The following is a 270,723-nucleotide window of genomic DNA, read 5'->3' as shown; positions in this document are numbered from 1 at the left end:
TGTTCCTGCAAACCACGCAGCCTCCCTCCCTGCTGCTGGGCTCGCTCCCGGGGCTGCCTCGCTCTGCAGGGAGAGGGGGACTGGGAGGGCACCACAGGGTGTCCATCGTCTTTAGTGCTTGTTTAGCCCCTGGCCTCTGCTGATAAAGGCAGCAGCTGTGGCTCCCTGAGCCCTCCTCTCCAGGGGGAGGACAGGACGGCAGGGCAGGCTCGTTGGTGTGAGCGGTTCTACATGCCTATATGCAAAATTTCTTCACTGAAAGAGTGGTTAAACATTGGAACAGGCTGCCCAGGGAAGTGGTTGAGTCCCCATCCCTGGAAGTATTTAACAGATGTGTAGATGAGGTGCTTAGGGACATGTTTAGTGGGCATGGTGGTGTTGGGTCGATGGTTGGACTTGATGATCTTAGAGGTCTTTTCCAACCTTAATGATTCTATGATTCTATGTTCCAGGGCCAGGAAGGAGAAAGGGTCCTCTCGGGGGTTCGTTTGGGATGAGAGGTGGTGACTGGACTCGGGTCTCAGACATCGGCAGAGGCCGAGGAGTTGTGTAGCACTGTGCCCGTGCCGAGGGTTGGAGGGGGGAAGAGGAAAACATCCTTCCCTCTGCCACCACACCCTGCCCGCTTTCCCCTGGCCTCTGCTGATAAAGGCAGCGGCTGTGGCTCCCTGAGCCCTCCTCTCCGGGGGGAGGACAGGACGGCAGGGCAGGCTCGTTGGTGTGAGCGGTTCTACACGCCTATATGCAATTTACTCTATGCAGTAGTTGTTGCTTCCCTATAGAGGTCAGGAATGCAGCACAGAATGAGTTACCTTCATCCTACCGTTCTCCTGAAGTCTGCTGCAAACCCAGCGTGCCAGATAGACCATGGCTGCCAGCTCCGGCCTGGCCTTGCCCCTCCAGCCATACTCTGGCATCAGGAAGGTGGAACCATGGCCACATAAAAACGGTGTGCAGGGAAGAGAAATATTTCTATTATCTTTGCAAAAACACACGAGGATTCGAGGGCGTGGTGATAACAAGTTTGCCAAGGCACCAACGCGTGGCCAGTTCTGAGTAGCTCGGTCCTCCTTTAGCTACTCTGGTGGGTCCGAGAAACTCAGAGCTGGTCTAGTCCTTGCTTCTGCTATCTGGCGAAGCTGGAGGGCAATAAGGCAGTCAAGTATGGGGACAATGCCCAGCTGTGGGAGCAGTGGAGCTCACAGCCCACCAGCAGACCCAAAGCTCAGCGGGGTTGCAGTGGAACCAACCCCACTCCCCGCCTGGGTGTTAGGCTGGGGTCACCACATGGTGCCCCAGGGTTGGCGGGGCTGTAAGGGGGTCTCACGCAGTACTTAAAAACTTTGACACAGTTCTCCCCTGCGTCTGCCACAAAGAGGTGCCCGAAGGAGGAGCAAGCCACGCCGTTTGGCCTCCGCAGCCCTGCGGACACCAGGCAGATGGGAGCCCCATGCTCTGGGAACAAGTGGACTGTACGGCGCTGCTCGTCTGCCACCAGGATGCTGCCATCCACGTCAACGCAGACCCCAGCTGGGTTGCCAAACCGGTGTCCGTATTTGCTGCTGAGGGAGCAGAGGAGCTTACGGCTGCTCGTGAAGACCTTGACGTCTCCGCACTCCTCGCTTACCACAAAGCCTCCGTTGGGCGCTGGACTGATGTAGCGAGGTCCCTGCAGGTTGGGGACTGAGTGGATATTGAGTGTCTTGAAGGCATGGTCCAGGGCAAAGCTGTGGACTTGGCCTTGTGCATAGTCTGCTACCAAGATCTTGCCCATGGAGTCTACTCCAATACCCCGGGGGGAACCAACCTTTCTGATCTTTACCCATTCCCCCTTGGAGAGGCTGGTGTGAGGGTTGAAGACCCAGATGGCTCCATTCATCATGTCGGCTACAGCCACCATTCCCATCCGAGTCACAGTCACATCTTCTGGCAAGAAAGTGCCACTTTCCTTCCCCATTGGCTGGCAGGGCAGGGACTGCAGCGTTTGGCCTGTGCTGCTGAGGACGTGGACCCAGGGAGCACTCTCGGCTGTCACATAGATGGAGCCATCCAGGGAGCAATGGATTCCACTTACTCCCCCATAGCGGCTGCCGGTGGGGTTGGGGATCCGCCGGACCAGGTCGTCCTGGCAATAGTGGAGGAGGTTCTTAATGTTGTCCAGATCTCCGCACAGGCTTTTGGCCTTATCTGCCAGCTGGTGGACTTGGTGCTGTGTCACCATGCCCATGCCACGCTGGCTGCTCAGTAGCGGGCTGGCTGTCTGGAGCGTGGCGATTGACTTCAGCTGGAGGGTGTAGATGGTTTTCAGAAGCTTCTCCTTTTGCTGGCTGGTCTCCAGAGTGTAGTCCATGACAAATCTCTCGTCCCTGTTTGGGGGAAGCAGCAGGACCGTTACTGTCCCTGCCTGATGTCATCTCTGGGGACGTGCTCTGAGCTCAGGTGCTTGCTGTCTACCCAGGGTCAAGGTGTTGGTGCTAGTCTGGATTCACTCCGATGCAACAGAGACCAGATCATAGCCCTGCCAGCTAATTACGTGCTCAGGATATAAAGACAAACAGAGACCATGGCACAAAAATGAAAGAGTTGGCGAGCTGGATCTGCAGCTGGAGGAACCAGCCAAAAAGGTCCATCGGCTTCAATGGCAGCTTGGCTGGTGCCAGATCTGGCCTGAGGATTTACATGTAAAGGAGAGCCCTGTGTGTGAGCACATTGAATGGGATCTCCACTTCTCCGGTTCCTGAGATTAGTGGCTTCTCTCAGGCCTTTAACACTTCTTAACCCTATTGTCTGTAAGCCTCATCTCTCCAAACCATGCTCAGTCCATGCTAACACTCGAGACACTGAGGATGGCTCCACTCTCACATGGGTCAGATGGCACACTTGGCCAGCACGTGTCTTTGCTAAGGGCAGCCCCCTTCCCATCCAAATAAATTAAGTTATTCCTGAAACAGCCAACAACTTGTCAGGAAGAAGAAGGGAGGTACTGCTTTGAAGGACACGTTCAACCTACACAATTTTTTCAGACACAAAAGCCACCATGAGAACCACAATTTCTCTTTTCCCCCCTCTCCCTCTGTTTTAAAACCATAAGGAATGAGTCCCCCAAAGGGCAGAAATGACAGCCCGGCTCTGCTGTGTGCTCTCCAGCGGCTGGCTGGAGCACGGCTCGTAGCACACAGCCAGGAGCTGGTAAGAGAAGTGTTAAGATAAATGCGGCCTCATTAAAGTTCCTGGAGAGGCAGAAGTTAACTTTGCTTTAAATGTGATTATAATTAATATTATAATGGACACACTTGGCTGTTCTGAGTTGTTTGCAAGCCACCGCTCCACCTTTATCGCCCTGTGTCTCATGATTGCCTGGTATCATGTGCTCTGTACTGCCTGCAAAAGTAACGCTTCCCCAAACCACAGCTGAAGGAAGCTGTGCTGGGCTGAGGCATACTGGGTGCAAATTGTCCTTCCCATGTGCAAATACCACAATTGTCTAAAAATCATCCCCTGAATACTTGCAGAGCTATCGGACGCAAATACGTGATTGTGAGGATGAGTGTGAATACGGAGGGAATCCAATTTCTGCTGGTTCTGGGGCCTGGGAACAGCTTTGCCACCTTCTTCCCCGAAGTGGTTGTGCTTTGTGTCTCCCGCAGCAGAGACCCGCTCGGTGGAAGCAAGCCCTCCGCCGCCCCCCGCCCCATGACTGCTTGTCAGGGTCCTCCTTCAGAGCTGGACAGCTAAAAATCCAAGAAACTGGATTTTACAGATGGGGAAACTGAGTCACCACCAGGGAGCAGACGTGCCAGCCACCACACACCCAGCACCAGGAGTGTCCACCTCGTTTCCCAGGCACTGGGCACCCAAAGCTGCCATCAGACCCTTGACGGTGTGTCCTGAGCCAAGCCTGAGCTGCTCAATCACAGGTCTAAGCCCAGAAAGAGGGCCCCGATGCTGTGCCCAGCACAGCTCAGGCCAACAACCACATGTGACCACAAGCCCAGCTCAACAGATCTTGTACCTCTGTCCCGATGTCCTGGGGGGCTGCTCGTCCTTCCCTGGCAGCGCCGCCCTCCCACCGGCTCCGTCCTGCTTCCTCGCCAGGCTCAGGGCAGCGGGGCTGAGGGATATTGTGTTGTTAGTGACGGGCGATTGCCCTTGAGTCTGGGTAAACACAAAAGCTCCTTGTGCTGACAACCAGAAGCAGCAAGACAAGGGCTGATAGGCGCAGTTTTTATTCCCTGCTGGTTTCATGCCTAGAGAGAAGGTGCCTTTCCTCCAGGATCAGGCTATGTCCCATCTACCTGCTAGAGGGAGGAGAAGCCCCATGGTACCCAGCTGTAGGGACGATTTGAGGCTTTCATGTAGAGGCAAAGGCACTGGTAAGCTGCACCCGACCCTTAGCGTGAGACACAGCTGCTGGGGTGGGACAGGGATGCCTTGAATCAGGGCTCCTGGCTTGTCTCACTGCTTCTTTGCTGGCTCCCTGTGTGCTCCCAGCCTGGGCACTGTGTGGTTGCGTGCCTCAGTCTCCCCACTCGCAAAAAGGAGACTGGTCATTTTTGCCATGTCAGGCTTTGAGGTCCAGTGATGGAAGAGGCAGATCAGCCGGGACTCCTGGGAACAGCCCCGCTCTCCACCTCCACGCCGCTCAACCCTGGCTCCCCCCAGCTGGGCAAGGCCGTGTTTGGAGTTGACGGTGGCATTTATCAGTTCAGCTCAAGCAAAGAGGGTCAGGAGTAAAAGCAGAGTCAGCCAGGACCAGGCAGCAAGGGGCCGGTCAGAGCCTGCCATCCCTCCCTGGCAGCGCTTGCTGACAGTGCTCGGTCCACCCTTGCCTGCAGTGAGCTGAAAGCATCCGCCTTAAACCTGGCCAAGGCTTGAAGAAGTTTGTGTCTGTTCATTACTCAGATCGGCCAAAGGCAAATGAAGTTCGGATCAGACGCCCCCCAGCTTTCGGGATGCTTGGAGGAGCCGTGTGTGCCTGGCCCTTCGGATGAAGGACGCGGGTTGGGGTCCGACTGGCTGCAGGAGCTGCGGGACAGGGATCTGCCTCCGAAGCCCTGGGGCTGGGTGCTCCTCTCTCAGTGTGTTTAGGGCGCTTCTGGTCCTGTCTCAGTGTATCCCCAAAGCTCACAGCATCTGGGAGGCTGCTTCAGACCTATTACCAGCCAAAATCACAAAAATAACTTGACGTGACAAGCGCCAGGGCTGCTCCATCCGAGCCCCAGCAGGACGGTAGGCAGCTTCAAAAACCATCTCCCAGGGCAACAGGGTCTGACCTTTTGTTTTGCTGTTTGCTCCATCACCAGGATAAACAAACACAGCCTGGCCCTGGGGCTCCCATTCACCTTTCCAGGACCGTGGCTCTGTCACAACCTGTTTGACAGCCACCCCTGGACCCCAGGAGATGCCTGTGTCATGGCAGGGCCCTGGCAGAGCCCTTGCCCACGCCGACACCGGGAGCTGCAGGGTTCAAGGATGTGGGCATGGTCTGGCTGCTGGCGCTGGAGATGGACCAGGGGGAAGAGAGTTTGGGTCCAGTTCAGGCTTTCCTGGAGCACGTTACTTGCAGGTGTTAGCGGTGAACTTCTCCCCTTGGGGCTTTTCCTCCCCTGGCCCAGGGACAGCAGCTCTTGTTTGAGTGTCCACAAGAAACGTGCAAGCCCCGGGTCTCTGCCAGTCCCTGTGCCCAGGGAGATGGGCACAGCACCCGCCCGACACTATGCATGCGTGCAGGGAGCCAGCAGGAGATCCCATGGGAGGAGCCGATGTCACTGCTACCTAGTCACAGACTTGTGGAAAAAAAACCCAAACCCATCCATTGAGAATATTTCCCCGTCTAGATCACACCTCCGTGGCTGGAGAGAGGGTCAGGGGGACATGGATGGCCACGGCGTCCGTGGAGGTTAATTGTTGTGGTGCAACAACCCCCCCCCCTGTAGCTCAGGTCCACGCCGGACGCTGGAGCACTCCAGCCCTGAGGGTCCCAGCAGGCCCCAAACTGCTCCGGACCACTGTCAGCACGGGGAGATTCTGGCCGAGGGCTGTGATTGTTTGCTGAGAGCAGGAGCGGGAGGTTGCGGGGATGAAACGGGGCGGTGGGCGGGTGTCCGGCTGGCTGGGGCTGGACATGGGCTTGTCGTTTCTTTGTGCAGACGCCAGGCGGCTCCGTCTGTCCGAACAACCGGGGGGATGATTGGCATTAATTATCAAAAAGATGCAATTTAGTGTGTGTGTGTGTGTGCGCGCGCGCGCAACAGAAAGTGGTGTCCCAGGACCGTGCGAGAGCTTTCAGTGGGAAGCTGGAGCATCTGCCTGCACAGCCACATGCAGAAAACATGATCTCTAGCCTGAGCAGAGCCCTCGTCCCGGCTGCGCTCCCTCACTGTCCCCAAAAGGCCCTCAGTGCCCAGCTGGGGACACGCAGGGGCTCGGGGGGATGCTGGGGGACGGTGCTCTCGGGGCTGGGGCTTCCTAAACCCAGTTACATGGAGGAGGGAGCAGGCATTCAACTCCTCTTCAGGCGTCGCAGAAACCCCTCCAGGAAGGAAAGTTGTAACTACTCTGGTCCCCAAAACTGCCCTGGCACTGTCCTCCAGCCCATGCCGGCATGGGCACCCCAGAATCCCTGTTGCTGGTCACCTAACCCACGGAGAAGATTCTCCAGGGTCTGATAAGGGCTGAGCTGATGCCTCGGCTTCTCCCTTGCTCTGTTCCTCTTCCGCAGTCTCCCGCTCTCGCAAGGCTCACAACAGAATTAGGAAGTTAATCCTCTTTGAGACATCAAGCTCCCTGTTGAGCCTGACCGAGAGGGCCAAAAGCTGTGAAGCATAGCGGGGCACTGGCACGAAGCCCCTTTCCTGTGGGGAGCAGCCCCATGGGCGAGCCCCAGCCGGCCCTGGTGGCAGCATCCCCATTGCCAGCCCCTTCCCCACCTGCCCCAGGCACCAGCCTGTCCCCGGGGCTGTGGGAGCCGGGCAGTGGTCCCACCAGGCTGGCTCCCTCCATCCCACGCTGGCCCGGCTCCTGCAGCCTCTCCACACCAGCTCCAGGAGGCTGGTGGGAGGAAAGCAAAGCATCCTCATGTCCTGGCAGGGGACAATGTCCTGAGGCCATATGGGAAGTGGGAGAGGGACAGACGCTTTCCGCAAACACAGCCCCGTTCTCATCCCAGTGGGGAGGGCTCCTGGGGGTCCCTGTGCAAAGCTACGTGCCAGAAGCATCCTCTTACAGACAGTACTGGGCCATTGGGGCTTCCAGGAAGGGTTGCTCCGGCTCCCAGCGAGGAAGCGTGCAGGCTGGCGTGCTGGCATGCAGCAGGCTGGGGGGCACCAGCTACAGACGGACAAGGAAGCAACTGTACTTTCTGCTCCCCCTTCCCACCCAAAACACAAACTGTCTACACCATTGGGTACTCCACACCTAAAATTACGGAGGAAATAACAGTGGCTGTGGGGGTTTGACCCCCTGCAACCCCAGATCCAGGAAAATGATGTGGGGTTTTGGCTTTGCAGTGGTCGGTGCCTGGGCTGGGGGAGCCAGGGCTGCCCAGGCACTGTACCAGGCACCACACCTGGCCACACGGGCGCTCCCGGGTCTTCAATCAGCTTCTGCCTTGCAGGAACATTTCCTCCTTCCCTCTCAACCCTTTGACCCTCAGCATCTTCCCCGCACCACAAGGGTGCAGCAGTGGGGAGCACCCCGCCCTGGTGCCTCGGCACTACTCGGCATCTCCCGCATCGCCTCGGTCCCAGCAAGTGCGGGCCCCCTTGCATGCACCCTCCAGGCAGGGGAGTGGGCAGGCAAGGCAGGAGCTGATCAAACATCATCCTTAGCTGGGATCTCACCCCGCCGTAGCCCGCGGTGCCTGAGGGAAACTCTCTCCCTGCTCGGCTTGGCTGCCTTCGGGGAGCATCAGCCCCAGTGAGAGTCAGAGCGCTGTTCTCACCCGCCCCAGCTCTTTTAAGTACTTAAACCCTCAGTGCATCCCTCCGTGGGCCTTTGATCCAACTCCAAAGCCAGAATGGTTCTGCCCTGGGCAAATACCCAGGGAAACGGTCCGTTCAGAGGCATCCAGGAGCAGGGAAAGGAAACCTCCAATTGCAACAACAGATGGGCAGGGGGAAAACGCAGCAGGGAAATTTTACAGCTTTTTGTGCTCTTTTTCCTCACTTAAAGCTGAGGAGATGGGACAGCTGCTCCTCGCGCTCGCCCACGCTGGCTGCATGCCTTGGAGGGATGGAGAATACAACCGCTACCTGGGCAGCTCCGGAGCTGCAGTCCCCCGGGACTGCCCTGCAGTTCAGTGTCCATTGCTGCCTGCTGGGGGTTGAAGGGTTTGCGGCAGATTTGAACCGCTGGAGCAGTGTCCCGGCAGAGCCAGGGGACAGTCACCAGGGCACAGCTGGAGGCAGTGATGCCACCACGGTGGTTGTGATGGTGAGAGCGGTGAGGAGCAGTAGTGCTGCTGCCGCAAAGAGCTGGGACCAGCAGATCCAAGATGAGCAGCAGGCAATGTGTGGGGTGATGCCTCCTGGGCTGTCTGAGCTGTGCTCCTCTTCCTCCCACAGAGATGATCCCAGGAGGATGAGGAGGACTCGTGATTCTTCCACAAGAGCTGCAGTTTGGACGAGAGCAGGCGGCGTCGCAGGCTGGGCTGTCCATCCATGCGGCTGCATTGCCCTTGCAGATCAGCCCCCTGCCAGGTCTCAGCACATCTGTGCTGCTTCCCTGGTGCGCCACCAGCCCTGGGGATGACATTTCTGCCTCGAGGGGAGTCAGCATCTCCCCTGCTTGCTCCTAGTGCGCGGACGCTTCCAAGCAAAGGGGGGGACAAGGCTGAGAAGAGGACTGAGGAAGAGGCAAAGAGAATGGTGTTCCTCCTGGCCCTGCTAGTATCTTCTAGGACACTTTGCTTGGAGCTTCTGAAAACACCACTGCTCCTTACTAAGGTCATGGGGAAACTCCCCCTGGCGTGCAGTCATTTGGCAGAAAGTAAACCTTGCATGCCTTTCCCCAGGTGGGAAGTGCAAGGTGGGCTGGGACAGGCTCCCTGGGACGCTGGGGACCCTTTGGGGGCAGTTCCTGATTTGTCTTCCCAGCTCCAGAGTCCTCCCAACCTGGTATCTGCACCTGCCCTCGGCTCACAGTTAAAGAGCGCGCGCTGCACTCGGCCCTGCTGCCACTGCAAAGCCGGTTCATTACCTCCCTCCTGCCCGAGACAGAGCAATTCTGCTCCAGGTTGTCTTTGCAGCTTCACAGGTCTGCTCAGAAATCTCCTGGCCGACCTTGGCCCTTCTTTAGTCCACGTTTGGTAACTTTCCACTGCTCCGAGCTCTGGCCTGCCCGCGTTGGGGTAAGAGAAAACTGGTTGTGCTGGGCAGGAACCACTTCTCGTCCCCAGCTGGTTCCACCTGGTAGCCCACTGTTAACGAGTGAGCGCCCAGCTCCCCGGCCCTGCCGCAGGTGGGTCGCGGGATGCCTCGACATGGCTGGCCGGGCAAGAAGCAGCAGGCAGGGCACCTCAGCGCTTGCCTTCCCCCTGTCGTTTCAGCCATGGCCTCTGGATTCGCGTAGTCCCAGATCACTTGGATATCCCCCACCCAGCTGTCGATCGGTGTGTGCAAGGGGTTAACTCACCCTGGCATCAAACATGTCCCCATTTCTTGGTGCCACAGCAAGCACCCTGCCAGTGCATGGCAGCACCCGCTTTCCCTGAACACAGGGTTGTGTCTACCCCATCCTTTACTTGTGGGCAAACCCAAGGGCGTTTGCAGCTCTGTCCCTTGGACCGTGGTTTCCCCTGCCAGGCTGGGGTGTGGTGGAAGGAGGTGATGCCCACCGCAGCCCCCGCTGTCCTCCGTGCAGCCTGGGGACTGTGCCTCTGCAGTGACTGTCCTGTTCCAGCATCGAATCCATCCCCCAAATTTGCCGCTGGCCCTTTGCCACCAAGCCAGGGAAACTGAGGGACACGGCATTTTCGTGGGGTCTGTGGGATGCTCCCACCTTGTGCTTGGGGCTGCCCTGCTCACAAGAAGCAGCTTGACTTGATGTCCTTCCACTCTTCCCCACAAACCATGGCCCCATCCCCATGTCCCGGGGTGCCTGGGTTGCCCCTGTGCTGTCTCCCCTTGCTGTTGACCCTCGCAGCGCGTCGAGCCAGAGCTCACAGCCATGCCAACGTAGCTGGAAAACTGGTTGCGGATACAGCAAACCCACTCTCGTCGTCCTCCGCTCTCAGCCTCCCTGGGGCCATGTCCTTGTGCCGATGGGATGGGGAGAGCAACAACCTCCTCTATTACAAGGAACCTTGAAATCTCATTCCTTCCACTGCCTTGCCCAAGATAAGCCTTCCCTGAGGGTTTGTTTATTAGGAAACTTCCCCCCCTCCCAATCCCTGAGCTCTCCTTTGCTCTTGAACCCGGAGGAGAAGGAATACTTGAGCAGGAGCAGCTGTACCCACCTGGGGTTAGAAACCCATAAAAGTTGTGCAGCTCCATTGACCAGGAGCTGCTGGGCTCCGAGCTGTGCCCGGGACCTGCTGTGACCTCACGTCCCCCCAGCCCCAGGAGAAGGGGGGCTGCTGGCCTGGGCAGGGCAGGGGAGGGATTTGGCTGGGTCCTCCAGCTGTCGATTGGGACTGGTCTTGGCTTGGCAGGGAAGTGGGGGGAACATGCAAGTAGGGAGACTTTGGTCAACCATGACCAAGAAAGATGGCTATCGGGTGGGCCTGCCATAAAGGGCAGGTAATGGCTCGCTATCAGATGCCTTTAGGGTGACCAAATAGCCGTGTAATGGGCTCTGTGCTGGAGTGGGCTGAGGGCCCTGGGGGTGCAGATTGCAGACTGGATAAGCCACCCTGGTAGTTCAACTCCCATCCATTATTTAAATGCAAAGGTAAATGCTTTCATCTTTACAACTGGAATGGTGCCACCAGCTGGGCCACCTCCTGAAGGTCCCATCCTGGTGGCCCGCAGGCAGGAGTTCCTGGGCAGGGGACTGCCCTGGACAGCCACGGCAGGGCAGAGAGGGGAGCCATCCTCTCTGCGGGGGTGCCACCAGCACCTGGGGACAAGGTGCAAAGGCTGAGCGGCAGGGTGGCACTGGGGACATGGGACTTGACCCTGAACCCTCCTCTCTGCTCTTCCCTGGACCAGGACCCAGGCTCTAGTGCTGTGGTCCCATGCCCCAGCTGTGGTAGCTTGTCAAGGGAGCTGGGCTGCCCCTTTCCGAAGGAAAAGGCTGTGTGTGTGCGCAGGGATTTCTGAAGGAGGAATTAGGACCCTCATGGCTCTTGTGAGGGCAATTCTCATCCTGATGACTGCCTTCAGACATAGTGGGCTGCCCCTCTCCCCAGCACGGGACAAGCCGGTGGGGTCCCAGTGCTGATCCAGCAGCAGAAAACAGTCAAAACCCACCCATGTAAATACTGACCATGTGCAGCCAGCGTCAACATCTGGCCACATCCTGCTGGTGGCTAACCCTGAGCCTCCGAAACCCGGGGAGTGCGTGGCTCTGTGATGGAGAGCCATGGCGTGGGGCCGCTGCAGGATCTGACCAGAGCAGGCAGGGCTCCCCGGAGAGGAGAACAAAGCAGACAGCAGCAACTCCCGCTCGAAGGTTTTCCCTTTAATGGTTTGGTTTTTATTTTGTACATTCGTAAAACTGTGAACGATAAATACTGTGTGATCGGCCTCCACCTCCCACTTTGCCCCCCCGGCTTTCTGCAGAGGCAAGGGAGACCGTGAGCGATGTGGCAAGTGCTGCTGGCGCCAGCTCCGCTCGTGAGAGAGGTGCCAGCTCGCAGCGTGGGCACCACGGAGCAGGGCAGCATCCCAGCTCGGGGTGGTAGGATGGAGTCGGGGCTGGGGAGGGAGAGGTGACTTGTGTGCAGGCAATATCTTAGCTAAAAAGGGGTGAAAGGCAGCACTGCCTGGTGGTCTGGGCACAGATCTCCCGCTGAAGCCCAGGGGTGCTGGTCACAGAGTTCAGCTACCCCTCTGGTGTCTTGGGCCTCCAAGGTACCCAAGTTCAGATGGGGATCTGCTAAGAAAAACAGTGCGATGCTTGGGGCTGGGAGGAGATGGGGCTCCCGGGTGGGCGAAGGGACCTACACGTCTTGTTGTTCCTCAGAGGAGGTAAAGGCTGGGTGGGCAGGGAAGGACGTCACGGGAAAATGGGGATCCAGCTTCTTGGCTGTGCCTGTGGATGCCCTGCTGTGCGCTGGATGAGGGTCCTGGCATGAAAGGTGCACAGAGAAGCTGGTGTGGGGGAGAGTAGGGAGCCCTGAGATATGGGAACGGGCTGGTGCTGGCGTGGGGGACAGCGGCTGCCAGGGCTCTGTGAGCAAGGGAGCTGGGAGGGGGTGGGTGACAGAGGGGCACGGGGTGACAGAGGGGCACAGGGTGGCAGAAGAGGCTGGAGAGACTGGCAGGCTGTTGGGAGTGGGTAATGTGAGCAAGGTGCTTGGTATGGAGGGGGCTGCTGAGCTGATGGTGTTACGGCATCCAAAGATGACAGCACTATTCAAACCCAGAAAGAAAGGCCCAACGCCACCTCCCCTGGGCTCTGGGATCGAGGATCCTGCACCCAAGCTCTGGGGTCTCTTCTGGTGGGGTCTCATGACCTTCACTTGGGCCTTGTAGGGCCAGGGCCATGCTGGGAAGCAGCAGGACATGGCCCATCAGGAAGATCTGGAGCTGGCTCAAAAGGGCCACGGTGCTGAGCTGAGCATCTCTCCTTTTGAATGCCCCCCCACCCCACACTTTTCCCCAGAGAGAAGAGACCAATAACTCCACAGGCCTGTGTGCCCTAAGCAAAGTCCTTGAGTGAGAAATAAACCCCTTTGATGAGGTGGAAGCTTTGTCCAGAGAGCAATCAGGTGAGAAGAGTCAACTCTTCCTGTTGTCTGGGTCCATCACAGTACTTGGGAGTCCCAGGTCCCACGTGCGGGCTTGCCTTCTCCAGCCACCCGCAGTAGGATTGTCCACTTTGTGCCCAGAGAAGAGCCAGCATCTAAAGCTCCCTTGCTGTGCTGTGTAGGTCCCTTATTTGTGGCTTTGCTTGCTGTCCTTTTTGTCCTGCCCTCCTGCCCCCCCATCCCGGCTCTTCTCATTGCAAAGAACAAGCCACCAGGTCAAGTCGGCTTGACCCCTGGGTGCTAACAGGGGACCCCACCATCTCCTGAACAGGGAGTGTGGATGGGAGAGGAAAGGGTGCCTGGCTTTTCCAAGCTGAGGAGAGCCCATTATACCTGCCACAGTGGGAGGGAGTCCAAGAAATCCTGGCCCAAGCATGGGGACATCCTGAGCCAGAGGAGATGCTGCTCAGTGGGGTGGCAGGGGACAGGGAGGTGTGACTGCCCTATGGTGGGTACCGGGCTGCCCAACAGAGGCAAGAGCCCCCAGCAAGCACGGGGAGAAGGTGGCCTTTTGGGAAGGCCAGTGCTCATCCCGCAAGCAGCAGGCACCTGCCTGGGTGGTTGGCTCTCCGGTGCTCTGGCTGAGGGGTGGCCGCTCAGCACCGTTCCATCTTGGAACAGGCCAAGTTTGTCCCTTCACAGTTGTTTTTAGGGTCTTTGCCCCTTGCGCAGTGGGGTTCGTCGCAGCATCGTCTCACCCATTTTGCTGTCCCATGTATCATCATTTGGGGGATTAGGACTAGCGGGCAGGAGCTCAGGGGAGCTGTGCTCTGCAGGATCAGGGACTTTGTGAGGAACATGCATCATGTCTGCAGGGGGAGAGGCCATCATGGCAGAGGGAGGGAAGGTCCTTCCTGTGTAAAGGCAAAAGAAGGAGCCAGACACTGGAGGACTGGTGGGCAGGAACAAGTCCCCATGGCCCAGCAGTCCCCACATGTGGCAAGTGCCCTTGGCAGGAGAGCTCAGGACCCAGGTGTGGAGCTGTGGCAAGGTGGCTCCTGTGTCGTCTTGTCATTATGGCTGGGAAGATGTTCTTGTCTCCACAGTGTGGAAAGTACTTGGCGTCTGGGTCAGTCCGGCTGGGCATCTGATTCCCTGCTGTGACCCTCAAGCCACCATGGGGCAAAGCCACCGTGTCTTTGCTCTGTACAAGGTGGCAGCCACAGTCTGTTTGAGCACAACCATGGCTGGACCGAGGCTTGGCCTTGCAGATACCCTGTCTGTGGTCCCTCCCCTGTCCACAGATCATGGGAGCCGGGTTGCAAAAGTCCCTGAGTGTCTCTGATGAGAGGGCTGGATGAGCCTTCTGCTGAAAGCTTGGTGCTTTTAGCAGTTCCCTTTTTTTTGCCTGCTAGTGACTTCCCTTTCAAAGGGAGCTCCAGGACCAGGGAGCTGAAGCTCTGGAGTATGCAGAGCCCAGGAGCACCGTCCTTGACACTGGGGTAGGACAGGGACTGTTTTTTTACACCTTGTGGAGTCAGCCGGGGGAGCTAGCTGGGACCCCACGCAACGTGGCCCCAGCCAGGCAGTGGTTAAGCTTTCATCCATGGGGAAGAGGGGGAGCAGAGAGGTGGGACACTAGGAAGGTGAAGCATGAGGTGGTCAGTGAGATCCAGGAGCTTTCGAGCAAGGTGGACTTAGGGGTCGGCATGCAGAGGGCTGTGGACACACACTGCGTCTGTCTCGCTGGGAAGGCTGCAGGACAGGGAGCGCTGCATGGCCCGGCAGCCCAGGGGCCCATCCTCAGTGGTGACCGGGAGCTGAGGGCCCTGCGTGGTGCTGGATCTGCCGTCGGAGCAGAGCAGGACGCTGGAGTCTGCCTCGCACTTGGTGGTACGACTGTAGTAGGGCTCCATCACGTGCCGGAGCTCCAGGGGCATGGTGAGCGGCAGGACCTCAGCCTTGATTACAGCGCCCAGGTGGGCCTCGGAGGAGGATGTCCGGAGGCTCTCGGAGCGGCTCATCTTGATCAGCAGGTCGATGGTTTTGTTCTCGGCCTCGAGGAGGCAGTTTGGCAGCCCCTCCCCATCTCCAGCCTCCCCGGTGGCCGTACATTTGTTGAGGGCCCCTTGGTCTTTGCCGTGGAGCTTCTCACTTCCCAGGCTCATGTTGCAGGGCTCCTTCTTGGCCTGCTGGACCTTCTCCAGACCTTCAGAGGATCTCTTCACCGAGAGGTCCAGAGGCCCCTCGTGGGGTTTGGTGGCTTTCTCCAGTGCCTGGTGGATGTGGTAGAGCTCCCTTTGGATTTTGACCAGCTGGTCCCTCAGCTCTTTTTGCCCAGGGGTGTCCTCCTTTGCCAGATCAGACAGTTTCTTCTCCACCTCTTGGTACTCCTCTAAGGTTTTGGACAGGTCCCCAATAAGCACGGTTGTGGCCTCAGAGTCTGTCATGGTGGCAGAAGTCTCTTGGGGTCTGCTCTGCTTGCAGAGGCCATGGTCCAGGCCAGCACCCACAGAGGGAAGAACTTCAGCGTCATTGCCCCTCTCCAGTTCCTCAGGCCGGCCTGCGAGGACCTCTGTGTGCCAGTGGTCTAGGGCCTTGGGGATGTGGCCAGGGTTGGCCCTTGAACCACTGCAGAGAAGAAGTGGATACAATCAGTAGGGAAAGAGAGAGGAAAATCCTTGGGCATATGTCCAGGGCCAGCATTGCCAGGTTCAGCCAGGGTTCCTCCACTGTCTGCTGCCAGCGTGAGACCCTTCCAGGAAGGGCTTTGATCTGAGCATGCAGAGCCCTGGCTGGACCTGCTCCTGGCATCGTTCTCCCAGGAGGTGGATGGACCCTGCCACAGGCTATTTTGGGGAGGGGCCAGTCTGTGGAGATGGTGCTGATAAGTGATCCCACCTCAGCTAGCCAAACCTGGATTCTCCTTCTTGGAGCACTGGAGAACATTGATGGAAATGACCATCCCACAGTCCTGAAGGCCCACTTGGAGGGGATCTCTCCAGCCAGCCTGAGAGCAGAGAAGAGGCAGGTGGAGATAGAAAACCATGGAGAGCTTCTCCAGAGAAAGCTCCTCCAGGTGCCAAGAGTGGTGGGGTTTACAGTGACATTTTTCTTGGAGCCACAGCTGGACTTGCACAACCAGGGGAGGAACTGAAATTTTGTTAAAAGGAGCTGTGCACATTTCTAGCCCCAGGAAAAAGGAATTGTTTGGAAACGTGACCGTCCCTCTGGGCTTTGAAACCAGAAGGCAAATCAAAGGAATGCAAATGCGTATGTTTAAAAACAGGCAACGATTGTTCCAGCAACCCTGGGATATCTGGGGACCCAAGAGGAGATTTCCTGGTGCCTGGGGAGCACAGGTCCACACCGCACAGACACCACATCGCTTCTGGCTCTGTATAAAACAGGGGAAAGCACGGGACAGCAAGTGGTGACATAGCCCGGGTGCTTGGATGCACCTGAAGGCTATTCAAGTCCTTTGTTCCTGGAGGGCAGAAAGCCCTGCTCTGAGCGGGCATTGGTATGGACCACCAGCCTGGAGTGTGCTCAGCCCTTGGAGACTCATGTCATGGTTTAGAGGCAAGTGGGGGGTCAGTAATACAATGGGGTATGAAGGTGATGTTTAGGGCCAACCAGATGTGAGGAAGAGGCAGAGAGAACACAGGCACCTTACCTGCTCTGGTAGCTGAGTTTTCCCGGCATCAGCCTTTCAGGTCCTATCAAATCCAGCCCATTGGCAGTGAACTTCCTCTTCAGGGAGTTGCCTGGAGGGCTGCTGGTCTCCAGACAGGCCACCACCGGTAACTCTGTCTTCTGGACGCTGCTGTGGGCAAAAGTACCGTCCTTCATCCCCACCATGTTTTGATAGATGTCAGTGGCTGGCTTTTTGCGTAGGTTGTTGAGGCCCAAAGTTGAGTTGCTGTCCTTCTCTTGGGACAGCCATTTCTCCTCTTCTTCCTGCCCCAGCATGGCAGGGTGGCTGAGCTCGGAGGCTGGCTCCTCTCTGACACCTTTGGACCAAGGAAAACCTGTCTTCAGAACCGGTACCTTCAGCAGCCCTGGTTTGGTTGGCTCACTGGGAGGTTTGGCTTGGGGCGGCGTGGGCATGACAGAGCCCACCAGCTGCTGGGCTTCTGGCTTGCTGGAGGACATCTTGCTTTCAGTGGAGCTGAAGGTGTGCTCGAAGAGCAAGGGGTAGTAGAAGCGGGGAAGGAAGGCTGAGCGCTCGGGGCTCTGCAGAGGCTGGAAGTGGGAGGCATGTGGGTGCATCAGCTGGGCCGTGGAGGCCAGGAAGGGCAGCTGAGCCAAGTGCGGGTGTGTCGTAGCACTGTTGGCCATGGTGGGGCTCAGGTAGGAGAAAAGACTGGGGTTTAACGGGTAGTTAATACCCAGCAGTGAGAGGTTGAGGCCCTGAGGTTCATGGTAGTCACTGTAGGCTGGAGGCGGGTAGCACGGGATGATGTTGCTGTCGGTACAAGGTGAGGAGACCTCAGGTGTGTTCCTCCTTTGCCCATTTGCCACCAGCTTCCACTGCTCCATGAGGATCCCGCTGCTGGCCAGGCATTTCTTTGGCACTTTGCAATGCTTTGGCTTAGCATCTAGGTCTGGGGAGGCCATTTCCCTGCTTTTCATGACGTGGTTCTTGAGGGAGAAGACGTCTGTGATGATGAAGTCGGGCTCCACCTCCTTGCAAGGCTTGTCCCTCTTGTTCTTGAAACCGAAGACCAAAGTGTTCACTTCTGGTTCAGCTGGGTCACCTTGGCAACCTGCCTCTTCATTTTTCTCTTTCTTCTCCCCCGCATCCATCTCCCTCAACAGGCCAGCAACATCCTCCTCCTCCTCTGGGAATGGGCCACCTTCTTCACCAGCCCCTTCAGCAGGCAGGATCTCCACCCCTGACATCAGCTTGTCCTCATGGCCGTCCCTGCCGGAGGCCTGCTTGGTCCTAACTGACCCTCCCAACGTGGCTGAGGAGTCGCAGGTCTCCTGCTTGTCCCGCTGCCCATGCAGGCGGGAGGTCTCCGTTGCGTGCAGGAGCCGCAGCTCTGGGTGGAGCAGATTGCCCTTCTTGTAGGGCCAGTCGGACTCGATGAGGAGGGAGAGGGAGTTCTTGCACAGGCTGTACTTCATGTGGTTGTAGAGATGGGACTTCTCCATGCAGGTGAAGGGGCACTGGAAACATTTGTAGTTGTACGGCTTGCCCCATGGCCTCGGGATGTAGTGGGGCTTTTTCGGCTTCCTCTCCTTGTGCTTGTAGACGGAGGTCAGCTTGCAGCTCACGTCATCTTTGGACATGGTGGCAAGTGCCTGGGGACGGCTCCTTGTGGGAATGGAGGGGCACAGCACGTGAATCTTCCCACACCTCTCCGGGAACCACTGTGTGCCCTGGAAGAAGGACAGCATGGAGCTGGTGAGCTGTGCCTGTGGCTCCCCGGGATGATGGCTCTGCTCCATGGGCACCTCCTGGCCCCAGGGAGCGGAGCTGCTGGGACCTCGGTCTAGAGCTTCCGTGTTTAGGATTTAAACCCAGGCCAGTGATGGAATTTTTGCCCAAACACTATTGGTGTGCCCGTAAATGCTGGCCCCATTTTTAACCCTCTTCTGTCAAATCACCCCAGAGAAAAAGGAAACCAAACGCTGTTAAAGGCGTTGAAGCTAAACCACCTCGAGCTGACTTTGAAGCTCCCAGGTGACCTGCCCGCCCAGCCGGAGCCTCCCTGGGGCAGCCCCAGGCCAGCCCAGGGATGATTCCCCTGCTGAGGGCAGGGAACGGAGGAGAAACCTGCCCACAGCCCCGCGTGCTGCGCTGGGCACAGACCCGTGCGGCTTTGCCGTCTCCTGGGGTGCTGCAGTGCCAGAGCCAACCGAGGTGTTCCAAAGCTCATGCACCAAAGCTGGTGCAGAGCTGGGCTAAATGCAGATACAACCCTGCACGTGAATGTGTAGTCGTGGTGCAAAGAGGACAGTCGGATGGACAGACTGGACGGGGAGAGGCGGCGGACTGCCTGCCTTTAACCTGGCGTTGCTGCTGGAAAGGCGGTCCTGCCCCCCTACGCGGGGCTGACCCTGTCCTGTGCCAGGACAGGGGTAATCCGGCCTGGAAAACCAATCCAAACACACCTCCCCACTTCCAGGCGTCTTCCCTGCGATCAAACTGTCTGGGGAATGTCCCCCACAGCCCCCCGACACAGGGCTGGCCTTTGTGTGCTTCCCACCACAGCCTCCCTGGGGACGGCGGGGTCACGCCTGTCCCACAGCCCGTCACCCCGCCTGCCCCGGGAGCAGGCAGGGGAGCACAGCACCCCGGCTCCTCGCCTCCCAGAGGAGCCGGATCTGCAGAGGCTCCACGCTCATGAAACTGGGCTCCTCCACAGATGGCCAAGCAGCGATCTCGTGCAGTCGCAGAGCACCCGACACCAATGCACACGTCTGCGTCACCCCTCCAGACACCGCTTTGCCCTGGAGGCACTTGCCGGCTTCCTCCCCGTTAGAACAAAAACCTGCATTTCTCCTGGGGAGGGCAGCGAATTTGAGGGCTCATTCTGCGTGGGTGGGGCTCATTTCTCAAGGGCCAAATCCTTCCCCCACGTGGCAGGTCCCAGGGCAGAGCTATACCCCGGGAGACCCCGCAGCCAGGCTGGTGTGGGATTGCACAGCCCGGGAAGGAGAAGGGGGCAGCGGCATCTCCAGATTGCCACTGATGTGGCAGTTGGAGCCATTCGGGGAAACAATCTGCTCCCCGGCTTTTGGGGAGAAGGAGACGCGTTTTGCAGGATGGGAAGGGAAAGAGCGCGTCTCTGCGCACTGGGGCACGCTGCGGCTTTGGGCAGGTCGAGGCGGTGGCTCAAGGAGCTGACAGCCCCCGCAACGGGCGTTGCTCCCCACTGGACTGGAGCGTGCCCAGCCCAGCCGTAGCCCTCATCCTTCTGCACATGGCCTGGGGGGGTTTCCCCGTGGGGCTGGGGAGGAGCATTGCAGCTCCTGGGGGAGACCGGCACAGCAGGCCCGAAGAGCTGGGATCAGAGTGGAATGGGCAGAGAAGGGGCTGGCGTGGCAGCAGCACCGGGAGCCGGGTTGCTGTGTGGCCCCACAGTGCTCCCCACCTGCCAGGGCTGGGTGGCATGGCTGCTGCAGATGGCTCCTCTCGGTGAGCCCACGTCCTTGGGGCTGGCTGCTCGCCCCATGGCCCTGTGCTTCCTCCCCCAAGCATCCCGCTCCGGGTACACATCGCTGCTCTGGCCACAGCCTGGAATACCGCGTGCCCTGCAGGAGCGGTGGCCCCGCGGACAGTCCCACCAGCCCCATGCCCAGGCGGTGGCTGTGCTGGACTGGAGGATGCTCCGTGCTCTGCTACCCACTCTCCTCACCACCGGCACCAAGGGGCATCACCCTCCTCTGGGAGCATGGTGAGAGCATTTGCATGACGGGAGAGGGAATTACCTGTGTAGGACCCTTTCCACTTTCTTCCTGAGGTTTGTCGTCAAACAGCAGAGAGTATCTCCTGCCTGCGATGGGGACAGGGAACAAGCCATGCTGTGGCTTCCCCAGTGCGGCGCAGGAGCCTGTGGAGCAGGCTGAGCTGCAGGCAGGGTTTGGGGACAGTCCTCTGCATGCCCACATGTCGGTTGAGCTGGAAGCTGACCCTGCCGCTAAGATCTGGTCTAGCAGAAAATAGGCAAAAACGTCCCCTTGTAATGAACCCATGTCCCCTGGGATTTTGAGGGGAGCCCCAGGGGTGCAGACCTGACCTGCAGCAGCCAAGGCTGATTTCTCCCATCGCAGTGGGATGCGCAGGCAGAGCTCGGGGCCTCCTGCCTGCAGGTTCACCGCAGCGAGCGACAGCCTGACCGCCTGACCGGAGGGACATGCTTGTCCTTGAGCCCTCAGACACTTTCTGTGTGCGTCACGCCTGTGAGCTGTGAGAGCTCTGCACACACGCTGCGATGCTCAGGGGAGCAGAAGGGATGCAGCAGCAGCTGTGCAGGATGGGGTCCCTCTGAGCATCGCTCCCTGGCTCCAGCCACCGAGCCTGAGGTGCCCCGAGCATCCTGGACGTGGCTGTGCCCTGATCCCCTGCCCCATCTCCCCATACACCCAACCTGCTAGAGGGCAAGAAACAAAGAGCGGCTGAGTGGGGAGCCAGGTGCCTCAGCCCCGCTGCGATGCACGCCGCCTGTTTGCAGGTCAGTTGAGCAAACATTTGCTGTTTATATGCCAGAGGCAGATTAAATCTTTGCTGGGAGACTGGAACTGGTTGTTCCATTCCTGCACACCTGATCCTCCTCCTCCAATGCTGCTGCAAAAGCTGTTCGTTCCCCTCCTCTGCCTGGTGGTGCGGGGGACGGCAGGGAGCCATCCCGCGCAGGGGACAGGCAGCTTGGCTGCTTCCACCTCCCTAATGCTGCAGAGAGGAACAGCAAGGGAGGAGAATAGGAAAGAGCAAAGAAAAAGAAGGGGAGAGGGTGGGAAATTGCCCCGTGTGTGAGCCAGGCAGGCTCCGGTAGAGCGGAGGCATCCCCAGAGCTGGATCAGGCCCTGTGGAGCCGGGAGACAGGCGTTGCGGCTCCTGGTTGCTGAGCAGTTCCCGCACCAGCAGATCTTCGTGGTCTGCTGAGTCTCTCTCTGCCACAACACATTATTTCCAGTGGGCTGTCAGCTGCGGCGGTGGGGGCCGTGCCTGGGGGCAGCGCGCGGCGGGGACCGTGCACCTGTGCCTGGGAATTGCAGCATCTCTGCTCTCCTCCCCGGGACCGTCAAGGGGAGGGGGGGCACGGTCAGATGGAGGGAGCAGAGTGGCAAGGGGAGAAGAAAGAGAGGGAAAGACAAAGGGAAGGAAGAAGGAAGAGATGCCCAGAAAAGAGATCTGCACTCCCTGGTGCTCCAGTACTTAAAAAATCCCAGTCTCAGCCTGAGCTCCAGACACAGAGATGCAGGGAAGTGCATACAACCATCGAGGCAGCTGAACTGCATCGCATCAAAGGTCCGTCTAGCTTGTGTCTCTAATAACAATCAAAAGCAGATGCCCAGGATGTGGGGCAGCCATCTATGGTACTGCTCCAATTCTCCTAAACCCTCAGCCATCACAGCTCAGTCCTACAGCAGACCGGGTGCCTCTGCGTGCAGCACACGGCAGTGACTTGCCCTGCCGTGAATCTGTGCGGGCTTCTCTTGAAGCCGTGGAAATGTTCAGCCCCCAAAGCGTCCTGCAGCGGGGAGTTCTCAGCACACTGTACAGAGCTTCATCCTTCAGCTTCCCGAGCCTGTTGGTCCCCACAAGTTCTTTTGATGTCCCCCAACTTTTTGGCTAGAGGAGGCAGTGACCACAGTCCCTGTCCACCCTCCAGCCACATGGTTCACCATCACATCCCTGCTTCACCATCTCCTTTCCAGGCTGAAGCCAGACACAGGGCCAAACCCTGCCAGACCTCTTCCCCTTCCCTGAGCCTCCTCCCGGTCTGCGGCAGCCATTTGCAGGCAGGGGCTGGGGCTGGCAGGTTTCCTCTATCAATACAAACCCACACTACAACCCTCTCCACCTGTATGTAGGCATACCCACGCCCACCGCTCAGGGGAGGGAGAGACAAAAAGACTCTGCTGAAGTGCAGCAGTCTGGTTCAAAGACAGGTCTGCAGCGCATGCGTCCATTGGAGAAGCTCTGCCACTGTGGACCTGTCCTGATGCCTGTTTTTGCAGACCCTCAAGAGCTTTTCTAGCTGGGACAAAGACCCCATCTTTCAAACTGATGTCCTCCCTTCTTTGCTGCTGTTCTCTGAGTCCTCCAACACTGCCTGTAGGCTGCCAGGGAGCCACAACGCTCCCATGGAAATTGGCTGCCCTCAACCTTTCCCAGATGGCCATAGAACATCATATGGAGGAAGGGGCTCAAGAGAGGCACTGAAGTTCTTCTCCACTCAGTGATGCTGGGATGAACCTCCTGCCTCGCACCTCATCCTGCAGCTGCAGGCTCCCGCAGTCTCTCATGAGCTGGTCCTAGCCTGCACAGACAGGAATTCATTTGCAGTCCCCTGCATGCCCAGCACCAACTGCAGGGACAACTCTTCCCTGCACCTACATCCACCCAGCTGCTTCCTTCTGGGCTGTCCAGGTCACTTATGCTCCCGGGGCTCAGAATCACACCAATCTGTGTGGTCCCGGCATTGCTATTTGTCGGGAGAAATGGCCATCCCAGGGAACCCGCTGCCCTGATGACCGTGCTAGCCAAGATGGTACAGCGGGGAACAGGGGCAGGGTGGCTTTTCTATGGGATCTCACACTAACCCCACAAACCATCCCTTTCCTGCCGTCACCCAGACTCTCCCGTTCTGGTGCTTCCCATCGGGTTTTATCCCTTTTTCACCAGCGCAGAGGCTGGAGCAGCCAGACAGGCATTGTGGGGAGGGGAGCGGGTGGCAGCGGGGAGCCACCGATCAATGCAAACCACTTTCCCTACGCTACATGCTTTTGCTGCAGGGGCTGCTTGGCTATTAGCGGATATCGGGTCCCTTTTTGTTTTCATAGCCTGGGGTTGTGTGATTTGAGCTTTTAAGCATTTATCAGAGGCTGGGACGAGGGCAATTGGCCATGGCAAAGCAGCAGGCACTCAGCAAGAGGAGGGAAGCCTGGCTGGTGGGGCCTGGGAGCTCTGCAACTCCCGAACCTCACCCCATAACGGCGGCTGCGTGCTGAAAACTGCTCTTGTAAAGTGACCGTGTGAGGGCATCCTGCTACCTCCGCCTTTGGGGGTCCCCTACATCAGCAGCTTTGAAACTATTCCCACCTCGAGATGTGTCTTCCTCTGGCTTGGTCTCAACTGTTGCACCAAAAGCTCTTCTCTTCCCAGAGCCACATAATGTCTTCAGAAAGGCCTGGGATTTCCCATCTGCCCCAAATTGCCAATTCTTCCACGTCTGCCCACCCACCACGCCTTTGCGTGTGAGGCCCAGAGGCTGTTACCCATGTGCCGTAGCTCAGCGTGGCTCCGCCACCCAGAGGGTTCTTCATCAACAGTTGCATGTCTCCATGCGTGGGGTCACCAAACCATGTGCTTCAGATCCTGGGGGCAAGCCAAAGTCACAGTCGTGGTCTAAAAATCAGAAAGCATTTGGGTTCCCAACCTTTAGTTTTCCAGCATTTGGAGGGATCTGGAGTTTCTGGTTGGGAAAGCTCACATTCCCTTCACAGGCAGCTTTTGGTGAGGGCCACCTGCAGACCCAAAGCCAGTCTGTAGCCCTTCCCAAACACCAGCCCCGACATGAGGTGGCTCCGTCTTTGTGAGCACTGCTGCCTTTCGAAGTGCGGGCTGTCTGGGATCACCTGCCCAGCCTTGGAGTGCCCTTCAGGCCAGATGATGAACTTACTCCCCGCTGTGTGCTGGAGCCACAGCGCCTTCACGCACACAAGTCTTCCCTAATTTGGGGTCAAAATCTTCTCCTATCTGTGCACTTGTTCAAGAAGCATTTCTATGTCTCTGCCCTCTCCTGAGCACCTCTGCCTCTAGCCTCCATCACCAAAAAGCAGCTGTCTGTCCCTGAATCTCAGTTAGCCTGAAGACTCCCTGGGGCAACCCCAGCATCCTATGAAAAGCATGTGTGGTGGCAAGCGTTCCACCAAGTGACAATGGGCTGGAGTCATTGTCTTCTGCCTGTGACACACACAACACAACTCACAGGCTCCTTGAGAGATGAGATCAGGCCGTCACAGCCTCCAGGCTACTCTCCAGAGATGCGAGGGTCCTCCACCGTGAAAGGCTTTCCTCCCACAGCCTTTCCTGCTGCAAGCCCTCCAGGGGAAGAGGCTATCCTGGTGAGGAGATGTAAGACTGTCTCTCCACATTATATCAACCCCCCGCACAAGCTTGTACCTGGGCCCCACTACAGGAGTTTTCTACATCTTCCTCCACCTCCACTTGTACCTGCTAATGGAGCCCCAGGAGACCACAGGCTCCCAGCCATGGAGTCAGTGGCTCAATGGCAAGCAGACTTCCAAATCTGTGAAGACAACATCAGTCTCCAAATGAAAATGTGCAGCTGAATAGAGGGGAAGGTAGCTGGGTGCAAGCCAGGAGGCTCAGCAGTGTGGCTGGAACCTAAAGGTATTGGAGGAGGTGGTGTCCAAGGCTGGCATGGTGAGCAGGGGAAGAGGACGAACATCTGGAGAGAACTGGGGGGGAGGTTTAAGAAGTGCATGCAGCTGGAATAGGAAGGTACAGTCCAGCTCTCTACGTGGTAAAGTCCGTGTCACGCCTGTGATGTGCAGGGCTCCTGGAGGTCCAGAGTGTTATCTTTCCTGTTCCCAGGGGCTGGAAGGGTGCTTGATGTAGTCACCTTCATGCTGGACATGATACGCTGCACATGAAAAATTTCCATAACTTCTTCCAGTTTCTATGACCTCTGAAGTTTCTTTCCCCACTTACAGGTTTCTCCTTCTCTTGCTGGTCTGACAGCCCAGGGTGGCATCCCACTGCCTGTGACCACCTGCCCTGGGAGATGCCCTCTCAGCCTTCCACCTGGCAGACCTTTGGAGATGGTGGCTCATCTCCAGAAGCCCCTTCCTCCTGGTCACCTGGGCCTGTCCCCTCCCACGTGCTGTGGCACACAGGCACCAGTCCGAGCAGGGCAATGCGGGGCTCAGCTCTGCACCGATTCCCAAAATCCACCTCTTTCTCCCACCACAGACCAAGCCATGTGACGGTCCTCAGTGTGGACATAGTCATTAGATCATCTCTTCTGCCCCATTGCAAGCACGGGTCCCCAGGCTGGGTACAGACATGATGCACCCTGCCACCTCCCCTGCAAAGCAATGAGCTCTGTCGCACAACGAGGTGCATTTCGTCACCCCTTGTCCCCTCAGAAGGCTCCATGGGTTTCCGAAACTTCTGTTCCTCAGCACCAATACTTAGAAACGTTCTCTTCCTTTTCACTTTCCATTTATCCTTGGACAGTTCACGCTCCTTAAATGCGCTGGGGATGGCAATGATAAGAAAGGAAGGAGATCTCCTCTCCACTTTGCTTTTGCTGGCCTAGCAGAGCCCAGCTCTTGTTGTGTCTCCTAAGACACCCCAAAGGTGGCCAAGGGTTCCTGTCTTGATATAACCTTTCTCACATCCTGAGCTCTCTCCCATGACGTACCCGCTGTGCTTGTACTAGCTGCTCAGGTGTCCTGCTCCACCGAATCGGTCTCCATCTTGCAGCCAGAAAATTCACCTTATTCCAGTTCTAATCCACCCAATCTCCTTTGAGGACGGGGGTAGAGAGCCTTCACTCTTCCTCTGCCTGCCCACCTCCTCCCTTGCAGTCCAACCCTCTTCTGCTCTTGTATGTGTCCATTGCTGTATCCTCACTGACCTCGTTGCCTTTGCTACAGGAGAGGATCTGCTCGCATGGACATCACAAGCACTTCCCTCAACTTTCCCCATCCATATCTTCACGTCCCCATTCAACACTTCCTGCTTTCTTCAGGGTCTTTCCCACCCTCTCCTCTCTTGGTCCAGCTCCCGGCAGACAATGTTCTGGCTCTGCTCGTGTGATGGATGTGGCTCCTTTCCTGCAAAGCTGCCTTTTAGCCAGTTGGCCTCCGATGTGTCCTGCTTCACGGGGTTTCTCCATCCCAGACGCGGGACTTTGCATTTCCCTTCGCTGAGCTCTGGCAGGCCACTTCCAGCCCATGTCTCCAAGCCAGGAGCTGCACTTTGCATTGCTCAGCACAACCCATTGAGCCTGGCAGTCCAACCAGTTTTTTGACCCACCTTGTCCTTATGTCTCCAATTCGGCCATGAGGATACTGGAGGAGACCATGTCAGGGGCCCTGCTAAGGTCACATAAACAACACCCCTTTCTCTCCCCTTATCCAGGCAGCCAGTCGACTCCTCGCAGAAGGCAGTCATGCTGCTCCGGCACGCTTTGCCCCTGGTAAATTCACCCTGGCACCTTCTCGTCATTCATGAGGCTGGAAAGGACTTTGAGGAGGATTTGCTTCACAGCATTCCCAGAGCCCGAGATGAGGCTGGTCCACCCTGGGCGCTCCCTGACAGGTCTGGGCCACCCGTGCCGCGGGGCACGTCGAGCCAGGGGCCATCTCGTCCCTGTAGGGACCTCTGCGCATCTCAGCAGAGCGTGGGATGGAGCAAGCAGTGCTTGGGGGATTGCTTGGCTGTCCCACAGCTCACCCTCCTGGGACTTTCTGAGATGGGTCAGCGTCCACGGGGGCTTCCCAAGCAGAGCCCTGCTGGTGGCAGCCCTCATTTGGGATCGCCCCATGCAGCCTTCCTCAGTGCATCCTTGGGACATGAACCCGCTAGCAGAGACACTCATTCACTCCCTCCCTCTTGCTGGACCCTCCTGCCAGCCCAGGAGGGCAGGGGTGGGCAGGGGAAGGCAGGGCAGGGCAGGAGAGCGGACCGCAGGTCGCGGGGGACAGACCTTGGCACAGAAAGAGTACACCCCTCCTTCTGCTTGGCTGGGATCCTGGCTTGCCCAGGGCAATCCCCAAAAGATCCCCCCTCCCCTAAGCTAGAGGACAGATCTCTTTTTAGCCAAAACACGGCCAAGATGGGTCAGTGATTTCAACCACCCCTAGAAAAGGGGGGCTGTTGCAATGCTGCTCCCACACTGCAGCGGCACAGGATGCTGCTGCAACGGCATTAATTTTTCTACTCCCAGGGCAAACACCGGCAGTGCTAAACCGTGCACCCGAAACAGCGCCATGTCCCTCTTTGTGTCCCTAGCCCATGTGGGTTTGCAGAGCCAGGCGGGATCCCACGGCAGGAGCTGGCAGCCGTCCCCATTTCACACCTGGGAGTACGCAGGCTTGTCCCTGCTCCCTCCTGCCAGCTCCCGACACTGGCTCCAGCCAGCGATTTTAGGATGCAGCCAGCGAGGGAAATGTTTAAATTGTGACAAGGTCTAACCAGCCACCAAGGAACTGCCCCCCGCAAAGGACTGGGTATATTTAAGGTAAAAGCTGATAAACTAAACTGGTGGGGGGGTTGATGCGCCAATCCGGCAGCAGTGCGTGCAGTGCAGACTGCAGCACCGGTGCGCTCTGGAGACCACATCTATGAAATCCAGCTCGTTGTAAAACCCATTTCAAAATGGTCCCAATTAGGAACCTCCCCTGCTTCTCCCTCCCCATCCTTAGGTAAGCACAAGCAACTCCAGCTGCGAAATAAAAAACAAAAAGGGGAAATGGTTTGCTGCTGGTTGGGAGAGCTTGCGAACAGCGAGGGAAATTGCAGAGCAGGAGAGATGGTTGGGATCGACTCCAGTGAAGGTGCAGGAGCTGAATCAGCCAGAAGACCTCTTGCAGGGATGGGATCGCCCTGACTCCAGGCCAGCAGGCAGGGAGACCCACAACGTCTGCAGGAGAGAAACTCTGATTTTTCCTGGGGGATAAGATGCTCCCGGCAGAGAGGAGGGAAGCAGGAGGGACACTGCCCTGGGAGGAGGCTGGCCAGCGGGGACCCCGAGCACGCCAGGCAGCACTCCTCTTTGCAGCTGCTTTGCAGGCAGATTTCCCCCGCCCGAAACATGCATTTAGTCTCGGGCAGGAACATTTGGGACGCTGTGGGCTCACCTGCAGGCAGCAGACGCCTCTCTGCCTTCTGCCTGTTTCTTGATAAGGGTGTTTGGCTGGGTTTTTTTTTTAATGCAGATCAAGGCGGCTCCCAGGGTGATGCTGCCTGGTGGTCTTGCTCCCTGCGTTTCCAGCTACTTCCCCCCCAAAAAAGAGCAGAGCAGCTCAGCCCCTGGCCCCGCACCGTGGGCAGTGTTTGGGCTGCAGCGTGGGGACGGGAGCCGAGGGATGTCGCTGAAGGCAGAGGCCGAGATCCCGAGCGGGCAGGTAGCACTTGGCCACGAAATCACCCAGCGAGGTCGGTACTGGCCAAGGAATGACCAGGAGGAGTAGTAACGGCCTGAGGCAAAGCCACCGGGACTTTACATGCCGGGATGTTATTAGCTGGTGCATAAAGCGGGGAAGGCAGCTCATTAACCTGTGCTGTGCCGCGAGACCACGCGAAATAGCCATGCAGCCGCGTTTCTGCGAGTCCCGGGCTGCCTGGCACCGTGCGTCGGCAGCACCGGAGGGTGCTGGGCTAGGGATGTTGGGAGCAGCTGCTATGACAGTCCCCGAGGTGCCTGCGCAGGAAGGGGGGTGACTTTCTGCCTTCCCCCTTCAAACCTGGGTCCCCCCCCAAACTGTCTCTGGGTCGGGCAGGGCTCTGAAATGCCTGGGGGCCTCCAGGAAAGGGTGAGAAGACCCAAGGGGATGGGGGGTGACACATTCACAACCTCCTGTCCCGGATTTTCACAGAGGGGAACCCAAATCCTCCCCGTGGAGGCTGGGGAACGAGACGGGGTGAGCGCGGGGTGAGCGCAGGGTGACCCCGTGCAGCCGTGCAGGCAGAACCCGACAGATGCCCAAAAGTGCAGGCAGAACCCGACAGATGCCCGAAACCTCTCCCCGTCCTGGTCCCAGGGTTTGCCACCACTGCGATACACATTTGGGACTTACTGACCTGATTTCCTTGCCTTTTTTTTTTTTCTAAGGGCCTAAAAAGGCTCTGACTGCTGTGAACTGTTCCTCATTACGTGACCTCTTGATTTAATTGCCAAAATTACTGTAAACACGCACTCTCTGGTGTGAGGAGGTATATTCTTAGTCAACACCATTAAGCATTTCAGTAACTAGCTTCCTCCAACAATTCAGCAGCTCAGTTTAGTTTTCGCTTCCATTAAGAAGGATTTAGAGGAAAAAAAATTATGGATAATATGGATATTATTGTCTTACTGCTAAATCTCACCCTTCCCCTCCATTTGTATTTCTTTTTCACAACTGCAAATACTTATCATGTCTCCAAGCCTGCAGAAAACCATTGCTCTTCTTGATTGTTATACGAAGATGGAGAGGTAAATACATTAAAATTAATCTGTGCTCTGTGCCCGCCCAGGCTGGTTCCCGACACATTGCTTCATTTTTCAGTGAGAAGAAAAGTCAGACCTCTGCAATCCACCACACGGTCGCGGGGAAACGGTCCAAAATCCGCCACAAACTTTCTATTGTCAGAGACTCGTGTGAGCAAATTCCCAGCGAAGGCAATCGGACATGTCATTAGGAGAGCAACCCAAGCAGAAAGGCCCCATATGACCTCCCCAGTTCCGAGCGCCTTTAATAAGAAGGAGTTACAACGCTTGCAAAGAGAGCGGCGAGTTGGATCAAAGAGCATCCCTTGGAAATGATCGCGTCCCTGCACCCAGCGGTTTTTCTCTGCCCGTTCCCGCAGTTTGCACATCCCCTGTCCGGGTACCAGCTCCTGCCCCCCAGCTGAGCCCCCGGCTGTGGCACGGCACCGGGCTTCCCCGGGCACCATGGGATGGCTGGGCGCTTTTTTGGGAGAGTACAAAACCGACGGGAGAAGGCAGCTTTTAACAGGGGGAAAGTTTCTCCCTCCAGGTCCTCGGTGGGTTTTTGTTCCCCTGCCCCGACCCGCAGTGAGACCCTCGGCCGCCCCCAGTGCCTTCCACCTCCTGCCCACCCCGTCCAGCCCCGGAACAGATTGAAATGTCAGGACTTACAGCTCGGCCCCCTTTCCCGTCCCAGCTGGGTCCCTGCTCGGGGCCGGGATGCTGCAGGGAGGCTGGGGGAGCGGGGCGAGGGCTGTCCCCCCGGCTGGGACTCGGCGTTCCCAAACCCCGCCGAGGCGGGGGGTAGGTGACTTCCAAAGCTGCTCCTGAGCATTTACAGGGTTGTTTGCAGGAAACATCAAACTCGGGAACAGAAACGCCAACCCAGGAGTCATTCCCCCCCCCCACCCCTGCCGTCCCTCCCCACCCTCTTGCTTGGTCTCATTTGTACCGATTTGCCCCGCAGGCTTCTCGCTGATTTGCCATGTCCCTGGCAGGGCTTCGACCGGGGAGGGGGAGTGGGAGCCAGACGGGGAGCGGATGGGGGGGAGCCAGCCATGGGGAGGGTGGTGGGGAGAGGGATAGGCCAACAGGAGCCTGGCTTGCCAAAAGCAGTTCAGACCTAGAAAAAGCTTTAATGTGCACAGACGGAGCAGGCTGGGAGCAAAACCAGCTGGGCTGGAGGAGAACGTGCTCGGAGAGAGGCTGGTTCGGGGCTGGGTGCGTGCGTGGCTCAGGGCTGGCTCCTTGCTCCAGCCTTCTGCCCCCGGTGGGGGGGAGGCAGAGGCGGGAGGGGAAGGTTAGATGTGAAAATTCCCCTCCCAACATCAACTTTTCCTATCGACAGGTGATGGGCAGGATGCCAGCCTAGTTTTCTCCGGCATTAATCATTTACCTGCTCCAGCCGGCAACCCGCACCCTGACAGCTCCTGCACCACATCTCCAGCGCAAGATGCCCCCCTTTGCGTGACGTGATGGGTCCCCTTGGGCTGGGACAGCCCCGCCATTGTCCCCACCCTGTGCCCACCCTGGAGCTCGTGCCCTGGGATCCCTGAGCACCATCACCCGTGGACAGAGACAGAAGCCCCCCATGGGTGTGATTCAGACCTTGGGTGCCCCCCTTCTCCCCTTGCAGGTCCCCTTCTCCTACAATAGTGAGTGTCGGGCCACCCAGTTTTGGTGTCTGGTACCCACCTAAGCGTTGGCCCTGGCTGGAAGGACCAGGGGCAGCTGTAGCCTGAGAAACCCCTTGCAAGATGCTGGATCTGGCCCAGCCATCCACGTCAGGCTGACCCTGCATGGCGTTGTTTAATGCAATTCCTTACAGTCGGACCCTCCCAAAACTGCCTGATGCTCTGGCCCGGCTCATCTCTTTGGGGCCAAACGAGGGGACCCTGTGTCCCCCCCTCGCTGTTGACCCACCGGCTCCCTGTTGCCTGGCTGCATCCTCAGTTTAGTATTTTACAGGGCTCTGGTGCCAGTGCCGAAGCGCTGGATCTGGCACCGGCCACGGCAGCGTGGGGATCCAGAGCTGTCTCTGGTGCCCCCCTCGGCTCTGCACCCCCTGCGCCATGCGGGGGGCCCTGGCTTTGCTCTTGTCCCCGAGCTGTGGCGGGGACGCGGCCTTTCCCGGGCGCGTTGCAGGCAGCCGGCCCCAATCTGCCGTGGCGCAGGGCCACCTGTGCTGGCTGCCCACGCCATCTGCGAGGGGGGAGGTCGGGGGGAGCCGGCTGCCGTCCCCCCGCCCGGGTCAGCGAGCAGGGGGACAGCTGGAGGGGGCACGGCTGACTCGCTCCATCCGAGGGTGCTGGCACTGCCACCCGCACCCGGCGGGAGGAAGAGGAGAGGATGGGGGCAGCCCCCACGCAGGTTTCTCCCGGGGTCTGCTGCTGCGGGGCAGGAGGGGTTCTGAGCCCTTCGGTGGGGTGCCTGGGTGGGGCCATGCTGCACCCCGGTCCCCCCGGACGGCTGCAGCGCCACACTCCCTGCTGCCTCTGGATGTCCCCTTGTGCATGGGAGCAGGGGTGGACCCTGTCTGAGGTGTGTTTTTGGGGGTCTCTCAGATCCGCACACCTCCACGCTGTGCACATGGCTGAGCACAGGGGGGTCCCATCCCCTCCTGCCTGGGACTGCCCCGGGGCTGGCACAGGGCTGTCCTGAGGGGAGCAGCCCCAAGCAGCCCCGGGAGCCTGTTAGCAGGCGGGGGAGCTGGGGACGGCTCCGATCTGCCCTCCTGCTCATGCTGGAGGCAGCTGCCATCCCCTCCTCCCTCCCTGCTCAGCTCCAGGAGCATCCCGAGAGCTCCCGGACGCAGCCGGAGCCCGCCGTGCGCCCGGCGCTGTACAACCGCCAGAGCCAGGCACCGGCAGGTTCATTCCAGGAATCCCCACAGGCGCTGCGGCAATCGCTGTCCTGCTCACAGGGGACGTCATCCTTTGATGAGACGATAACGAAGCTTGCCCTGCGCCTTCCTACAGGTAGCCGGAAAGTTTTATTCATCACCGGCTGCTGGAAAGGTCACAGTGTCCTCCTCCCCCTTCTATTTCTGGCCTGTGCCCTTTTCGCCATCGGAGCGGGGAAGCGCTCCCGTCCGCTGGACCCCAGACACGCCGTCTCGGTGCGGCCGCATCCCTGACACCTCGGCCCTGGAGGCGCATGGGAGGGCTGTGGGGAGGATGCTTTCCGGCTGCCCGTGCACTGCCCACGCCGGCTGGGCTCTTTACGGACCAGAAAAACTGCTGCAGGGCGATGAGAGCTGTGTGCAGGCTCGGCGCCCGCAGCTTCAGCCCTGGCGCAGGGAAATAATGGGAATTTTGGGATGCAGGCAGCGCGTGTGATGCTGCAGGAGTCTCCTTGCTGCAAAACCCGTGGGAGAAGGGTCTGGCCCCAGGTGTTGAGGGCACAGACGTGCTCCCAAGGTAATGGGGCTGAAGCAGCCCACGCCGTGCCTGCTGGGGGGTGATAGGGGTGCAGTGGGGAGTGTGGGTCTGGAGGGACCCTGGGAAGCATCGAGCCCTCGCCCAGAGGATCGGTCCTTCAGCACACACACGCTGGCAGGCAGGCAGCTGCCAGGGGCTCTCGGCATCCCTGCACAGGCTGGGCTGGTGCTGGTGATGGGAGCGAGAGTCACGGGAGCACTGGCAAAGCACGGGCTGTGGGATGCTCCTGGGTCTTACTGGTGCCACCCAAAAACTTACTGGTGCCACCCAAAAACGGGGAGCAAAAAGGGAACACCCCTCACAGACAACAGGAGACAGAAAAAGGGGATTTGCCCTGAAAATTGCCCTTTGCCCAAACCCTGCAGGTTTTTTCCTAATTCTGGGAAATAACCAAGCCTTCAGCTGAGCTCTTCTCTCCTGGGGAGCCAGGCAGGACCAGCCCAGGGATCCACCGGGCTTCCCGGCTGCAGTGGCCTGGGATCACCCCGGACCCAGCTCTGCATGCATAGATCGACTTGCAGCCGTACGAGGAGCCCCGGAGACCCTTTGCACCCCGGGGAGGGCAGCTGTGGACCCCCATTGCTAACCACTTCATCCCGGCATGTCTTGGGAGGGTTGTGAACCCAAGAAGAGCTGCAGAGAAGCCCAGCTCCCATTTCCAGCCTCCCAGCTCGCCCAAACGGTGTTGTACCATTAGACCCGGCCTCGCTGTACAGAGCCCAGCCTTTTCCAGCTCTGGGCCAACCTGAAGAGGCTTAAGAAAAGCCCCAGGGAGCTTTTTCATGCCTCTCTTTTCGTGGAGCAAAGATATTCCCAGCCCTGAATCTATAGATTGGCCCTTAAACTAAAACAACCTCCGGGGACCAGAGAAACAAAAGTAGATTTTGGTTGTGGTTTGTTGTGTTTTGTATTTTTTTCTTTTTCTTTTCCTGCGTAGACAGCCTTTGCCTAGGAGGGGTTAGCATGAAAAATGCATGTGGGGATTGGGGGAATGGGGGAGCGTTAGGAAGAAGCTATCGATCAAGTATCTCTGAAAGCCACACAGCTGTGCCAGCCCTGCTGCCTCTGCCAGCCCTTCCCGGCGCTCCCAGTGCCGGGCTCGGTGCCCGCCCTGGGTTTGGGCTGGGGTGGCTAATGTTGTGCCCAGGAAACCACCCCGCATCCCGGAGAGGAGCCCACGCTGGAGAGCAATCAGATGCCTCTGCTATCCCTGCCCTGTCTGCAGCACCCTCCGGCCGGGCTTGCAGCTTTCTCTTTGCAATACGGCACGTCAGAAATGGGGTCGGTCCCTTTTCTCCCCAGATCTGAAGGATGCTTCTCCCAAGCTCTGCGGAACCATGGTGAGGACATGACAACAGCAATGGCTCTGCCCTCTGTGCCCATCAACCCACCTGCCAGCCCCATACTTCTGTATCGCTCCGTTCCGGCAGATTGGAAATAATAATAATTGCAAATAATAACAAGCCCAAGCCCGATGCAAACACAGACGGCAGCCCAAGCGCCAAGGTGGGTGACCAAGCCCACCTCCCGGCATGAGAAGAGCAAGCTGAGGGCATCTCCGGGCCCAGCAAGCGCTGGTGCTGACAGGAGACCAGGGACACAGGTCCTGCTCTCAGGTCTGGAGCTGCACTTGGTCTGGTCCCTGCAGGGCTGGTGTTCCCATACAGGCAGTGCCCTCGCAGCTGCGCGGGGGCTGTAGGTGCCACCGAGAAACCCGCGGTACGATCCCTGGAGCAGGGCAAGGCGCTGCAGGGGTAAAACCTTCTCCAGATGGTGCTCATCAAGAGTGGGAACATCAAGGGATGGTGCTGGAGTGGATGCTTTGTGCTATTGATGTCCCCGCCACCGAAAACAACACTGCTAGCCGAAACCAGTCTGGGGGCTGGGAGAAGGGGCAGGGCTGACTTCAGGCTCCAGCTTGGCCGAAAGTGCCCTGAAATTTGTCCCAAATTTGAAATTTGGGAAGGGTGGGAGAAGAGAAAAGCGGTGAGGAGAAAAGCCGTGGGAGATGGGGACGATCTGATTCCACGAGAGGAAAAAAATCCCTGACATCTTTGCTTCTCCCTCTGGCTGGGCACTAGCGTACGGCGCTGGGCACCCCCGGCTTTGCCAGCAGGCACCGGGACGGGGGCACCCCGGTGGTACCTGCCTTGCCACCCCTTTGCCTGATCTTGCTCCGCTCGTGCGACGCGTGCACCTCCCGGCTTGGGGGTACGGCTCGGTGCCCTGCTCGCAGCTGAGATTTTGCAGTGGGGAAGCTCAGTGCAAACAGCTTGGCAGGGGAGAGAAGGGGTCACACGCGATTGCCTTCAGGATCGGCAGCTCCAGCTGTGCCCGGAGCCCCGGCACCCATGGGCAGGGTGCAGGGTGCTGCCCGGGCATCCCCCCGTCCTGGTCCGGTGTGGTGGGGACGCAGCCGTCCCTCTCCCACCCACACCACCCTGCAGAGCTGGCTCTGCTCGCAGAGGTGCCTCTGACTTAATGTTGCAGGTCCTCTGAGTCCCCTCATTTAATTACAGTCTTAATTAAGATCTGTGGCTGGATTCTGATGCCCCAATGAAAAGCTGCTCCCCTGGGCAGACCCCTTTGTACGTGCACAGGGGGACCGCAGCAAATGCTAGCATTGCACAGGGCTGGCGGGCAGGACCACGGGAAGGTGAAGTGCACAGGCAGGGAAACTGAGGCACGGAACATCCTCAGCCTGGCCTCCCCCTTGCACACACAGAGCAATTTTATCATCTGTGCACTCACTGGGGGTGTATAAGCAGAAATGCCCCAGAACATTCATTTTAATGATTTTGTCCCTCTTTAACCCGTTTACAATTACAGCCGTCTGTTTCGCCTGGGACCGCGGGGGGCTTGCTCCAGTCTGGGAGTTCACGGAGGTTCCCAGCCCCAAACACAGCCTGGGCTCCTCGGTCCCCACATCACCTTCAGACACAGTTGATACCCCAAAGAAAACCAGACCCGCGCCTCCCCCCCAGCTATAAACTCTGCGGGGCCGCGGAGACCACGTAGCTGTTGCTAGGATTATTTCCCATTCAGCAGGACACAAACTATCTCAGGCACGAAGTCTGTTCCCCCACCGTGAGGACGGGTATAGGGAAAGCGGCAGCAGGTGGGCTGTACAGACCCCCCCATACACACATACACACATGCACGCACAGAGAGACACTCGCCCGGCGCGCTTTGTTTTGCATTTTGCCGCCGCGTTGCCCCCAGCCCACGTCCCCTGTTCAGCCCCGGCCGGGAACAGTTTCCTTTGCAAAGGAGATTCCAGCACAGGGAGGTGGAGGCAGCCAGGCAGGCGCTGGAGGCGGCGGGCTGAGCAAAAGTGTTTTTTAAAGTTGTTTGATAATTCTTTTGGTCTTTTGTAAAAGGCAAGGGGAGCCCCAACGTGGGCGGGTGGGACAGGACGGTGCCTGGGTGGGAGATGGCTCAGAGCAGCCAGGCAGGAGCCGTGCGCTGCCCGCAGCCCAGGCAGACGTTGACAGCAAGAAATACGAGCAAACGAACCCACGGCTGGTTTGGGATGCTCTCCAGCTCACAGCGTCGGTGTTTGCAGGGAGAGAGGCTGAGGCTGGGCTCTGCCGGACCCAGTCTCCCACGCACCCAACCGCCGTCCTGAACTCCGACTTACACAGGCACTGCTGGAGCCGAAAAGGGTTAAAAAACCCCCACTAATAACACTAATAACTGCCCCATCCCGCCTGCCTCCACAACAGCTGGGCGCTGCCGCTCGCCGCGGGAGCGGAGCGGGTGCCTCGCACCTTCCCCCTCCCCGGGACAGCCTCCTGGGGAAGGAGACGATGAGGACTTACCTGCACGCAGGACTCCTCTTCCCTCGCTGCGGCTCCACTCTGCCTGATGTTCACTCTGTGAAAGTGGGAAGCGTTTTAGATCATGCAGTAGGTTATATATTGTCTGCAAGTCTGGCCCTAGGGCGTCCATCAGTTGGTCTTGCTTTGCTCCTGCCCCTATATGGAAGATGCATCACATGCTCCGCGGCTCCCAGCTATCAGCCTGGCGAAAGGGGAAAAGAAGAAGGAGAGGAGAAAGGGGGAAGAAAAAAATTAAAAGGATCTTCATCATCATGAAAGAGGCAGAGAGAATTTCTCAGTGGAAAACCCACCAGCCAGAAATCCCTGCCTGACCCGAACTTTCCCCGCTCTCCTTTTGTTATCCCTGGCTCCCAGCGGCCCCCTTTCATCTGCTGTTCAAGGCTGGCGAGATGTGAAGGCGCCTTTGCCTTGATCCCACGCCTGCCTCGCCGCCGAGCAGGTGAGGGGCTACGGCTTCGCTTCCAAATGCCGCCATCCATCTGCAGCTCTCTGAGTGCAAAATATTTATCCCTCCCCAGTAATGCCCCTGGTGCTGCCAGGCTGGGCAGGGATGGAGTGCTCCCAGGGCTTTCCAACCATCCTTCCCCAAGCACAACCGGAGACCAGGTCCTGGGGCGTCAGGGCCACCACGCTGGTGCAAAGCTCCTGAGATGGCATCTCCTGGAGTGGGGTGCCGGCCAGGAAGAGCTCTGTGTGGTGCTTGGGACCGGGGCAGCCCCCTTCACCCGTCCAAGGGAAAGGGGATGGTGGGGAGCTGCTGGCACAGTCAGGCGTGCGTGGGTGTCCCGGCCACCACCGTGGAGGGGACAGCGAGGACAGGCAGGAAGCTGCTGCACCTACTGTCCTGCCAGAGGTCCCTGATGGTTTGAGGACATTTCTCCAGCAGTAGCCGTGAAGTTTCCTCCCTTTTCTCCATCTCCAGCCTCCCCAGCAGCCGGGGTGCATACCTGGTTGTGCAGAGCAGGGACTGCAGATTGTGGGCAGAAATCCCTGTTTCACCGCCTTCTCCACCAAATTTTACCTGGTGGCTTCCCCGCCCTTGGTACTGCTGCCACCATCCCACCAGCTCCCCATGGCAAAGCGCCAGTCCTGCTTCTCGGCTTACCTTCTGTGCCTCTCGGCTGCGAGCCAAGCGGGGCGCATCTGTCTCCCGTTTTGAGTAGGGCATTCCCAGCTGGAGCTCCTCTGGGAAAGCATGCCCCAAGCGACGTCTCCGGGTCGGCATGGGAATTGTCACCCCAGCACTGTGGCTTGGTGCTCCCAGCAGCCGTGCGGGTGGCTTGGCCTCCCTGCCGAGCAAGCCTGTCCTCAGAAAGGGGACACCGAGGAAATGATATTCCTCCCAAACCCAGAGTCCTCCTCGGAGCATGCCGTCTTCTGGTGGACTTGGTCATGTACAGCACAGATGAATCGTTTCTCTGTCCATAATTACGGGTTCCTGTTTTTCTTATGAATGTGGGGTTTCTTTTTTCAAATGTTTTTATTTGTATTTTGTTAAGGTTCAAAAACTAAGAATTTTTCATTCAAAACTTGTTTTGCTCCCTTCCCAAAACATCCCAGCCTGGATTGGCTGGACTGTCAATGTGCGCACAAGGTCCGAGACCCTGCCTGCAAACCTGTATCTTTTTCTGACCTGCATTTCCACCTCCTTCAAAAATATTTGGAAAAAAAAAATAGCATTGTGCTACACTACTTAATTGAAACAGTTCTGGAACCTTGGGTACGCTCACAGCTGAGTATGGGGGAGGGATCCTCCATCTCCAGCTGACACAAACTTGGGGGAATTTGGCTTTGAGGTGGCATCTAATAGGACCATCTAATCACATGGCATCTGGGACTGAGCCCCATGAGGTCATGAGCAAAGATTTCCCTATAACCATCTTAGGAGTTGAAAGGCCAAGGGTCAGGCTGGTAACGTGCCTGCCCAGAAGGGTCTGTCTGGGCAGAAGGTGTCTAGCAGGGGTTGTGTCTGCTGCCTTCGGCTCGTCAGAGAGAGACTGAGTTGAGGTCTCCTACCTTGGAGCTCGTGCGTCCATCCTGCTAAAGCTCAGAGAGCTCTTCCTCAGGCGACCCAGCCTCACCAGTTCTCATCTTTCCGAGGATCTCGGAGGGAAAGTCCTGAAGAGGCCAGTGCCTGGTCTGACCATGCTTTGTCCGGACAGACCGTGGTTTCCCCAGAGACCTGTGTTCTCACAACATAATTGCTTCTCGTGCCCCTGCACGTTCTGGAGCCTTGCAACGCCACTGCAGAGGGGCCTATGGCAATGCCAAAATGTCTGGTCTTCCCAACCTCATTTAAAATAGCTGTGTCAGAGCAAAGGATGTGACCCTGGACCACCAGTCTCTAGGGACTCGCTGCTGTGTGGCAGACCGGGCTGAAGGCTACCAGCTGAGACCAGAACCTCCTGAGACCTTGTAAGAGCCCATAGTTCCTTCTCTCCAGCAGAGGAGCACAGTCCCCTCTCAGGACCCTTTCTCACGGCTGCTGCTGGTAGCTTATGACCTGGGAGGGCCCATCTTCGAGGGTCAGAGAGCTCCATTTAGAGATGGCTTGATGGAAAGGTACAGGTGAATTATTCCGGAGGCAGAGTAGGTCTTTGCCTTTCTGGGGAGCTCTCATCAAGAGGGAAATGGCACTGCTCTTTCCTCCTTAGTTTCAACTGCACTGGGGTCCATTTCAGCCTCTTCTTAAGGTTTTCAATGACTCTTTCAGCACTCTTGACCGTGCAGTTCTGGTGCTGGAGTTTCTTGCTGGATCCATACTTTTCCTAATATTTTGCCACATCTGGAAATGCTCTGCCAGCTTTCGCACTGGGTAAGTGTCCCCTCTTCCCTCCCATGGATCACCACCCTGCCTGAATAGAAACCTTCATCTCATGCTGATGCCAGCTTGGCGTGACCTCCCACTAAGCTGGAGGTGTCCTTGCCCAGATAACAGAGCTGCATTCAGCCTTAAAGCTCAAAGGCGACACACTTGCTGTGCAAATCCTCCGTGCCTGTAACCTGCTGCCCACTTGGAACCACTACACAGCCTTCATGACTAGCTTGATGGGAGACACCGTTCCTGTTGCTGAAGGACCCACGAAAGCCGAGTCCTGGTGCAAACTCACACTTTCTCTGTGTCTTGCTGAGCTGGCTCCGACCCAACAGACTCAGCCTGCTCCGAGGGGTTGGGAACAGGAGTCAAGGGGTCAAAGCGACCGGGATAACTAATGTCCCTGCAGCTTTGTAAATCTTCCTGTACCTACAAACGGCTCATAAAGACTTTGGAAGGGGATGGGTGAGCAGACCTAGCCAGGCACTGCTAGGATAGGAATTCCACCAGGAGTTATTAAATACAGAGAAATTATGTCTGGTTCAGAAAGTCCCTCAGCTATGACTGGTTGAAGGCTTGGAGAGTAGCCAAGAGAAGGCTCATATATGTTTCCTCTGCTTTTGTCCTCTTCTCTGGGTTTCTACTGTTGAATGCCACCCAGGAACCTTATTAGAAGGACTTTTGGCATGACCTTGTGCAGCCACTGGGTTCTTGTGTAACGTGGGATAGGGCGCAGACACTGAGCAAGACGGGGAAGTCTCAGGTCACTTCCAGAAGGGCCCAGATGATATTCTCTAGATCTAGTTCAAACTTGCTGGATCCTTCCCAATCCTTTTGGGAAGACCTATTCCCTTGACCACAACCTCCCTCAAGTCAGATGGACAACTAACAGCTGTGCATAGCCATTTTTTGGAAAGAAGATTTTTCTCTGAGGACCGAAGGCAGGACGAGTTCCCATGGAGTCTAGCATCTGGAAGATTTTTGTTCTTCTGCCCAGAGCTGAAGACTGTTTCCACTGTTTTGCTTTGTCTGTCCAACTGAAAGACCCACCAGAAGGGTTTTGTTGAAGGCCTCAGAGTTGAATACTCAGGTGTCTACGTGTCAGCGTGTAGGAGAGGTGTGGGTGGTTGGGACCTGAAACTACGAGCCTCAGACTGGCTAAGGGCAGAGGGCTTTGTTCTCAAAGGAGCCGCCTTGCCTAAGTCAGCCTTACCTTTGCAGCTGGCCTCAAGCTGGTGAGAGGAACCTCCACGGGAAATGTCAGAGTCCTGTTACGGCAGCGTGTCCCACCTCAGTGTGCAATGCTGGGGTGAAGAGGTGGGGGGGAACCCCCTGCCACGAGGGGGAATTTCCATGTTGCTGTGTGGGTCATAGGTGATGGAAACCATCATCGGTGATGGAGACCACCATAAGTGATGGAGAAGGGAGACGCCTGAAGGGGCTGGTGCTGCAAAGTCTATCGGCTTTTGCTGTGACAGAGGAGCTCAAGAGGCTGGAGGCAGCTGCTCTGACAGAATGAAACCGGAGCCCATATCCCTCCCTCCTGCAATTAAAAAGGCGGAAAAGGGGAAAGGAGCAGCTTCACTGGTGACCTTTCCCTCTTGCAAATCTCAACCCGCCTCACTTCATACACCAGCATCAGGAGCAAACAGCCGGGCTGGGACCTGGCAGACCGGTAGTGGCACGGAACTACCCAAGGAGGTTGGCCCTGTGTGTGTGTGTGTGTGTTTGTGCGCACCAGAGTGCTTGCTTTCTTCCAGCCTGCAGGCTGCTTCGGGGAGGGGGAGCGGGAAGGGTTAGCTTGCCAGCTTCTCCCGAGGTCCACTGAGAGGTGTCTGTAGGGCTCATCTCGAGGAATGTCAGAGTGCATGTGCTCCGCGAGACGGCCTTTCAGAAGGCATCAGTCCTGCTGTCACGCAGTGGACCACAAATCGGGAGTGACAGCTGTCTCCGTGTGCACCATCCATCTGTGGCAAATGTGTCAGCTAGCTGAACACTCCCGAGGAAACTGCTACAGAGTCGGGGAGGAGGAGGAGGAGGAGGAGAGAGAAAGGGGGAGTGAGAGAGAGAGGGAAAAAAGCAGCAGCAACAGGGGCGAAGACCAGCAACACGTAACTCAGCAAGGCCAAGGGTCCTAAATGGCCTTGGAAGAGAGGAGCAAAGGGCTGTTGTGTGATGGGCACCTCCACTGCTCCGTGGAGATGCCCACTAAATAACAGCTCTTTGTCCTCCCAATCCAAGAACCTCAAAGGTCTCCATAAACATTAACGATGCCATAAAGCTGTCCCAAAAGGTGGTATTCTCAGTAACAGTACCACAGTGGAGGGAAGAGGACAAAAGGACTTGTCCAAGACCATGGCTGCAGGTGCAGCAGAGCTGGGAAGAGGATGCAGCGGTCCTGATGCCACCCCCGCTGCTCACTGCCACTCAGGGCCGAGGAACGGGTCAGGCATTGAGGACACAGTGACACGGCGTAGCTGTTCCTTGTTCCCCTATGGACATCATCTTCCTCTTTTCTCCTCTCTTCTCGTCTTGTCCTTTCCATCACACTGAATTCTTTGTCCTGGGTGGATTTGGTGCTGATGGGAAATCGCAGCCATGGGAACTGCTGCTGTTTTACCGTTCTTCTGAAGCAGGTACCGTATGGTTAACAGGAAGAAGTCACTGCTTCCCTTGGCTTTCTCCACTCATCCCATTCAATTGTGCTTGAAGAGGTGATTTCTTGGGCTGGAACAAATTTGGTACTTATAGACCACTCACTCTTTAGATGATACTAAGAACGTCAGTTTGCCTCACTTGGCATGCGTTTTTGATGCTTTTCCAATAATACCTATTGAGATCCTCTATCACAAATTTACCACGGGCACCAAACAACCTTGGGATTGTTGTACCAACTTTGGGGAGCTACCTACTAAATTATGCATGAACCGGAGTCTTCCTGATGGAAAGCTCCTTGGAGTATTACCCATGCAATCCCAGAAACCAAGGAACTGGAATCCCCAGGCCACCAGTCATAGCTACCCCGGCAGAGACACGCGTCTCATCAACAACTCGGCCTTGAGAATCAGCAACAACCTGAGTCTTTCTGCAGTTGAAAGCCCAGTCTTCATTTTTGGACAAAAACTATCTGTGGGCACCTTCAGGGCTGTTTGGCAGGGGGCAGAAGACTGACTTCTTTCCGGTGGAGGTAGGAGGCCAGAATTAGAAGAAAGGTGCATAGCAGATCAAGCTATGGGTCTTTCTCTGTAGATACCTCTACATTATGGTCTCAGCTATGGACTCTAAATTTCAGTTGACAATGGTAACTGGGTTGTTCCTGGTCATGGATGGGAGCACAGGAACAATTTAATTTCCAGCCTTAAGTTTTCCAGCATGACGCGCACGCTGCAGAGAGGAAACTTCACCAACACCAGGCCACGGGTTGTGTAACGATAAAAATATCAGTTTCCCACCCCAGGTCTCAAACTCAGGCCAGACATCTCCTGAAACCTGAGGGGATTTCCTGGCTCTGAGTGCTGCCACAATGACTATAAAGCACTTTGTCCATTCTCCAGCATAGAACAGAACAGAACAGAACGGAATAGAATAGAATAGAATAGAATAGAATAGAATAGAATAGAATAGAATAGAATAGAAGTAGAAAAGAACAGTTCAGTTGGAAGGGACCCATGACGACCATCTAGTCCAACTGCAGTCCTTTCAAACATTCAACGTCAGGAGCTGGGAATTACAGCAAGGCAAAGCTCCTTTTTCCTCTGAATTCACTGGAGTTTCAGGGAAAACTTTCCAACAAAGGAGGCATGAAATCCCTGGCACCAGTTAGGTGACAAGCTGGACATCTCCCTCACCGCTACGGCACTGGCGAGGAAGCCCCCGAAGCGCAGGCAGTGACATTTCCATGTTGGCAGCCCCATGCAGCGGGCTGGGGATGCACATGGGAGCAGAGGAGCACAGCCGGTGGGGCAGCGGCCGGACAGGAGGCCACCAGGCTGCCTGGGGAGAGGAGCCCACCAGCTGGGAAAAGGGAGCACCGCGATGAAGATCGGTGATCTCAATGGTTTATGCAAAGTCATATGAGATGCTGAAAACTCAATGCAATTGGAGCTAATTACAGCTAGTTACGGTTCAATTTAAATGCCAGAATAAGCAATGCAACACTCCTCCTGTTGGATTTGAACAATAATCCCTCTAGTAGTGCTTATTTATAACACCCAACCAAGCAGTAAACGTAGCTATAGCCACTTGTCCAGGAGACAAGGACCTGTCAACCGACCAAGCTAGTGGAAGGTGTTTCCATAGGGAAAACACAGCAAAGACACTCAGGTTATTCCCATCTGGTTTCCAACACCCAGGTTGGTTGGAAGGAGAGTTGCACATGACGATAAATCAGTAAGTTCAGTGACTGAGCTACCAAAAGCCATGTTTGTCTGGCAGAGGTGAGTCTCTGCTTAGGAGGGGAGGGGACAAAAGCATTGAAAAAACAAAACAGTTTACAGAAGAGTTAATTCTGTATTTCTTAGCCAACTAAGGACAGTTGGAAATCAGGGCAGATGAGTTAAAGAGAGCTGTGGAATAAAAATTATCCAAGGAAACGTGGGAAGGTGAGAGCAGAAGCAAATATAGTCCCAGCATAAGCTGTCACAGGTAATAGAGCATCACACATCAGGCTCTAAACAAGTGACTTCTTCCATATCATTAAAATTGCAGCTTCTCTGATTGCCTCGCTGACATTCAGGTGCTGGAGTGCTTCATCCCCATCCTGTATTCGTTTTGAACATGTACAAATGATCGCGTTAGGGACAAAACACAGGAGAGTCGGGCTGGATCAGATCAGCGGGATGCTGCTCACTCTTCAGTCGGCTCCCAAAGACATTTCAAAGAATAGATGTGCAGATCTTCAAGGGACTTCCAAAACAGCAGTGAGTGGCACCTTAATTTGGGTGTGGAAAGCTGAAGAACAGACTGGAAGAATGAGGACAGTGTAGCAGCATTCAAGAGGAAAGCATGCCCACAAATGCAATAAAGTAAGAACTGCTCTAATCAACGGTCTCAGGGAGAAAATTGAGCAAAGATGGCATAGCTAATGATCTGAGTAATAAAAAAATTGACAGCTGAAGTCTTCATTGTGTTTGTGTGAAGCTGCTCTATCTTGTACCTATATCAAAGATGTAGCCAGTTATTTCATAATAAATCTGGGCAACGAAGATGACCCGATAATACGCACCTGCCCAGAAAGCGCATCAACAGGGTGGGTGCAGACATGCCCAGCGACTCGGGGAGAGGAGCTGTTGGCTTTGCTTTTCTGTTCAGGGGTTGGTCTCTTCAAACCCCTCCAGGAGTACAGGAGCTGTGAGAGGCTCTGCACCCAGTCTGCGCCTTCCCGGTTCAGCTCACCTGGTCGCATTGTCATTTGTACCTCGTCTTCCAAAAGATGAGGCTGGACAGAGACATCTCAAGCATTTTTACCCATCTGATCTTCTGTTTCATCACTGTTAAATGCTTTCATAGATGTCCTGGTTGCCACAGGTCTTTAGCAGGGTTTCACATGGGCATGTGACTTGCGTATGAATAACGCTCCTCTTGGCAGGTCTTTTAACTGCTTGCTCTTCCTTTCTCCTCAAAACTCTCCCAGGACTGAGCTTTGGTCTGTCTTTGGTGGCCTGGCCATTTTCTTGGCAGCTGGGAGAGATGGAGCCTCCAGTCTGCAGGACTCTCACTGCAGACAGAGCTGATCCTGCTGTCTGCCTGTTGGGATGCTCCCAACGCTTGCATCGAAGCACAGCCTTCGCAGGCGCACCCCAGCCTTCCGGATCTTGCCACATGTGCTTTTTGGGAAGGTGCTTTTCACTAGCCTAGTAAATACCCAGACTCCTTTCAAAACTGAGCGTGTGGCAGGGCACGGCCTCCTTCGCCCTGCCTCCCCTCTCTGAGTGTATGGATCTCACACAGCTTGGTTTTCTAATGAGGGACCGAGTTGGGGTCTCGCCTCCCTTCCTTGCAAAGAAGTGCCCTTCCTGGGGGACATCCCTGGCTGGATCCTAGAGTCGCACAGCAGGGACCTACTCCACATGCTCATTTCCAGCCCCTTCTTCCAGGGGTCTCCTTATCAGTCCCAAATCTGCAAGAGGAGCAGAATGAAGGCTTGCACTTCTGTTTCCTTTCCAGAGCCGCTTCCCTCCAGTGTAGTCAGGAAGCTCTGCAACATCTCCTGTCAGCTGCGGGCTCAAGTGTGCTCCCCTTGCTCCTGTCTTCTGCCCCACACCCAGTTTTCAGGGGATGGCTAGCACCTACCACATGCAGGATCTCCAGCCAAAACTCAACAGCCCAACCGAAGGCGCAGCAGATGGCTCCCTGGCCAACAGCAAGGCAGAAACAAAGCTCCGAGCCCTGTGCACCCGCCACAGACCCCATCCTCCCCAGCTTACCTGCTGCCACGAACAGCCTCGGTCACCGGGACAGACCCTTGCAATGTCTCGCAGTGACAGCCGCAAAGCTGACCCTGCACGCAGGCGGGTCCTGCCCGGGGGCAGGGTGTCCGCTCGATGCACAGGTTGCTCTGCGCTGCCTTATGGAGTCAGGCTGCCTTCAAGAGCCATTAACACCACAGCAGGGAGAAAGCAACAACAAAAGGCTCTAAAGCCGTCCCTTTCGTGCCTGGGAAAGTCCTCCCTGGGCTGGGGGTGCCAAAGCCTGCAGAGGTGAAGCTCTGCACAAGGGTGAGACTCTTACGGCTGAAAAATAAGAACAAAAAAAAATGAAATCAGAAACAGAAAAATGGCAAGAGCCCTTACAACCTACCCGGGATGGTTTTACCACCCGGGTAAGAAGAAGCAGCAACCAGGCTCAGAGGCCAGTGATGGTGGTTATAAAGGATGGAAAAAGCTGCAGCATGAGCAGCTGCAGCCATGTGGCTGCTCTCCTGGGTTCATGTCCCACTCTCCTCCCACCTCACTTTCACTCCCCAGCCTCTGTCCCTTGGGACACACTCCCGTCCTCCAGACCCATTCATCCCACCTCCCCCAGCTCTCAGCAGGACCTTCCCATCCCCGGGTCCCCTGTCCTATCCTCTGCCCGTGGGACCTGAGGCAGCATCTCCTGGGGCATTGATGCTGCTTGGCTGGCCGTGCACACGCTGGTTGGCCTGGTGGTGGTTCTGGAAGATACTGCTGCCTTCACACAGCAGCATTTCTTTGGAAATGTGGGGCAGCACTTTGGGTCTTTCTCTCGGACTAAGCCAAGAAGCTTCACAAAACCTCTTACCACTTTTGAGATTTTGACTATTTTGTCCGAATTGGTTGAAACGGGACCAGGCACTTGGGAAGCTGAAGGCTGGGACAGCCAGTGTCACCACGTGAACCTTGCTCCTTTATGGCAGCAAGCTAAACCCACGGCACTGCATTTAAACTGGAGGAGGTGCCAGTGGATAAGCAGGAGCTGGGAGCAGGGAACAGGGATGAACTGGCAGGAGCTGTTGGGTTGCTCATCGGACATCAGGACCTGGCAAAGTCCAGGGTTGCTGGAGCTGTACAATGAGGAATTAGAGAAAAGTCCGTGCCAGCTGACATATCTGGGGCGAACAGGCTTCCTTCAGCTCATCTGACACATTTTTGGAGAGGATGAAGTTTGGCCGATGATGAGAATAGCTCTGTGGCAAGCTGCTTTGGAAACGCCTGGTCTGGTACCGTGCAATGTATTGATTCAGAAAAGAGGGAAAGATAAGAATAACCTGCTGCATGTTGAACAAGCCAAACCCTGGCTTGGGAACATCTCCCAAGCAGGGAGTCAGCCTTGGCAAGTTGTGTCTGGGTTGTCATCTTCGCCTGCTCCACCACTCACCTGCTTTTTAAACTGAACGTGGAAATCAATTGATTTGATTCCAACCAAACGGCAGAGTTGGAGGCAAATGTGGAGATGTGAGAGCAGCGGCGAGGGAAGAGGGTAGGTCCCACTCTCCTGGTACTGCAAGGTGCCCAAGATGGACAGCAGGGAAGGAGGTCCCTTGGGAGGGAAAGGGTGAGGAGGGTCCAGGTGAAGGTCCGGAGGATCCCGCATCCGCTCACCTGGGCTGCTCTCAGCACTCGGTGGGGCCGATGGAGGCACCAACAGCATCTGCAGAGTGCTGGGAAGGGTGCATGGAGCGAAGGGGAAAGCTGTCATCCTTCTCTGTGACCCACCGTGGGGGACAACACGCTGCACCGCACAGAGCTCAACTTGAAGGCAGAGCCCCGGCAACTTCAAATCAACAAACATGTACAAGATAACGGCAAGAGCCGCAGACCGGAGAGGAATGGGAGAGTGAGCATCCCTTCCAAGCAGCCAGGGAAGAAAAAAAATAATCAAAAAAAGCACGTTGGCTAGAAGGTACTTTACGAAGTATTTATGAGGTGTGCTCTTTAAAAATGGATAAGACTGCAGAACTACTGCAAGCGCCAGGGACGGGAAGCTTTGCTGCCCAAGGAAGGCCAGGACGAGTGAGCCTGTGCTTGGGGAAGCAGCGTGCACATCGTGTCCTTGCTTCTGTGCAGCCCCCGGCGGGCTGCGGGACCTGCGCTGCCCCCGTTGTGCTGGTTTAGTCCCGCTCAGGATCCGGATTGAAAGGGAAATCGTCTTCCGGCTCCTTTCTCCAGGAGCTGGAGTTGCTCCTGACACCAGGCTCATGTCCCACCCATCTTGAGGGGGTACTGCGTCCAGGGTGAACCCGCTGCCAGCTCTGCAAAGCTGCCCGCTCCCTGCAGGAGAGAGCTGGCGTGCAAAAAAAGGAGTAGGCTTGGACGCAAAGTGGAGGAGCACTGGACACCCTCCGTCTTCAGCAGCAAGATGCTGCAGGCCAGAACTGGCCGTAGGCTGGATGAGCCAAGAATAGCAAAGAAAAGGTACAGCGTGCTTGGATGCAGCTTTGGAGGTGGAGGATGAAGAGGAGGGAGGCAGAGTTTTGGGGGGCAGGGATGAGGGTTGGCAGGCAGGCTGGAACCAGCGTTTTGGGCCCACACAGCGGCTGGGCGAGGGCTGCCGCGCTGTGCAGAGACCTGCCCGCTCCTGTCACCCCTTCTGCAGCACTTTCACACCCCCAGCCTCCATCAGCCGGATCCATCACCGTGCTGGCTGTCCTCCCCGGGCACGTCCCTATCCCGCCAGACTCTACGGCTCCCGGCACCACGTCGGCGGTGCGAGTGCCGCGGCCCATCGGCATGGGCAGCGTGACGCGATGTGATGTGGAACAGCTGCTCGGTGCAACACAACCTCCCGCGGGGGGCGGGGGGGGGGGGGCAGCGTCGTATCCGCGCGGGCTGGGTCCCCCCGCTCACAGCCAGCCGACGGGTCGTGAGAAAAAGAGCAGCGCTGTCAGGGTCCATCAGCCGTCCCGGCGCTGACGGCCACGGGGGAAGCGGCAGCGTGGGGAGCCGGGACGGCAGGAGTGTGTGCGGCAGCAGTGGCGGTGAGAGGCAGGGCTGGAGGGGGATGGCCGTGGCTCCCCACCATGCGTGGGGACAGGGCAAGGTCCCCGAGGGCTGGGGACGTGCCCTGGGTTTGCATTTCCCGCAGCGTGCCACACCGGTGGCTGTTCTCACACTTGGACAAATGAAGCTCGTAAGAGGTAAGACAAGAGTGGCTTTGGGGAGGAGGAGGAGGAGGAGGGTGAGGCAAAGCCAGTGGGGTCTGCCCGGGTGTCCCGTGTCCATGGGGGTGTGGGGAGGGCAGCAGCCTTGCCTGGCTGGATGCTCCCATCCTGTTGCTAACCACAGGACCACGTAGCCTGGGTCCCTCCCAGAAAGCCGGACCCCTTGGAAGTCTTTGGGTCAAAACCCGTGCGGGGTCCCATCGCAATGAGGCACAAACACACCGTTTCTCTTTGCTTCTCATTTAAACAACCTGCTTTGTACAGGGCAAGCGCTCCAGAAGAGAAGATGCTTCCAGCTGTAAGAAGACAAGCACGCTGGTCAACAAATTAGCTAAAGGCATGGCTCAGCCTCCTAGCAATCCAAGCAAAGAAAAGAAGAAAAAAACCACGTATCAGTGGGTGAGATCCTGCCCTCTTGCCCCCAGCTCAGTGACAATGCTATGACAGTGCGGAGGAGTTTGTTTCAACAGCCGCTGTAGCCAACGTCTGGAGAAAGCAACAGATGGGAACACCTTTCTGCAGCTGCGAGCTGGAGCTGGAGCTGGGTTTCTGCAACTGGAGCTGAGCTGGGCCACTCAGAGCATCCTTCCAGCATGACAGTCCCCCTGGCAAAAGCCACAGGAAAAATGCCTGGAGGAGGCAGTACAGTGAAATTGCAACCATGGAGCATGGAGGCTCTCAGATTTGGCTGCTGAAGGTAAGTGACCGGGGCTGTTGGAGCATCCTGTAGCTCTGCTGCAGGAACGCTGTACCTCCTGCTGCCCTGGGGAAAAGTCCTGTATCAGGGCACTGCCTGTCGTTCATGTGCCAGTTGAAATGACCCCCGATGGCCTTTTCTGCTGGGACTCGTGTGGCAAGGAACAAGAGCTGCTGCTCAGGGAGGGGTGGACTCAAGGGAAAGAAAGTCCACCCCATCTCTTCTCCATAAAAGCATCTGCGTACCCCTCCCAACTGCCTCTCCCAAGGGTCTGCTCTCAGCCTCACATGGGGATGGTTCCCAAGCAGGTCTGGTCAAAAGTCCCAGGTCACGCACATGTCAGACAACCCCCCAAAAGGCCACCGAATATTTTCTGAGGATCCTGGAGTCTTTATTGTGTCTTCACTCAGGCAAATGTTCAACCCTCCCTGGCACCAGAGGAAATTTAGACTCCCAACGATGCCCCATGAATTTCACCTCCGTAAGACCAAAATAAATGGCATGCTGACTCCTGCTGCTTGCCTTCCTCAGCAAAATAGTCCTAGTAATCCAGGGAAGCAACAAGGTCCTGCTCCATGCAGGGAAAGCAGGCTGAGGACTTGCGCTCTGAGGCTCCTACCAGGGAAGCTCAGCAGCTTGGGGACACCAGCTCAGAAGAGAAACGTCCTCGTTTATCTGGGTGAATTGCTGACGCTGTGGTTGCTGGATGGGCTGTGGGTTCTGGTTGTGTCTGGCCAAGCCTGGATGAAAATTATTTGTAGAGACCCTGCAGCCAAGCCCATGAGCAGCCTTTATAGTCTCACTTGGGACCACAATTTCCATGGAAAGTTTGGACGTTGAGGCTTCTCCATACCTCTGTCTACCTGCTCCATCTTTATCATGAATCTTTTCACCAGCTTAAAGGGTGAAACTCTGTTGAGCTGGCCCATGACAGCCCAACTTGTAGAGATGGGTTTGATGATCCAGAGACCTGAGTGACACAGAGACCCTGACCCTTTTCCTGCAGGCCACTGAAGTGCCTTCAGGCGAGCAAGAACCTTCAGTCATTAGAAAGGCTGGATTGAAACTAATTGCCCCAAAAGAGAAAAGCTCCATGTGCCATCCCTAGACCCCCAGGCCTTCAGAATTTCTATGGGCAGCATGAAATTAGTAAATTGCTATTTGTGTGATTTCCTAGACCCCTGCCCACAGGACATTTTTGTTCTGTCATATAATGTAAACTCCAGGGTTTGGATGCTCAGAGAATAATAAGTAACTGCAAGGAGAAAAGCAAAATGTAACATGGTCCCTAGGAGAGCTGCAGGCTCCACAGAGCATCTCCAGGAACACGGCGCTCACACGCAAAGCTGAGGCAATCGCCCTGCTGCAGCACTGACCCTTCTTTACCTCCTCCTCTTGACCGCACAGTTTTCCCCCACTTGTTTATTGTTAGGAAAAAAAAAGTCATGATTAACAGCCGAAATTTATTTATTGTTTTTTAATTATAACAAATGGACAGATTTCATGGCAAAACAGGTCTCTGCAGATCCTGATCCCCTGGAGTCCGTTGGTCTGCTCTGGCCACTCGGATCAGCCTGACGCCATGTCCCTCCCCAGACTGGGATGGCACTCAGCAAGCGGTACTGGCCCCTTTTCCGATGAGTGAGCAGCATGATCAGCTGGCCGAGGTCAGGCCCCCGTTACGCTCGGTGCCCTGCAATGCTCCCCGAGGGACCAATCCAGCCCCAGAGCACTTGTGAGCTAAGTGGGTCAGGTAAGGGCATGTCAACGGGCCAGGTCACCTGGGTTTGGTGCTGGTGGTGCCTTTCATGAGCCTGGAGGTCACGCCACTTGGGTACAGTCTGGGTATTTCTTGCTCTGGCCAGCGCTGAATTTAATGGTCCCCCCATGGGTACAAGTAACAATTCATGCCAGTGAAACTGGGACGGACAACCATCACTGAAAACAGTTCTTGCAAGCAACGCCAAGCACAGGGATGCTCCTTGCACTGGCCACAGATGTGCTACACACAGGTGCCTGCGCCTCCTTCCACCTTCGGACATGAAGCTGTCTTGTCACCCAAGAAGCTCATCAAGTACCTTCGTTCCAGCCGGTTACTACCACTGTTAGCAGCAGGCCACCATCTCATCCACCATCTCATCCAACCTCTGCACAAATGAGACCTGAGATGTGGAGCTCAAGTGATCGGTGGAGGGATGATATTTCTGTTCTTATGGTCCTGGATGTCTCTGCAGACCAGCTTCTCTTGACTGTGAGATACCGCTGGGGAAACCTTTTTAGAAAGCCTGAATGCCCTCACCTCTCCAGACACCTCTCCTTGGCTTTGTTTCAGAACAATTCAAAACAAAAGCTAGAAACTCCCCAGCATGCTCCTCCATCACCAGAGCATGGCTGAAGGGACAAGCAGACCATGACACTCATCATTAACCATGGTGAGTTACTGCACTACTAGTCTTTGTTCAGATGGTGCAGACATGGCACAAGACACAAGAAACATCTCTTTTTCTCTCTAATATGGTGTTGTCAGAGAAAAAGGAATGACAGGCTGGACACACATGCTGTAAAGGAGATCTCCAGCAGGTGCATGTCTCCTGTGAACCTATGGAGATCATGGTGGTTCATGAACTCTCAGGTGTTTCCACTCGGGAAGTCAGTATAAACTCAGCCCTCAGCATCAGGGCATGCTCCATCTTCTCCGGTGGTCCTATCTCTTCTCTGGAGGCTGAAGAGCTGGCAGCAAGTCAGGACGGCGATTTCTGGGGACAAGGCTGTGGACGTGTCGTGGTTTAACCTCAGCCGGCAACTGAGCCCCACACAGCCGCTCGCTCACTCCCCACCCCCGGTGGGATGGGGGAGAGAATTAGAAGAGTAAAAGTGAGAAAACTCGTGGGTTGAGATAAAAACAGTTTAATAATTGAAATAAAATAATAAAAATAATAATAATAGTATACAAAGCAAGTGATGCACAGTGCAATTGCTCACCACCCACTGACCGATGCCCAGCCAGTCCCCGAGCAGTGGCCCCCCCCGGCCAGCTTTCCCCCGTTTCTGTACTGAGCATGACGTCCCATGGTATGGAATGTCCCTTTGGCCAGTTTGGGGCAGCTGTCCTGGCTGTGCCCCCTCCCAGCTTCTTGTGCACCCCCAGCCTGCTCAGTCGGTAGAGCACGGGAAGCTGAAAAGTCCTTGACTAGTGTAAGCACTGCTCAGCAACGACTAAAACATCAGTGTGTTATCAACATTGTTCTCACCCTAAATCCAAACCACAGCACTGTACCAGCTACTAGGAAGGAAATTAACTCTATCCCTGCCAAAACCAGGACAGGACAGGAGCTGCTGGGAAGAGAGGGTCAAGGTGTCTGGCTCTCTGATGGGTGCTGGTATGGGTGGCTGCTCTGCTGGCTGCTCTGCTGGGGCTGGTGTTAGAGGAAGCGTGTTAGTGAGGGTCAGTCTGGGTGGGGGTACTGAGGGCCTGGGAGAGGTGAGAGCAGTTGTCCCAGGCCTTGATGAGGAGCAGCTCTGGTGTTAGTGCATGTGCTTCAACGTCCCTGGGCACCAGTTGCCTTCCTCCTTCCCAACGGACAGGGGACTCCCAGCAGTGTGGCCTTTGTGAAGAGCAGCTGATGCTAACCCATGCAGTCACGTGTGTCCCACCACACTGAAGAGGTGCAGAGGCAGCTCTTGAGGACTTGCAAACAGTGCAGGGTGAGGGAGGTGGGAATGGGCTCAGGGATGCTGCAGGAGGTGTTTCTTCTCAGAAGGCAAAAGCAGAGGGTGGAGAATAGCAGGAGGAGATACTGAAGGGATGGGAGGAAGGGGGTGTCCTCTCATGAACTGTTCTCCCAGGTCCAGCCTTGCATTTGTGCATATTAAACACATAGCTTCTGCCCTGGCTTCTAGTTCCTGAAGGCAAACAGAAAGGGGTTGCCAGGATAGCATCCCAGGCAGCTGGTGAGTGGGACAGTTCTCTAGCCAAACCAGAGATACGCTGCTACGTTTTCCCAGCAAGCATAAAACAGTCTGATAAGAGACCCCTCATCTCTTGACCTTCATGCAGCGGACTCCATCCCCAGTGCCCTCCCACTGCCACCCCCACCCTCCATCCCATTTAGCCTGGAGGTGCCTGGAAAAAGGTGAGGAGCAGGGAGGAAGCTCTCTGGTTCATTGATCCCATCTCTCCAAGGCACAGTAGGCGCCTGGGCACCATTAGAGTGGCTGGTTGTTATTGTCGTTGCTGATTTCTGTGCTCTTCTGCCTCTTTCTCCCTGACTGGTTTGGTGGCCCTGTCATTACCAGGTTTCCCCAGCTGCCTGTCAGGGTCCTACTGGCCTCAGCGTTGCCTCAGGCTCTCAGATAACAAACAAGGCACAGAAGAGTTCTTGGGCTTCCACGGCCTTAATTAGCTGGTGTCATTTTAGGGACATGTGTCCTGCTGGCTGCAAGGAGACAAAGACAGCTCAGGAGGCATCTTTAAACACATCCAATTAGAGGGGGCTTTAGAGACAAGCAGTCAGCTCCCGAACGGGCAGGGGCCCCTGCCAAAAAACCTCATGTCCTAACTGGAGACTGATGGCGAGTTGTTCTTCCCCTGGTAAACACAATCCTCCCTTCAGCATGACCTGTCACTGCTCTTGCTCTGCTGGCCTTCACGGCATCGCTCCTGATTTTACACCAGCACAAATGATGGCAGAACCAAGAAACCTGCAAGCGAATCCTAGCGTACTCAAAGCTTGGATAGATGTTGATATAAAATCAGTCTGTGTTTTCTCTGGCCCATTTGCACCAGTCCTGGATCTCCAAAGGAACTGCTGTAACTGCTGCCTGGTGTCTCTGGACAGAGTACAACTCTCCTGTCCCTTCTTCACTGGCAGGATTAGCCTGTGTGATGACAGGCTGATGTGCCAACTTCTCGGCTGGTTTCTTCATGACCACAATCATCTGTTGCTGAGATGCAGCCCAAGGAGATACTTTCTTCCTAAGGAGCGAACATGAACGTCCTCTGCAGGCTGTGCGCTGTGGGCTGTCCGCCACAAGCACCCGCTCACCACTGCGACAAGCCCATGCCCAACAGGATCAACAACTAGAAGGCAGCCTGAGGTCCCACCGAGAGGCAGTGGCTGGCTGATTTCACGTGGGCAACCCCGTTGGCATTGAAGTGACCTTAGTTATCTTGGCATCTCATTTGGTTTCAATGGTGGAGCAGGGGAGGTAAAAACCATGAGTGTTACAGGAGAGCCTGAGAGGTTTGTTCTTTGACAGCTGTATGCAGGTGTTTGCAAAGCCCTTGTGGGGAACTCTGCATCCCAGTTGGCCATGAACATCTCCAGCCAAACATGAACACACTCAGACTGCCAGAGCCTTCCTGGCTACAAGGTGAGTTTGTCCCTTCTCCCTACACATGTCCTGGCTATGACAGGTCACCTCTGGCACCTGCCTATCCCTCAGGTCTCTGAGGAGGTCCAAAGGGAGGTCCTTTGGAGGCACCCATTCTCCACCACTGCCCCAAGTCCTTCCCTCACTGCTGCACCAGGTAGCAGCATCCGCCACCATCCCTTCAGCCTCCACCTCTCTGCTTCCCCAGCCTCCTCAGCAGGAGGCGGCTGGCTCAGTAGCCTCCCCTGGGGCTGAAAACTGGCTATTAAAACCTCCTGGAAACGGGGTCACCATCCCACCTTCAGTCCCGGACACGGCGCTGGGGAGACCAGGCTCCACCGTGGCTGGGCTCTGCGGCGACGGCAGCCCAGCTCTGGCCTCTGGCTGGCCTCTCAAAGAGTTAACGCCGAGCACCAGCCATTAATATTCTCACTGATAACCCCAAATACCAGCCCTGCACGGCTGTCGCTTTCATTAGCGCTGAGAAAATGAGCCCTTCAAAATAGGACAGGCGGCTGGGGGGGGGTGGGGAGGAGGGCTCTGGGGCCAAACATGCGATTTTCCGTGCCATTGACGGATATTAAACCGCCTTCCAGTGACGTCAGGGGTCGCTTGGGTGATGGCGAAGGATTCCCCAGCCCCCCCCTTGGCCCCACGCCCCCCAGCCCTCCCCGGGTGGGTGCCCCCCACCCCCGTGCTGCTGAAAGCCCTGCTGCCACCCGTGCCCCGGCACTGGGGTGCCACGCTGGCCGTTGCCCCAAGCGGCCGTGTTCGGGGAGGTGTGTGGGGCGGCTGTCAGATCACATCAGCATCCCGGCTCCGGCGCGGTGACTCGATTAAGGTCCTTCGCCGCAGAACCAGTTAAAGAGTCAGCGACTCACTCAACCGTCTGGGCAGAGCCAGGGGTGGCGCGGGCACCGCTGGGCACGGGGACCTCCCAGGGATGGGGTGGAGGAGGAAAGATGGGGTTTAGGGTTTTTTTCCTTTTGAAATGCGGAAGGGAAAGCGAGATCCCTGCTCGGCGTGTGGGAAAGTTCATCTTCCAAATAACCCCTCGAGGTGGTGCTGAGCCCGTGGCACCACAGAGCTCCTAAATTTTGCTTTACCATGTGTACGCCCTGCAAAGCCGAGCCCTCGGGGCAGGGCTGGGGAAGGATGGCTCGGCCAGGGGTTGGATCCGTTCCTCTCTCCGTCACAGCCTCTGAGGGGATCCTGGGGAAGTTGCCAGAGTCTGGATTATTTTTTCAGCTGTTGCATCTTCCAGTGCTCCAGCTGGAGCTGTCCCCTCTGCATCCCACCTCCCTGCACCTGCAGGACGCTGCTGAGGCCAGAGGGAGTGATCTGATGTGATGGGGAAAATGAGGCAGGGGCTAGATGCTTGAGCACATATGCTATCCAAAGGCATGATGGATGGCTTTTAGGACTGTCATGAAGCTGTTGGCTTTGTTTGCACCAGAGAAACCACAGAAGGAGCTGCTGTGGCAATGGGGAGCAAGGCCCATGGCTGGACACACGCTGCTGTGACAGTCTGGGAGGAGAGGACTACACCAATTTGTGGCACCGTGTCCCCACCCCACTCCCATGGTGAGGAGCGAGTGGTGCAAGATGCAGGGCGTGCGCGCCAAGGCCCTTCTCCCACCTTGCGCCTGGGAGGCTGGGCCGGCGAAGACAGGGGGAATGAGGGGCTGTTTTGGTGACAGACCCACCTCCTCACCACCAGCAGCCATCTACACTGGGCATGTGGTCCAGCTCTGGTACAAAGGGACACTGAGGTGACGCGGTCACTGGGATTATCTTTCCCTTGCTAAATAAAGGGACTGAGGAAGCTCGTGTTCATGCCAAGTATAATCTGGGAAAAGAAGATCCACTTTGACCCATGCACGGGAAGGGAACTCATGGGTTGACCAAGACAAACCTGTCCCTTCCCCAGCATGACATCTCTCATTGAAGGTAATGAGAACCAGTCATGCTTCAACCTTTCTGGTCTACGCAGTCCAGGAAGACGCCGGCATGGGTGCTTGTTATAGTGACAGCACTGGTGGGGCACCAGGAAGCCTGAAGAGTCACTCTTGTATTTTGGAAGGGACTGTAGGGCTGAATAGGGCAGATCTCTATCCTATTGTGTATGGACCTTATGGACCTGAGGCTGTCCAAGCTACCCCCTTGCCAGCCCCCAGCCTGCTCCTTCCTCGGGGAATGGTGCCCTGGCTCGTGCTTTGTGCATGCCAGAGTGACTGCATGTTCTTCGGGGCATGGTGCTCCTACCTGCACGGCACCAACTGCATCCTTACAGAGCCGCAGCACACTTGGGACTGGAAGGGGCCTCTGGAGGTGGTCTGGTCCAACCCCCTGCTCAAAGCCTACCCCCTCCCTGACCTTTAGGGCACTCCACCAGAGCTCCTCTTCTAATCTGCCCAAGGAGTAGCTGGCCTCAGAGTCTCCTGGCAGCCAGGCATGGGACCTAGCACAGGACCTCCCTGGCAGTGTCCTGCTAAGTGGAACAGAGGTGTTCACACCCAGCTCCGATGCAGCTGGGGGAGAAGTGGCACCTAAGCCAAAGTGAACAGCAAGGTGGCATGTGTCCCCCAGGAGACACTGCTGGGGAAAAAGGGGTCTGCAGCTTGCTCCCCACCTCTGCTGCCTTCAGGCTGATGTCCCTTGTGCCAGGGAGGACCAAACCTGGGAACCAGGGACCCAAATCCCACTCCCCAGCGCGAGTGGGGCCGGGGCAGGCTCTGCCCGCAGACCCGGTGCTGTGCTCAGCCCTTGCTGCGGAGCAGCCGGCAGCCTGTGTGACAAGCCAGACCAGCATGGTGGATGGCAGTAATTATCGTGCCGCCCACAGCTGAAGGGGAGCATATGGTAAGGAAAAGGAAACGAACTTGTATTTTTCCGCACCCCCGGGCTCAGCCTTTCTGGGGCTGTCACAGTCGATTTGTGCTGCCTGAGCTGTTTCGCCCCAGCCGCCTCTGCATCCGGCAGCTCCCTCCCAGGCAGCGGCGAGGCTGGTGCTCGCTGCTCCCGCAGCCCCTTGTGCCGGGGAAGCCGGCCGGCAACTCCGTGGGGTGCAACCAGCCGCAGTCCTGCTCCCTGTCCCTGGTGGTACGTGGCCGGCACAGTGCTGGGGCGGTGGGTGGGGAGCTGGACCGTGTGTGGGGTGGGTGCCTGGGGTGGTGTGGTGGATGCATCTGCAGCCACATGGTTAAAAGGGCACCTTGGGGTGCAGAGGACCTGAGGACCCCTGGCTGGAGCCTGACACCCACCCCGGCACAGGGCTGGGTTTGGGGAGATCTCTCCCGCGGCCCTGGAGTATCCATCAGCTCTGCGCTGTCTCCTGCAGGTGCGTTGCTCCCCACCGGAGCTCCACTGCAGCCCCTAAAAGACACTACAAGTCCTAGGCAGAGCCCTCCCCGAGCTGCTGCGCTGTGCCATGGGCAGCAGTTCATCAGGGTCTCTCCACTGCAGTGATACCCTGCCATGACGTGGCGTCTCAGGTGGCCCCAAGGAGGCCTGGATCTGGCGGAGAGGGAAAGCCGCTGTGTTAATCCAGAGCTCTCCCCCATTCATCTGTCTAGTCCAAATAGTCTCGCTAAAAGCAATGGTAGATGTAGCAGGCAACTTTCCTTGGTTTAAGCATGGTGGTTTTCATCCCACCTTATTACCAGTGGGGACTTTTCAGGTATGGGATGAAGTGCAACATCTCTATGAAGCTGCCAAGAGGCGTTAGGGTGGCTGCGTGCCCTCTGGCGTGGGCAGGTTCGTGGTGAATTTGGCCACGTCAGGGAAAGGAGGGTACCAGTGCCGCAGCGGAGTTTCTTCAAGGGTCGTGAGCCACAGGAGCCATTATGCGTTGCGGTGCGGGGCTGTGCCAGCAGCTGCCTGAGCATCCTCGCCAGCATAACCAGAGACTGGTCACGCCTGCCAACTGGGCACAGATTCATCCCTGGAAAGCAAACTCCCATTTTTCATTTAGAAAGGGGAATCGGGAGTTCCCAGTTCCTTTCCAGACCCGATGCTGCTGCCAAGGGGCTCTTGGGAGAGGCTGGACTGAGCCGCTGTTTCTACGCAGCATGATGTGAAACTGGTTTTCTCGACTATTGGTTTTGGAGCCTGGTGTCTCACTCTTACAGGGCAACATCTCGGGGCTCCAGCTTGAGACAGAGTGTTTGAAAATGGAGTTGAATCTCTGGGGAGGAAAGGACCATTCAGTCTGGTTGGTTTGAGACCTTTGCAGGATGCAACAGCTCAAAAATCTTCAGGCTGCTGCCCTGACGTTGTGAAACACCAGCTCTGGTCACCCAGGTACCGAAAAGGGAGGATTTTGTGGGGGTGTGGTACACACGGGTGGGTGCTGGCCACAGGATGCAACCCCAGCGTCCCAGGGGGTTTTATGTCTTCAGGAGTAAACTCGATGAGCAGGGAGAGCTCAACCCCCAACAAAGCCCTCAGCAAACATCAGTAGAAAGAGGGGAAATGGGGAAAACGTGGGGCTGCATGACTGTGCTCTGGAGCTGCCCTTCCCGCAGTGGTGATCACCTTCCTGGGTTCGTTTCCAGCCCCTGGCAGCCATACAGCCAGGACGCCACGGCTGGAGAGAGCAGCCACCAAGCTCCTTCCCCTCCTCCAGCAGGAGCGTGGTCAGGAGGTGCCCGTGTTTGTCCAGTTCAGTCCTGGGCCAACTCGCTGCAGTGCCTATCGGTCCCCGGACATCAGAGGAAGGTGGCACGAGCAGAGGCTGGTGGTTTTTAACACGCATCCCTCAACGGCCCAAAAAACCGCTGACCTCCCGGGCACGGCGTGCGGTCCATCTGTCGCGTGAGCCTCTAGCCCGGGGACAGATTGCACGACATGGTCCTGAGCATTGCTCAATGCTGGGGCCGCGTCTCCCGGGCACGGCCGGCTCCGGCCGCTCCCCTCTGCTGCTGCGATGCCCAGCCAGTGCCTCCAGCCCCCCCAGCAGCGGTGCATCCCCCCTCCCTGCTGACTAACATCATCCCAATTATGCAGATTGAGAAATAAAAGGGGGTTGTGCAGCCCCTTGGCTCATCGATAACCCAGGGTGGAGGGATGATGTGCACAGATAATGTGAGCATCAATTAGTTTCTCTCTAAGGGCAGGAGGAGGATGGGGACTGTTCGGGGGGGGGGGGTGTAGTGTGGTGTGTCATCCTGCAAATGCAGAGCTGGAGCCCCAGGAGTGACCTGGCTTGAGGGAGGTGAAGGATGCGGCTGTGATGCGGGGAGCCCTCTCCATGCCCATGTCCCCTCCTCGTGCTGGCTCCCTCTAGCCGTGCACCTTGGGTTTGCCTGCAGGACCCCAAAAGTGTAACCCCCACCCCCAGGCTCCCTTCCCATTTCCTTACCTAGCACAGGAGCCGATTTTGGGGAAAAAAATGATTTTGGGGAAAAAAAAAAACCCTCAAACCCAAGCTCAACTCCTCCAGCCAGGGATGACTAGACGGGAGCGGTGGGGTGGGTTAGGAAGGAGAAGACCCCCGGGAAGCTGCGGCTCGGTGCCTCCTCCCCCTGCGGGTCCCTGACCTCCTGTTTGCCTGTCAAGAGCGAGCTCCACCACCGAAACACCCCCTGTCAAATTAGTGAGTCAGAAGACGTAAGAGAGACCACCGCTGCTAATTTGTACATTAACTGGTTCTGACAGAAATATTTCACAAGTGAAAAAACAGAAAATGTGCCTCAAGACAATGTGCAACTTCCGTACCAGCAAACTTCTGCTTAACTGTGCGGTGCCCGAGGAGGGGGCACCCCCCGCCCCGACACGCCCCGGCGGGAGCGTGGGGATGGTTTTAGCCCCGGGAGCTGCTCCTGGAGCGGCTGGATCAGGCCCTAAGCCGGGGGACCGCGGGCAGGCGGCTGCGGCCTCACCAAAATGGGGGGGGGGGGGGCGGGAGGTCCAGGCACTGCTCCCCATCAGCAGGGAAGGGGCTGTCGGGGGGGAAGGGGCTCGGTGGCAGCCCTCTCCTCGCCCCGGGGACGGGCCCTTTGCAGCACCCCTCCATCGCCACCCTGCTTTCAGCAGCTCCCCGGGTCGGGGTGTGCTCCTTCTTGCCCCCCCCCCCCCCGCCCCAGGGTATGACCTGCCAGGGCTGTCCCCATCGTCACCACGTGGGATGAGCCGTGGGCCACGGGCTCCAGCCATCCTGCTGGGAAAAGCTGCCCGTGCAGGCAGCCGCCAATGCAGGCAGCTCCCAGCCGTGCCCAGCCCAGCCCCACTGTGCCCCAAGGGAGAGCACCGGGGTGCCGAGCCCTCCTCAGCACCCATGGGAACACCCCTGAGCCATCCCGTCCTGCTGCCCGGCACTGCCGGCTCCTCGTCACAGCAAGCATGTGGCAATCGCAGCGGTGGCCAAAGCTGGTGGCCAAGCCCCCTCTGCCAAGCAAGACCCCATCCTGCCTCGCAGATGCACCGAGAGTGAGTGGCTGCCTGCCGGGGATGCCACGTGGCTCCTCACCGCGACCTCTCGCCCTGCCCCATCCTCCCCTGCGTGGGTGCTGGCCAGGGCTGGCACCGGTGCGTGTCGGGGCACGGGTGGGAGCCGGCGCGGGGCTGAGCCGGGTCCTCGGGCCAGCAGCATTGAGCACATGATCTGTTGTGGCAGCTTCCCTGCAGCCTGGAGCCAGCCCCGAGCGAGCGCTGATGATGGCTTTAATTGCTTTCAGATTCGATAGCCCAGCCCGTGACAGCCCGGGCGGTGCGGCCGCCGCAGCCCCAGCTGTGCCAGCCGGCCCTGGACCCCGGCATAGCCCCTCGCCCAGCTGCCTTTGGATGGAGAGGATGGGCAGGAGGAGGAGAGGAGCCGCCCTGGATTGGGGCTTTCCTTTTCATCCCAGCGAAGCCTTCTCCATGGCCCGCCCGTGCTCGTGGTCCAGACGGGGTGGGTGCCTGAGCCTCGTCCCTGGGGAAACCCACCCAGGGGACAGCACAGCCCCCCCGGGATGCCATCGCAGCCCTGCTGTGAAGCCACTCGGCCGTGTGCCACTGTGAACCCCGGCTGAGGACCCCACAGCAGCCCCACCACCACTCTCAGGGTGCAGTACCCCCCCCTTCAGGGTGGGGGGAGATGTCAGAGGGCTCCGCTTACCCATCAGAGCTGGGGACACAGTGGGGGTCCGTGATGCAGTGGGGGCATCTGTGGTGGCTGCATGTATCTGCCCCGCTGCCTGCATGGCCATGTCGGGGGGCTGGGGGCTGCCCCCAGGGCAGTGGGGGGGTGCCCAGGGCTGACCCAGACCTCGGGGGATTCTCCCCCATCTGAAGGTCCAGCTGCCCCCCACCATCAGGTCCTCACCCTGCCCGATGGTGGCTGTGTGGGGAGCCAGGGGTCTCCAGAGTGGGGGGGCGAGGGGCTGCTGAGCACCCACAGTAGCACCTGTGGTCTGGCCCTAACCCAGTGGTTCCTATGCTTACATCCTCCTCCTCCTCCTCCTCCTCGCTGCCGGGCTCTGAGCGGCCCCCCCCCAGCTCCAGCCCAGACCAAGTTGGTGCAGGCAGCTGCCAGCAATCTCTCTAATGGCTGCCTGCCTGCCAGGCAGCGGGGCATGCTCGAGGGGAGTGGGGCAAGCACCCCGGCACCCAGAGCTCACCCATGCAAACACGGCACTGCAGCAGGGCTGGGAGTCCCAGCCTGAGCCACCGTCCTGGCACACGGTGCCGGAGCCAGCCGGGCCACGCATCCTTGGTGAGTGGGACCGGCCAGGAGCCCTGGCCCCAGCAGCAACCGCTCCCTCCAGGGGTGCTGGGGTTGGCGTGGGGTTACCTTGTAGGCAGCCCCCCCAAAACCCCACGCTGGTGTCTGCAAGTTGGGCAGCAGCAGGCAGCAGCTGCCGCGTGCGAGGGCGAAGGCAGCGGTGGGCTCCTCCATCAATCGCCAGCTCCTGGCAGAGCATCAGACTCAGCCGAGGATGAGGAGGGGGCCGGGGGGGGGGGGGTGCAGACCCTCCTGCTCGACTGAGCCGGGGCGGTTGCTCACATCCCCGATCCATTATTGCCGGCAGTGCCGGCGGGCGGTCCGGGGCAGGGACTGCATTATTGACGAAGGGAAAGGCAGACCCGGGCGCAGGCAGCGGCGGTGCAGGCAGGGCCCCCTCCTGCAGCACTCAGCCCCGGGCAAAGCACTTTGCCTGTGCCGCAGAGCCGCAGAGCAGCCAGGCCTGGCCCGCGGCAGCCGCAGCCACCGCAGAACGCTTTGGCAGCGGCCTGTTCCCGCGGCTGCAAAACATCTTCCTTGCCCGGGACGATACCGGGCTTGGGGCACCCCAGGGAGGGTGGCATGGGCGGGCAGCTGTGCCCTCGCAAACCCCACTCTGGCACTGCAGCTCTGCCCCCCTCCAGCCCGACGCAGCGCTGGTGCTGCTCTTTTTTAAGCCTCCCTCTGTCTCTAGGCGGAGATTTGTGGCGTAAAATGCACAATATGTTCTATCTGCCCTGTGGGAGCCATAAAATATTCACCAGCAGCTCCCATTATAGTCAGAGTGAATCACAGAGAGCGCTCAAGCCCTCGCTCCCTGATGTGCCCCCTCCCCACGCAGCCCTGGCGCGGCCGCAGGGCCCCGGCAGTGGTGGTGCCAGGGCCTGACGAGTGGCCAGCGCCCGCCTGGATCCTACAGCAAGGACCCACGTTTCCACCTCCAGCCCTGGGAGACACCCCTGGGCTCGGCGGGTCGAGGGGTGGTGACCGTGCCGATGGGATAGCAAACACCTTCGCCCGCCTGAGCATCCTCATGGCCGCCCAGGAAGAAGCAGCATCAACCCTGTGCATGGAGGGGACCAGCGCTATGGGCACAGGAGCAGCCGGCAGCGCGGTGGGCTCACATGCCCACAGCAGCCTGCCCTCTCGCCCTCTCCCGCCAAGTGCGACCTGGCGTCCTCGGGGTGACTTGTGCCGTCACTTGGCTTTTTGTAGCCACAGCCTCTTGATTAGGGTCTTACCGCCATGCCAGGGCAGGGCCCGGTGGGACAGCCCCTGCCTGCTTGCTGCCTTCATCGTCACACACGTGCTCCAGCCTCTCTGCTGTTCATATGGGTCGGTACAACAGCACTCTTGCTCCCTCTTCCCCCGTCCTGCTGTCCATCCTTCCGTCTGTCCTTCCCTTCCGACCCACCGCTCTCACTGCCTGTCCCCATCTCCCCCTTCAGACCTCAGGCTTAAGACATGACAGAGTCAAGGGATGACAAATTTACTGATGAAGCAACACACTACACCGAAGCTGATGTGTCAAATACAATCAGATCTTTTGACACACAATTATATGTAATTATAAAGCAGTTAGTGCTGGCTCAACCCTTGTGAATCACGCGCAATTACGGCTTGATTTCACCTCCCTCTCCTCCATGGCCCCTGCTCTTGTCCATTGCCAAGTTGGTGACCCTGGGGGTGTCCTGAGGGCTCTCGGTGGCTCAGGGCCGTGGGCAGCATTGCTGCCGTCCGCTACCAGCCACGTGCCCGCTCCTGGGAGATGCTGTCCCCTCCACGCACCAGCCCACCCGGTGCCCGAGTGTCCCCGGCTGCACCGGGCGCCGCCTTGCCGAGCTCCTGGCATGGTGGGATTTGCCCCCAGCACGTTGGCTGGTGCAGGGCTCGCCACGACGTGGCTCCGGAGAGCCGTGGCCCGTGGGGAAGGCAGGACGCAGTTGCCCGCCTGGGCTGGCCACGCAGCCCACCATCACGACAAGGGCCACCACCAGGTCACTGGGCTGAGATGTCCGAGTGCGTCCTTGGCGTTGAGCAGCACAGAGCCGGGTGGGGGGGACCCCGTTCACGCGTGGGGCAGCCCCGTGGTTGGTGACAGGCAGCGGTTTTAGCCACGCAACCCAGCCGGCATCCCTGGGAGGGAGCGGGCAGGAGGGAGCAGGGCCCACGCAGGCAGCCTGCCCGCAGAGGCGAGGGCAAGGGGCTGCGCGGCCGCGAGGGTTAAACCCTGCCTCTGCCGACACGGCTCCTCTCCCTGAACAGACTGAGGGGAGAGGAGGGGAGCACGGCAGTGCCCTCCCCGCCAAAATTAACTCTCCATCTGTTTCTCCCCGGCTGAGGCTGATGGCTTGTGACAGGGCCTCCTGAATGCAAAGATGTTTCGCCCGGAAAAATCTATTACAAGTTGCTGTAAGAAAGACCGAAACCTTCTCCTTCTGTCTCTCCCTACTGGTCTCAAGGTGCCCACCCCGGGCGAGAGCGGGCTGGCGCGCAGCCGGCCGCCTCCGCTCAGCCGGAAAGCTCTCCCCGGCGCCAGCCTGCCTCGCCTCCGGCCCCAACGGGGAGGCGGGAGGGAGGATGGGTGCTGCCCTGGGTGGTGGTGAGGATGAAGAAGCCGCTCCTTCATCCCCAACCCGGGCGCGGTGCCGGCGATGCACCGGGCGCGGCCCTGGCACCATCGCACCCCTCGGCCGTCCCGCAGCCCGTCGTGATGCTTACGGGGAAACTGAGGCAGGAGGTGCCCTGCCCACCGGCTGGTGCCTGACCCCGGCCGGGACCTGGAGCCCCGCGTCGGCCCCGGCCCCGGCCGCTCCCGGCGAGCCGGAGCCCCTGCGCCGGCCGGGCGGCGGCGGCAGCGGGCGGGCAGCGGCTGCCCTCTCCCGGCCGCGGCGCAGCCCTGCTCGGCCCGGGGAAGGGGGAGCTGCCGCTCGGTTTACGGGAGCTCCCGGATTTCGCTTTGTTTTCGCCCCTTTCTGCTCCCCCGCGCGGCCCTTCCCGGCCCCCGCGCCCCGGAGCGCAGCCAAAGAAACCCGAAACTCAACTTCACCCCTTTTTTGCGTGCTCAGCTCTACTTTCAGGGCACTGACGGACGCCCACCGCTCCACAGAAACGGCTTCAAGACTCTTTGCTTGGACCCCAAAAAATCTCACGGCCAAGGGCCGGCCGGCACCCCTTCCCCACCGTCCCTCCCGGTGCCGCAGCCGAGCACAGCAAAACCAGGCAGCTTCAGTAAAAAACAAAACTTTATTTGGTCCATCAGAACCTGAGTTTGAAAACCACCCATGGATAATTCGTATCATACAGGGATTACTGATCTGATTTACAATTGATAAAATATCCTATGTTTCTTAAGAGCTGGACAGTATTTACAGGGTTAAAAATATTCACAGCTCAGAAAGACAGAGAGAGAGAGAAAAAAGTGAAGGACAAATCATCTTGAGGAGGAGGGAGCAGGGAAGAGAGAAAACAGATCAACAAACAAAAATAAGGACAGAGCTTGGCTCAGCAGCCCCGGCCGGGGGGGCCAGGAGGGTGCCAGGGCAGCCCACCCCCCCTGCCCACCCCTCAGCTCCCCGGGGTGGGAGGGAGGGAGGGACACGCTGGGCAAACCCCACAGCCCTCACATCCCCCTGCCCAGGCTGGCTGGGCGCAGGATGTGGGGTGCAAGCTGCCCCCCAGCACGGTCCCCGCCGGAGCAGGGCCCAGCATCTCCCACTGCCCCCCTCCAAGCAACCCGGGAAGGAGAGGGTTAACACCAGGGGACCCCCAAAAAACACACACACAGATACACACCCCCCCACGCCTGCGCCAAGCCACGATGCCCTGAAACCGTGGGGTCAGCCCCCGCCACGGAGCACTCGCCGGGGCCAGCGGCACCCCGAGGCTCTTGCAAGCCTTCGCCTCGTGCTCACTACCTTCCACGGGACTTGGCCTCTGAAGGATGGGGCTCTCTGCTTCCCCCCCTCCCAAAATCACTCCTCCCCTCCCTGGCACATGGCAACATGGTAAAGCCACAGGGAGCTGCTCCCCGAACCCTGGGTCTGTACCTGTGCCCTTCACCCCTCACCTCCGCAGGGCAGGGGAGGGGAGGGGAGGCCCCTGCAGGGCAGTGCCCGGGGGGCTGAGCCCAGCTCAGGACGCATGGCTTCTCTCCAGGCACTGCTTTCAGCGGCCGCCTTTGCATAGTAACACTTGTGTGACGAGTTGAGGGGGGGCCCCTGCTGCCGCAGCCCCCCCCCCCGAGCATCGCCCCGTGGCCCCGCTCCCCGCTCTGGAGCGGCAGCAGAGGAGGGCACCTCTGCATTTCACCCTGAGGTGCGGTGAAAACCCGGCAGCGGCAGCTTTCTAAAACAACCCAGCGCCCTCTCCTCCCCAGCGCCGGCATGGCGCAGGGGGCAGCCTCCGCACCCGGGACGGGCGAGGTGGATGGGGGGGTCCGGGCACCACAGCGGATGCCCGCCACGAGCAGCCAGCACGGGCGGCACCACTGCAGGGCGACCCCGGTAGCCCCCGGCCCAGCTACGGTACCTCAGTGCCACGTTGGTCCTGGCAGCGGACGATGGGGGGAACAAGACAGTGGGAAGGGCCCGGGGACAGACGGAGGGTCACACAGACGGACAGATGTCAGAGGTATATTCTTTTTTTTGCGGCGCCAGGGCCCTGGCGCCGCAGGAGGGGGCAGAGTCCTGAGCGTGGTGCCTGGGAAGGGCCTTGACAGCAACCTCCAGCCCCCCTCCCCCCCCCCCCCAGCCCCCCACTGCGTGCCCGGTGGAGGCTGAGGGCACCGGGCCCCAGCGCGGGTATGGGGCAGGTGGGATCCTGAGATGGCCCCGTGCCCCCAGCCGCTCCTCATAAAGTGCATGGGGGGCCGGCGGTGCCGGGGCGGGGGGCGGCAGGCAGAGCTGGTCCTGGCCCTGAGAGCTCGCCCCGGCCCCGCGGCGCAGGGCAAAGTGCTGGGTGTGATGCTCCGGCTCTGCCCCACGGCTCAGCGCTGACAGCTCGGGGGACGACCCCAGGCCAGAGGCTCGGTGAAAATAACGGGGGAGCGGAGCGGGGAGGCGCTTCGTCATAGAGGCCGGGGGCCGTGGAGCCCGGCGACCTCGGGCGTGAGCAGCGGGTTGTGGGTGCCCTTCGTCGACATCCAGTCATTGAGGAAGGCCTGGGTGGCTTTGCGGTGAGCCAGGCGGTGGGTGATGGAGAAGCCGGCGTTACCCTCCAGCTGGGAGAGGATCACCAACACCTGCCTGCGAAGAGAGTGACGGGCTCAGGGCCAGGCAGCTGCCTCTGCCCCGGCAATCCCACCCCCTGCCTGTCACCCCAGTGCCCACCCTCTTCCCATACCTCCCCGCCAGCCCCAGGCTCTGCTCCCAGGGCCCAACAGCACCCGCCTGCCCTCGCCGGGCAGCCCCCCGCTGACCCACCCCTGCCTACCCCAGACCTGTGCAGGGGGGGGACGCTGTCCTGCGTTTTCAGGCTGCCGCGCGTGGAGACAACGTTGAAGCTGTCGGTGCAGTCGCACTGGACGTGCAGGTAGGACTTGGGGTGCCGGTTCTCCACCACCACAATGAGCCCTGCCCAGCCGTGCGTCAAATAGTAGCAGGTCATCCCCTCGCGGCCCTGGGGCGAACAGCAGGGTCAGGGGTGTGAAGCCTCTGGGCACCTCTGCCTCCGAATGTCAGCCCCTGGACCAGCATCTTCCACCTCCAGCCAAGGGCTGCCCATCTGCTGGGGAACCCCATGCTGCCCCAGGGAGCAAAGGGGGTGGGCATCCATGGGGTAGGAGGGGACCAGGTGGCAGCCAGCGCTGGCACAGCCCTGCCTGACTCCTGCCAGCCTGAGGACACGGCAGAGGCAGGGTCCAGGCTCCCGCTGGCAGCATCACCCCCCTCCAGACCCTGCCCTGTGCCACCTGCACCCACCTCGTGGCGCTCGCCCTTGTTCTCGGTCAGCAGGATGATGGCGTCTGCCAACGTGGTGGGCTGCGCCTCCACCTGCTCCACCATCACCAGGCGAGAGCTGTAGATGGCCAGGATATAGCTGGAATAATCGGTGGCCGGTCGGCTGCTGGTGGGGCTGGATGCTGCGGAGACACACGGAGGAAGGGGGGGATCAGTGAGACTGTCACCAAGCCCACAACCCCCAGGAGCAAGGTGCTGCCAGGTTGCTGCACGTGCAGGCGACCTCCACCCCCAGCAAGGTCCCCACGGTGAAAATCAAGGGCTTTTGTCATCTCTGCCTCCCCCAAGGTCTCCGCCAGCATCGCCGCGGGGACGGCAGCCCAGCCCCTTACCCTGGGCGGCAGAGGGGCCTGCCAGGGCGGCGCTCCAGTGGTTGAAGGCACAGCACACGACGGCGTACTCGCCCGGCTCCAGCATGACGTCGCAGTTGACGAACTTCTTGACGGCTCGTTTGCTGTGAGCCATCAGCCGGCCCAGGCTCAGCTTGTTCCCGCTGGTGAAGGTGGCCCGGAAAACCATGATGCACAGATCCAGCAAGTGGCTGTCCACCGTGTCCGACCGCCTGCACCAGGAGGGGTAGAAGGGTCACACGTCACCCGAGCGCCGCCCTGCAGAGCACGTGGAGGCCACGGGCAGGACAGCGGATCCAGAGGAAGAGTCCTCCCGCTGCCCCAAGTACCCAGCCCCAGGAACCAGCACGCGTTCAGGGCTTGGGTTTCAGCTAAAATATGAGCAGACCCCGGAGAACTGGAGAAACGGCAGTGGGGGCCCATCCCCGAGGTCTGCCACCCCGCGGGATGGCACGGGGTGAGAGGGCGATGTGTTTGGGATTTCTCCTGGGTCCGGGTCACTGCCTGCAGCCCGTGTGCTGCCCAGCTCACCTGCTGCCCTCCTGGAAGAGGGCAAACTCCAGGGCAGCACGCTCCAACACCGTCAGCGACGTCACCGTCACCGGCCCATTGGCCTTGTTGGGGAACATGCCCTGCACACGCACCTCGTGCCAGTCCGAATGGAGCTTGCAGATATCCACGGAGTCAAAATACCTGTGGGGAAGCTGGGCTCAGCCCCGGCGGGGTCCTCTGCAGGTATACTGCTCTGCCCCCACGCCCCAGCATGCTGCAGCTCACACAGCCGGGAGCAGCAGGCGCCGGCAGGTCACCCGCACCCCCCTGGGGATGCCTGGTCCTGCCTGCCCCATCTTGACCCCCATGTCCCATTTTCTGTCCCCTGCCTGGCTTCCCACCCCACAGCCTCTGCCTCCTGGGCACTACCGTACTTAATGAAATCGCTGTACTCCATCCAGAAGACGCCCTCGCTGCTGCCATGGGGCATCAGGTCGTGACGCAAGGGAGCTGGCCAGTGCGGCCACTCGTCGGACCAGCTGCCGTTCCAGGAGAAGCGGCCCCACGGGTTTCGGAGCCGCAGTAACCTGGGAGAAAGGGAAAAATGGTGTCAGAGGCCCAGGAGGAAGGAGTGCACAAGGAAGATCACCTCTGAGATGCTTTCCCAGCTCTGCAGACTCAGCCAGCCGCTCCTGCTCCCGCCTTTCAAAGCCCTCACAGCATCCCAGACAATGTGCCACCCGCACCGCGGCCCCAGATGCCCACGTCCTGCAGCTTTGGACCTGCTGCAGCTCCCTCTGCCCTTCCCTGCCCAAAGGGCCTCCAGCCAGGTGCTGTGGGGAAGGGGCTCAGCCGGGAAGGGGCTGCCAAGCATGTGCCCGGAGCTGCACAAGCCCAGGAGTGACACGGATGAAAATGGGGCTTCATACAGCACCCAGGCTGTCGGGGGCAGCACCCCTTCCTATCCCCCCACCCTCCAAAGGTGAGAAGGGTGCTCTGATTGCCTCATTGAGTTCAAAGAGCTCAGCTCAACCCTCTGCCTCTTGTGAGAAGACCAGGTGAACCATTCTGCACCACAGGACATCCTGGAGCAGAGCGGCCCTGGACGTGGAGCCTGTGCCAGGCGAGGACGGCTTATATGACAACAGCATTTATGTGACACCCTGGGATGGAGAAACAGCCCTTGCTGGCCATGAGGATCAGACACCGAAGAGTCCCCAAGGTCTTACCCAGCATGCACTCAATTATCTGTCCCCAGGGTTGGCAGGAACGTCTGCTGTACCACGCCAGCCTCCACCCTGAACTCACCTGAAGCCTTGGACATCCCGCACGTCCAGGATGGAGTAGGCGTGACGTGGACGCAGACCCATACTCTCGTAGGCCACATCATCCACTTTCATGTTGCCTCCACCACAGGATGCACCCATGAGGAACCTGCATGGGGGACAACAAAACCCTTGGTGTCCTGCCAGGCCTGGCACGGGGGCGGAAGCTCGTCCCCACCGCTCGAGGCACAGGACAGATTTCCCCCCCAGGAGGTTCCTGGATATTCCCTCTCTGCAATCACACCGTAAACCTCCCAGGAGCAGCGCCCTGGCCTCGCCAGCCAGAGCTCTGCCTGGGCAGCAGTGAGCTCCCTCCACCCGCTCATGTGCATGCTTGAGCCCAGGCTCTGTGGCAAGCTTCTCTGAGCAGTGCCCTCACCTGCAGGGCTGAAAGCTCTGTCCACACACAGCGGAGCTTTGTCTAAACCTCACCCGTCTTCTGCCAGGCCCTGGGGTCCTGCCCGTCTCTGATGGCTGGCAGGGCTCAGCCACACAGAAAGGCAAGCGGTATGTCTGCCTCCACTTCGCAGGCAGCCAGCCCATTCTGCAGAGGTGAGGACAGGCTATTCGGGGCGGGAGGTCTGCACCAGCCAGGCTTGGGGGGACACCACGTGCTGGGACCTATCAGACTCCCATGTGGCCCCGTACTGCAGGCTGGCAGGAGCAACCCTGCCTTCAGTCAACCTAACTGCCCTCCCGCTCCTCCTGCCAGAGCGATGAGGAAGAGGACATTGCTTTTGCTTTGTCTCCTTATAGACTGCCTGTAGTCATGCCCAGGTGTGGCCAGCAAAGATGCCACATATGGGTGGGAGACACGTGCAGGGTCAAACACTTAACAATACAAAAAAACCTCAAAGCAAAGCAAGCAGGCTCAATGCCAGCCACTTCAAAACTCCCGGAAGACAGCAGTAAACATGCACAGGGAATTCACCAGGATTTTAATTTCATATGAAAATTAAACAAAGGAGAAATAATTTCTTAGAGCTTAGAGGGGGAGCTCCATCAACACTCCAGATGAATGCCAAGGGTGGTGGACTGCACCCTAGGTAATGCACTAGCCCCTCTCCTCTGACCCTCTACAAATGAGAGTGGCCCCCCTCTCCCCCCGCTCCGAGCGTCCATGCTCCTGCCACGGCGCCCTCCTGCCTCCTCTTACCCAGCCTCCTTAGAACTCAGCATTTTGGCCCAGATGAGGTCAGTGTCAATGGGCTCCTCGCGAGGGTTAGTGGAGCTGACCTGCAGCATCAGGCTCTCGCAGGGGGCACCCGTTAGTGTAGCCAGGCCTTCAATAGCACGCCCCGCCTGGAGGGCAAAGTACGAACCATGAAGCTTGGCCAGCGCCTTCTCAATGAGGGCGACCCACAACTGCTTCCTCTGGGCCTGCGGAAAGAGGGAGAAACGCGTCACGAGCCGCCCTGGGCAGGAGATGGGAAAGCAAAGGCAGCGCGCGCAGACAAGGCAAAGCCCTGCTCGCCCACCCCTGCCAGCCCTGTGATGGGAGATGGGAGATGGGAGAGGCAGGAGCAGCAAGGCCAAGCGCCCAGGAGCTTGTCTGCATGAGGCCAAGGGTGACCCCGTTCGCTGCCTGCTCAGTGTTTTGTTTGCACAGTTTAATTCCCCTTGGGAAAATGTCCTGGCGTGAGCGCCCAAGAGGCCCGGATGCTGACACAGCTGCACCCTGGGGTGCCCAGGCAGTCAGGCTGGCAGGGGTGGGTGTCCACCTTGTAAGCTAATGGCCCCTTCCTTCTGTTTCAACCTGGATTTAAAAATGTTTAATAATGGAAGAGGATATCGAGCACATCTGGAACAGCTGCCTTTCACTCGCACACCGTTGCAAAGCAAAACCAACACTTCTTTGGTGGAGGAGGCTGCCCAGAGCACACACGGCCGTGGGAGCAATTAGATTTCAACCACAGAACGCAGATGTTGTTTCAAGGACAAGCTCCAAAAACTCCCAGGCAGATGGACAAAGTCCTCTACTCCAGCACAGGGACAGTGACAAGATGTAACCAGAAGATGCAAGTTTTGCAGGGGAGAAACTCTCCCTGGAGTCGCTTTGCTCTGGTGCCAGGCTATTGCTCTTGGCATCGCTAGGCTGATTATGGGTCCAGAAAGAAATGCAGAAGCTGCATGAATGCACCCAGGGGTCTGCAAAGCCTCCATCGGCCACGTCAATGCGGGCTCAGGGCGCAGCCTTCAGCGCTATGTCCAAGCCACCATTGCGGGTCCCTCAGCGTGCCGCAGGGTGCAGTCACCAGCCGTGCTTTGCTCCTGGGCATGTTCAGGCTGGGGGGAGACACCTCCGCTCCAGCCCCTGACTGCAGTGGGGACACGAAGAGGAAGGCGTACGAGAACAGAAGGCAAAGAGACATTTGCTGGCCTCCAGGTCCCCAACAAATCGTGTTCAGTGCCCGGTGCTTGCAGGGCAGCAGGGGAAAAGCACCGGCACACTGTGACTGTGTGCAACTCACAGGTGGCAGCCAAGAGCTAGGAGAGGAAAGGAAGGCAGTGAAGATTTCTTTCCAATGGATAAAGAAAGCTTACAAGTGCTTTTCACTGTTTTTTGAGTCCCTCACTCAACAAAATCCATGTTTATTTCTGCCTGAGCTGCAGCCAGGAAGCTCTGATTAAGAGCCTGATTTTCCTTTATTTTTAAAACTCTCCATTTTTCCATTTTTAGCCCCCACACTCAGTTCACACAGCTAAACGCTCGGCACAAAAATCTCGTCACGATTCAGATGCCCCTGGAAACAAAGGCAAGAGAAGCCCAGCCCATGTGAAAACCTTCAATCTTCAAAAAAAAAAAAAAAAAGCAGACTTGAAATTTTAAGAGAGGAAAGATGGATGGAAAAGAAAAAAACCAAGACAGGCAAATCTTATGCTGAAAATAACGTGTCTGACTGGATCCCCTCTGTCTACTGTGAGGCAAAATGTAGACACAGACTCCTTCTTCTTCCCCTCTCCAAAGTTTCTCCTCAACGGGACCGGCTTCCAGCAGTGCTGGCAATCATTTTGCCCCACTCAGTGTCCCTGTGGGGATCACCCACTCTGCTGACAAAGCAGCCAGGCAGCGCAGGCTTGGCAGTCCCGTACCTGTGCCTGCACAGCACAAAGCCCCTGCCCGGACCCCTGCCCCTCTGCCCAGAGCCAGGGGTAAGCTGCCCCACGAGGCCCGTTAGCTCCGATGCAATTAGCAATTGCCCCAGGACTGGGCCACCTCCACGCTGCGGAGGGCTCAGGCCACCGAGCCCACACAGGCTGGGGGCTGTGCAAGCTGTACTGACATTAAAGTTCCTCAAATACTCATCTTTGGGCCCCGTTTCCCCAGCCAGAGTCCTGTCCTGACATCTACAGCTCACACACAATGTGGTTTGGGGCTGCGTGTACTTTAAAACAGAGGATTGGGATTTGCAGAAAGAAGTCCAACCCAGCGGTCCCGGGTCCCTGTCTCCTCCTGACAGCAGCACTTTCTTTGGTTTGGCAGATTTTGCCGCCTGAGTTTCAATAAAGACGTTCTCAATCTCCTTCATGGACGTGATCCCAGCAAGCGCCCCTGGGGCTGGCAGGCAGGGCAGGGCGTAACGCACAGTGACGTCCCAAAGTGGCTGAGGGAGCTTCGCTAATCCTAGCAGATGCCACTCGAGCGTGCTCAGAGCAACCAGGCACTGGCTCGAAACAGGCTGATTTGTCTCCCTCTCCACGGTCCCTCCCTGGCAAAGCCAAGCTGCCAGACCTCCCCGCAGAGGAAAGAAACAGCTTTCTCTCAGCCCCTCGCAGTGCAAAACACACAGGTTAAAATATTTTCCTTTTGCTGTGAAGAATAAGGATGGCTTCCCCTGCAAGTGAAGTGGCTGTGGTGCAGGGAGGAGTGAGGGGAAAAGCAACTGCAAATGAAACTTCTCCATCACAGCCTGGAAAATGCCAAAGGGGGCCTAAATAGATTTATATTATGGCCTCAAAGAGTTCAGCTGTCCTGAAGGCGCAGCAAAAAGCAGGGTCCTGAGCTGCAAACGCCCCATGCAGCACAGAGTAGGGGCCTCACGCGAACCACAGCAGTACCCCTTCCCACTGCTTCCATCAGTCCTCTCTCCTGGGAGAGCCAGGGACGAGCCTCCCCCTGCCCCTGGAGCACTGCCCACCCCCCTCCCAGCATCTCTCTCCCCCCGAGGGCCGCTGACCTGCGAGAAGAGGAGGTATCCGCACTCATCGCACGGCAGCATGTCATCCACCAGCACCGTGGTCCACGTGCCGTCCTTGCACAGCCGCACCTGGTAGGCACCCTCGGGGCACAGCGTCCTCGTGATCATCACCCTCTCCACCAGCTCCGGCCGCTCGGCCAGCACGGCCAGGGCGCTCAGGAACCTGCCGGTGGGACGGGACGTGGGACGGTCTCAGCGGGGCACAGGCAGGCAGCAGGCAGCTGCCAGCCGTGCAGCGCAGGGGACCGCAGTCCGCAGCCGCTTGGTAAGGGGTGAGTCAGAGGATGGGGTACATGCCTGGGGGTATAAATGGGTTTGAGCAGGGCTGAGGGGTCTGATCTGGAGCTGGATGAAGGCGGGGAAAGGAGGAAGGGGTAGGAGGGTGTCAGCCTGGCTCGCTCCCCCTTACCAGCAGTTTCCCAGCAGTCCCTGCAGGATGTCCGAGGGCCTAGGTGTCCGAAACACCGACCACTTCACCGATCGGTCTTTGAAGATGCTACAGTTGATTTCGTGGGGTCGCAGCCACTGTTTCACCCTCTGCTGCACGCTGTCGCCTTCCGGGAATCCCACAGACTTGGGCCCAGGGTGGAAACTGTCATCCACAAAATTGACTTTGTTCTGCGAGAGTGAAAGGCAAGGAGAGCATCAGTGTGCAGCTGTGCGGCACACAGCTCCCCAGGGCCTCCTGGGATGGGGCTGGCCTGGAAAGCCTCCCACTGCACCCCCAGGAGCGAGAGCGGAGCCCCTAGCCCTCCTGCCTGGTCTGGGCAGCCACTTCCAGTGCCGTGCTGGGGAGCAGGTCTGGGACCGGGTGTCTGCTGACAACGGCACAGATGCATTTTGTGCATCAGGTCCAGAGTTCAGCCCTGCCAAGAGCCGACTCACCTCTCCGGCCCCCAAGCTCCAGCCTGCAACTCAAATCTGCCTTTTTCTGTTTCACCGGAACCTCCCTGGGCAGGGACCGTCTCGCACTTCGTGCTGGTGCTAAAAGCTGGACCGTGGGGGACCTTGGCTGCCTCTATAAGTGGCAAAGCCTGCGAGGAGCCACCTGGCAAGCAAATGCTCCTCAACCCAAGCCCTGCGCTAAGGGCTGAGCTGCCCCTGCTCCGGAGAGGACAGGCTGGGCTTGGCAGTCCTGTGCCACCCCCGAGGCACAGCGGCGGAGGATATTAGGGGCACCTTTCGCAATTGGATTCAACCCGACCACAAACAGGAAAGCAATTCCAGAGTGAGGGTATCCCATGTCCGAGCCCACCTGCAATAGCTGCTCGCATTAAATAAAATAGGATGGACTGAAGGGCAGATAATCCCACAGGTATTAGCCACAGAGGCAGGATGGAAGCATTCACCAAGGGGAGAAGGGCGGCTTTTTCAGACAGTTTAACACAGGGTGAAATAAGAACCAGGATTTCTTTGTTATTGTTAATTAAATGAAATTAAATCCTTTCAGCAAAAGCCGGCTCCGATTTAAATTAGCTTTTATGCACACCAAACTAGTAGTTGTCCTTCCTCTTTTGTTGCAATCCTACATGAATGCTTTCTACGTGGTGCCTCAATTAGCACTTCCAGCTTCTCTTTTGCAGAAGGGTGTTTTTCAGCTAATAGACGTCACTGTTCAGATACCAATGCAGGCCAAAAAGGACACGTCCCAGGGCTTGCTGGCTTTCTCAAGGGGAGCACCTGCTCTGTGCAGCTGACAAGCAGCTGCCTCTGCCCTATCAGCCAGCAACCTCATCTTGCCACATCCCAACCTCACACACTCGCCTCTCGGGGTGTAGCCAGGGCTCCCCAGGAACCCACCGTGCAGGGCAGTGCAGACACAGAGCAAGGCAGCAGTCCGTGAGTCAGAGCCTGTGGGCATCGCGAGCTTTCTGTCCCCTGTGGAGTCGCAGCGGTGCTTTTCCAAGCAGCAGAGGTGGAAGAAGCCTTCAGCCTCCCCGGTATCGTGGCCAGGGCCTCTCCAGGGTCAGGACAGCACTCAGCAGGAGCGCAGGAGCCTGAACGCGAGCCCACCAGCACTGACGATGGAGGCAATGCAAGAGCCACAGCAGTGTAATTCCCCAGCAGCTTCAGGAAAGCCTGCCTAACAACCTAATTACCTTTATACCATGATGTCTCCCTTCATATATTTCTAAATGCTAGAGAAGTTGTCACTACTAATATCCCTGGAGATGGAGGGAAAGAGAGGCACGAGAGCTGCAGGGGCAGCATCAGAGCAGCGGGAAGAAGCGCAGGTAACTCCTCTTGTGCCCGGGCAGTGATGAGCCTGCTCACAGATGGTGCCAGACGAGGAGCCCTGCTTATTTCTCCTGCAAGGGGATAAATCCGGGCATCAGACCTCCTTCACTCCTCCTGCTCTGCCAACAACACTCTTCATGCTGTTCTGGACCAGAGACGTGACCTTCTCTGTGGCCACCTCCCCGGGACCGCACAGGCCGAGGAAGGCTGCTGCCTTGCCCCGCATGGCCTTGCTGCCGGTACTGAACTGTCTGACGGGTAGAGAAGAAGGAAAACAAAGATGGGGCCTCCCCCAGCACACAGAAAGGCTCTGCAGGCAGAGGTGCCAGAGCATGGCACAGACAGCAAGAGTCCTGGGTTGTCTTTCTAGCTCTGCAGAATGTGCTGATGCGTGTTGTTATTTGGAAAGGGGGAAGGATGGTTAATCAGAGGAAAGAAGAAGTGTGAGACAGCAGGATAAGCAAGAGAGGGGACAGCACAAGACAGGGAAGCAGATGCCCAGTGCAGAGGCAGCTAGTAGAAGAGGTCAGCTCTGCTCTCCTCCCAGACGGAAGAGAAAGGGTAAAGCTAAAAGCGGGGGCCACACACCGAGAAGTGCTGGAAAAGACACCCCTGGAATAGCGAAGGAAGGAGCGCCCACAGCAGGAGCTTGAGCAGAAATCCCTGCAGTGAGCAGCGCAGCAAGGCGGGCTGCTCCACGCGACTTGGGGCAGGGGGACAACAGGCGGAGGAGAACTTGGCCAGCCTGACACTCTCCCTCAGGGGAAGGCTGAACAGCCTGTGAAACACCGCGGACAGAAGGAAGCTTGGAGGCCTTACATGCCAGCCTGAACAGGGGCATTGGTGGGAGGCTGCAGGCACACCAAGAGCAGAGCGAGCATGTGTATGGGAGCAGCACTGTCCTACCACCGCTGCCAGTCCTTCCCTCAGACCTGCAGAGCCCTCGACTTACCACAAACAGTGTCAGAACATCGCAGTGATTTAGTTTTAAGGGGATTTTCAGGAGATGGCCCACGCTGACCTAATAGCCCATTACTGCCGGCTTAGCGAGCTGAACAGGCTCGGCCAAGGCTCCGACCGAGAGCTGTGCTGGATGGGGCAAGGCAGACTCCCCTTCTTGGCATTGGCAAGCTGCTAATTCAACTTGGCCGTCTCTCATAATTCATCCTTCAGGCCTGATTCCACTGGATGTAACAGATGTTCCCTGCCTACAAAAGAGGCTATTCACTTGCTTAAAAGAGGGGGATAAGCAGAATCAGGGTCTCTCTGCTATAAAGACACCCATGTCTGTTAGGATGGACATGTAGTAATTAAGAAAACCCACAACCCCAAAACGGGATCATTCTCAACAGCTTCCCTCCCAGGCCAAACATCTCTGTGGTCCCCAGTCTGCACAGCGGAGGCACAGGCACGTGCCTCGCATTAACTCCTCGGAGCAGGCAGAAAAAGAAAGCCATGTCTGTATGTCTGTATGTCAAAATGGGACTGCAATGGGACTGCAACTCCCTCCCCATCTGGTCCAGAAGAGCTGGAGGCTTCCCCCAGAAGGAGGGCAGAGAAAGAGCAGCATTCACAGGAGCGTCTTATGCCACTCAGGGAAAAAAATGGGGCCATCAGAGCGGTGTTTTGAGACTGAAACCCAACAGATTGAGCCAGATACTTCACAGTGGGAGGGGAGGGTGCTAGCATGCACTCCTGAGACCCTCACCTGGAGCCAGGGTACACCTAAACCTCAGCTGTCCTTCCCAAAACAGGGGCGAGCCATTTGCGGCTGCAGCTGTGCATTCACAAACACCAAAACCAAAGAACGCCAAGGCCCAGCTCACGGTTCTTGAACACTTGCGGTTGCTGGCAGCGGCAGCAGTTCCTCTGCCTGCACCCCTGCCGGTGCTCTGAGCCTCTGCCTGCTGCATCCCCAGACTTCCTGCACCCACACATGTCGTAGTTGCTGCCCACAGAGAGCAGTGCCACCAGCAAACCTGGACACAATCTTTGCCAGCCTTCCCCACCCTTGGACAGGGAAGGAGCTGTATTGACCACCTAAGAATGTCCCCTCCAACCCAGAGAGATATTCTCTCTCGCTGATTTAAAGTGTCACTAGGTTTCAGAGTTAACACTCAGACTTCCTCACCCTCGGACTGGGAGTGAACTGGATGGGTCACCTTCACCCTAGAGATTATTTTGCACCAATTTAAAATATTACATTTCAGTGTTAACAACCAGCGTCCAGCTGTTGCAGGTGAAGATCTTCTCTGGGACCCAAGACACAGAAGGCAGCTTGCCTGTGCCAAGCGATGCCCTAGACCCACGGGGGAGGCGTGAAGATGGCCTCCCTCCAAGTGAAACCAGGGGCAAGACTAGTTCAGCAAGCACTCACCTCCCGGCAGAAGGTCACGATGTTTTCCCACAGGGCTTTGGCCTCTCCCTCGTCTGTCTGCCGCCTCTTTTCCACGTGCATGCTCTCCCGTCTCTTCAGGGGCTTGAGGCCCTTGCGCTGGGCCACGTACTGCTGCGGGGTATGGCAGGCCACGCAGTGCTTGGCCTTGAGCTCGTTGAGCAAGGTGCAAGCGGGACAAGCCCACTGGCCCGGCCTCTCCTGGCCGCTGGGCAGCTGGGATGGGAAGAGGCGGGCGACCTTGCGGGCGGATGGGGCCCTGCTGCTGCAGGAGGAGCAGCCGCCCTTGTCACAAGCCCCGCAGTCGGGGCAGCGGGGGGACGGCTCGCCCTGTGTCCCGTGCTCCTGGAAGCCATGCAGCTTGGAGGAGCCGCAGACTTTGCACTTCTGGGCCAGGGTGGGGTTCTTGAGGGTGCACTTGGAACAGGACCAGGTGGTGAAGTCAGGGCTGGAGGGGCTGCACGGGGTGAATCTCACCGAGTCCCCCACCAGATTGATGGTGTCACTGCCTTTCTGGGCGCTGCAAGCCTCGCATTTGCCAGCCCCGGCAGAGTTAAGCAGGGAGCAGGAGCTGCACTTCCAGTGGGACGGACTGACCTCCATCTCCTCCTCCAGCACGCTCAGCCGCTTGTTGGACAGCAGCTCCTGGAGACGGGCAGCCGGGGCAGCCCTGGCCTGACCCTGCGGAGAGCCCTTCTGCCCCGCTGCGCTCTGAGCCGCGGGCTGGGAGGCTTCAGGCCCTGGCATCTGCAGCTGGGGGGGCACCTCCCGGCGGCTTCGGGGCACAGGGTTGTTCTGGAGGCCCGGGGAGAAGGGACTGAAGGCTGGTATCTTCTGGGCCTCTTGTTCCATAGCCACCGGGCCCTGGGTGGCCACAGCGTCACCATCAGAGATCTCTGCAGAGACTAAAGGCTGTGGGGTAGAGGGGGTCATGTGAAATCCGGCAGGGGTGATGACTTCAGGGACGACCAGCGCCTCTGGTGGGATCTTGGGCAGGGAGAGCTTGCGTGGGCCACCACAGGCAGAGCAGGAATTGGCCACTGGCGTGTTGTGCAGCGTGCAGCGCTGGCAAGCCCAGCCACTCTCCAGCTCCGCTTCATCAGGGCTCTTCCCCTCCGAGTCCTCGCTGCTGCTTTCTGCCTTGGCAGCCTCCTCCTTGGACGTGCCCTTGGGCTCCACAAGCACGGCGGGCTTGGGCAAGATGCCATTGATGACAGGCAAGGGGGAGCCGCTGGGCCCTGGCTCTGGGGTGAACCCACATACCTCGCAGGTTTCCTTGCCCAGAAAGTTCCTGAAGGTGCAGCGGGCACAAGCCCATTTCTGTTCCTCCACACTGAGCCGTAGGATGTGGTTGAGGTCGGGCTTCTGGCGGGGGGCTTCGCATATGGAGCACTGCCGCTGGCCGACGGGGTTCAGAAAGGTGCAGCGGGTGCAGGACCACTCGTGGGTGGCAGCCATGGAGCCGGGAGAGTGGGAGTGGCTGGAAGAAAGCAGAAGACAGCATGAGGCCAAGGCCACCCGGTATGTGGGGGTACCATGCGTTTCCTGGGCTGGCATAGTCACGACCTTGCTTCCAGGAAGGGGACAACCATCAATCCAGTCATTGCTCTCCAGGCACTCGTTCCTCTGGCACTGACAGTTTTTCCCAGTGCACGGCAATGCACTGGCTTCCACCCAAAACACTTCAGGAAGGGCACAAGAAACAGCCTTGCAACCCTGCTGACCCCTCTCCCATTGCAGGGATGCGCCCCGGCAAGCAAGCACACCGCCTCTGCACCCAACTTCGACAATTTTGTACGTCTGCAGCTTGTTTGTAACTCTCTGGAGGGGGTGACACCCTGCTCTGCCTTCTTGCTGTTCCCAGGGTCAATTCTTTCCTCCTTCGGTGTCACTCCAGCCCACCTCTGTTTCACTTTCTGTTCCTGTCTCTCTCCTCTCCTTCTGGCTCGCCACCATGGACACACCACTTATCCACACTGGGATAACTGTGTTATCCCACACCAGGCACCACCAAGCACAGAAAAGCAGGTTGTGGTGTACGGTGGTGCTTTTACCTGGCTATAGGCTTCAGGGCCAGAAGCCTGGCCCGGCCAGCCTGCCAGCGGTAGCTCCATGCCGGAACCGAGGTGAGTTGTGGCGAGCCGGCGCCAGGACAGCTCACCAGCAGGTTCTGAGCTCAGCAGCAGCTCCTGACTCTCCCCAGCCTCCAGCAGAGGCAAGGCATTTCTGACCAGCAGGCTTTGTGGGGCACCGGATCCCAGCTCCAGCTCCTGCCCCGCTTACCTGGGAAGCGGAGAAGCCATAGAGCCCTGCTGTCAGCACCAGCCCTTGGTTTCAACCTCCAGTGTTGCCTGGGAATGCCTGAAACCCTGATGGGGGAACAGGTCCAACACCGCAGCCACCTCACTCCAGGGCAGAAAGTCGTAACAACGTTTTCCAGGCAGGTTCAATTTTCAGAAAGCAAAGCGCAGCAGCAGCACCAGCTCCACAGGCCACAGCAACCTCTGGGCTTGCAGGGAGCAGCTCTCCCTCACTGCGGTCCTCCTGGTGCTCTCAGGAAGGCAATGCCACGCTTGCACACATGCTGACGAACAGCAGAAAGAACCCCAGCCCTGCACGGTGCCCTTTGTCCCCTGGTGGTGTCATTTCCTGGAGCTTCGAGCAAAGGTGGGGCTGAAACAGAGCTTTCTGCTTCCTCCTCCTTTGCACAAGGACAAAACAGTTCTCCTTCAGGTAAACGTGCAGCACGAGCCCAGAGCCCTACCTCCATGCACTCTTGCTCCCAGATAACACAGCCAAGTCTAAAGCCCCAACCTTGAACCCAAGCTCCAGGCCAGCTGAGCCTCTCTCCAGCTGAGCTGGTCCCCTTCCAATCCCTTCCGCCCTGCCCTGCTTGCCTGAGACCCCAGGCAGGGCCAACTCTGCAGGAGAAGCCTCCAAGTTCACCCCATGCCCTCAGCTCTTCCCAGGAACAGCAAATTCAGGCCATCCCAGACCAAGGAACCAACAGCCTAAATCACGGGGGCTGCACCCCAGCAGGCTCACCACTGGCTCCCTCTCTAGCATCCCTTCAAGGACCAGGCTCAACCACAACGCAGGCTGGAACAAAGAAGGGAGAGAAGACGTTTTAAGCCACAGAGGGCAAGCACAGAAAGCTATGAGATGCCGGTGCTGTCCACGGAGGGAACTGGGTCCTGGCTGGCCTCCAGCATCCCAAGCAGCAGCACCTGCACAACCAGCTTCCCAAGGAGGCTGAGCAGACTGCATTGCAGCAGCGGGGTCTTGAGGGGACAGAGGATGCAGCAAGAACCACCCTGGGGAGGAGGAGAGTGACCCTCCTTTTGGCTGGGTACACAAGAAACTCTCCTGGGAATACTCCAGCAGCAGCAGCAATCCGACCACATTTTCAGACCATGCCCCGCAGCCATCAGAAGAGCAGCTCCCCCTCACAAAGAGATCAGATAAAACCTTCAACTCCCTTCTTAAATCAAATGTGTCTCTAAATAAAGCCTGAACACAAGAAATCCATTTTATTGCAAGAGAGAGCTTGAAAATTCATTCTGGTTCATATACCATGCCTTCATAGTTGGAACTTTACAAGGTATTTATTTACTGGAGTTATTTAAGGAATCTTTCCCAGCTAAGAGAAATATAAACATTGATTTTTCTGCCTGAAGTCCTACAGCTGTGAGCCACTGTACAGTCCTCTCCCCTGTGGCAGCACCATGCCCACAACCGTCTGAAAGGGAGATCATTCTTCAAACAGAGAAAGGGAAGGAGCTGTGTGCCTGGCTCCAGCAGAGACGGGGAAGCAAACAGGGCCATGAAGGGCACCATGATCCTGTCACATCCATTCGTCTTACTGGATGAGGTTCATCAAACCACAGGCATCAGCAAAAGGCAAGCAAAGGCTGTCAGCAACCTGCGCCATCCACATCCGTCCTCCTGCAGCGTCCCATGCTGTTACCCACTGCACAATGTGCTGGAAAGCACCGGCTCCAAAAAATCCACCCCTAAACGCAGATGCTGTGCTGCTTACCGCAGAGCGGGACCCTCCAGCCACCAATCTTCCTGCTGCACACATCACTCTCGCACCCACGGTCCTACCCAGCAGGCAAAGGCTTCTGGCCATGCAACCACAGGACCATGGAAAGAAATCCCTTCCCATACCAATAGCGAGAAGGGAAAAACCAGGATAACCTAAAAGACAGAAGTACCACACGAGGGGACAGTGGGACACACCGCATCGCCAGACCTGCCTGATGTGCTATCTGTGACAAGCTGCGGGCTCGGGGAAGGCAGCACCATTTCACTTGGCCGGGCAGGAGATCCAAGCTCCAGGCAGCAAGAAGGGAGGCAGAAGCCAGGACGCTGCAGTGCTCTGCCCTGCCACTGCACGTGCTCTCCCCGGAGCTCTGATACTGGCCTTGGGGAGCTGCGATCGCTCCCCAGCCACGCTGTCCCCTTCCTGGTCCCCTCCTCTCCCCCACGCCACAGAGGTCAGCTCCCAACACTGTCTGTTCCAGGGACACCATCCCGCCTGCTGCTAGGTTTTCCACGTGCTTGACTTTCTCCACTGACAGCTCTCAGGAAAACCAAAAAGCCTCCCAGAAAGGCCATCAGCTCTTCCCTCAAAGGTCTGTAGCTCCCCTTGCAGTGGCAGGGCCACCAGTGTGGCAAAGCTCTGGCAGGAGACTTTCCTGCCTGCTTCTCCCCAGGATGGCTGTTGCACCATGTCGTGGTGCCTGGCAGCCACACAGCTTTCTCTGCAAGCTAGTGGGAGACACACAGAAATGGGAGAGGACACGGGACAGGCATCTTCGCCTGTCCCCCACAAGCCACCGGTTCCCCAGCCTTGACGACTGGCAGTACACCAGACTGCAGCCTGCTCCCACCAGACTCCTGCCTAGGACTGATGGACAATTCAAGTCCCTGCCTGGAGCACCAGACTTAAATTTAAGGGTCCAAAGATCACAGAGGGCACAAGGCTGGAACCCGTCCTTATACGGTACACCCCATACCAGCACACGGTGGATCGTAGCAGCAGCCTCTGTCCCACACCAACACCTACCTCTCAAAAATGAACTGGCTGAAGGAGAAACCCAACTGCAGCCTGTCCAAGCTCTGTACTTTTCCCTACAAAGCCTGGCTGGCTCCTTTCCCAGCAGGCAACGAGCCTGCGTGAGGAAACACAGTTGTCGCCACCATCTATTCACCAGGCCCATCTGCTGTATGATAACAGACATGCTCTCCAGCCCCAAAAAACGCAACTGAGATAAACATCGCCTGCCACCTTCCCAGGCGCCTGTGCAGGAGAGGAGCTCCTCTCAAAAACAGCCGCTCCACAGCGACCTGGCAAAGTCACCCACCCACAGAAGGGCTTTTTCTTGGGAAGGGGACACTTTACAGGGAGCACAATGACACAAGCTCTCAGGAGCCCGTCGGGCTGGCAGCAGGGATCTGCTAGAGGCTCTTTTTGGGTGCACACGGCAAGGAAAGGGCAACAGCTGTACCACCCCGCACCTCCAGCAGCATGGACAAGGCTGGCCCCACAGGGCCATGCTTCCCACCACAGTAGCTCTACCCAGCCAAGACAGGGTGCACATCAGCTGGCGGGAGACATCACCACATTGGCAGGACTGCACCTACCTTGGCAATCACAACAGTATAATTATAATACTTAAAAAAGAATATAGAAGGTACTCAACCAAGTAGACAGTTTTCAGCATGCTAATCAGGTCCCAGGGAACCTTACTGCTCACTCTGTTTTGCGGAGTTAGAAGTGCCAAAGACAGCCCACTGCCAAGGTGACAGCCTCCAGAGAGGGATGCTGGCTGGGACGCCTAGGCAGCATTCGCAGGCAGAATCTGGCAGCAGAGCTGCCTGACGGGTGTGTGGCTCCTACCCTCTGGACACCGTTTCTGAGCGTGCAGAGGCGGCGGGGGAAGGCTGTCACTAGGAGGGAAGGGACAGTCACTGCAGGGACATCGTGGCCCTTTGCTTCCCTCTGATGTGCAGGAACTTTCCTCTAACCAGAGTGGGGTAGAACTGTTAGGACAAGACAGGGAAGGGATTAAGAAGACACCAGCTGGTCACCTTCCAAACCCACCTTGGGATAGCGATGTCCCCCTCCTAGGGCTCTGCTCAGCGATGAGTTTAGGAGTCTCTGCTGAGCTTGCGTGTCCTGTTGCTACAGAGCCCCGGCTCCTACACAGCCATCGAACAAGCCAGGGGTCTCCGCTACCTTTGGGTGTTATCTGGGACCAAAGGCTTTTCTGGAGCCTCACCAGAGCAGGGCAAGACAGGAAGGAACAGGGCAGGGTGTGAGACGAGGAAGTGCCCAAAAACCTGCAGTCTGCGTCTTTCCTGCTAGCAGGGAGCTGGTGGTGTGCCAGGCCTGTGTGATGTGCAGCTGAGCTCCAGGGCAAGAGATGGCAACCAGCCCTGGACAGAAGCACCTTGGACTGCCAGAGCGAGTGGCTCGAGGTGACCTGGGCACTGGAGCGAGAGATCCCAGGGCTCCACTGCAGAGCCCACACTGGTAACAGGATTATATGAGCTTGTGTCAATCGCATGCAGCAACAGAATCAGGCTGTTTCTCTAAAAAAAAAAAATCTTCCAGAACAGCTAAAGCCTTAAAACTTACTCCTTCAGTTCTCTCCTGCAGTAAATAAACAAAAAAATAAAAATCAATTGTTCTAGTAATGTACAAACCCCGAGCTCTCTGAAACAGAACGCATTGTAGCAAAATCCTCTTGTTCAACAAATACAAGAAAAAGCACTAGAACTTTGTGGAAGAAAAAGAAAAACCACAAAAAACCCAAACAAAATCCTGCCTTGATTGTCTGTGAGCTGTGAATCAATCCCCCTCCTCCCCATCCAGCTGTTTTCTATTTAACTCCTTTCAACGGCACAGCATGCTCTGACCAAGAGAGGACTGCTGGGCCGTCTCCTGCGCGGATCTACCACGTCTCCAGAGCCACAGCCAGAACAGGAGACATCCGTACCTGTGCAAGAAGGGGGTGAGGGGGGTCAGGAACCATGCGGCATCGCTCTGGCAGCTGAACTGTTAGAAGGGCACGTGGGTTGGGATCATGGCCTGCACGTCATGAAGCCCAGGCAAGGAGATGCTGTTGGCTGAGCTGACTCGCTCTTGCAGAGCCAGGCAAGGGGTGGTAGGCTGGACCAGGGGAAGGTTGCAGCAGATATACTGGCAGAGCAACACAGAAAGACTATGAACAGGGACTTTCCACTTTTACAAGTTTCTATAGGAGAAAAATAGTCTCTGATTCACACTTCTAAACCCTGAAGGCTATAAAACTGCCACCAGCACTGTGCTAGCATCATACAAACAGGGCAGGTTGCATAAGTATTTCCAAATCCCGCCTCTCCCACTCCACCAAAGTGAGACAAGAAAATAACACAGGCTTCAGTACCAGTGACCTTCACCCAGTTTCAGAGAGGTGCAGGCAAAACCAAAGCACCAGAAGTGACCTGTCCCTTTGCCCTCTTCTCCCACTTCGCACCAGCACAGTTCTACTGAGCAAGGGCAGAGACAGCAAAGAAAACCTCCCCTACGCTCACCCATGCTTTCTTGGAGGCTCATATCAAAGCAACCAAGTCGGGCAGTGCCAGGCAGGCCCACTGAATGGCACAAATGTGCCCATAAAACGGGGGCCCTTGCTGGACCTCTCCACCTGTGAGCGAAAGCAGCACCCCCCTTCCACAAGAGGAAGCATGGAGGATCCCAGGATAACTCAGGTCAGAAGGGACCTCGGGGGGGGTCTCCAGCCCAAACTCCTGCTCCAAGCTGCATCTTTTAAGAGATCACAGCAGGTCGTTCAGGTTTATACAGTCTGGTCTTGAAAACTTCCAAGCATGGAGACTACACAACCTCTCTGGGCAGTGAACTCTGCTGACTCTCCTTGAGGCAAAAACGCTTCTCCTTATAGCCGGCCTGACCCTCTCCTGTCTCATCGTATGCCTGTTGTTTCCCCGTCCTCCCACCACGCGCTGCTGTGAAGAGCCCAGCTCTGTCTTCTGGATGATGTCCCTGTAGGTATTGGTAGACCTCCTCCAAAGCCTTCTCTTCTCCAGCCTGAACGAGCCCAGCTCCCTCATCCTCTCCTTGCAGGGCACGTGCTCCAGCACCCTGACCATCTTAGTGCCCCTCCAGTGAACTTGCTCCAGTTTGCCGAGATCTTTGCTGTACCGGGAAGCCCGAAACTGGATGTACATTAAGGAGTTCAAGCTGCAGTGTCACTACACCTTTCTGGGTTGCACTCCTGCTCCCCTTGCACAGCACCGGGGAAGTGTTTGGTACTGTATGGGTCTGAGCAACCCTGCAGAATGGGGCCGGTGGCTCGCATCCTCCTCGAGGAGGAGGGAAATTAATTAGTCCTCTCATACCAGTTGGCTCCTTCAGCCAGGACTGGAGCCGGGGCCTTGGTCTGAGCTCCTGGCTGCACTGTTCTCTTTGCTCCTTCAGTCTGGTGGAAAGGAACCACAACGACTACAACTACACAAATTCCTCCTCTTGTTGAAGCAGTTGATGAAATAAAGACTTCTTGATCCTGAAATATTAATTTTTGAGTGCTCCAGAGCTTTATCATATATTTATATCTGCTCTCACTCTTTAGAGTCAGTCCAGGACAAACTGTCAGCTAGTTCCCAGAAACACAGCTTAGATAGGAGAAGGAAAAACAGCCGAGGGACCAGCCCGTTCCGCTTCCATGGCAAACTCTCCTCTGGCCAGGACATCCTTTCTTTCTGGAGGTTACCTCCTCCCAGGCCCAGCACAGTATCAGTGCTCCTGACCATTCACTGGGGCAGGACAATTACATTTATGCAGAAAATAGCATTTTCCACTGGTAGTAACTTGCAATGAATTGAAGCAGGACAACTGGATTTGTTCTGTTTAATAAAGCAATGATGGCAGATGAAAGTCACTCATCAAAGCAGAAGGGAGAAAAAAAAAAAAGCCTAATTTTGCAGCAGGAAACCGTGCAAGGGTGAGCACTTGACGGTGAACGGGGCCATTAAAGACCCAACACCACCACACAACCCTCCCCAGAAGGTGCTGAGAGGCTCAGACAGACACTAAGAGTTTTCCGAGCTGATGACGCACTCCAGTTCCTGGGAATTTCTTGGTCCCATTGCACCAAACCTCAAGAGGGTTCTTGCACAGTTTCTGTTTAGCTTCTGCTTTTCCCACAACGGACATAGCTCCGCCAGCTCAGATGTGCTCCACCAGCCAGGGAGAGAAGAGGCTGTGAGTTTTAATGAGGAGTTCCCAGGGGAAAACCGAACTCTGCTAATGAGAAGTCTGAGGAAAAAAAAAAACCACTGGCCCCAAATGTATGGAGTTCATTCAGCAGTATATTTTTGTGGCAGCCAACAAAACCACAGAACATCCTCTCAAACTGCAGTTTTCCCTGAAATTTACTTTGCTGTCACCTCCCCAAAAACAGGGCTTGCCTGTCTTAAGGAAGACAGATGTTAAGGGTGGGTGAGAGGGGACATTTTGCTGTAGGACAGGGAAGAAAGGACTTCCAAGGCAACACTCTGCAAGTACAACTGCTTGGAAAGGATGCAAGTAGAACAGAGAACACGCTCCTCTACCCTTTGCCAGCCATGAAGGGGCCCCAAGAACCTGTCAAGAGCGGCGTGGGAAACGGGAGGAGGACAGAGGCACAGCTAGGACAGGAGCACCCTGAAAGCTGCTGTAACACGCGCCAAAGTCTGGCTTTGATGAAGGAAGGAAGTTGAGGAGATCATCATCACTTGGAAAGTCCTCTTCATGGCTGAAATCCCTGGCTGGGTTTGGCCCAGGAAAAGGAGAGAAGGAACAGAGTCTTTCAAGGGATCTGCCCATCTGAACACATGGTCACTGGAGTTGCAGGCCCAATGCCGCTGCAAGAATGCAAAGCGACACACGTCTGGAAGGAGCATGCCTCACACTAGCTTTCCTCCAAGGCTAAGGACATACAGGCAGTGTTATCCTAAACTGATGGACTGGAGACAAGAGACTTTTATCGTTCTTCATGCAAAATCATCAAAGCAGAATCAGAATCTGGAAGGCTTGCCTTGTGAGAAAAACAGGACGTGCATCATTAGCCTTTAATATACCTTAATTGCTTCGGTGTTGTAAGATACTAGTTTTCAGAAGAAAACCAGTTTGGCTGGCAGAGCGCTGTGTGGTACAGGCACGCTGAGACAAGACCATTCTCAAAGGCTACTTTGCTAATGAACAGGTTACCCAAATCTCTGCCAGGGCAACAAGAAGAATCCCTGGGGATACGAAAGGAAGAGGCAGACTGAGTATTTCAAGGAGGCCAGCAAAGCCCCAGTTCTAGCTTTGCTCAAATGTCATGAGCTTTTGCAAGCTCTGGGTTCACAAGCTTTTGATGAGGGACCAGCTGTCTCACCCTAAAGAAGGCCTCCTGCACCTACCCAAGGTTATCGGGATACAGGGCCCAGAGGAGATGGCCAATGGCAATGTGACCTCTTCAAAACTCAGGATGGAGGCATGGGGAACGTGCTACGCTGGCACTCAGTCACACCGGATCATCACGCGACAGGCTTTGCTGCAGCAAAGCTGGCAGGAGAACAGTCCGGGAAGGTCTCTCTGGAGCCCCAGCCCTGGGGACAGCCACCAGCACATCCTCAGCTCCTCTCAAGCTTCACTGTTTCTCATTAAGATCAATTCCAGCCTGTTGTTATAATTAATAACCTCATTTTGCCTCCCTGCACGCAAGCATGGGAAATTTCTGCAGTTGCAATCACAGTTCACTTCAAAGAAACCAATTTAGCACAGCACTACTACTGCCATCATTCCTGGACTCAACTACTTTATTTACCTTTTCTGTACCTAATTTCCCTGGTCTTTTGGGTATCTGGGGAAATTAAGAGCAAACAATATCAAGCTCCAATTGCACCTAAGTATTGTACTAGGTGAGGAAAATTTGTGTCACTAACTCAGCCCAGCACCGTACTACGTATATGCTTAAACAGGTTCAATAATGTCTTAATACATTGATTTCGCTCAAGGTGGTGATGAATTGAATGGCCTCAATCCGTATCTTGCCTTACTTGACTACACTACACTGACTTTGGCTAAAATCCACATACAGTAGATATTTGAACCCACTTAAGAGCAAATACACAAAGGAGGTACACCAGTTTTATAGGTTTTTATCACAGTTGCATGAAATTGGTGTAATTTGGGTGTAGAACACGCAAAGGATCTCTGCAGATGCCCTGGTTCCGCTAAAATATTTGGGAGCGCCTCAGCATGCCTGCAGCTCCCACAAAAGCTGCTCTTTCAGGGGAAAAAGGCCCACGGTCCTCCAGCAAGCGCAACGCAAGAATTCAAGAATTCAATTTTTTTTGTTAAAAAAACAACAGACCAGAAAGGCCTGAACCCTAGAAGACTGACAGACCCAAGTTACGTTGGATACTTGTAGCTTCAGCTTCTTGTGCACTTGGAGCAAGAAGGCTCTTAGAGAACAGTAGATTTGTTCTTTAGAAAGCCTGGTAAAAATTGGTTCAGCTATCTTGCACGTTTTTTATACTTATACTCCATCTTTGGTCTGAGCAGTGTCCCAGAAAGTTTCCCACGTAAAATAAAGTCGTCCAGCAAAATTCATGAGCACCTGAAATGGAGGAGGATTTAGACTCCATTGAAATCAATCCCACAGACCAGGATGATGCATCTTGCGGATCTGCTGCTAAATAAAGTGATTACCTGTTTGCAAGATGGCTTGTATAGAAAGGTTTGAAAGAAACAGACTTTCACACCCAGCCATCAAACTGAGGCCTCCATGCTAAAAAACTGAAAGCCAACGTGATCCACAGCCCAAACAGGGTAGGATCTTGCCAACATTATGGGGAAACACAAAGATTATGAGAGCTGCCGTAACTCAGCTTTTGGCCCTTCAGAGTCATCTTTTACAGCGACGCCAGGGGAAAGTTTTTCTGGAAGCAGCAAAAGGGAATTTGGGAATTATATTTTCTTGAGAGGTTTTCATGAGAATGACTGCTCATGATCCTGCTGCCAACCCAAATCCCACAGCAATCTCCAGCCAGCATCCAGCGGGTGCAATGCACGCAAACATCAAACAAACCTCCTGGCCCTTTGACTCTCCACGCCGAGATGACAAGACAAAAAACTCAACATCAGTCACCGAGGAAGAGGGCTGATCCCACACCCCGGCAAGACTCAAAATGCCGGCATCAGGGGTGCTCCTTGCTGTGCGAGGTGCTCGCTGTGTATGCCCTGGAGCCCCGCTCACTCGCTGATGTTGAGAACAGGTTTAGTACAAACGTGCATTGCAGTTTTACTTCAACGGCCCCAGCAGGAGGGAGTTTGCAATTATTCACATGTGGAGAAGCCTGAACGCTTCTGCAGAAAAGAACGAAAAACTTCAAACTCTGAGAAGATCGCCTTGGTTAGGAAGAAAGACTTTGAAGGAGGGACAGGGGCTCCAAAAACATATCTAATCATTCCCTGACTGGCCCATAAATCCTTCCCTGCCTTGAGGCAGCTCGGAAAACTTCTCAAGAGCCTATGAAGGGTCAATTCTGGTAGACACCTTCCCTGGTCGGTAATACAGATGAACTGAAAAAAGGTGAATCAAGGTGAGGGGAGAGCGGTTCAGCTGCCAAGCAGCAAGACAGGCTACAGTCAAAGGCCAAACAGGTTCAGATCTGGCAGAAAAGGGGTGATGCCTGCTGACCTGGCTGCAGTGTCCAGCCTTGACTCTCAGCCCAAAAAACTCTGGCCCTTTGAACACGGCAGGAGAAGAGATTATTACAGAGCAAACAAGGCCCTGGCAACATCAGGACTGACAGAATACCATTGATCCCATCACACACCCAGCAGGGACCAGTGAGGACACCGAATCCTCTGGGATGAGCTGTAGCACAACCCTCCATGGAGCAATGTCCTTTAAACCTCAAGGTGTGCCGGGAAGAGGGTGGGAGATACCAGGAGCACCTAATGGCCTCCTGTGCCCGCAGGAACCCGAGGACAAACACACCCAGAGCAATATGAAGCCAAATCACACCCTAGAGGCAGCCTCTCCTCTTGCAGTCATGAGGGCTCCCTGCTGATCCGGACAAACTGGTGAGCAGTTTAATGCTGAACATGTGAGCAGGACACATCATACAGGTACCACTCCCATCAGGAGCACAGACCTCCAAGCCTCCACTGAAGTTAGGCTAGCACAAGATGTATAGAAATCAGGGGATATCAGGAACAACAGGGAGAGGATTTGTCACCAACATGCCAGATCTAGGAGGACTAGGAAGATGCTGGGGAAGAACAGCTGGGAAGATGATGTTCTTTACTACTACTATTACACCAATTAATTTCAAATCACGGCAGGTTTTAATTTAAAAAGCCAACAGAAAAGTTGGTAACAGCAGTGAGCCAGGAGAAGATCCCAGGGAAGAGCAGCACAGGGTTAATGCCTCTCTCAGAGCATTAACAGCAGCCAATAAGTGGCATCCAGGGAGGCCACAGAACATCCCCTTCACCATGTCTTTTGCCCAGAGAGGAAGACAGGCAAGACTTTGCTGTCTTCAACGCACCGCTGAGACCTCAACGAGACTGACATACCAAGGAGGGACGTCCTTTTTTGCTCCATCAAGGATATGTGCCACTCCCTCAGATCCGCTGGTCGAGGGGCCTTCCTCTGACCTTCCTCCTCTGTTACTGCCTCTTGGCCGTCTCCACTGCAGAACTGCCAGGCTGGCTCTGCCCCAGGCCCTGCCATCAACACTTCTCACCAAGGCAGGGGGAGTCATCTGCTATCCACCCCAGCAGACCGGCCATGGGAATGCCTGCCTGCCCACGTGGTGCCTTGCCCAGAGATGGCAGGATGGCAACAGCTTCATCTCAATGATTATCTAGGATGCTCGGGTCGGGAAGAGTGGGAAGGGTGGCCAGAAGAGCTCAAAGTGTAAGGATTTCAGATGAAATGCAGGAGGGAATGGACTAGAGGACACCTCTTAGGACATCTCATGTGTGGAGAGCATGGCACAGGACAGGATTGAGGAGCTGCAGGTGATGCTCTGTGAGCAACTCCACACCCCCACATCACTCTCACAGCCAGCGCCACCAGCTCAGCTCCAAAACACCGCCCTGTACTTTCACAGAGTAAATTAAATCCCTTCTTCCCAGGATGAAAAGGAAATTCAAAGCTATTTGCTGCCTTTGAGGCCTGAAAGGCAAAATACTGCTGTCAGAGGAAGCCATACAAGGCTGGAGAGGGCTGCCTGCCCCCTCGCGTGGCCCTGCAGGGGTTGCGGGGCGGTGGGAGCTATCGCAACACAGGCACAACCGCAGGGAAGGAGGTGGGAGGACCCTGCAAAGCCCCTCTCTCCTTTTGTCACACCAGTTCCCAGCCTGCCCATAATCAGCTGCACGGGGCAGGCCGCTATTTCCGTGAGAAACAACCATCTTTTTTCCTGAATTCTCCCTGAAAAAGCAATAAATCAAGGCATAGCTCCAAGGTACAATTAAGAAAAGAACAGCAGTAATCAAGAGCTCGGTACCATTTGGGATGGAGGGAGAGAGAAAGACTCGTCTTTCCGTGAGGTCTGAGACTAAGGAGAGCGGGGCTGCAGCCTGGCAGAGTCGGGGGAGCAGAGCCTCCAACCTCCTCCTCCTCTCCTGGGGCTTTAACTTGGCCATCATCCTGGCTCCTGGCAGACCTGCTGCCGGTCGCTCTTCCTGCAAACGAGGAAACTTCTCGGGGCCCAAGCCCCCGCTGCCAAGCTCTGCAGCGGCACTGTCCCATGCCAGATCACACAGCGCCCTTTCCCACAGCTGCCAGCCAGGCTCGGGGCACCGCGAACAGGACCTCGCGCCCACCGGCGAGACGGAAGGCAGCAGGGCACTGTGGTCCATCGCCAGCGGCTGTCAGGCTCTCTCCAGGATGATTAACAGGCCTTAATGAAAAGCTAAGCCTGTGCCTCAGGAAAGCAGCCCATGCTTAATAACCCAGCCAACAAGCTTTGCACTGATCTGCAGAAAGAAAGAAAGATTGCCAAGGGACAGAGGAAGAGAGGAACTCTGGCAACTCCCGACATCCCCGGGGTTCAGCCTATGGTCGGATCAGGGCACAGTAATCAAGCACCGCAGCCATGCTACAAATGTCATCTGGCAGCGAGGGGAAAGGCGAGGATGGCGGTTCCTCCCAGACCCAGTGCCACAAACTAGCAAGCCCTGCTATCTCTCAACGTGCTTGAGCAGCTTCTTTGATGACAGGAGATCAGAAGGCAGAGAGCAAATTTGAATGTCCTCTCTTCTACTTCAGGAACCACATCTGCAACCCCTCCAAAGAACACCGATCCCAGAGGAGGACCTCAACGCACAGAGCAGAAGCCCAGGGTGATGTCCCAGATGAACTAGGTATTGGAGTTCGCACACATATGCACACACTCACTCTTTCCACCGAGTCCTTGGCTCCACATGCAACTTTCAAGCACACTCACATTCACTACCACGTCCTGGACAAAACATGCACAAAGGCTTGGTGCAGCCTGCTGCACTGCAGCCACGTCCCTCCACGCTTTACTGACCTGGGGTGAAGCGGGGCCGAGGGCTTGCTTGGTCAGCTCGGCTGCCTGGGCCACCATGGAGAGCAGAGGCTTCCAACAGCAGTAAACCCCACCAACCTCACAGATGGCTCCAGCCTTTCCTGCTCCTGGATCATCCACACCTTCTCCAGCTCTGTTCCCCTTCCCAGGTTATGTCAGGTCAAGCAGACAAATGCCAGACCGCACAAAATTTGTTGCTGCATCAGCTGTGGTTTCAGGAGGCTGTTGCCATGCTGCAGCCAGCAAGCTCTGCTCTCCTTGCAGGCTCGGGGGGAGGAAGAACAAGGCGGGGGGAGAAGTCACCTCAGGTGCTGTTCAGACTCAGGGCAAATGAACCAGCATCTCCTCCACGCAATAGGAGGAAGAAGCAATTTATTCTGACAAACGGTGAAAGCCTGCAGTGGGGTTGGCCCTTTCTGTCAAAGCTGGTGTACCACACAGAGGCTTACGTGCTGGAGCAGAGAGGGGAGGGTACCGGCAGTCAAGTGATATATGCATCACTCACAGAGGGAGACGATCAGCAACTCAGAAGAACCAGGCTGCAAAAGATACCTGCCTACCCACCTGGGATTCTGGTGGCAGGCAAGCACCGTGTGTGCTAGCCAGCCATCACTGCTTGTCCTCCGCACCCGGGGCTGCCAGCGAGCAGCAGGGGCTCAACACGGCACTCGGACACACACCACGGCACCTCTCAGCATACCCCTCTCTAGAGGGTTCATGTCTCAACCCTTCAGCCTTGAAAGAGGTTGAACGTTTGGGCACAAGTGCCTCTGGGATGAGACACAGTGTTAAGGAGCATCCAGCAACGTGGCACAGGTGGGATGTTCATATTTGCATCTTGAGCTTACAAGCGAAGTTTGAGTTGGCTGTGGAGTCTTCACAGTCCAGGAGGCCAGGAAATAAAAGCTCTTAACTAGGTGTCTGGATTAGCCAAGAGAGAACAGGCAGCAGCACAGAAGCCCCCTCTTGAAGCGACGTCATTCCAGTGCCCATTTGGTCTCCAGTGAATGCACAGATATGACTGTGTCCTCCTTAGCCTGCAACACCTGGCTGGCTGCCAGATTCCCTCTTTCCACAAAGCAACTGGAGAGGTTCTGGACAGAACTGGGAATGACTTTCCCACTGCAGCCTAAAAAACACCGTCAGCACCTGAAAAAACTAAGGCTTGACGCCTGTACACACTTCTACGTATGTATCTCTGCAGCCCTGTGCCTGCAGTAGACAGTGGTGTTTTGGAGAGCCTTAAATTCTCCTTCCATGGGGCCTGTTATCTAGTCAGCAACCAAGGCACTGACAGACCACGGGTCCTGCCCAACCACTAAGTCTAAGACGAGTCCAGAAACCAAACACGAATTTCTCGAGTCCTGGCAATGCTCCTTCACCATCCTCTAAATTATTCTTACTCGATAGCATAATGATTTCCAAACCTTTGGGTCAATCCAGACCTGCTCTTTGCAAGCAGTAATAACCAAGTGTGGGAGCACACACTTGCCTGCAACCCAGAATAGAAAGCAGCTGGAGTCGCATCTAAGCGCTGCCAACGGGAAGATGAAAGACTTTCAGACACTCCTCTTTTTCTGCTGACACTGTCTTTATGGGCTCTTCTCCCCACTCTCCACCACATATACAGCTCCTTTAACTGCCGATTTTCCACAGGTGGTGAAGCTCCAGATGCTCCTGGGAGGCTCTTCCAACTTACTTTATTCTATTTAAATAACAGGGGCATATGGTTTATTACAGCTATTAAAGGGTTTGTGTATGTATGTGGGGGGAATCTTAAGAGAACAAAACATGCATCTGAGCCTGGGATTCAGAGAGCTACCAGGACCTCTGAGCACCCAGACACTAGACGCCAGCGCCTGGCCACAGAGGAGCAGAGAACCACCTCTGTCTGCAAACATCAGGCCAAGGGCTGTGAATGAATTTCTAGCTCCTCACCTACATCACACTAGGTCCTTCAGTGCTAGCGAGGAGATTTATACCAGCCCGGGAGATCATCAGGACTCCTGTTCCCTTTCTAGAACAGCTGCCACCCCCTGAAGAGGATGAAGGTCCAATCTCCAGGACAAGGCCAGAGCCAGAGATCAGGTTAAACAGGATCTAACCAGGAGCTGAAGCAGCTACACGCTGCCCTTGGAAGCAGAGTATTCATGCTGAATCGAGCTGCGGCTGCTCCCTTTACAACCAGGGGAGCCCTGGCTAAGGACAGACTCAGCACGGCAGGCACTGCCTGCGCGCAAGGACCGAGGCAGGCAGGCAGTGAGCTCCATGCCCTGTGCTACCTAGGAAGCCCCTCAGGGGTAGGTGCAACAGGCCTTAGGAAGAGGGTCTCCGCTACCCCAATTTCACTAACACGTCACAGCAGGCTCTGTGCATGAGCTGGGTGAGCCCAGCTCAGAAAAGATATCCTGCAACATAGCAGCCCAGCTGGGCAGTACTTCTCTTGGAGGAAGAAAGGATCCCAACAGGGAAAGCTGTTCCAGAAGCCTGCTGATGTGTCCTTCACCCCAGCTGCAGAAGAAGCAGCCGTGGTACCACTGGAGGAGCTCAGAGACCTGGGCATGGCAATCCTTCAAATAACAGTCTTGATCACATCTCTCCAGGTCCAATTTGAAACAGGCCCTGGAGAAGCGGAGCACAGGCTGCTCTTTGAAGGAGGATCTAAGCATAGAGGCACAGAAAGGGAAGGAGCCCTTCAGTGATATGAATCTGAGTGGGAAGGAAAGAAAGCACCAACAGGGCTGATTTCTACAGTTACATTTTACAATAAAGACTTACCTGCTCTCAGGAGGAAGGGAAGGAGGCAAGGAAAGGAGCAAGAACCTGAACTCATTAAGCTGCTCTCTCACCTGAGGAGCTGGGATAGCTTCAGCAAGGAGGGTGGACTCTTGGGACCAAAGGACACTTGATTTCCCCCATTTAGCTACCTGCACCTGAGGTATGTTTGAGCAATCGCTTCAAAAGCAACCCCTGCAGAGGAAAGAAAGCTGGATGAAGAGGAAGCTCTACTTGTTGTTTTTGTTTCTCTGTCTTTAAGCCAATTAAGAAATTCTTTTTTAAGTGAGGGTCTGTGGTCTCCCTCAAAAGAGCCTGCGCTCCCTGGAGAACAGAGCAGGGCAAGGACGAGGTGGCCAGCTGGAGCCAGAGCCCTGCAGTCCCTAGACACCGCAGGGACTGCTGGCCCTGTGCTTCTCCTCTGCAAAAATCCCAGCTACTCCAAACCCCCAGAATCTCACCATTTTCTAACACACTTCTGCAGCAGATGCCTCCCCGCTTTGCACCTTGGTTTCCTCACCAGTACACCAAACAAAAAGCAAGTCTTGTTGACATCAGGCAGACCTATCCTTGCATCTTTCAACACTTGCCCAGTGTTTTAAGACCCCCACACGGAAAATGCCTTTGAAGCCTCACAGCCAGACAAGAAGAGGCTGAGGAAGGCACGGTCTGTACTTTTATTCTGCCCTCATAATACCTGGCCTCAATGCAGGGTGTCAAGCTCAGGCATGGTGGGGAGGGGGCTACAAACACATCCAAGGAGACAGTACAGGCAGCTGGGAAACACGTTTGCCAGGACAAACAGCTCCTGGTGTGGGACTGTGCAGATAGATCCCTCGTGTGAGCTAAAGGGCAAAGACTTTGCCCTTCACACACCGCACAGGGCTATTTTCTGCCATTCTTCCCAGCACAGCCTGTAGAGGATACATGCATTCTGCATCAGGAAACAAAAGCACCTGCATGTGCAGGGGAGTTTGGAAGCACAGGTCCATTTCCCCAGATGAAGGCCACCTTCTATTATCTTTAAGAATAGCAAACAGCTTTAGATGTCATACACCTGAATGCCACCATTTGCAACTTACGCATCCCTCCTACCCCATGTTTGAGGCTGTTTCACACCACTTTCCAACACACCAGGTGTTAGTACTGGAGGCTGGAGTGGGAGAAGAATTTTCCTGTTCCCATAGACTAGAGAGATGTGGGACTAAGGCTAAAGATGCTAGGGGCCCATAACTGGAATGAGCCAGGGAAACCTGATGGGACTATAAACCAGACACACTCAGGACTCACCCTTAGCCCCTTACTTCCAGGGCAACTTCCCTCTCGTGTGGGGAGGCTGGAAGAGGAAATTTACTGGTGGCCGCCAACCCAAATTGCTGCTCAGCTAAGATTTATGCTGCAATTTGTAGTGCTGTTAAAATAAAATTGGAAGACTGGTGGGGGAAGAGAAAGAGAGAATGAAAGAGAGAGGAGGAAAGGGAAATGGATCAGGAGCAACAACACATCTCCAAAGCTGTCTGTTCCCATCTCTCACATCTCCATTGAATAAATCACCCTGCATTTCCAGCTGCTGTGCTCCAGCCTTCAGTTCCTGCAACGCTAATACCTGGGCTCACTTCACAGCGGGGCACATGCAGGGTACGGTTAATAGAAATCCGTCCATCTCCACAGCAGCTGAAGCATCAAGATCCATAAATACAGCAGGCAGAGAATGGCATGAAGGGTCCAGGGCACCCGCAGGCTGACGGCTGCTCCCAGGACTTCCAAACTGCAGCCTCCAAGGCTCCAGAGGACAGGAGAGGGACACCCCCATCCCAGATGTCACCCTCTGCCTTCTACCTTCTCATCCCAGCACTGGTTAAACACCATTCCTACCCGCCGAGGTCAGAGGTGAGCTGACCTGTACCTCCAGGAGCTTGCCAGCTCTGCACACTAGATCTGCAGGAAAAAGGCTGAAGTCATGGATCAATATCCTTGCATGTACGAAGAGCCACAGGATGCCCCCACTGACCCCTCCTCTGAGAAGAAGCCAAGGAAAGCTCAGAGTGTGTTGCAGCTCTCAAGGAATCCTGGCTCCACTCTGCAGGACTGGATGCTGACACATAACCTTCAAAAAAATGAAAAGCAAAACCTCTTTAGTGAACTTTAACAGAACAGCTTCCTCTTGACATCAGGGAAACTCACCCTGCCCTGAGCCAGCTGCTCTGTCCCATACTGCTGAAACCATGGAGGAAATTCAGAATTACCTCCAAGGAGACTTTGGCCTTTCACCACCTCAGCATCCCTGCTCTTTACCGACAGAGCCAGGCCAGCCTCGAGGATTCACACCTCATTACAGAGACCACCGCAGGACAATTTATTGAGAGGCCAAAATATCAATCCAACACTGACCATACAGGCATCGGTGAGCTCTCAAGCCCTGCTGCTGAAGTACCTTCTCGTGGTGCTCCAGCCAGCAGCTCAGTCCAGTTCCTTCTTGCAAGGGAGATGGGATCAGATGGGATCCTGTGCACAGGCTGAGTGCCACCAACAGCAATGGATCTGTTTGCACATGTGCAGCTGACCTATAAAGGTCACTTACTTCTCTTTCTCATGTGCCTGAACTTTAGAGGGGACAATTATCAAAAGTTTCCAAGAAGCTCAGTGGGATAAAACATGCTGATCTTATTGCGGTTTGGCTGTGAATGCTTCCCCTTGCACAGCCTACTTGCCATTTTCATTTCCTTGCACTGATGGCTTCTAGGACAGTCCTGGGCCAATCTTCAGTACCAGCGTGTGCATATAAAATACCCCTGGATGCGCAGAGCAGACCCAGACCTGTGCCCTCTGTGGCACAGCATCCAGCGCGGACAGCGAGATGGGCTCCTTCAGCATGTTGTGATCCCCACCAGCCTGAAACACCCCCCCGCACCTTCCTGCCCCACGGGCACCAAATAAAATGTGGCAGTCAACAGTGCCTCAAGGCCACCCAGGGCAGTTGCCATGTCAGAGGAGATCACCCACCAGGATACCATCGGCAAACCAAGGAGCTCCAGGAGGATACAAGAGCATTGCACCACATCAGAACCCCACCATGCTCCCACCACCCCATCAAGCAAAGGTTCAACACAGGAACCCACACTTGGCCTCAGATTCAGTTTGGCATCGCTGTGCACTTTGAAAACAGTGGCTGTTTGGTTTCTCTGACTTCTCAGAGGCAGCGAGGAGGATTGGGTGGGTTATGTGGAGCTGGAAGGGCCAGGAGCAGAGCAGAACAACACTGTGCTGGGGCACGCTGAGCCACACGACCACCCAGCACCCCAACCAGCTCCTTCTGTTCATGCCCCATGCTCTAGAGCTACTGCCACCTTAACTGAGCCAGCATCACGTCTGACCGACTCCTCGAGCAGTCAGGCAGGCAGTAATTACCAGGGAAGCCCCTACACGTTATACTGTACCCTGGAGGCCTCCGGACTCGGTAATTCAGACCATAGTACTGTTTACTGCCTTGTAAAGATGACACATACTTAAGTTAGTGCTTTGACAGCTGGAATCTAGAGGATGCTCCTGGCTTGAGCACATGCAACTAACCCTCATGTGTCCACGTGCCACAGAGAAGCATCCTGCCATCGCAGCAATCCAGCTGGGCCAATCCAGAGGCCGTGCTGGGGCTCCTCTAACAGCTCAGCATCCCTTCCCTGCAGCAGGACATAGTGCTTCCTACCAAGGAGGGCAGCTCCCGCTCTCGTTTAAAGCTCCTGAACCTCTTCAAGTCACACACACTCTCACAAACAGGTCTTGGGTAAGCTCAGCACGCATGCTCCTCAAGGACAACCTGAAGGACATCACTGTCAACCTACGGACATGGGACAGAGAGGAGAGAAAGCGCATGCGTGCCGTGCCTGCACCAGACTTAAGCGCTGCACAAGACAGATGGGTCTTGTCAGCTGCTGTGCCCTCCCCACCACATCACCACCAACAGCAGTCCCTCCAACAGCCACTCACACACGCACTGAGCGAGCCAGGGGCTGCAGTGCCCACACCAGCATGCCCAGAAGACACAAAGCATCTAAACATTTGCTGTAGGAAAAGACAACCCAAGGAAAACAGGCCATTGTGCCAAGCTTTGCTAGGAGATTCTCTAGGGGGTGTGTAAAGCAATGATGTGCCCAATGCACATCACTGTATCTGCCATGGAAGCTGCTGGGCAAGACAGCAGCAGCGTCAATGATCAGTCCATTCTGTGCCACGGGCTGCAACCCTGCAGCAAATTCTTTTCCACATTTCAGAAGCACCAAGTGTATCCACATTTGTCCCTCCCCGCAGATAGGCACAACAGCTGTGGGGTAAGGCAGCAGGAGAAGCCTCAGCTCCTCAGCAGGGAAGGTTAAAGAGGACCCATTTGCTACAGTTGGTGGCACAGGTCTGACGGGAAGTCCCAGTGCCGCACGGGGCACGTGCCAGCCAACACCAGGGCTCTGAATAAAAGCGGTCTCCTCCTAGGTGTCCCAAGGAATCAGGCAGAAAAATACATATACATACATACACACACACATCTATCCACCTACCTATCTATAGTTTCACCTTTCTAAGGTATGCAGGTTAAAATCAGGTTTTCAGGAAGACAAAAGGTCCTGCTTGTGTCCACCTTCTCCCCACTCCACAGTTGGGGAATGCTACTGAAGGCCAGGGGGTATGGACACCCTTTCCTCTCCCTGCCAAAAGGTGGCAAGAGCCAGCCTCCCAACATTTTGCTCTAGTGAATCTGCCACGCTCCAAACGCAGGAGCCCAGCTCTATGTAACTAGAAGCCCCAGCATGCGATACCACTCTGAGCGCTGGGAGCAGCAGGGCTTGAACCCGTGCGTCTGGAGACAAAGCTGAGCTCTGTACTGCTCTGGGCAAGGGCAGGCGAGGCCCCTCCAGCTCCCAGCAAGCTGCCGACTTGGCAGCCTTTGAGCACCTGCAGCCCAAACTCTCATCCTCACCCCATGCGCTGCCCCGACTCTCCTGCTGATTGTCCCACCGCCATCCAGAAGGGCTGCGGGCTGCGTTCACACTTCACTTCCAAGTTTCCTTCTGGTTCGAATGTCCTGCTGCAGCCTCATAAATGCCATCTGTAACACGGGAGCAGCTTCTTTCTCTTCAGATCAGCTCTTCACACCTCCTCACGGTGACCTTCAGCACCTACCCCTCGCAGGGATTCAGTGATGCTTGTGGGCAGGGGTGCTGCGAGATGCACCTGCTGGCACGGGCTGCCGGCTGCAGTACCAGTGCCTTGCCAGCACCAGGCAGAGCGGGAAGGCTGGCAGGCGCGGCAGGGCGGGAAGCACAGGAAGGTACCCAATTCAAATAAAAGCCCAGGGCAGTTTGTTGAGGGGAGCGGCTGATAAGGCACAGCTACCTGGGCGGGTTGTGGATCCCTGGGCAGGAACAGACAGATGCAGCCCCAGCTTGCCAAATGCAAACAGCGTCCAACCACAGCTTATCTTTCCTCTCTGTGTCCCTTGAACAACTGCCCTTCTGTTCACGGTAGCCCCGCACCGGGGGGGGGCTGTTTCATCCGAGGGAACAAAGGCCTGCAGAGGGTTCGTTCAGTACATGCTCCCCTCCATCTCCTCCACGCACGAGCACCAGTCTCCAGCCGAGATGGGATCAACGCGGCCTTTCAGTGCCACGGCCAGCTTGAGGCCAGGCGCCTGCAGCGGGGGGTGGAGGCGGGCGAAGGGAGACTGCAGCTCTGCGTGTCTTCCCCTCTCCATTTCTGAATCACGTTAGTCAGAGACCCGAGCCCAGAGCCACCGATGTCAAACTGGATTAAGTTACCGGTCAGAGAAATCCAGCATGTGCCTTTTGCAGCAACCAGCAGCTGACAATTTTGGAGGAAAGCAATGAGGTCCGGAACGAACCCAGGAAACGGCTGGCCACTTGGCAGCACCGAACAGCTCAGAGGGGAAGGCAGCTCCCTGCCCGCCCCACGGGCAGAAAGCAGGAGGCTGTTCTTGCCCTCACCCCCCCTCCACAAGCCCACGACAGCAGGAGCATGAGGTTAATGCAGGTACATCTCCCTCCAGGACAGATGCTGCATATGTTAGGTGGATGGGCTTGTGGTTCCCACCCTAGCTCTTTCGCGTGGGACAAAAACAAATAACCCCACGCGCACTTTCCTACATTTCTCCTTCCTCGCAGCAGCTGAGCCAGGCTCCTGAGCTTCCTGCTGTCATCACATCCATCCATCAGCTTCTTCTGGAGGGCTGAAACCGCTTCACAGCTCCAGGCTACATGCGTGACACCTCTCAGGGGTGCAAGTGATTTGCCATGAAGCACTAGACCAAGCTCCTGCCTCTGCAGCCAAAAAAAGCCAAGGGAGCAATGCAGAAGGGTTGCTCTGGAAAAATCCCTGCTCTGGCTCCTCTTACTATTCTCTGATCTTAAAAAATATAAAACAACAAAAATATTCACCACCTACCAATCCCTTTCCCACCCCACCCTCAACATACCTGCATCTAGAAACAAGCCTGCTCCAAATAGAGCGCCAAAGGGCTCTACCAGGCCCTCCTACCACACATGGCTGCAGCACAGAGTACAAGAGGCCGGCTTCCTTCACAGCAAAATCACATCTCCAGAATCTCTTCCCAAAAGAGATGAAGAGGAGAGGACCATGGATCTAGGCAAAGCCAAAGTTGGATGCTATCCCCCTTCGTGCAGCGTGGCATCCTGAGAGCACCAAAGCAAAATTACCCAACGCCTGCACTTGGGAGAAGGACCTAAACCTATATCCCTGGGAGCAAGGGTGCTCGGCTACTGCAGTGTCAGGAGCACCCCAAAACCAGGTAAAGGTGCTGCTCTCCTTTCTTAAGGTTGGCACTATCAAAGAGACAGGTCCACTGTGCTCTCCATGCTGTGACAGCAACACTCCAGGCAAGGGGTTCAGGCATTTCTGTTCAGATTTTAGCCAACCCCGCTGGGTAAGACAAACACATGAGCTCTGATTGACTCCCTGCCCTGGATTTTGCCCTCTCTTTGGAGAGGGTAAGCGGGCACGACAGCCCTGTTACCTGCACTTGTGGGAAATGGAAATGGGGAAGGTTGGGGGGCAGATGGGGAGCAAAGGGAGAGTTTGTTTGGGTACCTATTGAGAACTTCGGTCTCCGCTACTCTGCGCCATCCTCCACGTTCTTCACAGCTCCAGAGCTATAAATAGCCTCAATTTAAACAACTAAGAGGCTTTGTCAGCGAGCGGACTGCTGGAGCCGCCAGCATGGAAAGCGGATGGGCAGGACTGGAAGCCTCAGGCAGATGAAACAGCATACCACGCTGCCAACTCCTTGGCACTGCACACTTTCTTGAGCAAGACATTATTCCAGCTGCCACGTGCTTTGGTGAGAACTGGCAAGCAAACAGTTACAAGCCCAGTGTTCCCATCAAGCAGGTATCCACGACAACCTGCAGCATCATTGCTCTACCAAATCCCAGTTGAACTTTGATGCCACAACAATTTCCAGAGGGAGCACAACCCGCACAGGGATGCATCCACCTCACCCCAGCACCTGGGGAACACGGGCTCCACTCTGGTGTGATGAACAGGCATGTCCTGAATATCAGAGCTGATGTTAGTACCCCTGTGGTTTGGAAGAGTGGTCTCTTTTTCCCTCCTCATCCCTCCTCTGTGGATATAGAGTCAGAGCAGATTTTGGCTATCCCCAGCTTTTTCACAGCCACGCACGTCCCTGTTCTTCGCATGGAGGCTTGGAAGGGGAGTTGGACCAGCTGGACCCCAGAGTTCCCTTCCAACCTCAACCAGTCTGTGATTTTTGCAAGGTGCAAAAATCAACTCTCTGAGCACACCCAAAACCAAGCACGTTGCTGATAAAAACCAGGGAACTATTCTTGCCCCGACCCACAGCCCCAACCCCAGCTCTGTCGGGGTAACTGTACTCCAAAGAGCACAGACACTGGCCCGCCGAGGCTGTCGGACCTCCTGAGGCTGATGCCTGACCCGTGGTCCGATGACAGAAAACAGAAGCAGGGAAACCGTGCAGAGTCACCTGATGCTTTACCGCTAGCTTTTCTTCCCAGACATCTCATTTCTCCTCTGGGCCTTGCTTTCCCCAACAAGAAAGACGTCCTCTAGATACCAGTTCTGCTTATGCCGCACATGGAGATGAAGTGCCACAACGCAGGAGGGAGGGAAGGAGCTGCACACAACCGCATTCCCCCTCCATATGGCTCCCTGCCATGCATCGATATGCCAGTGTCCCCTTATTAACACCTCCACCAGCCTCAAGATGGCTCAAAGCCCCCGAGACAGGACTGTGTGGCACTACCCAGCAGTTTTGACTTGCTTCTTTTCACACATTTAAGCCATGGGGCTCACTAACACCAAGGTCACGGACACCTCACTCTGGGTTTCTCTCTAGAATTAAGTGGTGCTTCTGGGGAGCGGGGTACAGCAAGTGCCCTCCCACCAGCTGCCAACAACAAAAGCAGGTCTCCTCACTTCCCTCTAAAAGCAGAGGGATTTATATATTTTTAGCATTTAAAAAAAATAAAAATAAAAGAGTCTGTTCCTCCCTCCACAGCCATTGAGGCCCAGAGGTACTTCATTCTGAAGAGGCTTTTATATAAAAATACAAAGCCTTTGCAGAATGCTGCGGGAAACCCCAGAAAATGCATGTTTTCTGTAAAAGGAAGGAGCTCGGAGAGCTTCAGCCAAACTGAGTGCTGAGCAGAGACGCTTAGATTCAGCCACACAGATCTTGCAACACTTTTCCCAAAAAGCCTCTCCTGAGCAGAACGAACTCAAGCAATTCTCAGTGCTATAAACCCTTCACAAGACATCCAAAGCGCTCTGCAACCCAGGAGACCCCCCAGCCCACCAGCCTGGTGCTAACGTGTACCCAGCTCCGGCAGAGACCTCACTGAAAGGGCCACAGCAACCCAGCAGGTCCAGCGGGGAACAGCCCCATCTCTCTGACGGTCCCATCAAGATCCCATTCATCTCTGGGTCCCATCAAGAATTTGACCAGGACAGGACCCTGTTGTCCCTCTTTATGAATGCTGGGGAATGAAGACTAGGTGAACAGAAACACTCCCTTAAATCTCATTTGGGAGACAGTTCAGTGCCCTAATTTCCTCCTAACACCTTACAGATGTGGAAGGCTGCACGCTGAAGAGCTGCCACTGCCAATTCCAGCAGCAGCAGCAGGAAAAGCCACCACGAGCCCACGGCTCCCAAACCATTCAATTGCAGCAGCAGCAACGGAGCTATGTCTTGCTGCCAGCACCCAGGCTTGCGGCACTGCACCTTGCTGCTCTCAGCTTCATGAAGGGTTTGGCACGTCAGGAAGCTCGGCCGTGGTGGGTCTGCAGGCTCAGCTGAACGCTCTCATCCAACAACAGCCCAGGCCAAACACCTTTAAGCGTACGAGCAAGGAGGAGCCCAAGGGGACTTGTAACTAAGCCAGAATTTGTCTGGCTACACGCAGGTATCAAGGATGTATTTAACACCTTTGCCCTAAGCAGAGATTTCAGCAATGAGATCCCTCTAACTAATGTGCATATAACACTTGGTACCTCTAATCTTTAAGTAGCTACGTCCTCCTGGCACGCTGGGGAAGGCAGGGGCATGCTCCTGTTTAAAAGATGGGATGCCGACATGTAGAAAGAGACTGTGCAGTCTGGTCCAGAAGAGACCAGGGACTCAAATCTGCATGTCACACATCTACTGCTTCTACCGTTAAGGCCCTTCTTCTCCCCTGTGTCCACCTGTCTTCAAGCACACAGGGTACTCCAGATCACCCAGCCTCACCCAGGCAACAGGAGACACTGCAGCCTCCTCCCAGCTTCTAAAATCTCGAAAGCCAAACAGCACTGATTTTCTTCCCTTATTCCACCCCACCGTGAGAGAAGCCTCCCCCAATTCCCCCACCAAGTACAGACCAAAGTCACTCGTGAAGTAGTTGCGTCCCTGTTTCCCTGCCAAGGAGGGTCTGCGTTCATCCCTGAGACAGACCAGAGCAGGCTTGGCTCTGTGCTGCTCTAGAGCAGCCAAAGCGTTATCAGCTCTGAAGGCAGCCACAGGCAGGGACAGGAAATCAGCAGGAAAAGCAAAGTCTATCCCAGAACTCCTGTCCAGCCCCAAACTGACTCCCCAGTACTCCACTTCCTTCCTGCGCTACAGGACTCCCATGGATGAGGACATTCAGAGGCAGTGCTACCTACCCTGACTTGTTCTATTTACTTACTTAATTTTTAAAGGAATATATTTATCTGTTGCTCTCTGGAAACCAATCATCCTCTGCTTCTTCACCCTGTTGTTTCACCCGTCTCGCCATGGGAACCGCGGGTACTTTGATGCCTGACAGCCTGGCTGATCTCAGCAGGTCTTTTGAACCCACTTCCATAATCACTGCCTAAAGCAGGTTCTTCCCACGCAATTCACTGCTCAGTGAATCATGGCCAGTGATTTTCCTGTCTCCGGGAACCATGCAGCACTTAGCCGGGATGAGTTCTCTTCTCCCTTTAGCAGGGGAAATACATAATTATCAGAAAAACCACTCCTGTCCTAACAGGACATTGGCTTTATCTGCACCGAGACCGGCAGTTCCTGTTCTTGCCCCAACATCCGCTCCACCACGAAGGCTGGTTGTTCAGGAAATTCATTTCCATGTGTCAAGATTTCACTTAGTTTCTCAAGCTCCTCCAAGCTACAGACTTCGAATCACGAGCAGTCTCAGCTGGCATACATGAGGCTGCAGAGACACCGCCTTTTCAGTGCCCGGTGCCAGCTTTGCACTGGACGCTCCTAAATCTCAGTGCTGGCTGTGCACAGGCATACCGGGGTATTAATCTGTGAGCCGTCGACATCTTCCCCAACTCTTCAAGGCAACAGGGGAAAGAGCAGCAGTCTGGAAGGAATAATCTTGCAGGAAGGACCCAGCTCTGTTCGCAGGATCCCTCTAAACTAGAGGGGACAAACCTACACAGCACAGACCGCCGAGCAGAACTGTGGGCCAGCCACGAAGGTTGGTACACCCAGCAACAGATGTTGGGAACTGCACAAAATGGCCTTTTTAAAGGCCTCTTGGGCATTGCTAGGAACTCAAGCCCACGACTGAGAGCAAAGACAACAGCTAATTGGTTTCACACTGTTACCAGCTCAACAAGGAAACCCAAGACAAGGCTACGAAGGAGCAAAGCGTGACGTCGCTTGCCTCAGTCTCCCGGAGTTGCGCGCCAGACACTGTGAAGCAGATTCCGGGACTCGCAGCAGCAGAAAGGCAAGAAAACAAGGACTACACAACAGATACTACATGACCATCGCAGCAAACGCCTCCAGTGGAAAGCCACAACAGCTCGGGGACACTCAGAAGCAAGCAGCTATTCCTAAAAGACTAGCGGCTCCAAACAGACTCAAGCAAGTACAAACACCCAACCAGGCTGGAATCTACACAAAGCAGGCATTAGGCAAAGGCTCAAATATTATTAGCACAAAACATGGCAGCCTCTGTAGCCAAGCCCCCGGGTAGAGGATTTTTAGATGCTTTTGACATACCTCTCAGCCTGTCAGAGACTGAATGCAGGACACCAGCCCTTCAATGTGAAGAAAAATTCCTCACTGCAAGTGGCTGATGGGGAAGGGGCAGAGGCAATGACTCAGAGATGCATTTGAGGTGCTGATTTCATCGAGGAGGGATAGAAATTGAGGGTTGAAAACACTGAGCTCTTTTTCAGAGTAATTCTGGTTTGGTGTGTTTCGTTCCCCTGGACCTGGTGTTCAAAGCGTTTTACTGCCTTTGCATGAAAACAGCTTTTGAGCTCTTTTGAGTTCAGAAACTCTTGCTACTTGTCGCCACCCAACCTGGAGTCACAATCCTCCATCTGTGACACCCACAGTGTAGCTGGGAGGTCAGAAAGAAAAGGAGCCACAAGAACATGGCGAACTCGTTAAAGGAACTGAGATCCCATTCCCAGGCAGCCACCTTCACAATTTAGGTGAGTGAGGAAGAGCTGGGATGAGACCTGCAGTCTACTTTGCAGGAGACATCAGCAGCCCTGTAAAAAGGACATGGCTTGGCATCACTCAAATGGGTGGAAATTCGGCTCTAGCTTTCACGAGGAATTGAACTGAACCTCTGAATGAAAGGACCCGACACCCAACGGGATGCAAAGCAACTCATCTCCCAAATGCACCGCCCCGGATTCAAGCTGAGAGGTAAGCAGGTAAGCAGGCTCCTTCCCCTCCTCCTTACCTTCGCACCCGGTGGTGTAAATGCTGATGCTGCCGCGTTATAAGGGCACTTTCCCAAACAGGCCCACTGTGACTACTCCTATACCAGCTCACGGCTGGGTGCCCCGGGTAGGGTGCGCTAGTGAAGCCATGGTCCGACTCCGTCTCTGCGGCCAGCGATGAGGCAGAGCTCCCCATGGTTCCCCCCTACCCAGGCCACGCTGAGATTTATCCTAGGTTAGGTCCAAGCCAGTGGCATGGGCAGTTCGGGTGGAATAGGCGAGGCGCTGCGGCATGGGCTGCTGTAAAGATCCCAACACACTGGAGAAAGGAAGGTCGGTTCTGATCAAGAGTTAAAAACAAAAAAAGAAAAAAAAAAAAAAGAGACAGGGGAAAAAAAGGAAAGAAAAAGAGAGAAAGGTAAGGTATGATTTAAGCAACAACCCTCCATTTTTAGAAGCCTATTAATGCATGCTCTGACCAGGATCCCCCATCCCAGCACTTATTGGGATGGGAAGGGCCATTTCACTGAATACAGCTTTTACTGCCTGGAGATGGGGAGTACGGGGGCTCTAGAAGAGGCTCTCCCCAGTTAAGCACCAGGAGTTCCCAGGCACGGGGAAGCAGCCTGACTAGCGGAGGAAAGCATGCCAGAGCCCAGCAGAAAGCCCTTGCCACCACAGTAAAGCAGCAGAAAAGGGGGCAAGCAAGTGTCACTTTAGAGCCCAAACCAGCAGCCCTTGGGAGTCACACGCACAAAAGGTTATTCTGAAAGCTCCAGGCTCTGACTGGCACACCAGGTTTTTAGTTACCTCAACTACGAGGAGTACGACTCGATGGCTTGTATGCAGTGAGGAGATTTTTTTTTTTTTCCTTCTATGTAATATTTTTTTAAAATATCCCTCTTTTCCTGTTCCCCACTAACACCACAGTAAGGCTGAAAACAGACAGACTGGGTATCTGCACAAGTACATTTTCTGTGACTATTTCACACAGTGCAATGAAATACTTTCTTTCAGCTCACGCCAATTTTTAGCTGATACTGAGCATCCCCCTACCCATAGAAGCAAGTTTGGGGCTTTGACTGTTCTTCCTTTTCTCCTTCTCTCTTTCCTACTTTTTAGAATTTATTCTTTGAGCATCCTCACAGTTAAACCACAGAAACATTTCATGTCTTCTAGTATACAAAGAAGTTTAAACATACACACGTCTCTCCTTAAAGGAAAAAGGCACGGCAATCTGAATGCGTGTCAGGAGGAACGGATCAAGGGAACATTTAACAGAGGAAAAAAGAAGAAACGAGGAAGAAAAAAAAAATTAGCCCAGCTGAGCTTATTCAATTACCCACCAGGATTTATAGAGATGAATGAACTGTAGAAGGACCTTTGCGAAGAAACTACTTTGTGCAGTTAAAAGGCTAAAACAAAGGCTCCTAAAATACAGTTTTTCAATCCCAGGATTGTTCTAAGGGATCAAGAAAGGCCTTGATAGATAACAGACTCTCGGATGCGGCAGCTCAAGGAGCAGGTGCGGTTTTGCTACGAGCTTAATACCGGAATGTGCCAGCATTAGGCCATTAGCTGGAGAATGTTAACCGCTCTGTCGTGGTCTCTTCTCTGCAACCTGCAAAGCCTGGACTAACAAAATAAAACTGAAAAAAAAGCCCAAGAACACAGTTTTCCCTACCTCGAACTCCTCGTTTTAATTGGTCTGCCTAACTGCTGTGCATCAGCCAACACATCTCCACACTTTGCTTCCTGCTACCTGCCCAACAGCAAGATTTCACTGATTTTTGCAGATCCAGCCAAAATGGGTCCCTGGCGCTTCTCCTCTCATTTCCTGCTATTCAAGCAGTTAATTTGTAACAAATGCAACTTTCTGGCTAAATGAAAGCCATGTGATGCGAAGGAAGAGTATTTCCAAGTATCATCAGCTCAAGTCTAACTGCGGAGATCAGTTGTCCCACACCTACGGCATCTCCGGCTTTTCTGCCGCACCCTCGACGGCTCCCCCATAGCGAGCGCTGTACGGGCCCCAGCAGCCGCGCTGCGCAGCGGCACCAAAGGCATGGGGGGTTCAACTAAGAGACCTGCTAGAAGAACGAACTCCGTCTCTCACCTCAAGACTTGGTTTCTACCACCATATAAAGGCAAGATGGGTAGAAACGCGGCCCCGTACAGTTCACCGCAGCCTGAGCAAAACAGAAGGCAGGATGCTCGGTCAGTTAATAGCCTTTTTCCCCCTCTCGAGCAGAGCTAAACTGCCAAACAAAGCAATTCCAAAGGCTGGTTCAAGACCACTTCCTCAGCTGACTCTCAAGCTAGAGAAGCAGAACCCTTTGCTTCCTCCTCCTACACATGGAAACGCCAGTTTTAGCTCACCACAACAGGCGAGAGACATGCCTGCTGCCCGCATTACTGCTGGCTCCCAACGTGTTGCTCGTGTCTTGGCCCGTCCTCCTCCGCCAGGTCTGCACCAGGGAGTCTGAGCAGGCAGCTCAACGCAAACGCTTTGCAGGGAGAGGAGAGGCTGGGAGTCCTGCTTTAAGGCGGTGCGGTAAAACCCCACGGTGGGTGGAGCTGGGGAGAGGAAGGGATCTATAAATAGGTGGAGGATAACCTAGCTAAGTCGTAGTGATCTCCAAGAGTGTCTAGTCTAAGCGGGCTGCTTGGCTGCGAGCGCTGCGTGAAATCGGATTTCTCTGGGCAAAGCAGTAAATCCTTTTCTTCAGGGTCACCCCTCATGCCAGGTGAGAGCAGCCAATGAACAGCGTTTGGGGGGGGAACGCTGGCCCAAGGAGGGGAGAGGGTGAACCTGTTCGAAAACAGGAGGAGTGGCAGCATTACAGCTCAACGTTAAGCATGTACGTGCTCGCCATGCTGAGCCAGAAAACGCCTTTGGCCAACACTAAGCAAATGAAGAGCCTGCAAGAAGTAAAGGCGAGAATGAAAACTACACTCTAGTAAGGGAAGGGGTCAATTAAAGAAGCCTACAAAGAAGAAAGCCCCTCTGGAAGCACCCAGCCTTATTTTTGAGGAACTTCTCCCACCGGGCAGGGAGATGCCCCAGGAGATGCCCTGCGGGCACATCGCCCGTGCTGAACAGGGGAGGCTGCAGCCGTGGAAGGGGAGCAAACTGCCAAGACCTCCTCTGCCTTGGCAGGAGGGAGCAGGATTTTCCTCCTAGTTAATAAAGCACTGCTTCCACCTACCTAAACAGGAGAGGAAGCAACAATGTGAACAGATTGAAGTGTCTTGAGAAGGGTGGATCTCACTCATGGAAATTAATAGTTAAGCACCTTAGTGCTGAGTTTGGATTTTGGTTTTTTGCCCCTTGCAGCTGCAATAATTACCAGGTTTCAGCTGACGCTGTTTAACTGCTCCCAAAATATTGCTTCCAAAATAAAACCAGATTTGGACTTTCCACCCCCAAGCCACTCGCACCCACTTACCCTGATCTGTTGTACTCGATGCAGACCCTTCCTCAGATTGCCCCACCAGCACCCTGAGCAGCAGGCACTTAGAGCGAGTTCAGGACAGCAGAGCTTTCCCATGGAGGTTCCTCCTGCTGCCAGGACAGCAGAGCAGCCGCCTGGATGCTTCCACATAAGCCCTATTCCTCAACACCAGTCAGCAGTGCTGACCCTTTGGGCCCCAGCTCCTCTGTCACACCACCCACAGCAAAGCAGGCAGGAAGGGTGGGGATACAGGTCTACCCAACCCCCTTTCCTTCCCTCTGTCTCCAAAGTAGGTTTTGGCTCTGAAGAGAGCAAAAAAAGAAAAAAAAAAAAAAAAAGGAACTAGCCCACGTGGTTCAATGTATCTAGGAAGTTGGAAGATCAACTTTTCCTACCATCCTCCTAGGATCAGCCCGAAGCTCTTCCCTTTGGCACGCAGCAGGAAGAAGAGACAGAGGTCCCTGGAGCTGCTCCAGCCCACTGAGGAAACCAGCGAGGCAGACTGACCCCAGCTGCTCCCATGCGCAGAAGCCCCCTCCTTGTGATGGGATATCCCCCACACTCCTTTTCCAATTCATTTATTCGTCCATGCAGCACAAGCCAGCTCAGCTCCTGCCTGAGTTTTCCAACCTCTTTTGGTTCTCAGCCTCCCAGACTCAGGGACACGACTTCGTCACTTCATTAACTCCTCCACTCCCCCAACCTATAAATAAAGTCACCTCTGAGCTACTCCCTTGCTCCAGGGAAGATCCAGGAATGAAAACACAGCCACCCCCCACACCAGACAGCTCTAGTCTGAGGTGCCGGGCCAGCAGCTGGCCCAGGAGAGGGCACACCATGTACCTGGGGGAAAAACATCCCTCAAAGCTCTGCCCAGAGGGAGCCACGTAAGAGGAGGCTTAATTCTAGGATTGAAGCTGCAAGCACCAGCCCTCCTCTTCCCTCTGCTGTGAGAACTCCCCTGCCTGGGGGCTAAGACAGGCTGGGACCTGATACCACCCTCAACAGCAAAGGAGGAGCTCTCTACGCTCACTCACATGCAGCCTGCTGCTTGCACAGAGAAACAAGGGTTCCTGAAGAGCTTGGGATGTCCAGTCCCCACACGCAGCCCTGGCAGGAGCAGCCTCCTCTCTAGGGACTGCAGGACATAACTCACCCATCCTAAACACAAAGTAGTTCGGGGCAGATGAGTGCAGCTGGAGGAGCTGTGGTTGGCTTGGGGCATCAAGCTGGAGGAGACCACTTCATATATCATGAAGACATGGCCCTCCACCAAGCCTGTCACCATGCACAGGAGGACATCTCCCCACCTACCACCGAAGGAGACACATGCTCACAGGGGTCCAGGGTAAGCAGGGAAGAGTGTGCAGGGATGGGTAAGGTACACAGCATGAGACATGTCAGCGTAAGAAGGCTAAAAAGTCACAGAGGAGGTCAGGCACAGAATAACTAAAGAAGGATGCAGAGTGGAGGCCTGATGGTGTGTCATGCCAATCAAGCAAGGAAAAGAAGCTCAAGCATTTGTGTGCACAGCAAGTGATAGACAGCCGTGCTCCCAGCTCCACAAGGCAGGGTGGCAGAACCTGAGGACGTGCAAAGCCAGGTACCGGCACCAAGCAGAGCATGACTTGTATTCACCAGGCTGAGATGACCCTGATAAAAGAAGTAACCCCAGGGGAGGAAGGGTGAACAATCCCTCTTTTTCCAAAAGGCAGGAGGGAAAAGAGGAGACAAGCAACAAGACCTCCACCTCAGACAGATGCAGGACAGATTGAAATCCAAGATGCTAAACACTGACCCAGTGAGAGCTCTACGGCTCAAGCGCAGCAAGAGAACCCATGGTCACCTGTGAGACCGCTGCTGCAAAGCAGACAAGCAAACTGGAATGCTCCATGCTGCTCCATGCTGAGCAGCTGTCTTGCACAAAGCTGGTGTCTTGGTGACAAGAAACAAAGTTTTGCTGCTCTTTCTTCCTGTCCTCACCTGCCAAGCCAGCACTACGAGGCAGCCCGAGTGCTGCAGTCTTGGCAGGAAATTAAGGTGTCAGCAAGTTCCAGTTCCTTGCAAAGCTTCTGGCAGGGAGGGGTGGGAAGGTACCTCCAAGGTCAGACTGAGGCATAGGTATAACAGGAGGGACAGGCCAGCGGTTGGCACACTCAACTGGGACGTGGAAGACTTTTTCAGCCCTCATGCTCTACCACAGAGCTTCCCGTGTGAGTCGGGGCATAGTCCTGTGACTCAGAAAGCACTGCCCAACCTCCCAGGGCCAAGAAGTATTCACATTCGAAAGGCACTAGGATGACAGGCAGTGCGCAAGCACCGCAAATGGGAGGACAGGGAAAACGGAGAGAAGGGTAAAACTTACCCACCTAAATGTTTGGTATGGGGCAGCAGGGCTGAGAGAAGAGAGGCGAGTCAGATGTTCTGGCCTTAGAGGAAATCTAGGGGACTGGAAGCTGCAGTATTTTCCAAATCACGGTGAGAAACAAGATTGGTGCGGTACTTGCAGAGATATCATTAGATGAAATTAGCTGCCTGGATTTCCAGATGGGCTATTAATGAGGTAACAAGATAATTTAACCTGGACTCCTAGACCAGCACAGAACAGGACCTCACGCTTCATGCTACACTTTAGCAAAGTCCAGAACAGCAGCACATCTTTCTAGCCACGGATGTTAACATGCAAAGGCAAGCTTGAGGATCTTTACCTTCTTTCAGCTGCCTTGAAACTGGTTCTGGCCCAACTTTAACACAGAAGAAACTCATACACAGCAGCTGAGTTGGGCTGAGCTGCATTTAATGCCCAGCACTGACTCTTCGTAAGTATGCAGGCAGAGGAAGAGGTGTCCAAAGCCTGAAGTGAAAGACTGATAGGAAAAGTAGATTTATTGTAGAGCCAGCTTAGCCACACAGCAACTAGCGTCAAAGTCTGAAAAAAGTTTCCTCTTCTCCCTTGCATGGGACACTGTAAACCAGTGATAGATTATCCAGTGAGCTACTGGAAATCTATCCACGGTCACTTTGAGAGAGGGGATTATACAGATTTGAAAAGGCATCAACATCTTAATTACAAGCTATGGGGAGAAGAAGAGGAAGAAGCAGGAAGGTTTCTTCAAAATAAGGGTTAACTTCAAAACCCATCTCCATTGACAGCTGAAGAGCAGGAAGGTCCTTTTCTGAATAAGCGTGAAAATGGCAACAAAGGCACTGCTGAAGCAGGGTCTGAATGTACACACATTTAAAAAAGAAAAAACAACAAAACACACACAACCAAATCTGTAAAACCCTAGTGCTCTATTAAGTCAATTAACGTTGCTTCAATGAAGTGCAATGAGCCACTTACATCCTCCAGTTTACTAGCCAATTGTGGATGGCTTTTGAGCGCAGTGTTGACAGAAGCGTGTGTGGGCTGGCATGGTTTGTCTCATTAGCAACATCGCGGTAATGCCACAGAAAGAAAGGCAAGGGGAAGAAACAAAACAAGACAAGCCACAGCATCCAATCTTGGGAAGCTTTGCCAGCAGATTTAATTTCCAGATCCTTTCCTCTCTGTGTTTATAATCCTTGTAGCAGAGTTCTGTCATCCTACTCACCCCACAGACTGCCCCAGCTACAAAACGTGCCAGGCTGAAAAATCACCTCGACAGACTGCCTGCTGAGACCAGTTGCATTATAAAACAGGAAGCTTTTACTTGCCCGCTACCAATATGCTATAAATTTAATGGGAAGTAGCATAAGCAGGGATGCTTTGCATGAAGAACACACACACAGGACTCTTGCCAGGAAAAATGCATCTTGCGTAACACATGTGCTCTTAGTTTCCTCTTTTTTTCAGAAAGGTTTAACTACACTCTGGGTTACCCAGCAGCAATAAAACATTTTTTTTTCCCCCTTTCTCACTTACAGCAGAGTGTTGATTGGTAAACAGCAGATCTTCCTGTCTGAGGCTGTGCCAGCCTGTGCAGAACAGAACTGTTGTTATTGCACATTCACAGCTAGAGATAAACATGAATAAGAGCCACGAGTAAGAGCCAGGCACTGGCTCTTCAATACATTGCTTTATCAGGTTCACCTTGATTCGACTGTTTCTGACAAGATCTATCCCTCCTGAAGGGGCAAGATGGCAAAAGTAGCAAGGACAAACATTAAAAAAGAAGACAGAAGTGACAGTAGTGCAAAAAGTGCTCTTCTGTATTCGCTAACATTCGCAAACTGTGCAGCTCAGAACTCCACCTGCACTTAAAACACTCAAAAGCACAACACAGAAATAAACGGGCCCAGCAAAACCAACCTCCCAAAAAGAAGCAATGGAAAAACAAAGTAGCTTTCAACACATTTCTCAGGACAAATCTGCATCGAGAGCCATGACTGGTGCAGGACATAAAGGTTACAGTGAACCAGGGAAGGAAAAAAAATTTGCAAGTCATCTCTCATCTGCACGATGACACTCTGCAATGGCACAAGTACAATAAACCAGCCCAGGAAAACTGGATACTGGAAGTCAGAGGAGGGTTTCTAACCTTTCAAAGAGCAGATCTCTGGACCAGCTGCTCCAGAAGCGCTGGGGAAAAAAGCACAGAGTTAGTTCCAACAATTAGTTCCCAGACAAGTTCATGACCTGCACAGGATGACTGTCTTCAGCAGTAGGGAACTGGACTTGATGACCCATGAAGTTCCTCAGCCCGCTGAATTAGTAGAGGGCCATAGGTGCCCAGGCACAGCACAAACACGAGGTCATACCCAAAAGGACATCAGGGATTGTATCTTCAGATCATGCTAAGCTGACAGATAAGCAGATGAAGAGCTGGCCACTGCAGACGGGAGGGGAAGAGAGTTGCAGCAAGCAGCAGAGTCTCACAGCCAGCGAAAACCCAGGGCACGGACTTGGGAAGCAAAGTTTCAGAGACAGGAGGAGGAGGAGGAAATGTCCCCTGAGCACACTGTCCCCAGACACTCCAGCTACAGCTTTAATTCTAACACAGGTTAGACAGACGGTAAATATGTAACGTAATCGCACATTTTTATGCGATTTGGCCTTCCCTGGCTTTAGTCAGGCACCACGTCCCAATTTCCAACCAACTGGCCTAGATTTAAACCATCACGTCTCTGGCTGTGCCTCAGGCAAGCGCAGAGGTAGGATAAGCCTGACAGACAACAGTGGCATTGGGCATTTCCATCACAAACAACCAGGAGATAAAAAGCATAAGAATCGCTGAGAACTGCACAAGAGGCTGCCGCCTTCCCCGTGAGCCCAGGGAACCAGGAGAGCACAGGGGAGGTGGGACAGGGAGAGTGAAACCCGGAGGGGGGGACAAGAAGGTAATTCCTCTTCTAGCACAGCTCAGTGCGATAACCTAATGGAGAAGCACCACAGTACTGCTTACCCCTCTCCACCTCCAGATTACACCTGTACTCCGTCCTGGACCATCCTGAAAAACATGTGAATCCTTCTGCACACTGATGTCGTAGCCATGCCGTTATTTCTGTTAGGAGATGATATCGTAACTGAAATTATATGACTGGAGTAACACCTGGTACAACTAAAGTGATACAGATATAACAGTGCCTGACACCACTACGACACTGCCCTTTCCTCACCGGAGTAGCTACAGTGGCTTACTGTCTCCGTCACAAGCGGCTCCCCTTCAGCTCCACCAATACAGCTGAAACTGTAGGATGTGTTCAATTACACAACGCCTTAAGCAGTATTTGCCCACGAGAGCAGTTATTTAAACAAATATAATGATCACATGAGTAAAATGCCGTACTCTAAGATGAGAGGGCTGAAACATAATGCAGATGCTTTGAGTAAGAAGCTGCCCTTGCTACAGCAAAGCCGGCCCTAACGGGCCATGCAACATACCTCCCAGCGCAGTGATGGAGCTGGCCTCTTAACCAAGACCAGCTGGCTGCATCCTGAACCCATGTTAACCCAAACAGGCAGATGGAGAGGAGATCATGTTACAGGAGCCACTCTCAAATGCCTTGGCAAGACATATCCAGCTGCCTTAGCCTCACGCAGTGCTACAGACCCCCAACCTTCCCTCCACCAGGCTCTGCTGGCTGAAGCACCTTGCATGGCAAAGTCAGGCAACGGGAACAAGGGCTTTGCACACCTGCAGTAGCATTCACAAGACACTCCAAGGCTGCATCAAAACCGATCCAAGAGCAGGAACGTTACTTCATCCCTCCCACAGTTGAGAACTAGCCATGGCGCAGATCTCAGCCGACACCTGGCTGGTGACAGCCACCACTCAAAGACCAGAGCGCTCGTGGCCTGGCTTCACTGACCCCAAACCCTAAGAGATTCCTTCAGACCTTCTGCTGAGGCTGGACACCGAAGTCAGACGGAGACTCCAGATAGCCCATAAGCATCCAGGCAGACCAGATCAGCCAACACAGGGCACGCTAGCGTCCATTCGATTAATCCAAAGCCCTGGCCTGGGATAAGGCCACATCAGCCTTGCTCATTCAAACACAAGGACACCACCATCAGAGGCTCTCCTGCAGTGGACACCACAAGCATATCCTGAAGGTATAAGCTCAGACTGGCTTCTCGCCACCTCATCCTGTCTCTGCAGAGCAGGCTCTGAACCGCCAGGCTAAAAGCGGCCCAGCCACATAAGGTACAACACAGTCATCTCTCCGTCCCAGTCCTGGGCTGGGAACTGCCACGGCACTGTGGTTATTGCAGGCAAAGCAATGCAGAGTTTCTTAGATTAATTTATTTCCCTGCCCTTGCACTGCCTCAAACACACCCTGGGACAGTCATGCAGTTTCCAAGGCTTAAGACTGCGAGGTCCTGGAAGACCTCACATTTTCTCTTCCACTCTTAGAGTTTCTTCTTCACGAGAAAACCAGAGGACGCCAGTATCCCCACCCATAAGAGCACGTGGCCTTCACACAGACAGCAAGGAGAGGGGAACACTCAAAGAAGGAATCAAAACAAGGAAGAAAGACAAAAATGAGAGGCACGGGCGACAAGAAGCGGGGTAACCGTGCTTACAAACCGGAGGAGAAAAGGTCTTTTTCCTTTCAGCCCCTCCCAGCCCTGCACAGAGCCAAGCGCAGTCAGAAAAGCCTCTCACCCAACACGGTTTCTGCTCTGCACGTCCAATGCCCAGTTGGTGTGAAGTCAGCCTGGCGTCCCTGGAATCGAACGGCTGCTGTTGACACCAGCTGAGCGGCCCGGTTTGAGGAGCATGCTAGATGGTCTCTGCACAGAGCCGCCGGTAGCACACCAAGCCTGCTAGAAGGACCGGCTGCTGCACCAAGCTGGTGAACAGAGAGGAAAGAAAGGCACGTAAGAATAAACGGCTGCTGAGACTCCAGGCTGATCAGCATCGCACCAGCACACGCAACCAACCTCACATTTTAGGTCACTCAGTCAGCATCCACTCGAGCTACAGCTCTCAGAAGGCTTTGTGCTTCCCGTGGCATCCGGCTGGCGACGGGCTGGAGCTCGGTCCCGCCTGGAGACAGGAACCGGTCTGCTTTTGGGTCAACTCAGGTTCTTCACTCGTGGTTTCAGCACCTTTGGCTGTGACTTTCCAGTTCTCTTCCCACCGCTGGCCTTACTCTCTCTGATGGCGGCTGCTGCTTAGCATTCTGGTGAAAGCTGTCGTCGTACCGGGTAACACAACACCTCACGAGCACAGCAGGATCTTAACGATAAGGATTCTGGACAGCTCTCGACAATTAGCAACAGGGCAGGATCTCCCAAGGGGCCTGGATGTGAACGCAGGGATGTCTGGAGGGGCACACTGCCTGAATGTTCAAACACAGAAACAGATGTTAATTACTCCGCATGGCCAGGACATCGTTAGCAGTTACATCTACTGGAAATTCAAAAGTACAAATTTCTCTGATTATGTCAAACGTGCCCATCCCACCCCCAGAAGGTATGACGTTTGAATACTTGCCTCAGCAAACCTCCCTCCCCCTTCATATTCTCTGCTCTCAAAACAACCTTTTTAAATGAAATTCATACTCTGTGAAAGCGCTGTCTCCTTTGGGATGGGCTTTTATAAGATGGAGGCAACAAGAACCCTTGTCCATAACTGCTTGGCTCTATTTTAGACTGGGGAGGGAGCGAAAAATCAAATAAGGATTCAGCCCACACAATGTGATCACTGAGCGTCTTTGGGAGCACGGCAGAAGCACGCAAGAGCGACAGACCTGGTTCTGCCCCCACCACCTTGCCCACTCTCCCCACAGCCATGCCATCGGGTGCAGCATGATGCCCCTGGGGCAGGTTATGGCAAATTCACAAAGAGATTTTCTCTTCCAGTGCTCTGCACCACTGAGATTTCCAGGCAGTGGGGAAAAGACGACCTGTGGTGAACACCTGGACACGTGCCGCTAATGAAATCAAACCAGCAAATGGAGAACGTTATGGAGAGGGCAAGAGACACCACTCGGGAACCAGTAAAAAATAAATAAAGGACTGATTAAGGTTCAAAAGGACCATCCTGATCCTTTTAAACCCAAGGGTCTGTACAGCGCTGGCTACACAGGGAACTCCTGGCCCACGGCATCTCCGAGGCACTCAGGCAGTCGAGCCGCCCCTGCTCACTGGAAGGGCTTAAGACTTACGAGAGCTAAAGAGAGAGCAAGACAAACACCAGAGGATGGAGTACCCCATGAATGCCTACATCAGTCTACGTGACACCACGTCATTTTTCTTGCAGGAGGAGTGTTTGCATACGCATGGGCTAGGAAGAGAAACCGCTTAACACCCAGCAGCTTAAAATAAAACCTTTTGGCTGTGCTGAGATTCCAAGGACTGCCCGAGCTCTGCCTGCTGGCCTGAGTCTTGCAGGCAGGTGACTGATACAGACAAGCTGGAGAGCAAGACCTTGACCACATCAGTGCTCCAGCCTCTCTGGAGAGCAGAGCTGCCGCGGAGGGGAGGATACAGCCCAGCACGCAAGGATCCTCGTGCCATGTTCCCACTTCCATGGACCAGCACAAATACAGGGGAGTTAACTTGTTAACTGGAAAAGCTGTCTGAGAGTTAGCTTCTCTGCAAACCTTTTTGTTACAGGAGCAGAAGGACCTTCTGCTGTCAGAGGAATGCAACACAACGCAAGTTGGGAAGCTGCCTGTGATATCCTCAGTAAACCAAAATCATCTGGGCTGGCGCTGGGAACAAGATGCCGAAGGGGAAACTTCGGTGCCGCAGGAAGTGCCACGTTAGAAATGCGGCTGGGCGATATCGCTGGAGGGGGACGACAGCTTTTTGTTAGGTCTCAGTCTCTATGTTACCAAAGCGAACGTGCATTGATAACCCTGCAGCTTTGGTAAGGGCTGCTAATCCCAGGACTGGGGCGAGACACCAGCTTGGCCTCCCTGACATGGTAATCGCCACCCTCCTCTAATGCTGACGCTGTTCAGGCCCACAGCATTTAGTTAGCGGCCTGGCTTGCCACAAAAGGGGCTGCATTGCAGGAACAGAAAAGCTATTTCTTTTTTATGAACACACATTAGAGTTTACACCATTGGCAAAGTGCAGAGGCATGCATTTGTAGAGGAACAGAGATATGGTTCCAATACTGTTTTTAATGTGCAAGCCTAAAGACTCGGCTTCAGTTTTTAGAAATCAAACTTGATCATCTCAAGCTGGCAAAAATAGCCCCATGTTCCCTCAAGTTATTTTCTTTTCAGCTAGGCAGGGTACAGCACAATAGGAAATATCAGCAGTTATGTACTCAACCTCCAGAAACCCAAAGGGCCAATTCTAGCAACCCACAGCAGCTTTCCAATCCTCCCCGATCTATTTGCCGGAGTTAGACTGAAAAGCATGCTGCCCCCAAGCCATTCAGCAAACTCCACGTCCCACTAATTACATCAATATAAATGTATTATCTTGGCTGTCAAACCTCGGCTGCCTGAACAGGACAACGCTCTGCAATGTAAATGCAGGAAAACAATTGCTCTTTCTGCTGGTGACACATTTCTTCAGATCTTATTTCCTTTCCAGGGCTCCCCCTTCTCCCTTCTGCCCAGGCACCAGGGCAGCAGCATTTTTTCCAGAGCCAGAGGAAACGGCACACAAAAACCCTCCTCATTTTTTAAGCGACCGAACACGAGCAAATTTCGGGAACGCCACCGGCATTTCCTATCAGCCAACCTGAGAGCCACCAACGCACGGGGAAGGGAGCTGCGAAGGCAAGAGTTAAATGTTTCTCGTGCACAGGCAACAGCCCTTCTGCCTCCGTTGGCTTCCTCAGCTGCCATTGCTAAACACAAGGCAAGCGACAACACTTGAAATAGCAACGAGCGTGACAGAAATTCGGTAGTAGCCTGCTCCTCCCTGCCCGGCTCGGTGACGGTGGCCTGGAAAGGGCTGCATACTCAGGCAGGGTCCAACAGCCACTAGCAAGGTTGAGGCAAACGCACGCAGATCCAGGAGGCTTGCGGGGAGCAGGCAGACAGCACGTCTCGCTCTGAAGAGTGGGATTACGACGGAAAATGAGGAGGGAGCCACCGACTCACCTGTCCCACCCGCATAGGCAGCTTTCCCAAGGCTGCACTGTATATGACCTTTCTCAGAGCCCCAGGTTCCAGCAAATCGGCTGTTCACAAGTTTCCTCCCAGCACTGCGTGCTAGGAGAGCGCCATCTCGGCAGGACACTGGGCTCTGACACGTGCTTTCCGCATCAGCCTCCTCTCTCCCTGCCCCCGGGTCTGACCGCAGGCATCCACAGCCCTTCACTCCAGCCTCCTCCTGCTTCGCAAAGGCCCTCACTTGGAGAAACGCCACAGGATCCATTCCTTCCCAGGCCCCTCTGCTCACCGAAAGGGTCAGTACAAACCCAGAAACAAACAAAAGCCTGGCTTCAGACGAAGCGGGGAGATGGGAGGAAAAAGCATTTCTCCCACGCGCATCTCACCTGAGAGCAGATGACGTCCCCGCCAGCGGAGATCAGCACAGCCACGTCCGCGCACGCCGGCCTGGGGGCTGGCTGTGTCTCTCTCTAGGTCTCACGTGCAACCGCTGCAAGCCCGGCAAGCTCCCACAAAACCTCTGGGATGGATGAAAGCAGTGTATTTTCCACAAGATAAAGCCAATGGCGCTCAGCTGGCTGAGGCACCATCAGGGCTCAGGCCACTTCCCTCCCCAAAGCCAGCAGTATTCAGAGCAGAGATAAAGGGACAGCCCAGGAGGGCGGCGGGGTAATCGGTGCATCTCACGAGGGCATCCAGGCCCCTCCACAGGGTCACCCAGCCCTTCCGTTACCGTGAGACAGCTCCGAGTCTGGGCAGGACGCCCGACCTTTTTTTATATGCAGCTTTAGCAGTTTTGGTTTGTTTTTCAATATTTATTCCGATTCAAAAGACATTATGCCTGGCCCACGCCCCGAGTTCCCTTACGCACCAAGTCATCAGGCTAAAGGAGGCTGCTTTCCTTCCTGCCAAAGCAATACGGCTTAGCAAACACAGCAAGTTACATCAAACCTTCAAAGGCCTCTCCAGCCCTCCAACCCCACCCGGGGAAGGGAGCAATGTTGGGTCTTGCCTTCTGCCTTCAACTGTTAAAGCCCTGGACACAAACAGAAGCTGATGCAATTTTAAACGAGTTAATATCCCCACGTACATAAAATCATGGTAATTTGAATCCTGCCTCTCTGACACACGTTATGCTACCGCAGCTCATTCCTCAGGCAGAGCTGAGTCCTGCTCTGGTTCACTCACGAGCACAAGTCAGTCTGTTCGGCAGCGGGTCTCAAGAAACGGCCACGCAAAAGCCACCGGCAGACTTGCAGCGTCGCAGGAGGCCGGTCTGCCACTGGGCAGCCCTCGCACCACAGGTCTGCTCCAGTTTAGGAAAGGTGGCAGCTCGCACAGAGTACAGCCCTGAAGCACAAGTCCCTGCGACTCCCAGGTGACAATGTGCAAAGTACGGCAAGATCTCTGTGTTCAGGTCGACAAGGGCTACAGTCTGGGGTCTGCAGCCTATCTCCATCAGCCAGCGGCTGTGATCTGTACGGCTCATCTCCACCTCGGCTCCCTCTAAACGCATCTCCTGGTCTCCAGTACCTCCTGACCGACCCGCAGCAGCACACCACCATCCGTGCATGAACGCCCCAGGCCACGTACAGTAAGCACTTCTCAGATAACCTTCTGTCCGACCATGAAAAATCACCCATCCGCATCCCGGGCCTGAAGGCCTATGGAGCACTGAGCGCCAGCTGAGATTTCGATCTGAAAAAACGCTTGGAGAAAACAGTATGACATTTCAAACACAACGTGCACATTATTCGATCTCCCGCAACAGCTCACCAGATGACCACCCCAAAACGTTTGCTTCTTGATGCTTGGGAGGGAAGGGATGTACCCCAGAAGCAAGCGCAGGGAGGGGAGAGGAGAGCTGCTCAGAAAATGGAGAGGCTAGCCAGCGTACAGAGCCTTTTCCATCCACTGTAACAGACTTCTGCATCCAGGATCTGGAGGCTGACGTGCTTACAACTGCAGCTGAGCTGACGTGCAGTAAAATCCAGGGGTTTTGATGAGGCATCGGGGCCCAAGCAGCCTTAGGATGCTTCAAAGACCCAAGCATAAGAGCCAGCCAACCGATTCTAAAGGGCAAACTCGCAAAGGCTTTAGAAACTCCGCACAAAACCCTGCTTAGCCCCCAGCAGACGGATTTCTAACCTGGTTAGAAAGAGGTTAGAGTGCAGACCTGAAGGACAGGCGTCCCCGGTTCTCTTGTGGCCTCTGCCGTGGTCCAGCCCCGGAGCCGGCACTCAGCAGTACCGTGCCCGTTAACTGCCTTAAGCGAGGCTTACCTGCCGGAGAGGAGAACCGGGAGGTTCGATCTCCCCGTACCGAGGCCGGAGCGCGCTGCAAGGGCTCGGCGCGGGCAGGTAAGGCATTGAAGCGCGGGGATTCACGAAGCCTCCCCCGTCTCCCCGCCGCTGCTGCACGACTCCCAAGTTCGTTAAAACCCCGCCGGGGCGTGCGGCCGGGCTGAGGTACCCGGAGGGCAGCCGCAACCCTCGGGTCACCTCACAAACCCCGGGTAAGGCACCCCAACAGCCGCAGACCCCCGAGGCGGGATTCCCGGCTCCCCGGCTTGCCCCAGCAGCGGGACCCCGACGCCGGCCCCCTCCCCCCCCCCCCCGCCCTCCAGGCCCGGATCCCGCCGTGCCCCCCCCGGCCAGCCGGGCTCGGGCCCACCGGCAACAGGTGGTGCGGGGCGGCCCGGGGGAGGCCGGGGCCCAGCCGGAGGCTCCGGCCGGGAGAGCGCCGACCCGGCGGCGCTGGTGGGAGCCGCGGCCCGCGGGGCTGCGGCGGGAGGCCCCGGGCGGCCCGTCCCCGCCTCCCCCGCGCTCCCGGAGGCCCCCGCCGCCCCCCGCCGCCGCTTACCTGGGGATGGAGGCGGCGGCGCTGCTGCTCGCGTCCCCCCCCCCGGCCCCGCACTTTCCCCCGGGCAGAGCAACTTCCACCCCCTCCCGCCCGCCGCGGCGCCCGGCCGCTCCGCCGGCGCCTTCCTCCCGCTCCGCCGCCGGCCCGGCCTGCCCCGGAGTCCCCGAGCCCGCCCTTACGCCGCCGCCGTGGCGTAGCGCCCCATCCCGGCCTCCGGGCGCTACGGCGCGGAAACAGCGCAGAGGCCGTCGTGAATAGCGCGGGGGGACTACAAGCCCCGAGAGGCGCCGCGCGGAGGAAGCGGAAGGCGGTGGCCGAGCGGGGCGCGCCGGGAGCGGTGGTTCGGGGCCGGGGGGCGGCCGGCGGGATCGCCCGGCGGGCGAGGGGCCGGCGGGAGCGGGGAAGGGAGGCGGCGAGGCGCGGCCGGTAGCGGGGGCCCTGCGTCGAGGGTGAGGACTACAACTCCCAGGGTGCTTTGCGGCCGCCGGGGGAGAGCACCGCCCCCGGCCGGGGGGGGTCGGTACCGGAGGCGGCGCTTCCCCCAGAGGCTCCGGCGGGGTGCGGGGGGCGTCGGGGCCAGGCCCGGCCCGAGGCCTGCGGGCCCCGGGTCTCCAGCCGCTCGGGGCCTTGAGTACGGGAGGCAGGGCGCACGGTCCCGAGCTCTCACGCGGAGAACACCTCCTCTTCTGAGGCCACGGGAGCCCCCGAGCGCCTCCCATCGCCGCGGGGCGAGCGGTCCCCGTCCGCTCCCAGGGCAGGCGCCAGCGTTAGGAGATGGAGGACGAGGGCTCGGGCGGAGAGACGAGAAGCCTGGGGCTGAGCAAAGCCGGGCTTCCCGGCCTTCCCGCTGCACGGCCAGCCCAGCCGCCTTGGCGGGAGCCGCCGAACGCTGGCTAATTACAGCTCCTAATGACCTGGCGGCACATGAAGCGAACCTGAAACTGGCACGGGGTTGCCTCAGCCCTCCGGGCGATGCGCAGCCACGCTTCAGCTTCGGATCGCGAGGAGCCGTGCCGCCGGGGAGGTGGAGAGCGTGGGTGCTCGGCGGCGGGAGCCTCGACGGCCCTCCCAAAAGCTCTCCCCCGGGAACCGCAGCCCTCGGGTGCTGCCACGCCAGCGCCTGAGGTGCTGCTGCGCTGCCAGGTAGGTGCAGCTGGGGCCTGCTCTTCCATCCCGCTGCACATCTAAATCCCCCCCGCTTCGAGTTCACGGACGTCCCAACCCAGCCCCCTGCCAGACTCGCCCGTTTAAGAAGCACCTTCAAACCCTCCCGCCCCGCTGAGGTGAGAGGTGGGAGCAGTTCGTGCAGCACCTGCTGAGCTCGGGGCGCAGGGGTGCTCCCCTCCCGGAGTCACAAGTGAAAACGGGGAGGGGGATCCCAGATGTGAATCGGCCAAGCCGGTCCGGCACACACAGATGTGAAATAAACGGTCGTCGTTCCAGCAAAAGCAGCGTCGTTCATGCCACCGCGCTTGGAGGGGGGATTAATGGCTGCTAAATGAAAAAGGACAGCTGCTTAATAGGGGAAATGTTATCTTTAGGCTGTTGGACCCTCCCCAAAGGGGACCCGAGGCTTTCTGTGTGGGGAGTTGAGGGGAGCTGTGATAGCAACACGTTCGGGAGACCTGTCAGTCTCCTGTAAAGATGATGCAGGGACCAAAAGCCAAGTGGATAGCTTTCGCTTCTGTTCACCTCTCTGTAAGATGTAACTGCTAGTCGTACCGATGCATTTATTTGTAGACAGATCTTTTCTAGAGGCTGCAGAAGCAGCTCCCCCCTTTGTTCTTCGGGGGTGGACCGAGGAAGAGCAGTCCCCCGCTGCCCTCACTCACAGGCGGGTTTCCTGCACTGGGGAAATGGCAGGGCTCGGTGCTCCCCCCGCGCCCAGCCTGCGCCCGAGGAAAGCACAGGGCAGGTATCCCAGCACACAGCCCTGCATGGGCGTGCGGCATCAGCACCCCAAAACGGTCGGTGGGGCTCCCCCGCCTGTTGTAGGGCAAAACCTATCGGGATCCCCTGGGGAAAGGGTGAAGTCGGGCTTGGAAAGAACCTGCTGGCTACACCACGGCGGCTATTTCGAGCAAGACCTATCGTCATCTAAACTACTGAGCGTTAGCTGTAACGGGAGCTTGGGCGCTCAGCTCACAGGGACACATTTGGACACCATTCAGTGCCTGCACATTGGCATCTTGGGCCACGTGAGGTACCCCAGGGTGTCCGAGACGTCCACGCAAGTCTGCCGCGCGTCACACGAGACCTATTGGATGTCTTCGTCCTTGATATCTTCAACCCGACTGAGTAGCAGGTGGAGACAAGGAAGGATCCTCAAAGCACCTAAAATGTCTCTGCACGCTTATGTCTGGGCAATTGAATTAAGCCCCTTTTGTTATGCCTATGATTATTAACTGAGACATGAGAAGCATAGTACCGAGTGAAGAAAGGAGTGGTGGAGTCACCGCGTACTCGGTGTGGGCTTCAACATCGTATCTACACGGCACGAAAAAACCAGCTGCTGACATCCAGCTCTTCTGGCGTGAGGGGGGAGTTCCTGGCTGAAATTACGTTATCAGCTTGGCCCTCTGTATTTGGAAAATAAACATATAAAACTAATGTTGCCCAGTTACAAAGCGGTTTCAAGTAGTGGATGAATGCCAGCGCGCTCTGTTAGGAGGTCACATGAACTGGGGTTCACATCACCTGATTTTAGATGTATAAACTGAGGCACGTAAATTGTCCTGGCCATCACGTCTTCGTCTATGAGCAATGGAGAAAGACAGAGGGTTCCAGTTATTCCAGGTAAGTTCCTATTTCTGTCAGCGATTATAAAGAGAATCAAACATTCGGCCGACGCAGCAGAGGCATCAATATTTCAGTGGACTGCATTCCTGGAAACGAATGCCTTCGTAGCACTGAAGGCCTCGCTGAGGGCACGGTAAATGTCCTCCACTGCTCTGCCCTGATCAAACCTCGTCATCTTATCACAGAAAGCAATCACACTTTTCAGGCACTGTAACTCCACGATGACCGTTTTCCATCCTCTCCTCCACCTGCCGTGCCTTCTAAAAGGACTCATTCCCTGTTTTTTTCCGGGGGACTGAAGTGAAGCTGGCTGGCCTGCAGCTGCCCCGGTCATCCGATCCTTTTTTGACGATGGTGCAAAACTCGCTTTCCTCCAGTCGCGAAGGCTCTTCCCCAGTCACCACGACTTCTCAAAGCTGACAGCAGCTCTGCAAGAGCATCAGCCGGCTCTCCCAGCGCCCTGGGCTGCAGCCTGTCCGGCCCCGTGGACTTGCACAGTCGAGATCCAAGAAGCAAACGCCGTATGAATCCTCACGGGTTCCGCTGTATGTCAGCGTAGACGCAGGCGCCGAGATGGCTCCGTATCCTCAGCGTCTCCTCCGGTAAACGAGCTTGCCTGGCACTGACCGTGAGCTGGTACGCAAAAGGGTACCCTGCGGGGTGGGAGAAATTGGGAGCTGACCTGGAGCAGACCCAGCTAGCCAAGCACGAAGGATGGCACACCCAGCGCTGACAAGGACGGGGGGATGCACAGGGAGGCTTCTTGGCCGAGTTCTTGCAGCCAGTGCTGGAACCAGCAGCTCCTGCTTAGGGCGCATCGGGCAAGAGAGAGGAAGGGCTAGCATCTTCAACCACTCAGGGATCTTCCAGTCCTTGTTTCCCAAGACACCGAGCTTTTAATGAGTGTTCACCTCCTGCTCAGCCTCCGGTTTACCCTAGCTTGGGACTGGCAAGTGGCTCTTTTCTGGTGCCTGCCTTCAACCTTCTCATCTGCAGCCTGAGGAAGGCGGAGGTCCTGGTGGCTCTGCAAAGAGCTGGACAGAAAGTCACGGCCCAGAGCATATGGTCCATCGCCTATTTGGGAGGAGGTCTCCTTCCGTGTGCCCTTGAGCTGTTGTAACGGAAGGCTTTTTGCAACAAGACACGTGCAAAGAAATATACCTCTTGACTAAATATATAATATATATTATATATACGTGTGTATCTATCACTGATCGGTGGTCCTAGAATTTTTTTAGCTAGTAGGGATCTCAAAAGGAAGTTATGTAGAAGATGTACCTGTGTGTACTCCCCTCGCTCCTGTGTGTACATATGTCTATGGGGGGTGCGTCTGTGTAACACAGAGGACATTTCAGGGAACAATATCGTACGAACACAGAAGAGTGTTGATTTGTCAAGATAATGCATCACCCACATTTAGCGCAAGAGGGAAATAAGACTCAAGGAGCTGGAGAGGTGTGACGGAGGCCCGGAGGCCCCAAGGGAAGACCCACACTGTATTTGCAGAGAAGCACATTCATTGCAGAGTCCAGCACGCTGCCAGCAGTATGGTATCTTCCAACGGGTGGGTGGTCCTCCCGCTCGCCGAGTGCCACGTGCCGTCTTCTTCAGTGGGACCGGCGAGGCGGTGCTGATGAATGCTCCCGCCGGGACTGTGCCGGGACATGTTCCGTGTCCTGTATTATCTTTTTTGGTGAGGTTGTGACAGTCAAACCCCTCCCTGATTGAGGGAGGGAGATCCATTCCCTCTACCCAGGGAGGGTTATCTGTTCCAAAATGCCCAGGCGAGCCCAGGGCCCCACACCGGGGCTCTACAAGCCGACCCGCACCGGTCCTTGAGACTTGGGACTCAGTCTGTGGCCTAGAACAGCCACCTGGGCCCCAAACCTAGGGACGTGGGGGATCAGGGGTGGCTCTGGGGGTGCTAGATCTGTGGGGATGTCCGTGGGACTCTGGGGGTACTACCCTGTAGTCCTGGGGGGGGGTCTCTCACTAGAGGGGGAGAGGTGTCAGGGCTCCCTTGGGGGAATCTGGGAGCCCTGGGGGTATCAGGCATCCCCATGGGTGTGGGGGTGTCCTAAGGAGATGTCAGGGTCCCCAGACCCTCGCAAGCCTTGCAGAAGCATGCAGGGGGACCTTGCAGATGTGGGGCACCCCAACCAGTCCCTCATTAGCGGGGTGGGGGGGTGTCAGGGGACCCCAGGGAGGTGGGGCATCCCCAGCGGTCACTCACCGGCGGGGCGGTGGGCTGGGTGCTATCCTTGGGGCACGGCGTGTGCAGGCGGGGGCCGGGGGAAGCCTCCTTGTCTGCGGCATCATCGGCGTCGGCCAGGCTGAGCAGCAGCAAGTTGGTGCAGGCCAAGGTTCGCTTCAGGCTGCAGCAGTTTGAGGGAGGAGAACTCCTGGGGAACTCCGCACTGGGGGGACTGACACACCGTGGGGCAGAGGTAGTGACAGGGACCCCCGTGGCCATGGGGCAGCGACCCCTATGGCCATGGGAAGGAAGAACAGGTCTCAGCCCCCCTGCAGCCCCCACAACCCCTCTACTAGCCCCACTGCCCCCCTATTGCCACTGATAACCCTCAACAGCCCCCATTAACTCCCCAGTCTCCCCCTTGATTCTCTACCTTCCCCGGTGCCCCCCAACAGCCCCTGCTGACTCTCTAGCCCCCCCCAGGGACCCTCGAGCTTCCCCAGTGCCCCCCTCCAGAGCCTCCCAGTGACGACCCACAGGATCCTACTGCCGTCTCACAGCCCACCACTGGGCCCCTCCGCTTTGTTCCCCAGTTGCCGTCCCACCCCGAGCTGCCTTTTACCCGAGGAAAGAGACGGCCGCGGGCTTGGTGAGGGCCTGGGGGGCACCCAGCAGGGGCCTGGGGGCTGCGGGCTGAGCATGGGTGCCCGACGTGGGGTCCATAGCCTCCCTGATCTCCTTCGACTGCAGGAGGGTTTTCACCCCTGCGTTGGCCATGGCCCTGCTGGTGCTGGTCCGTACTGGAGGGGTTACGAGAGGTCTGGCTGCCCCCAGGGACAGCAGGGGGGCTCCTGCCTGTCACCTTGACCTCACAAACACTGGCGGTACTGGTCACACGTGGTTCCATGAGGTCATGAGGGGCTTCTGTCCCAGCCCCTCCCCTTATGTGCCTCAGCTTACCCTTTGGATTGCTGGTTTAGTCATTTCTATCCCCAAAGTAGCCACCAAAATACTTGCAGATTTAGCACTCGATTAGGGGCCAGTCTTCCCCAGTACGAAGTGCCGCGGGTACGTGGGGCCAGTGCGGGCAGGGAGACTCCAACTCAGAAAGGGCAAAGGGTAAAGAATAAAGAATTTTTGGCAGCAGCGCCACTTCTGCTACCCTCTCTTGGCAGAGAAGTGGGATGACGCAGGTGGAAGCTTAATTTTCACTGGAAGCCTCTGTCAGAACTGGTTGGTAGAAAAGGGCTTGCTAGACTGGCACAGAGGACCGCCGTTGTGCGCGTGTGCAGGAGCTCGCCGCGACACCCGTCCTTTGAGCAGACTGTTCCACAGTCCCCCGGGATCTATAGCATCTCTCCTGTTACTATAAGGCCCACGTTGTCCTGCCGCCAGATCTCGGCAGGTCAGAGAAAAAGTTCAGGAAAGGGGGTCGGAGATCACCGGGGCTTAGCAACGACGCTCAATGAAGGCAAAAGAGAAACTCCCGTATGAGTAGCAACTGAACAAATTGGACTAAGGAGAAAGTAAATGACAGAAAAGCTGAGGCAATGCGGAATAAAGACTCTTTTATAGAAGAGAGAAAGCAGCTGCAGTGCTCGCCTTGTTCGCTGAAGGAGGAAATCAGCCTGTAGCCATCAGTGGTGCTCATCGGGTTCTTCTTTCAGGGGTGGAATAATTTCTCCCGTCTCTAAAATTCTGTCCCCCTGACGGAACGAGAGAGGATGGTGAGTGTTTTCTCCTACGCCCAGCCTCTCCCTTCACACAGCACAGTCTCTCAACTAAGCTGCAGCTGTCCCCACTTCCAGACAAAAAAAAAATCTTAGTACAACTTACTCAGACCACCCTCAATTCACTCAGCATTCCCCAGGACACTGAAATAACATCACAGCCAAATTACCTGAAATCTGTACTTGCTTCACCCCTTTCTTTTCAGCTACAGAACCGGAGCCAAACATTTCGAGACTGTATTGTTTTAAAAAATGCATATGGGACTTACAGCGCTGCGTAACCACCTTCGCCACAGCACGGCTGTGAGGGAGTCTCCAAACCCACGGCCTTGCAGCCCAGGAGGAGCTACGTAATCCCTCAGAAATCAACCTGATGCCCAGCTGCTGTTTGTTACAGCTTCAGGGACCGTCTTGGCCTGCTGAGCTGACCTAACCTGGGCGAGTAATCAGGCTGAAGTCAGAGGCCCACGGCTTGACCTTCGGTATGTCGCTGTGTAGTTGTCAGGGATGGAGCTTTATTTTATTTCAGATAAGGCACAATTAGGCAGATTTTATGCAAAAAAACCGTGCAACTGGCAGAAATAGCAAAGCTAAACTTATACGAGAATATCTGCCCACCGACTCGCTACACCAAGCAACGAGCAATGTCTTGGAGCAGTCCGAAAACCGGTAAAGACCAAACAATCCGACACTCTCCACATCGCAACCCTAAGCCCAAGCTGAGGGTGGCATGACCCTCTCTCTCTGGGGACACCTGAGCCTGGGGGACCTTCAGGGGCGCCCGGGACCAAGCTCGTGCGGCCAGAACCGACACGCTCAGCGCCGAACCCCTCCCGACTCCTGACAATCGCCGCTCCTGTCAGCGAGAAGCAGAACCGCTCCTCGCTGTCATTCCACGCGTTAATAATCACGCTTTCACAGAGGCTCTGAACACCCAAACCCCTCCGCAAAGATGCCGTTACTGCGCAGTAACTAACGCTCCCATTCCCGTACGGGAACGTTTGTGTTTTCCGCCCAGGAGGGGCGGCGCTGTCAGCCAGGTACTCGGAAGTTTGCTGCTACGGAGGGAGGTACCGCTGAAACAGGGACTGTCTGCCCCGAGGACAAGATGAAAACTGCTCAGAAATACTGTGCTGCTCCAGGGCAGCCTGCCCTCAGTATCAAGCTCATCCTTCTAGAGATCCTCCCTGCACGGCTACTGCACAGACCTGTACTTCTCCCCAAGTCACCCCTTTTCGGCCTGTTTTACCAAGCTGGAAGATAAAACAAGTATTAATAGACTTACTGGGAATACCCGTGGATTTGACATAACAACACCGTGCGGCATTTTCTGGAAGGGGAGAGAAGAGGAGGAGGGGGTAAGGAAAAAGGAGCGTTACCCAGGTGAAGCATAAAGGATTTCCAAAACAGGGACATCAACCCTTCTAAAACACAAGCTCTACTGAGTACAAGGCTCGTTAGGCCGGGCACTTTCTGCCAGTTAAAGAAATACCTCAGGCTAATAAAATTACGCCTCCCAGGCAAGACTAGACTGTAGAAGCAGGCGGTCTGTCCCACCGTCAGCTGCCCTTCCCCACACCAGCAGCTGCAGCCTGGTTATCCCCAGGGTCACTGTTCCTCCGGGAAGGCAACAATTAAGACACAGCTTTCCGGCTCGCAGGAGGCAGCCCGGTCAAAGCTGGTCGCTACCAGAAGAGATCGCAAAAAATATATATATATTTGTGCCACCCAAGGAAGGAAAAACAAGCGGCGAACAGGCCACGGGAAGTCACCTTACCCGGCGGCAGCCGCTTAACCAGCGCGTCCGCACGACCCCTTACACGACTGCTCGTCGCGTCGGCCCCCCTCTCTAGGGCAGAGCTTCCTCCGGGGTTTAACACGGACGTCCCCCGCTCCCCCTGAACCCCCTTTTCCTTCGGAGGCCGCACAGAGGGGCCGCACGCACCATGACGTGGTACTTCAGGTAGTAGAGGATGATCCAGGCGGGGACCAGGACCCGCGTCAGGACATAGCCGCCGGTCTCGCAGACCTTGAACACCTGCGGGGCACAGGGACGCGCGTCAGGCCCGGGGGGGGGGGGGGCGCCAGGCCCGGGGGCGTCAGGCCCGGGGGGGGGGCGCCCGGCCCGGGGGCGCCAGGCCCGGGGCGGCGGGGCCAGGCCCGCGTCCCGTCCCCCCGCTCACCTGGTGCCGCCAGAGCCCCCCGGGCTGCAGGAAGCGCTCCCAGAAGGCGGCCACGGGCCCCAGCCGCCGCGGCGGCAGGACGGGCTCCCGCTCGCTCAGCTCCTGGTCCCGCAGCCAGCGGCGCCGCAGGGCGCGGAGCTGCTGCAGCCGCAGCTTCTCGTCCTCGCTGTAGCCGCCCATGGCGGCCCCGGCCCCGGCCCCGGCCCCGGCCTGGCCCGGCTCTGCGCGGCGGAGCGGGCGCCGTGTCCTTCGCCGCGGCGCGCGGCGGTGACGCCCTCGGGGCGCGCACCGAGGCGTCATCACGGCGCGCAAGGGCGGGCACGAGAGCAGGCCGAGCCCGGCGGGTGCGTGAGGGGCGGGGGGGGAGGGGCTGGGCGGTGCCCCCTGCGGGCCTGGATAGCTCAGCCGGGAGAGCATCAGACTTTTAATCTGAGGGTCCAGGGTTCGAGCCCCTGTTCAGGCGGGAGCCGCCTTCTTTCTTGGCGGCTCCTCCTCTGCCGCCCCGCCCCGCGGCGGCCGTCAGGCGAGGCCGGGGACGCGCGGCCTAGCTGCGGGGGGGGAGGGGGGGGAGCCATGGCCGAGCCGGGGCTGGGGCTCCGCTTCCAGCGCCGCTTCCTGGCGGCCCGGCAGCTCCGCTCCTTCCCCTGGCCGGTACGGCGGGGAGCGGGCGGCCGCCCTCGGCTGGTGGCCTCCGGCGGGGAGGGGAGGGGAGCGGAGCGGGAAGCCTCGGCTTTGTTTCCCCTGTTTTAGGAACTTGAAGAAAACCTACGGACTTCGCCGGGCTCCTCCCTGCTGGTGGATATCCTGCAGAAGGTGAGGTGGGGTGAGGTGGTGTCAGGGCCGTACCCCCGGCAGCGGGCCCGGGCTGCCGCGAGCGCGCGAGGCCGCCTCGCGGGACCAAAGCGATTGCATCCCTGTAACGGGTTTTGCTCACGGTTACAAAGGTTTTGTGTCACAGGCTTTCTTTGGGCCCAGCACAAGAGCGGATTTCCGTCTCTTCCTGTTATTTAGCTGTTCTTGGCATCAAAATTAAGCCCCGCGTGCCGGAGCACAGACGTCTTTAATGCCACAAGCAAGGCAGCCCAGCTGGCCCTGCACCCGGGCGGTCACGGAGGAGGTGATCCAAGGCAGCGTGGGATCCAGCAGCCCTTGTAGCGCTTAAACTTTGCATGGGGACAGGAGAGCGCAGATAAGGCAGCAAACCGAAAAAGAGAGAAGAGAAAAGCAAAATAATTGGACTCTCTTTCCACTCAGTTTTGCTATTTATTTTCTGAAAAGTGAAAAACGCATTTGCTGCCGCAGATCTGTAAGCTAACAAACGGATCAGAAGTCACCAAATTTCATTTTCTGGCTCAGCATCGCTTCTTTTAGCTACAGACTGAATCGCAATGCATTTCATGACACAAAGAGCCAGTTAACGGCTCCCGTGTCTTCCTCCGGCCCCTTACTGCCTTTCATAAAATCTTCACTTGCTAACTGGCTTCAATTGCTGTTCTTGTTCTAGACCGTTCTCCACCCGCTGTGTGTAAAATATCCCCCTTCCACCAAGTACAGAAGATGCTTTCTGACCGAACTCATCAAAAAGGTAGTGCTTGCTTTTCATGTTGGTTGCAACTCTTTTTTTTTTTTTCCCCCCTTGAAAATATGCCAGTTTTACATTATGGGCCAAGCTGAATTATTTGTATTAACAAAAAATAGCATTCAGTGTAAATACTGTGGCCAATGATGTATTAAACTGGTACTTAACGCGTGTACGTTTTCTGTTTCACGACAAACAATTTGATACCTGCCGCTGCCCTGTTCTCTTTCGCACAGCATGAATCCACAGCAGCTGAACCCCTGGATGAACTGTACGATACACTGGCAGGTATTTTAAATGAAGAAGAATCTACTCACTGTTACAAAAACTACTTACTGGTAAGAACCAGCGCTGCGTTGTTATAAATCACTTTTAATCATCTGAGCTAAGCGATAATTGGCTTTAGAAGTAGCCCCCCAGAAACCCGAAGCGCTTCCTACCTTTTATCCAGGTGCTCATACCGATTGTAAACTGTGAAATCCATTGTCTGTGCTGATCCCTCCCTCTCTTCACGTGTGTGTCCTCCAGCCCACGGGAGAGCCTGTTACCCTTTCCGAGAGCGTAGCGATTATCTCTGGAGGAACCACGGGGCTCGTCACGTGGGACGCTGCTCTTCATCTCGCTGAATGGGCAATAGAGAACTCTACGGTTTTCAGTAACAGGTAACGACAGCAGCACGGACGGAAAGATGGGGAAAGAAGCCAAGGTATTTCCGTTCGTATCGTGAGCGAGCTATGCAGCTGTAATTTAATAATATACAGTATTTACCCCCCCAAATAACTGAAATGACTACACCCTTTTGCTACTGGCAACTGCTGCTCTTGTCTGCTCTGCAACAGTCAAACTTTAACCCAGGAGAGGACCTTGTAGTTATTTTAAGACAGGTTTTAGGATCAAAACCATTACACCACGCAGTCAGACATGCTCTGTAAAGTAGGCTGTTAAACTTCAGCTACCCCGCTGTCTAGCCAGTACCTTTACCTAGCGCGCTTCACTATGACGGGACTCATCTCACCTAATTTTTGATGTGAGCACACCTAACTCCATAGTCTAGACGTTGTTTATAAGCAGTCGAGAGGAATAAGCACTTTTGGGGAAAGATTCAGCTAAGTTGATTTTAAATATCGACCTCGCAAGGAAAGGAACTGTGCTGCTGAAGCGTCTGTTTCTCTCCACTGACTATGAAAAGAACTGGACAACCAGTTTAGGTGGAGACGACCATGCTGCAGAAGCCTAAAAGCAGGTGGAATATATCTCTCCCCAGCAGTGAAAATGCTTTTTACCACACACAGCAGCAGTATTTCAAGTACTTCATTTTTATGCTTGTAATTGCATCTTCAGTGTTTACCAACTCTTACCAGTTATTTGAAACAAAGATTAGATTGTAGATGGTTTACTCAAAAATTATTGAAATAATATGTAACTGATTTTACCTTTAGATACACTTAGAATGTTTGGATTTCCTAACTCAATTTAGAGTCCTAATAAGTACTTTTTTTACTCCGTTACCCTTCAGGACAGTCTTGGAACTAGGAAGTGGGATCGGCTTCACTGGAATTGCAATCTGTAAAACCTGCAGTCCCAAGACATACATATTTAGTGACTGCCACCCCCGTGTTCTCAGGGAGCTGACAGAAAACATCCGTTTGAATGGCTTTGTCTTGGAGCCGGACACTACTTGTCATATCCAAACGGAGTCCCAAGGCCAGGAGGCAGAAGCAAGGAATTGCCAAACCCCAAAACTAATCGTTGCAGAACTTGACTGGGGCTCAGTTACAGAAAAACAACTGTTGGATCTTCAGCCCGACGTCATCGTTGCAGCAGGTGCTTTACACTTCCGATTATGCCTCGCTGCGTGCTGTCGTGCAGGAACAAGCAGGTTAGAGAGAGAAACGCAAAGGTAGTTGTGGGTGGGATTCATTCAGCCCTACTCCAGTTAACCGTACCTGGAAGCGTGTGACAGATCTTCTCCCCGCTCGTTTCGCCATTCCGTCTTTTTCAGATACTCGGCAGTTGTTTACGTAAGACTGAAAAGTAAATTATTTTTCCCTTCCGTATTTTTTTAAAAAGTCCAGAAAGAGAAGATGATAAATCTGCCACTTTCAAGAGCCCCATCAATAACTGGCAGTCTTGGCATTCTCTTGACGGATAACACATATTTTAAAAGAAAGTAGCTTTTTTGGAACTTGCCTATGTAGAAATCTGGAGGGAGTTTATAAAAATCTAATAATGTAAAATCTAGCAATAGTAAGATCTTGTAGCTGTAGCTACAGGATTTTACTCCCGATTTGGGGCTTTGCAAAGCAAAAATTACTTAAGAATTTAGGTGAAAAAAATGACAAAATATACTGCCTTTGTCATTGAAGTATCACATGATGCATTAAATATGTGACTTCTGTAAAACGAAGTCACTGCATGTCCGTTACCTAATGCCAACCATACTCTTCAGAGAATGCACAAGCCAGCCCAAGCTGGACTCGTGAAGGCGAGGCAGTTCAAAACCGAAGGCGATTTGTGTGTGTCCACTATCTGCTGTTACTAGTTACCGCAGGACGTTCCCTTATTACACTGCATCAAGAGTAACTGGGGTGTCTGTCACTGGAACGCGTACGCGCCTCGGCACTTCTGTGTAGTAAACCACCACCTCTTGAACATCAGCCCTGAACACGAGGCCGAGACATTCCAGACTCGACGGTTGGACTCGATGATCTTAGAGGTCTTTTCCAACCTCAGTGATTCTATGATTCTATTCTATGAACAGACTCACAGTGCTGATGAGTAAGGCTGACATTTTGTACCCCTTAGCGATCAGTTTTACCTTCGTCGCTATTTCTGCTGTCGAGGAAACTATTCAAGGTGAAAACTACTGCAGGTCCAGTCAAGTCTTTTGCAATCAGCCTCTAAAATACAGATTTTTGAACAATGCGGTTTCGTTCTGCTAAGGACAGTCGTAACAGGGAGTACCAGTGCTCAATGTTTTTGCTGTCTCCCTTAAGATGGGCTTAAATACAGTATCTGACAATCCGTTTACAAAAAGGAGCACGGATTTTTAGTGATTTTGGACCAATGTTAGAGATGAGGGCAACTTGACATAGCACGTAAAATAGAGGCATTTTCTAAGATCTCTTCTTGGGAATTTTTAACCCTGAATACAAAAAACATTCTCCTGCAAGGCATTTTACGGGTTTTTTTTTGTAGTTTTCATTCTGCTTTTTGCTCAATTCTCAATAAATATTGAATGTTTTCCTTTTTGTGCAGATGTGGTATACGATCCAGAGATAATTTTAGCCCTTATTGGTATGCTACAAAAACTCTCCACTTTCAGAGCAGATAGAAAACGTCCCGAGGTCTACATTGCTTTCACAATTCGTAATCCAGACACGTATCACTTGTTCCAGACTGAACTTGGTAGGTCACTTTTTCATGAAGTGTATCAATAGTTACGGCCTTTCCCCATTACTTAATCTGTAGTAGAGATGAACAGGAGCGTTTTTTGGTGATGGGTATTGTCCAAGAGTGAGATTCTTATCCTAGAGCTGGATTTAAGAGCGGTCTGCCTGAGAGCAGTAACTTTTCCACATGGATTTGATCAGGAGATTGGAACTTGGCTCTTTGCTACATCCCGTCTATCACAACTCACATCTGTTAGCGCCAGCTTGAGATGAACTGCAAGCGTGGTGGCAACAGGAAACTAAAAAAGGGTTAAGCTTGAAGGAGGAAAACCATCTGTGCTGCGCTGTCACAGTGATAACATTCAAGATAAAAAAAATAGGGATTTTTGATTTTTCTTCATATACTCTTCAAAAGCCTGTCTTTTGCAGTCTACTAGCTGTACAGCTGGTCTGCAGCAATTGGTTGATTCCCAGAATTATGCTGAGTGCATAGCAGCAGCACTACTGTTCATTTTTAAAAATACATACTACAGGCATTGCCTGTAGCTTGCTTTAACAGCATGCTAACGATCTCTTCTGACAGAACTCAACATGCAACTTTTGCTCTTCATTTTATGAAGCAGAAATGTGATTCCCAGTGTTTCTCTTTACAGGTAAAGTTGGGATCGGATGGCAGATTATTCCAGCCCACAGCAACGGTATTTTCCTCTATGACGTGCAGCCAAACGTAACTATTCTACAGCTATTTATATAGTCTTGGCAAATATGACATACTTAGAATTTTCAACAGGAGCGATCTCATCCTTGCAACAGGATTATCTTGAATTCTAGAAACGTACATGAGAGGCACTGAGGATACAGCTATATGCACGGACTGTTGTCAAAGTGAGTTACCTTTCTTCCTGTAATTGTCAGCATGCACGCAAGCAAGCTGCTGCCCCTGAGAAGTATCTGTGAACCTCAGGCAACAGAAGGAAAAAAAAAAAAAGCCCTAATCGTACTGCGCTGCGATTCTGTAGAAGGCAACAGAATTGAACTGGTTTGTTTGGGTTTTTTTTCCCCAAACTGTGTTTTGATTTGTAAATAATGGAGGCACATCTGCAGGATCACAGGGTGAGCATCTCACACTGACAAGGGAGCAAAACAACGTTTCATAGTAATAAACACTCTTTAATATTAAAACCAGCTGTAATTGTCTACTCTGCTTTTTTATACTTGTATATACTCACATACTTGCAGTAGGGGTCATCTTAAAAATGAGTAATACCTACAGTGAACGTAGTAGATAACGTCACAAGCTTACACGATGCTGTAAGGGGAGGTAATGGACTCTGCTGTAAGTCAGGTGCATCTTCACTCTGGAGCGATGACAAAAATCAGAACTTGATTTACACTTCTCTCACGTAAGGACGGTCACTTTCACAACTAGCTATTGGGAAGCCATCCTCTCAGGCCGGCCAGAAAAACAAAAAAAGAATCGTACTCTCTAGCAATGCTCTACGCGTACTGCGAGGAGGAAGAACTGAGCTCACCTTCTTTCAAACTTTCCGTAATCCATGAATCATGTTCCTGTTGGACAGTATCGGTCCCGAAGCGCAAAATCAAATGTGCTGCTCTTTCTCCTCTTTTGACTTCCTTTTCTGTACCCTGTTTTAAAAGCTACTTAAAAGAAAATGAACAAATACTTCAGCCTCCTCCTCCTTCTGTAGTAATGGAGAGAAAATGGACGATAGGTAACGGGAAACTTGAAAAATCATCTTATTCTTCAAGCTGAAGGAGGGCACGACTGCTAGTATTAAGTTGGACATACAGAAGTAACCCCACCCCAGGTTTTAGCTACCTCTGCCCAAGAAGGAAGAATTCAGAGGTTCTAAAATTTCTAGATTAAATGCATGCTAGCAGCCCAAACAGGAGCTCCTTTATCTCCCCTTACACAAAATCCTTCAAGTCACTCAAAAGTTCTGTACAGACGGCTCATTTTGGATCTAAAAAAATTTATTATAGGAAGATGAAACCTCTCTAAAGCTTTTGGCATCACTGTTTAATTAGAGAAGTGCCTAATTTACCTCTACGTGCACATCAATGGCTAAAAGGGAACAGCCAAACCACCGGATCTTGTTTGAAAACGGGGCGGGGGGGGGGGGGGGGGGGAGAAGAATCGCCAGATAAATTTCTATGGAACATTCTTCAGCCAATGAACTAGTGAAATTGCCAGACTCCTGCAGTAAGCAGCTTGGACTCTTATTTTCACCTTCCCACCAGTGGAACCAAATCACTGTCACCAATCTTTTTTCACAAGAGAGAATGTCTACTGTAACCACGGCGCAGAAGGGGAAAGGCGAGATTAGCAAACGGCTGTCTAGCTTGACAAAAGCAGGTATTAAATGGTTACTCAGTAAGCGGGTTTAAAAATGCTGGTGCAGAACCCATTGTAGTCATCTACCACCACTGAACTAGGAACTCTGAAGAGCAGTAACCACATGATAAAACCACGCACATTTATTCCTTAAATGACTGACATCTATTTTATAATCAAAAAGGTGATGGAAAAACCATCTTGTAAGCATTAGGTCTGCGTATGAATACCGATATTAACAATAAAAAGATGAAGGGTATACCTGAGTGAGCACTCGGAAAGTGAGGTGCCCTTTTATTAAGTTAAACATATTTTAATAACGTTTTGGTTTTATTTTTTTCCTTTTCTACTCATCTGTTCAAAAAGGCGTAAATTTTACGTTCTTTCTCAAGGTAAATGGGCACATTCACTTCAGCGTACAAGGACAACGCCCACTGAAAGGTCTATTTTCCTCTAAGTGTTCAGTAAAGCTGTCACATACCAGTGGCTGTGCTTTCACATTCTTGCACACACTGTAAAAAGGAAAGCAACTTTGAAACAAAATGGTTCTGTCTCAATAAAATCATACAAGAGGATATTCAGCGCTTGTCTAGGAAAGACTAGCCAAGAACATTAACTGGTTGAAAAAAACAAAAACCCCACTGTATCCTCAGTTCAACTAAAACAATTCAAATAAAAGGCATCTACCATTTGCAAGAAAAAACATACCCACATCACCTACTACAACAGGTATTGTCCTTACTGTACAATAGGTATAACCGGCAATAGTTTACATATGTATTCAAGTATCTTCACCAAAAAGTGACCTTTAAGCAGCACAGGTAACAGATTTTGCACATATGAGTTCCTAGAGTAACTAAGCCGCCCTCCCACTTTCTGAAGATTCGTCCCAAGTGATAAGGAAGGAAAGGCAGTCCAGATGGCAAGGCTCAAGCTCTTCAGCACAGGAACCACGTCTTCCCTCAAGACTTACGCTGTTACCACACAACAAATAGCCTCGGCTGCACCTTCAGCACTGTTCTTACTCACATGAGAAGCTCAAACTGTAAAGGAAGAGGCGTGTCCAAGCACTTGTTCCAAGATGAAGTAGTTAAACACTACAACTATAGACAATGGAAAGCATTTATTCACTCTTTATCAAATCTATGCATCTCCAGGAACGTATTCGCTTTTTTGACACCCTCCTCCCCCACAGAGTCAGTCATTCCGCCCAAGCAAAGGAAGAACAGTCTGGTCCCAACTCTCATCCCAGCGCAGCTGCTTGGACGCACGAAGGTTTTTTCTGAAGTTGTGAAGTTTGCCTTCCAGTTTAGGAAATCCCAAGAAAAGCATCTGTAAGTTAAAAAGGAAAAACATAGAAAAATACCATCATATTACATTTTAGGCTCATTCTAGCCTCCCCAGTGTTAACCCTCAGCTACAATGCTGCAGTAAGAGCACACTCTTTGGTCTGACCCTATAAATAGTGAACGATAATATTTAAAATGTTCTTGCCAGCTTCAGATTTATATTCAAATAGAAGTCAGGCCAGTAACATTCACCAGGCAAAGCAGTATCTTCTGAGAATGCAAAATACACAGATGATAGTCAGATATGAAAAGGCGGCTCACATGGTAGCACCTTTGCAGTTATAGCTAGTGGGGGGGGGGGGGGGGGGGGGAATCAGTCAAGCCTTTACCTTTAGTTGTTCTGCAAGTTCATTTGAGTCCCTGAATATCAGACCATTTTCATTGTGTTTCACAAGTTCATGTAAACTGTGAACAAAAGTCATAGAGGAAAACATGAGGCAAAAAGCAGCAGGTGGGACATACACGTTTAAAAAGTTGCATAGTGACATCCGAAGAGACCGTGCTAGGGTATCTGTAACATGATGATCCTGGATGTCTAGATATGAGCTTCATACCTGACAAAATGGAATGAAGAAGGTAGTTTTAAAGGTTTAAATTTAAAGATTGTTTCTCCCTTCTACGTCAGGCTACCTAAATCTACCATTACAGTACGAAAGGGCCCTCACTCTGTCTCTGTGCCATTCACCTGGACATACGTTAAAAATCAGGGCAATAATCTACTTTACAATTAACCTACAAGGAAAATCTGTCCATGATCCAGTTCATGAGACCTTCACAAAGAATGTGGCTTTATTTATAAAAGCTACTGTTTCCCCAAAGGACTGTAAATTGTAAGGCTGACTACGCATACACTCACCCCTTCACAGAACACAGACATGTCTATGCAGAAGGAAGCTTTTTTTTTTTTACGTGAAGCGTATGGAAACAAAGGATTACAGGGTAGGTTTTTAAGGCAATTGGTTGCATTAAATGCTCCCAACTTTGTAGAAACTAGTGTTAATTTTTTAACTGACCTTAAATAAAACAACCTTGATTTCTAATTTATCCTATGGAATTAAAAAAAAAGTTACTATGGCACAGAACTGGAATCTCATTTGATACATGCAGAAGCTGCTGAACTCTTGCTTTTAAGAATACTGCTTTACATGAGCCACTTAAACTGTATCAGAGTAAGCAAGCTCTTACCATTCAAAATGTATTGCACACACAGGTAAACAACAGCCAAACATATCTACCACCTTCATGGGTAAATCCAAACCGCTAGAGGATTTATGGAGACACACCCCCAGATCCGCCGAGCCTGAAAAGCAAACAGACAAGAGTCTGAATTCTCCGAAAGCTGCTCTTCTAGTCTTACTGCAAACCTTTCTATTTACGTACTACTTTGAGTGATGCAAGCTAAACATGAGCTACCTTCAACACCATCCAGACTGACCCAATTTCAAGCACTCAGGGGGGAAAAAAAAAAGCACGATATATTTTGTTACTAAAATTAGTCAGGCTTTAGAAACATACCAGGCGAGTGCATATTAAATTAAAGGGAATTTTAAAATTTCACGTATCTTGAAACAGCCTTTCTGCCTCTTAATCTGCTAAGAATGGGTAAATGCACAGGAAAACTCCATCACAATCCAGACATGATATGCTGCATGGCTCACTAGCGACCTCTTCCAGTTCAAGCGATTTCAAAGTAGAGAAATCACAGCATCATTTTATAGACGTTATATTCATTAGTTAAAAAGTACCAAATAAACAGTGTTTTACAGCCATATAAATCGGCAGGCTCTAACCCTGCAGAATGTAGATCAAGTTGAATATGTATTTTACTACTTCATTAAGCTTACTCACACTCTATGTTAATACAATGAACACGCTGAGGGAATACCACTCCAAGGACATGTTAATTTAGAATTTAAGCTACTTTTGGTTGCTCAGTCGAAAACTTTATGATTTCATTTACTGAAGTGACCCTGAAAGTAAACTGGAGTAAGCACAGGCACACTGTATTTCAGCATAGTTAGAAGAAATGAAGAGTACAAAGAACAGGCTAAAAAAAAAAGCAGTGCGGGTACTATGCCTACTTCTCAGGATAACAGTGAAAACCGTAGTTAGAGAAATGTAACAATTTTGCTGGCATGAGTCAAAAACCACGAATAGTATACGTGTACAGCGTCACTAACCAGCAACTTCATTCCCTTACTGTATCAGCCCTCTGCAAATTTGCTAAGTTGTTTTTCCACACATTCTCAAGCCTATTTCATAATCCATTATTTACCAAGCAAAAGAGGGTAATCCTCAGCTTCAAGCCACGGCGTACAGATCTGGATATGTTTAAAGTGCAGTTTATTTATCAGTCTGTTGTAGTAGTCTTTTAGAGGTCCTTTGCCTGTTTGAAACAGACAAAAAAATATATAATAGCTTTTTATCAAAATGACTGAAAATAGCATGGTCTGTGCATCTTACTGTACAGCTGACAAGCTCCTGTCATATCAGGTACATCAAGACAGACACCACTCACAATCCCCAAAGAGACACGTAAAAGACTAAGTCCCCTTGAAAGCAACGTGAACCTAGACTTCTTGTCTACTCAACATTTAGAAGAGCCTGCCATCAATATCCCCCAGCCTTGACCTGCATTTCGTCTACAGCCATAAGATAACCAAGTAACTAATGACAAATTTAATCAGCACAATTGGCCCTTCATAAAAATGACACTAAATTTTAGTTTGCTCTTAATGAGAAAGTTAACCAAACAGCATTCATTCTGCCTGCACAACTTTTTGGTAAAACCTCGTTTGATGAGTAGGTTCTCTTTTCCAGCACTAAATAAAAACCTTTCTGCTTAACACTCCAAACATCAGATTTTAAGTTTCTTTTGCAGCATCATCTCAATGTTGAGCTTAAATTCTTTTGAACATGGAGTAATGCGCAGCTGTACTAGACAGGCAGGCTGAGCTTCTCTCCTCTTTAAAGATGTGCCATGATTACGTGGCTGTAACAGTCCAACTATAAATCACTACTCTTATAACCAGCCATAAAGACAGCAGTCCCTTCTCTCTCTTCACCATCAACAGGAGAGTCAGCATAGAAGAAAAGTGAAAATAAAGTCTTCTGTTAGCACTGAAAGAATTGTAACGCAAATAAACTATTACCTGTTATCACACATACTAAAGATGGAAGGTTGACTCCCTCATTGATATACCGCTCATAATCTGGAGAAGATAAAAAACTGTTTAGAGTCAGCAAATATGCGGATGCCTGGTTTAAGAATGGTCACGGTGTATTAAGTGTTTAGCTTCCTACTTCCAGTAATTTCTTTCCAAGCATATACCCAGTAAAATAGTAGTAAGTTTAGCAATACAAAATTGTCAAACTTCTACAGAAATAAACTATGGTCTGTTTAAAATGCACTATTCAGCATTTGTTCTACTACACCATATTGTCTGTTTCAACATACTAATTTAGAAACTGCAGCTGCAAAGTCTATAAAATAAGACAATGCATATTCCCTTCTTTCCTATTATCAGATGCCTATGGAGACTACACGTAATAGCTTAGAAAATAAAATTGCAATTTACAAGCTAGTTAGAAATATAATTCTCCCTGACAACTACTCTAATTGAATCCAGATGTTGCACTTCTGTATTTCAACTACTACTCTTAAACCACTGCTAATTAATCAAATACACTTGCATTTCCACTTGAATATGGAGGCATTGTTCTTTAGAGAAGCCCCTCATAACTGTCCAGAAAACCACCGTTTCCCTTTGAATAGGTGAGATTAATTCCTTCATACCTACCTTCTAAAGCTTTTAAAAGGACTGAAAAGTCTTCATCCTCTGAAAGAGAGAGCTTTATTAGTGACATTCAGATTTCTATCGTTTATAATGAATTACTGTCTTTAAATAACAACAATCAAGATGTTCCTCACCTTCAACTAAATGATTTAAGTTTGGAACATGCTTTTCCTATTAAAAATCTGCTCTGTTTTCATAAATAAAAGTCTATAACCATATACAATGCTTATTTGCTCCCCTTCTTGGCAATATGGTAGACAAATAAGCCACAAATACTGCACATTTTCAAAGCTATCAAGTTTGAAATTTCTAGTTTCTAAAGCTAGAGAACCAAGTGTAGAAATTGCCCTGTTGATTCAAAGGCATACGCAATTCTGCCCATGGTTACCAGCAACGGATTTGTTTCTACTCTCTGCTCCCTTTTTCATAGAGAAAAAAAGTGAGAAAAGTATGTAGTACACATTATCAGAAATAAAGGAGTAAATATTTTAGTTTATTAATCCATTTTACGCCACCATACAAGATAGTATGTCCAGAATGAAAGTTAAAAACAGAAGTAGGAAATCTCTTTTAATCATTCCTGAAGCTGAGCCTCTAGGCTGTAGCTCTATAACTAAAATGTAATTTCATTTTTAAATCGTTCATTTTTAGCCACTGAGGTATATTATATACAAGTTGTCTTCCAATTCTTCTAGCCAAATGAAGGAAAAAAGTAACTTCGCCACTGATGATGTAAACATGCCTCTATAACACGTCAAGCATGGGGAAGTATAAATAGCCATCTTTTGTTAAACAGTGGTTAAATATTAAAAAAAAGCTATTTGTTTCCAAACCTGTCCAGCTTGTGCTGCTGATTAGAAGAGCTGGCCGTCCTCTAGTTTTTATCACGTGGCCATTTTTTTCATCCATTTCTGTAAAGGCAGACATCTCAGCATTCGAACTGACAGACTCTGTACTACGGAAACAGAATTTTCTGAGTATGGACTACACAAACACAGGCCATCAACACAGAAGGAAATACTATGCTTAACCAGCACGGATTTCCAAACATGCTGTTTCAGATTTGCTGCTCAACTTCTCTGGAGACACAGTCATCACGGCACTGAGCTGCAGAGAGATACCTGATCATAAGAGAGACCATTTTTCATCTTTCCTATTGCTACCAAGAGCCTAGTGACACTACTGCTATAGGCACGATTCCATCTTCTAACAAAGTGTTTTCCTTGACAAGTGGAGAAAATAGTCAGCCTCTCTTTCTAGCTCTGTCTCAAACATATGGTAAAGCATGGAGGCCAACAGTACGTTTGTATAATTAAACCCAGAACCTATACATTCTGTGGTGGGCACTTCCAAAAAGAAACTGCTATACACTATGGCTTTCACTCCTTTTTCAAGCATTAGTTTGGTAAAGTAACGCCCTGTTAAATCTACTACAGGAGACATCCTGCACATAGCCAGAGAGGAACGTTTAACACTTGGAGCAAGATCTTGAAAGCTCTCCACAGTAAGCAAAAGGAAGGGATGCTATAAACGAAGCATCCAATCACTGTCATCTAGTTCAGCGGGAACAACTGTTGAGTTTCACCCTAGAGACATTCTATTACAGATTCCCTCAATACTTATGCCACCTTCTTTAAAAATAAAACACTTCTATTATTTCACGCACCAACCATTGTGTTATCACAGTTCAATGATTTCACTTATTCTGGCCCCTCCTAGTGACAATTAAGCTAATTTGCACAGCATCTGCTGCTGCTCAGAGCACAGAGACCACTCTGCCTGCTGATGTTCAGTAAGTTGTGACCCCACACAAACATATTTCTCATTACTAGGTGCAATAACTTTATGTCATTCAGATTAAGGACTGTAACTGCATGCTTTACTTACACATACCGTGGTTTAAAAGGCTCGTAGTCTTTGGCAAGTTTCATGTACAACTGATGTTGAAGTTCTAACGGTGTTTCCTTAAAATAAGAAGCTGGCTTGTCATACAGCGTTACTGCCCTGTAATGGAATAAATTCACAAGCTAAATAAAACACAGATGTAACAAAATGCATATGGTACAGTGATGGGCTACAACAATGTAATGCAGAAAGTAATTAAGTGAATTAATGCAGCAAAATAATGACTTTTTCAATGCTTACAACTTTCTGTATTCCTGAAGTTTGCTGGAATACACCAAGATGGACATATTAATCCCGTAACAAAGGACGCCTTTCTTGTGTGCATATTCAAGGGGTGTAATACAACCGTAAAAACGGCAGCATCATTGTCCTGATTTTTAAACTTACTTACTTCATAACCGTCCCTGAGCAACTTTGATCTTAAAGCCCTCTGATTGCAAAAGAAAAACTTGCAGGGCAGACTAGCTGTTAATAAATGCAGTGACGTCTGCCTCATTCCGATTCTATAGGCAGCTTGGTAGTAAACTTCCGTAACACCTGGACTGCCACCTTCTAGTCAATGGGGCGTTAATTATGAAGGGTAATGAAGATTCTTGAGTGCCCACACTCTGCTAGCTCATCACAAAACTGAGCTAACGTGTTTCAGTGGTAATGAAAGGGCTTGGGAAAGTTGCTTTTGTAAGATTCCTCTGAATCCAGAATCATCAGAGCTATGTTATTTCATTTTACTTTGCATACACACATACTAATTTGTCAGAGGTACGTGACTTACTTTATGTTGCAATTCACCCACAGATCTTCTTTCATTGCATTAGTGACACACAAGTTATAGTCAGACAAACGCCCAAAAAGCTTTTCATACCTGGCAAAAATTAATTCTTAGTTAGAAACCACAGGCAGGCAATTGCAATAGCCAAATAGTTACTGCCCACCGGTGCCAACGCTAATTAAAAGCCAAACAAAACCAAAAGAAACCCAACTGCCTCCAGCAACTGAAATTTAATTATCAATTATTGACTGACTCCTTATACCGAAGCAGTATCAGTTTATGAGAAGGGATACAGCATGACTCCCTTATCCTCTAAGACCTAAGAACACCACACTCGAAAGCCTTTAAAGCCTTTTGTAACCAATTAGATTCAGCAAGAAATAGACCTTTAAAGATGAGTTGGAGTGTAAAGCAGCATTAGAGAATAAAAAAGCCCAGTACATATAAAGAAATTTTAATAACAAGATCAAAGTTTGCATATGCACACAAAAGCAACCTGCCTACTTCATCAGTCGCCTTCCTACGTGTTTAACAAAGGCGTTTTATAGAACGTGCTTTCTGAAACAGAAAGCAGTTCCACACAGCAAAATCCAGAAATCCTTCATGGAAACAGCCCTTCGCTAATTATATCCTCCCCACTGGTTTCCTTTCTTCTGAATTCTACAAAGGTACATAATTCATAAAGAGGAGAAGAAATTACTGTACAAACCATTTTGCAATTTGCACTAGCGGGTGATTTCTTCCATGACTCAGACTCATTACAGTATATCCATAGTTGTGCCAATCAATTATCAGTTTGCTTCTCCAGAAAAGACATGCTACCCAGGCAACAGCTATACTAGGTAAGCCTGGAGGATTCTGTTTAATAAATAAAACAAGTAAAAATAGCGTAAGACTGTGGTTAAGTGACAAACGCTAAGTAATTACCAGAAAAATAAAATCAAATGATTGAAATTACATCGCTTTAAAGGATCTTAATGAACAGAGACAATTTTGTATTCACCAACTACAGAACTGCCCGTTTCACCCATGAAGATTGGGAGGCACTTCAAATTTTACCGTTGGATCAGGATCAAAATTCCCCTCCAATAAACACACAAACATTTCTGTTAAGATTTATTCTTTACTACTATCCATGCCAATGAAGTTTGAAAGCTCAACAATTAACAGGAAGAACAAACGTGAGCTGCTAACAGAAAAATCAAAGTTTAGAGCCAAAAAAACAGTTTGATATAGGTTTACACCATTGATTAGGCCAGTTTTAGCTCTCAAATAATTAGAACAATGTCTGAGACTGCCAAAAATGCCCTGTAATGTAGTACTATTTATTTTACTAAAATTAGTCCCAACACAAAACATACCTGAAGAAGAATATAGGATGGCTGATCTATCTTCAGCATTGTGTACAGTAACTGTATTGCCTGCACAATAACTTTTATGACATACTGGAGAAGCTTCGGCCCAACTGCAAAACAAGAGAAAACCTGGTAAAGATATTACAGCTCTCCAGAAACGTGCACCTCATACATAACCAGCCATCTCTGCAGAGAAAGGTTTAAAGTAACGGTACGCTGTAAAAATGGAAACCTGTTTTTAGACAAACATCTCGCAATCCCTACAAGCTCCTGTTCTGTGTTTTGTATAGAAAGAAATCGGGGTAGGTATGGATAAACATACACACAAGGTAAAAAAAAAAAAAAAAAAAAAAAAAAAAATTAAAAAGCGTCCCTGCTTCAGCTTGCATCGGAACTGCATTAATGTGCTCCAGTACCACAGAGGCAAGTGTTTAGAGCAGGTAGGGAGGCACCAAGGATGCGCAGCCTCTGCGGGCGGCTGGGCTGGGCCAGCACACCCACCTGGAGCAGCGCCCGGCGGCAGCGAGGCCCCAGCCCCCTTCCGGTGGTTTGTTTTTCCACGTAAACCTCGCTTACCCCTTTCCTCTGCTCCTCCCGGCCCCCCAACACAAGCACCCGCCGCAGCCACGCTCCGGATCCCAGCCCGGCGACTCGCTCCCCCGCAGCCCCGGGCGGGGGACGCCGGGCGGGGCCGGGAGCCGGAGCCGTCCCGCACCCACCTCGCAGCCCCCGCAGGTCCGCCACGGGCACCAGCCGTATGTTCCCGCTCCGCAGCACGTCGCCGTGCGGCCTGCTCTCTGCCAGATGGGAGAAGCCGGTCAGAGGAGCGACCCCCGCACACCGCCCCGACCCCAGCCCAGCCGCCGCCTCAGCGTAGCTCAAACCGGGCCGCGCGAGCGCCGTACCCTGGGGCGGGGGGCGAGAAGGAGCCGCCCGCCCTCACTCACGGAGGTAGCCCAGCAGCGCGACGCCGCGTCCGTGCCGGGCCAGCGAGAGCGCGTGGTACTGCATCCGCGGGCTGCGGCCCAGGTCGCCCAGCACCGCCACGCACACCCGCCCCGCGCCGCCCGCCGCTGCCCGCCGCCGCCACAGCAGCGCCGCAAGCACCAGCGCGCCCGCCGCCAGCGCCAGCGCCGCGCCGCCCGCCGCCATTTTGTGGCGCCGGCGGCGGGAAGGGCGGCAGGGCGCCCCCTCGCGCGGGCTCGGCGGTTCTGCGGCGGTAGGGCGGGGGGCGGTGAGCAGAGCGGCGGGCGGCGCGGGGATAGGTCTCATTTTAAAAAACGGTTGAGGTGGGGAATAGCGGTCACTAGAGGAGGCTCCAAAACTCCGTATTTTAAAATGTGTTTATGGTGTATGCAACATGAATTTTCTTTGTGCAGGGTGCTTGAAAGGAGCCCTGGAAGAGCGGCCCTCGGAACGTTAATTCCTTGCTTAGTGTGCCTGAGTTGAAAGCTTGGTGAAGGAGTTGTCTTCTCTGACTGAAAAAGTGACACATTCGCTAGCGCAGAATGACCCCAAATATTTCAAAGGTAGAAAATAACTTGTACCTGTGGTGGTGAAAAACGGTTCTTGTTGAAGCTCAAGATATTATTTGTATTGCAGCGTTCTGCCTTTATGTTCTTGAGGTATGAAACAACGAAGATGCTAAAGTAAACAAAAGAGTTTTAGAGCGAGGGCAACATCTGGTATCCATCCTGAGCGAGCTTAGGCAAGAAGGGCTCTTCGGAGTTAAGAATCTGCTGCTGATTTTTTGGGTGGCCTGGAGAAATGCACTGAGGGCAGGTCTGCACAGCAGGGATATTTAGCTCCGACAGCCACAGAGAGGCAAGATCAGCCTCAGGCGTGCTCACCCTTGCATCACCTGCCTAGTGCTTGTTTTCAAGTCACTGGAACTAAACCCCTGGTCCCTTCCACAGCTTCCCTGTTTGGTCCCTCCAAGCTGTCTGGTGGCTGGCAGTGAAGTTGCAGTGATGCACTTGGCCAACATCTGTTGAGAGACAAAAATGATTTTTTCTGGCATACAGGTTATTTGCAAATGATAGCCTATCATTCTGTGGCACTACCATTAACTTTAAAGGGACTCTCTTTCTTCTGTCATTTTGGGCAGAAATAAAGTGCCTTATTCTGTGGTATGTCAGCAAGATAGCTGAGCCTCAAAAAAAACCTGTCTAAATGGATGTTTCTTCAAAATAGCTGCATGCACATGCATGTGGGAGTACCTTTGGGTATACACAGACACCTAAGAAATCAAGCAGGACCTGGGGACTCCCTCCACAGGCTTTCTTCTTTGGCTGGGAAAAAGGGCCACAGCAAGGGGAAATGAACCTAGCCTCTGGCATAAGACAGGTTTCTCTGAACACCGTTCCTAAGCTAGGTTTAGACAGAGCAAAGAGCCTGTGGTTCCTTGATTCCACTTGCAAATACCCTGAACTGCGGTGATACACCTTAGATAGCTAGGAACGTATTTGTAATTTTATTGGTCATGTTTTCCCCAACTTCTCAACTTAATTTTAGGGCCACTCTTTTCCCTCCTGACTAACACCAATATTTGATCTGTGTACTTCATCCCAAAAATCTAAAGAACAGACATTCTGGTTGCAAAGGATAACATGCACATTAGTCACGTGACACATTACCATAACCAACAGTATGATACCTGTACCTAATTAGTTCTTAGGCACCAGGCAACATATGTGTTTATTGGGACAACTCTATGTGTCGAGAGCCAAACAAGCTGGTTGAAAATATTATTGCATATACTGTTAGACTTGAAACAGACTGATGATGAGGGTCCCTGCTTGCTGTGTAGGTATACCATCTACTGATGTTCTCTTCCATTCCCTCCAGGCTTGTTTAGAAGGACACATTATATTTGTGGGGAGCCTATGGTCCATGAAGATGCATCCTGCTAAAAAATAATGTTATTAGATTGACTTATTGCAGAATATTTGAATCCAAGGTAAGACTTTCAATTGCAATCCACAGCTCTCAGATCCTCTCTTCCCTACTCCAGATTGGAGGAAAAGAAAAAGTCTAATAAAATGCCGTGCAACACTCAGTTCTTTGCTGTATCTAGAGAAGATGCTCCGATCACCTGTTCCTGAGTATTACAAGAGTATTTTCTGTGCTAGCATGACGAAAATAAACTTGGAGATTGAAAGCAATGGACTCGAGTTTTCTTCTCGGGACGTCTTCATGGGAAACAGCATGTTATCTATTCGCACTTAACCAACAACGTGGTAAACGTTATTGTGAAATAGTAAAAGCAAAGCTTTTTCTTTAGCAGCAATGAATCATCTAACAAAAGATATATTTGCTATGTTAAAGTAATGAATTATACAACGTTTAAAACATCAGTGTCAGATAATTTATCTCAAATTTTACAACCTGAATCTTTATCCCAACTTAAGCAAGATGTATAAAGTAAAGTTTATGATTGTTACATACATTAGCGATACTGATACCATCATTTCCAAACCTGGATTTTTTTTGCCTAAATCTGTTGTTAAAATAGATTGCAAGGATTAATGTGGTATAATTTTGGTTAAGCTTTATGAGCATCTTTTGGGTTTTTTTTTGCTGGAGATTAAGCATATAAAGCAGTAATGACAAAAAAAAGCTGTGTTTTTGTGTCCCATTTTGTTCCCCCTGGTTATGTTACGTGACACGTCTGGTTTCTCGGACTTCTACAAACTCAGATGATGGCTGGAGAAGATTCTCACTTGGCAGAAGCCTAAGGGAGGATGCCTTGGAGAACCTAGCGAGCAAGCCTTACCCCACAGGGGTGAGGTGCTGTGATACCTTGTCTAAACATATATGATATAGACTGCAAATCAAAGGGCTGTTTTACAGCATTTCTGTCAAGTCTTATTGACAACTCCAATTCAAAGGGTGCCCCCGTGTCTCCACTGGAAGAGGAACAATCATTAATGTTTTTCATGTCCAAAATCTTTCACAAATGCTACACAACCTTCAGCACAAAGAACGTGCCTGGTCATACAGATCGGCGGAACCTTAGCCATTTGTAGTAAGTTTCCTCTGTTGAAGCCCGTTTCATCAGCTGTAAGATAAGGCCGTCTCCTCTGCTTCGAGAAAGCGGAAGCTTCAGAGAGAGAGAGAGGTCTTAACAAGAGTCTTCACTGGGCATGAAACCTCAGCATTGTGGAGCAACCCATTTCCCCTTATTCCTTCTTTTTTTGAACACACGTCTGGAGCACACCAAAAGCAGCTGCTGAGGAGAGTTAAGAGAAGGGAAAAGTTGTTCGCAGGTAAATAATTGATGTGTTTGAAGGAAGGTGTATCTTTTAGAAAGCTTTGTTCCAGTAACTGCTGAACAACTGTGCATAAATTATTCAATAATATAAATCAACACAGTTGTTTCCAAGGTAATTCTAACTTCCCTTTCTTACACGTAGGAGCGGCTTTCTTGTCTCCCTAAGAATGTTTGCAGAAAGAAGGCATCACAAATGCTTGCATAAATAAGAAAGATGATCCTGATTATCCCAAGATTTTTGTCAGGGAGGAATCCTTTTATTAAATGACAGCTTGGAGACAGATCTCACAGCACGAATGCAGAATGAGAACTCCAGTCTGCACCCGTACCGAATAAGGCGCTGTAATCAGAGCCTGAAACAGGTTTAGGAAAAACACTCTGAACAACAAAGGGAGCAGCAAGAGCCAGCTGTTTCCTAAGAGAAGCCAAGCCAAGGGTGACCGCAGCGGCAGTGATCTCACCATCAGGGCACAGTCCCACCGCAACCCCAGCCGGGTGATGACAGCAACAGGTCCCCTTGACAGTCCATTGATCATCAGACAAAAGCAAGGTAACGAGGCCAAGGTCAAGCCACTAAATCGAAACAACTATTCAGGAACAGGACTGGAAACAGGTACATCTACACCATAGCTCAGGGAAGGATTGAAGGCCAGGCCTGAGCTTAAATGAGGCTTCTAGGCCCATGGGCAGAGGGTGTGGATGGAGGCTCCAGGTGAGTCTGGTCAGGGCAATTGGGGCCTGCTGCCGCACTCAGGGCCCTGACAAACTAGTACTTGGGAACAGCAAGTCCATTTGCAGGTGACTTGTGGGCAAAGTTGGCTAAATTTCACATTCACCAGTTCAGCCATATTATCCTTTTACCATGTATCAGTATAGTTTAAAAAAAACCCACGTGCTCTTGAAAGACACGACGGATACAGCATTCGTAAAATAAAACACTCAAACAAACGCTACATGTTACCTAAGGCAGAGTGTTTAGAGTAGTCAGAGAGCTAATGTTCATATCATCCATAAAATGAGTCAAATATCTCCCTGAGTTATACTGCAGGATGCCCAGCACTAGGAAATTCAGAAATCTTAAATTCTTAGATTTTCATCTCATGTGGAAACTCCAGTATTAATCTATTTGTCTGTCCATGTTTCTGATCTTTGGAACGCCAGAAGTCCTGCACATACGGATATCAGCTGAAGCTATTCGTACTGTGATACGAATTCATATAATGAAATAAAATGTTTTTCATTATATAAAGGATAGTTTTTTTTCTTCAGTGGGTATCATAGTAAAGACTGACAATATCCCTGCTAGGTAAAAAAATAGGATTACACTTATCTCAACAGCTGAGTATGGTAGAGCACAGAGAATATTTTATCCAAGCTCAGACGCTGGGCCCAGGGTCACACACAAATCGTGGGGCAGAGACGGCTATAAAGTCCAACTGAAGTTCTAACTTGCAGTTCAATTTTACCGTTTGATCTCCCTGACTAAACTCCGCTGCAGCCTTCCAAACGGGTGTGGTTTTAAAATCAGTACAGACCATCACCTATGCAAGCCGTGTGACCTCGTGCAATACGAGGACAGTTGACAGTTGCAGACTGACAATGGGGAATGCCACTTGCAGAGAGGTCCTTGAGCAATACTAGTGCTCATTCCACAGTGAAATAGGGTTAGACCTTTTAAATCACGATCTTGTCTTGCAGTGCAAAGAGGAGCTCCACCTTGGGAGCTAGTTTTTAATTACAGCAATATTGGATAGTCGTCCACATGTGTGTATTTTCCTGGTAAGTTTTAGAGTATCCCAGAGAGTCAGGATGATTTCAGTGCAGCCCCATTACCACTGAATGCATACGTTTTTCTTTAGCTCAAATTCTACTGAATTCTAAAGAGATCTTCAACTTCACTGGATCTGAATTAATATCCTGGATATTTCTGTCATACCTCTCAATTTGCTATCTCAAGTCCTGATCCTTCCAGGTACTAAATACCTTCAACATCTGCATTCCAGTGGGTTCTAATAGATGTATGTAATAAACAATTTTCAGCTATTTTCAGCTTACTGCTCCCTGTTTTCTGGTGGAAATGCCAAGAGCAAATAGAAGCCTCCTGACGGAAACATTTGCCATGTTATCTTGCCAAGGCCCTGTGGAAGTAACTGAACCCCACGGTGAAAAATCATTAAGTTAGAGCCTTGTTCGAAAGTTTAAAACGGTTAGATGTACTGACCAGGAATCAAATCAGATGTGTCTCACAATGCAGAGAACGAATGGTATTTCTTCACTACAAAGAGGAATAAAGACACAAATAAAGGATGCTCTTCTGCAGACCCTAATGGCCACCCAGTCTGAATGCTATGCTGGTGTTCTGGTTATGTTTCTTCTACCCCTATGACAAAAACTGATGTCAGGTATCATGTTTCCACTGTAATTCTCCGTATTGCCTACCGGCAGGTACGTGGCAACAATGAGACCATTGTTCCCTCTTAAAGCATATAACTAATTACAAGTGTGGGCAGACTGGTTCAACAAGGTAATAAAGCCTGGAATATTTGCTCAAAGATCCTGTTCAGAATGCCTCTTTTTCTAACTGGGAAAGCAGTCAAGGTCTCTTCAAGAGAAGACCCGCTGTCCCACGTCCCTAGCCTACTTTTACACATATGCCCCTGGCACGGGCAGTCGCACGTCCATACAAACCTGTGGGAGATCCGCGCTTTTGGCAATCTCTCATTTCCTTCTCACCTAGCTCACCTGACAGCCACTTGCTGCGCATCACTTCGATGCCAAATGCAAATTGCTTTTCCTATTTACTTCCTTGAATAGAGCGCAAATATCACGTCCTGTGATGGAACGAGTGACCGACTGATTCCTGCAGGCGATCAGGCGTAACGCCACGAATTCCATATACCCCTATTTTCTGGCAGGTTATCAAACTACTTAAAATTACTTACAAGTGTATTAGCTTTATAGGTACAGTGACTTGAGTTTATAAAGGTAGAGTCGCAATAAATGTTCTTTTGCCCTATCTAGTCTTCGGAGCGCTTAGTTGGAGAAAGATAAATATGGTGTAGTCATCACTGATATCTGAAGTTCTGAAAATAGGAAGAGAGATGAATGCATTTATGAGAAATGTATTTTGTGAGAGAACTTATTTCTGCTTGTAAAATTTTTCATATTTATTGAATAACAGTTATGTTTTTCAAAAGGTTTTTCCCCTCTTTTCTTCCTCTGACGTTTCAGAAAGTTTGGAAATGCTGTTTGCAGTTTATTCTGGAAATGGTCTACTTCAGCTCAGTGAGTCAAAAATCCAGCCCCAGCACCAGTTTTCCTAAGACCGTTTGGCTTAAGTGGTCACTTTGTATGCACCCCAGCAATATTTGCTCTCAGGAGCGGTGCTGAGTTAGCAGATTTTTGTTCTGAGTCGCTTTCGTTTTTAATTCCTTTGTCATGCCTGTTAACATCTCAGGGTGTTTGCCAAAACAGACCAACCAGTTAGCGACTACATTATTCATTGGGTTACACCGCAGAGCGCTTAAAAAACCCAAAGTGCTGCAGAGCTTTTGAGTCGTGTCTGTTCCTGTGACCATCACCAAACTTGTTCTCCCTGACAGATACACAGTCCACGCTCGTGTAGCACTTAGGATCCATCTCAAGTCTTCCTCCCCGTGACAGATTGCTGCAAGTGCGATAAATAGAGACGCAGAAGCCTAAATCCTTCTGACTAGTGGAACTTCACTAATCCCAGAAGTCACCAACCCAACTGTCTCACGCTAACCGCACAAAAACCTGCTGCTACCTTGACTACTCTTATTGCCACATAACGTAAGTAGTACAAACCTTTTAAAACTGCATTATGGTTTTTTTTTTCATTTGCACTGAAAAAATGAACGATCTCAGTAATAAGCATTTGCACCAATCAGACCTGCACTGCGGGGGTACGGACTAACAGCAGTCATAAACCCAGCATGACTTCAAAGGGCTCAGGCTGCTGAAGCTGTGCTATATCACCGTGTGATAAATTACTGCCATTTTTAACAGCAAGGTAGTTTGCTTCTTGTGTTCGTTCTCCCATTTGCTCAATTTCTAAAGCGCAACCCCTGCTACAGTGGAGATGAAAGGAGTCGGCCACAGAATAAGCTCAATTTGGAAGCAATTCTAGGTAGCCTGAAATGCTACTGCAGGTAGCCTAGCGCTGAACCCGCAGCCTGTTTTGACACTGCTGAGAATCTTCTGTGCATTGCTCGCTGCACTGAACATGACAAGACTGTGGTGTTTCAAAGGTAGGACTCCCTGCCCCCAAGCTAAATGCTCCTCCATGCTCTAGAACACGAAACTAATTTTTTTCTGTTTAGTACGCGCTGTGACATGTGAACTGTACACCTGCCTAACCTCATCTCACGTGAGCCGTTCTCCCCTTTATGCTAAGACTACAGCCAGCACTAGACAGAACCATAGCACGCTACTTTTTCACCAAGCTTTCTGACCTCAACCTTCTCTCCTGAAGGGAAAATGGAGCAGAAAGACCCTTTTAAAAATGCCCCTTTTTCCACTGATGATAGCACCCTCTACCACTCCAGACACTGTACCCTTCTTTCAGTTGCTGCCTTTTAATCTCACTAGCTGCTTTTTATCCGCTTTATTCATTTTCTTCCCACCCAAGAAATCCCTAAAGGACGTGTGAAGGTAAAAAGAAGAGGAAATTTTTACACAAATTCCCAAAGACAGTTTCTCCTGACTGATTTGTATTGGCTTAGACATCTTTTCAGACAGGTACAGGTATACATTATAGAAATAAAATTTTTACTTCCATCCAGTTTTACAGATATGGGCATAGAAGAGGAAGAAGGGATAAAAGTTAATCAGAAAGAGAAGAGCCAGTATATACAGCTTGATTCCTGGTAATGAATCAAGCTTGAATCAAGCTCCAGTGAATCAACTTGACCTTGCTTGGTCAGTGCTAGAGCTGAAACTTGGCTGAAAACAGGCAAATTCAAATTGGTAGCCATTAGACATGTTTTTCCACAACTAAAAATTTTGGAATTACAGGAAGAGCATCAAGTACTTGATAATTGCATTCACACCATGATTTTCAGAGCTGGGCTGAACTTCAGGTTCAAGACAGAGGTGGAGCTAGTATTAGATCTAGACATCAGCATGCACGTTCCTTTCGTCATAGTCACTGTGATAACAGAAAAAAAAGAATGGCAAGCTTGGCTGACCTCCACTGAGTGGAGAAAACAGAGATATTCTGATTTAGAACCTGACCTATGCTAAAACCTAGGTTAGGTTTGGAGCTGCGTCTTCGTACCAAAGCCCAGGACAGCTTAACTTCTGAGATTCATTCAGCCCAGTGCGGTCATAAGGTGGTTTGCCAGCACCTGCACATACATCTGCTTTAGAACCTGTATTTTGAGGAGGTAAGTGTGTTTGTGACACGCTTGAAATTGAGACTGCTTATCTTTAACCACAGGTAGTTATTTCCATTAATGGGGAAATCTTGTGTCACCGCAAACAAACACTGAAATTCTGACAATGCCCACCCTTCCTTCTTTGAAAAGTCTAGAAAAACAAGTTACTTATACTCCATGCAGTACTTAATATTAGTGCAGTGGGAGGGGCTGCTTTAGAGAGGAAAGTAAATTGCAAAGTAAATGCACTGTGTAGAGAGGAAAGACTATTCAGTTTTCAGTTACTGTTTTGGTTTTGGTTTGGGTTTTTTTTCATTCCGGTTTGCATGAGGTTTCGGTTCCCTATGGATGCCCGAAGGCAGCTTTTGGCCTGTGGATTCTACACCCCACATTGTGCTCCTGGCCTCTCTTGTAAGCTACGGAAAAGACAGGGTGAGTTTGGGAACTGGGTGGAAGTTTTCTGATGAAGCCCTTAGTACAGGATGTTCCCTGTGAAAAGTTTAAGGTGTTTGAGCAAAAGACAAAGCACGATCCTGAATGAACTCCCAGAGTACTCTACTCACTGCTTTATGTAGAGCTGAGTTACAGCATTAAAACCACATTGTTAGTCCACCCTGGAGTTTCAACTGGACAGCCTTGTTTCCAGCTCAAAACACAAGCGGGACACGTGCAGCTCTCCTCTGCTGAATGCAAATGGAGGCACAGTAACGCGTTTGCTAAGATCTTTTCATGCACTGGTTTGTGCTAAGGGAGTTTTCCAGTTTATTTCTGAAATAAAAGTATATTTTTCCACCTGCGAGGTACCTGAGACAGCAGCACGCTTACCTATACCAGGTATACTTATCCTGGGAGAGCTGAGGCGTTACCCCCCCACCCTTTAGCACTGACCATGGAAACACCGGCTTCTGCCACCTGCAATACAGCCTTGGGCATGCGGCTCCACAGCCCCACTCGCCCCATCCGCAGGGGTGATACCTGCCCTCGTATCGCACATCATTTACAGAACCAAACGCCTGAAAGTAAGGAGACAACTAACCGAGCTCATCATCAGCCTCACGCAGGCTGAACAGCCATAAACACGTCAGGCAAACGTAATGAACCATTCTACAGTGAGGATGGGGCTTTCCCAATGCTTCCTCCTTGAATTCCCCTCTCCACCACTCGCTGAGTAGCTCAAGGAAATTGTGTGCAATGCAACTCAGCAGTAGGCTTGATTTTTTTGCAATAAAAATATGAAACTCCTCTATCAAGCTGCTAATTTGCGCTCAGGGAAAGAAAAGAAAGAATTTAATTGCATCCCCCATCCTAAGACAGGAGCATCTGCTGCCAGACAGCAGCAGCAGGCCTGCCCTCTGCATTCACAGATGTCAAAATCCGTGCCAGAGCCATGCCTCCAGGGGCAACAGAGGCTTGGATTTTAAGACTAGCCCCACGAGCCTGGGAGCTGACTGCACGCCTAAAAGATGTATTTTATTCCCAAGATAAACATTTTGAAATTTCATTTCCGATATAATGACATACTGGCAGTATTTTCCTCAGTGATGGGTACGGCAATGAAACACTAAAACAACGTCCTGAAGTTAGCATTTACATCCCCCTAGCAACTAGCCCCCAAACCCTGGCAAAACCTCTCCAATTAATTTCCTCTGCTATTTCAACTGTTAGAATTTAGTAGAAAACTGAAGGGTGCCTGCTTTTACCGTTGCTCTTTGGGTGGTTCTGGCTTTCCAAACAGTCTCTTTTGCTTGGTCAGTGCTAGAGCTGAAACTTGGCTGAAAATGCCAAGAGCAAGCTACTGAGTTCAAGGGAAAGAAATACGAGACATAACAAGTGTTAGGAGCAGTCAGTACGGCTTGAGGAGGTGGCAGGACCAAGCGCTTGATAAAGGTGAAACACAGTGAATAAAGTAGGTGCCCTTATCACTGTTAACAAAATAGTTCTTTGATTCAAAAATAGAACTATGGAGATTAGAAAGAGAAACATTTTTACTGAAAATGAGGGGTCTGGCATATAGTTCTTGGTTAGAAAAAATAATTGCCTTGTAGGCAGATGCAGGAATGGAGGATTTGCTTTTTTTAATCATGGATTTGACGTGGATATTTCTTGAAAGAGAAAATTCCCAGATTTGTAAACTAAGGCTTTCCGAGTGTTTTCGTCCTAACTCTGTTAGCCAAGGTCTGTCACAGAATCCAAGCCACTGAAGTTACAGTTAGGAAAACCTAGAGCTGACTGAATAGATCATCAATCCCCCCAGTTTAGTTATTTTTCCCTTCTGGAAAATGGACAAAATCCTAATCCTCCAGATGAGGATGATGAAGCTGTAGTGGCTGTAAAGGCCGCATTTCCTTCATCGTCTGTGAGACACGTGTGAGAATCTGTCGGAGATGGTGATGAGAAAATGCCAGACCCTGAAGAACGGAGAGCGCGTCCTCCCTGAGGCTAAAGCTAATCCAGACATGCCTGCATCAACCGTACAGAGACAGGCCACAGCTCATCAGTGAAACAACAGACTTTAGAAGTATTTCTTTCCATCTTTCTAGTCGTAAATGTCTTCTTGCCCAGGTGGCCAAGAAGGCCAATGGCATCCTGGCCTGTATCAGAAATAGTGTGGCCAGCAGGAGCAGGGAAGTGATCGTGCCCCTGTACTCGGCACTGGTGAGGCCGCACCTCGAACACTGTGTTCAGTTTTGGGCCCCTCACTACAAGAAGGACGTCGAGGTGCTGGAGCGTGTCCAGAGAAGGGCAACGAGGCTGGTGAGGGGTCTGGAGAACAAGTCTTATGAGGAGCGGCTGAGGGAACTGGGGTTGTTTAGCCTGGAGAAGAGGAGGCTGAGGGGAGACCTCATCGCTCTCTACAACTCCCTGAAAGGAGGTTGTAGCGAGGTGGGTGTCGGTCTCTTCTCCCAAGTAACAAGTGATAGGACGAGAGGAAACGGCCTCAAGTTGTGCCAGGGGAGGTTTAGGTTGGATGTAAGGAAAAATTTCTTTACTGAAAGAGTGGTGAAACATTGGAACAGGCTGCCCAGGGAAGTGGTTGAGTCCCCATCCCTGGAAGTATTTAAAAGACGAGTAGATGAGGCACTTAGGGACATGGTTTAGTGGGCATGGTGGTGTTGGGTCGACGGTTGGACTCGATGATCTTGGAGGTCTTTTCCAACCTCAGTGATTCTATGATTCTATGATTCTTCGCTCACTGTTCAGAGCACAGACCGTACCCGCGGCACAAACGGCCGGCCGGGGGCGGCGGGCACCGCCCGGCTCCGCCGGCCTCCCCTGACTGGGGAGCGGCGGGAAACGGCCCGCGGGCGCTGGGGCTGCGCCGCCGCCGGGCGGCAGAGGGCGCGCTACCGGGGCCCGCCCGCTGCGCGCCCGCCAAGATGGCGGCCTCCAGGGCGGCGGGGGCAGCGGGCGGGGGCCGGCGGCGGCCGCCGGTGCCGGCGGGGCGGGCGGTGGTGGCGGCCGCCGCGTTGGCGGCGCTCGGCTGGCTGCAGGCGGCGCGCGGCGCCGGGTGAGTGTCCGCGCGGCTGCCCGGGGCGGTGCCAGCCTTGCCGTCCCGGTACGGGCGGCACGGGAGGGTCCCGGGGGTCTCTTCCCCGCCGGTAGCGCCGCTCCTCTCCTGAGGCTCCGCCGGGCGCCGCCGACCCGGTGCCCCGAGGTCGGCTTGGTGGTGCGGGTATTCAGCGGGACAGCTCCCCTTAAGCCGGGGTGGGTTACAGCGGTACCGGCGACTCCCCGGGGGCAGGGGAGAAGCCGGGCCCGGGATGTCGGTGGGGCCTTCCCCGCCCACCGCCCCGAGCCCAGCAGCTCTCGTCCCACCGCGTAGGGCTGCAGACGCGCTCTGCCAGGGCAGCCTTGGGGCAACCGGATCTTCTCATTGCAGGAGCCCCCCCAGCGACCCTCTGCTGCGGCCGTATTTCCCCTCCCGGCACGGCCCTCGGCACCACCACAGGCACGTCAGAGACTGCCAGCCCGTCAAGTACGGCAACGTAACATACGAAGCTTGGCCCAGCGACAACAGGACGGGCGGCCCAGTGGCTACCACCAGAACGTTTGTTTCTTACATCCCCCCAGAGGGCAAGGACCGCAAGGCTGTCTACGGCCACTTCACTTTTGTGAGGAACCCCCTGAGGACCGTCTCTGTGCTAGAGCCGGGCGGCGCGGGAGGCTGCCAGGCTTACCGCAGAGCCCCCGTGGAAGAGACCGCAAAGCTCGGGAAGTGTCTGGTGGCCCAGAACGGTGGGTACTTCGACATGGGAACCGGGGAGTGCCTTGGGAACGTTGTGAGCGATGGAAAGCTGGTGAGAAACTCTGGAGGCCTGCAAAACGCTCAGTTCGGCATCCGGAAGGATGGCACCATGGTGTTTGGGTAAGAACTTGGGGGATGTTTGGAGAGCGCTCTCTCCTCCCTGAAGACTGGTAGGAATCACTGAGGCTGGAAGCACTGCCCAGGCACTGCATCCTTGGCCTCTGCCTGATTCAGCATGAGGATGCTTTGAACACTTAAATTAGGGCTGTCCTACCTGTACCCCATTGAGCTGTATCTGGCCATTGGCTTTTTTTCCTAGGATGAAGAGAAGCTGGATAAGTTACTCTGCTTAGGTTCCTGTGTCTCCTCTCCCAACATGCAGCAGGTACACTTGATTATGGTAGAAGGGCAAGAGGTCTCTGTCCTCCCCACAGAGGAGAGGCAGAGTGGACTACATAACTGCTCTGGCTACAGCACAGAAATGCTGGGGTTGGAAGAGACCTCTGGAGGTGCCTCGTCCAATGCCCTGCTCAGCGCAGGGTTAGCCTGGAGCAGGTTGCTCAGGGTCATGTCCAGTTGGGCTTTGAACATCTCCGAGGATGGAGACTCCACAACCTCTCTGGGCAAACTTGTTCCTGTGATTGGCCACCCTTTACAGTAAAAAAAGTTTGTCTTAAGTTACTTGCTGTTAAGTAGAAATCTAGGCACCTCCTGGATTGCCTGTGCTCCGCTGTGTTGCCCTTTCAGCAGATGGGTAAAGTCCCCCATAAGTGCCAGGGCCTGTGAACATGAGGCTTTTTCCAGTTTTCTGAAGAAGGTCTTATCTACTATTTCCCGACCAGGCAGTCTGTGGCAGACACCCACCATGATGTCACCCATGTTGATCTGCCAGAGCTCTAATCCTAACCTGTAAGCCCTCAGCTAGCTTGTGGTCAGTGCCTAGGCAGAGCTCCAGGCGTTCCCGCTGCTCTCTCATGTAAAGGGCAACTGCTCCCCACTTCTCCCACCGCATTCCCTGGGTACAGGCTGTCCCTAAAGAGCCTGTGTCCGTCCATTGCAGCACTCCAGTCACATGCGCTATCCTGCCATGTCTGCGTGATCCCAGTGAGGTTGTAGCCCTGCAGCTGCACAGACCTCCGATTCCTCCTGTTTGTGCCTATACTGCTTGCGTTAGTGTACAACTTCACACAGGCACCCGCTCCGAGTTTCCAGGAAGAGGGTGAGAGCTTCCTCGTAAGACCTCTCACCATTTCCTTGTTTGTGTGCATATGGCTGAGGTCCCCTTTTGTTTATACTTTGTTGTTTGGAGTTCTTATGCCCATGTCACCCTGCAACCTTCGCTTGCCAGCCTGGTCTACCACTTCCTCACTTGACTGTGGGTGATCATCTCCCTCCTGTGTCATTCCTGGTCTAAAGCTCTCCTCAACAGATCGCCTATTTACAGAAGTTACTTTTGCCTCATTTGGTCAGGTTCTCATTCCTCAGAGAGGGTTCTGTCCTTGTAAAAGCCAAATTCCTGTTGTCAACACCAGCTGTGCTACTGCATATTGACCCACAGAATCCATCCACTGCTTCTCAAGCCCTTCCTCCTCACCAGCAGGATTGAGGAGAGGACCACCTGGGCCACCCTTGGCTATCAACCCCAGAGCCATGCAGTTGCTCTTGATACACTCCTGGTTTCCCCTGGCAGTGCTGTTGTTGCCTGTGCGGAAGAGCAGCACGGGGTAATAGTCTTGGGGCTGGAGAAGCCTCAGCAGTCTCCCCACACCATCCTAGATCTGAGGCCCCAGCACACCTCCCTAGACAGGTTAGCAGGTGGGGGCTCTGTCCCCTGCTGCAGGGAGCTTCCCCCCATCACTCACCCACCTCCTCTGGTGCTGCTGTGCGGTTCAGGCTCAGCTGGCACAGACGCATCGTTTCACAGAGCTCCCAGCCCCTTGCCTGCTGCCAGGGCACTGAACCTGGGTGGAGGAAGAGCTCCCTCCTGGTGCCAGAGCTCACAGACTTCCAGCCTTCATCATCACAGGATTTGCCACCCCAGTGAGCAGATCCTGGGTGTTCCTTCTGGGCACTGCGGGGTTCAGGGTTTTGTTTCTGCGGCTATTAGGGAAGATCTGTCCATCTCTTTCTCATCATCCCTGCTGCTGTGCAGCATGCAGACCTCCTCCTGTAGCTCCTCGTCTTGGCAGCACAGCTCCTCAGCCAGTGCACACTAGGACACTGTTTCCCTTGGCCCCAGCTTCAGCAAGAGGCACCAGGTATCCCTGCAGCTCGAGCGCTGGAGCGCTGCCTTCTCCCTCCACAGCTCGGGCTGAATCGAGGTGTCTGCTGTGCTGGGAGTAGTTGTAGAAGTTGGTGCTGGAGGCTGTGCCCTGTGGTGTGTCACCACAGCTGACCACAGACACTGCCCTCTGCAGAGTTTCCAGCTCCCTGCTGCACGAGCTGCAGCATCTCTTGGCTGCTGGGAGCTGTGGTCTCAGCCTGGCCGTTACATATAGGCCTCTTCCTGGCACCAGGGGAAAGGGCGTGTGACACTCCCTAATCGGCTGGAGGCAAAAGCTCAAAGCACCCTTCGATGGGGAATAGCTGACAGAGGGACTGTTAGCGCTTGCTGGAAGTAAAGGCCCCTGGTAGCTACCCTTCCCCAGCAGCAGCAGGTACCCTAAAGGTCCTAGAAGGGTTCCCAGAGGTCCTTCTGATGGTCTCAGAAGACTGAGAAGCAGTCTGGAAGCTGCTGCATTCTCCACCCTTCTCTTAGCCCGCTCCCATGTGCCCTCAGACCTCAGCAAGGGTCCCTGCAAAGCCAAACTGACTGTACCAAGCCGGGGCTTTAGTGTGCAGCCATTCTCTGACAGCCCTGAGAACCACAGCCTTAATTTACGTGGCGGAGGGGCTGGCAGAGTTGGTGACGTGTCCACTTTAGCGAGGGGGCTTCTGCCGAGGGGACCAACAGCAACTGCAAGGTCACTGTTGAGTCCTTAATCTCAGCTCTGCCCAGCTTCTCTCCTCCTCTGGCAGGATTTCCCGTGTTAAATGCAGTCATGGCACTGTGCGAGTTGTCTGCTTGGTGTCCTTGTGGCTTCCAAAACATGACACTAGAAATAGTTTTGGTGTAAATAATTTGGTCTGTCAGGGCAGTGGGGAAAGTGATTTGCACTTGACCCTTTCACACTATATCATGATCAGCAGGACGGTGCTCCAGGGCACATTGTTACCCCCCACCTAACAAAGATGCTGCCTCTGCCACCTAGACTGGCCATGGATAATTGCAGGCTTTAAAAGCTGACAGTTGATTCGTCCATGCTCAAGCTGTTGTGCAATTTGATCCATTTTCAGCTGCGTTCATTTCATCTTTGTGTTCCCTTCCCTTGGGTAAAGGGATTTCTTTTTGCATGTTTTCCATTCAGGTATTTTCAATTACACTTTTCTACAAAGCGTGAAGCTTTGTTCAGCTGCAGTCACGGATACTAAAAAACTAAAAGTTGAGCATCCAGCCCCAAGACATGTCTGGAGCACGCAGAGCAATCAGTTTTAAACCAAAAACCACAGGCAGAGCTTACAGCGAAAACACAGCTGTTCAGCCCCAACCTTTGCTGCTGTCCTCTCCTGTCAGCTGCAAACATCACCTAGCGTCAGGTTCTGATGAGGCGGGTGTTAGTCAGCACCCTAATTCTTGAGAGAAGAATATTCCTTGGGAAGCACCCCAGAGTGACACACAACGCCCGATCATGGAAATGGTAGCTGGCTGTTCGGTGAAAGGTTTTGCCGTCTGGAAGAGTAGAGGAAGCTCCTTCCCTGACGGAGGGGAGCAGGTAGCATCCAGCAGTGTCTTCCCCTCGGTGCAGCTGTAGGCAGACTGGATGCCGTTGCTGAAAACCCTCTCAAAAGCTGTTTGGTGTCACTGTTTTGCAGAATGGAAGCTGACAGACAGCAAGATGTTACAGCTGCTTCCACAGATCCCTGAGTATTTGGCAATGGCTCTGCCCTCATGTTCCGCCAGATGCTTTCTGCCCTTATTATCCTGGCTCGGGTCCACTGGCCACATTGTTGGCAGGAGTTGTTTCACGCACAGTGGCCTGGGACCGTCATTAACAGTGGGTTTGTGCAGAACAGTGGAGAACAGGGTCTACTCTGGCTGCTAAAGTGATGTTTCACACTGCTTGGCTTCTAGTTTTGGATGTAGCTAGCCTTCATTCAGCCACCTTCTCCCTGCTTCTGGAGCCTGCTGGCAGCAGAAGAGGCTTTTACATGACGCTGCTGTGACTGTGGGTAACCCCTCCTGCTCTCTCTTTCCTAGTTACCTGTCTGAGGAAGATGTCTTGGATCAAGCAAACCCTTTTGTGCAGCTTGTGAGTGGGGTAGTTTGGCTCCTAAGAGACGGAGAAGTGTACATCAGTCAGAGTCAAATGGCTGAGTGTGATGAAATTCAAACCACAGGTAAATATTGTACAGCCTAGCTTCAGCCTGGGTATAGCTTGTCCTTCTGACGGGGCTGTTGGAAGGAGGGGGTAGCAGTGGAATCTATGTTGTCTAGTTGCAGTTTGCTGCTCACTTAAGAGGTCCAAATTTCTTCTGTGCTACTTTACCCTGAGTCTGCGGCAAGCGCAGTACAAGAAATAGGCTGCCTGCAAGATGAGGCTGCGCTCGCCTGTTCAGGGTTGTTGAATAGAATTTGCTGAGGACTGTAAATAGTGGTGGCATGATTGGTATTGATACTTGTTCAGAGAAACTCAAAGCAGATGCCTCTTACAGGAGTTTAAAACTGAGGGCTTGTGAATCCCTTTCTTTGTCCCTGTGCCAGACAAAAACTTAACAAGAGCGCTTCTGGAAATGTTATTCCTAGATGGGCTTGGATGAACAAAAGGAACCTGGGCTCTGTTCTCATTGTGTTTCAGTTCAGATGAGCTCCTTGCTGGGAGCTGTTTTGCAGACAGATGTGTCTAAACAGCCAGTGCTGTCACCCAGCTGGTGCGTGAATTATTCCCTCTCCTGCACAGGAACCTTCGACAAGTTCATCAACGTGATATCAGCCAGGACTGCAGTTGGACATGACAATCAGGGGCAGCTGGTCTTGGTTCACGTGGATGGACAGACAGAATCCAGAGGGTAAGGCCAGGGTTGTGGTAAGCCCTTGGGGCAAGTGCAAAATTGGTCTTTAAATTCTGTCACCGGAACCGGAGGGACTCTGCGGCTGCCAGTAATATGTTTTAAGGCAGAGACTCACAGAGCTAAAGAGGTCAGTTGAAGACAGTGCTTAACAGTTTATGGTGGTAGAAGGGCAGAGCCAGAAAAAAGCTAAGGCAGCCTCCAGGCAGCGAGTCAGCATACCTGGGATGGGAGAGCTTCCCCCTTTCCGCCGAGGAGAGGGTCCAAGTTTCTGGTAGAGCAGTTTCATTGACGTCAAACAGCATGAACGGGAAACGAACAACTGTTTGCTTTTGCAGGGTCAACCTCTGGGAAATGGCTGAATTTCTGAAGCAGCAGGGAATCATCAACGCTATCAACCTGGATGGTGGAGGGTCTGCAACGCTGGTCTTAAATGGGACCCTCGCAAGCTACCCGTCTGAGCACTGGTAGGTGCTGGCTGCACGTGCCCAGGGCTGCACAAGTAACCACGCAGCTCCCGTGAGCGTGCAGAGCTCAATCCTACCCCTCTGCTCTGCAAGGGAGTCAGTCTGCCCTGCTGGGAGGTCACAGTGTAAAGGCAAATGACAGGTTTTGAGGGAGAGTGACTAAAATTTAAAGCGATTTAGTGACTGCATATTTTCTCCGCTTAGTCACCCGGGATTAAAGTTTAGCTGTTTTCACACATGCAGCAAAGCTGTTGGGCATGACTGGGTGGCCTGATGTGGGAATCAGATATGGAAGCATCTCTTAGACTGGGGGATTCAGAGCTGCACGTTCACAGGAATTAGCACAGATCTGTCAACAGCTTATTATTATGGAAGAGAAACACTGACTGGGAGACTCTGCCCTGCCCATGAGGGAACCTAAAGAATATTTTACTTTAAATTTAGCTTTTTAGTCATTTCTGACTGTAAACATGACGGGATTTAAAATTCAGTTTGCAGTCTGACAGTTGAAAGCCAAGCGTTGCTATAACTGACGTCACTTATATCAAAGCAAATAATAATCAAGAAAAGGCGTGTTGAACGCCAAAGTTAGGGAAGCTGGGACTGCTTAAAGGGAGACTTTGCTTGCACGTTGCTTTCTGTGTCTTGTCAAACAATTCCATGTTTGAAATGACTCCTATCCAATAGGAGTTAACACATTGACTCAAATCTAGTTTTATGTTTATATTTTCCCATTATTAATGTTCTTGTTTGCCAAAGTGAATCAGGATGAAAATTTGTGGATTATATCAACCGGTTTCACGTAGGGCTGGGAGCAGCACAGCGCTTGCACGCCTTACGGGACCCATCTTCTGTCCCCAGCCCCTTTGACAGCATGTGGCGTTGCCCTCGGAGCATCTCGACCATCGTGTGTATCCACGAGCCCACCTGTGAGCCTGCAGACTGCAGCGGTCACGGGGACTGCGTGCAAGGGGAGTGCCACTGCACTGGGGACTTCTGGAGAGGCCCAGCCTGTGACATCTTGGACTGTGGCCCTTCCAACTGCAGCCTGCATGGCATCTGCACCGACGGTGAGTCACTGTGGTGCGCAAAGGCTTCTAACACGGAGATGCCAGTGGGTGCCTGTGGTAGCTCTAGGGGAAGCACGGACCTGGGCAGTATATACATGGGGAATATCGCTTACCTGCCTGCGAGGCACCACGGTGGGGCCTCAGTGCATCACTGCGTGCAGTCCTGGCTGGTCCATAGGGTCCTTTCCCACCCTGGCGTGAAGGAGCGTAGGTCACGTGAACTGGCACCGGCAGTAGCCGCTTCCTTCGCTGCAGGGAGCAGCGCCCTTTGGAGAGGCTTCCAGCCCCGGGAGCCCAGCCTTTTAGGGCCGCAGGTGCTGATTGTCTCGCCAGCCCGTTCCCTGACTCTGGAAGCCAGCCGGTGCCGTGTGCCTCACCTCTTGTCTTACCTTCTGGGTGCATGGAGCTGCTCTCCCCCTTCCCTCCAGCATCTGAAGCAGCGGTAGAGATGGTCAGAACACGTTGCCTTTAGGAGACAGCAGCAGTGCTAGGCTGGGACCCGGATCTGGAAAGTGGACCTGTAGTAGGACTTGACTTCAAACTCTGTGTCTCAGTTTCCCTTTCTGCCCCCCGGGGTTGTGCTCCTGGTTTGTTTGTAAACCTGCTGATGGGAAGGGCAATGTATTACGCTGTATGACAAAGCAGCTGAGTTCTACCCCCTCCCCTTATTGTTGCTTCTTTATTTGGCTCTCCCGCTTCATGATTTTTACAAGTGAGCAATTGCTACTCTTCTGTCAGCTTGTTTTGAATCTGGGGACTGCCATAACATACACCCCCCAGCTTCTGCTCTTCTGTGCCTGCTCAATCCTGTTTTCCTGTTTCTTTACTACCTCCCTGATTCAATTCACAGCCGAGTTTGCACCAGCGAAGTGACTGGGCAGAGCTCGGTGGGTACAGGTGTTGCTAATAGTTGACCCAGAGTTAATCTCTCAATCCAATCAGCAGGAGGTTCTGCTGTGTTTGGCAGCTGTAGTGGGTGCGTATTTGAACCTAACCTGTGTGTGAGCTCAGGATTCCTCTTCTGCATATTCCCTGGCAGAGGCAGGGAAGGTTAAGCAGGCACACCAAGAAGGAGAGGCTCCTAATTTTGAGTTCCTGCTATTTCTAAGTCTTTCTCTGTTGTTGTTAATGCCTGTTTGTGTGTGTTTGCACAGCTGGATGCCTGTGTGATGCTGGCTGGATTGGCAGCAACTGCAGTGAAGGTAATACTGAGTTCCACTCCACTTCTTCATAGCCAGCAAAAGGATGGTGTGAACCGCTTCCGAACAGCTGGCTGCCTGCAGTGGTGGGGAGGTCCCTCTAATATTCTTTTCCAAGAGGGAGCAATGAAGGGAAAGGCTACACAGTGTTCTCTTCTTTTTTGTCAATGTGAGTTTAATTGCAGCCTGAACACCTTAAGACTGGCTTGGTGCGAAGCACTTTAAGCCCTGGCTCCTTGTTCAAGGCACAGACTCGGCTTCTGTTCTCCGAGCAGCTGTCAATACCCTGTGCCATTGAATACTCCATGGGTAGAGGCATGGGGTGGGATTGCTGCCTTTGTAACGAGGGTCCTGATGAGATCTCTGCTTGTCTCCTGCAGCTTGTGCTAGCGGTTTCTATGGGGACGCTTGCACCCAGAAATGCCGGTGCCAGAACGGTGGCTCGTGTGACCCCACGCACGGAGCCTGCTCCTGCCCGGCTGGGTACTATGGCACCAGCTGCGAGCAAGGTAAGGGCTGCTCTGAATAACAGCCTGGGCTGGGGAGAGGTTTTTGTGTCACATCTGAGCCACCTCTTGTAGGCAAAGCAAGTGTGAGGTCTGCCAGGCGGGCTCAGGCCTGAACTTCACAGCTGGAGCGTATCCTGCCAGCTCCCAGCTCTTAAGGGCTTGCCTGCCCTACCCAAACTGGCTAAAAAGAAAAGGAGGGAGCAGAGAGGAAAGAGGAGTTTTCTTCATCATTAGAAAATTGTGGATGCCTGTTTAGTCTCTGCCCCAAAGAATGGTGTTGCTTTCCTAAGCGCGTGAGTGTAGAACATGAGTACGTGAATATCCTTCGCTTGAGGGTGTTGCAGCAGGCCCTGCCTGTAGCCTGGGCTTCGGGTGATCCAAGTCAGTGGGTGTGAAATGCTCCAAAGGGCCATTCTGGCTTACAACCTTCGAACTCCAGCTGTGCAGGTGCTAGTGCTAACAGAGCGAGCGATGTTCTCGATTGTGTAACCACTCCAGCTTTTCTGAAGTGCTCGAGCCCCGCTGTGTATCTGACTGAACAGCCTGCTCTGGTGAGAGGACAAGTTAATTACAGCGTGGGTGTAAACGTCTTGCGTGCATGGTTACGCTAGCGATGCTTTGTTCCCAGCCTAGGAATGCTCAGCCAGCCCCATCCCTATTTTACAAAATCTTCTCCTTGAAGTAAACAAAATAACAGCAGTTGACTCGCCGTTTGGTGCTTTCCGGCTGCTGGAGGGAGCAGGGTGGGCAAGCAGAACAGCTTTGGCAAGCTGCGGGAAACCTGGGGCCCTGACTGCTCAGCGCAGCCGAAGAGCCCACTGGATGCTTGTACTCAAACGCGAGTACTTGCTTCCCTTTAGGGATTGGCCGCTGATGCCCCCCTCCACCTTTGCTTCTGAGCCAAACAGCGAGGCCGTAGCTCAGACGTGGCGGGGAGAAAAACACATGGGAAGCAAGAAGGCCAGAGACTGCTGTGGTGACAGAAGCAACACGAATACCCCAGTCAGATGTAGGTGAGGTTTGAGCCTCTCCTAAAAGCTCTGAGTGTGCCCATCCTTCCTGGCACTGAGCTGGTGCAGCTGGGGAAACAGGCACAGTTGAGCTGGGGGCAGGGGGAGCTGCAGTGATAGACTGGATGGTTTCAAAGCACGTGGAGCTTTGCCAGTGACTGATTTCTTTGTAATCAATTCCCTAGAGTGTCCCATGGGCTGGTATGGGCCAAACTGCCAGAAACCCTGTGCATGTGAACACATGTGTCCCTGCGACCGGGAGACAGGCAGCTGCAACACCACCTACGAATTGGCAATACAGGACCAGTTAAACAAAGGTACCTCTGGTTACAGTGGTTGTGTTTTAAAAAAAAAAAAGAAGTTGGAAGGGCAGCTTTGGTGCATAATGTTCTGTTTGCTTAGTTATCAGCTCTGGCTGGCTGTCATCTTACCTAAGCTTACTCTTTTTCAGTGGAATTTTACACCTTCCCCCCAACACTGCCTTTCCTCCCTCTATTCTTTGTTTTCCAGCTGGGCGGTGTTTGGCTTCCCAGAATAAGGGAAGGAGCAAAGAAAAATTCTCTCTGTCAGAGTAAGTGTGTAATACTCGTCATATACGCGTATACATACACACCGAGTCCATGCCATCAGTTGCTCACTGCGAGATGGAGTTGTTCACACCACCTCCCGAGTGCCAGGGCAGCGTGTCAGACCCGCTGCTTCATTGCCCAAAGCATCTGTGTTCTGGCTTCCTTATGTCGCCTACAGCTCTCGCGATGGGAAAGATGAGGATATGGAAGGCAAAGTGATAGAAACCCAACCGTAAGACAAGTGCTGAGCTGAAGCCCCCATCACTGTCCGTTCGTGCTCTGAGCCTAGCGCTCTGCAGCTTACACTTCAACAAGAGCCGCCTTTCCTCTCCCGCTGGTGCACTGTATGTGCAACAAACAGACAAGGACAGTTCCACACCAGAGCACAGCTGCTGTAGTATTAGTGAAGCTACAGTTGCTCTGCAGGCACAGCTGGTCACTTGTTAACTGAGTGGAAAGCTAAAAACAGCCATTTGCTCTGGCTGCCAGAGCGGCCCTTCAGAGGCTTTCACAGAGCGTGTTCTCGCCTGCCTGAGAGCAGAACCACACGCTTACGGTGACAGAGAAGGGAGCGCAAGCCTTGAGAAGTCACGTGCACGCTGGGAACATGTGAAAGCAGGTCAAGAGATGTTGCTTACGTGGATTTTTCTTCTGTCTGACAGAAAAACCTGGATCTCCATGACCTCTGTCTTGGCTCTGCTTCTCGTGATTAGCGCCATGGGAAACATAGGCCTTTTTCTCAAGGCCAGGTCAGAGAGGCGCCATGAGAGCGGTGACTACCTCTACCACCCCCTGAGGGAGATGAATGGGGAAGTCAGTCATACCTCCACGTCTGCTGCCTGCGAGACAGAAGATACTCAGGACCAAAGCCAGGCACTCCTTCAGAGTCCCGGATGAGAAGAGATGAGGTATTTTACTCTGCACCTTGTACTGCGCCACTCGGCGCTGGCTGTTACAGCGGCTGTTCAGACTGTATTCAGAGTGCAAAACTGCTGACTAACCCAAGAGCAGCAGCAAGATACCTCGGTCCAAGAAACTCCCTTGTTTCTGGCCCAGCCCTGCTGAGAACATGGCTAGCTTCCCCCCCTTCCTCTGCTGCTCTGGCTGGAGCAAACAAGACTGCATAACTAGTTGCCACGAGAGGATGCAGGGCGCAAGCTATGGGGCCAGCTTCCACACGCACAGGTGGATAAGGGAATTCCACTGCTGCAGCAGGGAAGGAAATGGGCTGGTTCCCTCCAGTACTTGAGGGAAACAGGTGAGGAACGTGAGCCATAGGCACTTCAGAAAAGTCCCTTCTCTCTGAGCAGTGGTAAGTATTCTTAAGATGCAAGATAAATTGCCTGTAGCAATTTAGGCTTAAGGAAGCTGGCTTAAGGATGTTGTAGTCTATAACTCTCTGCCCTTCCCTGGTAAGCTCAGACTTTTATCATAAAACTGAAAAAAGTTGTTTTAAGATGCCAAAACAGGTGCAGCACACAGTGAAACCACAACACTCCTCTTCCTGGCCACAGTGGTAGGCTCAAAGGCTGACACACAGGGTTGGGGCTTTCTTGCACCTGGCTCTTCACCTGGCCTGCATTGACTGCAGGGCCAGAGTGTTTTCTTACTGAATCCTTAGTCCTAGGAGTAGTCTAACAGGTGTTTGACGAGCACTGCATTTTTGGTACTCTCCCACCTGGGGAAGGGAAGAGACAGCAGCAGCCTGGCACGGTCAGCATGACACGACCGAGCCGTGGGACTGGGCTCGCCCTACCCCGGCCTGATCAGCCTGTGCTGTCCTCAGCCGGCGGGACAGTCCGTGCAGCGGCCCTTGCTCACTGCTGCCAGAACTGCCCTTCCCTCGTCAGAGGGAACGACTGCTGGCAGTGAGCTCGGACCACGATCAGTAAGTACTTCAAGTGACCCAAGATCCCGAACATCTCAGCTGGAAATCAGACATTTTGCTAGAATACATCCTTGCACAATGCATTTAAAAAAAGTAAGTATCTGAGTTTGTTTCCATGTGAGGGAAAAATAGCTTAATATGCCACTTTAATGCTGCAAACGGGGTGTTTAAAGCCTGTCTGAGCCTGAGTATTAACATTTTTATGCACTCTGTTTTTATCTCTCCAAGTAAAGGTGTGGTTTAACCCCCAGCCGGCAGCTAAATGCCACACAGCCACTCACTCACTCACTCCCCCCCGGTGGGATGGGGGAGAGAATCAGAAAAAAGGTAAAACTTGTGGGTTGAGATAAAGACAATTTAATAGGACAGAAAAGGAAGGGAAAATAATGATAAAAGAACATGCAAAGCAAGTGATGCACAATGCAATTGCTTACCACCTGCTGACCGATGCCCAGCCAGTCCCCGAGCAGCAGCAGCACTCCCTGGCCGACTCCCCCCAGTTTTTTTGTTCAGCATGACGTCACGTGGTGTGGAATATCCCTTTGGTCAGTTGGGGTCAGCTGTCCTGGCTGCCTTGGCGGGTCTGTGGGAGCGTGATGTAATCCATCTGCCAGGCCTCCCCATATTTATATTTCAGCCATCGTCCTCCATATCAGAGAGGCTTTAACCCCTTGGCTTGCTTGATCGCAGCGCATGTTTCGCATTCATGGATAACCTGAGCAATAGTGTCCATGGTCAAGTCCACCCCTCGATCACGAGCCCATCTGTATGTTGCATCTCTTCCTTGGTGGCCTGAGGTGTCATGGGCCCACCGAGCTAGAAATAATTCACCCTTATGTTGCCAGTCCAGACCTACCTGAGCCACTTCAATCTCAGCAGCCTGATCCACCTGCTGGTTGTTTTGATGTTCTTCAGTGGCCCGACTCTTGGGTACGTGAGCATCTACGTGACGGACTTTTACAACCAGGTTCTCCACCCGGGCAGCAATATCTTGCCACAATGCGGCAGCCCAGATGGGTTTGCCTCTGCGCTGCCAGTTGCTCTGCTTCCATTGCTGCAACCATCCCCACAGGGCCTTTGCCACCATCCATGAGTCAGTACAGAGATAGAGCGCTGGCCACTTTTCTTGGTCAGCAATGTCTAAAGCCAGCTGGATGGCCTTTACTGCTGCAAACTGACTCAATTCACCTTCTCCGTCAGCAGTTTCTGCCACTTGTCGCATAGGACTCCACACAGCGGCCTTCTACCTCCGATGCTTTCCTACAACAGGACCCATCCGTGAACAGGGCATATAGCTTGGGATCCCCCCGTCACCCCAGAAATACAGATGGGTTCTGCCCCTCTATAGCTTGATGGCATTAGGGTGCACTGTGCACCCGTGTCCACTAGAGCCTCATACTCCTGTGGGTCTGATGTGCCAGGCCACCGAATCCACACAGTCCAGTAAACCCGGTTGTCCCTTTCCTCCCCCTGGCTGGAGGCAGGGCCCCTCTAATCCTCATCACAGTACTCATTTCTCATTTCTTGTACGTACGAGTCAGAAGTCTCTTTATTAAGATCAGAAATAAGATCAGCCCTTCTACTCTGGGGAACTGCCCGCTGGAAACCAGAGCAGCAATTTTCCTGAAGAACCCCCTTTTGTGATTGTTTTCCCTTGCAACTCACGTACCCGTGCCCCTAGGGTCGAGGTAGGTTTTCCATCCCACTTCCTCATGTCCTCTCCGTGGTCACGCAGGTAAAACCACAGGGTGGCCCGTGGTGTGTACCCTTTATATCCTCTCTCTTGAGCAGAGGGACGCTTACTCCTAGTAGCTGAGATACTGGTCCGTACAGGTGGGGAGTAGGACATAACCTCTTTGAATTGCTGGACCTCCCAGGACAGTTTCTCCACAGCCGAGACACAGGCCCGTAGGGAGGAAGAGAGACTTTCTTCGTATTGCCGGAGTTGACCAGCCAATTCATCCACCGTTTGTCCCTCTCCATCTTTCCAAGTCATCACTGCCAATGGGTTGGCCTATGAAGATGGTGCGCTCCGTACAAACTTTCGCCACATGGGTCGTGTGCACTTGACTTCATCTGGATCTTTGGATAGCTGTTCATTGCTCAGGTCACCATAAATCACCTCCAGCACAGCTAATTCCCTCAGGTACTGGATACCCTTCTCCATGGTGGCCCACTTGCCTGGGTGACATACAACATCTTCCTTGAAGGGATGCTTTTCCTTCACGCCTGACGGGAGTCGCCTCCAGAGGCTGAGGACTTGTGCCCCTTTTCCAATCGCTTTGTCAATGCCCCCTTCCCTAGAAAGGGATCCCAGCTGCTTGGCTTCCCTGCCCTCTAATTCCAGGCTACTGGCCCCATTATCCCAGCATCGGAGCAGCCAGGTGACAATGTGCTCGCCTGGACAATGGCTGAAATCTTTTCACGTCTCGCAGCTCACTCAGGGGCAGGGATCAGGTGGTTACTGCCTTGTTTATGAGTTCTTCCTCTTCCTCCTCCTCATGATGGCCCTGCTTTAGAGTAGCCTGTCTCGCCCACTCCTTCCTCCTTCCCCTTCTTAGGAGTTTCTTCCCTTACTAAATGAGCTGACTTTCGCTTCCAATATTTCTTCTTGTGTACAGGGGCGGCTGATACCGGTTCTCTGGTTCAGCCGCAGTGCCTTGTCACTGGGGGTGGAGTGGCCACAGGACCTGTCGCGAGGGTTGGAGTGGCCGCAGGGCCTGTCGTTTTGTCGTCAGATCCAGAGACCTTCTCTTCCCCTTGAGGGTACTGAATGGTGCTGAACAGGGCTCGGTCGGCATGGGCCAGGCCCCAGCACGGTGCAGTGATCCGTGTCTCTCTGGAGTTGCCTTTCCAAATACTTTTTCCAAATACTTTACTAGTTTTTCAGGATTCTCCACTTGTTCAGGGGTGAAGTTCCGAAACACTGGGGGTGCCGACTGTCCTAGGTACTTGCCCATCCTATCCCCCACACCCTGCCACTCATAGCTATCCAGCCTCGGGGCCCATCTCTGGGCGGTATTCTTAAATAGTTGTTTAACCTTAAACAAGATCTGAACCACATTCAGGAGACAGCAATAGGAGCATGCTGGCTTGAACATCCCAAGGATATTCAAAATTCCTCAAGAGCTGTTGTAACTAGCCTGGAGGAGAAAGGGAAGGTGAAGGAGCGGGGGGAAGTGTCTCCCCTTGTCTCCCCCATAAATTGGCTCTCCGAGGAGAAAAGGTGAAGAGTGTAATTATTAATAGTTTCCAAGAGATGGCTCCCGACATACAGAGGTGTCAGCAATGCTGAGTGCAAACACCAGATTAGTCTCGCGACCAGTAATTTTATCACATCATAAGCCAGTGTTACACAGTGCGGCAAAATGATGTCCTTGATCCAGCCCCCAGAGGTGACAAACAGCACAACAGGGAACGTATACAGCCAGTAAGGTGTGACATAACACAACTCAGAGCAAATACATCCGCACTGCGACCGGCGACTATTCACTTAATATAATGAATGCCTATAACAAATTTGTTTTAGCACACTCCGGTCAGATCTGTTGTTATCTCAACCCTTTGAGCCCCGCGTTGGGCGCCAAAAAGGACTGTCGTGGTTTAACCCCAGCCGGCAGCTAAACGCCACAGAGCCGCGCGCTCACTCCCCCCCGGTGGGATGGGGGAGAGGATCGGAAAAAAAGGTAAAACTCGTGGGTTGAGATAAAGACAGTTGAATAGGACAGAAAAGGAAGGGAAAATAATAATAGTAATAATAATAATAATGATAAAAGAATATACAAAACAAGTCACACACAACGCAGTTGCTCACCACCCGCCGACCGATGCCCAGCCAGTCCCTGAGCAGCGGCTGCGCCCCCCAGCCAACTCCCCCCAGTTTTTTTGTTCAGCGTGACATCATACGGTGTGGGATATCCCTGTGGTCAGTCGGGGTCAGCTGTGCCAGCCGTGTCCCCTCCCAGCTTCTTGTGCCCCCCCAGCCTGCTCGTGGGTGGGGTGGGGTGAGGAGCAGAAAAGGCCTTGACTAGTGTAAGCACTGCTCAGCAACGACTCAAACATCGGTGCGTTATCAACATTGTTCTCATCCCAAATCCAAACCACAGCACTGTACCAGCTACTAGGAAGGAAATTAACTCCATCCCAGCCGAAACCAGGGCAAAAGGAGATGTAATTTCTGTGCCGCTGTTGGCGTGAAATCAGCCTGTAAACAGAAGATTCTATTTTTCTATTATTTACAGAGACTATTTGAAACTTGAATAAAGTCCGTTAGTAGTAACTGCCTGAAGGTCACATTCTTAATACTCAGTTGCAGAAGGAAGACGCGATCCTTTCCCAGTTAACCTCAGTCGGCCATTCGAACCCAGTGGGCCCTTTTTATTTTAAATAGCCAACTACACTGCAGGATGATGTGTACCAGCCTGCCCTGTGGTATGAAAATAAACAAAAAATGCTGGTTCTACAGGAAAAAATTAAAGGACGTTTTAGTTAAAAAGTAGGGACAACTGAATAAAGCAAGACTTACCTCCGTTCCTGCAGGTAAAGAGAGCGGCACACATGCTTAAATTTTCAGAGTTTACCACAATTTGAACAGTTGCACCAAACAATCGGACGCTCTTTAAAGATGCTTTTTTATTTCCAACATACAGAAGTGTACGGCTCCTACCAGAACCTGCAAATACTGTAACTAAGCACAGTTGTTGTCAAGGAACACGTTACGAAGCACTCTGCATTTTGCTGGTGTGCTCTCAGAGAATGTTTGGGGTTTTTTGGCTGAGAAAAATCAGAACTTCGATATATATAAAAATGAAGACAGCTGCAAGGGAGAGAAAGGAAGTGCTTGCTAAAAAAAATTAATGCCCATTTAACTTATGTACGTAACTAATAGCTTGGAAGTGGATGTTGATGTCATTAAAAGCCAACGCATGTCACGTGATTCCAATTCAGCCTTCCAAGAGATAAACCATCATCACAAACATGTTGGTAGGATATTAAAACTAATAGCGTGCAGGAATCTTTGACAAATGCTTGTCAGTTTTAGTCCTTAATTAAGGAGTCTAACAGCTCTGTTTCTTGCATTCCGTGGCTCACAGCATAAACGTTTCAGATGTTAAAGAAGCGTGAGCTAGTAAAACGCATTTCGAAGTACGGGATTCCTCTGACTCTGCTATGGCCGGCCTTGGCTACTGCGTCAATACACAGCAGCTTCGCACCCGAATTGAGTGGACAGTTGGGCTCACCACTTCCTACCAGGAATTCTGAGCCGCAGTAAGTGTTACAGACTGAAGATGACTGGATTATGGCATTTTCAAAAATCTTTTGATGAATAAACCAAATTGGGATTATAAATTCTTATTAAAAGTTGTTTTTTTTTCCCCCATTACTGAAAGGGAATTGATACAACCAAACAGGCCAGCCGTAAGCCTGAAGTGAACAAGGCTGCGTCTGAAACTCTGCACACACATCCGCACAGCCAAAGCGACTGCGGTCACTCCGAATTCCCTCCCGACACGGCAATCGGGACTGCTCTTCCCCCAACAGCAAGTACAGGAAGCCGAGAAACCACCAGGACGTGCCCTCGGTGCCTCCCTGCTGACGGTGTAAGAGCGCGTTAGGGTGCCGGTTTACAGCTTTACCACTTCCACGTGCCAAGGGTTAAGCAGCCCGCACTGCTGCTTTTGCACCTTCCCGGGCTAGAGTCCCCCTCGGTCCCTCCGCGAGGCTCGGCTGTTCTGTCCACAGCAGTTAAAAAAGCCCGTTTCAAACTTGAAAGACAGTAAAACGTTTAGCCGAAGTGACTCAGTTACTGCATTCCAGCTTTGCCCCGAGTCCAGTCTGACATCCACCTTCCGTGTGCGCCCACTGGTGCCGTGCTCCGTGTTTGCCGCTCCCAGTCCTACTGGGACAGAAGCCAGTAAATGGCGGGATGGGGCAAATCCGTAGAAATGGCTAAGAATAAAGGTCTCGCATATGGCCATATTTAATTGTAAACAATGGCACAGCACTTTGTACCTACGGCACAGCGTCCTTTCTCTTGAGATCTCGTATCACACATCAAACATGGCAACAGCTCTTTGAGGTAGGTATTGTGTTTTGCATATGCAATATTTGAGACAGGGGAAAGCCCCGATTTACTGAGGAGCTATTTTTTAAGTACCCAGCTAGTTACCTGAACACAGCCCGAGCTCCCTGACTTCACTGAAGAGCAGCTGCCGGGATACTGCTGGGGAGCAGGGAGGGCCTTGCTGCATCTCTAGCTCAGCACCCAAAACCGGAGTCCATTTTTCAAGGTTCTGGCTTACAAGATCTATGAGAGATGAGTGGCTCCCGGGGAGCCAGAACCCAAAACTCCTCCCGGTCTCGACTCACAAGAGGTTGCTGTGAAGTAAACGGCGTGTTTTATTTTCTAAAGCACACTGATGTCATTTTAAGGGGAAAGAAGGTGTTCTAGAAGGATTCTGTGAACTGCAGGTACAAGAGAAGCAAAGTCAGGTTTAAAAAGCACAGCACAGCATCAGCCACAACATCCAGGCTGTTGCCCCCTTTCTCCCGTTATCTTAACATTCAGGGAAAAAAGGGAAAAAAATCCATATTGGATTATTTAAACTGGTAGCTAAGTAAATTGGTAGGTGGAATAACCCAGGCAATTTTGCTTAAAATTGATAAGGGAGAGATCGCAAGCTGCTTCCCAAACAGACGTGTGCAGCAGTCGCTTGTGGGGCAGAAGAGCGGTACCCACCGAGGAACAAGAGGGAGAACTAGGGCTGTGACATCCCGGGCGCCAGGAGGAGGGAGCGCTCCGTAGGACCAGCCCTTCCCTTCTTCCTGGCTCGTTCACAGAGCTGCCAGAGGGTGCCGAGTTCCAGGTGCCTCACTGACAAGAGTTAAACGCCCAAAACTTTTACCGGTGGGAGGAGAAGAGCACATGCCACATTTTAAAATAAATTAAAAAAAAAAAATAAAATGCAGTGCAATGGAAGAGATTCTTAACAAGAGCAAACCAAGGGAAACACAGGAAACAGGAACGTTACCGCCATGGGACGTGATCAACCACTTAAAAATCAAGCCACAAGAAGCTGAAATCCTGAAAGAGCACGGGGAGGACGAGGCCGGGTTTGCTTTTGATGCTTTGGGAGTCAGGTTGAAACTCGGTTTCTAGCATCAGAATTAACTATGGGAAAAGGATTTTACATTAGGGATACACGTGCACTTTTAATTCCGGAACTCTTGAATTTCCGGAGCAAAAGGTAGTACTTTCTCCCTCTCTATCAGACTCCAATTATGCTGAAATGCCAGAGACAGAAGTTTCATTCATCTGGGAGAAACGGTAAAGTCCAGAGAACAACTGGGGAACTCTCTGAAATCAGAACTTTCCCGGAGGCCTGCATGACTAAGTTACCTGTTCTGCTCTCCCAGCGAGATGCGCAAGGTGGGAGAGCAATTTCCTTGACTCTAATCCTTTAAAAAAAAAAAACCAACCCAAGCAACTTACATAAACACATCAAGTTCTTCACCTCCCATTGTTCCAAATATTGGGTCTCTCTTTTCCTTTGTGGTGCTTCAAAACCAGTAATTAAAAACGCAGGGTTAGAAGGAACTAGTTTACCTGTATGCTGCTCTTAGCTGCACAGATTCCATCAACCTTAACGAGAACTTGGTGAGAGGGAAAGACACCCCAAGTCTTTACTGGGAAAGATGGCCATGGATACACGAACTGCTGTGCTGGAGGAAGAAACCACGCTTCCACCACCACCTGCGCTTGCCCCCCGCCCCAAGCCCAGAGCTGTTTGTGCTGCTCCCCAGCCGGGGAACTGGAAACTCATTCGTTTTAGACCACGCTCGCCATATTACGCGACATGAGCCACTCGGCTGGGATAACCTCAACAATGGCGGGGGCAGTACCCTCACGATCCTTCCGTAGGCAGCAGATCCGTGCAGAGGTAACCTCCAGCTGGTGGGGGGGAGCCTTCACGCAGCACAGCTGGATCCGAAAGCAGACATCCGTCCACATCACAAGTCCTGCATGTCTGCTAGCTGCAAATACTGCCTAAGGGCAACTGAGCGTTTGACCTCTATTCTCGCTTTGTTGCCACCGGGACAAGAACGCGTATAACTTTGCTACCCAACCTGACCAACGGGCCACTATAGCACCTTTGCTACACACCTACTCTCTGGAATAATCAGTGATTATGGACAAACTCGGTATTTCTGGTGTGTCACAAAGATGCGCTATCTTCTTACAACTCCTGAACTCAGTCCTTGCTTCTTAATCCTAAGAAGCATCCCTCTGGAGTCCAAAAAGCACTGGACTCTAACCTTACCTTGCAGGAAAAGATGACACACAGCCCTTACCCCAAGCGCTATGTACGATACAGCCCTTTATGCAAGAACATCCAGTGATCACAAAAGATTAGAACCGAAGTAGAAAGATTTCTTGGGATCAGTTACTCCTTTCTAAAACAAAGTTCGTCCCATTGAAAAAGGTGACTGGATTTAATAAATAGTCATTTTTGAAATTATAAATAAGTTAAAAATTAATTTTAAATAAGCTAGTATTTGAATAAATACGTTTCAGTAAGTGCTTAAATACATACATGCTTTTTTTTTTTTTAAGTTTTCTCTTCAAGTTAGCTCATGTTTTAAAGAAGCAAGTTCTATAATACTGCCATAAAATTTTGTGCCTACAGGAAATAAAATATTGCTTTTCTTAGCCCTTTATAATTTGATTCAGTTCCCACCCACTTTGATGAGATGGGTCAGATCTACTCATTATTGCTTGTAAACCTGAGGAATAAGGAGAAGTAGTCTCTCTCTAAGAAAGATGCTGCTTACTGGAGGCAGGTTCTCTGCCTGTACTTTCTAGAAAACCATTTTGACTTTTTCCTCTCAGTGGGTTAAAAAAATCCAACACGTTTCCTAACGGCATCCTGTCACATCAGAGGAGGTTTTAGGTTTGACCTGGAGCTGATTACTGAAGCATCCTATCTCTATTAAGGTATTTACAGTTTGCTTCAAGTCCCTGCACCTGAAATGCCCGCTTTACTTTCTGATGTGTAATTGGTACCCTGGGCGCCCAGAAAACGAGATTAGTTTTGCTACACATGAATAATCTAGTCCTACGGATCAAACAGATAAGGCAACATCAGTCTCCTCTACCACGCGTAGGAAAAGGACTGACTGGAAAGAGCCCTTTACAGTTGAGTAATACACAGATTCATGCAAACTGACATTCATCCAAAACCACAATTTGTGAAAAAGACTACTGAGAAGTAGGTATCTGATAGAAAATTTCTAAACCTGCCATTTGAATTCTAAGTTTTTGTGTTTAAAATAGCTCCTAGAAGCCTCTCTGTGTCCAAATGGCTGCTACCAGCGGTCACACGAACGACTGCCTCAAGGCTCAGCCCCCGTAGGCTCTTTGGTTTGGTGCACAGAGCAGCCCTGGGGCAGCCAGGAAGCCCTGAGCGATTTTTCCTTGCCGCTGTAGCCTTGGCTCTGCTATCTAGAAAGATAGGAGCTGCTCTGGGACTGGCTGGAAGATGTCGTGGCTCCACTCAGCTGGGAAAAGCCGCTGTTGCAGGATTCCAGGCTCGACATGGATCCCCTGGGAAGGGACAAAACAGATGGATCTGTTAGGAAGGCAGCTATTAATGGATAATTCTATACAGGAGATCAACTTATACTCTGTAACGCTTGCAAAAGTATTTTATTTTTTGTCCCATCATTTTCAAGTTTGTCTCTAAGAATCTCTGCGTTCCTTTGTGTCACGATGAAAAATTAAATTGTCATAGACATCTTTTTTCTTAGCTACAGATATTATACCTTGTCTCTTGCAGTTATTCTGGGAGCGGGACACAGCTGGAGCCTCTGCAGGGCTGCATTCACAGCCCCCGAGCAGAACGGAAAACTAAAGAGCACTCCAAATGCAGCACAGCTCAGTGAATGCAGCTGCCACTGCTAACCCGAGAGCTCCAGCCTGCTAAGCACGAGTGTCCCAGCTTCAGCATGTCCAGCCATGGCCTTCAGCTCCTTCTGCCAAAGCAGACTGGGTTCACCCTAGCTGTGACTGCCTACTGCTCCTGACACATTTTATGCAGGAGGAGCAACAAGGAACAGGTTTGGATGATGGGAGTGAGGAATTTGCTGCTGCTCTGACTCCGCAGGATCTGGCCAGGTCACATTCTCAAGGTTGTCACCCGCCCACCTGCCAGTCTGGTCTACCTAACACTTCCTCCAACTCCTACTGAAAGGTCACGTACTTGCAAAGCATTCAAATTACTGGGTGATTTGAAAAGTACTTTTTGCATTAAAGGAGGCTAGACAAATCCTGCTGAGGCTGATGTATTCACCTGTTCAGAAAGCACTCTCCAACTCACGACCGACATCCTTCTCAAGTACCAAACGAAACACGTATGAAATAGCCCAACTGATATTCGTTAAGTTACTCCAAAAGTAACTTCTCAAGATGTTCCCAACTACGATCAAAAAACTGCTCTGTCAAAAACCTCCCCCTCTTCAGGTAGCTGTAAAGCAAGAACCGAAGCACAAATTCCACGGGTGGACATACAGCCAAGGGGTTCCTTATTACCTACAGCACTAAAGGAGATTCTTTGCGCAAAATGCCACCAAGTTTGTGTCTGTCTAACGTCTCATCAATGAAGCGCACACCCTGCGGAGGTCATTGGTACCTGGATGTTTAACTCGCACTCAGTCCCTCTCATTTGGCTTCTGTTGCAAACCGTATAGTAAATCCCCCCAGTAAATCTCCTACCTGAAGTCCTTGGATGCAAGCACCTCATAGTAGTATATAAGCTTGCATTTGTGACTGGAAACTTGCAGAGAGGCAAGAACATCATCCACCCGAGGGAGGCTAGTGCCAGAACAGGGCAGAGGGCCGTGCATTTTCCACTGGAGAATGTAAAAGCCAGGCCAGCGAGTCACATGAGATCCCTGGAAGAGAAAGGGAGTGCCATCAAGTGACTACCAGGCGTCTTAAGAAATAGATGAATGACTTGGCAAAGTCAAAAGAAACTATTGAGCTGACCACTTTGGGGAGCACACATCATTCACTTATTTTACATGCCCGAGTCACACGCCCCTGCAGTGCTACTTAAAAAAAAAAATAAATGGTTATTTTCAATTAGCTTATCAACGTGGATTATGGAATCTCTTTCCAATGGCTCAGTCTAAATTAGGACTGCAATAGCAGCCACTTTCACAGGGAATCCAGAGAATGATGACCGCAGCAACTATTCCCAAGCAATACATGATTTCCTATGCCATCAATTCCTTCTCCTCCCCACCACCAGACCATTTTGGAGTTTGCTAGGACTGTAAGATCCATGCCAGGACTCAAACACATCTGACCTGGATGCTCTCTCCTTCCCGGCAAACCAGTGGAGATTCCATACGGCTGTAATCCACCCCAAGGACCCACGTCTTATCAATTAGCTGCATATTGTCCCCAGCAGCAGAGGTACTTGGTAACGTGGCTTCTTTATGACTTGTTTCAGGAGCTCGTTTGGAGTGAAAGAGGCTGAACACCACATCTCCCTTCAGGATGTCAAAGTCCCAGGTGATGACGGATTCCCCTTCCAAAATCTCCACAACTATCTAAGAAGGGAACAGAAGGAGCACATTGTAAAGAGTCAGGTCTTCAAGATGGCAGCCAGCATCTTCCTCCCCACTCTGCAAACACGCTTTTCTCTATAATCCTTCAGTTACGCTATTGGTCTTGATTCCTAAGGAGGATATAGGCTGATTTCCACTGCCACTCCTCTGCCCCAGTAGATCTGCTCAGGCATTTTTACCTCATCTCTTCCCTGTATCAGAGTTGCTTGTAAATCATTTGCTAGTTCTAGGAAAACCTCAGCGGAACTGAAGCAAAGCATGCAGGACACAGCAAAGAGCACCTTCCGAGTGGCTGTGAACTCCAGAAGGCACTGCTGCTTTTTCAGGAGTCTAAGCAGGCCAAACCAGAGAGTTACTCATCACCAGCGAAGCTGGTAGACTGTTTTGACATTCAAGTGCTCCTTTTTCAGACATTCTCTTTTCTGATGAGCCCCATCAGGATGTTCCCAGTACATACCTTCTTATATCACCACCATTACTGTCCTAGCTATGCCACTGAAAATGGAAGCTGTACTATCAGAAGGGAAACTGAGGGAGATTTATTTCCCCAAGAAGGAGGTCCAGAAGATCAGCCCGTAGTAGAGATGAGACAAATTTATTTCTCAAATTGCAGTTCTTTATTTCCACACTTCTAGCTAGCGTTAGCCTTCCCAAGAAAGGCACAGTGCTGCTGCTGAACCATCTTGTGCTCACGCTTTGGGAGCCCTTTGTTGTTCTAGTCAGCCTTAACAAAAGGAACACATCAGTGATACCAGTTCAGCACCTCCTTCAGCCTTATGAAGTTCTGGTTTGTACCTCATGTGGAGCTCCTCTGAGGACACTCGCAGAATGATAGATAGTTTCTGTCCATAATCGGATGTGATCTGAGTTCTCTGGCTCTTCCTCTGTTTGATAAAGTGACTTGGGAACAAGTCCACCTTCTGGGACAGTACACTGGAAGAGTCAGACAAACAAATATGAGGGTTCATACTCATCTAGTGGTAAAGTATGAAGTCATCAGTACCATGAACACTTGCCTGCTGTCAGACAGAGGACGACACCCTCAGCTGGCATAAGATTTCACAGTGGGACTGAGTTTACTTGAACTACGACGATTTATCTAAGCTGCGTTTAGAGAGCTGACCTCTAACCCCCTTCTCCAGGGCAGCATCACCACTTCAGGGTGAAGTCTCCTGTGCACAAATTAACTGCGCCGTGCTCAGAGCAGTGGTATCCCAGCCAGAACAGAGGTTTAACCATCTTTCAGAAGGGAGTGGGAGGCCAGGGTGTTGAGGAGGAGGGAACTGAGGGAGCTGGCACACTGCAGATTCCACCTGCACAACAGGAAGGAAAACTCACCATGCAGTCTCCTCCCAGGAAGTCTGGGATCACGTCTTTGTTCACGTAGTCTACCAGCCCTCCTGGACCCTGGTAGTTATTCCCACTGTAAATGAGGAACTTCTGCCTTGTGTTCTCATTGATGAAGGGACTGACCTGAAATAAAAAGTGGACAGAAGACATCACTGTCACTGAGTGAACTTAGAGACAATGTTTATACCATCTTACATGGATGCTCTAGGCGCCAGACAGGAAGGCCTCATCAGCAGGAATGCAGACCAGCAGTAGTGCGGAGCTTCGCAACCCTGAAGCACTTCCCCAAAGAAAGGGGCAACAAATGGAAAGTGTACTATATCGTCGGCTCACCACATTTTGTACTTCATGTAAAATAAGTTTGCAGTCGTATATAAGTTTGCACCACATACAAACCTCACAAGAAATTTAACAAGCATGTTCTTACATTGCCAGAACAGTCAGCAGGCACCAGGCAGAACCATATTTATTACTCTTCTCTTCAGTGTCCTCCAGCATGAGATTAAAAAAAATATTTGTCTTTTCCCATCAATATGAAAACCCACCAAGTTTGGGCTACCACTGCTGCATGAGGATTTGTAGTTTAGGTCTGACATCCTGTCCTGCCCTGGTGGACGACAGCCACTAGAATCAAATGAGCTACAGGCATGCTATGGCTTGCTCTGTAGCAATGCTGTGGCCTCTTCAGGAGTTCAGCCACAAGTTACCTGGAAGTTTTTCCCTCCCTAACTCTTCGAATAAGCAGAACTTACACTGACCGGATGATTTAGCTATTTGTACATGCACGAGTGCTTATGATCCTGCAGTCCAGATTTCACCCACCAGAGTCCAGAGCACAGGAAAAACCCTGGGCGCTCGCACTATCAATAGTCTCCCCAGAGTTTCAGGGTAGTTGTCCTCTACAACCTCAATTATCCGAAGCAGGGCCTTAACTCCAGGCCGCCAAAGATGCCGCATATTTAGCCCTTCCAAGTCCACCAGACATGTCCAGGATCTAAAATAAACATGCAGAAAAAGACCTGTCAGAACTTCATTGCAAGGTAGCTGCTCAGTTTACGATCCACCAAATATTTCAGTAACACCACAGCCTGTACAGGATCTAGTGAAGCCAAAAAGGGAGACCAGCAGTTCCAATAAAAAGTAGATCTCCACTCAGGCAGCAGACAGCCTGAATCCAGTTGAGCTTTCAGGTAAAACAGACACCCAACCCTGAAGGCAAGAACATATGCTGTCAGTGTGGAAGAGGGTGAAGGTATGCAGGCCTATTGCTAAAAATAATTCAAAAATGCATTTTAAATGAAAGTGGAATCTGGCAGACAGTTTCCTGTATTAAAAAAAAAAAAAAAGAGAATTTCAAGGATCTGGATTAAAATCACCAAGATAGGAAGATTAAATTCATCTGAAATGGGACATAAAATGATGTAAGGAAGGACCAATACTTGCTTTCATATGAAGCTGCAGAATTTATCTGCATGTAAGTCCACTATATACGGTACCCCAAGCCCAGGAACAGCCCGTAACAGAGACACACTGCTGTCTGCAGTTTAACCCTAAAGACATCATCTAAAACCTTCACAGAAGCATTCTTCTCACCATGTCAGTTCAGACTCTGTAAGGATACAAGAAAACTAACTATACTAACGTGATGGGGCGGCCAAAGATGTTGGTATTTTCCTCACATCTCTTTTGTCCTTCCTCGTTAATTGACAGAACCTGAAATCAAAGACAGTACAGACTAGGATTAGCCTGAGTATGACTGAGAAACCAGGATAGCCCAGAGATCTTATTTCAAAAAATACAGAACCCAGAAATATATCGGTTTGAGAACTTGCAGTGTGCAAAACAGAGAATAAGAGTCTATGTGGAAGAAGAAAAAAAAAAAAAGGCTTCTCTACTGAAAAGTTGTGCTGACATTACAAGGTACAGATACTGAAAATCTAAGATGAAATATAAGAATCTCATGATCAAATGTTACTAGCTGAGCTGCATGAAAAGGCCATGGAAAGCTTACAGCTAGACTGCACATTATCAGAAGACATCTTTCTGGCCAATTCATACCATTGCAAAAGCTTCACTTCTGTCTCTGCAGGAAGACAGAGAAGCTGTGCCGTGCCAAAGTCACTAAGCCAACTTTGAGTTGCCAGCCATGAAACACCGGAATTATTTATGTCAGGCAGATAGATTCCTGCTGCACTATAACAAGACTTCTAAACACCCCAAGGGAAATAGAGTTCCTCAGGTGAGAAATGAAAGTACAACTTACATGTCGCAGCAGTGATTCCTCTCCCAGAGCTTTCACCAAACCTTTTGTGTCCATCTGGCCAAGACGAAGGATGTAGAGTGGTCGTCCATCTGCAAAACAAACATAAGGGTTTAAAGAGGGAAGTACTCTAGTCTCCCAGGCTATCACTAGTACCTTTTATAAAAGCCACATTAAGTATTTGAAAAGGATAAAAATCATACCCAAAGGCAACCTTATCAAACAGATGCTGCTTTGCACTAGCTCCACTCTGCCTGACCTGTGCAGAGAAAATAACAAAACTACAGCAAAACAGAGTGGCTGTTTACAGGTGCTGAACTGCTTTGTTAATGTTTAAAGTGTCAATACAACTTTCTCCAAAAAACCCAGGTTACTTTTGAGGTCCTATAATGCAAACCGTGCTGTAGCATCAATATAAGGGGCAGCTTCTAACCTTTGTCTTGATAATGCCATCCTCCAGTGTAGTATTCGTCTAAGAGGGCTGGGGGCCTCCATGACTGTAGGATGTAATCCACCTGGTACTGCTTTCGCCAAGACAGTGACTGACAGAGCATTTCTCGAGCTTTGTCGATGTTGAAGTCACGAGCCCGCAGAAATCGAAGGATATGTTCGTCTTTGGGGATCTGAGAGAAGAGAAAGTCTGAGGATCAGGACTGGAATGTTACCGGTACCACTGCTCCATAAAGCCTGCAGAGCATGCACCAGTTCTTAATCTCTTAGAACTAAGATAACAAATATTAAACCTACATTCCTTCTCCCTCCCTCCTTAACTAATCCAGCTGAATGCAGCAGATGGTGCTAGGAGCACAAAAGAAGTGACCAATTCATGCCTCTGAGAGATATGGGCTTGATATTTATCCGAGTATTGCACGTGCACAGGCACAGCCTGTGAGAAGCCTTTCACTGATGCAATTGCCAGAAGCCCCAGCAAACTCTGGGCTGGCTAAAGTTTCCCTCAGCTAGCTATCCACAAGGACAAACAAAATACTGAATGAAAGTAATACAGCTGCAAGCTTACCTCCCCGTAGGGCAAATCAGCAAAGGATGGAAAGCATCCATAGGTAACACATGAACCAAGTTAAGCACTCGCTATTTGGAGGGGGATCATGACTGTACAGTCTTTGAATGATTACCCACTAGCACCAACTTCAGCTCGTGCGCAGGCCCTTCTGCGTTGCTGTTGACCACGTTCCCCTGGTGGTGTTTGAACAGGAAAGCTTTTGAGTTCTTCCACAGGCTTCCCTGCCCCACCACATCATACTAGCTCTTGACAAAACAGATCAACCAAAACTATAATATACCCTCTCTCTCTCACTCATCCCAACACTTTCTATCAGTAATTCTAGCACCACAGGCACAAAAATCTTCTCAAACCAAGTCTGTAGAATGGCTTATTCCAATCTCCTTCCAAATCTCCTATGTTCCCTTTAGCTGAAAATCAAAGAAAAATTGCCAGTAATACTAAACAGCAGGAATCACCCACAACCCTGATAGATTCCACAGAAGTGCCAAATTTGACTAAAAGTCTGTCAGTTGCCAAAACAACTGGATGACAGCTGCATATGCTGTTGATTCCTCAGTCCCTTCACCCCAACTCCCCCAAAAGCCTTCGACCTCATTTGCTACATCAAGCTTCCATTAAAAATTCAAGTTCTGTCGAGCAGGGATAGTCTCCTCCAGAGTGTCTGTACTGTGCTTAGCACAAGTCAAGCAATCTAAGCTCTGCTGTAGGACAAAAAAAGCACATGTTCAGGAGTCAAAGCTCTTTTGTTTGTTCACTGACATGCTCATGAAAACAGAAAGCAGGGAAGAAAGCAAAGCCGCCAGCAGTGTCAGGCTGGGAGCAATCTCAGTTTCACAAGCTGGTGTGAAGCTGCAAGAGATATTAAGAATTGATTCCACATAAAGAAAGAGTTCAGGCAGCCTAAAGCCAAGCCTAGACGCACCTGAAGAGGAGATGGGAGATTAATGCTGTTCAGCACATTCTGACACTTTGCAAATACTGCATTTGTATGTCACAGAAAGGAAAGGGCAGCCTTCCCAAACAGGATCTCAGGTGTATTTAGAAGAATGCCACCAAAATTTTCTGCGTCGTAGCAAGATTAAAGACAGCAGAATTTTCATCAGATGATGTACATTTGCGTTTCTGCTGCTCAGAGGAAGCTGTTGTTCACAAGACAACAGACAAAACCCACAAACGTCTACAACAGCCCCTGGATCTCCTGTAAGTTGTGGGAGAGGGGATGGCTGTTAGAAGGTTTTGCTACTTTTAATATTTCAAAGCTATGCTGTACATAGCTACAGGTAAGAGGCAAGTTCAGTGCTTCTGTTTGGACCAAAGGCGGGGAGCTCTAAGGGGACTTACTCCACTCTGAGTGGAATTAGTCTCTTCATTATCTTTGTCCAACCAAAGCAGTAACTGCCATATGCAAGAAAATGAAGTTTTAATTTCAGCCTGTTTTTCTATTTATTAATGAAACTACATGTACTGTTCTACATGGTGCAAAGCCATTGATTACTAGCTTTAAGTATCTGCAATTTTAACACCATTTGAAGTTTTCTTTAAAGCAATGATACATCTGATTAGAAAGAATAATGTCTGGTTTGGAAGGAACAGGGAATGGATAGTGAAATTCCTGTGATAGTGAAATAGGATGAAGAGGACAAAAATAAGAAGGGACAGTTTCCAAGAAACAGGAGATCTACAAATATTTTTTTGACAGAGGAATAAGGACATCCCTGCTCCGAATTAGAAGAACAGACTGTCACAGCAAGGTAACAGCCTCACCAGAGAAAACTCAAGTCGTGTAGGACAAGTTCCTGGTTTTGTATTATTCTGACAGGCAATTAAGAGAAGCAAACAGGTGAATAGTAAGGGGATTTAGGATGAAGTTTCAACAGCCAGCACCATCCTTCCTACTTGTTCAAGACCGTGTAGGGAACAGAGCTCACAAAGCCTACACAAAGGGTCCAGGGCAGCTCCCAGCTGTCACTAAGAGCGCTCGGCAGTCAGCTCTACCTTGCCAAGGTACCTAGACACAGCAAGCAGCTGTCAGGAAGCACGAGGGCTTGCACACGCTCACAGAGCTCCAAGCACCCAAGAGGCACTTGTTTCACTTTTTCTCATGTGCTGGCACTTTTACCTTCTCCAGCTTCCATTCCCCAGCCTCTGACTAGGAGGGGGGAAAACAGCCACCCATGGAACAAAACAAGCAAACATTTGGAATGTGCTTCTTCCACCTGAAACCGAGACCCTTGCAGATCACACGTGGATACAGTCTCACTGTTTTACTCTCATCTAGGGCTCGTTTTCAGCTGGATACCCAATAGCTGAGATATCTCCTACCACACAGAAGTACACACTGTTTTACTGGACAGATCTGAAAAGCTTCACGTCCTGTATTTCAGAGCATAACTATACCTGGGAATTCATCCCTGCCCCCTTTGTTCTGTGTCTGCTTGTTGCCAAGCCCCTTTTATCTGACAGGAGGTTGAATCAGGGGAGACAGGGATCACAAGCAATATTTAGTAGAGCAAGTTTTGTTAGTTAATCTGTTGTTATTAGCAGGTAACCATTCACACAGTTCACTCACACATACTCAGTTACCTGGTTAGTTGGGAGGCCAGCCCCAGCTGTTTACTCGGAGGCAGAGCATCATAGTGACATGATAGCAGCTTGCAGGTAGGTGTTCAGACAGTCCTTCAAGGGGTCCTTTGTTCCATCGGGGGTATATATATTCCTGTAGTCTCTACCTGCCTCTAGCAGCCACCACACTCTTGGACACGGTCCAAGTTATACAACCTGTTGATGCTACCGTATGCCCAGTGGCCTTGGACAGATTTGGCAGGTGGTTGGTGTTCCGAATTTATCAGCTCTTGCAGATTCAACAGTGTTGTTAGCCTCTGGAGCTTATCAGCTGCTGGGAGACTTTCACACACTACCTCGACACATACTGTTCTTCTCTTCAGCCTGCGGTTTTCTGGTAACTGTTTCTCCATCCACATTCATAGGTACCAACAAAACCCACGTGCACACTCGCACAGAAGGGGACTTCTTCACAAGTTCAGTATCAACAGAACTATAGCACTAAATCTTTGTTACATTTTATTTCTACATGGGTGATACACATTAGTTTTTCCAAGAAAAAAATAGGGGTTTAAAAATCATCTTTAAACTCCTTATACTCAGACAAGACATGCGCGCTCTCAGCTCTGAGAAAGATACAGCAAGGCATGCAGAAAGTACTGGCAAAGCTCCTTGCAAACAGCAGCCTCTTTTGGAAAGGCCAGTTAAAAGAAAAAAAAAAAATCCTCCAAAGCCCATGAATGCAGGGAGTACCTCCTAACTCATTCTGTATGACTGACTGAGCAGTTAGTTTCTAAACCAGGAAGCCTTATCTAGCTGTACTCTGTTTTCAAGGGAGATCACTTGCTCCAACCATCTTTCTCCTGTTCTCCCCTCTTCCTAAGCACTCTTTATCTACCCAGCCCACCCAATTACTCTGTTGCTATCCTTGGTCCTTCCTTCCTTCCCACCCAATCTCTCTCCATCAGGAAATCTGGAGTTGGATCCCTCTAGAGGCATTCAAGCTGCCCTGAGTCTTCTATTTTCTCAGCCACATACCACCTACCCTCTTGGCCTAATATAGAGACTCCCCTTCAACCAGGAGGAGCCCAAGCAGGTGCTGAATGCTACAGCAGAGCAGAGATACATCTAGCCCACAGTACCCGTGTTGCTTTTCAGGGAAAAGTGTTTCCATCTATACTAGCTGGCCAACTCCAGCTGTACTTGCCCCGATCTAGTGCCCTCAGCTCCTCTATTTTGGAGGCTTACACAATGTACCTCACACCATAAGGTGAGACTGTCTCTACTTCCCGAATCCTGCGTGGTTTTGAAATAATACATTTTGATAAAGGAGATTAAAACAAGAACAGAATGAATTTTCGTCAAAAGAATTCAGCCCTTGGCTGTACAAGCTTACACAACCTGCCTGACGTAACACACACAGCACACTGCTGATGCACAGCAGCTGAGAGCTTGGTGCTACCGACTGCCTCTCTGCTGAGCAGCATCTGCCCAGAGATGGGGGACGCACCATCAGTGCGGCTAACCATTTCTCCCACCCCACCCTGCAGGTCTCAGGAAACAAAACCCGTCCAGACAGGCCGGTCTGGGCCACCAAGCCCCGGTCAACGCCTACTCTAAGTACGCAGCAAATGCACTATGCTTGGGGACCACGGAGTAGCCTTTTCAATACTGACAGGACTGAACTGGGCAATGCAGGTGCAGCCTGCGATACTGTTGAATCCTGCTGTGGGGTCTCACAGACCATTCTCCGTGCCTGGCCTTTTACCTAACCTTGCCAAAACAGTTGGGTCTCAACACACGAATTGTCTGTGACCCTGAGTTTTATTGTGGGGTTGAAGGCACACAAGCTATGAGAACAACTGCGTTCAGGCTTGCAAAGGGGTGCTCTCTGCCTCACCTACCCACCTTGCCTTTGTGCGTTTCTTGAAGCCACTGGCGAAGGCGGATCAAGCAACTCTCTTGCATTGGAGTCAGCTGGCCCAGATATCGCTCAATGTAATCAGCATCCAATTTGTCAGCTGGAGAAAAAAAAAAAGAACAATTCAGAGGAGACTTGGCATAGCCAGAAAGGAGACGCGCAGTTATTTCTACACCTCAGGTTACTTACGATTTACACTGGAAGAGCGCAGAAGCCCTCATTTTAGCTGCCTGGGGGAAAAAAGTGAGTGATATTCTCACGGTGATTAGGGCATAAGGACACAGACAGCTTGTAAGCTATCAAAGCTAGATCACTCTGCCTGCCTCTTAGAACACTAGTATTTCATTCAACCCTGAACTGCTCCTGCAGGAGCTTTAAAAAAAAAAAAAACAAAAACCACAAAAACAGGAGCTCTGGCACTCATCTCATTAACCACTCCAAGATCTGGGTACTTAAATCCTCTGGTGTCCTAAAGATCTCACGCACAAGAGGCTAAAAAGCAGATAGCTGAAAACGGCAATGTTATTCTGCTTACGGACACCAGAGGGAAAGGGAGAATAACACTACCATTTCTGACAGCAAGGGAGATTTTTGGCATGAGAAGTCCTGTGCATACCAGCAGCTCGAGGTCCCTCCAGATCAGAGACAAAGGACAAGGGGCTTGAGTCTGCCAGCATTCAGAGATAGAAGCAGATGTGCCATCTGAGGCTTGTATGTGCAGGTGCCAGCAAGGAGAACGTGGTACCCAAAGGGGAGCAGCACAGGCCAGTAGCTGTGCTGGAGGCGGGCAGGCACACGAGGAGGAGGGCTGGGAGGAGGACCTCTGAGCTAGCTCTTCATCAGGCAGGATTTTTTTTTCAGCAGATACCATTAACTACAGAATAAGGCCTGGACACCCACAGGATATGCTTTTGCTGACTGATAATACAGAAATTATATTTGATAAGTGCTACGCCCCCACCGAATCCACAGAGCTAGCAAGCTGGGGAGCAGTCCCAGGGAAGCTAATCACTTCCTAAACATGAATATAAGCAGAAAAATAAGAGCTACTCTCCTCTTCTGCTAGATGGGATCTGCCACTCTTAGATTAACTTTAATCTCAAAGCACATGAACATTTCTTATAATCAGCTCCTCTGTGGATTTCGGTCCTTTTTCCAGATGGATTCCAACACAGAGAAGCTACCAGAGAAGGTCTGGTGAGACCAGAACCATTGACAGTTCCGAATTCCAAGCTTTTTCCCTAATTACACTCAGCAAAACAAGTGCTGTCTCTCCTTCTGAGGAATGACAACTCCTATTTCTAATACCACAGCTCTAAATTAAAAGGCCCCTTCTATTTCTTTTTGTCAGAGAAGAATTTTATGTAGTTTAGAAGATATCATCAGATCAACACGCAGAAAGATAAAGTCCGATTCAGGCATTTTGTGAGAGAAATGCATTAGGTAACATTCTGCAAGTTTGTCTTGGCTTGATATGGAGGCAAAAACCATCCAAACCCATCCCCAAGAACATTAATTTTGAAACAGCCAAAATATTTCATTATAATTCAGTTATAGCGTACTCAAGATACCTTTAAGTTTCTCCAATTTAAAGTATAAAATACCTTAAAGGTCAGATCAAAACTAAGTTTTTTTTCTAAGCTCAAACAAAAACATACTGCCTGCACAGTTTTTCTTGGCTTTTCAGTTTTGGGAAAAAAAAGTTCCATTGTTTGTGTTTTCCTTGAAGAAAGAAAATAACTTTCCCACCTCTCCACCCACAATCCAGAAGAAAAACCTCATGCCAAAAAAATAAAAATAAACTCAGTCAGTGCTACTCAAGGCATTTAAATTGCCAGCAGCTGCTACTGCCTGGACAGTGCATACCATCAGGGCTGACAGCCTCTGCTGGAGGGCAGGAGCTGCCAGTTTGCTCTTTGGTAGTTCCACGAGCCCCAGACTCAAGCAGTCCGTCATCAGCATCGTGTCCAACAGCTGGGCTTCGCTCATCCTTCTGTCCGCACACTGGGGGAGGTGTCCAGCGGGGGATGAATGTGATCCCTTGGGAGATCAACTCCTTCAGGTAGTGTTCAATCACTTCCTTGCCCTGAAGGGGAAAACTCTCATCAGGAAAAAACAGTCTCATCTCCCCAAAACCAGAAAGGTGCAGAAGAGAGTTCTCCTCAGGACAGATGACTAATGGTGTTAGAGATAAACAGAAGGGAAATAGTTGTCTCCTTCCATCTGCATGACCCCGTTGGAAAAATTTCAGTATAATTCACCATTTGTATGGTGCTTTCATAACACTGGCCAGGCAAATTCCAATGCTATGGATGCAGCTACCTTTATAATGCTTTTATCCCATTCTCCTGCTCCCAAACAATCAGTTAGCTGCCCTGTTCCTCTGCAGCCCAGGGGAAAAGGCCACCAAAAGGAAGTGCCTCTGCCCAAGCTACTGGAGAGACAGGGTGCTGATTTTTACCCAGAACTTTCTCTTCCTGCATGAGAACAGTGTCCTCAGTGTCTGAGGAGCCTGGCACCCACAGCATCTACTGCGATCCTCCTCTGGTACAGCCTGCTCCCTCCCCTGCACACACACATTCCAGTGAGCAGATTGTTTTTGCTCATTGCACACTGGCTTTTTCTTCTTTTGCCCTACTGAGGGATTTCAGAGACATATGCGAGTGTATAAAACTATAGTGGGTCTATTTTACAGAAAAGAAAATAGAGGCACACTGAGAGCAGGCATTTGATTTTCTTATTTTTACGGCCCAAAGGGAAGCCCATCTTACCCGCTTGATGTTTGAGGTGTACTGCTTCATAGCAATTTTTTCCACTGTGCTTTCAAAGCCAAAAAATGACTTGATGTCGAGAGATGCAGACTGTTCAAAGCAAGTCCACTCTTCATTTTCAGGGTGAACCTAAGCCCAAAGATACAAGTACAGTTGGATGGTAGCAGATAGTTCACATTATGGCAGGGCCCTTGCCCCTGGTGCCAAACTGGCTATTTAATCTCCAGAGCTACAGAGTAAGGGGGCAGAAGAGGCTTCCTATGAGGCACCGACAGACCCACATTTAACAGTCAGTTTAATTCTCCCAGAGTAATAGAAGCACATCATGAACTGGACATATGTACGTTTGTGGTTAACCCAGCATTCTTCACATGCACAAGGAAATCAAGATTAAAACCCATCTCTGCCCCAGCAGACCTGAACAGTAATACTCATAGCAGAAGTTGCACTAAAATAGTGGTGAGACTGCCCACTTGAAACCATCATGTCAAGATCTCCTTACGGAAAGACAGGGATGGCCTCTCAGAACACTCAATTAAAAACCCCTACATCTGCAAAGCAAGAAAAATGCAAAACAGGTTTTTTTCTAGTTTTGGATAGGAAACTCGGCCACTAATGTCAGTCTTCCCCCCAAAACACAGGAGACATGGCAGAGCAGGGAGTTTTCCCGCTGTCAGTTCAATATCCACCTTTCCTTTCTAGCCATTTCCCCTCATAGTTACTCTCTATACGGTAAAAACCTACACCATCTTTTCCTCTTTTAAACTTAACCCTTTTCTGAGAGGGCTCCGCCTTTTCTCTGTAGGTGCTGCTGTTCACAAACTGACATGAAAGAAAAAAATTCCAGCCCACACACAAAGATACGAGCTCTATAAAGGGCACAAATTCCCCCAGGGGAGATATTAAGTAACTGCAAGATCAGGATCATATTTCTCCAAGTTGCTTCAGAGAACACTGCAGAAAAGGAAAGATGAGAATAAACCTGTTTCCGGTGCACTCTGGCAGGGAAAAGGGAACTGGTAAAAATAGAGCAGGGAACCATCTTGAGGATGCAGACTAGCTCCCGCTCTGTTCCAGGAAAAGCGTTCCCCTCAAAGCCCAGCTGCTGACGTTTCCTTCCGAAAGACACGAGCCGGAGGCAACACAGCCAAAATCAGCAAGTGTAACAATGTCTGAGCAATTGCAGAGTTGACCTGAGAGCGTTTCAGATCTGTCAATGCCTTTCACAATGATGGAAGTTTGGTTTATTGCAGTTTTTAAGAAGCCCCACGTAGCCACCAAGTGATCTCTGGCTCAGGAGACACCCTCACGATCCAAAATGTTAATAGATTTTCAACTCTTTGTCTTGCTTGGAAACTGAAGCTACTTACAGTTTGCTTACTCCCAAGAAGCTGAGCTGTGGCCAGCTGCCAAAAGGGCAGGTAAGTAACAGGATCTCGACTTTTGTTTAGGGAACAAAAAGCAGTATCTGATTGCTTCCAGAAACAGATGAAGCTATTTAATGGTGACTGAGCCCTAATGGCACAATTACAATGAAATGGCACACTGTTGCTGAAGACACAGCCACAAAATGAGACATCCCAGGCCACAAATAAGGCTCAAGACCTTTCTCCAAATATTAGAGCATGAAGATCATGACAAGATGCTAAAACTTTCACTTATTTGTGGGCAAAATTAATTGCCAGACTTTCCTCTGCCCTCATCATCATAGACATTAAGGATTTCCTTCTAAATATCCAGATCTAAATATATGCCGAAGCTCCAGATGTTTTTATTAACTTGAACTTCCACCCAAAAGAAACTCAGGGAATATTGTCAGTTCTGGAGCACCAACTGTGTTTTCTACTCTCTCCCTAGGGCCTAACACTCCAATCAGAGAATCACAGTCAACCGAAAAAAGTTTTTCAAGCCCTACGAAAGCACTGGAAAAAGCCCGCACCCTAAGACCCAACGGCCTTCCAGTCTAAGAGTATCTCATCATATTATGCGACAGTCCAGTGTCCAAATTCGTTCAAGCAACTTCACCCTGTATGTTAGCACATGGCTTTCAACACTTCCTTCACAGACAAGTAGAAACAAGGCACTTACTGAGTAGCTACACGTCTCAAGGACGACAACACGGTTGGCAAAAGTCTCATTGCGGGCTTCAATGCGGAGAGTTCGCTCTTTCCAGTTCACCGTGTTTTTCTGGATGAAGAAAACATACTCTACCCCTGCAATCTGAGTAGGATGACGAACCAAAAGGAGGTGCAGAAAAAGAGAGAGAGAAAGAGTAACTTTAGGAGCCTTTATCTATCTAAGCCAGCCAACAAAATCCAGGACCATCTGCGCCCTGGGTTCCACTTGCCTTCTTTAGCAGCCTGGGAGCATCCACGTTCAGTTTGCAGCTCCGTTCAATGATATGTACAGCTCCGTCATCACTCCGGGATTCATGCAGGATTTCACTCCCCAGGAAGACTGGGATCTCTGGACATGTAGGAAAGCGCTTTTCATATGCCTGGAAGTGAAAACAAAACAAATTTCAGCTTCTGACTAGATCAACTTTAACTCTTTCTGAATTAATTATTTTCCTTCCAGCAAGAGTCGAACAAAACAGATGCCCTTCACCTCTGAGAAAAGGGGAGCCAACGCAGGGGTTGAAGTTAAAGCAAAATAATTATAAACAGAGCTGGCATCCGCTCATGTCAGTCATCAAGCTAAGCAGGTCTTAACACATGAAGTAGAAATAAAAGCCTGTTGTTAAAGAGCACTGGGAAGGGACTCATAATAACTTGAACATCAGGAACCTAATCTTTAGCTAGCAAAAGCAAGCACAGCTCTGCTGATTTCTGCTAGCTAAAGACTTGACCCAGAGATAATAAAATTCGTCAGACATATTGCCTGTATGAAGCAGCTAGTTAAAAATATTGAATACTCCTGTGCCTTAAAAATGTGACGTGTCAAACAGTTCCGGTTGTCCTAGACTACCAAGGGTAAGACCACAAATAACTAGCTACTCACTTTGCCTTGATTTATCCATTTCTAAAACAATTCTCTCCTGGTTCCGAAATCTTCCCTCTTTTAATTAACCCACATCCCTCTGAAAAGCCTTTTATCCAAAGCTTCTTTACCAGCTCTAGCAAAAATCCAGCTTTCCATGGCACTTGCAGCAAACAAAGTTAACTTGCATAAATGCTGCCTACTGTTGCTCCTCTTTCCCTAGCTTCTCCATCTCTCATTATATTGCAAGATCTTTGCAGGATGGAATATTTTCTGGAAAATGGCTTGCACATTGGGATGCTATTGTAAATATGTAACTGAAGCAACACTAGCACAAGCTGCACAAGAAGCTCAGGATTCAACTACAGCTGTGACAGGAGGAGAACCTGTGCTCTTCCCACTGTGCTCTCAGAGAGCTACACCGTTTTGGTCATAAGATTTTTTTGCTATCATCCCACAGACGAGCCTAACCTCTATGAATTGCTGCCATCTTCCCGTCTTCCATAAGACACAATCATTTTACACAGCACATAGTTCTCTCACGAGTATTTATATTTTTATCTACCACAGAAGAAAATATTAATGTGATAACAATTGAGATCAGCTCAGTTGTCAGCACATGCACAGCGCCATGGGCATGCTCAGGGGTGGCTGCATTCTCCATTACCACAGCAGTTCAAAGGCTGGTTGCCCCTGTACGTATTCATGTAGGCTGGTGCTGTGAATCATACCTGCTCCTAAAATAGCTCAGGCACTTAAGGACACATTCCGTATCTCCTGCTCCTAGGCCTCCAAACGGAACAGAAGTTATTTCAGATTATCGTATTGCTCTAGCATCAGGAGGAAAGCGCAAGCAGACTACCAGCTGGAGTTCTGGCCATGAATGAAGTGCACAGGTCTTTAAATCATCCTCTCCAAGTCACTGAGTCATGTTCTGCTTGCTTTGCCACGTTTCTTGGAGAACTTTCCCCATATCTGTGAGGCCTCTACCTGTGCTTTTCTCTCCTGATCACAACTAAAACATTTTAGATAAATATAAAGCTTCCCATGGCAAGTGACTGTTTCCAACACCCATCCACCTGGCTCCATACCACAAAAGCAGACTCATTGCTTTAAGACACTTAATTTGTTATGATGGAAATTCACAGATGGCTGTCAGGCACTGCCACAGGATGCTTCCAGCTATCCACTCCTGGTATACCACGCTTTCCTCAAGGGTCACAGAACATAAGGGGTGCATCCCTTATTACCCACTCTCTGGTATCTGCAGTTGCCAGCACATTAATCTCCTCAGGCAGAGTTAATACTTCCTACTTGTGCCTCCACCTGCCCTCTCCCAATCCTCCAGACTCCAAACCACCATCTAGTGCTATCTTGAGGTCAAAGCCTTTACCCTCTTCTCCCTTGGTAATCTTTTCTATTCTAGCATGCACAAGCAAGAGTCTCTCCAGGCCACCCAGACCACCCACTTAGTTACTAGGCTCAGCATTCAGGCAGTGAAAGCTGTGAACACCTTTGTAGGCCACTGGAATACCTGAACATTTAGCACCTATTTTTCAGCTGTTTGTCCCATGCCACTCCTTACGCATGCCCTTATCACACTTGCAAAAAGTGTAACTGAAAACCCTACCCTAAACGAAGGCCACCCCAGTTAATCCCATGACTTCAGAAAGCAGCAGCTAGTGCAGAGGCTAGACAACACCTTGAGTGTCAGAAGATTACATGAGAACAGTAGTAGGATTGTCCATAGGCTTGACAGCAAATCACAAGTCCACCTAAATACCCCTAAAATCCCACACCTCTGTTCCTGCAAGGAGTGCCAGACCCTCCTCACTCTCAGCTACGCAGCACCGTATCCCTTGCTGCCTGATCTCAGGCATGCTCTCCACCGCCTCGGCTCACAGCTCCAGGCAAGCAGGTAACACCGTACATCCCCAGGCTCCACGTTCAACGAGCAAGGACTAACCGTAGGAAGCAAAGGCTGAGCCAGCACCATCTGTTTCTCTGGGTCAGGATTAGGGCTGGCCAAGGATTTCTTGCCCCGAGTACTCATGATTTCCCACAAATTTAAGAGGTGCAAAGCAGCTGCGCCATGAACATTTGAGGGAGTTTGCAGAGAAACAAGAGCTGTTCTACTAGTACAGCGAAGGATCAAAGCACAGATACCCTCCAAAGGCCTCACTTCAACAGCTTCACCAGGAGTACTGAGCTGTACATGCCTCCTCGCCACTGAAAGACTATAATGGCCAATCTGAAGCCCCCCACACCACCACAGAATCCAGGTACCTCTGGCTCCGATTTGAAGATCAAGCCACTGGATCTCAACACACAGCTGTTTTTTTCTCCTCCTCTTAACTATGCACTTGACCCAGCTGGAGACAGACTTCCTAATAAACTGTCATGAAATCTAGCAAAACCAAGACAAGGACAACTACTAACAGAGTGCAGTCACTGTTTCAGACAGCTAAACAACATCTGGAGAATGAAGAAAGGACAGGGCAGAGGGGCACATGTCTATGCACAACCCTGGTGATATAACTAAGATAAGTGCCCAAACCCATCACCTAAATAGGTGGAACATTTCCATATTTGAGAAAGAACCCCTGTCGCACATTGATATTAAGTCCTTTGCTAACCTTCTTTGCACAACTCTAAAAATACAGCAGCCAAAGATGCCTGAGATCATATGAAGGACAGCTGAAGCACCACGCTGCAGTCACAATAAAGTTGTGCTGTTAACATGCCTGATCTTTCGTTGCTGAAGAAACTGAGCTATCAGGAGAGCAATCCATCTTTTCCACCCAGCATCCTCTTATCAAAATCAGTATCTATACACAACAGTACCTTTCTGCTCCAACAGAGAAACTAAGGGAAATCAAAGACAAATATTCTAAATTTTTTTTGCAAGCCATTGCCAGAACTAGCTGTTATTTTCTCCTCCTCTACAATTCTGCAGAGTGCAAGGTGAACAACAGAATATCCCAGTCAAATGAAAGGCACAGAGTACTTAATATTAGCTTGTTTTAATACTTTGGCTGCTAATCTGCCTGCATTTGCTCTTTCATCTCCTTGCTGCAGTAACTCTGCACTGACTAGTATGTAGGAACTATGATTTATCTCTCCCTTCTCTGCCCCTCCTTCCCCAGAGGGAACAGCAGCAGTATTGTGCCACTACTTTCTCTTAAGTGCATACCCACAATATTGCTTTAAGACAACCACCTCGATGACCGAAGTCTTGAACAGGATCAAATATATATATATATATATATATATGTAAAAAAAATGAATGGCTGCATGAAGCCACTTCCCTCCCTTCTTCTAAACCCCACTGGGATTAACGTGGACAGACAGAACCAGCTAACACTTTGCGCACCTCCTGCAAATCCTCCAGCCCAAGCAAGCCAACATGTCATGCCGAATCCCAGCTTGGGCTCCTTTTCTAGCGTGATCAGTCTCTAGTATTGACTTCACACCAGATCAGACTGAATAAAATCCCCAAGCAGTTGCACAGCAGCAGGAGCTGTCTAGGCAAGCCAGAGGACTGCATACACCTGATTTACCAAGCAAACTATCTCAACAACCCAGTTTACATTAGTTATTTTCTTAAAGGTTCAGATTAACATGCTCTCTTTGTACCCAAAACAACCATTTCACAAGAGCTGGTGGTTCAGGCCCACCAGTGTCCTTCCCTAAATCAAGCTCTTTTTTTCCCCAGATTTCTTGCAAAAGAATTGTTGCAAAAAAACAGTGCAATTTTTTTTTTTTGTAGTGGACTATATATGTAACGTGACCAACATACAAATGTCATTTAAACCTTTGCAGTTATCTGCCTCAGACTGAAATTACATATTAAATTTCACAAGAGAGCTGGGTGAAGACAGAGGGATTTGGGATGTTTGAACTCTGAGATACTTTGCTTGGAAATATAACCAATTGGTTTTGGGTGCATCCAAGGAGAAAAAAAAAATCATTCAGATACAGATGACAGCCTATTGGAATTAAAAAATTCAAAAAAGTAGAAAATAAATTAAAAAAATTTACAAGTGAGAGAATTTCTAGCTAAAAAAATTTAAAACATGCAGGAAAGTCGTAACAGATACTCAAGGTTTCAGTAGTGTCAGATCTTCCTTTCACGCTGAAGGGAAGACAAGGGAAATTTGTGCAAGGCTGCAGTGTGGGTATTTGTGCGAACGTGCCACTGGCACGACCTGCTCCGCTATCCCAAAGCGCCTCAGCAAATGTGGTGCGGCCACACGTGTGGCCAAGCAGCCACAGGGGACTGCCACGGCACGGGGTGCTGGAGAGGGGGGCTCTCCAGCCTTGCTGCATAAACCCAGATTAGTGGTAGCACAGGCAAGGCTATTTCAAACTGCTTACACAGTGACCTCTGCATCCCAGTCCAAGACCCCTTAGTGCCACAGGAGCTGACAAATGATTAATCACACCGAGCAATGATTAATCAACACTGATACGGCCAACTATGAAATCAGTAAAGAGTGCTTTGACCAAAGTTTTACCCTGCAATCTCCTTGGAGATGCATCTGAGTGGTTTTACCTATGCTGGCCAAACAGTTTCTGGGACCAACACTGTGATAGACGAAAATACCTTGTGAGAAGAGAGTCTTTGAGGACAATGCAAGGAAGCCACACTTAAGTGTCCCAAATTTTTGGTCAAATACACAATAACCAGTACGAAGAAATGCATCTGTGAGAAGAGATCGCCCTGAAGGTCAGTCAGATGCCAAACAAGAATAAGTTATACAAGAATACAAGTGTCAAAAACAAAAAATGACATTCTAAAGCCTCACAACCACAGAGAAAAGGGGAAACTACCCTCCTCTACAAGCCCTCTATTTCACCTGCTTAACGCCTTCCCCTCCAGAGCACAGAGGTCCTCTCCGAGTCCTTCACCTTCCTAGTACCAAGGTGTTACACATATTGACAGCGCAAGTGTGTTCCTCCTCCCCCCTCTAGTTTAATCTCCTGTAGACTGACAATAGCTGTATCGCTGCTGTTTCCCATATGATCCAGAGAACATGGCCGGAGGGCAGGATCTTTTATAACAGCTACTCCTGTTTCTCCTCTGCGGGTTTCAACATCCTTTTCTAGCAAGTGACCTTGAAAGCAATTACACAACAGAGGCCTTAGGAATCCAAAACAACAGGGACATCCAAGCACTGAATTACTGCATGAAACAAAACACCTCAAAAACCAAACTCTTGCACACGTCGAGGCTCCTGGCAGTTTCTTCCAGCCCGGTGTCTGCTGGGTCCTGAGTGATTCCAATGTGCTCCAACAAGAGGCAGCTTTTGTTAGATGATCTAGTTTCATACCTTAATATCCTAGAGGGAATCTTATCCTCTCAGTCTTGGGGCTGCAAACCGACTCCCAGGGCAGCAGTTCTGGCTTTCTCCCCACACCAGTCACCTAAGAGAGGTGATTCTTCAAGCTTCTCACTAATACACAGCAAATGGGCAAACTGGTTTGGATTCTCCCTATCAGCCTGCAGATCCTTTAGCAAAGTAAATATACAGAGTTTGCGTGCTAAATGCTGCTGCCCATGAAATCACACAGAAACATACCGAGCTATTTTGGAACAGCGGTTGGCAGGAAAACATTCATCTTCTACTTGATAAGTGAGGCTCTGAAGTGGCTGCTAGGCCATCATGTCTTTAGGGTTTGGTTGCTTGGTTGGTTTTTTTTAATTTTGTTTTTTTGTTTGTTTTGTTTTTTAATACTGGTAGGGCTTCCTTAGTGATGGCATCATGGAGATCTGCTATTTCAGATTTGAGCAAGAGCACAGGAATGGAAAAACTATGGACTGACTCCTGCGTGATGCCAAGGTGAACTTGAAAGGGATCTTCAAGAGTGTAAAAGCTCAGCTATTGGGGAAAATGATACTGTGTAGAACACGTGAAGGAACTAAACTGTTACTCACCTGATGTAGACAGAAACTGTTATAGTCAATATTACATGAATATCTTACAAGGATAAGACTTCATCCTTGTGCTAAGAGGTAAGCCACTTCAAACTTTCATGATCAAACACAGAGTTTAAATCTATATTAATTAACGAGATTCCTCAAGGTCATGTTACAGCCATGTGCAGTTTGCCAGGATAAAGGAAGAAAATGTACATCTATGTTCAGGTGAACGGGAAATGAGGAGGAGACATGACATCAAGTTTTGAGCTAAAGATGTCCAGATCATCATCACTTCGAAAAGAGATGATGAGAAGCAAGATAAGACCCTTCATCACTTTTAAGTAGGAAGTGGATGCGTTTGGATTAGCTTTTGAGCAGCTCTAATGATACATAAATATCTCTCTCCAGATTTAGGTGTTTTCAGGTTATGGCCTTCTAGGAAAAAGTAATCATTTCATCTTGCAGTCCCTCCTACTACTCAGTCTAACTGCTGAAGGGAACCACAGGGTCTGCACTCCTATTCACCAGACACAATAATCCATTTGCTTTGAAACCGCTAGAACAGACACCTGCTTCTCGCTAGCCATAGTAGTGCAAAATAAAATACACGTGGAACAATTGGGAGCAGGGAGGGATCAAATGGATATTTGGGGTGCAGAAACGCACTGAAGTCAGGGAAAAGGGAACTTCATTTTAAGGAGGTGCAGAGCATCTGCAGAGTAGCAGGAAAAAGTCTTTGGGGCCTGAGAAAAAACACTTTTGCTGGAAAGAAGAAAAAGATTTGCCAGTGAGTAGTCCACTGGACCACAGTACCCAGGCTGCAAACATTGACCCAGTGTTATCTCTCCCTGGACTACAGCCAATAATTTGCCTCATTTCTTCAGATTTTGGTGAAAGAAACAATTCAGGGAGCAGCAGCTGCCTATTACAATACAGGCACAACTGAGTGACACAGCAAACCTACTAAAACCAGGACATGCACTGCAGCTGCACAAAGCTAACTCAGGAAACTACCAACGTGCCTGACCTCCTGTCTGAGGAGAAACAATACTCCATTCAAGCTATTCTGCTATAGCATTTTCCTCTGCTTATTGGAGACAAGAAACTTGGTGGCGGAGCAGTTCAAGTCCAAAGAGCACAATGCATTGGCCTTTACAAATAGCTATGGAAGCGATGCCTTATCCAGGAACCATTGCTAGCTGGTTGGACACATCTGCCATAGCCCATTGTGGAAAGAGAGAGATACACCGAAATAGGAAGGCAAGGAAGCAGACATCTCGGGTGACTAACACCTTAAAGAGCAAAACACAGCAATCAAGCATCACATCGCACACTTACTGCTCAGTGAATCACCCCCAAAATCAAAAAGGCTGGCTTACAAAGTAATGCCTAGTTGGAAGGACAATCTGTTGTTGCCAGAAGCTGCTGTGAGAATTTATACAAATTGGCCATAATTCAGGGTCAAACTTGGGCAGGTCACTGTGCTTAGCAGTTTAAAACAATCCGTGCTGGTTGAAATGTAAAAATTGATGATGGTTCTAAATTTTCTCACCTCTTTTAGTCCCTGCTCAAGAGCTTATTATTTGTCTTCTGCACCTACACATTCAGTAGAAGAGAGAAGAGTCTTTTAGTCACTACTGGAATACAAGATAACAGCGATACCTCCAGCTATGCTGTGTGTCCTTGTGCTATGCTGCAGTGCCATTGAACCACGGCTTACTTTAGAGCTCATCCGTTCCAGCACTAGATTGCACTGATCAGATTAAGCTTGAGACACAACTCATCCTTCAAGGAAGTAAGCTTCCATGTTGCAGCCAGAGAAGAAAACAGGGACTATCCTGTACAGTCTCTTTGAATTACTGTAAATCTTCTTTCCAATCCACACACGGTGCCAGCGCCATCCGTTCCTAAACCATTCTTGCCCAGCAAATGGAGTCTTAGCAGTGGCAATGCAAAGCTATCAGAGAGACTTGTATGATCCCCACAAGACACACTAAGCAGGCCAGATGTGTAGATGTTGCCAGCAGTTCTCCACAACTCTGAATAAGCAGTTCTTCCATCCCCTTCCAGCAGCTGTGGTAAACAGCACTCACCAAACCTTTTCTACTCGCTTGAGGGGAAACGTCCCACACCATAATCTCAAGAGAAATGTCAGCTCTTTGCTCAGCTTGACTATTGCTCACTCTCAACCTGTTTAATACTAGGAGGAGGTGGTGACAGGGTACAGGGGCTGAACACATGAATACAGCTGTGAAGAATCATCCCAGCTGACACAGAGATCATTACTTTCAGACTTTTGTTGCCAAATGCTTCTCAGCAATAAGATGATGGGATATTTATAGTGTATCTTGACAGCATGGTTTCAAACCATCAAGTCACACTGAAGCATCATGTCTTGAGTCAACACTAGATCCTCTGTAAGTGCATAAAATGTTAACCCAGTAGCTTCTGACAGTCACAACAAAGTTCCCTTCAAAACATGGCAAAAAGAAGAGACAAGGGAAGCTGCCGCCTTTAGAACACCTGGCACAGCCCGTGGCTGCAGACAGACCATCCACATCCAAAAGATGATTTGTCTGCACTCAAGAGGCAACTTCTATAGACCTAACAATCCTGCCAGAGAAAATCCAGTAGATTCTGTTTTGTAGGGGAGTATCCATTTCTTAACTACTGCTCAGATTACTATCGGGACATTTCGTGTCATATGTGACATGGATTGAACACCAAAGAATAACTATTTTAAAACATTTTCCCCCTGGGACATTGATTCTCTCTCAATCCCTAGGGTACTGCCAACCAGAAATACCATTTCAGACAGTATCTGAAAACTGTGTCATTATCTACATCACAGCAGCTCCAAAGGAGCTTTCAAGAACTGGGCATACAGGCTACATGCTGCAAAGCTCTACCCCATGTCATCTGCAGCTATCCAGGGACACAGTGGGTAGCAGGCCACTGCAGGAACCTCTTCTCTGGCACTCCTGGTTCCAGAGTTCACACTTGAAAGCAGAGGCTATGAACCAGCATCAAATATTTTAGTTAAGATTCTACTTTTCTTTATTTAAAACCAGCCTGTGATGATACTAGAATAACGACAACAACTTGGAGCTCCAGATGGGGATATTCCAGCCTGTAATTACAATTAAGTATATTGGAACCCCCAAAAAGGTATTCTGTGGTGCATCTGTGCTGTAGGCACTGTAAGATATTGCACTCTAGTGACCTAGACAGCCCACCTGCACATCTTATGTAGCAAGACAGCAGCAGCCTTCCGAGACCTGGATGGGCTGTGAACAGACACATTGAACTCGTCACTCTAAACAAACCCACAGAACTAACGTGATCCTTGCTAGACATCAGTCTGCTTGTACGTTATACTGCTTTCTCACACCATTTTATCTGTTACCAACGTGTACTGCAAGCTGTTTCAGCCACACTGTGGTGCCTACCCAGCAAAAGAGAGCTCAGAGGTTCTGTTGCAAAAGCATCACTGCATCAGTCAGTGAAATATTGAATCCTCTGAGACACCGCAGCATTAGAGAGGAGAGCATGCACGATATATCAGGATTTAAGCAGTCTCTTTATATACTCAATGTGCTAAATGCAACAGGAAGAAGTCATTAAATAACGCTACTTAAAGATCTAACATCTTTAACACAATGCATGTTAATGCTGAAAAGGCACAAATAAAAATAATTTTGAAAAGGTGTACGCAAAGCAATTCTAGCTGTCAGGACCTGAACTTCAGTATTCAAAGTTTCTTCTCCTGCAGCTAAACCTGACAGCTAAAATAGCAATGCTTTCAATTAGACTGCATATACAAGCCTCCCAACACTGTTGGCACAAAAGAATGTTGGGACAATTGTGAAATAAGTGATGCATTTTGATTTTAGTGGTACTGGATGTTTGACTCTTGCATGTAACTGTGGGCGAGATCCTCAACTGCTGTAAATGAGCAAAACTTCAGTGACTGCAAAGCAGCTTTGCCAGTGTGCAAATAGCCAGTGTAGTCAAGGCTGATCTGCTGGTGGATTATTCAGGGGCAACAGTGAGGACCCCTGCCAAATCCTTGACTATCATCAAGACTGCTTCAGCAGGGTCAGGCATGTGAGAAAGGCATCTCACACAAGGACCACGGATGTTTGCTTTTGACAGGCTACGATCCTGTGTTACAGGATGAGAGAACAAAGATGACTGAGAAGGAATACTTTCTGCTGCTTACTCCACGCGAAGCAATTTCTGACTCTAAATAAACCTGCAACATTTGTAGCCTGAACTAAATTTGCCACCCAGCTTGTTAGCGCCCCCGACACTCAAACCATACTGAGAAGAAACAGAAGTATACACCATTAATTTCCTACTTTATCTTACCTGAAAAATAAAGAACTCTGGATCAACTAAATGCAAAGAACACTGAATTACCACTACAACTAGAAAAGAGAGTCACAGAGCTGCTTGGAAGTACAGGTGGCAAGCCAGGACCTCAGATGACCAAGCTTTCACCTGCAGACACAGGCAGAGAAATCATGAGCTGCCGCCTAACAGATCTATTAGAGGGTCTGAGTGATGCTCGAGGTAAGAAATGCCCGTATACCACACATGCACCCTAAGAACAACCGTCCCCCGTCCCAAACTAATGCTGCACACAGCAGAAGCACTCTAGACTGAAGAGTACCACTCAACCAGTGCAGCGAGAAACATACACCACTGCTGTCCATGCATGCACTTTCAAGAGATCGGGCTCTCAGCTGCTCATATGTGTGTCAACACATGCCGTGGGCAGCACCAAGAAACGAGGTCAAGCAGAAAGAAGCACTGACTCACATTGTGCACATGTGGGGCTCAAGAGCAGTTTGGTCTTAAGCACGGAGTACAACTGGTACGCACAATGAGAACTGATGCTACTGCAAACTTCCAAATGCCTGATCTTTATGTCATGGTTTTGAAAAGACAGAACATTTTTAGATAACAGTAGCAAACCACTCAAAGGCTGCAAACATAAAGCTGATATCCTGTATGCAGTAAGCTTAAATGTCAAGTTATGTATATAAATTTTTTCACATAGACATATAGCTTTTTAGCTTTTAACTAAACCCAGCCTTTAACCTACTAGTGTTGTGTTTTGCAGAGCTTTCGTTTCATAGAAAAGATAGAATCTCAGATAGTAAAGTGATGAAGGTTTGATTTGGTTCAAGGTGTAAAACCTCCAAGCAGAACATTCCCCTTTTCAGGATCTGCATCCTTTACCATTCCCTTGGCACCAGGCTGTGCAGAAAGACCCCTCGCTTGCAGCAGAAGCCATAAATTGCCGTTAGTAGCAATAAGAGCTGAACGTGAAGTGCACTGTAAATGTGGCAAGAGGACCAAACAATTGACAGAAGTGCCGTCAGGAAGTTTCTCATTTGCACCACCACTGCAGCAACACAAACTATACATCAAGTACGGAAGACCACGCAAGAGTCCCTGGGGGGGTATTTCAGTTCTGTAGCATTAGGAAACATCCTCAGCAAAATTAGTGTGTACTATGAAGTATGCAAAAATGGCAGATGTCAAATCCAAGTGTGAAGGGCTGAGTACACTACTAAAATTAACGGGAACAAAACTCCCCACTATTTTCAAAGCTAAAACTACCTCATCTAACCTAATAATTCATTGGCGACAAATAGTATTAAAAATGCTGTCTCTCTCAGCTCTGTTTCCTGCACAATTATGCCTTTTGGACTTGCTCACCCAAATCCCATTCTCATCTCCACATGTCAGAGAGGGCTCACAACGATTTACATCATCCAGAGTAAGTTATCACTCATGAGCTACGTGGCAGAAGTATCTCTCCTTCCAGATTTTTCCCTCTTTCTAACATTTTAGTAAAAAACTTTTAGCTTTAAAACTACAACTACTACACAAACAAGAAGTTTACACTTAGGGATTTTCTTAGCTGTAAAATAAAATGAGGAGACACATGCAATCTCAGACCTGCTGACCTAATTGAAGGGAAGATGACATCAGGCCCAGAGAGGCATGGACAACCCATTTGAGGGAACAGCTCCATTTAAAAGGAGAAACGAAACAAAACAAAAAGAAAGAGATAAAATGGAAAGGAAAAGCATGACAAGATAGCAAAGCATAACAAACATCAAGGTTCTTTCCGAGTATAAGGGAAAAAGATGTCAAACACTGGTTATAATTTGAAGACCATAACATTTGTGACCCTTTAATGCGAGTGCAGATTAGGAACAAAGCAGGTGAAAATGACTACTGTGAATTTGGACAGGTGTGGAAAGATGGTCCTTTGTTTAAACCTTTTCAGAAGGGAGGACTCTTCTAGCAAGAAAAAGACAAAAATTCAAAACTCCTGAATGACCTCCTGAAGAGACTTGGCAAGCTGATTCCTTTTTATTTCCTCAGGTGCACAGGACTGGCAAAGAGAACAAGAAGGTGTGGTCCTCCTTCCAAGGACTTGGAAGATACGTAACATCTACTGCCTACAAATGCTGGAACGCAAGCTGCAGAAGTATTAGTAAGCAGCAGAGTGTAAATTCATAGACAAGTATCCAGAGACACACAATAACAAAGGTATTAGCAGTAAAAGCACCGGCTCATCTGTCAAGCAGATCCCTGTGCTGTCTAGAGGACGAGCTGCACACACACGCACTCTGTACAACTCCAAGGAAGATAAATTGTGTTCCTGGTGGTAGGGCTCAACAAAAGGCTGTGTGTTTGAACAAGGCCAGGAAGCAATGAATTGTTTGCCTCATTTGGCTATGACAACCCTATTTCTCAGACCCTCATATCTGAACGAAGCACACGCACTATTTTCTACAGTGGGATCCAAACGTCTGAGGTTCTGGGGGAAAAAGACTTCTCCTGACACTACTTACCTCGTGACATAGCCTGAACAGACCACAGGAAGTATGACCCTCCTTGTTATGCAGATGAAGAATCAAGCACAAGTGTATCAGGCTGAAGGGTGCATGGAGACCCGTAAAACAAGGAGTTGTCTTGAGGTCACCCACATCACCTCTGCTTTCCTACCATTAACCACGGTATGAGACCTCGGCACTCCAAAGGTTCACACAAAGCATTTGAGGGGAAAAGATGAAAGCAGCTGAATATTAGGTTCCCAGTGCTGAGGAAGCTGCTGTCAGATTTATGTCGAAGCAGATTAACAGCAATGCCACGTGCTGAGGAGCAAAACAGCTTCACTGTACGCCCACTCCCCCTGCAAAACTTCCAGCAACTGACAGCTAGCACCTGACAGCTCTGTGAAATCTGCACTGCCTCCACACAAATGGAAGACTCCATCTGAACATATCAATTGCAATAACAAAGCCTGCACCCAACTCAGCCTGCCTGGACTGCCACTAGATTGAAACACTACTTTATAATGCCAGTCTTCATAATAAAGTAGATCCTGCTGCAAACACATGATTTTCACAGGATATTAGAGTGGGACTAAGGGGTCTATATTCAGCTCCCTACTCCACTACACAGTCCTTCGGGTGACGCTGGACAAGTAACTTGATCTTCATAAGAAAGAGGACTAATAATTTTGCTAAGGTAATGGGAATTTGAGTTTGCTGAACACCTAAAGGATGACATTTACAATCCCAGCCCTGAAATCCCAGGGAATTTTAAGTTCTGTCATGTTGAAAAACTGAAAGCAAATAAAACTAAACCACTTGAAAAATAAACCCATCAAACCCTGGCCTTTAGGCATTCTGCTAACAAGCTTAAAGGATTTGTCTAGAGGCAGCCCTCCTATATTAGCAGCCAATCTATTGACAGGCATCTGGTGTTAGGTTTATCCTGCTAATATAGACAACAGGAACGTGGAGAGGTATGCATACAGCAAAGACTACCAGTATCTTCATAACAAGTACTGGTGTCTTGTTCTAATATAGGATGCACTGAGAGACCAAAGAACATGGCCAGAAAAGTTTCAGTATCACAAACATCAGCCCCAGACTGGTTGGGGCACTTCTACAGCATGTTACTGGCTTAGCTGTTAACAGACATGGCAAACTTGGGTAAGACTGGAAAGAGAAAAAGAGGGGGGGTGGGAAACTGGCAGGGGGGGGAGACAACTGTCCAAAAGAAAGTGTTTATTTTGATAATTAGAGAGCATCAAAGTGAATGGCACCTGCTCTCAGCTGAGGTACTGCTGCTACCTTTGGGGTTCATTATTCTCATTTAGGACCAAACAAAGAATCTCTCCCCCAGTTTTAACGATGGAAATAGAAGACCAGAGACTGTTTTGGATAAAACAAATCTTATGGCACTTATTTCCCAGGAATCCAGAAGAGGCAACATTGTCAAGAGGAACACAATGCATTACGTCAGGCTCTCCCTTCCATTCATGGGAATGATTTCAGCTACCTGAAATGGCTATAGCTTTCCATCTTCATTCTTGATCCCTAACAGACCAAAAAACCCAGTGTCCTTGTTTAGCAGGGAAGAGAGACAATGAAGAAAGCAGCAGACTAAAAGTGGCAAATGCTACGTCTTGGGGATCCCTAGAGTAGACTGAAATGCCCAACAGATTACAAAACAAAGCCTTGCAAGAGTCTGTAAGCAAGCATCTCAGATAAGTGCCCAAATGCTCAGTGCTGCCCTTGAAATGCAAACAGCAAACCTTTCAGAAGGGTAATTTAACTCACGCCTTGAAGAGCAGTGACTAAGACCAGAATATCACAAATGTCTTTAAACTCTACCTAAGGAAGCTGCCATGGCCACATTAGCTTTCTGCATCACCAGCAAATGAACTTCAATTACAGCCCACAAGCCCCTTGGGGAAATCACAAAATTTGGAGAGAGAACTCCAAACGTTTCAATCACAGGGTGAACAGGGAAGAACAATACAGAAGATTTTTTCCAAAGACTTCTAGCTTTTAACCAAATCAAAAAGCTCAGTATGATTTAGAATTAAGTTCTAGATACATACATCCTACAATACTGATTGGGATCAGATCTAGAGAGATACTAAACTGAATGGCATTTGGTGATAAGGCAAAGACGGTGTCTGGCCACAAACTGACCCTGCCTACCTGAATGTCACAATTTTTTCCTTCCTTGTAAAAGAGTAATTACAGAAGGTTGGGTTTTGTTGGTTTTCTTCCCTCTAATGACTGAACTGCCTCTCTTAAAATACTGAGATGTTGATTCTTATTTTTCATGGATAATTGAAGAAAGGCCAAAAAGATAATGAGAGCTAAACCTCTGTTCCTGCAAAGTACCCGTAAGGTTGCCACAAAGACATGCTAGCCAAAACCGCAGTCCCCCACCTCCCGCTGGCCTGAGGTTGCAGCCCTTAGCAGCTGGAGAAGTAAAAGTGCTGAGTATTACTCACTGCCATCACGAGCTCAAAAGGATATTTGTAGACTCGAACTGGGGACTGGTATTTCTGCACCATTTTTACTACACACCTGTAATAGAAAGAAATTGGAAAATTTTAGATCCCTTACACCAGACACCACAACACATTCTAGCAATTTTCACAAACAGACCTTACTAGAAGCCTTAACTCTTTCTCACAAATAGAGAGGAGGAGACATATTAGGTAGAATATCTTGCCCAGCATCGCTTAGCAAGCCAGTGGCAGAGACAGAACAAAAGGCAGGTCTCTGCAGTCTCAGTCCAGTGCTGTGTCCAGCACGCGGTAGCGTCCTTTGCTGCTTCCCAACACTACTACAGTAAATTCAACTTAGAGCTCCAACAAAACTCACGACAATTAAAGCACAAAACAGAGATGTAAAGCCAGAATCAATTGTGCTCTGGAGAAGGAGTCTGTCTTAGGAACCTTGCAAAGCTTAAAAGGCGACTTTTCCCCTCATTCCCCTTTTCTGCATTACATTTGTAATCATTACGCAAAATCCCCCTTGTTGAAAGCTTCCACGGCTTCCCGTATCTTGGTGTTTTAAATGCTTTTGTGCACAAAGTAGCAGTCAGTTGTTTTAACCCACTAAAAGAAAGGAAAAGGAAACAGCATGCTTAAAGAACACGCCCGACGCTAAGCTAGCAATCACATCCCACTGACTGGATGCCCACTGCTTCCAGCTGAACTAAGGGAATAACCGCATGCAGTGGAAACAATCCAGTTCTCAGCATTTCATTTCTCCTAGCCACCTCTCACTGTTCTCATCAGGATTCCTCCCTCAGACTCTCTTGCTGGGGTTTTAACCCTCAAATATGCATCAATAACCAGCATCTCAAGGAAGTACAGAAACCATTAAAAAAAAGGTTATTAGGCTGCTTTCTGCAATTCCTTTAGGTTCCTTTATATCACTCCCATTAATACCATCTACGAACGTCAGAAACACAAAAGACTGGACGGCTGGTTTGAGACACTACGCTGATTCCACCCCACTCAAATTCCACTGCTGAGCAGACACAGCCCTCGGCAACATGACGCAGTGTAGCACTGAACTCAACAGTCAGAGCATTAAGACAACTTATCCCTGACATTTTAAGCCCCCAAATGGAGGTGAAACTTGAATTAAAAGGCAAACGGCAATAGATTCTCCCTCAGAAAGACTGCTGCAAAATGCCATTACACAGTAAAATCTAAGCAAAGGAGAGGGGAAAAAGACTTTTAAAAGTTTGAGTACCTGAGAACGAGGAATGTTTGTAGAAGGATCTCACAATCGGACAGTTACTCTGCAGAGGATCACGTTACCCAAGGAGCAACGTTCAGGACTTGCTGGGTCTCTAGGAGTCTTACTGGTACTAAAAGCCAGTCCACGCAGAACAAGTAAACGCAGAGAGAATGCATCAGCAGAGCATCCAACTCAAACTGAAGTGAGCGGAGCAGGGGCAAGCAAACACCCAGGAAGCCTGGGCTGCTATCACGTATCAGATACCCGAGCCAAGAGGCACGGGGCACCTTGTAACGCAACACTGTAATATGATTATGCAAGCGCGATACCTAGGCTGTGCGGGAACCTTCCCAGTAAGTGCAAATATAGCAAGAGAAGCCTCATCAAACGTATTTAGCTGTGATCTTGCTCCCTGTTCTAACCTCGCCTGCTAAACCAGGAATTCCTGCACCTCTTAGGAGGGGATCAGGGACCTCCACAGGAGGAAGGCTCAGGACAGACCAGTCAGTCTAGAATCACCCACAGCCCAGAAACGAAGTCACCAGCAACGGAACAACGGGATGGCACAAGCTGTAGTTGAACAGCCTTAATCATGCTGCTTGGACAGATCTGTTGCTCCCAAGCAGCTGCGATACCCGATTGCCACGGGCTTACTGTCCCATACTTCTCTAGTTGAGTGAAGTTTGAGAAAAAGAGCCAGTGACTGTTATACCCATGGGAAGCTGAGGAAGAAAGACAGCTGATAACTCACACCTGCCCTAGAAAGCTTTCATACCTTAGGGAAAGTGCAGTGGCAGACCTTCTACGCCCTCTCCTCAAAACAGAGCTGTGAGGCAGTCATTCTGCTTCTCAAAGCAAGAGGAACTCCAGCTATAACTCCTGGGAAAAAAAAAAAATCAGAAAAGGCAGTGAAAGGTAACTACTCAGTGCACACAGATACAGATGGATGATTAGCACTGATAATGATGTAAGGTTTTCAGGTGTTACCGCTGGGCAGCTGGGCCATATCAGCTAAAGACGTGCATCCTCATAGGGCTTCAGAACCAAAAAGACAGACATGTTTTTAAAGTCATCTCATGTATGCCACTCAAATTATAAACAGATATGTTCAACCACCTTGTAAAGAAAACCAGAAAGAAACTACACAACTAGAGAATATGTCTGCTCCTTAAACATCCATCATACCACTCCAACCTCTACAGTAGCCCAGGCTACCTGCTCTACTTCATATTTGCACCTAGCTAAAAGCACATATTAGGAAACACAGCTCAGCTGAAGAGCAGTGACTCACTAAACCGCAGCTCCATCACTTAGAAACCCCAATCCACAGCTAGAGGCAGACCTGTAGCCATTCATTGGGTAACACCAGGGAAGAGCATGAGTTCAGGCTGACCAAGCCCAGTGCCTGTAAAAATTCAGAGAGGCTGGAGCTGTCAATGCATTGAAGCAACATACTTAGTTAATCACTTTAACCATCCCAATAAGATATTAAAAGTGTTTCAATTATTGCGCACCTGAACACAGAAAACAGCAGCAGCTACCACATTTCACAAAGCATCCCGTGACACACTGACAGCAGTGCCAACAGCACGGAGACTCAGCAGCCTGCAGCTCCTGCAGAGTCCAGCTGGCCTGCGTACCCCCTTTTGCTACAACCCATACAGCAATTCACAGACCGACCAAACCCTAGAAGGCAGAGTTAATTATAAGCTTGAGATACACCAGCTGGCACTGTACCAGGGGAAGGAGGGCATGGAAGGGGGCATGAAATGGAAGGATATGAACCCCTGAGGGCACATGCATTTCCCTGCTGTAACTTTGGTAGCATTTCAGAGAAATGTCGAATTCTTAACAAGAATTGGGGTACACACAGCATGCAAAGCTACCTCCACATATTAGCCAAGCTTGAAGACTGTGAGGGCTCCCATGAGGAATACACATCACTACACACACGGCAGAGGGAAGAGAGGCAGCAATATTAACTATATGTTTCCATTTTATTTAGAATCATCCACCACTATGTACCTGAGGGATTTTCCATAGGCTTAACTTTTATTCTATTTGTAGAAGCGGCTTACTTGACAGAGTACAGCCAGATGGTTGGAAATCAGAAGTTTGGTTTATATATTAAATATACATAAAGCCCTGAATCAAAGCCCCCAACCCCTGCTTCTCATCCAGGCTAGTATGAACTCATTCAGCTCTTTCCACATTAAAGCTGCCTGTTGGATGGTGAAACTCAGCAGCAAGTGGCTTTATTAACTTCCCCCACCTGTGGTGGCTTCTTTTCAGCTGGAAGAGAACAACTGAGTAATTTATTTTTGTTTTGTTTTTGACAAAGAACTGCTGAAAATAGCAGAGTTCCAGACTTCCTCAAATACTATTACAACATGTGAAAGCCAGCTGCGGCACCCAGCTAAGTTGACATTTCCAGTTAGAAAAAGGTGGACTCTGCAGGGCTGTAGTCTTTCCTCCCCTCTTCTAGAGCAAGGTGGAGAGAAAGGTGTGTGACATTTCCTCTGCCTTAAATGCCTCTCACTTAGGTAGGTGTTGACACAGTAGCTGATGCTTTACACACATAATACGATGGTACCAAGCTGTAGAATGTTTATTAGAGCTCTTTCAGATAAGAACTTGTTCTCAAGTCTTTTGTAGCTGGATGTAAGGAAGCCTCAAAGTGCAATGCTGCAAGCGTAAGCCTTTACTATCTTTCAGAAGCAGACATCTTCCCAGGCAGGACTTCATCTTCCTGTTCGATTTTACCCCCGAGAAACACAATTGGTGGAGGGGTGAAGCAGCACGGAGGGCTGCAAGGCAGCACACTGCTGTGGAGCCTGGCCACCACTCTGTACACCTTGCAGAGATGCCCGGAGTCCTGTTGCGGATTATAATCAAAGACAAGCAATGCAAACATTCAAACAACATTCACACATTCTTTACAACACAATAAGGAACAGTCTCTTTGGCTGAGAGGGGAAGAAGAAAAAGGAACAGCGTACAGCATTCTGCTCTCAAAGCCTTGTAAAGCTAGCAGTTTCTTCCATGTATGTATCAAAATAAGCTTCATGCCTAATACTTCCACACCTTCATCTCGTAAGTTAATTTTCTCGCTAAAGAACCACCGCTGACCTTTTACACACAGCCACATACTAAATCCCTGGTATTTGCCAGCCTGCAGCAGTAGATAAGGTTTCTTGAAGGAAAGCTCCTCATTCCTCACCTTCCTACTCCATAGGAAGTCATACTATGCCATTTTATCCATCAACACTACAGCCAATAATTCAATACTCAAGTTCAATTTAAGAATGGAAACATGCTTCAGCTTAACATGTAAAACCAGAGTAGGTCCAGTCACCAGGTCCCTTGACAGCGCAACAAAGCACCAGCACAAAACTGTTTCGGCTTGCCCTGAATAAAGTTCGCAGTCATATTTTCTCTGAACACAGGTATGCTGTACGCAGGCACGCTCATTAGCCCAATCAGACAAGCGGTGCCATCAGCACAACCCCCTTCTCGCTGTCCGCAACCCGATTCTACTACTTGGAGGAGTTAAGCCAAGTGACCCAGAGAACTGCACATGCTTGGTTTAACCCTGCCCTAAAGCCAGTGGGGGTTTATATAGAAGCTGACCCAAATACATCAATACATTTAGTAGCAACTTACCAGGGTCAGCCTTTGGGTTTAACAAATACTTCAGGGCCAGGTTTTTTTTGGTTTGTTTTTTTTTTTTTTTTTAAACTTTAAGACCCAGAGAGAGCTCAGCAGACAGAGTGCCACGCTCTTAGGAGCGACACCAGCAGCAAGGCTGATGCTCGCACGCAAAAGGAGCTGGGGTCCCACTCGTGGCTCCCTCCACGTTGCGGGTGAGCCCACCCTGAAGCAAGCCACCGCCAGCCCTCAGCGAGCGGAGAGCCAACGTTTATCCAACTTCCTCTAAGTAGGACAGAAATCAGCAAACTTTAAAGCCGGTTTTTGGTTTTTTTTTTTTTAAGTAAATCTGAAGCGATCCTCAGCCAGCCTGCCAGCTTGAGCCTGCCGCTCGCCGCCACTCGGGTTTCCACCCGCTCCCCCCCTAATCCCCGCGGGATTATGACTAAAATTTCCCTCTCGGCTTCCCCTAGCTGCACGGATAACGGCTCCCGGCGCCCCCACACACCCACTCACCGGGCCCCCCGCGCCCCCCCCGGCTCCGTACGAAGGGCGCAGGCAGACAGCGAGGCACGGCGGCCGCCCCTCAGCCCCCCGCGCCGGGAAAAGCCTCGCGCCCCCTCCCTCACACGGCCGCCCCGAGGGACCCTCGGAGAAGGAGCGAGGGGGGGCGGGGGGGGGGGGCCCAGCGCGGCCGCCTCCCGCCTCCCTCCTGCCCTCCCCGCCTCACGTCTCCTCACCGCGGGCACGGCGGAGCCCGGCCGGGCCCATACCGAGCGCGGCGGCCCCGGTCCCGGCCCCCACCCGGCCCCGGCTGCGCTGCACCGCGCCGCCGGCTCCACGCGCCGCTTCAACCGCCGCGCGCGCCGGCCCCGCCCCGTCGCCAGCCCCGCCACGCCCCGCGCGGCGCCGCAGAGCGCTGTCCATTGTGCTGCGGGGGGGGGGGGAGGGGGGGGGCGGGACAGAGGGGACACTGGCCCCGCCCCCGCGCACGTGCGCCGCCGGCCGCCATGTCGCCGCGCGGGGCTGAGGCGCGGCCGGGCCCCCGGTGGCCGCGGCGGAGCGGGCCGGGTCCCCGGCGGCGGGCGGGCCTGGGCGGGAGCGCCCGGCAGAGCGCTGGGGATTTTACCACAGGTTTTACCACAGGGTTTCCCACTCGCCGTCCGTGAGGCTGCTGCCGCGGGCCTGGCGCAGCAGGCCGAACCGGGGTAACTCATGATCTGTAGAAGGCTTTAACTTAAGACTGTTATCTGCCTTAAAAGAGGGGGTGTGCGTGGAGGTGAGCTCGTCCCGGCCTGCGGGCTGAGCTTCCCAGGCTGGCACCTGCCCTTGGGGAGGAGGAACCTGCTCGGGGTCTGGGCTGGAGGAGGCAGAGCCACAGCTCCCAGACAAGACCTCACCCCGCTTGTGGCGGGGCGGATCAGGCCTTCGTGAACTGAGATGCCTACTCACCTCAGTCCTTAAACTCTACCATTGCATTGCATGGAGGTTTGATTTATTACGTGACTTACTACGCAGCTACAAACTCACACTTTGAGCGAACGTTCCCGTAACTGAATTCTCCCGACAAGGTGAAAGGCGACCATCCAGCTAAGTGGTGGTGAGGAGGACGCTGGGGTGCATTCTTGCCTCTTGGCCTTTTTTTTCTCCCACCGTCTTTGAATGTTGTTTCATGAACCTTGGGGAGATGGCACTTGCCCTGTGCTTTGGAGCGCATGGTGAGAGCGGACCCTGTTCGTCAAACCATGAGGCTGTAGCAGGTAGTTGTTGCCATCTGGTGAGGGTCCTTGAGGACATGGCTCTGCCAGAGGAAAAGACGCCCACGCTGCAGGCACTTTGGGGTGGAAGAGACAGCTGCTGAGCAGGCGCATGGTCCTGGGGCAGGAGGAGCATGTGGCACCAAGAAGTGGTGGGAGACCAGCACCAAGAAGGGATGTGGGAGACCAGCCTGGGAATGTTTTGCACCTTCAAAGCCTCCTTTCAAGATCTCCCTAGGGACCAGCTGCCACTTTGCGTGACGTTATTGAAAAACATCGCACTCACATTTACTGCTGCTTTTTCTTTTCCTGTCTCCTTATCATTTCTAGCTGTAGACCGTCCCCTTATCTGGGCAGGCATTTCAGGAAGCTGCAGTCCTATTTCTGATCAGCAGTATTTCCTGAAATGTTCGGCTATCTCAGACCAAGGAGACCAGCCTGACACTGCTCTGTAAACAACGAACCCACAAAGCCGCCAAATGTCAAAGCACTCAAGGCTGCAGCCTGCGAAGTCAGAGCAGACAGCTTTTCCTAGAGGCCTTCGCAGAACAGCCGGGGCATCGAAAGCCATGAAGTTATCCAAGGCCTGCAGCATCTACATCCACTTTATAAATAAATGCTGTCTTTTCCCTTTCAGGATGCAACTTTTTTTTTCAGAGAAATGGTATTTCTCTCCCATTCCTTGATCACCGTTAAATTTCCTCAGAGAAAACAGAAGAAAAAATAAAACACTGTTTCCACCCTCTTGCTACAAAGCTTACACCAGCCCATTACTACTTCGTGACCTAATAGCGGCAGTTTTCCTTTTGTTCTAGTCGTAAAAGGTGGTTGAGATTTTGGTGAGTAACATCCCATCCTTTCCTCTGCTGGGCAGCCCCGAATGTAATTCCCGTTTTCCAACATACATTTTCTCCTGCTGCCAAAAGGTCACCTTGGCATTTTCCAGTGTCGGTAGGCTGCCTTTTCCCCTGACACACAGCCAACTCTCCCCTGGCGTTCCCAAGGGCCGTGAAGTCTCTTGCTACCCTTCCACCTACAAGGCCTGGGGGCTTGCCTCAAGGGCTGGCATTCAGCCCTCAGTATGTCTCGTGGGAGCTGCTCAGAAAGAAGTTCTCACCCCATAGCAGCCCAGCCCAGGAACTGCTGCCAGTCTCTGCAGTTAGAAAGGAGAACGTCTGTCAGGAAGGACATCTGGTCTGGAGATACCATTCAGCCTCCACTTCCCCCATTACCGAGGGCTTTTCACTGCAAACTCGCTCTTCCTCTCAACTTTCATGCCTCATCTGTGGGCATAAATTTGAAAAACTCAACAGAAATTCAAGTGAGCTGGTGCATCACGTGCAGAAAAAAACCTGTAGGGATTGTTCATGGCATCGTTACTCCTATTTACCTTATTACGAAAGCAGCTGACCTCTGAAGAAGCTGCAAAGGAGGTTTGTGGCAATGCTGTAGTCAGCGAGGCCAGAAAATTCTGTGGTCTGTCTTGGAGGTGCTGGGGTAGACTCGGCCCTGCGCAGGAGAAAGGTCAGGGTGTAGCGGAAAGGCAGCATCACGCAGCCAGCCCAGCCCTTTCTGCATCGTCACACTGAGGTGCTTTCCAGCCCTCTTCCACACGTGTTCAACAACTCTTAGAAAATCAGCATTGTTTAAACATTAAAGAGTCTCTTTAAAAATTCAGCAGCAAAGTTCACCTGCTTTTTAGAGCCATATTTAATGCAGCGTGGAAGTGTATTTCCACTCTCTGGAACTGGGCAGCAGTCCAGCCCGTGTCACCGAGTGGAGCTGGGAGAAAGAGGAGGCTCTGCAGCCTCCAGCGCTGGGAACAGACATGCCAGTCTACTCCACAGCAGTGTTCAGGGCTAGCCTTCACCTCTGCTACCTCTACATCTCTGTAGAGAAACCTTTTAGCACTTAACCTAGCTCTCTTTCAAGAAAGCTAAGCAAAAGTTGGGTCTGTTGTTTTGAGAGCCAGCAAAAGGTAAAATATTGAGGCTTTTTTCACGGAAGATGCAGATCAGCAGTACATCATGCCAGACCGTTCGCCAGATCCTTTTGTGCCAGAAGGTTGTGCCCCATGTCCTATGGGTCCCTAGGGCTTTGCCTTCCCCATCCCACTCAGAGAAGCTGATACTGTCCGTCCCATTTTTTCTGGTGCAGAACTGAGATGAAAGGTGCTGCCCAAGGTCACACAGTGAGATGGCAGAGATCACTGGCAGAGACAAAACTGGAGATCTAATGAGCTCTAGTCCAGCACATTTACAGCAGATTCAGTTACCTTACCCATCAGACTGCAGATAAACAGTGTGCTAATGGCTCTCTGCTACATTCACCTTTCAAGATAATGCCTAGGTGGCTACCTGCCCAGCCTTCCCTTTTTCTGCAGCTGTTCCAATAGTTAGATAGTCATATCTTGTTTTGTTTTATTTCATTAGGGAAATAGGTCTCCCAACCTCTGACCCACCAACAGTTAAGAACTGAATTTCTGCTTTGCATAAGAAAAATAAAAAATAAAACCAATCGCATCAGTGATATTTAACCCCCAAAGCTTCCAGGTCAACAGCTGACCACGCTGATGCTCTTTAAATGCATCTTTATGAGTTTATACACATGCAATGCGTTGAACGTGGTCTATTATGTCCATTTACGGGGACTATTTGCATTTTCCCCGGTGGCTCACAAAATACTTGCCATTTTCTATCTTTTCCACTCAGGAAGATCTGATACCAGGCAGGACTCTTTTTTTATCAGAAATACTCCTCCTTCTCCTCCTCATTTCTGTTTGGTCGTACTGGGACCCTCTTAGACAGACGCAGCACGTTGCGACAGCAGCACAGCACAACCTTACAAGCAGGTTGTAACATTGCAAATGAAGATAGAATTCAGCTTTTTGCAAGAGTGCTAGACAGGCCCTGCGTAAATAAAATGCATCCTGTTTAAATGACATATTCTGTGACTTCTCCTTCTGTGCTTTTTGTTCCTTTATGCCTTTCCCTTTTTGCCTCTTGGTAGCTCTGTGAGGAGACGTCACCCTGTGACTTGCTGAGTTCTGCCAGATTCCACTTGCCTGGGAGTAAAGCATGACACAGGTTTGTTATGCTGGGTCGCTGAGGTCAACATCACCTCCAGGAGCACAACTCTCATCATATCTTGGCTTTCAACATTGCTCTGAAAAGGCAGCAGTTAGTAACAAAGCTATTAATAGAGAATGGAACTTTTTCTGTGTTTGAAGCAAAGGCAAAAGGAACATGATAAATTCAAAGAAAATAATGGAAACCAGTTAAGTTAAATATGACTGCTTTGAAAAGCACACAATGCTTGATCCTTGCTCGATGCAAGGATCTCCAGTGGCTGGTAGGAACCTGGAGGATTTCTTTTCCAAAGAGGTTGCCAGTAAGCTGAGAGCACAGAACTGTCTGGGCTTTTTAAAAGGTTAGTATCTTCACAGCTCTTTGGCTAGCAGACAGCTCAGGATACACAGAATACAGTGGCCCTGGGTCAGCATCTCGCTGTTTCCACCCTTTGCCATGTGTTAGCATCAACTGCACAGTGTTTGTGCTTTGTCAGGCTTGTCTCATCCAAGCCCTCACCCACTGTGATACTTTTATACAAAATCTTCTTTCTTGGGACATTAAAATACAAATCACTTGGCTATGGAAGCAGCATCAAGTATATCCTCTTTCAGACCACGTAACTGATCCCTGCTGGGACAGGACTGGGCTGTGCCCTTCCAGCCCTCAGGGAGGTGGAGTTCAATACTCGTATTTTGAGAAAATTCCATGATTCTTGGAGTTGGTAGCAAAACTCCTGTTGACTTCCACAAGATTAAAGTTTGGCCTAAATAGTTCTGTTTCTCCCATAACTTGTCCCTTTTCTACTAGGTTTCTCAGGTGCCGTTGGGCATCCGGAATGACACAGTACAGCTGAAGACCTGCCGCTTCCCAAAATCTTGTTTGTACTGTTCTCTGGCAAGCGTGGCGAGCAGTGGCTGGAGACGTCTCCCTAGGATGCAACCTCTGGCCAAATGCTTTTGAAGACACGCTGCTAGGAGCAGGTTGGTATCTGCCATACTAACCCCAGGGGAACTGGAGATGTTTTTCCAGAGACAGGGTAGACCAAACTGGTGAGACTGGATTTTGCTGTGTGCACCTCTTACCTGTCTTCTTGCAGCTTTGCCCTGTCTATATAACACCCGAGATGAGAACAAAGCCGTAGGGCTAAACCCACAAGTAACACCAGTGTTTACTATCATTCCATTGAAACAGAGAGCACCGGGGAACAAGCTATTAACCATAGGGTATCCCAAGATTAATATTTTTTGAAATTATCTCCTTCTTGGAAATACTCCTTGCGAGTGGTCCAAAGAATTATGTTTCTTTTTGAAAGAAGTCCTTTAATTTATATTCTGAGGCATGCATTCAAAAGATTTAATTTACCCTGAGCTACGAAATTAAGTTTAACCAAAATTTCAGACCGGTTATTTATGTGCCTCTGAAGTTCCACCACACAGTTACTGTTTTAGCAGTACAGTGATCTCTTCGAGTACAGCAGATACTGGTGAGGGTCATGATTTTTCCTAAGCCTTTATTTTAGCCTATAAAGGATCCACATGCTTTGAACCCCCACAAAGGAGATTTGAAGTAATCGTAACAATTTGTGTAAAAGCCAAAATGCACCCCATTTTCCTGCAACTTCTCAATGCATCTTGCTACCAGCTGCCAAAATAAGAGGGAGGAAAAAATGGACCCAGGCAAGCTATTTGTCTCAGAGAAGCTGAACACAACAACTGCAATCATAACCCAGAAAGCAAATGCCTTGTGAGCAGTGTTTCCATTTTATTTTCCGGACCTTGTGTTCATCTCAGATCTCTACCCCGTTCGTTGCTAACCACATACAGTCCTGCATCATGTGTATCTAATTTCCAAGTGACACGGCGGGCCTTTATTGAAATATGTTCACTATGTCCTCCCTTGCGTTCCAGGGAGTGCTTGGTGTTCAGCAATACGTTGTCACCAGTAGCATACGGCTGGCTATCTCTGCACTCTTCCTCCAACTAGCTGAGACAGTGCTTTCCATTTCAAGCATTGCAGCTGGGATAAGCTATACAAAAAGAGTAAAAAGAGAAGTACCTATCCCAAGACAGCTAGGATGCTACAGATTAAGCTGCTTTGATTACAGTCACTAAATATACTTTGGTTTTTCATATGAAATACCAAAAGGAAGCTGTTGGAGACCCCTGAGTCCCTTGGGTAAGTTCATGCTCCTCTTACTACCCAGGATACAAGCTCTAAAAGGCTGCCAGTGAAATCCAGGCCCTTGTAGCCTCTTGAGAATGTTTTTCCTATAAAGCTGCAAAACCGTGAGCAAATAGCCTTGTATGGTAACTCAGAGGTAGTCGCGCAGGGGAGGTTGCTGAAAAAGTCTTGGGTAGTTGGGAAGAATTACTCTCGTGTTAGAAAGCTTGTTTCTCAGTCTGGTTTGCCTGGAAGCTGAAGCACCCATGGTGTGTCCTTCCCATCTCCCAGCACAGCAGCAGCTGTGTTATGGACTGTCACAGTTTGGGGCACGAGCAAGCCACGGGAGATTTATGTAGGCTTCTTAGGCAGTTCATTGGTTGGACTTGGTGACTGCGATTGATCACTCTCGCTCGGGCTTGGAGGAGGGGGCCACGTGGTCTTCTGATGAAGGTGGCTGAAAATGAGAAATATGTTTTACATAGTTTGGGAGAAGGACACAGAGGATAACATGAAGACAACACTGGTTATTTAGGAAAGAAAAGAGGAGGCCACGGATCTTGCATGGCTAGTGGATTGTAATGGCCGTCTGTTTTGTCTGAAAATGCTTTTCATAATCTTGAAATCATGGTTTGCAAATGTCTGCTTCGTACCTAACTAAAAAACGGTGCTGGCAGATACTCAGGTTGAGTTAAGGTGATCAGCTAAGACAGTGGTAGTAGACATTTAGTTCTCAGAGTGCCCTTTCAGCAGATAACTTCAGGACATGGCTCTGCTAAACATAAGCCATTTAAGAGGTTTTAGGGAAATTCTTAAGATACTGAAGGTCCAAACAAAGCCATGTTGTCCTGCTCTCCTTGGCTGGGACTTCACAGCATCTTGATACCACAACATAAAAGATTAACACATTCAGTGAGGATTTTTCCCTTACTCAGAACTCACAGTGGTCTATAAGCGCCAGCTAGACAAGCCGTAGAACCATAAATTCCCACCTGGCCTGAAGGAAAAAGAACATTTTAGAAAACAAAAGAGAGATCCAGGAATTCACACCATACTTCACGGTGTGGGGCAGGAAGTCTCTTGCTGTCTAGGAAGGGACGTATTTCTCTGAGATGGCCATCTGGAGACCTCTAGACCAGATTATCTGGTTAAAAGTTTTCAAGCAAAAATTTTGATTAAAAACCCCAACAAAACAAACAGGAATTTTTAGTATGTGTATTGTCAAAATTACAGACCACGGCAGTTTTGACACCTACTCCTGGTAATCTGGGTTTCCTTCAGCAGGCAGGCACTGGTCCCTGTCACATGGCAAAGCTGCAAATGTAAGCACACAGCCAAGTATAAGTGACGGGTTAGAAAACATGCCCAATGCAAGTAGCACTGCTACATTATGATAATGCACATTTAAATGATGCAGGAACTCTGAAAATGCTGACACGCTGATATATCAGAGGTGCTCCTTAAAGGCTACGATTGTTTTCCTTGTGTCTCGTGCTTTGAGACAAAGACAATGCTGGACCATGGCCATGGGTAGTTGGTGAATAGCATCAAAGAGTAAAGACTGGGCCCCTATTTGGGGCTGTACACTCACCTGATCGTGACACGGAGGATATCAGAAACTCTCCCTTTGCATGGAAGGAGACAAGCGGGGTCAAATAACTGCTGCCAAGAAATGTTTATGGCTCACGGACTAAGCTCAGAGTCCCAGACTGGGAAAGTTAATTCAGACTCCCATGGAGCTAGATGCCTTTTATCTGATTTCTCTCCCATCCACAGACGTGTGAGGGGAAGGGAGTCTAGGCTGATTTGTATGCCAAGGAAACAGGGAGATTGCTGTTTTTCCCCTCTGCTCAGCACTGCTGTAGTCGTACCTGGATGGCGTAACGAAGGTTTGGATCCCTGGTTCAAAGCTATTGAGAAACTGGACAGGGTCCAGCAAAGGGAGCCCTAGGGCTCATAACCTGCAGGGAGAGGCTGGGGAGGGCTGAGGGAGCTGGGCTTGTTTAGCCTGGCAAAGAGGAGGCTGAGAGGCAATCTCGCAGCACCCACTCCTACTTCAAGGGCAATTAGAAAGATGTTGGAGCCAAGCTCTTCTTGGCAGTGGCAGACAATATAACTGTGGGCAGTGGCCACACATTGCACCTGGGGGAGTTCAGACCAGATGCTGGGAAAATCTTTTTCACAGAGCATAATGCAGCGCGGGAACATATTATCCAGAAAGGCTGTGGATCTCCATCCTTGGAGGCTGAAAGCACAGCTGGGTAAACCCACTGCAGGTCTGATCTAGTGTGATGGTCCTACCTGGAGCAGAAGATTTGACTCCTGATCTCCAGCAGCCCCTTTCAACCAGCATTTCTACAATTCTGTGAAACCATCCTCCTGCTTGTTAGTTTTTTTTTTTTCCCCTGGATAAATGCCTTTCGTCTGGCCCTGGGCAGAAGTCACACCCTTGGACTCCTTACACTGTGAGTCTGCGTTTCAGATTCAAAGATGAGTCACATGGATACACGGAGGGCAATTACATCTCAGTTAGCATGAGAGAATCAGGTACATGTATGGGAGGCTTAACTGGTATGGCAAAAAATATGGAAGGTGGTGGAAACCGTAAATAACACTAACAGACAGCCTTGAGACTTGTTTGGGTTCAGGTTTCTCCAGTTAATTTAGTGCTTACCATCCTTGTTGGAGAGGATTGGCGCTAACAGTTCTTTAGCTTCTGATAGCAAAAGGTCAACAAGATCTGAAGATGGAAGAGATGTATCTGAGACTGCGTCTGTTTTATCCTCTTCTGTTTCACTGTTGATTCTTATAAATACAGAAAGTGTCATCAATACTTCTATCATAGAATAGTTATTGAAAATCCTGGCCAGCCTCTTGTGAAGGATATTCTATGTAAGTTCTGTGTATTCTGGGGGGATTGCATCTCAATCGCTCAGCAGCACAGGAGACTCTCTTTTAGACGTGCTTGCATTGTTGTGTTACAGACAGATAGCAAAGTATTTTCAGAATTTCTCAAAAACATTTTTCCTTCATTATATTAGAAGTAACCATCTTGGAAACTTAAAAATTGTTTTCCGTCATTCTTAAATACTGGCTTTTTTAAAGGGGCTCATCATTATCAATGGGACAGTGACCTTTCAACGATTTAATCAGTTAAAAACACACATAGAGTTGTGATACATTTTTTTCCAAGTGATAGGAGATAGGTTCGGGTTGAAGGGGAGTCCAGAAGCCTGAAGTCTATTTCTGCAACCATTCATGCAGTTGAGAGTCATGCTAGCTCTTTGCTTACACTCTATCAGTTACTCTAACTGCTAATGAAAAAGGACATGGTCCTAAAGCCAAAAACCTGACTTATGTTAGGAAAAGCAGGTGGGTCAAAACTCTGCTTCTTTGAAACAACCTGCTTAGGGTCTCTGCCGACAAGAGCAACTTAGCCAGAGGAGCATTTCAGCTACTCGCTCCCAAAAAAAAACCTGAACAGAGGCCAACCCCCCCTCCCCTGCCAAGTACCAATCCACCAGCAGCCTCCAGATCATCTTTCTCCCCTGCTTTCACTTCCAAAGCGACAGTATGTTTAGAAACTCTGGGTAGGTTACGTGTGAATCACCTTCCCCTGAGAAAGATCAGAAAAGGACATTTCATGTTGCTGTTCAAGATTCCCAGAAGCCACCTCCTACCTTTTCTCATCTGGTAAATGACTGGGTGTGCTCAGGACCTTGTGGACGTTCTGCCATGCAACAAAAAAAAAAAAAAAGAAAAAAAAAAATGTTTCAAACTTGTTGGAATGAATAATTCCCGAGAACAAACCCCATGGGTTTTTCCTGGTGATCAGATTTAATATGACAGTAATCAGCTTCTGCTTATTCATTGCCCTTGAAGCAAATATCTCAAGGCCTTTTGCAATTCAAGCAACATTCACAGCCTATGCAAATATACAGACACATCTAAATTATGCATTTTAATACCAACACTAAAATATACGAAATGCAACATAAAAATACCTTTCCAAAGAACAATTTTTCAGGCTACATTTCAGGGAGCCTTGGTCATCGCTACTAGCAATCCCTGGTTTCTGGATTGTACCTGCACGCATAAGCTCTCATTACCACGCATGGTTAGTGAGCTCTCAAACACTACTGAGGGATGTATAAAAAAGGAAGATGTTTTGCTCCCCAGTGGTCAAAGTCCTGTGATGTTTGACCCTGGGGCCAAGTCAAATCCATTTCCAAAGTCCGGCCCCAAACCGCACAGGCACCAGCATGTAGTGCTGCAGGTCTAGAGGCATTTTAATTCTTCCTTCTCTGAAGCAGAGGACACAGCATCTATGCTTCCTTTCGTTCCACTCTTTCCTATTGATTTCAAGAGCTCTTGGGACAAGCTACTAGTAGCTGTAGCAGATACACTGAATACTAGTGCTTCCCATGCTGGCCAGTTTACTAATTACACAAGCTTGTATTCCCGATACAGGTAGTGAAGTGGAAGAACAGTCAATTAAAAGACTAAAGCAATTATGTGTGAGATTTTGCAGGAAATCTGGGGGAAAAAAGCACCGGAAGAGCAAAACCACTCTCTGAGTCCACATTTGTTGTGTAGAGAAGCAACCGTCAGTTATACAAAGGGAAGGTTAAAACACACGATTTTGACCATCGTGTCCAACAGAGTTCCTGGAGCAGCCTCAACCAGAGCATCACGGGGGGACCGGTGAGCCGGGGACAGCAGAGCCACCAGGCAAAGCCTGCACCACAGTGTTTACATAGCTCATAGGTATATGAGTATATATGAGTTCATTCCCTAGTTTCTCCTAACCAACAGAGTGCCTTTTTAGGATAAGATAGAATTAAAAATCCCTTCTCTTGCTTACGGAGCAGGAAGTTATTTGGACTTGCAAAATCACCCTTAAGGTAAGAGGCCACAGTGATGCCACCAGCACCGGGGGTGGTTCAGCACTTCACCTGCACAAACAGGAGCAGTTTCCTATTGCAGATCTCCAGGCGCTTCCGTGAGACTTCTGATTTTCGTAACTGGCCGTCAGCCAGGGACAACTGTCTTTTCAGTTGCAGGATGTTCTCCTGGGACGGGGCCAGAGGAAGAAGAGAAAGGTGATGATGACGCTCCAGCCTTGGCCTTTGGAAACACCAATTTATGACGTTTGCTACCAACAGAAAACCACTGTCCTTTTGGAATGGACAGTGGAAATTATACAGATTATCACACAGACCCAGAGACCATGCTGGCCTTGTGGTCATACACAACAAATGATGTATGTGCTACATTCATTTTCTCCTTTATAAATAGAAGGAGGGGAACCCACAGAAGAAGGGTCAGGAGGGCTGTGGGTTTTTTCCCAGGCTGAGGGGTTGCATTACCTCTATTTCAGAGACGTGTTTTGCTTTCTTCCCCACCAACTGCATCTTCAGTTCTGCAATTTCAGCTTCCAGCAAGTGGATCACTTCCTCATAGTCCTGCTCCGCACTGTGTGCCTGTCTCTGCACGACCTCTGCCATCTGCAGCTTGCTGTGCAGCGTCCGGTTCTCGGAGAGGAACCCCAGTGCTTTCTGGAAGCAGCGAGAAGTTCTGGTGAATGCACCACGTCCCCGTCAGCCGCCAACCACCCCAAGGCCCCCAGCAATCTCTTCACTAACCTGGTTCAGTCTCTGAAGCTCATCTTCCATTGACTTCTTGCTGGTCTCCACCTCTTTCAGGAGAGACTATGGAAAATATTTTCACCGGATTAGAAGCAACAAGCGATAGGACATTCTCTAGAAGATGCCCTGGTCTTGTAGCCCCTACCCACCAGAATAACATTTTACAGAAGCAGTCATGTGTGCTGTCCCCCACCACAGTGCTTTTTTGGGCTGCGACCTGCATGCCTGCAGAAATCCACCTGGACACCGCCATGGTGCGAAACAGCCATGCCGGCAATCAGCAGCTAGGTCAGGATGGGAGGACAGGCGGTGCTTCTGTTATTCATGGACTTGAATTATTTGTGAGACACGTTTTTGTATTTTTAAATATATTTACTTACTGCTAAAAAGTGACCGCATACTTTCAGTACAAATAAGTTTTCATTTGAGGTTGAGAGCGAGAAAGAGGCAATTAAGGAGAGCTGAGGGTGAGAGTCTCCTTTGTAACGAGGAACGCGCAGAATGCAAGATGGTGACTTCTTAAGAGGGACAGGCTACACCATTACCCTCGAGCACAACTACAGCGAGCTACAGAAGGCACCAGCCAAGAAATCTGCTCAGGAGAGGCTCCACCTTTAGCCTTCGGACTTCTTGCCGCAGATCCATCATTTCCAGTTGCAGCTGCTCCAGCTCCTCATTGTCATTACAGCTGAGAGAGTCGAAGGTCTGCAAGGCAGAGGGACAGACAGCATCACGCACCGCTTATGCTTTACCAAAAGCATGGAGCTATATGGCAGGCGTATTGTGTTCCATACCCAGAATAACGATGAATCAAAATCACTTGGAAAAGGAGTCAGCATTTTTATGCAACAGATCAAAAAGCACATTAAGTAATTCAACTGCAGGAGTTTTTTTCACCCCACGGGATTTCACTCTCTGATCCCTGACATAGCTGGAATAGCTATGGAATTTTCATTTTGTGAACCAGGTGAAATTAGTTGGAATTGATTCATTATGGCTTATTTTCCTTCTGCATCACTGCCAGGCTGCTTCCTTCCTATCATCCCATAGATATTGTTATTTCCTTATTAAAAATGAGAAGTTTGAGGTCTTTTATAGAATTTCCTATAATCAAAATGATTAATGCATAGTTCTGCCTTCTCTTTATAACTCTAGAACAACGAGAAAATGGTAATTTAGCTTTTCGCGTCTCAGAATTTCATGGATTTCACATAGAAGATTCATGGATTCAATGTAGAAAAGTGTTGGACTGACTGACCGGAGAGTGAAAAGCCGATATATCCAGCAAACTGGCCACTTCGTGCTGCGTGAAGAGCATGGAGTTGGAATCCAGACCAGCCTCGTCCAGCTCCTCCTGCATCAGATCCCTGAGTGCTTGGAGAAGATCTGTGAGAAAGAATCAGTTTTTACCGGGCTAAAAGAGAAAAGCACTGTGTGTTAGGAGAAAATGGCACCTATTTTGGGGACATCCACTGGCTGCCAAGCAGAGCAGGTTTAGAGATGCCAAACAGTCTTCTCTAACACTCCTGGGTTCTTTGGCAATCCCATCAAATTTAAATAAGTTGTTGACAATCTTTACCAGACTAGTTCTTATCCAATTGAAAAAAAATTAAACTTTTAAAAACCAAAACCCCCAGATATTTTGACAGCGGCGTTTTCACGATTGTGGTTCTCGGAGTTTTAAAATTTTAAGCCAAAACCACATTTTTCTGACAAAAGGCACCCCCCTGCCTGCTGACATTTCTCGTGCTGCTGATTTAAACAAAAAAAAACTCAGTGACTTCGGCACTTAGAAAAGGTGTTAAATTGACAAGTCTGAAAATCCAGATTCATTTTGCTGTCCGACATGGAGGAAAGCACAGTGCGAGGGGCTGTGTGGGACAGACGGGAGCCGGCGCAGCGAAGCGGAGGCGGCACTGGGGTCCCAGCCCCTCCAGTCCTCAGCCCCTGGGCTACAGCAGGAGCCGGAGCCTTTCCACAAGAGCAGCATCTTCGCTGCCAGCACATTTGCCAAATACTCTTCATCATCCTTATTTCTATTGCCACAAACTTACGAAGCCAGTCGCTCTTAGGAGAGGCGCACAGTTCTGTATGCCATCGCTCGCTCTGCACAAGAACATCTGTCCAAGAGGCGTTGCGCTTTGCAAGCCTGTTCTGCCTGGTGGGGACATTGCTGATGGCTTTGAATTTTTGTGAAAAAACTTTTGGGGAGCAGACCCTGCAGGCCAGATATGCTCTGGCAGGTCACAGAAAGCAGAGCAGGCTTTTATTTTCTGCATGTCCTCTGGCCAGCTCTTGCTTGGCAAGCTAGGGGTTTAAGGAAAGTGAGCCCTCGCACCAGCTTCCTTGTATTTTCATTTTACATACACTTCTACCAAACACCTTCTTTTGTATTTGTAACTTTTCTTAGCTGTTTTGAGGCTACATCAATACCCAGCCAGGTATCTTACCTGCCACCTTTCAGCAGATGCCTCTCTCCTTTCTCAGCTTCCAGCAAAGCTACACAAAAATGAAAAAGCCCGTCACGCGCAGAGCTGCCTGCTCACCTCCGTAGGCCACTGTCCCCTGTGAGTCTGTGGTCAGGCTTTGCCGTAACTGCCTCTTCTTCTCCTCAGTCACATCCAGACCAAGATACTGCAGAACCTTGAGCAGAAACAATAAGCCTTTAAGAAGAAAAATACTGGAAAGGCAACTCTTTGAAGTAGGTGCTGGGAAGACACTTGGTGCTGGGTTTTCTCCTGGAAGTGGCTCTCCAGGCAGCATCTCCCAAAGGAGCAGGGCTTGGGCTGGATTTCCAGTCTCTCCTTTCCTACACATGTACAGAAATGCCTGTTCCTGAAGACAGGGACATGTTCACATCCCTCCAAGAACATTTTATACAGATTTGCAGCTATGACAAACTGTCAGGAGCTTTATCAAAAGCCGGCGGAGCTGTAGCAAGGCTCAGCTGCCAAGAGCTCAGCCTCTCCGCCTTCTTACTGCCCAGGAATTGTGTTTGGGAGCGAGAAGATAAAAGCTGTTCTCCGTGGCAACAGGAGACATTCAAACATTTTCCTTTTCCACTGCAGCTTTTGCTTTCTCATTATGCCTGATGCCCTGTCTTCTACTGATATTTATCAATTCAACCCCAGGCCACCACACAGAAGCAGATAAACCTGTGCAAACCCCACTTCACTGCTGGCAGCAGCAAGTAAGAGCTTTTAAAAGACAAAGTCAAGCTCAGCAGACGCTGGGAAAGAGCTCAAGTTAAACGCTCGCCTGTCCCAGGCTGCACCCGCAGCTCCGGCTCACGCGTGTACAGCACCTCCCGCATGGTCCCCTGGAAGGGGTTTGGAGACAAGTCCTTTGTCACGTTTCCGTCACCAGCAAGCCCATGGGACCCGTCCGCTCTCACGTGCTGCCTGCGAGGCCCATTTGAGTCCCACCTCCCACTCCTCTGCCCGCCACCCCTGCACAAGGCAGTGCTGCAGGCTCCTGGGCTTCGGGATGCCCTGATCCTCAGTCTGCAGATGTTGGCATCTGGCGTGGGCAACCCCAAAACCATCTCAGGTTGTGCCGGTCGGTGTGGATGTCCTGACCCTGGCACCGCTGCAGCCGCCTGCTCATAACACTGGCTTTTAAAAGGGGAAGCCAAGCGTCCCCACTCCTCCCGCCAAAGAGGAGCTGCTTTTATACGCGTGACGAGCAGAGGTCGCTGCGAAAATGCATTCCTAAATCCCGCTTTAGGAGAATTATGCAGGCTTAGAAGAAAAGTTCCTGCTTGCGTGCTGCCCTCCCGGGAGGCGAGAGCGGCTGAAGGGCGAGCGCTGCATCGGCCGTCGGGTGGCAGCAGATACTCGTTACATCGGGCCCTCCCGGCAGTCCCCCGGCCCTGGGAGGGGTTGCATTCCCACCCCCCCACCCCCCCAAAATCCAGCAGTACCCGGGGGGGACATGCACCCCAAAACCAGACTGGGGGCACGGCCCCCCCAAGGGCACTTTGCCTTTCACTGGGGTCTCGGTCAGCAAATGGGCAGCTCCACTCCCTGCCCTTTGATGGTGCCCACGGAATATATTTTCCATAAAATGATGAAAGGAGCAGTGGTTCTGGCTGGATCCTTGGTGAGATATCTCGTATTTCAGCCTTCCCTCGCCCACACCAGGCTGCCCGAGGTCACCCCAGCAGCGACAGCAGCACCGGAAAGTTTGGAGGGCAGCTGCCTGCACCTACAGCCCTGAGTCAAATGCCTTACGTCCAAGGGAGATGCAGCTGCCAGGAGGAGACTTCTGGAGCTCCCCGGAGCATTGGGAAATAGCCAGGATGAGCCAAGGTGTGTTTAAATGCCCCTTTGGACACAATCGGGATGTTTCACTACGCCCTCTTCTCCCTTTTTGCCTTTAGAGGCTTGACCCAACCTCCAGCAAACTCGACTGAAGAGTTGAGACCCATTTTTTATTCCAGACTCCTGGTAATAAATACAGTTTGGTGGCTGACTCTTATGCCTCTGTCTCAAAAATCAGATTGATTAGTTGTAGCATGTGAGGGGTGTGATGCTAACAAGGAAAGCAATGTTCTGAGCACTGCAGCTGGCCTGTGCTATCGCTGTTCCCAACACAGCCCAGTCAGCCTCCTGGAGAGGTGAAGGGGAATTAGGCTGGAGCAGGCTATTCAGCGGAGGGTGGTGTACGTGTAGATTAGAGCACTGATCAAGTGCAGCAGCTTTATTCTGTGCAAACAGGCAGGCTGGTTCTCTTAGGCTGTATCTATTCAGGCTTGCATTTTTTAATTCCCCCAAAAAACAAGCGACAGTGACCCTCATGCTAGTACCCGGCCCGGTCCTCACGTGCCTGAGTGCAACACTGATGCAAGAATCAAAGCTGAAAGGTCTAGATCAGTTCTTTCACAGAAAAGCAATACAAGGAGACCATTCACGTAAGCTAATTTTGTTTGCTGATAACGTGGCAGCTGGAAGCAAGGAGGTATCACGCTAGTGGACTATTTTCTGCATAGCACACCTTGGGAGAGGATTGAGAGGAGACCTCGCTTTGGGGAGAGGGACCCATTCCACTTACCAATTCCAGTTTCCCATCCTTGAGCCGGACGTGGGGATCCAGCGCTACTTTTGGTTTGGTGCCTGAAGCTGCTTTATGATTAGATGCTGAAGTGGGTGCTGAAAAGCCAAAAATAAATGTTAATGGAAGAGCACTTGGGTAGAGGAAAGAGGTGCCCGCAAAGCAAAATTCAGAACTCTTGTTGCATGAAATATAATGTGTGTGCAGCAGGCCAAAAATCAAAGAGCAGGATTTACTAAATCCGGTCCTGGAAGGCTGAACTAGGCCACCATTGAAAAGACTGGATACTGGGGCAAGCCCTGACTGAAACTAGGCTTCTGCACGGTTTAAAATGGGATGTTTCATCCAAGGACCTAGGACTGCAAAAATAGCACTTTGGAAATTTCCAATCACAAATCTTTGTGGAGTCTTGGGATCTGTAGTTATGGTGATCTGTGAAACAAAAAAAAATCTGCCTGAGTCTTGTCTTCTCTAGTTGATTAAGCAAAACTGAAACCTAACATTTTATAAAATGCAGCCTTGGCTTTCACAACACCCATGGAAAAGAGAATCGACAGATTAAAAGCGATGTGGAAAAACACCAGTGCCAGACTTTTTCCCTCCACAAGACCGCAAAAAGCCTTGAACCCTTTTCCCTCAGTTGGGCAGGCAGGTTTTTTTGGGTAGAAGGACCCACATGCATTGCGAGGCAGACACAGAGGGAGAAAGAGGCAGAAACGGCAGCTGCTTTGCTGGTGAAAAGCTGTCATGAGATCAGCAGAACCAGCTGCTGACAGCTGGCTCGCCATTACCGGCACTGCCTTCACAGCTGAAATGGTAGAGAGCGCGAGCCCTGCTGCCATGCCCTGCCACTTGTGCTCCTCCATCCCTGGAAGGAACCCCACCTTTCCATTACGATTAACCCTTGCCTGTAAGAAACCGTGACATTCCCTGGGAAGAGGGCTGCAGAAGGCGTTGCTCGGGAGCTCCCCTGCCAGACTCCAGAAGGGTGCAGAACTGCTGTGCCTGCAGCCCTGCTGCCTGTCTGCCTGCCCGCCTGCCTGCCCCTGCTCACCCTCAAGCCATCAGCCCAGGTCGGTGACAAAATTCCTTCTCGTGCCAGTGGCACAGGATTTGTCCAGGGAGCAATTTCTTTTGCCTGCCTGGGATCTGATTAACATCACGGGAAGCCCTCTCTTGCCAAGTAACACTGCTTCTCCTGAACCTCTCGAGCACTTCTCACAACACCCTCCCTGACCATTGGGGCAGAGACCAGGCGCAAGGAGAAGGCAGCGAGAAGCAGCAGAGGTGCTGCACAACTCCTAATCCCAGTATTCATCCGCTCTGCTAATGCCAGGAGCTGGGAAGCAGCAAGAGGTAATAAATGGATTTGCTGGATCGGCCACCAACATTTTACTCTCCAAGATCAAGGGCAGAGCTGTTACCCCTTGACGCGTGGCTAATCAGGATTAGCTCCACGTGGCTTTGCTGTCAGCTCTGGACACGGAGATATCCAGGGCATCCATCAGGCACCCACAGGGAGGTAGGGATCTGATTAACATCACGGGAAGCCCTCTCTTGCCGAGTAACACCGCTTCTCCTGAACCTCTCGAGCACTTCTCACCGCACCCTCCTCGACCATCGGGGCAGAGACCAGGTGCAAGGAGAAGGCAGCGAGAAGCAGCAGGCTCCAAGCCTGGCTGCAGCTCTTTCAAAGCCAGTTGTCTGTTTTCATGGATGGCGATACTGACACAAAGACTCCTCAGCATTTCACATTAAAAAACCATGTGTAATAAAATCCCATAGCTAAGTCAGGAAGTGATTAGGTCATTGCTATTTGCTGGATTGCCTACATGACCCAGGGCTTTGCTCCCCATCACTGGGAGCTCTGGCTGTTGGTGGTGGCCACCTAAGAGCCTACCTGAAATCAAGGCTTGTTGTGGTTTAACCTCAGCCGGCAGCTAAGCCCCACAGAGCCGCTCGCTCACTCCCCCCCAGTGGGATGGGGGAGAGAATCGGAAGGGTAAAAGTGAGAAAACTTGTGGGTTGAGATAAAGACAGTTTAATAGGTAAAGCAAAAGCTGCGCACACAAGCAAAGCAAAACAAGGCATTCATTCACTCCTTCCCATCGGCAGGCAGGTGTTCAGCCATCCCCAGGAAAGCAGGGCTCCATCACGCGTAATGGTTACTTGGGAAGACAAATGCCATCACTCCGAATGTCCCCCCCCTTCCTTCTTCTTCCCCCAGCTTTACATGCTGAGCACGACGTCCCATGGTATGGAATATCCCTTTGGCCAGTTTGGGTCAGCTGTCCTGGCTGTGCCCCCTCCCAGCTTCTTGTGCACCTCCAGCCTGCTCAGTCAGTAGAGCACGGGAAGCTGAAAAGTCCTTGACTAGTGTAAGCACTGCTCAGCAACAACTAAAACATCGGTGTGTTATCAACATTGTTCTCATCCTAAATCCAAAACACAGCACTGTACCAGCTACTAGGAAGGAAATTAACTCTATCTCTGCTGAAAGCAGGACAGGCTGCAGGATGCTCGGGGCAGGGAGGACAGACCAAGAGCAGTCCCTGTCCCAGGGTCTCTGCAGTGCAGAGCACGGAAGGTGAAGGCTGAAGCCTGTTGAGCTTGCCCAAGGTGAGACAGGCATCCCTGGGAGCAGAGTGCTGACGCACACCCAGCCCAGCACCATCTGCTCCCTATCTCTCCCACTAATCCCAGGTATAGACTAAACACAATTTAGCTTGCAATGCTCACTTTTAGCCTTCCAGATGGAAATTACAACACGGCACAGGGATTCGCAAGCGGAGCAAGTGCCTTGGCAGCGCATGGGGAAGGGCCATTGGACTTGTGGCCACGAGAATGATGGGCTGCGCTTGCTAGGGACGCGCTAGGGAAAGCCCAGCTTTTCCTCTGGGCAGAAGCAACCTTCATATCATAGGGATATGGGGTATCTTGCTGGAGGTCATCTCCCTGGACACTGGATCATGGAGGTTGTTGAGGTTTCCTGTGATTCCTAAGGGACCTGTGAAGCTGCAGGGTGATTTGAGCTCACCCCCTGTTGCTGCCATTCTATCGGGTGAACAGTAGGTCTCTCCCACAAAAGTTAAGAGCTCAGCCCAGGACTCAGACCACGGAGAGAAAACAGCGTGGAACAGTAAGCCAGAAGTGAAGCTTGGATGTAGAGAGAAATCTGACTTAATCACATCTATAAGCAATTTCCCAGTTTGACCAACTGAGGGCAACCTTAATGTCTATATAATGCCCAGGGTTGCCATGTTCATTACAACTATCATTAATTGACTCTTTTTATACTGTGTCTCTGAGGACCACCCATTCCCATCAGAAGGGAATGTTGCCTGCAGTGGGACCTGCTGGATGCAAGTCCGACATAACCTTTGCATGTGGGCAAAGACACTGCTGCAAAGGAGCAACAGGCTGAGAGTGGAAGAAGTTGTTGTCTCCTATTTCCAGTCCTCTGCATGCCTTAGTAAAGAATTTTGCTACTATGGACAAACATGGGCATAATTACTACCCGTTGAGTAGCTGCTACCTTCCCTCTCTCCTAGTGGGCTGAGACTCATTATCACACCATTAGGTTCCACTACAGCAGTATAAACAGTGATCAAAAATAATTTCATCATCCTCAGCACCGAGGAGCCAAGGCTGTGCTTGTGACCCACACAAAGAAAATAATTTAGCAGGACTCTTACCTGAGACAGTAAGCTCTGGTGGGCAAATGTCCGGTGACAAAGAAGGCACAGGAAAATGATTTTCATGTCTATTCTAGAAAAAGAAGACAAAACGGCACAGGCAATCGCTAAGCAGAATCTGTTGGTGTAAATAAAGAGCAGAAGATAGAGGAGTTTAAGAGAGAGCAATTCATCTGGCCCATAAAGAGCAAAGGCACCACATACACCTCTTGTGCAGATGGGCCAAAAGAGACTCCAGGGGTTTCTCTAGGAGCACTTGGCAGAGGCACCTTCCTGAGCCATCTCAAAATCTCTGGTCACACACAGAAAACAGAGTTTGTCATTACTGTAACTGAGAGCTGAGGATGAATTTGACCTTGCATGCTTTCTCCATAGAGGTTCTCCCTAAAGCTCTGCATCCAACACACCAGTGAGGTCCTGATTCTGACCACGGCCAGTTGTGCTATTTACCCAAAACTCACAATTATCACAGTGTGCACGACAGGAAGCCAAGACCATTGCCCACCCTTTCTTAAGTGCCAGGTCACAGCTGAAAGCACAAGTAAGAGGGAAAAATAGAGTCACAGGGTGGATATGCTGAGCACCACCAAGACAGTGCTTCTGCAGCTGGGAACTTACATGCAGAGAGGGGCACAGGACTGGTGCTGAGGACATATGGACAGGTAGCACAGGCGCCTGAGCACGCTTTCCCTAATGTGGAAGCCTAGACCTCATTAAAAATTCCATCTTTTAGCAGTAACGTGAAGAAAGGAAGAATTTCATTCCAGCCAGCGATGTAATTTTATATAGGTGCTCAACATTACATAAGCACACCTTCTGCTGGATGATGAAGGATCTAACTGTACTACTCAGCTCTATGTATATGGGCTAAGGCTGACTTTCATAAGCATGTCACCAAAGGCAACATATATATGACATTCTTGCAAGTCCATGTCTCCACAGGGTCTGGAAAGAAAGACCTTTTGTGAATGATGCTTGTATGAAAGGAACATCCAGCCAGCCTTTTCTAAAGGAAGTTTATGTGGAAGAGGGCAGAAGATACACCCGGCGTTGCACCAGTCCAGGAGAGGAGTGACAAATGCACAGAATCCAGCCACAGACCTAAATTGTTGTGAGGGTTGTGTGGTTAAACCCTGTCTCACCACGCATAGCTCGAGCACTTGTCTCTGCAAACACAACATGGAGCTAGGCTTCACAGGAAGAATGAGCCTGGCTTATCATTAGACTAGTGAAGAACAGAAATGGGCTGCTTAGGAACGCCGTGGATTCATCCTCATCAGAGGTCTTTAAGAACAAAGAGTTGTTCCTGCCTTTGGGTAGGAGACTAGATCAAACCGACTCCTGAGATCGCTTCCAGCTCTGTGACTGGTATTGAATGAGATGCAGGTTGCTATCCACAGAAGGGTTTTGTTATTTTTAAAACCTGAGACTTCTGAAACAGATCTGAATGCAGGCCCTGGAGATGAAACTCTTCTCATTACCTCCACAGATCCTTCGCCATCTCAAACCCAAGACAGAAGAAAACAATATTTCAGATATAAAATACCAGGCTGTAAAACAGGGCTACATACATCAGCATTACAGACTTTCCACTCTCCAGAAGGACTACCATGGAGTCCCTAAAGAAGAGTTTTCTGGTCAAAGAAAGATCACAGGACCGATGTCTGTGGTCTTAGATATGAACTTCAACCTACCTCTGGGGACCTCACATGGACCTTCAGTCTGCAGGAACTCAGACCGTTTCCCACAGCCTTTGGAGGTGGTGACGGGATGTTGTTATGAACTGACAGTCCAGGATGTAACCGTCCCCTTCCAGGAATAAAGGCCACTTCTGTGTTTCCCTCATGTCTTAAACAAACAACAAATACAGAACATTTTATTAACAAAAAAAAAGCACAACTTAAATTTGCAGAACTTCCATGCCCATGCTTCTTTCTCCGGGATAATCTCACTTAAGCCCATGTAGCCTGCACCAGTGTAGTTGGATCTCCACCAGCTGGGTTGCTTGTTTGAATTTCAGTTCTGTTGCAGAACTCTGCTGGGCAGTGATAGGGGATATTCATGACGACCAGAACATTGGGAAGGTCTGGATTACACTTCAGGATGATCCATGCATTCAAGATTTCCTTACACGATCACCTATCAGGACCACCTTGAAGCATCATTTAAGACTAATAATCCTTATGCTTCTTGAAGCCAAACATTGGTATGACATGAAGGGTTTTTGCCTAAGACTCAACAGCACCATGATGATGACGGGAAATATGTTACATGCTTACCTGAATTTGGCTTTTGCAATTATTTTTCTGGCCTCTTCATGTGTGCTGCCCACCAAAGAATCTTTATTGATAGCGATTAGTTGGTCACCAGGTCGGAGCCGACCATCCTAAACAAAGGAGGAGAAAGTCAGAGCATTGGGAAGGAATGTCCCTCTGCCCAAAGCCTTCTCCTGCCACACAAATGATCATTGGTCCGTGCAATGCATTATTCATCTATTCTCAGAAAAGCTGCTTCAGAACAGCTACAGCTTCTAGGAGAGGTCCCCATTGCAAAGTCGCTGAGGGTCTCCGCACTGACTTACCTTGTAACAGTCACCATCTGGCAGAAGCTCTTGAACATAAATCATGGGGCCATCAGGCCTGTTAGATCCACCACTGATTGTCAGCCCTAAGCCGGAGGATTTTGCTATAGAAATGCTCTGGATTCCTGATTCAATGGAGTAGCTGCAAGGGAGAGATGTTAGCAGGTGACTCGAGGTGATCTGGTTTATTTTCCCATGCCGCTGAACAAACTCTGCCTGGCTTTCTTTCCATGCGTGATCCTTCTAACTTCTCCCAACCTTTTCTGTCTCTGCACCTTTTCTTCCACCCAACCTTGGAAAGAGGAGGTGAGGACTCCCGTTTCTTAGCAGACGTTGTTCAGCATTATGAAGATGACTGGCTTGCATAATCTCAAATGCTGGGGAATACTCATTTGCATTTAGAAAATAAAGAGAGAAGAAACTAAAGGTTTAACCAGAATATATTTGGCATTCCTGTTTTTCATAGGCAAAAGCATATAAAGGATCAATGTGGTTATTGTTCAAATCCAGTTAAATCACCAGACAGCAATTTACAGATTGGTCAACTATTAAGCAGCCCTTCGCAAATGTCAAAGTGAAGCTCAGGATACACAGCTATGTCTTAACCAAGGTTTGGACTCAAAACCTTGTGAAATGCCCTAAGAAATGAGCCCTTAAGCACCTTTATAGCAACACCCACCACACTGTGATTTACTTCTGTGGCAGTGGTACAGTCAAGGATGTACTGCGAATGGAGCAGTGACAAGGTTGGACCCTAACCTCAAAGAGCTGCCTGCTAAACAGGACCTGACAGGCCACCAAGACCGGGACACGGCAGGTGGCTCTGTGCAGGGAAGGAGGTTTAACAATTGCAGTAAGAGTTTGTGGGACCAGAGATTTCACTGACCGCCCACAGGCTGTTGGGAACGACTGGGCAGCATCGCAACAGGGAGGTCTTGGGGAAGGATTCAGTGGGATCTAAGAGTCAGTAAGCCCTTTCCTCCTAGTGGCCTGGGTGCAACCGGCATTTCTCCTTTTCAGTTTATTTCCACAGCAGCCACTCACCAAATGGTCTGCACTTTCTGGTCCTCCTTGTGTTATCTGATAACTTAAGACGCAACGACAGCTATGCACCCCGTGCCTCACAGTGACACCAGCGCGTAACTGCCACGTGCTCCTCAGCAGTGCCATCCCCAGTGGTCAGACACCTCAGTGACAAAACAGCGTGCTGCCAGCACCCCCCAAACCGGCAGCGGGCCCCCAGGAGAGCCAGCTGGCTATACGTGGGAAAGGGGCTGCATTCATGCAGCATGCGTCTTAGTCTTACGGAAAAACACCGCTCTAAGAAATATTTTAGGAAAACGATGTCACGAAATTTAACATTAAACCCTCCGTTCAAATCAAAATATCAGACCCTATCTGTGGCGAGACTGAATCATACCTGGGTCCTGTTGCTCAGTGGGGTGGCAGGACCTCAGATGACACTGCAGTGAGAGGTCACAGCCTGGGGACAACCTGTGGTGAGCGGAAGGGATGGCAGCCACATGCATGAAAAGACCCGTGGCCCAAATTACAACTCTGCAGCTGACCACCGATGCTCAGCTGCAATCAACGGTCTGCGATTTCAAACGGCTCATGCTGCTCCCAGGAGAAGACCACTGGGGCCCGGCACTGGCATGGAGACAAGCAGAACATGGCACAGTGTGGCAGCGCTGAGCGAGGAGGCCACCAATTCAGGTCCCCTCTAGCCTATATCGCAGCCTGGAGTGGGTTAACAGCAGAGCAAGGATGTCTAGTTTGTCCAAACCAGCTGCCAAGTAGATGAGCTGGCCTCTCCTCTGTAAGGGTCTCTCCATGCAAGCAGCTTAAACCTCTGGTGCCAGATATTTGTCCTCTGCAAATCCCTAATAAAGAGCTGGTATTTAGCAAGAGGATTTACTGGTTCTGCAGTGAGGGCTGATTCTCTTTGCCAACATAAACAAGCCAAGTCGCTGGTAAAGGAAGGGAAGCTGCAAGCCCTGGGGACAAATGGTCCCAATTCCACGACGGTTAACACCCTTCGAGCTGTCCCTCTTGAGAAGGGCAACCCCGAGCACCCTGGAGACGAGACTCCACAGAAAAACAAGCTCTGCCTGTCCAAACCTCTGACCCTGTGAAATATGAAAGGGACAGATGACCACATGAAAACACATGCTCCAGGAGATGCTCTGGAGACAAAAGGATGCAGTGTCTGTAGGTAACTGCTGTTGACACCAAAGCAAAGGGCGTCAGGAGTGTTTGCATCGAGAGGGCAGTGCTTGTGCTCTTGTTGCACGATGTCAATGTGCCAGAAGCAGGGCAACAGAAAACAAGCTCCTGAAACACATTCCAAAAGCACCACTGGCCTCGCAGAAACACTCTGCTCGTGACATGGTTTATAAAGGTGATGTGCAGGCTCCTCTCAGCTGGCTGTAAGCCACGGCTTCTCCCCGGGTTTCAGAGGGGAGGAAGAGGAGCAGTTGCATTGTTAACCGTATTCCAGACATACTGACTGCCTCAACAGGGAAGCTTTTCAGCTCTTGGGCACAGGCTTCCCAGGAACAGTGAAGATGCCAGCACGACAAGGACTTCTAGAAGATGCTGTGGTCTCTTAGCCATTGTGGCGATACAATGGTATAGAAGACATAAGGGTGAACAAAGCAGTTTTCAAACACTGGAAGTATTTACTGGATCTACCCCTAAGACAGTGTTAGGCATTCGGTGATATCTTCATGACTGACCAAGGGACAGGCTTTGCGGGGCCGGCCCCGTGCGACCCATACGTACTGTGCGTGAGGGGGGTGTGCCGGGTTTCCGATGAAGGGTCCGTGGGAATTGGCGGGGCTCAGCAGCAGCGGGCTCTGAGAGCACGAGGAGGAGCCCGAGGATGTACTTTCCAGGTATCGACCTGAACAGCAAAGTCAGAGTCAGTCCAGGGAATGCAAATACTCCAGAATCACCCTCCTCCCCAGCTCTACCACTGAGAGCTGACACCATTTTTCCAGCTTTTTGGGGAAAACCACATGGTAGTTAAAGACATCAGTATATCGCTCATGGGGAGGAAATGTTCAGCCTCCTCAGCACAATTCCAGCGTGGGACTGTCACCCCTCTGCCAGCCCTACATACCTCTGCCACAGGGGAAGGGTTGGCAGCCTTCTGGTGGGATACCAAGCCAGAGTGACACATTCTTTCCCCATGCACACATGATTTGATGCGCTGGCACCTGGCTTAGGTTAACCTCCTTCCATCTCATTAAACTTTTCCCATTTGCAAATGAAAAATAATGATCATTGAATGATCGATTGCTGAAATGCTTTGAAATCCATAGTAGAAAGCTGCACCTGCAGAGATGGGTATTGCTGGGGTTACCTGCCCAGCACGTCAGTTAAGCAGAGTCTGGGGATCTGGGAAGCTGTTACGACCCTAACTCAATTCTCCCTTGCTCACCCCAAGGAGGCTAGCTTGCTGCCTCGCTTTGTGCTTGCTGTCTTGCTTTGTGCTTGCTCTGTGCAGGCAGGACTGGCCATGCCCACTGCTCTGTGCCTGGGGACGCACTAAGTGCTTGCAATAAGGACGAGCAGGACTCCTCTTCCTTCAAACCTCCACCCAAACACCTACACAAATCCAATCAAACCTCCTTTAAAATAACACTGGGATAAAGAAAACTCTCTCAGCAGAGAGAGGGGCTTTTGGTTTCCCCCCAAAGGCATGCTGAGCTACTCACTGCCGCCGTGCAGGATCGGTGAGCTCCGCGCTGAGCCCGTATTGCTCTGGGAGCCGAACTTCTCCAGCAGCTCAGAGAACTCTCTCCTGGAAACAAAGACATGGTATAGTCAGCTGCTGCTTAAAACTATTCCCCACCGGATTATATGACAACGGTGCCTCTGATGGCAGTGACACTACCAAGTCTATAGGGCCGATGCCCTCCAGCAATGGGGAGCAGACAGAGCTTTCTCATGCACAAGGGTATAATCCCCCTAGTTTCAAGAGGTTGTGCAAGACTTAAGGTCGATAATCAATCTCATGGCAGTGCAGCTTTCCTGCGATGGGCTGGAACTTCAGTGTGCTCCTTCACTGCCCTGGAAAGTGAAGGTGAACATGGGCAAGAGGAGCTGAGAAGGGACGTATGGACAGGCACTGGTGACGGGGACTGTCCTTCCTGAGAGAGGGCAAATGAATGCAGGAGCCCTGCCTTGCACCCTGCCCTGTACCCCTGCCTTGCGCCCCACCGCTTGGACCCTCCCAGGAATCAGCTGGAATAATTTCACCCCCAGCCATAAGGCTCAGAAGTTTTGCTAACAGACCACACAAATTAAACAGACTGTCAGAAGGAGCTGTAACTATGCAAACACAAAACAAAAATGCTTGGCCTATTTGTGACTCCTTCCAGAATAGTTAAATGTAGATTATTCTCTGTTTTTCCTCCTCCTTTCCTAGACAGAAAGCAGATCCTGCTAGCTCTTGCTGGGGTAAAGATGGGAGATGGCTTCTGGAGCACATGCAGAAGCAGCAGCCCACTCTCTGAATCCATCCATGGTAATATCCTCCATGAACATCGCAGGATAAACTCTTGGAGCATACGACCTTAACAAAGACCTGCACTTGTAAAGCATGCTGGGGCAATGCAGGCTTCTGTACTCTTCCCAGCAGCTCACGGCTGAAGATGCTGAACCAGCAGGCACATGCTAAATTTACAGATCCTAAGATCAGAAGGGCTTGTCGGTGAATTCAAGAACAGGGAGGAATGGCAACCCACAAACATTTAGCATGATCCCTCTGTCTTGAGGTAACCCCCCTGCTTCCTATACTACCTCTCTGTAAAGCAATCTCATCCACTACCTCCCCTGGAAAGCTGGCCTGGTGCCCGAGTACCTTCATTAATGCTTTGCTCCCAGGCTGCGTTTGACCACCATGTAACTACCCAAGTGTGCTGAGTCCTTGATGAGCTGTAACTACCTGTACACAACAGGCAGATTGCTTCGCGACCTTCCTTTTCCCAGGTGTGACATGTTGAGTTCTTAAACCGTTAAGAACCACGTTTACCAGCTCCTGCATCATTTCTGTAATCCTTCTTTGAGCTGCCATGAGCCTCTCACGTCCTTTTGGATGAGGAGGCACGGAAAGGGGATGCCATGTTCAAGCATCAGCCTCCTGTTCCCCTCCCTGCCACATTGGCTTGTTGGGCAACACGGCTCCCAGGAGCATGCTGTCCCTCTGCGACTGTGCAGTCTTCTCACTTCATAACCCAACACTTCTGGATCAATCCAACCTTTTGGCAGAGAGAAAAGCCTCAAGGATGACTAATTTCTTACAGGTGTCATTAAACCAGCAGCCAGGCAATGGGGAGAGACCCTGAAAGTGTTTCTGTGGCCACAGTAACAACATTAGATGTCCACTTTGAAGGCATGAAGGAATCCCCATGGGAAGGTGCCTTCTTGATGCTATAGCCACAGGAAAAGCCTGGTTATGAGTGGCTAGCTCTCACACTTGACAGTCAGACAAGCTCAAGACATAAATCTGTAGGAAACCAGCCACAGCAAAGTCTCCTCAGCGAGGAGACTGCTCTTACACACAAGCAGACGTTGTGTCATCTGTGTACTTTTCCGGGACAGATGTTATATATCATTGGCTAGATTGGAGTCAACAATATTAAATGATGAATGAATCATCAGCTCCTTAGGTTCCTGCTGGAAATGCTCTCAGTAATTTACATCTTCCCATTAACAACCTGCTCATTAACAAACTTCAAAGACCAGTGCCTGCCTTATCTAATATTGCCATCAAATGTATGCCTTATTTATTCCATTTAATGCTAATTTTAAATCCAAGTGTCACACAATACTTAGTGGAATGCCTTGGTGAATCCCAATACTTTGCATCAACACTATTGTCTTATCAACTAAACCCATGACCTTAAAAAAAGACAACTACTTTGTTCAAAGACCCCCACCTTCCACAAAACTGTTCTAACTAGCAGTTTCATAGCGTTAGACACTGAAATAGATGTAAAAGCACTGAGAAAGTGGAAGGATAACTTAGATGCTATAGCAGTAGGACGGCGGTTTGCTGTTCTGTGGTTCCCTGGGTTAAGCCTTGGATGGATCTTACCTTAGCAGAATTTTTCCAATTAGCCTCTGCATTTCTATAGGTGATTCACACTCCCGTTGCACTGGTAACTCATGCAGCGATGGCCTTATCCCTCCATGACCTGTTGCAATGTCAGGTCTAACTTGCTGGAAGCTAACGTATTATTTCCAGTGGTTACCAAGCCATCAGCAGCTGGGTTTTTGTTTTGGGCTGGGTGTTTCTGTGGTCATCTGTTGTTACATTTTCCTCAGATAATAATCCATCAGAGCACAGAACAGGTTATGAACTTAAAACAATGGCTAAAAAACTCTTAGTCAATGCAAATGTAACTAGTCTGGCAGCTCTTATGCTCTTTAAGCCCTGCTGAGCAACTCAAACCCAATCACTGATCCATGCTGTCAAACTCTGTTATAAGCAAGAGCAGGTACGACTTGGGCATACTTTGTTGTTGTTTATTTCATGTCATCAGGTTCACCCACAAAGCAGTATTTATCATTATTTGCTCAGGAGCCTGAACAACGAGCTCCGAGCCCAGGGTTGCTTTGCTGTAGAGACGGTGTGACTAAATGCTACGTCACGGGCGACTGTCCCGGCTCCTGCTTGTTGGTCAGTACTGCAAACCCTGGTTCCACCAAGGACATAAACACATGACTAACTTGAAGCACACGCTTATACCCAGCAGCAAGCAATACACTTCCTGGTGTCAATCTCCCGAGAATTAATTTTGTGCTCAGTGCTGTATTTGAAGGAATTTGCAAGCGGGCAGACGATGCCCAAACTTTGCCAATTAATGAACAAGTATGCTGAAGGAATGCCAACAGGTCTTGCTTTGTGCTTTCAGACACCAAAAGATTTCAGAAGATGTCTTTAATATTTAAAATTTGACCCTTACTAAAACCTTCTGAATTGTCAGGTGCCTGCAGGACTAAAATGCCCAGCTTTATTTAAAAAAAAAAAAAATCATGGGGTTGTATTAGAATCATAGAATCACAGAATCATTGAGGTTGGAAAAGACCTCCAAGATCATCGAGTCCAACCGTCAACCCAACACCACCATGTCCACTAAACCATGTCCCTAAGTGCCTCATCTACTCGTCTTTTAAATACTTCCAGGGATGGGGACTCCACCACTTCCCTGGGCAGCCTGTTCCAATGTTTCACCACTCTTTCAGTAAAGAAATTTTTCCTCATGTCCAATCTAAACCTCCCCTGGCGCAACTTGAGGCCATTTCCTCTCGTCCTGTCACTAGTTACTATTAAGTGGAAAGTTCATTTTTACAATCCCTTCTCCAGCTCTTTTTCATTAAGATGCAGACATCTGAGGTCTGGAGGATCCCTGTGACAGAGCTCACACCCGCACAGCCTTCAGCCAGCCCCACGGGGTGGAGTGGGATAATGGGGTTTGCCAGCAGCAGCCAGCTGTAGGCCGACTTTGTTGCAGATTAAGCGGGGGGGGGGGTGTCAATCTTCCTGCAGAATATTGTTGTTTTATCTCATAATACCTTTTTGCCCTGCCCTTTTGTTCTTGGGAGAACAAAGGGTGAATCCTACATCAAAGGTTATGTGAGAGCATAGCGTCTGGAAACCTCAGCTTTGCACCGCAGCTGGGGGAGAAAGAGGAGCCTGTGACACCAGGTAAATTAATAGCTTGTCTCAAAAAAACAAAGCCTGCAGGTCAGTGGGAACCGTGAACCCGAAGCACTGCAAAAGCATCACAAAAGCAGATTTTCTCGCACCCAGCACGCAGCAGCTGCAGCATTTCCACCGCTGTCCGGGCAGGATGATGCTCTGGAGCAGCAGCTCCGGCACGAAGCCCAAATCCATCCCGGCACAGACCTGCCAGGGACAGGGCTGTGCAGAGCCAGCACATCCCGAGCTGTGAGCCCTCCCGCACTGGCTGTGCTGGGCAGCACATCACGCCGCTGCTTGTCTTTGCTTTTTCATTAATGCCTAGGAAGCGGTGACATGCACGGGTGCATCTCGGCTTCTGTGTAAAAGGATGTGTGTTTTTCCGCAGTGACCCTGGGACACCCCAGGCTTGCAGGAGTCAACCCCACCGCTGCCTTCCAGTTTAGCACCAAGTGCTCAAACAAACCCATGGGCTGAGCCGCCGCTGTCACACGCAGGGCTCACCGGAAAAAAGGGATTACCTTGCATTTGCACCAGGCTGGGCATGAACTCCAGCAACAGCCTCTCTGCTGATTCCTGGATATTGGTTGACATTGGTTGTGCATTTGCAGAAAAGCAGACTACTTTCCTTATTGCTTGTTGTGCAAGCCCTGTTTATACACCAACCCATTTTCACCGAGATGACTGTGCATATCATGCGGAGATGCAATGTATTTAGCATTTTATCATGCGATTACTAGGAGGTGCAGTGCAGACAGGCTTTCTCACTGTCATAAACCTGAAAGACCAGGATGATATCTGTGCAACGCACAGAAACAGGGAACTATTGTAACTTTCAGGTTGAGAATGAATAAACAATAATTATGTGTATGCAATAAAATTATCCTCATTAGCTAAAGGTGAGCACAGACGAAAATCAGATCCAACCGTCATCCAGACCCAGCGTGTCCAGCTCTAAATCTGAATTTTCTGCTTTAAGCCCTAGCATTACTGCCGCTCTCTGCAGCATGTCTGATGCGACAGGCTGAAAACATGCATCTTATACACGCCAGGACTGAGTTCCATTAGGAGCACAGGTAATTAGGGCCTATAATTAACTCCAGGGACAAATAATAGCGTTTATGAGTCAAATTCACCTAAGGGCAACCACAACAAAATGCTACTCAGCTGAGTCATTGGGAAAATTGGCAGGCGGGTTGAATCGTCTTCCAAACCCAGAGTCGTTATGTTTCCTCCTCCAGCGTGCCTTGTGCGCTCAGGGTTTATGAAGGCGACCTGCATGCGAGTATCTGCAAATACTCTGAATTGCACTCCTCCCTGTGTCATTCTCTTGGCTTTCATGTCTCGTGAGCCGTGGGTATCACCTCCAGAGCTGACAGTCCCTGGGAAGTCAGAGAGCCCGGTTCAACCCAGACAGAGGGCTGTCTGCTCGCCCACGCTCAAGGACAGATTTAAAAGATAATAGGGCATCAATAAAATAAAGACAAAACTAAGGAGAAAAAAAAAGTAGAAAGCAGAAAAATCCTTCCCCTGTTGCCACAGCCCTTAATCCTGGAGATATGTATTCGTGTATTAAACAGTTTGCGAGATGATTATGTAAGTGAAATCTCTGCAAATCTTTTAAAAAAAGAAAATAAATAAACTGATTACTTCCCCACTCACCCACGGGCTAACCTTTTGCAGATTTAACAGATAACCAATAGCAAATGGAGGCCAAAGAAATTGCTTAAAGTTTCGTTGCCCTCCCAGTCTCCCTCAGCCGGTTTACAAGCAGCTCCTCCGCAGGGCGATTTGGGACTGCGGACAGATGCACGAAGGAGCTGGAGCTGCCGACAAAGCCACGTGTGCATATATTTTAAGAAACATCTGGTGCAATTTAAGATATTAGGTGCAATTTAAGATATTAGGACGCACATCGAGATGCCTGAACAGCTTGGAACAGATCGGCATGGGTGAAGGCAGAAAACCTGCTTTGGGGGCTCTGGCTGAGAAATAGAGCGTTTCCCTGAGCAAACCCTGCTGCTGCTGGGCGCAGGGAGCTGCTCAGCTGCGGAAACCCATCCCTCCTGCTGGGAACCAGCCCTGGCAACAGCCACCCAGAGAGGGGACAGCACGAGATGCCCACTGCCGCTTCCACCCCTAAGGCAACACAGGGGACCACTGCGGCACAGGAGCGCATCTTGCGCAACCTTACTCGGACCAAAAGAGGGTCAAACTCCTGAGTCTAGCTCTGGTGACCTGCTCACTTCGCCCAGTGCTTCCTCAGCAGCTGCTGAAGGACTTGCAGTTAATGTAATAATTTGAGGTGTTGTTTTCACTGGAAGAGCAGAATAGAGGTAGGTAAAAGGCAGTCCATCATTAATAGCAAATAATTCTTCCGCCAGAATATTACTGTGTCAAAATTAGTCTCATCCCTGTCATTACAGCACTCTCACTATTCTGCTAAGGCAGTAACGCTCCACAGCTGCTGATGGATAAGGAATGAAGCCATCATCTCTGACGCTAACGGGATGCGGGTACGTTGAGCAAACGACTCTGTGATCTTCAGCCACCCACATGCAGTACAAAGCCTCGGCGCCACCAGCCTGCCTGCCCACGACCACACTCTGCCTAAACCAGTGGTTCCTGGTGCACCTCAAGTTTCTATTCAGCAGGGAGAGGATGCTGCAGCACATTGCACCAGATCTCCCAGGGGATGCGAGCAAAGGACCCCACTAATCCCATACCTCGGTTTCCACAACCCTGCCCTCTCTCATGACACCGTCATTGTCCCACACAGCTTAAATCCAGCCAAGACAAAGCTGAACTCTTTCCTTCTCCTTTTGAATCCTCCAAGCCTCTCTAGAGAAAGCATTTTCCAGGGAGCGGTGAGGGGAGAGGTTTCAGGAAGAAACCGCTTGTCCTCCCTGAGAAGGAGGAATCCTCTGGTGAAGGAAGACGTGTCTAACTGGAAATGAAAGGGAAGATCCTGCTGTCCTTCTATGTCTTCTTCTAAAGCTCTGTGCAGGACATGATAAGCCATAGGCAGCTCAGCACCACACAGCAGAGCTGAAGGAGCCTGTGCCACCCTACAGCTGAGGCTGGAGCTGCCCTGGTCCTTGCTGGGGAAACGCCTGCAGAAGTCTGCTCGATGCCGGGATGCCCAACGGACCTGGCACAGGCTGGGCTGGAGCCAGGTCTGCAGCGGGGAGCCACCAGCTTTGCTTCCCTTCCCATTACAGCTCCAGCGCGTTCCCACCAGTGTACAGTTATCAAAGACCCTTGGCCACCTCCGTCTTCACCATGGGCTTTGAGCCCTGTTAGCTCAAAGGCAGCCCAGCTACGGTGCTGATGAGTGCTGCGATCCCCCTTCCTGGCGCGAGATGACACCCCTTACCTGGCGTCGTCATCGCGGGTTATAAGAAGGCGCATGTGGCTGGTGGCTGACGCCGTCCTCAGGATGTCCACAGCCCTGCGAGACAAGGACCACAACACGTCAACGCCAGCTTGCAGCGATGCTCCACCGAGCTCGCCCGGCCGCATGTCAAAGCTCACAGCAAACTGGGCAGAGACCCATGGCCTGGGCAAACCCCATCAGCAGCCAAGTGACTTTTTTTTGGCTGGACGCCTATGGAGCGGCCCCATTCCCTGCCCTGGCAGCAGGGCTGGAGGGCAGCCAAGTCGCAGCCTGATGAATCTTCTGCACTGAATTAGAAATCCCCAATAACAAAGCAGACCCAGAAGATGCACGTGACAGTGAGCAAATACCTCCCAGCACATCTCCTCCCTCGGGAAGTTTCTGTCTCCGAGATGACTGCTTTCTGGTTGAAAATACACACGTCCCTGTGGGAGTCAGGGCAGTGTGTGTGGGGCCAGGTGCAGCCTCCCTGCAGCTGCAGAGATGTCCTCGGGGACCTCCTTCATCAAACCCGGCCGCTCTGGGGGTTTGGGAGCAGGAGAAGCTTCTCGTGCTGCTTCCCAAGCATCCATCCAGCCTAAGCACGCCATGCAGCCGGGCAAGGCAGCAGTGGGCTAGCACCATGTTTAATGGAAAAGGGGTGCCTCAAAAATGCGGTACTGCTCTGGATCAGTTAATTATTTTCTTGGCAGGGAGCTGAGGGTCTGGATTGCAGCTCCAGAGGGAATTCCCTGGCTAATCTCTGGCGCTGGGAGCTGCGAGGCTTGCTGGAGAGCTGCAGCAGATGGAGTCGGGGTGCCCGGAGCTGTTAAAAACCCAGCATTTTGGGGAAATGTCTGAATCTCTCACAAATACATTTTGGGTTCACTGGTCTATTTTTATATAGAAACTTTTCATTTGATAATTCCCGAGTTGGCTCTCAGGAACAGCACTGGCTGCATCAGAGTGCAGACAAAGCGAAGCCCTGGTGTCTTCCATGCAACCTGCAACCTAAACCACTTCACAGAATTATACAAAAGCAACAGAAATGCAAAATTTCCGTTTGGATATGGTACCTCTCGCTTGTAACCCCAATTAAGGAATCTCCATTGACCTCCAAGATCTGGTCTCCTGGCTGCAGGCGCCCTGGAAAAGAAAACTAATGGATAGAAACTGCAGAAAATACAGCTTGAAGGGACTGGAAGAGGTTGGACAGTTTCTCCCTTTGCCCAGAGACAGGATGAAATATGCATAGGTCGTTCCTGAGAGGCTCATCCAACCTGTTTTTCAAGATGTCCATAGATGAAGTTTCTGCAACCTCCCTGAACAACCCGTGCCAGCGTTGCAGCACTTCCTCTGCTGGAGGAAGTTACAAAAGTAAATGCCAAGAAGTGCAATAAAGCTTTTACTTAATTCAGTTTGAGGTCAGGTAGAAAACCACGAGTGGCACGTCCACCTGTTCTGGATTTATTTTTATTAGATGGAAAAATGATGTTGTAACATTTGAAAAAAAAAAAATCTTTCTGGCTTAAGTTATGAAAGGTGAACTCTGCAGAGCCCTGCCTAACACCTCCTTATTTGAAGACGCTCAGAATGAAATCAGTGGCCTAGAGCAGAGCTGAATTTGCCAAAGGATCTCCAGCCATTTTGGGGCTACAGGCAGTCAGTGGCACGTGGGAAAGGACAGGCAGCCAAGTGAAGTTCTTTGTGCGGCAGGGATGGATCCTGCTTTAAAGACACGAGGCAATCATACATATGCTGAGAAGCCAAGGCAAGGCTGCCGTCGGATGTTACAATGATTGCCACAGTAAAAAAATACCCCCACTGCTGGAAAATATGGGAGGAAACACCTGAAATGTCTGACAAGGCAACGTATAAAATAAATACAGAGTCTTTTGGCTTGTCTCAGACTTTGTGGCACTCTGCACCACGTTTAACTCACCGTCCGCGTAAGCAACACCCCCTGGAAGGATCCTCTTGACATAAACTCCATATTCTTCTCCGGTGAGTTCCTTGATGCCACCAATTACCTTAATACCTGGAAGAAGAGAAGTGCCCGTCACACAAAGACACAAAGAAGCGCAGTTTCCATGGGCCGTCTTGGAGGGACGCAGCCTCCGGCACAGCTCCGAGGCACCCCGGCACTGCCTGGCACCCCTTTTAAAAACCGTTTGTGGAAAGTCCCATGTATCCCCTGCACTACACAAGCAGCAGCAGAAGCAACAGGATGCGGCCACTGACACAACACAAAGGCTAAAGGCATCTGATAGCATTTGCTCAGAGCAACAGCTACGGAGACAAAGCTTCCGAGAAAGGCATAGGCAAGGAGCGACCACCTTCCCCAACCCAAAGTTCATCGCTTGCAGTTAAATCGGTCACTGATGGGTGACTGTGCTCATGTCTCTGATAAGACTTGTCATAGGAAACATTACTGGGGACAAACGTTTCCCCCAAGAGACCCCCTTCGAGGTGCAACATCTGGACAAGCCCCAGGTTCAATACAGTGATGAGAACATCCCTGCTGCAAGCTCGCCCGCCTGCCAGGCTCCAGCAGCATCTCCACCGCAGCCTTTGAAGCTGCCACCGATGACAGAGCTGCACATCAGGAGCAGCCACTTTTTATCAGTGTTTGAACCCAGGAGGAGCAGCCCAGAGGCAGGAGCCAGGGTGCAGAGATGACCTTTGGTGCGGCTCTGAAACCCTCCGTAGCAGCACCTTGGCAAAGGGCTCTCACGCTGCACAGCCACCTCTCCAGCCACAGGACCTCTTCTTGTTGGCGTGTGTAAGCTGGCTGGCAGGAAAAGGCCCAAGAGACTTATTTGTCCAGGGCTCATTAAGTCCTGCTTCGAAGATCCAGGCTGTGGACAGAAGGATTAAAAAGCCCAGCCTTAATTAACAAATCTCTCCCGAGAGCCACTGGTCAGGCATTTTGCCGCTCTAGACAGGAGGGCATGCTGAGGACAGGCGGCACCGCAGAGAGAGGCACTGCCAGCGTGAAGCCAGCTTCATCCTCTGGCTGCTGTCCTGGGGTGATGAGCTGCTCTGAGCCTTGGTGGGGTCCTGGGATGCACAAAATGACACCATGCGAGAAACGCCTCCCTCCAGGGGAACAGAGCACAGCTTCTTCCCCAAAACACGAGACCCCTTTCTGAAACGAGCAGGAGGGAAGAGGAGTGGACCCTGGACTGGGATTACTCAGGACAACGGCACTATTTCCATCCCTAGTTCCCTTCCCTTTATAACCCAAGCTCTGCTCTAAGGACCCTTGCAGTTTTCAGCTACTTTCAGGGAAAGACCTTGTCTCTCAAGTCACCTTACATTAAAACTGTGATTACAAACAGATTTATCACCATTTTTCATTTCATTCCCATATGCACCAATTGCTGCTTCTCCCAAGCACAAAACCCCGGCCCCATCCAAGTGCTGGAGTTTATTCCCTGGGCTTGATGCATTAAACCACCCATCCCCTGGGTGCCTGGGAGGAGCTGTTTTACTGATGGCAGTGGGAACTCATGGCAAAAAAACTCAGGAAAAGGCACCAATGTTGTTCTCCATTGCATTTTTTAAGAAATTCACTAGAATTGGAAATACTGCCCAAAAGAGGTATCTCCGAGCGGCGCGAGCCTCACCAAGGCATGGAGACAGGTCAGGCGCCTGCGGACCAAAGCGGGGAAGAGATGCTGCAGCCTCAAAGCCCGCTGACAGAAGGTAAAACCTGCTCATCACCAGGGATGCTCAGCTGGAAAGCTTCTCAGCTCCCGACCGGGCTGGGGTGGCTGCTGGTGGGCTTTGCCACCGGCTGGCAGAGAGACCCCGGAGAGCAGGCTTACACTTGGGATGGGTTTGGGAAACCCCTGGCATGGGGGGTCCTGCAGGAGGAAAGCCCCATCGGTTCCCCTGGACGGGCGGACACTGGAAGTCTGGCTTAAGCCAAGGCGATGACTCAAGAAGTCGTCATATGTCTTTCTTCACACCGGCACATGAAGTAATTAGGAATGATAAAACGCATTAGACAAATCATGTAAAAATCTGCATCTCGGAAGAGGCGCAGCTGTTGCATCACGCAGCAGCGCAACAGGACCTGCTTGTGACAGGCTCCTCTGCCGAGGTATCAAACCAATAATGACTCATTTCCCTTTTGTGTCCACAAATCAATTGTAATAATGGTTTAATATAGCTGAAGTATCTACAAATCCTCCTTTATCCCCAACGATGTCAGGAGAAAATCCGATCTTGTTATTAAAATTGGTGATTACTCACCGTATTGCTCCCGGACGCACTCAAACTTTGACGGCGGGGAGGAAAAAACCCTGACTTTTAACCCCCTTATTGGCAAACCAGCTGGGTGCTGGCAGGCTCTGCCCACGCTGCCCTCCCACCCATCGCCTTGCCGCGGAGGCACTGCAGGTGCCAGTCCTGCCCCATGAAAGATGCACCGGGGAGTCCCCACCAGGGCAGGGAGGAGGAGGAGGAGGAGGAGGAAGAAGGGCTCACCCCTGCCAGGGCGTGGACCCAGCCGTGGGACAGCCTGGGACTGATTGCAACAAACCCGAATCATCAAAGACTGTGGTGGTAGCATTCCTAGGAGTCTTCATATTTTATAAACACTTACTTCAATCAAATTTATATTTGGGACCCAGTGTAGGTACATAACGGCTCTTTAATTATCACAGCATCAAAGTCCCGCTTATTAAGTCATACTTAGGGCCAGATAATCTAGCCTATTTTGGATCTCTCTCTTTAATCTTTCCTTTCTGGCAAAGGTCCTGGAGCCAATGCCCATGTCCCCAGTATTTTCTCTTTTGCGGAATAAATGTTTATGTTTATGGGGAAACTCCAGGTGGGCATACAGGTTAGACTGACCAAGACGGTGTTTTCTTGAGTTCCTTAGTGATCCTATAAATTTATTCTAGACCCTCGAGCTTCTCTGGCACTTCTAATCCTGCTCCCACTAATGCCAGTGTCACAGCTCTCAACTTCTCAGGCTATAATCTCAACTGCTCCCGGCTCCCTATACCACGGGTCAAGAGGTGTCCTGGCTAATCTGGTTGTTTAGCCCAACTGTAATCATCTCCGGCACATCCCGACCCCACCAGCCGCTGTGCCGCACTCCCAGCGGTCCACACGGAGAGAGGCTGCCCGCTTTGTGCCTAAGCTAGCAATGTTCAATTACATTTCCCTTAATCCCTCTGTTGATCTTGCAGCCCCGGCCAGCTTTTTCTGTCTGGAGGAAGGGACAGATTGGAGGTGAATCACTCACTGCCCTGTCCTAAGAAGATGAAGGTCAAGATAATGGGATCTCAGTGTTTCTGAGAAATGCTTCTTAATCAGCACTTCCCTTTGATGGCTATTCTTTAATTCAAAGTTCAGGTTTTAGGAGCCGCCAGGTAACCCCTTTGAACTTCTGCTGAGGTTCACATGTGGGTTTCCACCTAAAGCCACAGAGCAGCAGACCCGGGGCCAAACGCTGACCTGCCACGCCGGAACCGAGCGGGCTGATGCTGCCCTAAAGAAATTCTGCTGGAATAATACCCTTGTCTGAACATAAGAAACTATGGAGGCACCTTTTTTTTCCCAAAAAACCATTATTCTGAGCAGCTACACCTATGGCAGACACAGGGCTCCTGCGAGCACTGCTAGGTCCTCAGCAGAGAGGGGTGATTTCTGGAGGACGACTCAAGACAAGGTCTTGAGTGTTTCAAGCCTCACAAGAGAGGATGAAGAAAGCTGATGACGGCATTAGAAAATCCACATCATTCCTGCAGCACATTGCAAGACCCTGTAGAGGGTCTGCAAGACCCTGCAAAGACCCTCTGGCCACAGACTGGAGGGAAAGGACCCAGCAAAGTGGCTCGCAGTGGGCTGTAACGTCTGTGCACCTCTTCCTGAGCTCAGCGACAGCCCAGTCAGGCTTTTCTTGGTCTCCTCCTTTAACAAGCTAATCTAACCCAATAACTAAAATCCCATCAATTCAACCAAATCCACCTCTGGAGATTAAAATACCATATTGACCAAGCAAAGACATTTCTCTGAGCTCCTGTGAACATGATGAACAGAAGACCAGGAGAAGAGTCAAGCAAAGCCTTTCCTCAGCAGAAAGTCCCATTACCCAAGAGCTGGAAACAGCCAATAATGAATCTTAATTAATCTCAGGTCTCAGGAAACCTGACCTTGTTTCTCTGGTGAGTTTGACTTCTCAGGAGGGGTCCCCAAATGGTCACCCAGGGACCTTACCAAGGGGCCCGCAGCTGCTCTGCGGGATGATGGGCTGCACTTGCAATTAAAAATTATGGAGGAGACTGCATGGTGGACCCCAAGAAATCCTGGTGCAGGATTGCAATTTTTTATAAAGTCCACGAAAGAGCACCAGTATTTATGCTGCTGGATACACAGAGGTCAGATGAGATGCTATACCGGATCCTTTTGGGCTGAGTTTCATGAACCTGCGGCTATTTCTCACGTTCTGATGGATATGACCATCTCTTTTCCCTTCTCTTCCATGCTTTGATGTTCAGAGCACCGTGGAAGGACGTCTGACTCGCTCGGTGCTCATACCCTTGCCCGCGGGCCAAACTTTCCAAAAACAACTCATACAGCCCAGTCCCCAGGAGAGCTGCAACGCCCTGCGTCGCCCGTTGGGGTGGCGTCCCGGGGGGGCCTGCCTGCAGCGGGGCAGAAGCAGAGCTGGCAGGGGCAGGCAGCTGGGAAGTGCTTGGGATTTTATTCCTTTTTTTTTTTAATTTTTAATTTTTTTAATTTTAAATTTTAATTTAATTAATGCAGCAGAAAATTCTGAAAAGGCTTTTTCCCCCGTCCTGCTCAGGGGAGGGGCTCTGGCCCCAGGCTCCTGCACAACTCTCAGCACTGCGGCTGCTCACCATCAGTGGGGAATTAGTCAGGGGTTTGACCTTATTTTAACCTCCCAGCTGCAAAAGGTGCTGTCAGATGCTCGACACAGGCAGGCACAAGAACCAGTATTTCTGTGAGATATCAAACTTCACACAGGGAGGCACATCACAACACGGGTGCTGGGGACCAGGGGGATGTTCGAGCTGCCCCAGCCCACCCCGATGTCCCTTGCAGAGATTCAGTACTCACCCAGCCCATTTGCACAGTCGTGGAAATCAAAGCAGTGCACGGTTCGATCCATCCCGTATGGTCCCATGAGCGTCCTGGGAGAGAGAAGAGAAGCATCTTTCTCTCACAGGCTAAAATAAAGAGATGCACAGGCGCCCAACCAACATGTGCACAAGCACATCCTTACCACCACCCTGGACGTTGCCCCCAGAACGATGTAGACACGCAGGTTGAGGGACACGACCCCGCATATTAAGCCCACGCTGGCAAAAAGCAACACCCTCCCACCTCCCCCAAAATTTATACAGATAAATGAGAGAATATGTGCAGGGCTGGACATCATCCTCCCCACCCAGCAGATCTGATGGACCTGTCTGTGATTCATTACCCCAGATTAACGGGGCTGGACAGCTGTCCAGCTCCCGGGAAATGAGATCAGAGCTTGGACCAATGTTCTGGGAATAAACCAGTTTCACAAATGCAGACAGCCTGTAATGAAGACAGCCGGGCACGGTCTGCTCCCAAGGTTTTGTAACGCAGGCAGTCTCCATCCCTCTGGCAGGGGGTCTGGAAAAGGTGGATGCAAGATCTGCTGAGCCGTTTCAAGTCCCTGCCTCACCAGGTCGAGGGTGGGAGCTTCTCATCGCAAGCCAAAGTGGGTGGAAGAGCATCGTACACCTGGGTTTCCCCCGTGCCAAGTAACTCTCCCAACTGCCCCAGTCTCCCCGTGAACACCCGCTGGCAAGGTGGGTGTCCCAAATAAATGACACCGAAAGCTCCACTCTGCCCTAGCTGGGGACCCTGGACTCCAAACCTGGGACCACCAGCATTTCTCCTCCTCGGGTGGCCCGTGGTGGTCACCCCCGTGAGGATGGGTGGACATGAGGATGGGTGGACCTTGATCTGACAAACCCAGAGCCAGGCGTGGCAGGTGGGAAACTAGGGGTGAGGGGTTCCCAAAACACTCCACTTCCCAGGATTTAAGTCGCAAGAGAAAAGAAGTTTCTGAATCAATATTTAATCCCAAATCTGGATAAGGCTGAGGAGGGACAACACTGTGGGGCACAACAGGCTTCTCCGAGTCCAGCGGGACGTAGAAGAGGAATAAATCTCGGGGACCACTCTTTGCAGGCATCCAAAATACCTCTCAAAATATCAAGCTATCTGCAAAGCCAGTAACACCCACCTCTAACATTCGGACTGGAAGCTTTTTCTCCTCATTAAAAATATGCCCCCCCTTGATACTTTTGCAATGTTTCACGTATTCAAGAGACTGGGCAAACAACTGGCCACATCTGGCTGTCAGAAAATGGAGCCTGAAGGCGTCCCAGAGCAGCCCTGGGCCCAGACTGGTTCAATTTACCATCCAGGATTTTCAGAGTATTTTGAGTAAATCACCGAGGAAACTCTACCACGAGTAAACAGAAATAGCTCAAACCAGGCTGAAACGCGACATAAGGATGGAGGTTTCAGTAAAGCAGATGCCTACTTGATACGATCAACTTTTATACCCAATTTGATGCATGAATGGCGGAGCAGAACCGAGCTTCGCTAATGCTAGAGACGCAAGAAACCCAACAACAGGCACTAGTGATGGTGTCCTCAGCTCTTTCTGCTGCACGCGAGCCGCCTCGGCCACCTAACCCTGGTCCTGGAGAAGCCACAGCAGATGACGCATGGCTAGAGGTGGCCACCGGGACACCCAGGGCTGCCCTGTGCCCCCTCCCCGATTCCTGCCCCGGCTGCGGGGGGGATTACCTGCTGATGATGATGGCTCCCTTGTAAAGGACAGAGACGGTGGGCATCTTGCTGGCGGCGGCAGCCCAGCCCTGCTGGGCGCCAGCCACTCTGATTTGGCAGGAATCCGCTACAGTGATGAAAAAAAAAAAAAAGAGGGAAAAAAAAAAGGGGGGGGAGGTCGGAGGGAGTCACGTGGTCTCCCCGTATGCATGTTAATTCCACCCAACATTAACACAGATCAGCTAAAAACATCTCCAACTTTAGATTAAAGCTTACGCAAGCCAAAGCCAAACACGGCCCATCGCAAGCGCCTTCCCGAACAAGCAGGGAGGGAGCTCCGCCAGCCCCCCCAGCAGGGCTGTCGCACTCATCATTAACACAACAGGGTAATTATTTGGATGCATCCTATTGTGCGTCTTTGGGAACAGCCCCTCCAGGGATGAAGGGCAGCGTTCGGTGCAGGACATGTGTGCTCGCCATCCCTAAAGGCTTAAAATCCATAGCAAAGCTTTGGAAGTAATGACAGACTGTAGCACTTAGGGGTTTAGGGTTGTTTTCTTTTTTTCTTTTAGCATCTTTTCCAGCCCACAGCATTTTCTTCTTAATACAACGCAAGTTCAGCTGTTCCACAATCTGTTGGGAGGTCAGAAGTATGATTTGCCTTTAAACAGCCTCTTCCACCCCCATCTCCCCACACATCACCCAGCCAGAGAAGCAGCGTGACCCCCGTTCCGTGGGATGCGGGGATGGAGGCACGGACCGAGATTATCCAAGGTCGGCCAGTGAGCAGGGACGGAGCTGGAACAAGCCACCTCGCGGCTTGGTGGAGCAGGGCTGTGGTGGAGCAGGGCTGTGATCTTGGTGGGCACGGTGTGAAATGAAGAAGCACGGGAAACATGCTCCTCTGGAGCTGCGGGCAGTGGGAGGACACAGGTTCCTGCATCCCTGCCAGCTCTGGGGGACAGCTAAGGTCACAGGTAAGCTCTTGGCCCTGACTCCATCAACGGTGTCTTTCTCGTGCTGTTCCCGCAGCATCTCTCCACAGGCTCCGGGCCAGACCCCGTTAGTGGTAGCAGACCTCATTAGCTGAGCACCAGCGTACATCAGTCCAGCTCAGCTGGGGATCAGGACGTGCTTGCTTGGGACAGCAAACTCTTTGCCAAGTGTTTCCTTGAACCTGGTGCTGTTGGATATTACTTTTCCCGTGCATGAACAACTCGTTTCATTAGCAAGAGCTTCCCCGATGGCCGTGTGAAGCCTTGCTGGTCAAGTTCGAGGTGCTTTAAAATAATGACAAATGCAAAAAGTTTTCCTGCATTTTAATTGTTTTTTTTAAAGTGACTTCCATTTGGGGGCATTCAGACGAAATAATAAAAACCCGAGTAGACTAGACCTTTAGGTGGCCAAAACTCTCCTAAAAAATG

The 270,723-nt window shown here is 51.6% G+C and overlaps 9 protein-coding genes, 2 long non-coding RNA genes and 1 other non-coding gene across 27 annotated transcripts; 5 read left to right on the top strand and 7 right to left on the bottom strand.

Moving 5' to 3' along the window:
* Positions 1–11,608: 11,608 nt before the first annotated feature.
* On the bottom strand, positions 11,609–30,584 carry PRR35 (proline rich 35). The gene is made up of 3 exons (XM_076351290.1): positions 30,427–30,584; positions 16,530–18,241; positions 11,609–15,484 (listed from the first exon to the last, which is right to left on the bottom strand). The coding sequence occupies exons 2-3, from the start codon at positions 18,149–18,151 to the stop codon at positions 14,551–14,553; spliced, it is 2,556 nt and encodes an 851-aa protein (XP_076207405.1). The 5' UTR covers positions 18,152–18,241; positions 30,427–30,584; the 3' UTR covers positions 11,609–14,550.
* A 27,960-nt stretch (positions 30,585–58,544) lies between these two features.
* LOC143166554 (uncharacterized) lies at positions 58,545–62,864 on the top strand. Its single transcript, XR_012996421.1, has 3 exons — positions 58,545–58,642; positions 59,671–59,842; positions 62,218–62,864. It is a non-coding gene; the product is annotated as an uncharacterized LOC143166554 (long non-coding RNA).
* A 5,157-nt stretch (positions 62,865–68,021) lies between these two features.
* Positions 68,022–127,857, bottom strand: CAPN15 (calpain 15). Of its 14 annotated transcripts, XM_076351006.1 has the most exons (18): positions 127,803–127,812; positions 126,910–127,043; positions 121,619–122,019; positions 121,341–121,527; positions 118,773–118,813; positions 118,157–118,209; positions 110,818–111,137; positions 80,187–81,684; positions 75,981–76,189; positions 75,551–75,734; positions 72,529–72,752; positions 71,356–71,481; positions 70,482–70,634; positions 70,087–70,248; positions 69,538–69,767; positions 69,167–69,327; positions 68,686–68,864; positions 68,022–68,491 (listed from the first exon to the last, which is right to left on the bottom strand). In XM_076351006.1, the coding sequence occupies exons 7-18, from the start codon at positions 110,991–110,993 to the stop codon at positions 68,314–68,316; spliced, it is 3,480 nt and encodes a 1,159-aa protein (XP_076207121.1). In that variant the 5' UTR covers positions 110,994–111,137; positions 118,157–118,209; positions 118,773–118,813; positions 121,341–121,527; positions 121,619–122,019; positions 126,910–127,043; positions 127,803–127,812; the 3' UTR covers positions 68,022–68,313. The 14 variants fall into 14 exon arrangements, with proteins under 14 accessions (XP_076207121.1, XP_076207122.1, XP_076207120.1 ...); XM_076351007.1 differs by lacking the exon at positions 126,910–127,043 and having other exon boundaries at positions 127,803–127,857; XM_076351005.1 differs by lacking the exons at positions 126,910–127,043; positions 127,803–127,812 and adding an exon at positions 127,624–127,668.
* A 4,021-nt stretch (positions 127,858–131,878) lies between these two features.
* On the bottom strand, positions 131,879–132,936 carry LOC143166517 (uncharacterized). The gene is made up of 2 exons (XR_012996417.1): positions 132,656–132,936; positions 131,879–132,098 (listed from the first exon to the last, which is right to left on the bottom strand). It is a non-coding gene; the product is annotated as an uncharacterized LOC143166517 (long non-coding RNA).
* Positions 132,937–134,167: 1,231 nt separating this feature from the next.
* NDUFB6 (NADH:ubiquinone oxidoreductase subunit B6) lies at positions 134,168–136,746 on the bottom strand. The gene is made up of 4 exons (XM_076351044.1): positions 136,530–136,746; positions 136,292–136,384; positions 135,632–135,676; positions 134,168–134,322 (listed from the first exon to the last, which is right to left on the bottom strand). Exons 1-4 carry the CDS (start codon positions 136,707–136,709, stop codon positions 134,254–134,256), a joined length of 387 nt encoding a protein of 128 aa, XP_076207159.1. The 5' UTR covers positions 136,710–136,746; the 3' UTR covers positions 134,168–134,253.
* Positions 136,747–136,919: 173 nt separating this feature from the next.
* TRNAK-UUU (transfer RNA lysine (anticodon UUU)) lies at positions 136,920–136,992 on the top strand. The gene has a single exon. It is a non-coding gene; the product is annotated as a tRNA-Lys (tRNA).
* Positions 136,993–137,102: 110 nt separating this feature from the next.
* Positions 137,103–142,685, top strand: EEF2KMT (eukaryotic elongation factor 2 lysine methyltransferase). The gene is made up of 8 exons (XM_076350994.1): positions 137,103–137,180; positions 137,280–137,342; positions 138,034–138,114; positions 138,345–138,446; positions 138,637–138,770; positions 139,625–139,932; positions 141,367–141,516; positions 142,154–142,685. The coding sequence occupies exons 1-8, from the start codon at positions 137,103–137,105 to the stop codon at positions 142,252–142,254; spliced, it is 1,017 nt and encodes a 338-aa protein (XP_076207109.1). The 3' UTR covers positions 142,255–142,685.
* Positions 142,686–144,964: 2,279 nt separating this feature from the next.
* On the bottom strand, positions 144,965–154,183 carry ALG1 (ALG1 chitobiosyldiphosphodolichol beta-mannosyltransferase). Of its 2 annotated transcripts, XM_076350803.1 has the most exons (13): positions 153,979–154,183; positions 153,751–153,828; positions 153,038–153,141; positions 152,386–152,534; positions 151,680–151,769; positions 150,896–151,006; positions 149,836–149,957; positions 149,006–149,044; positions 148,358–148,417; positions 147,481–147,591; positions 146,391–146,505; positions 145,535–145,610; positions 144,965–145,188 (listed from the first exon to the last, which is right to left on the bottom strand). In XM_076350803.1, the coding sequence occupies exons 1-13, from the start codon at positions 154,181–154,183 to the stop codon at positions 145,054–145,056; spliced, it is 1,395 nt and encodes a 464-aa protein (XP_076206918.1). In that variant the 3' UTR covers positions 144,965–145,053. The 2 variants fall into 2 exon arrangements, with proteins under 2 accessions (XP_076206918.1, XP_076206919.1); XM_076350804.1 differs by lacking the exon at positions 153,751–153,828 and having other exon boundaries at positions 153,937–154,037.
* A 208-nt stretch (positions 154,184–154,391) lies between these two features.
* Positions 154,392–165,204, top strand: C13H16orf89 (chromosome 13 C16orf89 homolog). The gene is given in 7 exon segments (XM_076351262.1): positions 154,392–154,560; positions 156,017–156,117; positions 156,120–156,135; positions 156,138–156,245; positions 156,693–156,800; positions 157,228–157,299; positions 165,065–165,204. Coding segments are annotated over 7 exon segments (714 nt in total).
* Positions 165,205–166,080: 876 nt separating this feature from the next.
* On the top strand, positions 166,081–184,116 carry NAGPA (N-acetylglucosamine-1-phosphodiester alpha-N-acetylglucosaminidase). Its single transcript, XM_076351393.1, has 11 exons — positions 166,081–166,211; positions 166,584–167,069; positions 171,247–171,386; positions 171,947–172,055; positions 172,394–172,522; positions 173,384–173,592; positions 174,747–174,794; positions 175,172–175,300; positions 176,496–176,627; positions 176,821–176,881; positions 177,542–184,116. Exons 1-11 carry the CDS (start codon positions 166,081–166,083, stop codon positions 177,774–177,776), a joined length of 1,809 nt encoding a protein of 602 aa, XP_076207508.1. The 3' UTR covers positions 177,777–184,116.
* Positions 183,385–226,217, bottom strand: SEC14L5 (SEC14 like lipid binding 5). Of its 2 annotated transcripts, none has more exons than XM_076351391.1 (17): positions 226,169–226,217; positions 222,556–222,659; positions 220,535–220,610; positions 204,634–204,783; positions 204,375–204,506; positions 202,287–202,415; positions 201,382–201,601; positions 199,503–199,615; positions 194,442–194,631; positions 194,012–194,100; positions 193,391–193,461; positions 192,571–192,742; positions 191,737–191,871; positions 191,194–191,331; positions 190,135–190,380; positions 189,539–189,717; positions 183,385–188,371 (listed from the first exon to the last, which is right to left on the bottom strand). In XM_076351391.1, the coding sequence occupies exons 3-17, from the start codon at positions 220,595–220,597 to the stop codon at positions 188,266–188,268; spliced, it is 2,133 nt and encodes a 710-aa protein (XP_076207506.1). In that variant the 5' UTR covers positions 220,598–220,610; positions 222,556–222,659; positions 226,169–226,217; the 3' UTR covers positions 183,385–188,265. The 2 variants fall into 2 exon arrangements, with proteins under 2 accessions (XP_076207506.1, XP_076207507.1); XM_076351392.1 differs by lacking the exon at positions 226,169–226,217 and adding an exon at positions 221,793–221,910 and having other exon boundaries at positions 222,556–222,588.
* Positions 226,218–231,997: 5,780 nt separating this feature from the next.
* On the bottom strand, positions 231,998–269,368 carry LOC143166444 (syntaxin-binding protein 4-like). The gene is made up of 22 exons (XM_076350805.1): positions 269,318–269,368; positions 267,581–267,654; positions 262,425–262,520; positions 261,559–261,628; positions 260,483–260,557; positions 253,115–253,200; positions 252,177–252,297; positions 249,393–249,534; positions 249,091–249,197; positions 248,506–248,659; positions 246,812–246,884; positions 243,117–243,214; positions 240,611–240,707; positions 239,323–239,450; positions 238,677–238,769; positions 238,062–238,127; positions 237,786–237,974; positions 237,372–237,488; positions 236,097–236,146; positions 235,091–235,221; positions 233,673–233,730; positions 231,998–232,873 (listed from the first exon to the last, which is right to left on the bottom strand). The coding sequence occupies exons 1-22, from the start codon at positions 269,362–269,364 to the stop codon at positions 232,768–232,770; spliced, it is 2,178 nt and encodes a 725-aa protein (XP_076206920.1). The 5' UTR covers positions 269,365–269,368; the 3' UTR covers positions 231,998–232,767.
* Positions 269,369–270,723: the final 1,355 nt, after the last annotated feature.

Source organism: Aptenodytes patagonicus, chromosome 13, assembly GCF_965638725.1.
Source record: "Aptenodytes patagonicus chromosome 13, bAptPat1.pri.cur, whole genome shotgun sequence".
Taxonomy (NCBI): Eukaryota; Metazoa; Chordata; class Aves; order Sphenisciformes; family Spheniscidae; genus Aptenodytes; species Aptenodytes patagonicus.
The sequence above is the reverse complement of the archived record's forward strand: the minus strand, read 5'-3'. Positions and strand labels throughout refer to the sequence as shown.

Bases quoted from the DNA above. Each gene is read 5' to 3' on its own strand.
- PRR35 (XM_076351290.1), bottom strand. From the start codon at position 18,151: ATGTCCAAAGATGACGTGAGCTGCAAGCTGACCTCCGTCTACAAGCAC. The intron at 15,485-16,529 runs GTAAGGTGCCTG...TCTTCTCTGCAG, and splicing joins AAACTCAGCTACCAGAGCAG to TGGTTCAAGGGCCAACCCTG.
- CAPN15 (XM_076351007.1), bottom strand. From the start codon at position 110,993: ATGGGGAGCTCTGCCTCATCGCTGGCCGCAGAGACGGAGTCGGACCAT. The intron at 70,635-71,355 runs GTGAGTTCAGGG...CCTTTCTCCCAG, and splicing joins CGGGATGTCCAAGGCTTCAG to GTTACTGCGGCTCCGAAACC. The intron at 68,865-69,166 runs GTGGGTGCAGGT...TGTTCGCCCCAG, and splicing joins ACAAGGGCGAGCGCCACGAG to GGCCGCGAGGGGATGACCTG.
- NDUFB6 (XM_076351044.1), bottom strand. From the start codon at position 136,709: ATGGGCGGCTACAGCGAGGACGAGAAGCTGCGGCTGCAGCAGCTCCGC. The intron at 136,385-136,529 runs GTGAGCGGGGGG...TGTGCCCCGCAG, and splicing joins GGGGGCTCTGGCGGCACCAG to GTGTTCAAGGTCTGCGAGAC. The intron at 134,323-135,631 runs GTAAGTCTATTA...TCGTTCCGTCAG, and splicing joins CAAATCCACGGGTATTCCCA to GGGGACAGAATTTTAGAGAC.
- EEF2KMT (XM_076350994.1), top strand. From the start codon at position 137,103: ATGGCCGAGCCGGGGCTGGGGCTCCGCTTCCAGCGCCGCTTCCTGGCG. The intron at 139,933-141,366 runs GTGCTTTACACT...CTTTTTGTGCAG, and splicing joins CGACGTCATCGTTGCAGCAG to ATGTGGTATACGATCCAGAG. The intron at 141,517-142,153 runs GTAGGTCACTTT...TTCTCTTTACAG, and splicing joins CTTGTTCCAGACTGAACTTG to GTAAAGTTGGGATCGGATGG.
- ALG1 (XM_076350803.1), bottom strand. From the start codon at position 154,183: ATGGCGGCGGGCGGCGCGGCGCTGGCGCTGGCGGCGGGCGCGCTGGTG. The intron at 151,770-152,385 runs GTTTGTACAGTA...AATTTTTGCCAG, and splicing joins CTAGTGCAAATTGCAAAATG to GTATGAAAAGCTTTTTGGGC. The intron at 147,592-148,357 runs GTAATAGTTTAT...TGTTTCAAACAG, and splicing joins TTTAGTATGTGTGATAACAG to GCAAAGGACCTCTAAAAGAC.
- NAGPA (XM_076351393.1), top strand. From the start codon at position 166,081: ATGGCGGCCTCCAGGGCGGCGGGGGCAGCGGGCGGGGGCCGGCGGCGG. The intron at 167,070-171,246 runs GTAAGAACTTGG...TCTCTTTCCTAG, and splicing joins GATGGCACCATGGTGTTTGG to TTACCTGTCTGAGGAAGATG. The intron at 172,523-173,383 runs GTAGGTGCTGGC...TTCTGTCCCCAG, and splicing joins AGCTACCCGTCTGAGCACTG to CCCCTTTGACAGCATGTGGC.
- SEC14L5 (XM_076351391.1), bottom strand. From the start codon at position 220,597: ATGGTGCAGAAATACCAGTCCCCAGTTCGAGTCTACAAATATCCTTTT. The intron at 193,462-194,011 runs GTAAGTTGTACT...CTTTGATTTCAG, and splicing joins AGGAATCACTGCTGCGACAT to GTTCTGTCAATTAACGAGGA. The intron at 190,381-191,193 runs GTACAAACCAGA...TTCCCTTCTTAG, and splicing joins TCAGAGGAGCTCCACATGAG to ATAGTTGTGGAGATTTTGGA.
- LOC143166444 (XM_076350805.1), bottom strand. From the start codon at position 269,364: ATGCCCACCGTCTCTGTCCTTTACAAGGGAGCCATCATCATCAGCAG. The intron at 233,731-235,090 runs GTAAGCACTAAA...TTACATTTGCAG, and splicing joins AATCCTCTCCAACAAGGATG to CTTTGCCATGTGACAGGGAC. The intron at 232,874-233,672 runs GTAGGTGTCAAA...TCTCATTTTCAG, and splicing joins GGAAACCCAGATTACCAGGA to CCACCTTCATCAGAAGACCA.